The 288358-nt window shown below is 41.4% G+C and overlaps 1 protein-coding gene across 1 annotated transcript; it reads left to right on the top strand.

Annotated features, from left to right (window-relative positions):
• The first annotated feature begins 52207 nt into the window (after positions 1-52207).
• On the top strand, positions 52208-263934 carry LOC132826614 (uncharacterized). Its single transcript, XM_060842569.1, has 64 exons — positions 52208-52376; positions 53602-53722; positions 53828-53966; positions 54100-54192; positions 54280-54352; positions 54432-54569; positions 54822-54977; positions 58624-58718; positions 59580-59706; positions 63077-63323; positions 64493-64631; positions 69031-69135; positions 69233-69421; positions 72293-72532; positions 72615-72771; positions 74995-75120; positions 75525-75666; positions 78761-78856; positions 84183-84245; positions 86035-86097; positions 88087-88149; positions 93648-93710; positions 95384-95446; positions 97219-97281; positions 109697-109759; positions 111548-111610; positions 113374-113436; positions 118930-118992; positions 129880-129942; positions 139140-139202; positions 142830-142892; positions 151286-151348; positions 153122-153184; positions 160909-160971; positions 163816-163878; positions 169391-169453; positions 180494-180556; positions 182324-182386; positions 190268-190330; positions 192104-192166; positions 193937-193999; positions 197642-197704; positions 202900-202962; positions 204751-204813; positions 210326-210388; positions 212162-212224; positions 216176-216238; positions 221097-221211; positions 223113-223175; positions 228332-228395; positions 231667-231729; positions 239051-239418; positions 240879-241050; positions 241166-241404; positions 241846-242029; positions 242957-243170; positions 246202-246380; positions 247633-247702; positions 247878-247984; positions 248597-248628; positions 254698-254808; positions 256497-256548; positions 258043-258148; positions 263702-263934. Exons 1-64 carry the CDS (start codon positions 52208-52210, stop codon positions 263868-263870), a joined length of 6687 nt encoding a protein of 2228 aa, XP_060698552.1. The 3' UTR covers positions 263871-263934.
• The last annotated feature ends 24424 nt before the right edge of the window (positions 263935-288358 follow it).

Below are 288358 nucleotides of genomic sequence, written 5' to 3'. Positions count from 1 at the left end.
GAGATTGCGGTGTCTGCAGTAATTTGTTCTTTCACCCATCTGATATTCCTGTTTTGTACCCAGTGCTGCTACTGCCTCCTGACTCAATAATCTATTGTTCAAATACCCAAAGGCTTTCCTGCACCTTTCACCAGGTAATGTGAGATTCTAACTGTACACTGTATGGATCTGCCTCCCTGTCTTCTTAAACCCCTCTCACCTGACATTTCCATCTTCGCCTCCTATAGTAGAAAGATAGAAAACAGGAGCAAGATTAAATCATTTGACATTTTGCGTTTGCTCTGCCAACAGTAATGATCATGGCGATAAGCCAACTCAGTAGCCTGTTTCCACACTTACCCTGTATCCTTTGATCCCTTTAGTTTAAATGCTATTTCCAACTCCTTGAAATCTCGCGATATTTTGGCCTTGACTGCTTTCTGTAGTAATGAATTTCATAGGCTTAATACTCTCTGGAAAAATAAATTTCTTCTCATCTGTATCCTAAATGGATTACTTTATATCCTCTGACTGCCACCCCTGACTCTAGAGTCCCCCACCATTGGGAACATCTTTTCTACTTTTACTTTGTCGAGTCCTGTTAGAATTTTCTAGATTTCTATGAGATTCCCCCACCCCCACCTCCGCCTCCTCATTCTTCTGAACGTCAACAAATATAGTCTGATTCAACCACTGCTCATACATCAGTCCCACCATCACATGAATCAATCTGATGAACCTTTGTTGCACTAACTATAGCAAGAACTTTCTTCTTCTGATAATGAGATCAAAACTACACACAATATTCCACATGTGATCTCACCAAGGCCCTATATAATTGCAGCAAGGCAGCCCTGCTCCTGTATTTGAAACTTCTTGCTTTGAAGGCCAACTTATCATTTGTCTTCTTTATCGCCTGCTCGTTTGCATGCTTGGTATTTGAGCAAAGCCAGATCTCGCTGCACATTCTCTTCTTTCAATCTACAGCCATTCAGATAATAATAATCTGCATTCCCGCTTTGTTTAATCTACATTATACTTCATTTGCCATGCATTTTCCAATGCACTCAGCTTGTCAAATCACACTGAAGCATCTCTGAATCCTCCTCACGTCTCATTCTCCCACTCAGCTTTGTGTCATCTGCAAGCGTGGAGATATTACATTTAGTTCCCTAATCTGAGTCATTAATATAGATTGTGAATAGCTGGGTTCCAAGTACTGATCTGTGTGGTACCCCACAGGTCACTGCCTGCCTGTTGATTCCTATGATTTGTTTCCTGTCTGCCAACCAGTTTTCTAGTAAAAAATGAGGTCTGCAGATGCTGGAGATCACAGCTGAAAATGTGTTGCTGGTCAAAGCACAGCAGGCCAGGCAGCATCTCAGGAATAGGGAACCTGATGAAGGGCTTATGCTCGAAACGTCGAATTCCCTATTCCTGAGATGCTGCCTGGCCTGCTGTGCTTTGACCAGTAACACATTTTCACCAGTTTTCTATCCATGATAATGCACAAGTCTCAATCGCATATGCTTTAATTTTAATGCTAATCTTATTTGGGACCCTTTTGAAGGTACAAATAAACCACCGCTACTGGCTTTACCTCATCAACTCTACTCATTACATTCATGAAGAATTCCTGTGGATTCGTCAAGCATGATTTCCCTTTCATATATCCATGCTGATTCTATCCAATCCTGTCAAAACAGTCCAATGCTCTGCTATTAAATCTTTTATAATGGGACTTGAGTATTTCCCCATTACTCATGTCAGGCTGACAGGTCAATAATTGTGGTTTCCTCTTGACCTGCCTTTTTAAGTAGAGTGATTACGTGAACAAAGCTCTGATTTGTAGGAACTGTCCCAAACTTGATCGAATTTTGGAAGATAGCTAGCAATGCATCCATTATTTCTATGTCTACTTCCTTATATACTCTGGGGTGTAGATTCTCAACTCATTGGAATTCATTGGCCTTCTTCTAATTTCTCCAACTAATGTTGATTTCTTTCAGATTTCCTTCTGGAATGTTACTAGTGTTCTCCTTTGTGAACATAGACCAGTGTACATATTTCATTCATTAACAATCTCTTTGTTCTCATTATAAATTCCCCTCTTTCTGATAGTAAACATTTGTCTTCATAAATCTTTTCTCTTCACAAACCTATTGAAATCTTTACAGTCAGTTTTCGTGTTCCCTACAAGCTGACTCTCATATCTATTTTCCCTTTGTTAAGTAATTCTTTTGTTTTCCTTTGCTGAAATCTAAACTGCTTCCATTCCTCATACTGTTTTTTTTCTGCTCAATTTGTATGTGTCTCCCTTAGATCTAATACTTTCTAATTTCTCTGTAAACCATGGTTTGGTCACAATTCCTATTTTTCATAGAATTCCTAGAATGTGGAAGCAGGCCATTCAGCCCATCAAGTCCACACCAACCCTCTGAAGAACATCCCACCTCGACCCACTCCTCTATCCTATCTCTGTAATCTTGCATTTTCCATGGCTAACCCATATCCCTGGACACTGGGCAATTTAGCACAGCCAATTCATCTCACCTGCACATCTTTGGACTGTGGTAGGAAACCTAAGCATCCAGAGGAAACCCACACAGACACGGAGAATGTGCAAACTCCACACAGATGGTTGCCTGAGGTTGGAATCAAACATGTGTCCCTGACACTATGAGGCAGGTGTGCTAACCACTGAGCCTTTTGCGCTGTCCCTTTTGCACTGGGCAGGAATGAACAATTATTGCGGTTCACCCACTTACTCTTTGAAAGTTTCCCATTGCCTTTCCAATGTCATCCATTTAGGAAATGTTCCCCAATCTATCATGAGCAGGTTGTGCCTCACACTATGGTAGTTTTCTCTATGTAGATTCAGGGCCTTAGTTTCAGAATCAACCACACAACTTTCCATCTTGCTGAAGAATTCTTTCATATTATGGCCACATATGAGTAATATGAGGAACTCATTATTTCTTTGCAATTAAGATCAATTGTTTCTGATCAGATGATATTACTGTTGCTTCCCTTCTACTCGCAAAATCAACCAAACTTTCTCAAATGTTCCCCCTACTTTACTTTGAATTCATATTATTTTTTAATTTCTCTCCTATCTCCCTTGTGCCCTCTCTGAGCCCATCTTATGCAAAAAATCTACCTCCTGTGCTGTTGCTCTGATTCCCATTAAATTTCTAACCGCTGGGTTTCCCCTTCTGGACTCCATTTTGCTCACGGTATTCTCTCTGTTCAGGTGCCCCACCTCTCTCCTTTAATCAGTCATGATTAGCTATCTCCACAAAAGAAAACTCTTGACTGGGACCCCACCATCTTTGGAAATTACAGTCCCATTCCAACGATTCTGCTCTGTCCAAAGTCCTTGCACATATTTTCTCCTTCAAAAGCCGTTAAATGGACTTCATGATTAAGTCCCATCAATCACGCTTCTGCTCTGAACAGAAACAGTTCTTATGAAAGTCACATGATAATTTTTGTAACCGTGACAAATCCTCCTTGCTTTGTTTGCTATCTTTGAGTCAGTTGTTTGCCAACATCCTCCTCTAATATTTCTTCAATGTAATCTATCTGGAGGGACTGGCTGCATTCCTATCTATCTAATTGTAATCTGGGTATGATTTTTCTTCCTTCAGCATTATTATGTGTTGCTCAAGAACCTACTTTTTCCTCTGTCCTGTTTCTCATCTATATTTTGCTTCTCAAACCATAGAGTCAGTTTTTACATACATCCTGAAAATTGCTCTGTCTCACCCCAATCTCTCTCACTGTTACTAAAATATCCAACTGCTTATCTAACTGGATAACAGAACCTTTCTCCAGTTAAATATTGGGAGTACAGACACCATTGTTTTCAATCCCCACTCCAACTCTGCTTCCTAGCTACTGACTCCATCATGTCCATGGTGACAATTTGAGTTATGTCAGGTTGTTCAGAATTTCACTTTCAGATTTGTCCCCAACATAAGATTCCAGCCACTGTATATGCCATCGCAAAGATTATTTTTCTCTACCTCAGTAACATTACCTGACTTTGCCTGTCACAGTTCACCCGTTTCTGAAATACAGATTCAGGCCTTTGTTACTTCACAGCTTGAATACTCCAATGTGTTTCTGCCTTGCCTTTGAAATTTGTGGCATGGTGGCTCAGTGGTTAGCACTGCTGCCTCACAGCACCTGAGACTTGGGTTCAATTCCAGCCTTGGGTGACTATCTGTGTGCAGTTTGCATTTTCTATCTATGGGCTTTCTTTGGGTGCTCCAGTTACCTCCGACAGTCCAAAGATGTGCAGCTCAGGTGAATTGACCATTTTAAATTACCCATGGTATTCAGGGCTGTGCAGGCTAGGTGTATTATTCAGGGGAAATGCAGTGCAATAGGGTAGGGGAATGGGTCAGTGTGGACTTGTTGGGCCAAATGGCCTATTTCCACATTGTAGGGGTTCTATGATTCTACATGTGAGAAGGACCAAACCTCTGTTGCCCATGCCTCAACTCAAAGCAAATTTCAATCCATGAGCTCAAAGACCTGTATTTGCTCTGTTCAAGCAAAGTCTTGACTTTAAAATTCTCATCTTTCTTTTTGAATCCCTCTACAACTGCTCAGTCTTCCCCATATCTGCAATTTCCTCTTAATGCACCATCTTTCATGATATCTATATCCTCAATCTCTGGTTTCTTGAGCACCCCCAATATTAAATGCTTCACTATTGGTGGTTTTGATTAATATTATGCTGGAACAACTTCTCTATGAATCCATTCTCTACCAGTTTTTTTCCCTTTAAGGCTCTCTGTAAAATGTGTTTCTTTGTCTAAATGTTTATTCATCTGAGATAATATTCTCTTCTGTGGTTCAATGTTATACTTTGTTATAATGTCCCTGGGAAGCAGCTTGGGACCTTTAATTCCATTAAAGGAGCTATATAAATAAAAGTTGCTGCTGTATATCATTCTGAGCAGCTTGGATTTAGATTAATCCTTTAGCCAATGCACTCAATAATTCACACAGATCAGTTACTGATGCATAACATCCTAGCCATTGTATTGCTGTCATTTCTACTTGACCAAATCACAATGTTTCTAAATTGTTTACAGGCAAAGGTTGCACAAAGCAGTTGGTCATAAGTGAATGAAAACATAAAATACTGGAAAAACCACAGTGATTTGGGTAACATCAATTTAGAGAAGGAAACAGACTTTGTGGCTGGAATGTATCATGTTGGAGTCAGAGAATAGTTTTGGTTGCATTGTTGGTCCAGGATGATTTTTTTTTCAGTTTATTATACACTTTTTAGCTGGTTATGCATGCAGGCAAGCTGTTGTACAAGTGGTGGGGGTGGGGACAGCGTGTAGCAGTAGGTTCCCCATACTATAATTAAAGGGGACCCACACCCTTTACTCTTGTTGCAAGTTCCGATCAGCATTGTTTGTCCTCTCCCTCCAGGAATGTAAGAGACCAAGAACAAAAGTGTCCTTGTAGAAGCTATGTTCCAAGCTTCCAGGAAAAGAAGGAGATGCTCTTCAGCCTGGAATGGGTTTGTCATGCAGATCATCACCTATGGCCAGCAGCAAAGAAGCCCACCCCAGTGCTCCAAGAAGATGAGCAATGGCCTGCAGTCAGTCCATAAGGATACAGTGCACCATCTTATTGCATGGCCCATCACCCAGTCGAACTCTCCTACTCAGTCTCATCTCTGTGATTGACTCCTAATCTCTGGGAAAGAATGGCAGATTCTCTAAAGAATTAAAAATCACACAATGCCAAGTTATAGCCCAACAGGTTTAACTGGAAGCACTAGCTTTTGGAGCACTGCTCCACCTGATGAAGGATGGGCATTCTAAAAGCTAGTGCTTCCAACTAAACCTGCTGGACTATAACATGGTGTGTTGTGATTTTTAACTTTGTACACACCAGTCCAACACCAGCATCTCCAAATCATCCCTAAAGAATACTCGTGAACCAAACTGCTCCTTAAGCCAAAAGATTTCCAGTTTTGTGGCCACCATTACTGAAACTAGCCTTATAATACTGATTGATCTATTAATTGAATGAGGCAGCTACATTGGCAGGCATTTAAAAAGTGACCACAGAGTATAATTCTAGGTCTCTGGATTATTATTCCAGTACCATTAGGGGCACTCCACTTCCTACTCACTTACTGGAGAGGGCTCACCACCTGTCAAGGCTGTGTATGCTCATAATGCTCTTGGAGACTCAAACTCAGAATGCCTCTTTCTGCCCTTTCAAAACAACCAGGTTTTCAACAAGAAGGGAAGCACTCAGACTGGTGGGGGTGTGCCAGATAACCAAACCCAATGAGGAGTAGGTAGCAGAGCATTCTTGCACAGGTGGAGAGATTGGAATGGCGGGACAAGCCAGTAATGTATTGAGGAAGAAGATAAGGACATCCTTTGATAGACAATACCTTCAGCGTCTATAACACAGCATCATCGGCCACAACAGTGCAGGTAAGACTGCTTTCTGAACATTGTTCAGTGGAATTGAACTCTGCAAAATCATCTTTCACTGACATAAATGTTCTGCTGTTGCTGACATCAACAATTCCTTTATAATCCCACCCATTAGTGCAGCTTAACATTTTAATCTTTCAGTGTGCTCTCTATTGCTTAATAAAAGTTGTGATTATAAGCAAATCGCAGCCATCACAGTATCTGATGCTTCCTCATTCAATCCTAACAAAGTTTCTTGTTTTTCTGGTTGCTATGGACAGGGCAGCTATCACTCAGACTGGATGAGGATATTGCATGGCATTAATGAAGGTAAATCTCTATATCTTCATTCTTGTAGTTAGTTTAAAAAAAAATCACAACGCCAAGTTATAGTCCAACAGGTTTTTGTGGAAACACTAGCTTTCAAAGTGCTGCTCCTTCATCAGGTGGTTGTGCTTCTTCATCAGCCACCTGTTGAAGGAGCAGCGCTCCGAAAGCTAGTGCTTCCAATTAAACTGTTGGACTATAACTGGTGTTGTGTGATTTTTAACTTGGTCCACCCCAGTCCAACACCAACACCTCCAAATCATTCTTATAGTTACAGCTAAGATGCCGTTCCTGCTGATAGTTGATGGCAAATAGTGAGTATCTATTTTCAAATGTTATAGCACCTTTACAATGAAGTAATACTTGTGCCACCATATGGCCTCAGAATGTCATCTTCTTCTTTACCCTTCCACTACAGCTACATTCAATTCTTGGGGTCCACAACTGGGGTAGAGGGTGTATGTATGTTCCCTATAGTGGAACCTATTGTCCTCAGACTTTGGGCAGGCAACCCCTGTCGCATTTCTATCTAGATTGACCAGACATGCTAACCGTGTCCTGCACACAAGCAGAGACATCCCCCCACCCCACTCAGTTTGGACTACCTTCTGAGGGGAAGGGACACTTGGAGTAAAGTCAAGGAGCCTTGTCCTTCTGCCATCTTGCAGTTGGGTGTCGAGCATCAGTGACTAGAGTGATGGAGTGCAGGTCTGTATGTATATCCAGCTGACACTCAGCTTGCTGGGCCTAGTGCTGTATAATAACAGGGGCTGATATGTCAATAGACGCGGTCATACACTCACTTGTCAGGCATTGTAGAATCCTGCAAGCTCTGGTTCAGCTTGATAGAGCCTCTGACAAACATATCTGCTTCTCTTGTGCACTTGAATAAAGTTCTCAGCGTCTGATTCCAGGGGTTTAATCTTCTATCTTGGGGGCTGATCAGGTACCTGGTTTCCAGCAGTCCTCTGAGTGTTTGTGAACTAAGACATTTCATCTTCAAACAGCGATGGAGATATGGTCATGGAGTGCTCATCAGCATGTGCACTCCACTTGAATCTAGACGATGTGTTAGTATCTGAGCTACTAGAGGGTTCAGGAAGCAGCCTTCTCGTGTTGCCTCCAAGGACTATGTGACTTCCTATCAGAGGTGAGGGACTGATGTTGTTGGTGACATCCATCAGAGATCTCTTGCAGGATTGCTCCCTTCATGGTGGACACTGTGGTGATGTCATCAGTACCTACAGGAGACAAAAAGGAGAAAGAGAAACAAGTGTAGACATTTAGGCATTTTTAACAAAATATTCACAATGGCAGTCATGGGAGGATAGTGCAGCATTGGACAATTATTGTCTGATGAGGCATGGAGCATCACTGCATGAGCTTTCTCTATCCTAATATAAAGAATATTCATATCCATCCAGACAGAAAAGAGCAGAACATTATGGATTCACAATTAACTCATTCATGTTCTTACCAGAAGTGGAACAGGTTTGAGGGGCTGGTTGGTTGTCCATATATTTTTCTGTGATCCTGACAGTGGAATTAAAGTGAGGGACTCTGAAAAGAACCATCTCCCACTTTAAGGGGAAAGTGTCAGGCAGCCCTTCTGCCCTTGGGTCTACTGCAGGATTTAAATGGCCAACTAATGACCATTGAGGTACTCAATCTTGTCCCTGCTGCAATTTTATCTGCAGCAAGAGGAGGCCAATGCCAGGCATGCATCCCAATCCTTTTTACTGGTCGAGTTGGTGTTGGGTAAACTTGAGGAGGAATTCTCTGTACCCATAGGAGGTAACTTGCCTTTAACTGTGTCCCAGTCTCTCAATCCCCCTTCACTCTCACTCCCTGGTTTGGACAAATCTGAAGTCTGGCTCCACAAGCTCCTGTGGGGAGTGATTGTCGTCCCAGCAATAATCATCATTCAAATCTGATTCTGCTGGGATTGGATAGATGTGAGTGTAAGTCTCATGATTAGCCAACAAACCGCACACTCAGCATTAATTACCTGCAAACCAGCAGGTACAGCAAGGATGGGTTCACAGTTGGCTTCTCAGATGTCAGGATAGGAAGCATGAACATCTGAAGAACCTGAAAACTCAGGCTAATTGTCTCCTTGTGGCAAAGATTAAGATGAAACTGAAAATGCAAATATAAAAGCAATAATTTAGACCTCTAAGTTCTGAAGGCTGAGAATATCAGAGGTGTTCACTTGAAGTAAAACAGAGAGTATGAATATGTCAGGATTGTAGAAGTGGAGTAAGCAGAGGACTCAGAACAAGAAACAGAAACCATGAAAGACTGAATACAACATGTTGCAAAGAAAGTAGTACCAACATGAGAAAAAGGCCAAAAGGAATGATAGATGAGATAATATTAATGATGAATAGAAATGGAGAAGAAAATAAATACTTGAGCAAAATGGGGAAAATAAAACCATGAAGAATATATGTAGGTAGTTGATCAAGTAATGGGACCAGAAGAAAAATCTCAAAGTGTGAGTTATGTGGCAGAAGGTGAAATCTTTGACAAACAGAAAGAAAGGGATGTTATGTGGGTCAACGTGACAAACAGATAAGGTAACCTCAAAAGAACAGGCAATAATTGCTTATTTCATATGCACGTACGGAGAGGACGCTTTAAGATCACTCTGGCAGGTTACAGAACACTTTCAAGTTTTAAACGATTACAGCATGCACATTATAATTCCCACACTCCAATGTCCATGCGCCTTACATTATCTTTATTTTCCCACAGTCTTTTGTTCATCACTCAAGGCCTCTGACAAAGTGCCTTCTACACTACTAGCCGTGACAATCTGAACATCTTGTTTGTTATTGATTTCTCTTTACTAGCTTTGCTTATCCTGACTACATGGCTAAAGCTTTATCCCTGAACTACAGGGATAACAGCATCTAGTGGGTGCTTAAAAACAAAATAGTAAAGTATTTCGTTTTAAGAGATGTAATAGTAAAAAGATGGACACGGTATATAAGTAAATTATAAGGTGATGCAAACTGAAGAAGTCCTCAAGATTTTAAGGTAAAAGCAGGTCAAAACATTGCAACATCTCATTGAAGTGATGTTGAAAAGGGTAGAAATAATAGCTCTCTTGAAGCAGTCATGACTGAAAGACAGTTTGGCTTTAGGCCCAGAATAGTGTTATGGCAACTGGAAAGAGTGGACCCTACTGTTCAGCAAACCATCCCAACATGTGCAATTACCAATTAGACCACTTGATTTGCCCAACTCACTGATATTCAGGACAAAAGCAATGCACACATGGTTTTATCAACAACAGAAAAATAAATATTTATTGTAATGCATTGAACTTTAACAAAAGACTGAAAACAGATGTGATTTCTAATCTATAACAAAGTGATTTAAACTGCCCCTTAACAAACCCAAGTACGCACATAGTCATTCATGATTAAGACAGAAAAAAAGACAATAATTAGACATAGATGCGATAGGTGGAAAAAGAATATAAAGAAGTAAATACAAGTCTAAAGATTATTAGTGCAGGTTTCAAGGGTGAGTTAAATAATCTCATGTGGTCTTTTTTCTACTATTAACCTTGATGGCATTTATTGTGTGTCAGCCAATGGTCATTTAGGGATTTGACACCTGATCGTGTTTGTGAACCTAGGTCTGTTCTTGTTGGAATTCTTTCTTTTAGGTTTTCTTGTTTTATTTAATGTTGTTTGCCACATGGGGACAGGGAGGGATTTAGAAACAGAGGGTAGGAGATGGATGCTTTCTGTTTGCAGACTCTCGGTTTTTCCTTTCCTGTTGTCCTGGCACTGTCAGGTTTTCTTCACTGTTTCTAGTTCAGCCAATCAGACAGCTGTTACCAAACAAAATTTCCGGAACAAACACCTCAGTTATACTCATTCTCGAATTCTCTGCCTCACTGCTTCAAAAAAAACATTGAAATGCATAGATAAAAGGTATGCAACATAATTTCAAGTTGCAAAACGCTCCTTCTATTTCAGTTCTGTGGCAGTTCAAAATCCATTTTAGTCTATATTCCCAAGAAGGTAAAACAAGTGATATCCTACAATATCCTACAAAGAGAGCTAAGAACAAGATAAGAACAATCTTCCATGAATAGGTAAAAGAAAACAAATAAGTTTATGCATGCTTCACAGACTATGAGAAAGCATTTGACCATATTTATCACAGGTGAGGCAGTGGAAAGGTAAGAAAGAGAGGGATAGAGAGAGAGACAGTAGCAGGAAGACAGAGACTGCTCAAAGCAGGGGCAGGGACAGGGACAGAAATCATAGGTCCCAGTGCCATTTCCACTTTGCCCCTGGTCCCCACCAGAATGGACAGGCCCCACTCCAACCCAAGCAAAGCAAGTTCCCCAAAAGCCCCAAGCCCTGATGTATAATCCTGTCCTGGGCCCTAGTCGAAGAGGGGGAGAGAGAAGGTGTGTATAAAGGAGGTGAGAGAATGGAGGGAAGGAGATAGAGAGATTGTGAGGGAGGAGAGTAGGAGAGAGGGTGAGAAAGGGAAGGAATGTGAGTGCTGGTCTGAGAGGTAGAAAGCATGAATAGACAATAGACAATAGGTGCAGGAGTAGGCCATTCTGCCCTTCGAGCCTGCACCACCATTCAATATGATCATGGCTGAGTATCCTTAATCAGTATCCTGTTCCTGCCTTATCTCCATAATCCTTGATTCCACTATCATTGAGAGCTCTATCCAACTCTGAATAAGTGGGTGCAGGTGTGACAGCGATATGTACGTGTTCAAGAGGTAGAGTACATACAACCCCTGAGAATGAGACTACGCCTGACACATACTCAACCATGGGAAAAAGTGAGGATTGCAGATGCTGGAGATCAGAGTCGAGAGTGTGGTCCTCAGATGCTGCCTGACCTGCTGTGTTTTTTCAGTGACGCACTCTCGACATATTCTACCGATCCCCACCGCACCCCCCCCCCCCCCATTCCTTTCTCCCCAAAAGACTTCCTATAAAGCAAGCAGGAAGCCGCAGGCTGAGAAGCAACCTGCTTCTGACAATTAATTTTGCATGAATTCTACTGAAGCCAGATTGGAGTGCTCACCACCAGAGGTGAACCAAAGTCCCTGTTACTTATCGTCGGCTCCTTCGTTCAGCCTGAACCCCATCTCCTCCATCGGTTATAAACTGGAGCCTTGTCTGTACCTCTCTCATTCTACCTCTCAATCAGAAATGCATGGACCAGTTTTGTAGTATGAAGTTGCTGCTTGGCACATAAAAATTGAAGTCGGGAGCTCATATGAAAATGTTGGACAAGTCTGATCTAAGAGAAAGCATTAAAATAATTAAATTAGGTTTTAAAAGTAGCTGAGATTGTAAGTGTTAAATATCAAGATTATTTTGAAGTTTTATGTTTTATTTATAGTCGCTTTAGTTGGTCATATGCTGAATAATGGAGTGGCAGGGCACTTAATTTCCTGGAGTCCATTGTTATGGCTCCATCTGATAATAAGACTGGACAAGTTAGATCTCAGAGTGAAAACTAATTTGTTAGGCTGTGTAGTTTATTTTGTAGTTTGACTACATGGTTGAGCAAATATTTAAAATATTCACACGAGGCCGTCAAATATCTTTTTAACAAAAGCACACAAATTAATTTTACAAAAGGAAAATAACAAAGGTAGCTATCTAAGTTAATATAGAAAGATCTTAATATAAAACAGCAAAAGAATGACTTAACTCTTTTTGCGGCAATATTCCGTTTTTTGGGAGGGGAGAGATTAAATCAAAATAGAGTTATCTCCTGTTTATTTTTCTTAACACTGATCCAGCTCCCTCAAAGCCAGCTCTCGGAGTGAGCAGAATATCTAACACTCCTGTTTTTGTTTTGTTTTGTCTTTTTTGTGTGTGTAGGTGTGAGACACAGTGAAAGACAAAAGGTACACAAATCTTCATTAAGTTTCCACCACCAGGAAGAAGTGTTAGGTGAAGGCATATGGGTGGGTTGCGCTTGGTGGATCGGTGTGGACTTGTTGGGCCGAAGGGCCTGTTTCCACACTAAGTAATCTAATCTAATCTAAAAGAAACACCAGAATGGCTAGTGACAAGCAGTGCCTTTCACATCACAATGCTGTGTGATCAAACAGTGAAGGGGAGGTCAAGGGTTAAATTGAAATAGAATTTGAGGGGGGAATAATGCACTTCACTCCCTGCGGCACCCACCTCTCCCTGAACAACTCCAGGGTGTTGGTGGAGACCGTGTGCTCCTTCTGCAGAGGCACCTGGGCTCTAACATAATCACGGAAGAGGGGCAGACAGTCGGCCTAATGACCCTCCCCACAGCCCGCTGCCTGGACCTGCTTATAGCCAGTTGGCCAGGCCAAGGAGCAGATCCACAAGCATGTCCTCAGACCTGCCCTCCCTCTGTACGGGGTGCCTGAAGATCAGGAGCGTGGGACTGAATTGCAACCAAAAGCAGAGAAGAAAGTTTTTTTAAAAAATCAAAAAGCGAGTGCAAACGCCCACATCCAATATATACATGGCCCACAGACTCCACAGCGCCACAGAACAAGCTCTTGGGCTGGGAGTCCGTGAACCGCCGCAATCTGCGGTTGCAGGAGACCGCTGCGTGCAGCACCCTCCACCCCAGATCCCTGAGAGAAAGGGGGAGGACTCCCATGTAGAGAGCCATCCACTGGGGATCCCCATCACCCGGTGGCAAATGGGCATGCCAAGGTGTGGCAATATGCCTTGTAACTGCTTAATCCCAATAAACTATGATTTTTAACTCTTTAATTCCGGATTCAAACGATTCTTTCCAACTTTTTCCCTTGAACTGCTGAAGTCACTTAATATGTCTTTTCAGTTTTGATGGTCTTTTACATATTTTGCATTCTGACAGACTGGAGGTTTCTACAAATTTGAAAATACCCTTCTGCTAGGATGAACCTTTTGCTTCTGAACTCAACTTTGTCGTGGTCCCTGATCATCTGATCATGTATCATAAAATTCAATTTGGTAAATGTTCAGCAATTAACTTCCCAGGATCTGATTGAGACATTTAACCTAAGTCACATACTTACTTGTAAAAGCTATCCTTATTTCACTGCTCAAAAGTAACTTTCAAACTTTTCTTTTAGAAGTTACTTTCACAGAACTGAAAGCAAAAATTTATTTTTCCTCCACTTTTGAATCCAAGTTCCCAAATAATAATATACTTTAAACTCACATATCAATATGTTGTCCAATATAGAATCTCCAGGATGTTTCTATATTATTCACAATCACTTGAACAAGAAGGTTTTGACAACTGGAATAGCTTGAATCAAGGTTGAGTCACTGAGAAATTCACTGCATGTGTGAGGCTGAGAGCTACTTTGATAACATATAGCCTGCAGCTTAATGGTTTGCAGAGAGAGGGGGGGAATGGCTAGCCACCCAGTAATGAAGCAGGATTAGAGAGATACGGAAATTGCTCAAGTCCTGATCACTGGGGAGGGAGATGTGGAATGAGGTTGAGTGAATGAGTTGGGTTTATTTGACCTGACGCTTTGAGATCTCATGGGGTCTAGAATCAATATAGAGGACTCCCACAACAACTTTTATGTCACTTTGACACCACCTCTGTTGAAACTGTCCTGTGGTAGGAGAGGTCATACCCATGGATGGTGAAGTTTGTCAGACACACTGTCTGTAAAGTTCAATCCCATAAATATGATTATGTCAGGCTGCTCAACTCTCTAAATGTTGGCACTAACACCAAGATATTAAAAAGGAAAACATTACGGAGTTGACAGGGCTGAGTTTGCCATTACCATTTCCAATACCAAGGTCAATACCAGGTTTTCAGTTCAATTTCATTTCTTTTTATTGGTTTAATCCAACTGAGTGGACTGCTTGGTCATTTCAGAGGGCATAAAGGTCAGCCACATAGCATAGGTCAGAAGTTGTGTATAGGTCAGACCAAGTAAGGCCACCAGATTTCCTTCCTTAAAGGATATCAATGAACTGACTAGGTTTTATGGCAATCGACGATGGGTTCATGGTCAACCTTAGACTATAATTCCAGATCTATTTACTTCAAATCCCATCATCTTCTGTGACAAGATTGAAACCCGGGACCCCAACCCTGGGCTTTAGAACCTAAGTGTACAAATGCAAAGTTATGATGAACCTTTACAAAATGGTGGTGCAGCCTCAGCTAGAGCATCGTCTGACTAATTGCAGAATCCTTACAGTGTGGAAACAGGTCCTTCGGCCCAAGAAATTTACACCAACCCGTAACCTACCCAGACCCATTCTCCCAACCCTATATTTACCCCTGACTAATGCACCTAATCTATACATGCCTGAACACTATAGACAGTCTAGCACAGTCAAATCACCTAACCTGCACATCTTTGCATTGTGGGAGGAAACCCACACTGACACGAGGGGAATGTGCAAACTCCAAACCGACAGTCACCCCAAACTGGAATTGAACCCAGGTCCCTGGTGCTGTGAGGTAGCAGTGCTAACCACTGAGCCACCTTGCCATACCCAGATATAGGCACTCTTCATCAGATGGAATAGAGATCAGACAAATTTTCTTCCATGATGATCAATAGTGAACCAAATGAGTTTATATGACAATCAACGTTTGTTTCATGGTTGCCAATTAGGCCAGCTTCTAAGTTTTAGAACATGTAAATTTCACCATCTGGGAATCAAACCCATGGTCTCAGAATGTGAATGGGGATTTTTGGATTACTAACACAGTGATATTACCATTACACCACCCCAAAAACAAAAGAATGACAACAAAGCAGCTCTTGCAGAGAGCCACACACACCCCACAGGATGGACAATCTCCTTCTGTGGTGGAACCATTCTGTAATTCATGAGCTTAATGAAGTCGTATTTTATTCCTGATCAAAAATTAAAGGAATTTAAATCCCAAACAAACATTGAGGTATTAAAATTCCCTCATCATGGAGTACAAAGGTAGACCTTTATAAAACACTGGTTAGACCCTTGTGAAGGTTTTATCCTCAGTCCTTGGCACTACACTTTAGGAAAGTTGTCGAGGCATTAGTGGAACACTGCAACAGAGGAAACATGTACACTTGAATAACTTGATTTTGTCTGACTTGGAGAAAAGATGGTTAAAGAAGATTTAATAAAGACTTTTAAAAGCATGAAAACCTTTGATAGATCCTGTATGAAAAAGGGTCAGTGATTGGAAAAGTCAAAATTTTTTTAAAAATTTAATTTAAATTAACAGAGCCAAGGATGATGTAAATAATTTGTTTAAACATTGTATTGCTCTGGAATGCACTGTCTGAAAAAGATAGTTGAAGCAGATTTAATGATCATTTTTAAAGGTGATTTGAATAAACATTTGAAGTGGAAGTATTTGTCAGGTTCTGATAAAATAGCAGAGATTAGAACTAAATAAGTAATTCTCAAAGATTTAAAAAATGGATTAAGTTCTCTCTTGCCTTCTTTCTGTGCTGTGTCATCTTTTGATTTCTCTTGCTTGATTTTATTCTGATCAAATTAAAAGTCAACTAATCTTTCAGGTTGCTTTTTGCACTTGTCTACTAGCTTTATATGATTTGAGTTCTTAGAATCATGGAATGCTTATAGTACAGGCAAGGCTATTCAGGGTATCATAGTATCATAGAATCCCTACAGTGTGGAAACAGGCCATTTGGGGCAACAAGTTCACACTGACCCTTCAAAGAGTAACCCACTGAGACCAATATATAGAACAATAGGGTAGGGGAATGGGTCTAGGTGAGTTACTCTTCGGAGGGTCGGTGTGGACTTGTTGGGCCAAAGAATCTGTTTCCACACTGTAGGGATTCTATGATACTCTATTACTCTATATTTACCCCTGACTAATGTACCTAACCTACATATCCCTGAACACTATGGGCAATTTAGCATGACCAATTCGCCTCACCTGCACATCTTTGGATTGTGGGAGGTAACCAGAGCACCCAGAGGAAACCCACATAGACATAGGGAGAATGTGAAACTCCACACAGACAGTCACCCGAGGGTGGAATCAAACATGAGTCCCTCGTGCCTATAGGCAGCAATGCTAACCACTGAGCCACCGCGCAAATGAATTTCAAGGGAGATGTTTTTTGAGGATGAGATGTCAGGAGCTCTGCGCAGAAATTTAATTAGGCAGAAGTGGCTACTGCACATGCTGGAGATTACAGTCAAGATGAGGGTGGTGCTGGAAAAGCACAGCAGGTCAGGCAGCATCCAAGGAGCAGGAAAAAAAAATCAACATTTCGGGCAAAAGCCCTTCATCAGGAATGGGGCCCCATTCCTAATGATGGGCTTTTGCCAGAAACTTTGATTTTTCCTGCTCCTCAGATGCTGCCTGACCTGCTGTGCTTTTCCAGCACCATTCTAATCTTGGCAGAAACTTGATTGCCTTTCAACACTAATTTGTTGTTAGAAAATTAAGGAATGCTGAATAAAAGAATCAATGTCACATACTTGTCTTGCAGTTGATCTATCTAAAGCTGTAATTTAATGCCAGGTTTACTGGCTCCACACCTTTAATGAAACAATTATATGAATGTGAATAATCCTTTCCTTTTGACTCGCTTCGTTATTTGCTGTAAGGTTCTAGTGAGTGCGCGTGACTGACAATCATCAAGCAGCCAGTGAAAGAGATACGACCGGTGTGGTTTTAAAGAAAGAAAGGCTATTTTCCCAACTTCCCAAAAGAAGACACAGAGAACTTCACAGAGCATGGAGTACTTTTAGAAGCACAGTCAAAATTGCAATGTGAACAAAACAGCAGCCAATTTGTGCTCAGTAAGTTCTCACAAAATAAAAAGAGATGGGAGGTAATAATCTGTTTGTAATATCGATTGAGGGGTAGAGTTTGGAACTCTGAAATGTTGCAAGTGCGTTTATGGAAGATCTGCATCAATACTGTTCAGCCTATGAACTCCTGGGGGAGCCAGGAATTAAATCTGCTTGCCCACTATCATTTGATATGCTGACTGACTTCTTTGCCCTGTAACACATTCTACTCTTCCTCTTGCACAGACACAATTTGTTGTATAACACCCTGCAAGCCCCTATGACTTGAATGCACAGAATAGAGTGACAGTTATGGGTTTTGGGGGTCTGAAAATCATCAGTTTGTCTGATCCAGAGGCAAACAATTTAATCAAGTACAAATCTCTGTAGGAACAAATCTTTTTTAAAAGATGAACAAAATGCTTTAACAGCAATTATCAGTAAAGAAATGTCTGAATTTGCCAAAGGTCACAGACCTTAACCTCCATCCTGGTAAAAGATCTGAAAGTGACACAATGAAGATTCAGAACTGCTATTGTGCCAAAAAGAATGAGGAAAATCACCCCCACCATTTCCAATGCAATGGTAGAGCCTTTAAAATGGATAAGATGTTGAAGGTGATTGTATGTTTGTGAAAGAGTTATGAAGTCAGAGACATCCAGTGGGGAAACAGACCCTTCAGCCACGCATCCATTTGGACCAGGGTTCCTCAACTGAATTCATCCACTTGTCTGTGTTTGACCCATTTCCTTCTTAACCTTTCCTATTCATGTATCTGTCAAAATGTCTTTTAAATGTTGTCATAATGCCAGCTTCCTCTGGCAGCTCATTCCTTATACGCAACACCCTCTGTGTGAAATAGTTGCCTCTCAAGTCCCTTTTAAACCTTTCTCACTTTAAACCTGTGCCTTCTAGTTTTACTGAAGAAACTCTGGTAAGATTTGTGAACATGTTAACTCTCAGGCCTGCTCTGACTTGTGGTTTGGACTTGGTTTTGGTGTTCACAGGGATCATGCCTCCATGATAGCCACCATAGAAAGTGGCTTGATTGTTAAGGATGGGCCTAGGTGGGGGTGCAGTCTGAACTGCAGTTGGCATTATCTACTACATGGACTGTGCCAGGAATTGAGGATTTACTGTCAAGTGAGGACTTGTATGCTCTTATCTCCAGAGACTTGAGCTGCAGGGATGGTATATGGTTTGGAGTTAGACCTCATTGGAAATGCGGAGAGGAGTGATTAGAGGTTGGACTGCAGTTTTGATGTTTTGATGGGGAGTGCTATCAGTTTGAGCTACAGGTACTGGTGTCGTGAGGAGTATTTGGCTGTCAAGTGTCATGGTGAGTGGTTAGGGTTATCCATGGCAATGGGGAAACTAAGGTATGCAGTAACTGTGAATGAGTTTCTGAGGTGTGTATGGCGAGGAGTAGTTGGTGTTTTGAGCCACAGTGGGAGTGGTATGGTGAGTGGTTGAGTTGTGATGGATGAGGCAGTGTGGTTAATGGTCAGAGCCAGGTATTGAGCTGTCATAGAGTCATACAGCAGGGATACAGACCTTTCAGTCCAACTAGCCCATGTCAACCAAATTTCACAAACTAAACTAAACTAATCCCACCTATATGCATTTGGCCCATATTCCTTTAAAATCTTGCTATTTATCTACCTATCCAAACATCTTTTCAATGTTGTGACCCTATCTGCAACTACCATGTTAACTGGCAATATATACCACATTCAAATAACTGTGAAAAAAGTTACCTCTCAAGTCCCTTTTAAACCCTTCTTGTCTCACCTTAAAAATATGCCCCATGGTTTTGAACTACCAATCCTAAGGAAAACAGCTTTGCTAAGCACCTTATCTATGGCCCTCATGATTTTAAAGAACCTCTATAAAGGTCACCTTTCAAACTCCTATGCTCCAGCTTATCAGCCTATCCTTCTAACTCAAAATCTCCAGTCCCAGCAACATGATGATACATCTTTTCTGAACTCCTTTCAGTTGAATTCTTCCTTTAGCAGGGCACCCAGAATTATACACAATACTCCAGTAGAGACCTCAGTAACATCAACTGTACAACCTCAACATAACAACCTAATTCCTATAATCAATGGTCAAAGCAATGAAGGTAAGTGTGCTAAACACCTTCTTTATTACCCTGTTTACCTATGACAGGGTAATAAAGAAGGTATTTAGCACACTTGCCTTGCAAATTTCAAAGAATTATGTACCTGAACTCCTAGATCTCTGTGTTCGATGTCAATCCAGGGTACTACCATTAACATGACTGGAAGAATTACAGAGAAGAAAGGTAAGGAGGGTAGAATTGATGACAAAAGTTATTCCAGAAGGATTTTTTTTGGATTTCTTGGGGTTCATGCAAACTTACTACCAATGATCTGGCAACAAAGCAGGAGCCCTAAGGACATTCCAGAGCCTCAGTGTCCAGTCGTTACATTGATGGATTCCGGCTTTGTATACTAGGCAGTCATGCTTGGAAACACCAAGGGCACGATTTCTTCATTTCTTCTGAAGTGTGGCACAAGGATGTTAGGTGGTGACTAACACATCATCCTCACCACTGAGGAAGTTCAAAATAGTGCATGCCAATCCTGACAGATACAACACAGGGGAATTTCTTGGCCTTGTGTAGACCCCCAAACCATTCTGGGTTTTCAGAAGCTGCTGGAAATAAGATTTGTCAGCTTCTGAGTCCTAAGGATTACCATTTGAGGTCTACACATTGGGGTTCCTCAACGAGTCATAGAGATGTACAGCACAAAAACAGACCCTCCAGTCCAACTTGTCCATGCTGACTAGATATCCCAACTAAATCTAGTCCTATTTGCCATCATCATTTGCTCATATCACTCTAAACCCATCCTTTTCATATACCCATCCAGATGCCTTTTAAATGTTGCAATTGTACCAGCATTCATCACTTTCTCTGGCAGCTCATTCCATATAAGCACGACTGTGTGGAAACGTTGCCCCTTAGGTCCACTTTATATCTTTCCCGTCTCACCCTAAACCTATGCCCTCTAGTTCTGGGCATCCCCACCCCAAGGAAAAGATTTTGTCCATTTGACCTGTCCATGCCCCTCATGATGTTATAAACTTCTATAAGATCACCCTTCAGCCTCCAATGATCCAGGGAAAACAGCCTCAGAGTATTCAACCTCTCCCTATAGCATAAATCCTCCAACCTTGGCAACCTTAGAAATCTTTTCTAAACCTTTTAAAGTTTCACAACATCCTTCGGATAGGAAGGAGACTAGAACTGCATGCAATATTCCAAAAGTTGCCTAACCAACGTCCTGTGCAACCTCAACATGACCTCCCAACTCCTGGACTCAATACTCTGATCAATAAAGGAAAGCATACCAAATGCCTTCTTCACTATCCTATCTACCTGCGACTGTACAAGGTCTTTTTGTTCAGCAACAGTCCCTAGGACCTTACCATTAAGTGTATAAGTCCTGCTTTAATTTGCTTTTCTAAAATGTAGCACCTCACATTTATTGAAGTTAAACTCCATCCCCCACCCCTCAGATCATTGGCCCATCTGATCAAGATCCCAGCATTTTTTATCCTCATCTTATGTAGCAAGAGTTGTCGGGACTGGGATAGGTCAGGCAAATGAGAGGCGATGACAGAAGGGTAGCTTTCAGAAGTTCCACATCCATACCTTCAATTGGCCATTAATTGAGGTCCATTTAATGACTGACAAGATGTTTGGCTATTTCCCAGAAGTAGTCATGGATTATTGATTATGCCTGTCACCCTTTCCATTCTATGGCAGTTTCAAGGAAAGCTTTCTTCAGAGAAATTTCTAACCTCCAATGGACTGCTAAAAACACAACAAAAAGCAAACCAAAAATAGCGGTTGGTCAATAACGGGAAAACATTTCGCAATCTTTCTGTCACAGAAAATTGCAGGCATTAGTGGTGTAATTAGTGATTCTTCCGGAACTTGAAACATTTTGTGAACTTATTATGATACAACGGTTAATTACATTGATAAAACTCTGATGAACTATTTTTAAAAATCTTTTAAAAGCTACCAAATTATGAAACAAAATACAATTAAAAATCAACTTTAAATGCATTATATTAGAATGTGTAAATCTTCCTTGGTTTATTATATTTGCATCACAAACGTTTCACCATACTTGAAATAAATCTCTGGGTTTGTGATTATTTCTATCAGATTTGTTGGCTATTTTGGTGCAATGATATAGTTTTACTCCAATGGGACAATCAGTTGAGAGTATTCTAACTGAGTTAATGTTTGTTTATGCACTACCCTGTATTATCCTTTCTTTCTACATTCCTAATTACTTCATGCTTCTCACTCAGCAAAGCAGGCTAAATCGTCACTCACAATACTTTGTAATAAAATGCCTTTATTTATCTATGGCTCTTAAGATGCGTATGAAACAATTCCAACGTTAGATAAACTGTGAGAAAAGAAACAACTGAAATGCTTAAACCGCAAAGATCGTATCTGATGTCACCTTTATGGGTGTGGAAGTGCCTTAGTCAAAATAAATCTTGCATTCTCAATAAACATTGCATGAAAAGTTGCTTGATGGATGACATACAAAAATTTGTTTCTGAGAAACATTTTCCACATTAAACAAAAAAAATGTCTTTGCGTTCTTTCCAATAACTTGATGGTTCAGAAATCAAACCACAAGAAATTTCTAATTAAATAAAAAGCAGCAAAGAAGTTTGACTCATTTCTTTTGTCCAGTGATGGCAATGTACATGTGTAAAATCTACTGTTGTGTGCAAATAATCCACTTTAACTGAAATTATTCCATACATGTGTTTTATTGTTTAAACAGATAGAAGTGCAACACTTTAATAGAATATTTGAAAGTCAGCACAACTTCTGAAATAAAGAAGGGGTTGAACATTTTAAATAGTGTCATGGTGGTACCCTAGATAGATGAAAAAGATTAAACACTGGCAAGGTGAATACAAGATCTTGAAGACAGAAACAGATTTCATGCACACGTCAGGAAGTTTCATGTTGTGCTCATGTTAAGATCCAAACTGAATGCCTGATCCAGGGAGAGTATCTGTGAAAAAGGTTTTAAGAAAAATAGTAGAAGGACATTGGCTATTCACAAAATAAAATTTATCACTTCCTAAAAAATTATCATTTAATATAGCAGTAAAAAGGCAATTTGGCCCATCATGATTGTGCTAGCTCTCTGGAAGGACTGACCAACAAACTTTCAATCCACTGCTCTTTTGCATTATCTTGTAACATTTTCACTTTCTATCTGAATGTAAGTGTTGAACTCTGTCTCCACTTTCTTTTCAGGCTGTAATTCTAGGTGCTAATAACTTGCTGTCTTAGACTATGTGAGGAACCATTTTTGAAGGTTCATTTTTGATCAGTCACCTCAAATTTGTAACCTCTGGTTACCTATCTTTTCAAGGCTGGAAGCAGCTTGTGAACTGCAAAGCATTTGGCTGCAAAGGCAGCAGAAATGCTTAAAGGGAATTGTTGAATGGAATATAAAACAAGGTCCACCTTTTTCACTTTGTACCATGCTGACAGTACATGTTCAGCTGATACAAGCACCATACAGTGGTGCTTGAGGACAAACATGTGATTTGTAGACTGCTGTCTGAGAAAATGAAATGTGAGTTTGCTGCAGATGCTGCATATTCATATTTGCTTTTATGAAGGATCATGAGAGGAAATGGAACACCTATTACCTTTGTGATAATAACAAATAGAGTCTGATTTGACTGAAAACTCTTGCTGGTTCTTGGAAGGACCAGCTGATGACACTTTAACCTCAAGACTCAATGCAGTCTGAATGCAGTGGCGACTTACTGGTAGCTATCAAAATTGTATCAAGAGGTTTCTGTTAGCGTGCAGCCTCATTGGACATCTTGAAAGAGACCGCTGTTCCTGAATGTCAGGCATGATTGAGATGCTGGTGTTGGACTGGGCTGTACAAAGTTAAAAATCACACAACACCAGGTTATAGTCCAACAGGTTTATTTGGAAGCACTAGCTGATGAAGGAGCAGCGCTCCAAATGTGTTATGTGATTTTTAACCCTGAACTTTAGGAGATTCTCAATTTATTTAGACTGTGAATCATTTGCTTATACACATTTCTTCCCCATTAGAAAAATGGAAGAAGACATCAAGCTCATGTTTTTGTGCAACATGTCTGACAGTTTGCTGATGATAATATCTTCAGGTGGTACAAGATTGTAAAATCTAGTTTGAATTTTTCCAATTAAATGTAGCTTCCAAGATTTATTAGACAATGTTTGTTGTCAGTACATTAAAATACTAGGATCTATTCCCCATAATTTAATATAGCAAATAATATCTTACTACATACTAATACATATTGCACACTTAAAATTTCTAATCTGAAAAATTGCAGATTTATTAAAACTGCATTCTTGGGGTCAAATAGTAACTTGAGTCTTGACCATTCCATCCCTGTTGGCTTTTCGTTCCTAACTAGCTATTTGTAACCTTTAAGATTAGAGTTCAGAAATTGTCATGTTTGTTAATACTTTCTCATCAGTCGATGTATCCAGTCATTACTCCTCAATAGTGAAGATGACTATAAGCAAAAATGTCTGTATTTTGAGGTATACACAAATAAATGGAAGCACATTGAATTTAAGTTCAAGGCAATGGAGTGTTGGACCAATCTTTCACGCAAACCTCAAGCTTTGTACTTGGCCTCACACTTTAGTGCAACATGGTGGTGGGGAAATGTATAATTTGAGGTCCTACCCATTGAGTCTGATACTTAATTGAAATTGCCTTTTTCCAGTGAGTCAGACAAATGTTCACTTGGCCTGTGTGCAGAATTGCACATTGCACCCAATCCCTCACAAATACAGCTTTTGAATAATGGAATTAAGTGCTAGTGTACTTTAAAACCATGATAGCTGTAAATAACATCAAATATAGTTATGTTTAGCATAGTGACTCCAATCCATGATCCAGCAGGGGCCCTAGCTCCACACGGTGCTGGGGAGTTACCCAACATCAGCTTTGCTGAAATATTTTTTTGGCAAGAAAGCAGGGAGTCAGAGGTACCCTCAAGCAGTGAGCTCCCCAATTTATATCAGATCAGTAGTTAAAAAGGTTGCCTCCTAGCAGCTGCTGAATTATTAAACACCCAAGGTGGATGGGCTTAATCAGGCAGCTAGTGTCTTAACTGGCTCTTTGCTGCCTTCCACAAAATAGCATTTAGGGATTGTGCAGATAATTCAGCATGTGGCACCAATACCCAACCCATTCTGACCCCTAGACTCTAGCATAGCAGATTTTACCTTTGAAAACAATGGTGTTTAACAAAGTCAGCATCTCCTTTTAATGGATCCAGCAGCTTCTTTGATTGATTTGCGTCTTTAGCTCCTTTGTCAAATTCAAGGTTTTACCCCCAATTTCCTCATTCTCCATTACCAAAATTAAATACACATAGTTGAAGTTGTTATAAGTTTGACTAATGAAAGGCAATTCTAAAGTTTGATTGACTAATGTGAGTGACGGTGACATGGGAAATTGTTTACTTGCAACTTCCTTGACTTTCTGCCCATAAAGATTTCCTTCATCACTTCACTGGCATTCAATGCTATTGCACAGAGTGGTAACTTTGAGTACATGCTCTGCAGCAGCATGGTCTTGACTCTGATGCAACCAAAACCAATGTTACTCTCCTGCTGCTTTTCCAGCACCGCACTGTTCAACTCTGCAGTCAAACATCTACAGTACTCACTTTCTACTAGTTGGCTTTAAGTAAGGTGAGACAGCTTCACTAGTGATCGTGGTGGATGTAGTTCTCTATTTTGAGTAATAGCTGAAGAAAATAAGTGCAAACATAATCTATAGGTGACAATTGAGCATCTGAAACATCAAATTACAAAGAAAATTTGGACAATACTTGTTCAGAGACTACACCATAAGATTATTGTATCTCTATTTAAATAGAGAGGGTGTAGGTTTGCTTGCTGAGCTGTAGGTTTGATATCCAGACATTTCATTACTTGGCTAGTAACATCAGTGGTGACCTCCATCTGAAGTGAAGCTGTTGTCTGCTTTCTGCATCTTTCTCCTGTTCTGTAATGGGAAATGACATCACCACAAACCCCAGGAACCCCATCCAGGAGAGGGATAGAAAGGAGACTACAGCTTCACTTCCTGTGGAGGCCACCACTGATGTTACTAGCCAGGTAATGAAACATCTGGATATCAAATCTACAGCTCACTGAGCAAACCTGTATCCTAAACCTCAACCTGAGCTACAAACTTTAAAAACCTTTTTAAATGAAATGAAATGTGAAAACAGTTAAGAGTTCAGCAGGATTTTCTTTCTGGAAAGGGAGAATAATTCCCTAAGTATGCATTTACTACCAACCCCCTCACCCCATTCAGCTCTAGCTGAGGTTTCAGAAACAATAGAGCAGAAGATGACCCCTCAAGCACACTCCATTCATCATGGCTGATCTAGCACATAGCCTAAGACAACATGAAGGTATAATCTTCAGTCAAAGTTAAAAGCACAAAAAAATGTGCTCAACCACTTTAAAGCTTAAAATATAGCTTTCCCATTATCTTTAATGGAATGGGCCCAGTTCTGGGCTTCATCAAGAGCATCCTTCCCTCATTTATCTTGAGTCATCCAGTTAGAATTCTAAGTTTGTCATCCCCTTCAAACTCCACTCTGGTAGATAAAATCCTAACCAGCTCAATCTTCTCACTCATCTCTAACTTCGTAAACCTTCATTGTACAGCATAGGAAGAGCATCCTTGCTAATGAAATTCTAGATGTGGCCTCACCAATGCCTATTTGTAGTTGACATTCTTATTTCTATTCAAATTCTCATTATGAAGGCTAACAATTTGTCTTAACTGCATGTTTACAGCATGCTGTTATTTCAGCTGCCTACTGTTAAACAGCTCCCTCAATTTATAAAGTCAATAACTTCATTAATCTACATTATATCTAACATGGCAGAAATAGTGTAGAGTGGAAACGATTGTTCAGAATGGGGTATAATGTCTAAGTGCTTTTGAAAAGAAGCACCTCATCTAATGTGGGGCTCAAACCCACAATCCTAACATTAAGAGGCACATGCTCTACCAACAGAGCCAGGCAATCTTCTGACACCCATTTTTCTCTTCAGCCCCACATTGTCTAAATGTAGTGCTTATTCCAGATCCCCGAGAAAAGGGAGATAACTCAGGTTTAGAGCCCTACACAGATTGCCACTACCTAGTGGCAAATGGGTACACCCTGGCATGTCTGGGCAGTGGATAAGGGAGAAGAGGTGGGTGGTGTGCAGCAGTGGTCTGTACAAGGTCTGCCTTTTTACAGAGGGATGAAACTAAAACTAGAGGTTTTTTTTTAAATCTAAAAAGTAAAAAGCTATATAAAACAGCAATTGAGGGAAAAGGAGCAGCAAAGCCAGGTCCCAAACCCTACTGTTTAACTAGTTTACAGGTGAATGAGGTCAAGCCTCAACATCCAGATTCAAACATTAAGACAATGGATTTCCTGATGTACAAATGCCTATGTAAAAACAGTGCATACAATACAGATCCAACAAGCCCCTGTCCCTCCCACCTTCTAGCCACTAAGGTAGCCTGCCCCAATGCACTTTTCAGTTCAGTCTTCAGAGACATCTTCTGACCACCTCTAGGAGATCCTGCCCCAATTACCCCTTCTTGGAAAGGCAGCACTCAGAACAGCCTACCCACCTTCTGGCTTTGAGTGACTGACAGCAGAGTGGCCTACCCACACTGTCAGGACAGCCTACCCACCTTCTGGCTTTGAGTGACTGACAGCAGAGTGGCCTACCCACACTGTCAGGACAGCCTACCAACCTTTAGGTTCACAGGATGGCCTACCCACTTTCCAGGAGCCTACCAGACCCAGGGACAAGACTGCACATAAGCCCAATGAGAAACTGAGTTAATTGTGAACAGTCTTTTCTGGTACACAGTCCAAATAGAGAGAGTCTTCTCTCATTTTATTATTTATATATATATTTTGGAGTGTGCATGATCAGAAATGGAGAACAAACTGCAGAGCCAGCCACTAAAAACAGGGTCCACACCAAAAGGCAGCACATGTACATCCCATAGCACAGGTGTTCAGTTTCCATAGAGTCTTGGCACATCCTTGGAGAGCCAGAGCCACTCAAACAATTAAGGTGCAGTTAACTCAGGGTTTTGGTCCACTCCCAAAGGAAAAAGGTCTTCACCCAAACTCCAGGATACAACAAGTGCTCACCTCCCAGCACAGGTGCTCAATCTTCAGAGGCCTAGTCCAGGGCTAGGCCTCTCCACAGGAACAGCTTCTCTAGGGAAATGTCTTCCACAAGGGCTCAATCCAAACACTCAAAAGTGAAACAGGCTGCAACTAGCCAGAGAAACAATCCCCTAATGAGAACTGAGTCACACCTGAAACACTGCATCAGGCTGTTTTAATCAGTCCTCACTGAAGTAATACCAGTTAAACTGGCAACATTCAGCCAGTTCAGGAATTGGATTTCCCCCTCCAGAAAAGTGGAAACCAACAGTAACACTGGCTGCAGCACCAGCCAGCATAGTGTCAGTCCCCCAAGACCTGGAATCTATTTCCTTCCTTATTTTACTACAAAATTACAGTTTACGCAAAGTAACAGCTGTATACAAGAACAATTTTACAATGGAGAGGAGCACCAAAGTCAGGCTCCAAATGGTTCAACTAGTTTACAGGGGAGGACAAACCTGAAATCCTGGTTTCAAACATTTTACACAAGACAATCCAAACCCAACAAGCCCCCATCCCTCCCACCTTCTAGCCACTCAGGTAGCTCAGCCCTATGCACCTTCCATCTGTCCACCCCATGTCCTTCCAGTTCAGTCCAGACACCTTACCTCCACCTCTAGGGCAGCCCACCCCAGTACGACAGCACTGAGGACAGCTACTTGCCTTCTGGATCAGTCTGCCCCTATGTCCCATTGGGCTCTCACCCACCAATGCACCAGCCAGTGGGCTATCCTGGCACACCTTCCAGCCACCTCTAGGCCAGCCCATCCCCTTCTATGGGGAAGATGTGTGCAGGTAGCCCACAAGCCTTCCAAAACTCAGCCCACCCCACACACCTGGTGGGGAGCTGCTGACACCTTTTGACCACCTCTAGGACAGCCTGCACTGGTTACCCCTTCTTGGGAAGGTGCTCAGAACTGTCTACCCACCATCTAGTCAGGGCAACAGGGTGGCCTACCCACCCTCTGGCTCAGGGTGAGCACTTTCAGGGTGGCCATGAGCCTCCCAGCTTGCAGTTTAAAAACACTTCCAGCTGTACATGAGACAGCAATTTTACAAGAGAGGAGCAACAAAGCTAGGCCCCAAACCCCACCATTCAACCATTTTATGGTGAGATGAGGACAAAGCTCAAATCCCAGATCCATGGACAGTGACAATGACACTTGAACATTAAACAATACTGTTACCTCCAAAAGTGCAGACAATACAGACCTAGCAAGCCCCCATCCCTCCCACCTTCTGACCACTCCAAGGCAGCCTGCCCCTACCACCTTCTAGCTCAGTCCACCCCATGCCCCTTTAGTTCTTGGTCTGCCCTGACCCCCTTTTGACATCCCTAGAAGGGCCTGCCCTGGTACCAACCCAGGGTGATGCAGTCAGGACAGCCTACCCACCTTCTGGCTTCACTAATCACCCTCAGCACCTTTCAGCCACCTCTGGGGCAGACTGCCCTGGTACCTGCCCAGGGTGACAATATTGAGGACAGCTACTCACCTAGCTCAGTCTGCCCCTAATACCTTTGGGCAGACCCACCCCAAAGCACCATCCAGCCAATGGGCTATCTGGGCAGACCTCTAGGACAGCCCATCCCCTTCTTTGGGAAGGGAATATGCAGGGTAGCCCACAAGCCTTCCAAAACTCACCCACCCCACACCTTCTGGTGCAGAGTTGCTTTGACACCTTTCAACCACTTCTAGGGCAGCTTGTCCTGATTACCCCTTCTGAGTGCTGCCTTCCTGAGAACAGCCTACCCACCATCTGGCTCAGGGCAATTGGCATCAGGATGGCCTACCCACCCTCCAGCTCAGGGTGACAGCTTTCAGGATGACCCATGAGCCTCCCAGCTCAGTAAGCCCTGCCAGACCCAGGGACACAAGACAGTGCAGTGATAGACCCAACATCACAATACAGTTAATTACCAAAAACAGTCTGGTCCACATTCCAGGTGTAGTCTTCAAAATATAGAGTCCATTCCCAGGAATGGAGTCCACTCCAGTTTAAGGTACATTGTCCATAATGGAGTTCACTCCAAACTGCAGAGTCCACTCCTGTAGGCAGCAAATGCACACCCACAGCACAGTTGTTCAGCCTCCATAGTGTGATTCTGAATTAGTGGTGCTGGAGAGCACAACAGTTTATGCAGCATCCAAGGAGCCTGGCCCAGCCTTGGAAAACCAGGCCCACTCACAGGAACAGTACATTGTACAGGTGCTGTTAACTCAGGGGTTTGATCCACTCCTGTGAGTTTTTGCCCAAACTCCAGGATACAGCAAGTGCTCACCTCCCAGCACACAGGTGCTCTATCTTCAGAGGCACAGTCCCAGGCCTCCCCACAGGAACAGCTCCTCCAGTAAAAATGTCTTCTACAAGGGCTCAGTCCAAACACCAAAAACAGTGAAGACATACACAAAGGATACTAGAGTCTAAGAGCTAAGCCATATCACAAAATTAACATTCTCCTTTTCTCAAAGAGGAGAAAAGAGTAACAGGCTGTAACCGGCCAGTGAAACAGTCCCCTAATGAGACCCGAGTTACACCTGAAACATTATGTGCATCAGGAATTTAAGTCAGTCCTCACTAAGGAATGCCAGTTAAACTAGCTAAGTAATTCAACTAGTTCAGGAATTTCCCCCTCTAAAGAGAAGCAAAAACAGTAACATACTGACTAACACCAGTCAGCACAGTCAGTCCTCTAAACTGATAAGGGTACTGAGTCTCTTTTTAAAGAAGTTAAAAAACAGTTTAAACGTTTACAGCTGTACAGGAGACAGCAATTTTACAAGGGAGGGGAGCAGCAAAGCTAGGCCCCAAACCCTACCATTCAGCCATTTTACAGGGAGCAGAGGACAAACCTCAAATCCCAGTTCCACATATGACAAGACAGTGACAATGACATTTGTACATTAAACAATACTGTTACATACAAAAGTACAGACAATACAGACCCAGCAAACCCCCATTCCTCCCACCTTCTGACCACTAAGGTAGCCCACCCCTACCCACCTTCCAGCTGTCCACCCCATGCCCTTTCCAGTTCTCCATCCACCCTGACAATTCAACCACCTCTAGGACAGCCAGCCCCAGTACCTGCTCAGGGTGACAGTAGTCAGATCAGCCTACCCAGCTTCACTAACCACCCTCAGCACCTTAATCACCTCTGGGGCAGCCCACCCCAGTACCTGCCCAGGATGACAGCACTGAGGATGGCTACCCACCTTCTGGCTCAGTCTACCCCTACATACCATTGGGCTCTCACCCACCCCATTGCACCTGACTAGTGGGCTATCCTGGCACACCTTTCAACCACCTGTAGGACAGCCCATCCCTTCCCTGGGGGAACAGGTATGGGGTAGCCCACAAGCCTTCTGGATCTCAGCCCACCACATCTCCTGGCTACTTTGACCTTTTGACCACCTCTAAGTCACCTGTCCCAATTACCCCTTATCAGGACAAGGGTGTTCAGAACAGCCTACCCACCATCTGGCTCTCAGGGTGACTAGCATCAGGGTGGCCTACCCACCCTCTGGCTTTCAGGACAGCCTACCAACCTTCAGGTTCACAGGATGGCCTACCCACCCTCCAGCTCTCAGGAAACACATGAGCCTCCCAGCTCACAGCAAGGCCTGCCAGACCCAGTGACACAAGACAGTGCAGGTGATAGACCCAGGAAACACTACAATACAGTTAGTTACCAAAAAAGTCCTTTCTAGTACACAGTCCAAATCTATACAGTCTTCAAAATATAGAATCCATTTCAAGGAAGAGTTCACTCCAGTATACAATATGCAATGTCAGAATTAGAGTCCACTCCAAACTGCAGAGTCCATTACTAAAAATGGTCCACAACCAAAGGCAGTGTCCACTCCTGGAGGCAGCAAATGCACACCCCACAGCAGTTGTTCAGTCTCAATGGAGTCCTGGCCCCCTCACAGGAACAGTACAGGTACAGTTAACTCAGGGGTTTAGTCCACTTCTGAAGTAAAGTCTCTCCCCCCCCTCCTCCAAACTCCAGGATACAGCAACTGTTCACCTCCCAGCACACATGTTTAATCTTCAGAGGCCCAGTCCCAGGGCTAGGCCTCCCCACAGGAATAGCTCCTCTGGTAAAATGTATGTCTTCCACATGACTCAGTCAAAACACCAAGAAAACACATACAAAAAACAAAGAAAACCAGGGTCCAAGGGCTAAGCCCTACCATAAAGTTAACATTTTTCTTTTACTCTGAGCAAAATAACAGGCTATAACCAGTCAGCAAAACAACAACCCACTAATGAGAACTGAGTTACACTTGAAACACAGTGTGCATCAGGAATTTAACAATCAGTCCTCACTAAAAGGAATGTCAGTTAACAAACTGGCTAAAAAAATTCAGCCAGTTCAGGAATCAGGTTTTTCCCCTCCAAAAAAAGAGAGGGCCAGACAGTAACACACTAACTACAGCACCAGTCAACTCCCTCCCCCCCTAAACTAGGGAGGGTACTGAATCTCTTGTTAATATATGTCAGCCAGTGCTCTCTGATTGGCTCAGGTCAACAACTTTAATCAAGGATCTAATAGTCAATGAGATCCACCTGGTCCTAGTCCCAATCACTACAATTTGTAACAGATATAGTTGGTTTGATAAATTTTGTTCACATTGCAATAGTGTTGGCTTCACCTAACTCATGTGACTGGTCTTGGCTTGTATCTATGGCTCCATACTTAAGCCCATCTTCAAATCTGGAGTCAATAGTATGGCTATTTGCTTATCCAGAAAATAATTTGTTAAGTATTTAATTGGTGTTGAGATGATTGCTGACTGATGAACTTTCCCGAGAGTTCTTTTTAGGAAAAATCACACTCTTGCAAAATAACTCTTGCAATCTTCTTTTGTATTATTAACTAGCTTATTCTCAAGTTCAGCTATTCCCTTTTATTTTAGTTATTCTCTGCTGCTTTTTATTATTCTTTGGCTTCCCATTAATCTACACCATGTTGTATGTTTTTTCTTTTGACTTTATGCCATCCATGATTTCCACTGTTAGCCATGGTTGCTTCAACCTCCCTTAATATGTTTCTTCTTCCTCAGGATGAATTCCTGTTGTGCCTGCCAAATGCACCCCGAAATTCCTGCTATTGTTGCTCCACCATCTCATCTGCTTGGCTCACCTTCCAATCAATTCCACCCAGATCCTTCCTCAGGTTTTTGTAGCTATTTTTACTCAGTTGTAATACTGTTACCTCTGATTCCAGCTTTTTTTCTCTCTCTCTCTCTCTCTCTCTCTCTCTCTCTCTCTCTCTCTCTCTCTCTCAAACAGCAAAGTAAATTCTGTCAGCTTATAATTACTACCCCCCTAGGGTTCCTTCACCTTCAGCTTGCTGATCAAGTCTGCTTCATTACAGATCACTAAATCCAGAATTGTCTGTTCCCTTGTGGGTTCTACCACAAGCTGCTCCAAAAAAAGCCATCGCATAGACATTCCAAAAATTCCTTTTCCCGATATCCCTAGCAACCTGACTTTTTTATGCCATTTGCAAACTGATGTCCCCCACGATTATTGTAATCATGCCTTTCTTACATGCTTTCTGACTCTATATTCCTTGTTGCAACTGATTCAGTTTCATTTGTTACTAACAATGCAACCCTGCTCCCTCAGTCCATTTACCTGTCGTTTTGACAGGCTGTGTATCCTTGGATATTTAGTTTCCAATCTTTATTCCTTTGCTGCCACATTCCCACAACACCATACCCATTAATTTCAATTTATGTTATAAACCCATTTACCTTGTTTTGTATACTGTATGCACTTGGAACAGCACCCTCAGTTCTGTGTTGACACTCCCTCCTCCCCCTTCTCATAGTTGTCCCCTTACCTGCAGTGCATGAAGTTAGATTCCTGACCCTTTCTATACTCTCTGTCCTATTACTTGTTGTGGAAATAATAGCCTCTACTGAGCCTTCCCCTCCCCTTAACTCTCCTGTAAGTTTCCAACCCCCACACCACTCTTTAGGTTAAAGCCCTATGCTCAGCCCTAGTTATGTATTTTGCAAGGACTGAGGACCTAGCATCATTCAGATGGAACCCAGAGCCCACCCCATCAGAACAGCTCCCTTCTTCCTCACTACTGATGCCAATATTCTGAGAGGCTGAAGTGTCAAAGTATAGGCGGCGGAGGCAGGGTGGTGTGTGTGTGTGTGTGTGTGTGTAATGGCGATGAGGTACAGGGACATTCATGAATCAATTGAATTACACAGCAAGTTTGATGGGCTGAATGGTCCAGTCCTGCTCCTTTTTTTCTAATGCAACTAAACTGGACCAGTCATATAGAGTGGCTACAAGAACAAATCAGAGGCTGGGAATTCTGAGGTGAGTAACTCATTTTCTGTCTCCCCAGTGTCAGGAACTTGGATGACTGAAGCTCCAACAACAACACTCAAGAAGTTGAACACCATCCAGGACGAAGCAGCCTGTTTGATTGGTGCCTGTTAACCACCTTCAACATTCATTCCCTTTAGCGCCAATACAGTGTATACCATCTCCAAGATCTCACAAGGCTCCTTTATTTTAAGATTAGATTCCCTACAGTATGGAAACAAACCCTTCGTCCCAACAAGTCCACACTGACCCTCCAAAGAGTAATCCACCCAGACCCATTCCCCTACATTTACCCCTGTCTAATGCACCTAACACTGTGGGCAATTTAGCATGGCCAATTCACCTACACATCTTTGTGTGAAGAAACCCACACAGACACGGGGAGAATGTGCAAACTCCACACAGACAGTTGCCTGAGGTGGGAATCGAACCCGGTCCATGGTGCTTTGAGGTAGCAATGCTAACCATTGAGCTACCGTGCCACCACAAACTCCCAAGTACAAGGGAAACAGATTCATGGGAACACCATGACATACAAGTTCCTCTCCAAGCCACCACCATGACAGAACTAAATTATAATTTGTCGTTATTGTTCAGTCAAAATCCTGGAACCCCCTTTCGAACAGCACTGTGATTGTACCTACATCCCAAAGTTGGCACGATGAAAGAAAGCAGATAACCACCAACATCTTCAAGGCAAGGATAGTATAGTATGTATTAGTGAAAGACATACTTACAGCTAAAGAATGGTTTATGGTGCAAATAAAAAAGTTTGCCAGAAGCTGCCGGAGGCAAACAGCAATCACTCATAAGTGGAACAATTACAGCTCATAAACTACAAGATGAGTCAAGGATAGTCATCTCTCCCATGTGCAAATCAGAGCCTTCAGCTATTAGTCTCATGCCAAACCATCAAAGTCAATAGTTGATGTGGCAGCCTGGGCCAAATAATATGATCTGGAACCTATTGTCCACAAGGGTAGTGAATGCACAATCAATAAATTATTTCAAAAACAATTTGCACTAGAAGGAAATAAACTTACAGGGACAGAATGTTCCATGGAAGATTGGCAGGCACTTGATTGTCCAATAGCCTTCTTCTATGCCATAAATAACTGTGGACAAACTTTTATGCCAGGTGTTAGGAGCAGACAGCTTGTACTCCAGAAGGAAAGTCAGTGGTCAGCCAGTAGACTTGGACATAAACCCAGCAGCCATACTGTGTTGGAGCTATGGCCAGTTTATGGATTATGGGACTTTAGCCCCTCAGTGGGAGAAGGAGTTCCAGCTACACCAAACCCCACAGCAGTGGACACTGCAGGAGTTGTGACCATTCCCAAGAAGAAGGTCCAATGGATCCTAGTCAGTTCCACTGGTGATGATGATTTGGTCACCTCAGGAAGGATGGGCAACATGTTGGTTTTAAAGTACAAGCAGGGAAGAAGGAAGGGGTTTCATATCCTTGGAGGGTACGCGATGCTCATTGGGAGTTTAGACACAGAAGCTGATGCCCTCCTTCCTTCCTTCCTGTCATTTAAAGAACACCTTTAAAAACAGTCCCATTGGTTCATACCATAATATATTTAAGGTTCAAAATAACCATCCTGAATAACATGTTTATATATGTTGGGTGGGCTGCTGATTTCAATGCCTGCATAATCTCTGTATTAAGGGAGAAAGATTAGTGGTTGTTGGAACAGTGGTGAGATAGCCACCCAATTTATTTCACATGCCACCACAATGAAAACATACCTGGCAAGAGCATATAACATCCGGCTCTATATCTATATTGATGTGAAGTTGGAATCAATATTCACAAAGCAAAATACATTTCCTTGATTTACTACTTTGAGGCAAATCAAGTATGGTTTCAATCTTTTACTTGTGTTCAAAATATTGAAGCATTTTTGAAATGTTTTTTAATTAGTCATTTTGAATCATTGAATGTTGGCATGTACAGCAAAGAAGTTAATACACTATTTCATAATTTTAACATCCTAAAAATGGAAAAGCCAAGCTAAGGTAGCAATTAATTCCAGACAATGATGAAGCATCATGCAGTGCCTTTTTTCAGGAAATCAAGTCTATAATTTCTGAATTTAGCAGAATACCAAGAGGCAGAAACTATTCTTCAAAAGCAATGAATGGAAATGCAAGATTTATATAACTAAACTGTTCTCAGGCACTCCCTAGTTGTGATGTTCATATTAACAAATGCAAGTGTTTAATCAAGAGATGCAAAGATGTATATACTTTAAAGAGGGCAATAAATCTTTCACACTTAGTCTTCTTCAGGGGCACAATATTGTGTTTCAGAGGTCTTGTCAATCTGTTGACATGCTCAGATGAGGTCTGGTCTCCCCTAAAACTCTGGGCAATTTAGCCTGGCCAATTCACCTAACCTGCACATCTTTACATCATAGGAGAAAACAGGAGCACCCGGAGGAAACCCACACAGACACAGGGAGAATGGGCAAACTCCACACCGACAGTCACCCGAGGCAAAAAATCGAACCCAGGTCTCTGGTGCTGTGAGGCAGCAGTGCTAACCACTGAGCCATCGTGGCTGGTATAATTACATCATTTGAAAGGCGTCTGGATGGGTACATGAATAGGAAGAATTTTGAGGGATATGGACTAAATGCTGGCAAATGGGACTAGATTAATTTAGGATATCTCATTGGCATGGATGCGTTAGATCAATGGGCCTGTTTCTGGGCTGTACAACTCTATGACTCTATGTACAGACAATTGGGGAATTTTGGAAGATATGACTGTTGATTTTGGAGCACAGGAGATTATTGCGAAATACCCAGTCACATTCACTGGCACAAACATGACTGTGGCTGTTTGACAGAGGAGCTAGCTGTAGAGGGCCTAATCCCAGACCCCAGAAATAGTACAGCTTTCCTAAACAAGCTGATGTGAGATTGTGAAAGTAATTGCTAGCCTACTACAACACAGAACTATGCTCTGTAGCTTCAACAAACAATTCTCCAATCTGGTCTGTTAGAAAGCCAGACGATTCTTGGAGACTAAATCATCTACAAGGAACTAAAAAAAACCCTTAGTGACAGCATAAACAATAGCAACCAGTCCCGAAACGATGATAAAGCAGGCTCCACATATTTTAACCATGTAGGTATTAGCAGTAGATTTTGGTCCACCTTCATAAACCAGCAATGCCAGTACAAACTTGCTTTTCTGTTCCAAGAGCAATATGGACCTGCTTGCCCCAGGACTTCGCAATTGCCCACGTGCATTTCACCAAAGATTTGCCAAAACATTAGAAGACTATTGACGACCAGTATTCCCAATTCAATACGTGGACGATCTCCTCCTACAGACAGATACCTGGGAGGACCATTTAAGATTGCAAGATGAATTACTGACTCTTCCTACAACACTCAGATTAAAAGTCAATCCCAAAAAGGCCCAATTCATGAAGTCTTTAGACACTTACCGAGGAACCTCAGCTACCCATGGCAAATGTGGAATTGAAAGGAAGCAAATCCAAGCAGCACTCTAATTACCCCTGCCCAAAAGATGTGACAATTCTTTCTAGGAATAGTGAGATTTTATAGGTTGATGGTTTTTTCTACTAAAACCTCCCCATAAAAGAAAGAATGACCCATGGAATTGGACAGAGCAGCACTGACTGTCTCCAACTTAAAATGAGCTCTGGCGAAAGCTCCAGTACTACAGGTTCCACACCCAGAACTCCTCTTTGTGCTGGAAATTGCCAGTACAGACATAAGTTACAGACATCACACTGGTAGCTAAGTTCCTCCATGGGAGACTTGGACCAATGGGTTCCTGGCTCCTACCCCTAGTTGGGAGATACCAATTAGCAGTTTTCTGGTGGTACAGCCCTTCACTTGTAACATTGAACTCAATCCCCTCATCATATTAACTGATCCTATTCCCATACAACTGCTACTGGATGAACGAATCAAAGGCAGTACAGTTGGCCAGAACCACATAGCATGGTACACCCTAATGTTTCAGGGTCAAGATGTTCAACTCAAACAGACTTAGCCCAGTTTCTTAGCAGACCACCTGAACTATAGAGGAAAGTGCCAAATAGTGGCAAGAAATGTGACCAATTGTGCCAAAACAAAAGAGGCGGATGCAAGGAAGATATACCCTGAGAAGGTACAATAAAAAAACAAATTGTAGATAGATCATCTATGGTGGAGGATAGAAATAGGTGAACAGGATGTGGGATTAAAGTAGACCCCTACTGGAGCTAGTTTTAAAGCTTTCCAGCAAAACGAGCACTCAGGCTGCTGAATTAACGATAGTAGCTAATGCATTTAGTTATCTCCTCAAATATATTCAGACAATATATATATCTGTGACAATCTGACAGACTTCCTGCCACTGTAGGAAGCTAGAGCATTTGGTTCAGCAGACAGAAAATACATCCCTGCTAAGATACATGTTCCAGGCTGCCTAATACTGTGGGTATGGCATTGTTAGAGTTAGGGCACCGTAGAACTTCACCGGTTGGAAACATAAGGGTGGGTTAGTTGGCTAAGCAGGGCACCCAAGAGGCAAACATAGCAATCCCCACCCCACCCCACCCCCTCACCCCTGCCCCACCAGCATCCTGGAACAGATCGACACCATTACTGTCAGGCCAATATCGAGGATCTTATGCAAGCTCAAAAGAGTGATGGGAAATTAAAACAGATGCTAGAAGGAACACACCATACCTCCACACTGGATGGAAGAACAAAATACAATTAAAGGATGAAGTAGTCCCTCGGAAGAGAAGATGTACAACACAAGACTGCAAACAGATCATTTATCTGTGTCATGTTGTTCAGAGCCATTAGAGAATAGAACCCATGACAGAGAAAATTAAGGGACTGTGTTTGTGGCTAGGAATAGATCAAGATGTAAACCATTATGTTGAAAACTGCATTACCTGTTCACAAAATAATCCAGAGAGGTATGCACACCAGACAGAGTTGAGGCATACCCGACCAGCAGAGGGTCCATGAGTGAATTTGCAGGCTGGTTATATCCAACTTATATCCAGGTCACAGATAAAACATTTAGTAAATGCATTGAAGCATTCCCTACTAGGACAAAGATGGCAAAAATACAGCAGACATTCCAATGCAGAAGTTATTCACTAAAATGGGGGCTCCTGCGAATCATAGAACTCCTTTCATTGCTGGGATAATGCAAACTCCTCTGGAGTAAACCAAAAATTCCACATGGTATACCAACCCTAATCAAATGGAATAATGAAGTGAATGAACTATTGTCTAAAAGATATAATTAGAAAGATAATCTAACCGAACAATTCTGCTTGAAAAATCGTGTTACCCTTTAACCTGATGTTGATATGGAATATGGAAGAACATTCTTTTGGATTCACTTCTCCATCCTCATGAAAGGAATCAAACTGCCATTAGAACTACATATGTCCTATCCAATAGTCACAGCCCTCAACTATGATCAGACAGTACAAAGCCTTCTGTATTTCTCGGTAGTACAGATGGCAACCGCTGTTAAATCAGGATGGAAAAAGAAACAAAGCAAAACCTACTTCAACACAAACGCAAATCTGATAGGTAGGACAAAAGATCATGCTCCATTTCTTCCAACCAGGCACACTCCTCTCCCCTACATACTCTGGACCACTCCACAGTTGGTAAGATAAGTCCATTGGTTTACAAATCTTAGTGAATTCTGGGAGGATCACATAAAGCAGATGTAAGTATCTGACTCCCAAAACTAGTAAAAATTTCACCTAATCCTGCTGGAATGTGAGTCTCCATCCCCATGACCGCCCTCCACCCCCCACCGCCCTCCCCCCAAACCCACCCCCACCTCCCTCACCCCGAGTCAGGGACCCGAGTTCAATGCCAGCTTTGGTAACTGTCTTTGTGGAATTTACATTCTCTCAATGTCTCTCTGTGGGTTTCTGCTGGGTGCTCCAGTTTCCTCCCATAGTCCAAAGATGTGCATGTTCGGTAGGTTATTGGGATAGGGTTAGGGTTTGAGTTTGGTTGGGATGCTGGAGGTCAGTGCGCACTCAATGAGCCAAATGGTGTCCTCTGCATTGTAGAGATTCTATGATCCCTCAGTCCTGATCTAAATCCCACAGAACCAGGAGGCAATGCCCTGGCCACCCCAATTGCTGCCATGAATCTGAATCAGGAAAACCATGCCCCATTCATGGAGTGTTGAGGATTCATCCTGATGTTAAGGCTCTGGATATGTTTGAACAGATGTTCTGATGAGGAGGATATTGGCTGAACAAAGTTCTCTGCAACCTGAGTCTTTCTATTGTAAGTAACATTTCCGTCTGTCATCCTGTCTTAAATAGCACAGCTTCCATGCTGTAAGGTAATAGTTGCTGGCCCCTTTTCACCCCTCTGTTCTCACAGAATAGAAGGACCAGGCAGAGTAGTCCTGGTCCCAGCTGTACATGTTTCTGTCTAAGAGGCATAGTGGCTGAAGTCAGAGAACATTTCTAGAAAGGCTGAGAAAGGAGAGATAAGAAGGGACACCTTCCCTCAGCAAAGACTCGAGGGAAGCCTTTGGTGCTGTTGCCTGTGAAATATTCTATATACACATTTGACCAGCTTTGTACGAAAAAGACCCTAAGTACCTTGCCGATGGAGTTCAGTGAATGAAGTCCAACTGCCTAAACATGTTCACCAGAACAGCCAGTATGAATGCCTATCAGGCAGTCAGCCACGATTTTTAAAAATATTCATTTTATTCATAGTTTGGGCAAAGTTAAATTAATTTGTTGCATAAGCATTATTTCTTTAACTTGCACATGTTTTAATAAAAAAAAATGAACCAGAGTCCTTTTGTTCGCCTCCTACAGCAAAAGCACCTGGATAAATGCATTTTGTGAGTAAAATGCTGGTCAAAATGTCCATATGGAATATTTCACAGGCAGCAGCATCAAAGTTGGACTAATGAAATAAGAAGTTTCACATGACTGTATCTCATTAAGCAAATGTTTCTTAGCTGTAATTTCAATTATTCTGGGTGTCCTGTTAACCAGCTTCCCCTCTTCATAAAATCAATGTGGTGCAAAATTCAGCAACCCATGTCCTGTGCCATGGTAAGACTGATTTGTTCATCAGAACACTCACCTGCATAGCTTCCTATGTCTCACTGTATTTGTTTAAACACCTCATTCTCATATCCCTCTTTTAAATTTTCAAATCCTTCCACAGCCTTTTGCAATTCTATCTGTTTTACCTTCTACTGTTCATCAACCATTGGTGCCAAAGCCTCAAGCCTTCTGATCCTTAACCTTTCAACTCCTCTAAACCTTCACCCCATCCAAATCCCATCATTTAGATCTTGGTCCCAAATTTATCCATCCACATCTTGGCATTTATTGCCCTTTTTGATCTGTCTCACAAAGCTCTTTGGAAGTTTTTGTGTTAAAATGCTGTGCAATGCAAGTTGCATGTATCTTTATTCCCTTGTCAATGATATTGGTGTGTTATCTTTATAAAATTAAAATCCACCTATTCTCAATCACCCTGCGGCTTAAGGAAGAGGTTCCTGCATATTAAAATTCTTTCAGTTCTCAAAAGGTTAAAATACCTGTTTATTTAAGCATTATTACACACTGTCATTAATTTCCTCATATCATTCTAGTGTGACTAAACAAAGACGAGGTATAAAAGAATTGTGAAATTGAACACCCAGTAGTCAGCAGGACTCAGTCAGATGTCAATCTGTTCAATTCCTAAACCATTGCAATGAAATATTCCATATTTCTCATTCTTTGGGCATTGTCCCTTTTGAAAGGTAAGATCTATCAATGTATTATATTTCAGATATTAAAGAAAGATAGCAGGTAAGTAGGTTTATTTCAAATATGTAGTAATTTAATATTGGTACATGTAGTTAAAATAGAAATCACTTTCCAAGAGTTTATTTTAACTTACTATAAGCAAATAATTAAATCATGTGATTTTGATTGGATTTTCATTAATCAAACAAGTTACCAGACAAGGAGCAGAAGCTGACAACCTATATATAAGTTATTTTGTAAAGGAGACAACTTAGGTTCCAAAATTATAATAAAGTTACACTATAGATACAACTTATCAAAGTTAAAACTGCGGTGCACTCTGCACAACATAAAGATAAGAAATATTGTAGCCATCAGAGTTATGTAAAATCTTCAACTGTTTGCCATTATTAAAACAAATTAACAGAATAATTAACATTTGAAGGATATCAATTCTCATTCTTACAATAAAATGAGTTTTACAGTAAGAAAGGTTTTTCAACTAGGAATGAAGGATGTATGTATTCTCTTTGTAATTATTTATTTCTCAAACAATAAATCTTTTTTGTTAATGATAACAAAACAGGTAGAATTCCCTCAGGGTTCTCCCAAATTTCCACTGAAACCACTGCAAACGAGTGCCCAACTGTCTGTGGGGGGGTGTGGGGTGGGGGGGGGTGGTCGGGGTGGGTGGGGGGGGGGTAGGTGTAAATACAACGTTTGGCCACTTAGACCACTGATCCTGGCTTTCCACTTTAATTGACACTGATGGGAAATATGAATAAATCCTATCCTTCTAACCCAGGGATTGAAAATCTAACAGTGGACAAACTGAAAGAGATTCTAATATTGGCATTTGCAATTTTAGGCACAAAAAGCATGTCCACTTTGCGGGATCTGTGAAATAAAATGGAATGTCTTATTTGAAGAGCTTGACATTTATGAAAGGTGTGATCAACGTTTCATCTTGAAGTATTGCGGTATTGTGGCTCTCAGATTTCATTGAATGCTCAAATCTATATATTGGTCACAGAAAAATTCTTCCAAAAAATCTTCCCCTTTTTATATTGCCTTGGCAGAATGATATTGTATCATGTGAGTCACCAATGTCTGTGACCAACATTTTGGATTGGCATTAGGGAGGGTGGCAGTAATGATGGCGAGGAATTTGGCCTTTGGTGATTGCTTTTCCATTGCTTCTTGCCCACTATTTGGGCTTCCTTTCTGATCCATTGCATCCCAGCTGCCCATCACTCAAAATGTACACTGAACCTGCACAATTTTGTGTAGCCATAATATCAGCATGATCTTTTGTGAGAGGCAGGGTAAACTGAATAATGCTTCTGTCAAACTATCACAGAATCATTATCTTGCAGAAGGCGGGCATTATATTTTCTTGCCAGTTCACCATGTCTTAAAATGTTTTCAGCGTTTGGAGAATAAAGACATTTACAGAATTATTGATTCATGTGTGTTCACAGATTGCTTCTCACTCCTTTCTAAATCCCATTAATCTGAGTTAGAACCTATGGGATAAACACTATCCAGGATATGACCAAGCAAACACATTTTTCAAATTGTTGCACAATATTTATCTTCACATTCAATAGGTGGATTTTTCAACTGTTGGAATGAAGCAATGCCTACACAAATGAAAGATGCAAAATGAGTGAAGCACTGCAGCCATTCATTCACTTCCATTTACTATCCCTGACCGTGCCAGCTAATCTGTTTGGAATCTGTATTTGTCAACTTCCTGTTTCCACACATTTGCTTTAAAATTACAAGATTAGAAAACACTGGCTGTAATGGGTTGATTGCTTATTTTTAAATTATGATTTTTGATATTGTCTCAACAATTTAGGCCGAAAAAAAATTGTTGTGCATCATTGGGTCAGAGCATTAGATTAGATTAGAGTCCCTACAGTGCAGAAACAGGCTTTTTGGCCCAATACACCCAGAGCAACCCTTTGGAAAGGAATCCACTCAGACTCATTTACCCCTGACTAATGCACCTAACACAATGGGCAATTTAGCATGGCCAATTCAGCTGACCTGCACATCTTTTGGAATGTGGGAGGAAACCAGAGGAAACCCATTGGCAGAATGTAGAAACTCCACACAGACAGTTGCTCGAAGCAGCAATTGAATCTGGGTCCCTGGTGTTGTGAGGCAGCAGTGCTAAGCACTGAGCCACTGTGCCACCCTAAAGCATTTACTTAATCCTCATATTCTCCATTTGACCTTCAGTGGAGGTGCTGGCAAAGTAAACCTTGCCCTCAGAATGGTCTGTCTAGAGTTTCCATGTTATGATGATGCAAAATCTTTAATGTTTGACATTTTTAAGCCATGTTATAATTTTTTGACACTTTTTTTTACCTCATGGATATCTCTTCACCCAGATTAAACATTAATGGTGATACATTCTGTGACAGTAGCATTCAGCGCTGAGCATACAATTTCATTGCTTTCCTCCTCTTGATACCTTTCAGGATGCATTACTTTTGTGCTGCAAATGTGTGAGCATGTGCTGCTAATAATGCAGCATGTGACACTTTTGTGAATGGTGACTGAGCAATGTATCTCTTGAACCAAAACATTTAAAAGCAGAGAAAGAAACAGAAGAATGGCAGTGAAGGAAATCACTTCACTTTAGGCTTTTAGTCACATCCTAGCCATCAGTAAAATTCCCTTTTTGTTGGGGGGTGGGAGATAATTTTACTGCTTTACATAGTCATAGTGTAGCTGTTAGTAAAATTCCCTGATTGTGGGAAGTTGGAGCTAATTTTTCTGCCTTACCTCCATCCTGCCTCTTGGTGTAGGGTAACACAGTAAACTTCAACCATGATGATTTGCCAGGCGTTTACATTAACTGATACATTTTGCTTTTGTGTGATGCGCACATGTAAAGTGTTCTTGGAATAAAAAATCTTGACTTAAAGTCTTGCTGAGCAATTCTGAAATATCATTCTAACCTTTGGAATAGAGATGAGATGGCCAGTGCCATTGTTTGGAAATCAGCTATAGTCCAGGAAGGACAATGGGCATTTCAGTATAGCTACATTTGGTAGCAAAGCCTGAGAGGTATTACCCCATATGAGGCACAGGGAATGGCAAGGAAGAAGGTCTTGAACCACCACAGTTAGTACAGGGGATTGAATCCATTTTGTTGTCATCATGCTGCAACACAATCCAACCATCCAGCCAAATGTGTAATTTATTTTCAACCTAACCATTGTAATTTATTCATTTGTTGCAGTTAATTTTCCACATACTATCAGATTGGGCATAATGTAGTACACAGAAAAAAATATTTGTAACAATTATTTTTTGTTGGCCTATATTAGTGGGTGATAAATCAATATAATATTGAAACTGATTGTGTAGTACCTCTCTTGTTGGAATGGACTTTTACTGATTAGAATGCATTTCTAGTCAATAATTAAACAGAGATATGTAAATGAAAATAATGAGCTTTCTTCAGCATGTTTTTAACTTATTGGTACTTGAATTTCAAATCCTCTCAGTAAAAATGTCAAAGTCTCTCTCCAATTGTTCTATGTAAAAATTTTTGAATGTGTTAAATCATTTGTGTAAGACTGATCTTTGTTTAATGCAGATGATGTTTTTGCCCACCAACGAATTAAACGAGATTATTCAATAAACAAATATGGTAAGTTAACATTTAAAATTCTGAAATGAAATATTCCATCAATAGAGTTAATAGATTTTATTTTCAAACATATAATTTATTTTAAAAGTATCTTAAAAGTGTTTTGAATTGGATATTGTGGAGACAACAATAAAATATAACATTGCTCAACTGAGTATATTGCACTCATAGCTATCTCGTTCCAATTGCAACACATCTACCATTTACAAAATGCATACAGTGAAAAGCATACAGCCCAAGTGATTCAAATAAATTACAACTCTTTATTACACTATGGCTGAAGACTTAAGATAGTGTCCTTTTCCCACCAAAGCTTTACTGTGTCTTTTAGCACACAATCCTGGATCTTGAGAATGCAGCATTCTGCAACACTTACTTGAGGAAAGTTCTTCACATTGAAAGACTAATAGGCTCATAATGTCCTCTGCCCACTGTACAGAGCAGGAGAGAAAGTGACAAGCTGCACATTTGGTTGTTGGTTCATTTTACAATGGCCATATGTATTTTTTTAGACTTTGAGATGTGGACATGGCTGGCTAGATGCATTTACTGTCGACCCCTGATTGTCCTTAAACTCTATAGCTTCCTAGGCCACTTCAAAGAAAAATTAAGAGTCAGGCATATTGTTATGGGTCTCATGTCATGTCTAGACTAGACAGGATAGGAACAGCAGATTACTTTCCTCAATGGACATGAGTGAACGAGATGGAATTTTACAGCAATCAATGATTGCTTAATGGCAACCATTCCTGAAACTGTCATTCAGTCCCAGATTTATTAATTAAATCAGTGAAACCAACAACTGCTCCAAGGTTTCAGTGATCAAAGACTGAAGTGACCAGGTCCTGTATGGTACTGACAAAGTTGTATCAAACCAGTTCCAGAGCCAAAAGAAATTATTTCCATAGCAGTGTGTTGCACAAATTAGTGCTCCTTGAAGCTAATGGCTTGTTTTCAACTAGTGCTCTAGTTATGTTAAGAATTACCCAAAAACAGCATGCAAACCCTCCAGAGGGGATTGCGAGGTGCCTGAACCCAGAACTCCAGGTCAGCTCAGCAGCTTCAAAGCAAAGCACAATTCCAGGATACTTTGCAATACTCGAATATGGGCTGAGTGAACCAGGACATCGGCCCTCAAATTTGCCTGAACGTCCACATCCCCAATAACTGGATCGATACAAGTGGAGATAAGTTTGTCGAATTGAGGTATGCTGTGATACCATTTCCTGAGAAAGCAATTTTACCTCTGGTTGCTATTTTAAGCTGAGCACAACATTACACATGGAAATTAGAGAAAATTGGAGCTTGAGGTTATGGAATGGTGGACAGAGTTCAGTTTCTAATTTTACTTGTGATAGATTTTATGGATCCTCTTAAGGGAGGAACATGAAGCAAAGAAGATGAAAAGTGTAGGGAGGAAATTTCATAGTTCAGAGCAAAGGCAACCAAAGGAACAGCATCCTATGATTCAAAGCAACAATTAGATGCTCAGATATCTCCAGCTGGCAGAGTTTACAGAGCAGATGGTAAGGAGATGAGGCCTTGGAGGAAGTTGGAAGTAAGAAAGAGTTTTTAAAATCAAGGTTTTGCTCGATCGTGAGCTAATTTCAGTCAGAAAGCACAGGAGTGCTAGGGAAACAGCCTTGTTGCAAGTTAAGGGCAGCAGAAGTTTGAATGACGTTACCATTATGAAAGTGAAACTGTGGCTGATCAGCAAGTTCATATTGGAGTAGGTAAAAACAGGTAAAAACAATGACTGCAGATGCTGGAAACCAGATTCTGGATTAATGGTACTGGAAGAGTAGTCAAGTCTCGAGGTAACGTAGATACAAATGAAACATTAAGCAGCAGATGAGTTGAGGAAGAAGTAAAGTTGGACAATGTTACAGAAGTGGTATTAGATGGTCTTAATGATAACACACATAATCAGAGGCTTGTTTCCGTCCACTGCACTCTCAGAAATTTACCAGCAAGATGGATTCAGTGATAGCTAGGGAATGGACCTAGTGAAGGGACTGAAGATAATGACTTCATACTTCCCAGTCTTTAATTGGAGAAGTATTTGCTCATTCAGTTTTGGATACCAGATAAATAATCTGATAATTTAATAAAATTGCCAGGTTTGAAACAGGTGGCAGTGTGGTAGAACTGACTGATATCTGCAGAACTAGGAATATTGTGTTTCAGATAATCGTGCCTAGAAACCCCGTCAAATGATAAAAGCGCCCAATAAAAAATTATAATTCACAAAAAGGGGAAAAATAAGTGGCTCAAAGGTTTGAATGACCCATGTTTTATGGTGGTATTTTTGGTGAAACTGTATGTGCTTGCTGTTAATATTCCATTGAAACTAGGAACAATGTTAGAAGTTGGCCCAATTTTGGAATAATACAGAAATCCAAAATCTATTGCCAATGATCTACATTACTTCAGAAGGTCTGCTATTGAGGCACCTAGAGATTACAATCACTGCAAATAATTTTAATTGATGAGCATTTCCATTTTTATCCTTGGAAAAGTTAAACCTTTTGTCAATGAGGTTTACCTAGGTTTTTAACGGTGCACTGACTTCATAATGGCTGTAAATTCACTCACTCATTCATCCCAAAATAAACTTAATTTTATATCTCTGGAATGTGGCAACTTCATCATCGTAATCAGAGATACCACACTTTCAAGTATTTTTGCTTTTTAAAATGTTTGCCTTTAATTTAATTTTGATCTTAACCCGGTTAAACACTTCATTCTTTTCTGAGAAATTAAACTAACAATGAATGATATGTACAAGCTTTTAAATTTGGGTTGTGCTACAATGTACCTGATTACTTTCATGCTGGCAGACATAACCATGTTGTTGCTGTAGTCAAGAAAGACACTTGATCTGGCTCCACATTTAATTTCCTTTTTGGAAAAGGGAATCTGTTAGAAATTTGTGGGCAACTTTGTTTCAGATTTTGAAAGGTGCTAGTTCATTAGTTCACTAGCTGTTTCACTAGTCTCTGTATAAGCTTTAGTTACTATTACATAAAATCCTTAATTTTGATGAAGGCTTAGAAAGTCAATTAGCATGTGTTTGGCAGTCACATTAAATTACATCAAATATGACACACCATGCAGAGCATAGAATTTCTCCTTCAAAGATACATTAAATGACACTTTAAAATCAAGATCAGAATTGCTTTGAAACATTGCTACAAAAAACATAAGTATTGTATGAAATGCAATAGACTTTGATATCAGATTTTAAACTTCTATGTTTTCTCTGAACTAACTTAAATATAAACATATTTCCTCTAGAATTGGACGGGTCTGCTGTCACACAGACTTTTAGGTATGCAAGAGATCTTTATAGCAACTCATTTGAAGGACCTCGTAAGTATATCTTTGTATTCATTTTCAACATATATGAATATTCAATTACTTCTTCTGTCTACATTGCAAGACAGCATAGAAACTTTCACAACTGAAATGTTTTGATAGCTGTTTCAATGAATGGGTTGCTTTCTTTACATTTCATCAGGTACCTGCAGTACATGGGGCCAAGGAGCAATCAGGACGTACACAGATACATTTTTCCACATAACGTCAACATGTAAATACATTCTGACTCGCCACTGCATAGACAATGTGGAAGATTTTAATGTGGAAATTCAGCGAAGCTCAAATGGCAATTTCATGTACATCTACATCAAACTCGAAGATGTAGAAATTGTAGTGGTGAATGGGATAATTACGATTAAAGGCACTGTGTAAGTTAAGTGTGTTTCTTGGTTTTGATACTAATTGCAGGACTCGTAGGTATAGAAATTACCAACATCTGCTAGGTATTAAACAAGAATAAATTTGCCAGGACCCAAACCAGCACCCCCACCCCAATTCCATTACCAATGAACTCTGCCCTCAACAACACTAGGAATTTTTGTATCTCTGTTATTTTCTTTTGTTTTTCAATAGTTCTTTTGGCATTAACCTCTTATTTCACTTGCCACAGTCCAATATGGATATCCCTTTGGGGAAGCTGCTCATTTTGATGCACTACTCACCATATTTCTTATCTTTCTAGAGTCATAGAGATGTATAGCATGGGAACAGACCCTTCAGTCCTTCTACTTGTAGAAGGGTTTCTCTTTAAATATAGATCCTAATGTTGTTAAATCCAACATCATTGCAAAAAAAACCATTATGGTGATTAAATGTTAATGCAAGTCAATATTTGCAGTTTTAATATCTTTTCTTTTATTGCTACTTTTTAAATAGAGTTTCATTACCATATATGGACAAGCTGATTAACATTCAACAATATGGAGTCGGCGTGTCATTTTCAAACAAGAAGCGTTCTATAAAGCTGAATTGGAATTACGAAGATAGACTACAGGTAAGAAAGTTTGGAAAGTGCACCGTTAATTCCAAATATGAGCCAATAGAATTAATAAAATGGACTTACTGTCTTCTCTCTGTTTAATGTCACTGACACACAGTGACAGGTAGCATCCTTCCGTTAAGTAATAAAGTAGCACATCTTTTGATAGGAAGAATTTATTTTTCCATCAATTTACCTGGTGGTAATAAATCTGTCAAATCATGTGAAGATTTCCAACATTTGTTTAAAACATCTATCTTTCAATTTCAGGTGACCGTTGATGCTCGTTACCATGGACAATTATGTGGCCTTTGTGGAGCTTTTGATGAAAGTGTCTCAGTACAGTCTGGTAAAAAAAAACTCTTTGTCCTACTCTATGAAATAAATCTTAATCATATTTCATATTCTGTTCAATTCTATCATGTTTTAATTTTCATTAACATTAATCAAATGCATAGAAAATAAACAATGTTCACTTTCTATTTGGATTTTGTAGAAATGGACATTATCGAATACAAAATGGATTCTTCAGATATTTCCTGCATTACCACATTCCCTAAAGAAATTAATTGTACCTCAGCTAAGGTAAATCTCACAGATCCTGAGAATACTTGAAGATGCCATACCTCTTGAATCTATTGTAGCATGAACATTAACAGACTGAGAATTCAGGTGACCCAAATTATAGTTCATCCCCAAACACCCTGAGCAACTAAGGGTGGAGCCACTTCTAGTTACTGATTTTAAGACTAAGTGATCTGCTAATAAATGTCACCACAGTCAGACTAGGCTCCCTTTCCTGAAGATGTTAATGAAGTTGCTCGGGTTTGATAATCTGATAATAGTCATGGCAATTTGCAAAGTAAATTCTTTGAAGGAGTTATATAACAAGCTCTTGTTGGTGGGTAGGGTGAGGTACAGGTAATGTGTAGGAATACTTTTAGTCACCATAGGCTATACTGTATAACTTTTATAAAAATAAAAGTAAATGGTAGAACATAGTAATTTACAATGGCATATGGTGACATGAAATTGTGACAAAAGGAAGCAATGTTTCCAGATAGGAAACGCCTATGTGTGCACAAGGATATATACTTGTGATGTAGAAAATGATTTTTAAAAAATGTAGTTGTGATACAATTTTGTTTTGCACTTTTTATAAACAATGAAAACTCATTCCTGATGGTCATGCATGTATTAGAATAAATACAGGACTAACTTTTCTAAACTAATGCTATTAGATTAGATTCCCTACAGCGTGGAATCAGGCCCTTCGGTCTAACAAGTCCACACCAACCCTCCGAAGAGCAACCCACCCATTCCCCTACATTTACCCATAACTAATCCACCTAATACTATGGACAATTTAGCATAGCCAATTCACCTGACCTGCACATCTTTGGACTGTGGGAGGAAACCAGAGCACCTGGAGGAATCCTGCACAGACACGGGGAGAATGTGCAAACTCCATACAGTCAGTTGCCCGAGCCTGGAATCAACCCCAGTCCCCGGCGCTGTGAGGCAGCAGCGCTAACCACTGAACACCGTGCTGCCCCATTATATTACTTATAATTTGACATTTATCTGTTCTAATATAAACTTTTTGCAGTGCTCAGTTTCTGCAACAGAAATTGATGTAGTTTTGCTGCTATTCCGTGTTTGCCTTTTGAATAAGAAAACATTGCTTGCTTATTTCTCCACTGTATTCTGTCTGTAAAAGATGTGTTTTCACATGGTCAATGACTCTGGTTTCATTCCATTTACTGTAGCACCAAATACTGATTTGGAATTTGATTCACTTAAGTACCTTCCTGATTTCCGTTTTTTTTTTACATTCAGATCTGCTCAGAAATATCAAATATTTTCTCATCTTGTTCTAACCAAGCCATAAAAGATAAATACTTGAAGATATGTCAAGAAGATGTTTGTGCATGTAAAGGAGTGAGGCAATGTGCTTGCGCCAGTTTTGTAGAAATATCACATCAGTGTGTACAATCAGCTTCTTTAGATTGGATGAAATGGAGGGAAAAGACAGGATGTGGTAAGTTATCTTGGCAGTCAAGCAGAACTTCAAACAAATTCTATTAAACGGGATTCAATTATTTCAATCTTTCGAATAAACTGATGAACAAGATATTTGCATTGATCTTTTAGCCGTTTAATAACAATGCTCAAGCCAAATTATAAAATCAAAAATCTTTTCCTTTCAGCACCACCAACTTGTCCTGGGAATCAGATATATATGGAGTGTGGCCCTGCCTGCCAGTTAACTTGTACCAACCCAAACCCACAGCAACAATGTGATCAGTGTGTGAATACCTGTGGTTGCCCAGAAGGTAGTTATGCTTAAGAGTACTGAACTATTCAACTTTCTTTGAAAATAATTTTACCTAACTCTATTCAATGTTAACAATGCTAGCCTGTTTAAACTGCTTGACTTATAAAAGAAACAATAGAATCACAAAACTATGACAGTAGAAGGTTTGAATTCATTTTCCATTTGCTCTTTGACTTCTTGAGCTTGTTTCTCATTTTTTGAATGATTTTGGGAAATAAGCACACAGTTCTTGTTTAAGATGATTGTTCTATGATCATGTATAGCAAAGACATTTTCTTTCAAAAATATTGAAAGGAGGTTACTGCAATTTAATGCAGAAAGGTTTCAGACAATTTGCAGTACTTTTGAGATTAAGGAATGTGATTCTCCTTTAAGGATATGATATTCATTTTAATTGAATGACTGAAAATAATCTGGTGTCTAATTGTGTGCCTATTTGTCAAAGCTTATCATTTGATATTATGATTATAAATAGAACAGGGTATGTTGGAATGATTTAAAAAAGGTGTTGGAAATACTCATTGAAATGCAGAATATTGCATATGCTGCAAATCTGAAGTGAGAACAGAAAATACTGGGGTAAAACATATTTGATGAGTTTGCTCGAAATGTGTAGAGGGAAAAACAGAGTTGATGGATCTGGTTTATAACATTACATCATGTTGGACATGTGATAGATTTTGAACAAGGTGTATGCAGAAAAGCTCAGAAGGAAGGTGTGTGACAGAATGGGACTTATGCAAGATTGACAGAAAGACAAAAGGGAATAGAGATGAAGCAAAAAATAAAGGAAAGAGAATCTGTGACTGGAGCATGTAAGCTGCCGAATGAAAGAGGGAATTAAAACAAGGAAAGAATAGAAAATAACAAAAGGACACAGCTTACAATCGGTAGCTTTGAAGTCAATGTTGAATTCAGGAGGTTGGAACGGGCTTAATTGAAAGATGAAGTGCTAATTCTAAAGCTTACATTGAGCCTCACTGGAACTGGAACAGTTGGCTGAGGACTGAGAAGTGTTAGCAAGAACACAAAATGGGAATTATTATGACAGGATACCAAAGGGTCAGAGTCAATATTGCTGATTCGATTAGGTTACCGATTTTTAGGATGCTTCAACATTAGTCAAAAGAAAGGCAAAACTGTTTGCATATCCTCTGGTAAAAATCATGCTCCTGGTTATTTGCTATAAGCAAAAACACAGTCATTGCTTTATTTTATTTCAGGCACTGTCCTTGATAATTTACAAGGTGGTGACAGATGCATCAACCAAATGGAATGTCCTTGTGAATATGGTAGAACAGTATATGAGTCTGGAAAAATAAGGATGACTTTCTGCCAGTCATGGTAACAATCATTACCTATTTAGTAAATTACAACACACATCAATAAATGAATGTGCAAACTTTCAGCAAAAATACCTTATTATGAATTACTTTGTTATGACTTTAGCACCTGTCGATGGGGAATGTGGGAGTGCACAGATTTTAAATGCCCTGAAATTTGCAAGATTGAAGAAGGAACTCATATTACAACATTTGATGGCACATATTATAATTTGATTGGTGACTGTTCATACGACGTTGTTGTTGTACGTAAGAATTTGCTCATTAACTGTTTCCAATTGTTGGTATTTAATTTTTGAAATAAATCCTTTATTTTGAAATCACATGTTTTGCCAATCAAAACCATTTCTAAGCTCTGCAATTTTTAATTTTTCACAGACAAAAGACTGGTCAGTAAAAATTGAAATGCATCCATGTCAAACAGCAGTTAAGCAGACATGTTTACAGCGAGTGACATACACAAAGTATCAGGTAAAACTTTATGATATTCATGTGTACATTTTATATTCCAATTTGTTATATCCTAAATGTTAAAACACATTTTCATTTTTGTTCTAGGACATTTACATAATCAATAATGATGGCACTGTTGACTATAATGAAAATAGAGTGGAACTTCCTCTAGCAAATGGTAAAGTAGTTTTTATTTGAGCTCAAACAGATTAACAAACAGTAATTATAAAAGAAGTTAATCTCTCCTTTATTTACAGGTGATATAACAATATTTTTCCAGTCTTCAATATATCTTCAAGTATCAACAAAGTCTGGGATGAAAATGCAAATACAGATACATCCCATCATGCAACTTTACACCTCACTGCCCAAAAGTGCCAATGGAACCACCAAAGGTACAACATTCCCCTAAATAGTACACTCCAGTGACTGGGTCTGAAACCAGCATCGTTCTGGTACCTACAAATTCCCAATGAGCAAGTTAGGCTAAGATCTCCTTGTTTAGACAAAACAAAGACATTCTTGTGTAACCTTTCAAAGAACTGTGAATTCTTAATGAAATTGGCTGAATTATATTTATCCATCACAGCAGGTTGCATTTGACCATAACAGTTCCCTTATAATGGCCTATGCTGTTCTATCTCCAGGTTTATGTGGAACCTTCAATCACAATGCAGATGATGACTTTCTAAGTGCCCAGGGCATCGTGGAGTACACATATGCAACTTTTGCTGACTCTTGGAGAGAAAGTGAGAATTGCCCTTCACCACAAGTTTATCCTGCCTGTGTCAGTTCAGAAGATGGTAGGTTTGAATGGAATCTTCATCAAGGTGGTCAAGTAACTTTTTTTTATGAGCGTGTTAATTCTTCACCTGGTCAGGATATACAATACTCAATTGACAGCAACCTCTTTATCCTACACTTTCATGGTCACACAAACCCTCAAGATCCGTTGTTTGATATCAAAGGTTGAACTACTTGTATTTGCATAAATCAAAACTTTGAATGGATTGAATAACCACTTCCTCGATTCATCAAAATAGAACCTGGGTGATTGAGGATAAAACAAGCTTCAGTATTTATATAATCATAGAGCCATAGATTTATACAGCATGGAAACAACTCGTCCATGCCAACCAGATATCTTAAATTAATACAGTCCCATTTGCCACTATTTGGCCCATGTCCCTTTAAATCTTCCAATTCATATACCCATCCAGAAGCCTTTTAAACATTTTAATTGTGTAAGCCTCTATCACATCCTCTGGAAGCTCATTCCATTCACGCAATATCCTCTGCATGAAAATGTCCCTTAGGTCTCTTTTAAATCTTTCCCCTCTCACCATACACCTATGCCCTCTACACCTGGGAAAAGACCATTTACCCTATCCATGCCATCATGATTTTATAAACTTCTATAAGGTCATCTCTCTCTGTCTCTGATGCTGCAGGGAAAACAGCCATAGCCTATTCAGCCTCTCCCTTCAACATTCTTGTAAATCTCTTCTGAAACCTTTCAAATTTCACAACATCCTTTCTATAGCAGGGAGACCAGAATTGCACGCAGTATTCCAAATGTGCCCAAACCAACGTTGTGTACAGTTGCAACATGACCTCCTTAGTTCAATACTCAATGCACTGACTAGTGAAGGCAAGCACATCAAGTGCCTTCTTCACTATCCTATTTTCCTGCAAATCCACTTTCAAGTAACCATGAACCTGCATTCCAATGTCACTTTGTTTAGCAACACTCCCCAAGACTTTCCCATTAAGTGTCTCATTCCTGCTCTCATTTGCCTTTCCATAAAGCAGCACCTCGCATTTACCTAAATTAAACTCCTCAGCCTATTGCCCCATCTGATCAAGATTTCATTGTACTCTGAGTAACCTTCGCTGTCTACTACACCTCCAATTTTGGTGTCATCTGCAAACTTACTAACCATACTTCTTGTGTTCACATCCAAATCATTTATATAAATGACAAAAAAGTAGTGGACCCAGCACAGATCCTTGTGGCACAATACTGGCCACAGACCTCCAGTCTGAAAAGCAAACCTCCACCACCACACTCTGTCTCCTACAATCAAGCCAGTTCTGTGTCCAAATGGCTTGTTCTCCCATTATTCCATGTGATCTAACCTTGCTATACAGTGTACCATGAGGAATCTTGTCGCATGCCTTACTGAAGTCCATATGGATCACTGTCCTCATCATTCTCTTCGTTACCTCTTTAGAAACTCAATCAAGTTTGTGAGACATGATTTCCCACACAGAAAGCCACATTGATTAGTCCTTGCCTTTCCAAATACAGACGGAGTGGGGTGAATTTGTACATGTAGAATTACATTTTAATTTGCTCAAAAACTGCATGAACCCATGCAAAATTCTGTCAATCCATTTTTAGATTAGAATCAGTCTGACCATTGTGGTACAGACAGCCTCACAGAGGGAGCTAATACCTTCAATACATTATCTGGGCTGACATGACACTAGTTGTTAAAGTTCACTTGAGAAAGTAACTTTTAAAAAAGGTTTTACGATTTACATATGAAAGGAATGAAACCAACATGGTCATTCTGAAAGATGAGAGATGATCCAGGTATTTTTCAATATATAATTTCAGTTACATCACACTGCAAACTTTTGCTATAAATTCTGTGTTTTACAGTCTTATTCTCCACAACCACCTGTTGAAGGAGCAGTGCTCCAAAAACTAGTGCTTCCAGATAAATCTGTTGGACTATAAACTGGTGTTGTGTGATTTTTAACTCACACAACTTTCCCATTACCAATGTCAGACTCCCTGCTCTATAGACTCCTGGCTTTTTCTTATCACCTTTCTTAAATAGTGGCACCATGTTAGCCTTAAGAATACATTACCAGTATGACGAAAAGAAATTTTTTATTTAGAGAAAAAAGTTTAAGCAGAAGATATTGAGAGAATAGGGTTGAGATGAGATAATTAGATCAAGGTCAATGAGAGAACATTTAAGGACAATGATCACTCTTTTGTACAGTTTAAGCTGACTGTGGAAAAGAAAATTGAATGATTTAGAGAAAGAATAATTAATAGAGAGATAGTCAACTTTAATGATTAAAGAGAAAGAAATCTATTTCTGAGAAATTGATAAGAAGGAAACATTGGCTGGGTTATCTGTACTTAAAGTTGACAAAGCACAAGGACCAGATTGAATATATTTAAATATGCAACTGAAGTTGAGAGTGAAAATCATACATATAATATTTCACTCTTCCTTAAACTCAGAGGTGGTGTACGTTCGAATTCTACACCATTGGTGAGGAAACTTCTCGAAGCAAGAAATTGAAACAAAGTGAAGAATTGTATGGTCAAATTATGTGAATTAAGGAGAGCCAGCATGAATTTTCTAAGGGAAAATCATGTTTATCTAACTTGCTGGAGATTTTTGAAGAGGTGTGAGAGGAGTTGACGTGGTATACAGTACATGGACTTTCAGATGGTATTTCAAAAGATGCACTTCACTCACCGGACTTGTGAGCAAAGATCGTGGATTAAAAGGTGCAGCAGTAGTAACATCGATACAGAATTGGTTTTGTAAGAGGAAACAGAATAACAGTTAATGTATGCTTTTCAGGTTGATGAAAAGGCTATGGAGGAAAATCTTGGGGTAAATGTTGAGACCTTTGCCTTTTCCAATATATGTTAATCATCCAGGCTTTTATGTGTTGGGCATAATTTCAAAAGTTACAAGTGATACAAAATTTGGAAGCATCGTGAGTTTTGTGCAGAATAGTGTAGAACTTTAAAGAAATATAGACAAATTGGTGGAGTGCGTGGATTGTGGCAGATCAATGTGCAGAAGTCTCAGGCGACATACTTTTGGTGGGAAAGACATGGAGGGACATTATAACTTAAAGGTTACAACTCTGAACGGGTTGCAGAACTAAAGCAGCTAGGTGTGTGAAAGTGATTAAAGAAAGTGGAATATAGCCACATGTAAAGAAGACCAAATGTAACCATTGAGAAGAAGATTATTTTTACATGAATTATGTGAATATGCAGAATGATCATTATGATCCACTGAAATTCAATCTAAACCCTGTTACAAGTTATAATCTCACAGGTATTATATAGTGCCAAGACATAGACCTACCTTAAATCAATACCTGATGATTTAATTGGCTCAAAGTTTAGGAAAAGCAAATTTCCTAAGAAACTTCTAAACTTCAATTTTCTTTTGAATATTTCTATTTAGCTTGACCAAATGTAACTTCTGACCCTACTCAAAACATGATTCTGAACATGGTTGGTTAGAAAAAAAATGGCAATGTCCACAAACAGTTACCTCTTTCTGTGCTTGTGCAAATGAAATAACTCTGAGATTATACAAGTGAAAAATAACAAAGTTATATAATATAGATCCAAACTATTCACATTTCATATAATCATAACTTACATTTGTATTTCAGAAATCTATATTAAACAAAATTGTGACTGCTTAAAGGACCCCAAAGGTGCCTTCGCTAAATGCCATTCTGCAGTGGTGTTTGAAAAGTATTATGAAGTAAGTCAGAATTCTGTATGAATCACTGCAAAGCAACATATATAATGAGCAAAATCAAAGTAAAAACTTTCCTTGAAATCATAGTTATACTCAACTGATATTCACAACATTTCATTGACAAGGGATTTAGAATAGAAATATACAACATATTTCATAAAATCACCACAGTGCAAAAAGAGACATTTGACCTATTAAGTCCATAGTGACTCTTCAAAGAGCATCCCATCCAGACCTGTAATCCCAAATTTACTATGGTTAACCTACCTATCCTGTACATTCTGGGGCATTATAAGACAATTTAGCATGGTCAATCCACCTAACCTGCACATCTGTAGACTGTGGGAGAAAATTGGAGAAATCACACACAGACAAAGGGAGAATTTGCAAACTCCATACACTTACTCTGGTTCAGAATCAAACCTGAATCCCTGGTGTGATGAGGCAACGGTGCTAACCACTCAGCCACCATGCTGCCCATTTGGTTGTGTGCCACTTATAGGGCTGATGTTAAACAAAAGTCAAGTATCATGGATGCTATACTTGAAATCAGTTTTAAATGAAATATCATTTATAATTCAACTTAAGGAGAAAGCAACTTACGAGAAAACAAATAAGTATTTCCAATTGTTTGGATACACAAGTCAGATTGCGTTCTCAATTAATCAGACATATCAAGTTGTCTAACATCTTAGCAATACATTAATTTCAGAAATTTCAAGTCACATTTCCTTGATGATTCCAATTGTATGGTATTTTCAAGTTTAAGTTTATGGAAATGCACTAATAAATGAAATTATATTTTTTTCTGTATAATTTTAAGAGGTCATTTTTGGCAATTTTTGTTTTTGTTGCATGTTGTAGATGTGTAAAGTTGCCTCATGTCACTGTGAGAGGGTCGATGACTGTATATGTGCTGCACTGGAAGCTTATGCTCATGCCTGTGCTGCAAAAGGCTTTGTTGTGCATAACTGGAGAAGATCAATATGCGGTAAGTATTTTTTAACCACATGATAAGTTATAATCAGACATAAATGTGATAGAGGAGCATTAGTAAGAGTGGGATAGTGTCCATCTCCTCAGGTCTTATCAGTCACTCAATTAGATCATGCTAGATCTGTACCTTGTCTCCAATTTTCCAAGAATTCACTATTTTGGTCTCTTGAGCAACTTTGACTTTCTAACCCTCTTTACCCGTCCATCTGCTTCTCCTCAGTTATGACCCTACTTAAAATCTAACTCCTCAAATCAGTTTTTGACCATCTGTTCTAATAGCTTCTTATATAGTCTACTGTCAAATACTATTATATAGCACTCTCCAGAAGAATGTTGGGCTATTTTATTACAATAAATGTGTTTCATTACAGGAAATTGTTATTGTTGTCCTTACCTAAAAAAAGTCTTTCAATGTCTATGCTGAAAGCTGTAAATATCCTACATTCACAGTCTTTATTGGTAGAGAATATTAATATTCACACGACAATTCACCAATAGTTTAATGGTGACCTATACTTCTAATTTTAGCAAAAACAGAAATTGCTGGAAAAGCTCAGCATGTCTGGCACATTTTGTGAGAGAAATCAGAATTAATGTTGCAGGCCAAATGGCCCTTCCTCAGAATTCTTCAGAGCTTCTTACTCTAACAGTTTGCTCCCAGCTATGTAATTATATATTGAACAACCAGTGATAGTTGTTTCCAAATGTTTCCAAGTCTGTAATCTTCTATCATGTCTTATCTTCACCTCTTCTCAAAGATTAAAAACCCCAGAGTATACAATCACTCTTAGCACACCATCTATCTGTTGTTACTTTCACTGAACTCTTCTCAATAATGTGAAAATAAAATCAAAATCGAGGAAATAGAAATGGGACATATACTCTCAAAGTGATCGAACATTCCTACAATTCTAAAGACATATCTTTTGATTCTGTTGTTACATATTGGTGCAACAGTTCATGTTTGGAGCTGCTGTAGAAATATATTAAAACACAGCGCTTCTTTCTTATGATGATTTCCAGTTCTGGGCTGGTCTATACTCCTATTTGTTTACATCCCTTTTCATCTTTCTGTGGAAATTTCTGATGATTTTCCTTTAATTAATTGACACGCAGATATCAATTTGCAGAAATGATTGTTGCTTTGGCCCATTCACGAGTGAAAAGCACCAAAACTCGAAACACCAATCATACTTCATCAGAGTATCTGGCACTGCACTACTGTTAATGTAAAGCAATGCTTTAGCAACTGGAGTTTGATAAACCTCTTAGTAGATGGGTGCATAAGAAATTAGAAACAGGGCTGGGTGATTCAGGCTCTGCCATTCAACCAGATTGTAGCTGATCTATGCGTATCACATACTCTTTAGGAAGTTTTAGTAACTTTCATTTGGCTGGGGTCCCTAGAACATAATGAAACAATGTCAAGATAAGGCATTCAAACATTTAGACTGGAATATGGTTAGTTTCGTTAACTAGACGGCTTGTTCGTCATGCAGAGTGGTACCAAGAGTACAGGTTCAATGTTTATACCACTGTGGTCACAGTGAAGGTGTCATTTTCTTGTCTTCACCTCTGGCCTGAGGCTTGGTGAATCACAGGTTAATCCATTACCCACTGTCTCTTTCCAATGAGACAGCAGCACTTTTTTGCCCTGGGACTTTGGCAATATACCCTTTACTGAATTATGGAGAAAAATCATTTATTCAGGTGTTGTGATGCTTTGAAATTAAATAACCCCAGAGGGCTCAGATTGATAGAGGTTGATATCCAGTTATTATTTGACAATCTAAAACTAGAGGGCATAGGCTTATGATGAGAAGGGGGAAATACAAAAGGGTCATGAGGCAATTTTTTCACAGAAAGTGGTGAGTGTCTGAAACAGGCTGCCAGAGGTAGTGTTAGAAGCAAGTCAAATTTAAGGAGCATTTAGACAGGTACATGGATGTGATAGGTATGGAGGGATACAGATCAAGCACAGGCAGATGGAATGAGTTTAAATTGTGAAAACTGGGCAGGATTGACAGATTTGACTGAAGGGCCTGTTTCCATGCTGTACACCTTGAGGACTCCATTTGGAAAATGAGCAGAAGAGTGGAGTTATGCTGGAAGATTGGTTATGATTATACTACATGATAGAGTAGGGTTATGGAACTGAATGATCTGCCCTCATTGCTTTTTCATACATTGTTATGTCAAAATGAGCTTAGTGTATTTGGACACACTCTGAATAGATTACAGACATTTAAATAGCTCAGATCCTTCTCTCCATCCACCACTACCACCAGACTAGACAGGACCCAATCTGACTCCAATGACCTGTAACTTGTCTTGCAACACCATCCATCTATCATCCTCACCTACTTCCTCTTGGCCTACCCAATCCTCCACGCTGGAGCTGACACAATATACAGAATCCTGCTAACCAGGCACCTTGCCACCTCCTGACTTTGCACCCTACTAACCAGGTACCCTACCCACTTCTCACCTGTCATCTTACCCCAGGCACCCAAAACATGCAACTGGCACCCTATTCTCTCCACTCTTCAACATTACACTTACCTCGTATATGTTGTCTTTGATAACAGTTGTCAAAGTGGCTGCCAGGACAGATACATTTCAGAATGCTGTGAATAGGGGGCAGGGTTTGCCTTCCTCTGATCATTCTACACAATGAAGGAACTGTCAGTGGAAGGAACTGTCAGTGGAAGTGTGGCTCCACATTTACTGGAGGGTGCCAGAGCAGAATCTCCTCTCAGAAAAGCTGACCTTCCTCTCCTTTATTAAAATTGAAGGATCGGAGCAGCATCGGATCATCTGTCCTTTGAGAGTTAATGTCTCAAAGCTGACACTGTAATCTACTGAAGGCTTATTTTGGATTTGAAATTTAAATTCTTTTTCTTGTTCCACAGATGCTATCAGATCTACTGACTTTCTCCCAAGCTTTCTGTTTTTGTTTCAGATTTCCAACATGTGCAATATTTTGCTCTTGTTTGACTCCTTTCCTTCCTGCTACTTTAGTGGATGTAATGATGGTAGATGTAATGATAGTAGATGTAATGATAGTAGATGTAATGATAGTAGATGTAATGACATTATGATGAACATTCTGGCATATTTCATGATAGGCGCTCGTACTCTTGAAAACACATTCATTTATTACTTGTTATGATGTTAATAAATTGAAGAATCTAGAACAAGGCCTTATATAAAAACTAATCCTGCTGCACTTTTTCTTAAAAAAAAACCTATGGTTAAATTTGTAAAATACAATTTATAAGGTGTTTTGATAATTAGCAATTCAATTCTACTTGTGGTTGAGATAAATTGGCTGACGTGGAGCCCTTCCCGTTTTTTTTTTGTAGAGGTAACCTGCCCGAGCACTCAGGTTTTCCAGTATAATATGACAGCCTGTAACCGTACCTGCAGATATCTGTCAAAGCCTGATATCACATGTCAGGTTCAAGATGTTCCAGTTGATGGTTGTGGTTGCCCTGAGGGAAAGTACATGAATGAGAAAGGAGCATGTGTGAACAAATCAGAATGCCCATGTTATTTTGGTGGCTTGATTGTGCAAAAACACAACACTATTACTGTTAACGGAGTTAGCTGGTGAGTACTTTAATTTTGCTTGGCTCGGTATCAAAAGTTAAGAACAAACAACTTTGATCTAACCAAGTTAAACTTTTCTCTCAGTAACTGTGTCGATGGAGTTCCTTCCTGCCGTGGGGATGAGGGAGACCCATCTGAAATAAAAGGTAAATAATTATTTTCAATCTCTTTTCAAACAATTAAGAGACAATATTTAAAATAAAAAAAAACATAATGGGAAGTAACAATTTCCTTAAAATGTGGTGTTGTTCTTTAGATTGTGGAAAAAAAGAATTTTCAGACTGTCAGAATACTACAAGATGTAGAAAGACATGTCAAACATTGTACAGACCATGCGTAAGTGACCCTAAACCTACAATGTCTTGGATTTCCTATGTCTTAACTTATAGGCTAGTGAGTTGAACAAGACCTCAATTTAATACTTTTTAACAGTATCAACTATATATGAAATGATCAATTCTAGATATTATGGCATTGTATGCAATAAATTGTAATTACATTTATAACACAAAGTGTAAAAAATCGTGGTTTTATGCAACTACAGATTGAGGCATTTTATACACAACAAGTAATGGAAATGAGGCATATTTTAACTTGATGATGATCAATCTATGCATCCTGTACATCTGTATCACCAACACTCCCAATTGAGACATTGTGTATTTTCTTTTATAAAGTCACACCCTTGTGTCCCTGGCTGTGTGTGTCCTGAAGGTTTGGTGGAAGATTACAAGGGAAACTGCATTTTACCAAAACACTGTCCTTGTTCATATGGTGGTGAAATCTTCCATTCACGAGAAACAATCAAAAATGACTGCAATGAGTGGTGAGCTTGTATAAATATTACAAACTAATGCCAGTAAAGGAAAAAATGCCATAGTCCTAACACACCATTGATTATCCTTTCAGTATAGGGTGATGAGTGATGGTGGTGATTTAACATAAGGATCACCTTGGTTCAGACAAGGGGGGAGGTTGAGAAGGAGTGTTCTTCATGGTAACATCAGCCAATGTAGGAATTGAACACATGCTTTTGACATCATTCTGCATGCAAATCTGTTATACAGCCAACTGAGCTAACCAAATACCCTATCTAATGCTATTACACAATATAATATTATCTATACAAAATTGAAAAACATGATTAATCTGTACCTTTTATATTGCAGCCTATGCATAGGTGGTTTATGGGCATGTACTGAACGCTCATGTCCAAAGACCTGCCTAGTTTATGGAGATGGTCATTACATGACCTTTGATGGAAGAAGATACAGCTATGATGGCAACTGTGAATACACCATTGTTGAGGTAAATTGTAGTGAGCCCCATTTCTCCTGGTAGATTCAACCAGTACCCTTCCATTGACACACTTATTCGATTGGCTGAACTGGTCCTCACCCTCAACTTTTTCTCCTTCGAATCCTCCCGCTTCCTTCAGACCAAAGGGGTAGGCATGGGCATCTCTATGGGCCTCAGCTCTGCCTGCCTCTTCGTCGGGTGCATAGAACAGTCCATTCTCCGCAGCTACACTGGCACCATTCCCCACCTATTCCTCCACTACATCGAAGACTGTATCGGCGCCACCTCATGCTCCCATGAGGAGGTTGAACGGTTCAGCAACTTCACGTGCACCTTCGTCCCTGACTTCAAGTTCACCTGGACCAACTTGAACAATTCTCTCCCCTGCCTCGACCTTTCCATCTCCATTTCCAGTGACCAACTCAAAACAGACATCTACTGCAAACCCATGGACTCCCACAGCTACCTAGACGGCACCTCCTCCTACTCTGCCTCCTGTAAAAACACTATCCCTTATTCCCAATTCCTCTGCCTCCACCGCATCTGCTCCCAGGAGAACCAATTCTACTATGGGACATCCCGGATGGCCTCTTTCTTCAAAGATCACAATTTCCCCTCCCACTTGGTGGATGATGCCTTCCAACATATCTCCTCCACTTCCCACACTTCCACCCCTGAACCCCACCATTCCAATTGCAACAAGGACCTTCCACCCCACCACTCTGTCTGACACATTGCATCATCCTCTGCCTTTTCTACCACCTACAAACAGATGCCACTACTTAGGATATATTTCCCACCTCATCCTTTTAGCATTCTGCAGAGACCATTCCCTTCACAACTCCCTTGTTCGGTCCACACCCACCACCAATCTACCCTTCACTCTTGGCACCTTCCCCGCCACTGCAAGAAGTGCAAAGCTTGCTCACACATCTTCATCCTCACCTCCGTCCAAGGCCCCAAATGATCCTTCCACATCTGACAGAGATTTCCCTGTCCTTCCACATGTCATCTACTGTGTTCATTGCTCTCGACGTGGTTTCCTCTGCATTGGGGAGACAGGACACCAACTTGTGGATCTTTTCAGAGAACATCTCTAGGACATCCGCACTGAACAAACCCACTGCCTTGTGGGCCAAACACTTTAACTCCCCCCTCTCACTTCACCAAGGACATGCAAGTCCTGGGCCTCCTCTACAGCCAAACTCTAGCCACCAGATGCCTGGAGGAAGAACGCCTCATCTTCCATCTTGGGACCCTCCAATACGGGATCAATGTGGATTTCACTGGTTTCCTCATTACCCCCTCCCCCCACCTTATCCCAGATCCAACCTTCCAATTTGACACCACAATCTTGAACTGTCCTGCCTATTCATCCCTCTTCCCGTCTATCCACTCCACTCTCCTCTCTGATATATCAACCCCTCCACCTTCATCTACTATCGTATTCCCAGTTACCTTCCCTTCAGCCCCACCCCATCCCATTTATCTCTCAGCTCCCTTGTGCCATTCCCTCATTCATGATGAAGGGCTCATGCCCGAAACGCTGACTCTCCTGCTCCTCAGATGCTGCTTTTCCAGCACCACACACTCGACTCTGATCTCCAGCATCTGCAATCCTCATTTTCTCTACATTTTCATTGATAACCTTATCTTATGGTATTTATTTCAATCAATATTTGGTAAATTTCAGTTTAGTCTTTCAACAGCATCAATTGCTCACAAAATGGTGCAGGTAAACTCTGGAAAAGAAATAAATCTCTAACAAGACTCTAGGTGTACTTAGATTGCATTGATTAAAGCAGTTCAAAGGTGGAACACCACAACTTGTCCAATGACAATTAAGGACCCCTAACAAATGTCAGCTTTGCCAGTTACACCCACATCCTTTGATGCATAAAAATGCGCTAGTTGATTGACACACACTAGCTAATACTATAATTATTCAATCATCTTAATGTAAAATGAAATTAAGGTAAAAATATGGAATAGAATCCCTGCAGAATGGAAACAGATCCTTCAGCCCAACAAGTCCACACCGACCCTCCGAAGAGTAATCCAGCCAGATCAAATCCCCTACTTCTATTACTCTACACTTACTCCACTAATGCACCCAACCTACACATCCCTGAACACTGTGGGCAATTTAGCATGATCAATTCACCTAACCTCCACATCTTTGGATTGGGGAGGAAACCACACAGACATGGAGAGAATGTACAAATTCCACACAGACAGTCACCTGAGGATGGAATCAAACCTGGCTCCTTAGCGCTGTGAGGCAGCAATGCTAACCACTGGCTGCCCACATATTGATGACAATAGACTATACTGAGTAATATCCAAAAGGAATGGGTTTGCACGAAGAATGGGTTTGTACAAAGACTAAAAAGCAGATAACTGATGATACAGGATCATGCAAAATCCAAGTTATGTGAATACATTGGGATTGATAGAAATATTTCAATTTGCATTTGCATTGTACTGGAAACTGTTGGGCTTCTGTGTTTTTTTTTCCAAGTCTGGTATGATCATGATTTTGAATACATCAGTACCATATACTGTTTAGTTAGGTCCTTAGCTCAAATTACTCTGGTCCGCACGGACCAAACAACCCCACCGCCCTGTGGCCGACCACTTCAATTCCCCCTCCCACTCCCCCAAGGACATGCAAATCCTGGGTCTCCTCCACTGCCAAACCCAAGCTACCTGCCAACTGGAGGAAGAATGCTTCGTCTTCCACCTTGGGACCCTCCACCTTATGGCATCAACATCAGCTTCACTAGTTTCCAAATCTCTCCTCCCCCTACCTCATCCCAGATCCAACCCTCCAACTCAGAACTGCACTTTTATCCTGTCCTGCCTGCCCATCTTCCTTTCCATCCAACTGCTCCACTCTCACCACAGATCAATCCCAATTACACCCCCACCTTCATCTACATATCACCTTCCCACCTACCTTCCCCCCAGCCTCACCCCACCTCCTGTTTATCTTCCCCTTTTCCACTCCACATTATGGATGAAGGGCTTATGATCAAAATGTTGGTTCTCCTGCTCCTCGGATACTGCCTGACCAGATGTGCTTTTCCAGAACCACATGTTTTGATTCTGATCACCAGCATCTGCAGTCCTCACTTTCTCACGATAGTATTGTATCTGAGTTTGATTCTAGTCTCAGTTAATGATCACACAGGCCCACATGTAGCAGATATCACAGCCTAGAAAACCTGGCTAGAAATGCTCACAGACACACACCAAGTCTTTGCTTGGACATAAGCGAGACAGGCTGAAAATGTCTCAAAACAAAACCATCTATTTGATCTGCTAAAATGAGAGTAACTCTTCAGTCATAACGATGGTGATTTTAGTCATCTACCGTGTACTTAAAGCTGCCAGCCCTGTCTCTTTTCTCCCTGATCTATAAAATTCTGCTTCTCCCCCCATAATCCACAAGGTCCAGCCTCTTCTCCAAAGTTCAATAAAGCCCTGCCTTTCCCACTTTTGGATCTTTGCATCCACTTGGGATCAAAATAACAGCAATTGAAACAGAGCACCTTTAACATAAGCCAACATCTGAGTGAGCTTCAGAGGAATGCTATTAGCCGCCGTAGATATTCAGTCAGGTCACCAAAAGCTTGGTCAATGGGGCAGTTTTTAAAAACTACCTTAAAGGAGAAAGAGAGATATCCGATGATGGTCGTTTCAAGAGGGAATTCAAGAATTTAATTATCTTGCCAGCTGATGGCATGGTTACAGTGGAATAACTAAGGTTGAGAATGCTAAAGAGATTCAAATTAAAGGAGTGCAACTATGTTGGAAAGTTGGATAGCCAGAAAATATTGCGTAGATAGGAAGGGTCAGTCCATGATTAGAGAATGCAGACAAGAACTTTAAAAATAATGCATTGCTTTAACTGAATGCTAGGTCAGGTCAGTCAGTACAGTATTTTACAATGTGCAATTGGATGCAACTTCAGAGTGGACAGCAGAACTTTGAGTCACTTCATGTTTATGAAGGGTAGAATGTGGACAGTTGGTCAGGAAGTTTAGAGATGGCAACAGCAAATCAGCCGAGGTAAGGGCAGAGTCAGGTGATATTATGGAGGTGGGAACAGGTATCTTATTAATGCAGTGAAAATGTTTATGATTTGGATGAAGTCATTATATAATATGTAGTTTATAAATGGACAGGGTTTAGGATGAATCCTTGGGTGAGGTGAGTTGGGAGCAGGAAGGGAAGTTTATTTAAGTGTTCCTCTTATTACAATTTGAAAGATCAAGATAAATTTAGTCATGAATGCTATTCTTTCATTGGAAAGGTACAAATTACCTTTGAATTGATCTGCTGGCATTCATCCCAGATTATGTGCCAAGGTTTCATTTCACAATTTCACTCAATTTAATTTTAGGATCAATGTCAACGAGCAATCGGTACATTCCAAATACTGGCGGAGAGTGTTCCCTGCTGTGAAAATGGAGTGACCTGTTCACGGAATATCAGGATTATATTTGAGGTGTGTGTTTGATTAATAGCTTGGGGTTATATTGGGTATTTTAGTGCATGAGCTAATCTGAAATTATTACATTACAAATTCCTTTATTTTCTTACAGGATCGAGAACTAATTCTCTTGAGTGAGAATGGAGTGACTGAGGTGTCCCTTGGGAAAACTCAGTGCACAGATAATCTCTACACACTTCACACTGTTGGACTGTATTTAGTCCTGAGATTTTCTAATGGGATCACTGTGATATGGGACAAACGTACAAGACTGTCAGTCACACTGGCTGCAAATTGGAAGGTAAGTAAAGCCTAGACATTCATAACCACTCCCTCACATCAGTTTGTCAATACAGAAAACATACTCAGAAACCGGAAATTACTATGGTACCTGATTAATTTAAACAACAATAATATTTTAAGACATGCTAACTGAAACACCAGAACACTGTATAAACACTATGAAGGAAAGATGGAGAAATTTCTGGACCATTCAGTACAAAAGGGAACAATGACTGGGAGGCATAGACCAACCCCACTTCAGAGTGCACTAAGGATCAACAGTAGCAGTGAGATGGAAGTAATAGAGTGAATAATAACTTCTGTAATGTTTAGTAATTTGGCGATCAACCTCCATTCAGTTGTCAGCACTCTTAGAGTCAGAAGGTTGTGGGTTTCAGTCAAATGTGGAAAAAAATGCAGAAAGAGACCATTCAGCCCATTGCATCTGCACTGATCCTTCAAAGAGCATCCCTCCCAGAACCACACCCCAACCCAATCTTTGTAACCCAGCATTGCCCATGGCTAATTCATCAAGCCTGCACCTTTTTGAAAACTATGGGCAACTTAGCATGGCGAATCCACCTAAACTGTACATCTGTGGACTGTGGGAGGAAACTGGTGCATTTGGAGAAAACCCTCTCAGACATGGGGGAAGGGAGGGAAAGGGGGTGCAGAATGTACAAACTCTACACAGACAGTCACCATAGGATAGAATTCAATCTGGGTTTCTGGCATAGTGAGGCAACACTGCTAACCACTGTGCTGCCTTATTGTAATATTCTAGTGCAGTATACAGGGTGCTGCACTGTCAGAATCTCCATCATTTGGATAAAGCTTTATATAAAACAAATTAAGTGACCATACTCGAACTGACATTTGTCAGTCTGTGCTATCTGCAAGTACATTTTTCCTACATTTCATGTCAACAATTCAACAAATAAAGTCCTTGATTCTGCTTTGATGCATCCATACTCATGGAAGATGCTACATGAATTGAAGAATTTCTTTTAGTTTTAGTTATTCAATATTGTAACCGCAATAACTGCACAGAGACTGGTATCCCGTCAACAAGTCACTCTTTATTTACAAGTTTTGATTAGATTAGATTAGATTACTTACAGTGTGGAAACAGGCCCTTCGGCCCAACAAGTCCACACCGACCCGTCGAAGCGCAACCCACCCATACCCCTACATTTGCCCCTTTTACCTAACACTACGGGTAATTTAGCATGGCCAATTCACCTGACCCGCACATCTTTGGACTGTGGGAGGAAACTGGAGCACCCGGAGGAATCCCACGCAGACACGGGGAGAATGTGCAAACTCCACACAGACGGTCGCCCGAGGTGGGAATTGAACCCGGGTCCCTGGCGCTGTGAGGCAGCAGTGCTAACCACTGTGCCACCGTGCATAGTACTTGGGCTCTAAACCACCAGCTCAGAACCAGCCCCTAGACTGACGGGACTCTTTCAATCTCCTATTTACATCTGTCAGCCAGGGCTCCCTGGTTAGCCCATGTTAACAATCCCAATCAAGAATCTCATTGTCAATGAGATCCATCTTATTCCACTCACTACAGTAACATTATAGGAAACAGACAACACCAGGTTATAGTCCAACAGGTTTAATTGGAAGCACACTAGCTTTTGGAGCGATGCTCCTTCATCAGGTAGTAGTGGAGGGCTCGATCGTAACACAGAATTTATAGCAAAAATGTAAACTTGATGTCTGTGTCGATATGTGCAGTCTTCTTGGAGATCCTCTCCGCTTTAAGCCGGCGATGAGTGGTGTCGATAGTAGTCATGATTTGGAGGTGCCGATATTGGACTGGGGTGTACAAAGTTAAAAATCACACAACACCAGGTTACAGTCCAACAGGATTAAGCAGCAAAGGCAGGTCCTTGCGAGGTTGATTTGAGGTCATGCGGTTGGAACACCAGCATAAGAATGCAAAACAGAGCCAAAGCAGTGAAACACTTGTTCAACACCACAGAAAGCATTCTTTCAAAGTATTTTTGGTAGATGTTTAGCATAGAGGATTAAATTACATACCTGGAAGCAGAAAAACAATTAGAACAATGAATTTAATGGGACACTTCAGAAGCCTACTCCTGTGCTGCCACCTATTGTCAAGATCATTCAGACACATATAATGGGTTTTGATTATCAATTTACACATTTCACAATGAAACTGTGACAAACTCACACCATGACAATAGAAATTTGTATGAGAAATTTAAATACATGACTTACTAATTCCCTTAGGCTTTGCAAGCAAGGAACCATTTAGGTCGACTGAAAGGTCGGTTCTGAATGGAAGTTCATAAATGAGAGGTTGTGGGGGTCATGGTATATTGATATTTATCATTATTCTTTCTAAAGTTATGTATTGTTCTTATATTCCCATTTTAAATGCATATATCTACATTTGTAATGGCAACTGCCAGTTTAATGTTGTAATGGTATATTTATGAAGAGTCCACACCAGTTATTCCAAAAACACATGCAAATGTATGTCCAGGTTTTGTTCACCTATGAAGAAAGCAAGAACCTGCAATTCCCTAGCATCTTTCATAGCATCAGGTCACTCCAAGGTACTTTACAGGCAATGATAGCACTATCAATGATAGCTCCAAAGTAGCCTTATCGAAATTCAATTCTAGATTTTTTTTCTATCAAGTGAATTGGCTTCTTGAAGTACAGTAGACCCTTATAGAGTTTAACAGCCTACGGAGACACCTCACCTGAATTGCAATGACATTCCAGAAGCAGAATTGATCTATTCCAGAACTTGTTCTCAATCTTGGGTTATCTTGGAAAGAATTATGGAACATACATTACAGTTTTGTAATATTCTCTACTGGTTTAATTCTTTTTTTGTGCTGTTCAGAATAAAGTTTGTGGCCTTTGTGGAAATTTCAATGAGGACATTGAAGACGATTTGAAAACAAAGTGGAACTATGTGGTGACCAGTCCTGTGGAGCTTGGCAACAGTTGGAAGACAATGTACTCCTGCCCTAATACAGTGAATCAAACATTCCCTTGTGACAGAAATCCATATTGTTTAGCCTGGGCTCGGAAGAGATGCAACATAATCAATAGTGCAGTCTTTCAAGCTTGCCATAAAAAGGTAAAGTGATGAACAATTATAAAGAAATATGAAACTCTTACAAAAAGCTCCAGTGATTTCTGATCCTATGGTACTTTATCAGGTTAACCCAACTCCATACTATGAAGCTTGTGTCGAAGAAGCTTGTGCTTGTGATTTGGAGGGAAAATATCTGAGTTTCTGTACCGCAGTAGCAGTGTATGCGGAAGCTTGTAACAAGGTTGATGTTTGCATTCGCTGGAGAACTCCAGACCTGTGTCGTAAGTTGACATGTCTGAAGCATAATGTGACATCTTGTAGTTTTCAAGAACATCTGCAGGAAATTTAAAACTGTGGTTAAATTAGGTGCTTTTTGCTGTTGTCAATAATTTTTGTAATTCATTTAACTGTGACAATCAATGTTTTCCTTTTCAAATTCTCACTTTTTGATCATAAAATTACATTTATCTTCGACTAGAGCTTAGTGGACAGGGCATTTTGGAACAATTGACTTGGACCCTATGTTAGCAGTTGGCCTTTTTCTCATTCCTTTGTATCATGGGGAGTGATTTTCACCCAATCAACCAAATGCAGTTCAGCCATCCTGCACACTTATTATTAAAGTACAGTCATTTATATTTTTATCAATGGCTGCCTCTCCATTCTACTATTGTATGCCTAATCTGAAATGTTTGGCTTAATTAATGTCCTTGTTTGTGGATAATCAAGAGAAACTGTGACCACTTGCAGCCTTATTAATTGCTCCTATCCACTTCCTATATTTCTAGTGTCCTTAAACACTGGGAGTAGTTCTACACATCATCATGACCATCACTGTAATTGATGTTATATATGAAATAATGAGCGAATGCAGTTTGTTTGATGTTGACATTGATGCTCATGCTAATTCTCCTGTGCCATCCTGATTGTCTAAAGGTGCTTCATCTATCAGCCTTTTAGAAATAGCTGAATAGCATAGTCAAGGCTCTGAGTATTGCTGTCACTGGAACTCTCAGGCTTAGGCAGTTTAACAGTCCAGACCAATGACTAGCATGTTTAACAGTAGCCTAATATAAATGGACTCAATTGTAATTGGAGCACAGATACAAATCCAACTCAGGCATTATGTCCCAGCTGTTTTTATGGGTATTTTGAGAGTTATGCCCAACATCCCTGGAAACAATGCAGAAGCCAGCCACAGGAGCTGATGCATCTGAGCAGGGGGAGCTGTGTGAAAGGACATCTCAGTGATTCAGACTTTGTCCCTGCTATAGCTGAAAATCAAGAATTCAAAACTTAGCACATTCACCTCCACTGTGCTCAGCCCTTCACCCACGACATTCTGCCATGTCCAATGCAAGCCAACTCATACTTGCTCATACCCCTCCACACACCCACAGCCTTAATACCATAAATACTAAGCTGTGTTTCTCTCCCCCCGTCCCCATAAACCTTCATGCCAGTCTATCCCCACCTCCCCATCATCATGGCTCCTCCTAGCTACCTTGAAATGCTACCGTCCTCTACACACTGCCATAAGCCTTCATCGCCCCATTCCCTTGTACTCACTCCCAACAGAGATGTATAGTCTATTTTACAACTTAGTATCAACTTACGCCAAACTGTGCCACATTCACCAACTTTATCCTTACACCTTCCATGCCAACTCACCCAGGAATGGCCAGACCTCAGGATTCATGCAGATACAACATAAAATAAAGTCTATTAATTACTTCATTATTTAAAGAAAAACTTTTATTGCTAAAAACCCGATCAGTACACTTACATCCCTACAACTGCATAATCCTTTATATGTAGAAATTGGATACATAGACCCACATCAAAGACTATGGAGCTGTCAATCAAAGTTTAATCTGGTAGGCACCACACTGTGACCCATTATTACACAATTGATGCAGCAGAAAACCTATGGGCTATGTCAACTTATGGCATTAAATTGCAAACACTGACTTTTATAAAGTGTAGAATCTTTCAAATTTAAAGGGCAGGGTTTATAGACCTGAAAGGGTCCACAACTCCTTTTAGTCTATCCACATTTTACACACATTTGTGTCTACTCTTTATAATTCCAAATGGTATGTGATCTCTCCCAAAGGATGCTTTAACTCTCCCAAGCCTCTCCCAGACCATCTCTAGAAAGGTATGCTACTCTCCCAATAACGTCAGCAAGCTTTAAGATTTTACTGAGAAGTGTGAGGGCCATGTATTGCAGTTTGGAAATCCCATCAGGGAAAAAATAAATGTGGGTATGTTTAAAAGCAGGTGCACTCTTACTTGCACAACTGCCATGGTGAATCCAAGTATGTGCAAACTGTTTCCACTCTAGCTAAAAGTGGGGGCACCGCACTCAAGGGCAGTATTTCTGGAATCATTGTTCTGGGGGCTGTCAGACTGGAAACCCTCTCCCTTCCCATGAAACATCAGACCAATATGTATTTTGCATGAATGGTTAAGTAGTGTTGAACTTTTTGTTTACATTACAGCTGTGTATTGTGATTATTACAATGCTCCTGGTGAATGCAGTTGGCATTATCAGCCATGTGGAACACTGACAACAAAAACCTGCTCAGATCATTCCATCACAAAGAAGTTATCTGCAAATCTTGAAGGTTGCGTTTTCATTTTATTTAATCAGAAATTTTAAAAAAATTGAAGGCACAAAACAGGGTCTGACTAGGGTCCTATTGTAATAATAATTGACTAATTAAGGTTCCTCAATTAAATGTGAAAGATTCACAAAGATTAAATTTATAATGATCAATGAACTATAAAAAGATTTTGTGTATCTTCTGATCCCATCCCATGCAATCATGTATCCAGCACAGAGAATCTTCTGACTTATCTTTCAGTGCATGCTCAAAATCTAACTAAGTACTGATTGATTTTTGTCAGAAAAAAGCACAAATATTTTGGTTTCTGACTTGTGCTGTTAATTTTCTGCTATCACCTAAGATATCCAACATTAAAGGAGTTTATGTATGTTATCATGGTGATTTTATTTCTCACTGTTTAGGGTGTTATGCTAAATGCCCAGAGAATGCTCCTTATTTGGATGAAAATACAATGAAGTGTGTTACACTCCCCCAATGCACTTGTTATTATGATGGAAGAATACTGCAACCCGGTGAAATAACATGGAATGCTTGTGAAAAATGGTACAGTATCCCTGTCAATGCAAAGTTAAAAATCACACAACACCAGGTTACAGTCCAACAGGTTTAATTGGAAGCACACTAGCTTTCGGAGCGGCGCTGCTTCATCAGGTGATAGTGGAGGGCTCGATCGTAACACAGAATTTATAGCAAAACTTTGCAGTGTGATGTAACTGAAATTATACACTTTCTCACACTCACAACCCCCACCCCAGACAGACACACACACACAGATAGACAAAGACCCACATGCACACATATATTTTGTGGGGTGAATTTGTACTTGCAGAGTTACATAGCACTTTGCTCAAAAACTGTATACATTCATGTAGAACTCTGAGCTCAAAAACTGCATGAATTTATATAAAACTCTGTTATCTCACTTTTTGGATTAGAATCAATCTAAACATCAGGTCATAGACAGAGAACACAGGGGGCTAACACCTTCAACATATTGTCCAGCTATCACCATTGTTAACAGCTAACCCGAGAATGCAACTTTAAAAAAAGGTTTTGTGATTTACACATGAAAGAAGTGAAACTATCACTGTATTCTAACAGATGAAAGGTTTAACAATCAATTTTTCAATGTATAATTTTAGTTACATCACTGCAAATTTTTGCTATAAATTCTGTGTTACGATCGAGCCCTCCACAATCACCTGATGAAGGAGCGTCGCTCCGAAAGCTAGTGTGCTTCCAATTAAACCTGTTGGATTATAACCTGGTGTTGTGTGACTTTTAACTTTGTATACCCCAGTCCAACATCAGCATCTCCAAATCTTGTCAATTCAGGTCCTTTGTTTGATCACCATTCTCAATCTGAATGCAAAATAATAATTGGAATTCATCTGGATCCTTCACACCTTTATGTTTAATTCATCCAGCTCGAATTGTTATAGAGAGCCATTCTCAATAAGTTACCTTTTATTCCATTTCCAAGTTAGGGGCATTTTTCTTTCAGCCAGAATCAAACTGGATCAAATTAAATCATACTTGCCATGATTTGGAGATGCTGGTGTTGGAATGGGGTGTACAAAGTTAAAAATCACACAACACCAGGCTATAGTCCAACAGGTTTAATTGGAAGCACACCAGCTTCCTGATGAAGGAGCGTCGCTCCGAAAGCTAGTGTGCTTCCAGTTAAACCTGTTGGACTATAGCCTGGTGTTGTTTGATTTTTAATCATTTTTCCAGTTCACTAAGCACAAATTTTGATTAATTGCAAAAGGAAATTCTTTGTAACTCGAAGTCTTAACAGAATAAAAGCAATTTTATGAATTTCAGATTGAAATAATAACTCACAAAATACACATTTTGATAATTAAATATCAAATAGATTTTGCAGTGCTCTCCAAACTGAACTAATGACTATCCCCCTTGCTGCTCTCAAAAAATCAACATTACTTTCTTTACTCTGTCTTTCAAATTCCACCATCATCTCTTCCTTACCAGTATATGTAGTTTCCTTCTGCAGTTTCTACTTTTCCTTGATTTCTGGTTTTTCAAGACCAGCCTATTTGTCGTTCCTTGTTCCTTCCATCACAGCTTTAGCAGCTGACCTGTCAGTCACTGTGAACATTTCATCAGAAAGTCAATTTTTTACCAATTCTCCTTTGTCACCCTCTCTCTTGCATTTAAAAATTTCCCAAAGACTGAAAGAGAGGCTGCAATTTTTTTTCTCTTTCATCTCATTTCTTGGCACCCATTCATTCTGTAAAGCACTTTATACTTGTACCTTGTTGTAATACCTTATTTGTTTCATTTATACCAGCATTTGTATCAATGGAGCCACGCAATGCCAACGTAAGTAACTTTTCATCTCAGCCTTCAATTGTTATCTCAATGCATGAGAAATATCTGCTTCTTTTTGCTGCAAGACACTTATTAGATTAGATTCTCTACAGTGTGGAAACAGGCCATTTGACCCAACAAGTCCACACTGACCCTTCAAATAATAACCCACCCAGACCCATTCCACTATCCTATATTTCCCTCTGACTGATGCACCTAACACTCGGTGCAATTTAGCATGGCCAATTCAGCTGACCTGCACATCTTTGGATTGTGGGAGGGAATTGGAGCACCTAGAGGAAACCCGTGTAGACACGAGAAGAATGTGCCAACTGGAATTGAACCCCTGTCCCTGGCACTGTGAGGCAGCAGTGCTAACCACTAAGCCACTGTACGGCCCCTGTTACTATTGGAGGGCTTCATTTTAGTTCTGCCAATCATTCAATATTAGATCTGGGGGACCATTTTATATGAAAACTTTAATGGTAATTGTAAACTCTTGGGTTGGAAGTGGCAACCTCCAGGATTGTCTTGAGATTCTCCAGGATTTGAAGACAAATTTACAGAATAACACACAGCATTAAAATAAATCTTTTTCTTTCAAATCAATGGCTTATTACTTATACATTTGTGGAGCTTCAAAAGACAAGGTGATTTGAGTGAGAATACAGAATAATACAAGGCGTAGTGAACAAACTACTTTCTGCCAGATTGATTTGGAAGGCTTGTTACATGAGGATAGGTGTGCTGGCTGTCCAACTGGGGAATGAGCAGGTGGGCCAATTAGAGGCATGCATCAAGTGACGGAATCTTTCGAATTGCAAAAGACACACACAGTCATATCTTTATTGGGCCACTTTTAATTTTAAGACCCACTCCTATCCTGCTCACACCTTTAATCTGGGCATACTGAAATCAACTGTAATGTCACATTGCCAAAGGACCAAGTTCAAATGGCTTAGTGACCTCATGTAGCAATAACTCTAGAACTGAATATGTATATTGTGTACTGCTCAAGACTCCAATATGATCTACCATGCCAACTGTATCATCAGCATCTGCAAGATATCTCAGTATCTTGTCTGCAAGATATATATTTGGCTAATATGGACTGAAGGGTCAGTTTCCATGCTATGCATCTTTGTGACTCTATGACCTCCATGTTTCAATAATGTTTGGTTGTGGGCCTTATACGCAATGGCACATTTGGTTTTATGCTGTCTAGAAACAGAGTAACACAACTAAAAATCGTCATGATTCAAATAGAACTGCAGGGTTATTTTAGGTCTGTTTATCACAACAGGGTTTACAACCACAACGGTGAGCACAACTGTATCATCCATTTCAACTCCATTTACGTCATTGACAACGGCATCCTCTTCAACAATAACAAGCACAGGTAAAGAGGAAACCAGACTTGTAAAGTAATAATGTACAATATTATTTTATATTCTTTAAGAAAGGAGCTGAGCATGAATTTTCACTGCAATTAGGTGCTGAGGAAGTGATGTATTGTTGCATTTCCTGATTTTTAGTCAAGAGATTCATTGGAGGACCTGACTACCTTCTCAAATAGATTTCACCAAATCCTTTTATACTTTTTTTGAAAAAAAGGACATGGAGGGTGTGTGCTGGCTAATATTAATCCCTAAATCAATGTTGTAAGAAAAGATTATAAGTCATTTTCAAATTACTGGGAGCTTGGTGCACACTAAATGACTCTGTTTCCTACATTACAAGAATTGTTTCATTTGGTGGGAGAAGTTTTAAGATCTCTTGTGGCCTTAAAAGACATATACAGGAGCCTTTTAACAATAAAACTGTAAATAATGTTTGCAATATAGTAAACAAAAATAATAGAAGATGGAAGAGGAGAAATTAGGAATTAATGTACAAATTTTCATGTGGAAAAGAATATATTAAGTTTCAAAAACTGCTAGACGGTGAGGTCTGCAGATGCTGGAGATCAGAGTTGAGAATGTGTTGCTGGAAAAGCACAACAGGTCAGGCAGCATCCAAGGAGCAGGAAAATCAATGTTTCAGGACAGAGCCCTTCATCAGGAATGAAGCTGGGAGTCTCGGAGGGTGGAGAGATAATTGTGAGGAGGAGTCGGGTTGGGGAAAAGGTAGCTGAGAGTGCAATACGTGGATGGAAGTGGAGGTGAAGGTGATAGGTCAGAGATGGTGTGGAGCAGATAGGTGGGAAGGAAGATCGACAGGTGGGACAGGTCTTGAGGACAGTGCTGAGCTGAAAGTTTGGAACTGGGGTAAGGTGGAAGGATGGAAAATGAAGAAACTGGTGAAGATCACATTGATGCCCTGGGGTTAAAGGGTGCCATTGCAGAAGATAATGTGTTCTTCCTCCAGGAGTCTGGTGGTGAGGGAGTGGCGATGGAGGAGGCCCAGGACCTGCAAGTTCTCGACAGAGTGGGAGGGGGAGTTGAAATATTCAACCACTGGGCGGTTGTGTTATGGGTGTCCCAGAGATGTTCTCTAAAGTGCTCTGTGAGAAGGTGTCCAGTCTCCCCATTGTAGAGGAGACTGCATCGGGAGCAACGGATATAATAAATGACATGTGTGGATGTGCAGGTGAAACTTTGATCAATGTGGAAGGCTCGTTTGGGGCCTTGGACGGCGGTAAGGAGTGAGGTGTGGGCGCAGGTTTTGCAATTCCTGCGGTGGCAGGGGAAGGTGCCAGGAGGGGAGGGTAGCTTGTTGTGGGGGCGTGGGCCTGACCAGGTGGTCACAGAGGGAACAGTCTTTGCGGAAAGCAGATAGGGGCAGGGGGGAATATATCCCCGGTGGTGGGGTCCATTTGTAGGTGGCTGAAATGTTGGCGGATGATGGGATTTATGCGAAGGTTGGTGGGATGGAACGTGAGGACTGGGGGGGATCTGTCCTTGTTGCAGTTGGATGAGTGGGGTTTGAGATCAGAGGCCCGAACGTGGATGAAATGTGTTTGGAGGGCATCTTCAACCACGTGGGAGAGGAAATTTTGGTCTTTAAAGAAGGAGGCCATCTGGTGTGTTCTGTGGTGGAACTGGCCCTCCTGGGAGCAGATGCAGTGGAGGCAGAGGAATTGGGAATATGGGATGGCATTTTTGCTGGAGATAGGGTGGGAGGATGTGTAATCCAGGTAGCTGTGGGAATCGGTAAGTTTGTAAAAAAATGTCAGTGTTGAGACGGTCCTCATAGATGGAGATGGAGAGGTAAGGAAGAGGAGAGAGGTGTCAGAGATGGTCTAGGTGGATTTAAGGTCAGGGTGGAATATGTTGGTGAAGGTGATGAACTGTTCGACCACCTCGTGGGAGCACAAGGTGATGCCAATACTGTCATCAATGTAGTGGAGGAAGAGGTGTGGAGTGGTGCCGGTGTAACTACGGAAGATGGACTGTTCTACATAGCTGACAAAGAGACAGGCATAGCTGTGGCCCATGCGGTGCCCATGGCTCCCCTTTTCATCTGGAGGAAGTGGGAGGATTGAAAGGAGAAATTGTTGAGGGTGAGGACCAGCTCAGCCATATGACTGAGTCTGTCAGTGGAAGGGTACTGGTCGGGACCTTGGGAGAGGAAGAAACAGAGGTCATGGTGGATGGAGGTGTAGAGGGATTGTATATCCATGGAAAAGATGAAGCTGGAGGCTGGGGAAATGGAAGTCTTGGAGAAAGTGAATGGCATAGGTGGTGTCCTGAATGTATGTGGGGAGTTCCTGGACTGGGGAGATAGGACAGTATCGAAGTAGGTGGAGATGAGTTTGATGGGACAGGAGCAGGCTGAGATGATAGGTTGGCTGAGGTAGTCAGGCTTGTGGATTTGGGTAGGAGATAGAATCGGGCAGTGTGGGGTTCCCAAACTATGAGGTTGGAAGCTGTGGTTGGGAGATCCCCTGACGTGATGGGATTGTGTATAGTCTGGGAGATGATGATTTGGGGATGGGGTGTGAGGTCATGGATGAGGGGGTGGTAAGAGGAGGTGGAGTAGCAATCATATCAAAAACTGGATGCAATCTGCCACACCCAATCGCGACAGAAGTGATTCTCATACACAAAGTTGAATGAAGCATCAAAAATGAAAATATGACAGAAATGCTGACTGTGTTTGTTTCAGATTCCCAGCATCCACAATGTTTTCATTTGGCATAATTTGGTCACCTGGAGTCCTTCCCTAAAAAAAGACCCAGGATGTTTTGATCATTTAAATTTGTGGCCAACATTATTTGTCAGACTCCGATATGAAACAGAGAAATAATCAATAGAATTAATTGTCCCAGGTCTTAAAGTGACCAGTAAGACTGCTTTCAAAAATCTCTTGAAATTTTTGAAGGAAACTGGAAACCTTGGGTTTGCTATCTCCCAGTTTTGCCACTGACCCCCTCAGCTCATCCCCATCGGACCACTCCAAAGGCATCAGCTAATATTCTGGTGGACCAATAAGGTTGTCATTAGGAGGGAGGAGTTGTGGATTCTTGCTTAATTAAGGTTTGGGTCCCATCTTTGGCAGTGTCCCTGAACTATGGTGACAAGGCCCAAGGTAGATCGAAGGCAATCCTTCCTTGCCCAATCTGTCACTGCATGCCGCAAATTTTCTGTCACTAATAAATGTAGACACCAGTGAACTAAAAACATATCTGGCAATGCTGAGTGTCAAATCAAAATATTACATTATTGAACATTTTTGCCAATTAATGCTTTGTATTGTATCCTTGCACAAAAACATCCATCTCTGGCCCTGAATTTACTTTTGCAATACCCAGAGGTAGTTTTTTAATTGCAAGGCTTGAAAAGGTATGTATCTGTTATGTATAGATCTTCTCTGTGTCACCGTCTTACAGAAAAATGAAAGCACTCAAAATTGAAAGAGAAAAATTAGAGAACTGCAAATGACAATATAAAATGATCAGTAAAGAACAGAATTGAAATGCAAATGGCATACAGCATTAAGATAATTCATCAAATACTTTATTTTTACAATATATAAGAGTAAAGTCTTAAATGCAAATACACTGCTAAAACTTCGTCCGTTGTCCACAGAAGTCAATACCTTGTTATTCTGGATGAATTAGTCACTGATTGGCTACCTGAATATTGTAAAATAACTTGCAATGATTTATTTCAAAACAAGTGTTGTGTCATCATCACAGTCACAAGAAATGATAATCCAGTCTGTTTTGACTTGACTTTTACCTTCTTGGAAGTACGTTGTTTTAAATTCCTTTCACATCCACGGATGTGACATCCAGTCTCTCTCTCTCTCTCTCTCTCTCCTCTCTCCACTCTCCACCCAGTTGCTTAAATTGCACCAGCAGCAATTTTAGATGACATAAGCCTCTTTTTAAGGTAGAAAATGACATTTTGGAGCTATAAGTTAAAAATTTCACAGTACTTTAGCGTTCTGACTTGTGGTCATGGTATGCAGATTAAAATTGATGAAATGCATGCTAAGTTTTCTCTTTTCCCAAATATGTCCCTGTTGGAATGGAATGCGTTGGTTGGATGCTTCATGTTTTTGCCTGTCCTTTAGAAATATCAATTACACTGAAGTCAGTTCCTGCTTGAGAATTTAAGTTGCTGGTTTAAATATTGAATAAAACCTCAGTATGATTTACATCGAAAACAAAGATGAAGCGGGTCTTCCTTGATTAAAGATGTTTTAAGTTAGCCTCAGAGTTCAATGTGAAAGGAACAGATCTTTAAAATGAGTGAGTAAATGTTGCAGGTATTGATCAGCTGAATCATTGCAATTATGAGCAGCAGCCAACAGCATGCAGGAATAAAATCACAAACATTTTGCAAGAATGAGATGAAGCATCTGCAGAAATATGTTGAGAAGAGGTTTGGCATTTTCAGTGAGTGAATTATAGGTTACCTGAGAGGTGAAAGCCAAAAGCTCTCAATTCAGTCATTTTACTTTGGAACGCAGTCAGTGTAACTTTGTTTGGTTTTCTGTCAATTGAATTCATTTATACTCAAGAAGAGAAAGCTTTGATTTAACTATTGATTGAAAATAAATCAGCAGGCACTAGTGGGTGCTCGAGCGCATCCAAATCACGGCAGCTACCGGGGTATTTGGGCTATGACTTCCAAAGAGTCTCAAGGACAGGAGCTGGCCCAGTTGATATTGGATATTGAGTTCCCAGAGACCCTGTAGACATGGGAAAAATCAGAAATTGCCATGGAAAGTAGGTCCAAAGTTCTTTCAGAGCTCTTGCCCATTTCACATTCCTGTGGTGCGATGGAAATGTACTTTGATTAGATGATTGCAAAACCTCTGTAACTCAGGTCACTTTGCCTTTCTGATTAAAAATCACAAGAGTGGAGTCTGAACTACGTTGGCATCTGGTGATTTTGGATATCATTCATACATTTCAGAAGAAAAAACCACATCTGTACCACCAACTACAACTGGCTCTACCAGTGCTTCAACTAGAGATGAGTGAGGAATTGCTTCAGTGTGAAATAGCCAGGCCTGAGAGGGAAATGATATTATTACCTTAGTTCTTTATTCGGGCATTTATGACAAATGAATAGCTTCATCCTCACGAAGCAATGTCTTAACTTCAAAACTAAAATACGAAAGGCAGCAGTGCTCGAGCACATCCAAATCACGGCAGCTAATGGGGTATTTGACACTGGATATGTCTGTTTTTCTGTGATGCTGACATTTGCACAATAATGTCTTCTACCAACTTGGGCGTATTGAATGTGATTGCATTTGTTTCACTTCAGGACAAACAACGACAACAACAGGGATAACCACCACACCGAGTTCACCTGCCAGTTCCACAACGGGTGAGTGCTGTCTTTTTTCATTCAATATGATAAATAATTAAACAAGATGAATCGGTGACAATTTAAATCCTCGGTCAGTGGAATTCCAGTGTCACAAGAGTTTGATGTGTCATTCTCCCAGCTCAGGAGTTTGTGGGAGCACAAGCCATTCCTGAGACTTGAACATCACCATCATCCACAGCTTTAATCTCCAGCAAACAATCTCCCTGGTATTAGATCAGAAATGTTTCCCACCCAGCGTGCAGATAAATGTTAATAATCGATTATTACCAGTGTAACTCAATAATCAGGATTGGTTTATCACAACATTCTTGCTTACCCATACCCCAATATGCACATTAAGTGTCTGCTCAAAATCAAATTGAACAAAACAAGTTGAGGGCTCAAAGCAAAATGCTGGCGTGATGGTGATGAAACAGAACATAGAGAGAATTTTCACTAGTAACTCAGCCGATGTGGCATCATCTCTGTGATCAGAAACACAGTCAGGGCTCCAAATCCTCCGACTTTTTTGGAACTTTGCAATAAATCATTGGTCTTCCAGCATTAGAACATGTGTGAAGTATTTCCTCTGAACATGGTGTGATGATTAACATTTCGGTAATATCCGCTTCCATCCAGTAACAAGGAATTGTGCTTTTGTGAAAGTACAATTAAATGTTAAAAATGCTGCCATGATACCTGCTGGTTTAGAATGCTCCTTTTCTCATGTTTCATATGGGTATTAAAATTTGGCCAACATTTCTATTGGTCATCTTATTAGTGAATGGACATCCTGGCCCAATAGACACACACCAAGCGCCTCCAGTTCATATGATGTTGAACTGATAGAGATGGTACGCAAGCAATTGTATTCTCTTCATGATTCCATTGGAGATATTCACTGTCAAATTTTCCAAAACACTTTAAGGCTACTCAGTGAATCAGAAGACAATGTGAAGTCTATTAAAGGAGTGGGATTGCTGTATTATCCCACCAGCAATTCTCCCCAGGAATTTTGTTCAGACTACCAATTTCGAATTTGCTAGGAAAATCAAACATCAACAACACTGCCGACCACAACTGGCCCAAGGACAACCTCCACTGAAAAATGTACACCTGGTCAATCGAAAATTCATGTGTGCTGGCATTTGGGCTATGACTTCCAAAGAGTCTCAAGGACGGAGCTGGCCCAGTTGATATTTAATATTGAGTTCCCAGAGACCCTGTAGTCATGGGAAAAATCAGAAATTGCCAAGGAAAGTAGGCCCAAAGTTCTTTCAGAGCTCTTGTCCATTTCACATTCCTGTGGTGCGATGGAAATGTACTTTGATTAGATTATTGCAAAATCTCTGTAACTCAGGTCACTTTGCCTTTCTGATTAAAAATCACAAGAGTGGAGTCTGAACTACATTGGCATCTGGTGATTTTGAATATCATTCATACATTTCAGAAGAAACAACCACATCTGTACCACCAACTACAACTGGCTCTACCAGTGCTTCGACTAGAGATGAGTGAGGAATTGCTTCAGTGTGGAATAGAAAGGCCTGAGAGGGAAATGATTTTATTACCTTAGTTCTTTATTCGGACATTTCTGACAAATGAATAGCTTCATCCTCACGAAGCAATGTCTTAACTTCAAAACTAAAATACGAAAGGCAGCAGTGCTCGAGCACATCCAAATTACGGCAGCTAACGGGGTCTTTGACACTGGATATGTCTGTTTTTCTGTGATGCTGACATTTGCACAATAATGTCTTCTCCCAACTTGTGGGTATTGAATGTGATTGCATTTGTTTCACTTCAGGACAAACAACGACAACATCAGGGATAACCACCACACCGAGTTCACCTGCCAGTTCCACAACGGGTGAGTGCTGTCTTTTTTCATTCAATATGATAAATAATTAAACAAGATGAATTGGTGACAATTTAAATCCTCGGTCAGTGGAATTCCAGTGTCACAAGAGTTTGACGTGTCATTCTCACAGCTCAGGAGTTTGTGGGAGCACAAGCCATTCCTGAGACTTGAACATCACCATCATCCACAGCTTTAATCTCCAGCAAACAATCTCCCTGGTATTAGATCAGAAATGTTTCCCACCCAGCGTGCAGATAAATGTTAATAATCGATTATTACCAGTGTAACTCAACAATCAGGATTGGTTTATCACAACATTCTTGCTTACCCATACCCCAGTATGCACATTAAGTGTCTGCTCAAACATCAAATTGAACAAAACAAGGTGAGGTCTCAAAGCAAAATGCTGGCTTGATGGTGATGTGACAGAACATAGAGAGAATTTTCACTCGTAACTCAGCCGATGTGTTATCATCTCTGTGACCAGAAACACAGTCAGCGCTACAAATCCTCTGACTTTTTTGGAACTTTGCAATAAATCATTGGGCTTTCAGCATTAGAACATGTGTGAAGTATTTCCTCTGAACATGGTGTGATGATTAACATTCTGGTGATATCCGCTTCCATCCAGCAACAAGGAATTGTGCTTTTGTGAAAGTACAATTAAATGATAAAAATGCTGCCATGATACTTCCTGGGGTAGAATGCTACATTTCTCATGTTTCATATGGGTATTAAAAATTGGCCAACATTTCTTTTGGTCATCTTATTGGTGAAGGGTCATTCTGGTACAATACACACACACCAAACGCCTACAGTTCAAATGATGTTGAACTGATAGAGATTGTACGCAAGCGATTGTGTTCTCTACATGATTCCATTGGAGACATTCAATGTCAAATTGTCCAAAACACTTTAAGGCTACTCAGTGAATCACAAGACAATGTGAAGTCTATTAAAGGAGTGGGATTGCTGTATTATCCCTCCTGCAATTTATCACAGGAATTTTGTTCAGACTACCAATTTTGAGTTTGCTAGGAAAATCAAACATCAACAACACTGCCGACCACAACCGGCCCAAGGACAACCTCCACTGAAACATGTACACCTGGTCAATCTAAAATTCATGTGTGCTGGTATTTGGGCTATGATATACAAAGTGTCTCAAGGACAAGAGCTGGCCCAGTTGACATTAGATATTGAGTTAAAAAGTGAGGTCTGCAGATGCTGGAGATCAGAGCTGAAAATGTGTTGCTGGTTAAAGCACAGCAGGTTAGGCAGCATCCAAGGAACAGTCCTCCTGATGAAGGGCTCTGGCCCGAAACGTCGAATTTCCTGTTCCTTGGATGCTGCCTAACCTGCTGTGCTTTGACCAGCAACACATTTTCAGCATTGGATATTGAGTTCCCAGAGACCCTGTAGTCATGGGAAGAGTCAGAAATTGTCATTGAAAGTAGGTCCAAAGTTCTTTCAGAGCTCTTTCCATTTCACATTCCTGTGGTGCGATGGAAATGTACATTGATTAGATGATTGTAAAATCTCTGTAACTCAGGTCACTTTGCCTTTCTGAATAAAAATTGCAAGAGGGGAGTCTAAACTGAGTTGTCATCTGGTGATTTTGAAGATCATTCATACATTTCAGAAGAAACAACCACATCTGTACCACCAACTACAACTGGCTCTACCAGTGCTTCAACTAGAGATGAGTGAGGAATTGCTTCAGTGTGGAATAGCCAGGCCTGAGAGGAAAATGATATTATTTCCTTAGTTCTTTATTCGGGCATTTCTGACAAATGAATAGCTTCATCCTCACGAAGCAATGTCTTAACTTCAAAACTAAAATAAGAAAGAAGTAGTGCTCGAGCACATCCAAATCACAGCAGCTACCGGGGTATCGGGCACTGGATATGTCTGTGTTTCTGTGATGCTGACATTTGCATAATAATGACTTCTCCCAACTTGGGCGTATTGAATGTGATTGCATTTGTTTCACTTCAGAACAAACAATGACAACAACAGGGATAACCACCACACCGAGTTCAACTGCCAGTTCCACAACGGGTGAGTGCTGTCTTGTTTCATGATAAAGAATGAAATAAGTTAAAGCAGTTAAAACTTAAATTCTGGTCCATGAAATTTTTCTGTCAATCGAGGTCAATATGTCGTAGTCTCAGCTAACGTGTTTGTGGCATCTTGAAGCATTCCTCAGACTTGAACATCATCAATATCAAAAGCTTTGTCTTTGGCAGAGAATCTCCCTGGTATTGGATCATCATAGGTTCCCACCGGGTTCCCACAACCCAGATGGCCTCCTTCTTTTACATCGCAATTTCCCCCCAGACGTGATCGGCAATGCTCTCCACCGCATCTCCTCCACTTCCTGCTTCTCCGCCCTTGCGCCCTGCACATCCAATCACCACCAGGACTGAACCCCACTGGTCCTCACCTACCAGCCCACCAACCTCCGTATACATCATATCATCCTTTGTCATTTCCACCACCTCCAAACGGACCCCACTACCAGGGATATATTTCCCTCCCCTCCCCTATCAGTGTTCCGAAAAGACCACTCCCTCCATGACTCCCTCATCAGGTCCACAACCCCACCAACCAAACCTCAACTCACAGCATCTTCCCCTGCACCCGCACTTCCGCACACACCTCCCCGCTCACTTCCCTCCAAGGCCCCAAGGGATCCTTCCACATCCGCCACACATTCACCTACACCTACACACATTATTTACTGCATCTGCTGCACCCAATGTGGCCTCCTCTACATTGGGGAGGCAGGCCGACTACTTGCAGAACGTTTCAGAGAACACCTCTGGGACACCCGGACCCACCAACTCAACCACCCCGTGCTCAACACTTCAACTCCCCCTCCCACTCCACGAAGGACATGCAAGTCCTTGGACTCCTCCATCTCCAGACCATAGTAACACGACGGCTGGAAGAAGAATGCCTCATCTTCCGCCTAGGAACCCACCAATCACAAGGAATGAATTCAGATTTCTCCAGTTTCCTCATTTCCCCTCCCCCCACCTTGTCACAGTCCCAATCCTCAAACTCAGCACCACCTTTCTAACCTGCAATCTTCTTCCTGACCTCTCCGACCCCACATCCACTCTGGGCTATCATCCTCACCTTAACCTCCTTCCACCTATCACATTTCCAACACCCCTCCCCCAAGTCCCTCCTCCCTACTTTTATCTTAGCCTGCTTGGCAAACTTTCCTCATTCCTGAAGAAGGGCTCATGCCAGAAATGTCAATTCTCCTGTTCCTGGGATGCTGCCTGACCTGCTGTGCTTTTCCAGCAACACATTTTCAGCTCTGAACTCCAACATCTGCAGTCCTCACTTTCTCCCACAGGGCATACTAATAAATGTTAATAGTTGATGAGTGCGAATGTAACCCAACACCCAGGTTTAGATTTTCATACCAATATTGATTACCTATTCCCATTGTACATTTGCCCTTGGTATCAAGTCTCTGCTTTTTCATCAATTTTAACTAAAGAAGATCAAGACTCACAACAGAATGCTGGTTGTTCTGGTGATGTGACAGAACAAGAAGAAAATTTTCTGAAGAAAGACAACAGATGTGTTATCATCTCCATGTCCAGAAACTCAGTCAACAATCCCAGTCCTTCCACTTCTTTGGAAATTTGCTCTGATTTCTCTGGCTTTCTGTAAAAATGCACACCAAGTAGTTTTTTGGAACATTGTGTGACGATTGGCATTCTGGTGATATCTGCTCCCAACCAGCAACAATGAATTTTGCTTTTTTAAAGTACAGTTAAATGTTCAGAATTCTTCTTTGTGACTTATGTAATTTGAATGCTTCTTTTCTATTTGCTTCATGTGTGAGTTAAATATTCTCCAACTTTTCTATTGGTGATCTGTGTTGGTAAATGGTCTTCCTGGTCCTATAAACACATGCCAAACTACTTCAGTCCAAAGGATGTTGAATTTGTGGTACACACATGGAAGGGATTGTCTTCTAACCCTGATTCCAACTGAGACATTCAGTGTCAATTTGTCCAACACACTTCGAGATTCCTAAGTGAATTACAGGACAACACGGATTATATTAAAGGAGTAGGATTACTGTGTGATCACTCCAGCAATTACATCATAGAGTCAGACCCTTCGCTGCAACTCTTTCACGCTGATCAGATATCCTTACCTAATCTGGTGCCAATTACCAGCACCTGGCCCATATCCCTCTAAACCCTTCCAATTCATGAGCCCTTCGAGATGCCTTTTAAATGCTGTAATTGCACCAGCCTCTCCCACTTCCTCTGGCAGCTCATTCCGTTCAAGCATGACCCTTTGTGTGAAAAGCTTACCCTTTAGGTCCCTTTCATATCTTTGTCCCCCCTCACCCTTAACCTATGGCCTTTTAATCTGGACTCGCCCACCACAGGGATCTTGTCTGTTTATCATACCTGTGCCCCTTATCACTGTACAAACTTCTGTAAGGTCACCTCTCAGCCTCTGACACTCCTCTGACAGCCCCAGACTATTCAGCCTTTCCCTATCGTTCAAATCCTCCAACTCTGGCAACATCCTTGTTAATCTTTTCTGAACCCTTTCAAGTTTCACAACATCCTTTCAAGCTTGCTGTGAAACTCAAATATCAACAATACTTCCAATGTCATCCGGTCTAAATTCAACTTCCACTGATACAGGTACACCTAGTGAAGCTAAAATTCACGTGAGCTGGTGTCGGTTCTGAGATTCACAAAGAGTCTCGAGGTCAGGATCTGGTCACATTGACATTGGATATTGAGTTCCCATAGACACTGTAGCCAAGGGAAGAATCTTAAATTTTCATTGATCCACTGGGGTCTGGCCTCTGAGCTATGCCTCAGTCGTCTGATTTCTAATAATTAAGCGACAGATAGAGAATGTTAAGATGCCCAGGTGTAACAGAGTGACAGCATGGAAATCTTTTCCCATGTGGTCTCAAATGATTTGTGTTAGTCAGAACATCGTATTGATTTCAATGATAATTCAGGTAATTGCTTTTGTAGAGGAGTTTACATTTCATCCATGGGACCAGTGAGGACAGCCTTTGTCGTGCATCCACCTCTCAGTTTTCAGTCTGATCACATGTAACCATGTCCCACACTGAGAATCTGAGCATTCAACTTGGGAAAGTGATGACTACTCTCAAAACGGCTGCTGAGGGAGGTTTCACTCAATGATCTAGGGTTCACTGAGTTGTGCTTTCCCCATCTCCAGATGAAGTCTGGTAGCAAATCCAAGGGATCTTCAGGTGATGGGTAACATTGATGTTATGAAGCAGGTGGATCAGCCAATCACATTCAGCATTATCACAGTGGCATTACAAGGTTTCTAGCAGCATGGTGTGCCTTCAGTTTTGAATAACCTTGTCAAACATTAATAATAATTCTCAGTTTAGGATTACTATTGGCACAAAGTTTACAGAAGAAAACATTTCATTTGTTAAATTGAATGCTGTGAATAGTATGATGCAGCAGCTTGAGTCAATAATATGGAATTTTCTTAATGCAGTGACAAAATCAAATTGAATACAATGTTGGTAAATGTGTGTCTTTCTCTTCAAAAGAAGCGACCACAACAACAGGGACAAGCACCACAACTGCAACGACTGTCAGTTCTACAACTGGTGAGCAAATTCAATTTAACAATCAGGAAGCGTTTTGCCCAAATAATTTTCTTCATGTTGGCATTTGACAATGTCTTTGCTTCTTCATCACCCAAACATAACTTGTGTTCTGAAGACCTGCATTAATTTGTGTCTAAATCTCTACTCAGTTTGAATGTATGAATCTCAATTCCCTCATTGAAGGAAAACACATATTTTGTTGTTACTTAGTTTACACAAATCTGTTGCACTCCTTTTTTCTCATGCCTTCACAAAGAAATGAAATGTAAATCTTTCACAACCTGTTGCATTCCAATTGGGTGTGATGATTGTGAATGCATTTCTTGAGGTGTAGTGGACAGCGAAGTGGGTTACCTCAGATTACAATGGGATCTGGACCAGATTGGCCAATGGGCTGAGAAGTGGCAGATGGAGTTTAATTCAGAGAAATGTGAGATGCTGCATTTTGGGAAAGCAAATCTTAGCAGGATTCATACACTTAATGGTAAGGTCCTAGGAAGTGTTGCTGAACAAAGAGACCTTGGAGTGCACGTTCATAGCTCCTTGAAAGTGGAATCGCAGATAGATAGGACAATGAAGAAAACATTTAGCATGCTTTCCTTTATTGGTCAGAGTATTGAGTACAGGCGTTGGGAGGACATATTGCGGCTCTGCAGGGCATTGGTTAGACCACTGTTGGAATATTGGAAGCAATTCTGGTCTCCTTCCTATCAGAAAGATGTTATGAAACATGAAATGATTCAGAAAAGCTTTACAAGGATGTTGCCAGGGTTGGAGGATCTGAGCGAGAGGGAGAAGCTGAACAGGCTGGGGCTGTTTTCCCTGGAACGTCGGAGGCTGAGGGGTGACCTGATAGAGGTTTACAAAATTATGAGGGGCATGGATAAGATAAATAGACAAAGTCTTTTCCCTGGGGTCAGGGAGTCCAGAACTAGAGCGCATAGTTTTAGGGTAAGAGTGGAAAGATATAAAAGAGACCTAAGGGGCAACGTTTTCATGTAGTTTATGGAATGAGCTGCCAGAGGATGTGGTGGAGGCTGGTACAATTGCAACATTTAAAAGGCATTTGGATGGGTATATGAATAGGAAGGATTTGGGGTGATATGGGCCGGGTGCTGGCAGGTGGGACAAGATCGGGTTGGGATATCTGGTCAGCATGGACGGGTTGGACCGTAGGTTCTGTTTCCATGCTGTACATCACTATGACTCTAAGAATCAACAGGTACAATACAAACAACTACCACAACTGGATCTACAGCCAGTTCCACAACTGGTGAGTAACAACCCCTTTCATGTTTCATTACAATGTATTTTCACATCAGATTGGCTTCATAGCTTCAACCACTTGTCTCTGAAAGTATGTCCAAATATTCTTCAGAGCTCTTGTCCATTTCACATTCCTGGGGTGCCATGTAAATATGCATTGATTAGATTGTCGAAACATTTCTGCAACTCAGGTCACTTTGCCTTTTTGATTAAAATTGCAAGAGTGGATTCTAAACTAAGTTAGCATCTGGTGATTTTGAATACCATTCATACCTTTCAGAAGAAACAACCACATCTATACAACCAACTACAACTGGCTCCACCAGTGCTTCGACTAGAGATGAGTGAGGAAGTGCTTCAGTGTGGAATAGCCAGGCCTGAGAGGGAAATGATATTATTACTGTAGTTCTTTATTCGGACATTTCTGACAAATGAATAGCTTCATCCTCACGAAGCAATGTCTTAACTTCAAAACAAAAATACGAAAGGCAGTAGACTTCGAGCACATCCAAATCACGGCAGCTACCGTGGTATCTGGCACTGGATATGTCTGTGTTTCTGTGATGCTGACATTTGCACAATAATGTATTCTCCCAACTTGGGCGGATTGAATGTGATTGCATTTGTTTCACTTCAGAACAACCAATGACAACAACAGGGATAACCACCACACCGAGTTCAACCGCAAGTTCCACAACGGGTGAGTGCTGTCTTTTTTTCATTCAACATGATAAATAATTAAACAAGATGAATTGGTGACAATTTAAATCTCGGTCAGTGGAATTCCAGTGTCAGTTGAGTTTGACGTGTCATTCTCACAGCTCAGGAGTTTGTGGGATCACAAGCCATTCCTGAGACTTGAACATCACCATCATCCACAGCTTTAATCTCCAGCTAACAATCTCCCTGGTATTAGATCAGGAATGGTAACCACGCAGAGTGCAGATAAATGTTAACAATCGATTATTACCATTATAACCCAACAACAATGATTGGTTTACCACAATATTCTTTATTATCCATTCCCAATATGCACATTAAGTGTCTGCTCAATCATCAAATTTAACAAAACAAGGTGAGGACTCAAAGCAAAATGCTGGCGTGATGGTGATGTGACAGAACATAGAGAGAATTTTCACAAGAAACTCAACAGGAGTGGCATCATCTCTGTGACCAGAAACACAGTCAGCGCTCCAATTCCTCCGACTTCTTTGGAACTTTGCAATAAATCATTGGGATTCCAGCATTAGAATATGTGTGAAATATTTCCTCTGCACATGGTGTGATGATTAACATTTCGGTAATATCCGCTTCCACCCAGCAACAAGGAATTGTGCTTTTGTGAAAGTACAATTAAATGTTAAAAATGCTGCCATGATACTTCCTGGTTTAGAATGCTCCTTTTCTAATGTTTCATGTTGGTGTTAAAAATTGGCCAATATTTCTATTGGTCATCTTATTGGTGAATGGTCATCCTGGCCCAATACACACACACCAAACACCTCCAGTTCAAATGATTGTACTCAAGCGATTGTGTTCTCTACATGATTCCATTGGAGACATTCAATGTCAAATTGTCCAAAACACTTTAAGGCTACTCAGTGAATCACAAGACAATGTGAAGTCTATTAAAGAAGTGGGATTGCTGTGTTATCCCTCCAGCAATTCATCACAGGAATTTTGTTCAGACTACCAATTTTGACTTTGCTAGGAAAATCAAACATCAACAACACTGCCGACCACAACCGGCCCAAGGACAACCTCCACTGAAACATGTACACCTGGTAAATTTAAAATTCATGTATGCTGGTATTTCTGCTTTGATTTTCCAAGTGTCTCAAGGACAGGAGCAGGCCCAGTTGACATTGGATATGGTGCAATGAAAATGTACATTGATTAGATTATTGTAAAATCTCTGTATCTCAGGTAACTTTGCCTTTCTGATTAAAAATCACATGAGTGGAGTCTAAACTAAGTTAGCATCTGGTGATTTTGAATATTAATCATACAGTTCAGAAGAAACAACCACATCTATACCACCAACTACAACTGGCTCTACCAGTGCTTCGACTAGAGTTGAGTGAGGAATTGAATCAGTGTGAAATAGCCAGGCCTGAGAGGGAAATGATTTTATTACCTTAGTTCTTTATTCGGACATTTCTGACAAATGAATAGTTTCACCCTCGCGAAGCAATGTCTTAACTTCAAAACTAATATACGAAAGTCAGCAGTGCTCAAGCACATCCAAATCATCGCAGCTACCGGGGTACCTGGCACTGGATATGTCTGTGTTTCTGTGATACTGACATTTGCACAATAATGTCTTCTCCCAACTTGGGCGTATTGAATGTGATTGCATTTGTTTCACTTCAGAACAAACAACGACAACAACAGGGATAACCACCACACCGAGTTCAACTGCCAGTTCCACAATGGGTGAGTGCTGTTTTTTTTCATTCAACATGATAAATAATTAAACAAGATGAATTGGTGACAATTTAAATCCTCGGTCAGTGGAATTCCAGTGTCAGTTGAGTTTGACGTGTCATTCTCACAGCTCAGGAGTTTGTGGAATCACAAGCCGTTCCTGGGACTTGAACATCACCATCATCCACAGCTTTAATCTCCAGCTAACAATCTCCTTGGTATTAGATCAGGAATGATTCCCATCCTGCATGCAGATAAATGTTAACAATCGATTATTACCAGTGTAACCCAACAACCAGGATTGGTTTACCACAACATTATTGTTTACCCATACCCAATATGCACATTAAGTGTCTGCTCAAACATCAAATTGAACAAAACAAGGTGAGGGCTCAAAGCAAAATGCTGGCGTGATGGTGATGTGACAGAACATAGAGAGAATTTTCACTAGTAACTCAGCAGATGTGGCATCATCTCTGCCACCAGAAATACAGTCAGCGCTTCAAATCCTCCAACTTCTTTGGAACTTTACAATAAATCATTGGGCTTCCAGCATTAGAACATGTGTGATATTTTTCGTCTGAACATGGTGTGATGATTAACATTCTGGTGATATCCGCTTCCATCCACCAAATAGGAATTGTGCTTTTGTGAAAGTACAATTAAATGTAAAAAATGCAGCTTTGCTACTTCCTGGTTTAAAAAGCTCCTTTTCTAATGTTTCATGTGGGTGTTAAAAATTGGCCAACATTTCTATTGGTCATCTTATTGGTGAATGGTCATCCTGGTCCAATACAGACATACAAAACGCCTCCAGTTCAAATGATTGTACACAAGAGATTGTGTTCTCTACATGATTCCATTGGAGACATTCAGTGTCAAATTGTCCAAAACATTTAAGGCCACTCAGTGAATCACAAGACAATGTGAAGTCTATTAAAGGAGTGGGATTGCTGTATTATCCCTCCAGCAATTCATCACAGGAATTTTGATCAGACTACCAATTTCGTGTTTGTTATGAAAATCAACATCAGCAACACTTCGGACCACAACCAGCCCAAGGACAACCTCCACTGAAACATGTACACCTGGTAAATCTAAAATCCTTGTATGCTGGTATTTGGGCAATAATTTACAAAGTGTCTCAAGGACAGGAGCTGGCCTATTTGACATTGGATCTGGATTACCCATAGACCCTATAGTCATGGGAAGAATCAGAAATTGTCATTGAAAGTAGGTCCAAAGTTCTTTCAGAGCTCTTGTCCATTTCACATTCCTGTGGTGCGATGGAAATGTACATTGATTAGATTATTGTAAAAATCTCTGTAACACAGGTCACTTTGCCTTTCTGATTAAAAATCACATGAGTGGCGTCTGACCTAAGTTGGCATCTGGTGATTTTGAATATCATTCATACATTTCAGAAGAAACAACCACATCTGTACCACCAACTAAAACAGGCTCTACCAGTGCTTTGACGATAGATGAGTGAGGAATTGCTTCAGTGTGGAATATCCAGTGCTGAGAAGGAAATGATATTATTACCTTAGTTCTTTATCAGGGCATTTCTGACAAATGAATAGCTTCATCCTCGCAAAGCAATGTCTTAACTTCAAAACTAAAATAGGAAAGGCAGCAGTGCCCGGGCACATCCAAATCACGGCAGCTACCGGGGTATCTGGCACTGGATATGTCTGTGTTTCTGTGATGCTGACATTTGCACAATAATGTCTTCTCCCAACTTGGGCGTATTGAATGTGATTGCATTTGTTTCACTTCAGAACAAACAACGACAACAACAGGGATAACCACCACACCAAGTTCAACTGCAAGTTCCACAACGGGTGAGTGCTGTCTGTTTCATTCAACATGATAAAGAATGAAATAAGTTAAATCAGTTAAAACTTATATCCTGGTCTATGAAATTTCTCTGTCAATTGAGATCAATATGTCGTAGTCTCAGCTCACGTGTTTGTGGGAACTTGAACCATTCCTCAGACCTGACCATCAATATCAAAAGCTTTGTCTTTGGCAGAGAATCTCCCTGGTATTGGTTCATAATAGGTTCCCAAAAGGTTCCCACAACCCAGATAGCCTCCTTCTTCAAACACCGCAATTTCCCCCCAGACGAGATCGGCAATGCTCTGCACCGCATCTCATCCACTTCTTGCTTCTCCGCCTTTGAGCCCTGCACCTCCAATCTCCACCAGGACAGAACCCCACTGGTGCTCACCTACCACCCCACCAACCTCCGTATACATCATATCATCCGTTGTCATTTCCGCCACCTCCAAACGGACACCACTACCAGGGATATATTTCCCTCCCTCCCCTATCAATGACCCTATCCAGTCCCTCCATGAGTCCCTCGTAAGGTACACACCCCCCACCAACCCAACCTCAACTCCCAGCACCTTCACCTGCAATTACAAGATATGCAATTCTTGCGCCCAATCCTCCCCCCTTACTTCCCTCCAAGGCCCCAAGGGATCTTTCCATATCCGCCACACATTCACCTACACCTACACACATCATTTACTGCATCTGCTGCACCCAATGTGGCCTCCTCTACACTGGGGACACAGGCCAACTATTTGCGGAATGCGTCAGAGAACATCTCTGGGACACCCGGACCAACCAACTCAACCACCCCGTGGCTCAACACTTCAACTCCCCCTCCCACTCCACCAAGGACCTGCAAGTCCTAGGACTCCTCCATCTCCAGACCATAGCAACATGGCAGCTGGAAGAAGAGTGCCTCAACTTCCGCCTAGCAACCCTCCAATCACAAGGAATGAACTCAGATTTTTCCAGTTTCCTCATTTCCCCTCCCCCCACCTTGTCTCAGTCCCAATCCTCAAACTCAGCACCACCTTCCTAACCTGCAATCTTCTTCCTGACCTCTCCGCCCCCACCTCCACTCTGGGCTATCACCCTCACCTTAACCTCCTTCCACCTATCACATTTCCAACACCCCTCCCCCAAGTCCCTCCTCCCTACCTTTTATCTTAGCCTGCTGGGCACACTTTCCTCATTCCTGAAGAAGGGCTCATGCCAGAAACGTCGATTCTCCTTTTCCTTGGATGCTGCCTGACCTGCTGCGCTTTTCCAGCAACACATTTTCAGCTCGGATCTCCATCATCTGCAGTCCTCACTTTCTCCCACAGGGCATACTAATAAATGTTCATAGTTGATGAGTGCGAATGTAACCCAACACCCAGGTTTAGATTTTCATACCAATATTGATTACCTATTCCCATTGTACATTGGCCCTTGATATTAAGTCTCTGCTTTTTCATCAACTTTAACTAAAGAAGATTAAGACTCACAACAGAATGCTGGTTGTTCTGGTGATGTGACAGAACAAGAAGAGAATTTTCTGAAGAAAGACAACAGATGTGTTATCATCTCCATGTCCAGAAACACAGTCAACAATCCCAGTCCTTCCACTTCTTTGGAATTTTGCTCTGATTCCTCTGGCTTTCTGTAAAAATGTACACCAAGTATTTTTTTGGAACATTGTGTGACGATTGGCATTCTGGTGATATCTGCTCCCAAACAGGAACGATGAATTTTGCTTTTTTAAAGTACAGTTAAATGTTCAGAATTTTTCTTTGTCACTTATGTAATTTGAATGCTCCTTTTCTATTTGCTTCATGTGTGAGTTAAGTATTCTCCAACTTTTCTATTGGTGAACTGTGTTGGTAAATGGTCTTCCTGGTCCTAAACACACATGCCAAACTACTTCAGTCCAAAGGATGTTGAATTTGTGGGACACACATGGAAGTGATTGTCTTCTAACCCTGATTCCAACTGAGACATTCAGTGTCAATTTGACCAACACACTTCGAGATTCCTAAGTGAATTACAGGACAACACGGATTATATTAAAGGAGTAGGATTACTGTGTGATCACTCTAGCAATTACATTATAGAGTCAAACCCTTCGGTGCAACTCTTCCACGTTGATCAGATATCCTTACCTAATCTGGTGCCAATTGCCAGCACCTGGCCCATATCCCTCTAAACCCTTCCAATTCATTAGCCCTTCTAGATGCCTTTTAAATGCTGTAATTGCACCAGCGTCTCCCACTTCCGCTGGCAGCTCATTCCGTTCAAGCATTACCCTTTGTGTGAAAAGGTTTCTCTTTAGGTAACTTTTATATCTTTGTCCTCCCTCACCCTAAACCTATGGCCTTTTAATCTGGACTCGCCCACCACAGGGACCTTGTCTGTTTATCGTATCTGTGCCCCTTATGACTGTGCAAACTTCTTTAAGGTCACCTCTCAGCCTCTGACACTCCTCTGACAGCCCCAAACTATTCAGCCTTTCCCTATTGCTCAAATCCTCCAACTCTGGCAACATCCTTGTTAATCTTTTCTGAACACTTTCAAGTTTCACAACATCCTTTCAAGTTTGCTGTGAAAATCAAATATCAACAATACTTCCAATGTCAACCGGTCTAAATTCAACTTCCACTGATACAGGTACACCTAGTGAATCTAAAATTCACATGAGCTGTTGTCGGATCTGAGATTCACAAAGAGTCTCGAGGTCAGGATCTGGTCACATTGACATTGGATATTGAGTTCCCATAGACACTGTAGTCATGGGAGGAATACTACATTTTCATTGATCCACTGGGGTCTGGCTTCTGAGCTTTGCCTCAGTCGTCTGATTTCTAATAATTAAGCGACAGATGGAGAACATTAAGATGTCCAGGTGTAACAAAGTGACAGCATGGAAATCTTTTCCCATGGGATCCCAAATGATTTGTGCTGGTCAGAACATCGTATTGATCTCAATGATAATTCAGATAATTGCTTTTGTAGAGGAGTTTACATTTCATCCATGGGACCAGTGAGGACAGCCTTTGTCGTTGTACATCCACCTCTCAGTTTTCATTCTGACCATAAGTAACCATGTCCCACACTGAGAATCTGAGCATTCAACTTGGGAAAGTGATGACTGCTCTCAAAATGGCTGCTGAGGGAGGTTTCACACAATGATCTAGGGTTCACTGTGTTGTGCTTTCCTCATCTCCAGATGAAGTCTGGTAGCAAATCCAAGGGATCTTCAGGTGATGGGTAACATTGATGTTATGAAGCAGGTGGATCAGCCAATCACATTCAGCATTATCACAGTGGCATTACAAGGTTTCGAGCAGTATGGTGTGCCTTCAGTTTTGAATAACCTTGTCAAACATTGATAATAATTCTCAGTTTAGGATTACTATTGGCACAAAGTTCACAGAAAAAAACATTTCATTTGTTAAATTGAATGCTGTGAATAGTATGATGCAGCAGCTTGAGTCAATAATATGGAATTTTCTTAATGCAGTGACAAAACCAAATTGAATACAATATTGGTAAATGTGTGTCTTTCTCTTCAAAAGAAGCAAGCACAACAACAGGGACAAGCACCACAACTGCAATGACTGTCAGTTCTACAACTGGTGAGCAAATTCAATTTAACAATCAGGAAGCATTTTGCTCAAATATTTTTCTTCGTGTTGGCATTTGACAATGTCTTTGCTTCTTCATCACCCAAACATAACTTGTGTTCTGAAGACCTGCAATAATTTGTGTCTAAATCTCTACTCAGTTTGAATGTATGAATCTCAATTCCCTCATTGAAGGAAAACACATATTTTGTTGTTACTTAGTTTACACAAATCTGTTGCGCTCCTTTTTTCTCATGCCTTCACAAAGAAATGAAGTGTAAATCTTTCACAACCTGTTGCATTCCAATTGGATGTAATGATTGTGAATGCATTTCTTGAGGTGTAGTGGACAGCGGAGAGTGTTACCTCAGATTACAATGGGATCTGGACCAAATTGGCCAATGGGCTGAGAAGTGGCAGATGGAGTTTAATTTAGATCAATGTGAGGTGCTGCATTTTGGGAAAGCAAATCTTAGCAGGATTCATACACTTCATGGTAAGGTCCTAGGAAGTGTTGCTGAACAAAGAGACCTTGGAGTGCAGGTTCATAGCTCCTTGAAAGTGGAGTCGCAGATAGATAGGATAGTGACGAAAACATTTCTTATGGTTTCCTTTATTGGTCAAACTATAGAGTACAGTTGTTGGGAGGTCATGTTGCGGCTGTACAGGGCATTGGTTAGACCACTGTTGGAATATTGCAAGCAACTCTATTCTCCTTCCTATCAGAAAGATGTTATGAAACTTGAAAGGATTCAGAAAAGCTTTACTCCAACCTCTCACCCTCAGAACGTGCAGCCCTCCACTCCCTCCGCTCCAATCCCAACCTCACCATCAAACCCGCAGACAAGGGAGGCGCGGTGGTAGTTTGGCGCACTGACCTGTACACCGCTGAAGCCAAACGCCAGCTCGCGGACGCCTCCTCTTATCGCCCCCTTGACCACGACCCCACCTCCCACCACCAAACCATCATCTCCCAGACCATCCAGGACCTCATCACCTCAGGGGATCTCCCATCCACCGCCTCCAACCTCATAGTCCCACAACCCCGCACCGCCCGTTTCTACCTCCTGCCCAAAATCCACAAACCTGCCTGCCCCGGCCGACCCATTGTCTCAGCCTGCTCCTGCCCCACCGAACTCATCTCCCAATACCTCGACACGGTCCTGTCCCCTTTAGTCCAAGAACTCCCCACCTACGTTCGGGACACCACCCACGCCCTCCACCTCCTCCAGGATTTTCGCTTCCCCGGTCCCCAACGCCTTATTTTCACTATGGACATCCAGTCCCTGTACACCTCCATCCCCCATCACGAAGGACTCAAAGCCCTCCGCTTCTTCCTTTCCCGCCGCACCAACCAGTACCCTTCCACTGACACCCTCCTTCGACTGACTGAACTGGTCCTCACCCTGAATAACTTCTCTTTTCAATCCTCCCACTTCCTCCAAACTAAAGGAGTTGCCATGGGCACCCGCATGGGCCCCAGCTATGCCTGCCTCTTCGTAGGATATGTGGAACAGTCCATCTTCCGCAACTACACTGGCACCACCCCCCACCTTTTCCTCCGCTACATCGATGACTGTATCGGCGCTGCCTCGTGCTCCCACGAGGAGGTTGAACAGTTCATCAACTTTACTAACACCTTCCATCCCGACCTGAAATTCACCTGGACTGTCTCAGACTCCTCCCTCCCCTTCCTAGACCTTTCCATTTCTATCTCGGGCGACCGACTCAACACAGACATCTATTATAAACCGACTGACTCCCACAGCTACCTGGACTACACCTCCTCCCACCCTGCCCCCTGTAAAAACGCCATCCTATATTCCCAATTCCTTCGTCTCCGCCGCATCTGCTCCCAGGAGGACCAATTCCAACACCGCACAGCCCAGATGGCCTCCTTCTTCAAGGACCGCAGATTCCCCCCAGACGTGATCGACGATGCCCTCCACCGCATCTCCTCCACTTCCCGCTCCTCCGCCCTTGAGCCCCGCTCCTCCAACCGCCACCAAGACAGAACCCCACTGGTTCTCACCTACCACCCCACCAACCTGCGCATACAACGTATTATCCGCCGCCATTTCCGCCACCTCCAAACGGACCCCACCACCAAGGATATATTTCCCTCCCCTCCCCTATCAGCGTTCCGCAAGGACCACTCCCTTCGTGACTCCCTTGTCAGATCCACACCCCCCACCAACCCAACCTCCACCCCCGGCACCTTCCCCTGCAACCGCAAGAAATGTAAAACTTGCGCCCACACCTCCACACTCGCTTCCCTCCAAGGCCCCAAGGGATCCTTCCATATCCGCCACAAGTTCACCTGTACCTCCACACACATCATCTATTGCATCCGCTGCACCCGATGTGGCCTCCTCTATATTGGTGAGACAGGCCGCTTACTTGCGGAACGCTTCAGAGAACACCTCTGGGCCGCCCGAACCAACCAACCCAATCACCCCGTGGCTCAACACTTTAACTCCCCCTCCCACTCCACCGAGGACATGCAGGTCCTTGGACTCCTCCACCGGCAGAACACAACTACACGACGGCTGGAGGAGGAGCGCCTCATCTTCCGCCTGGGAACCCTCCAACCACAAGGTATGAATTCAGATTTCTCCAGCTTCCTCATTTCCCCTCCCCCCACCTTGTCTCAGTCGGTTCCCTCAACTCAGCACCGCCCTCCTAACCTGCAATCCTCTTCCTGACCTCTCCGCCCCCACCCCACTCCGGCCTATCACCCTCACCTTGACCTCCTTCCACCTATCCCACCTCCATCGCCCCTCCCCCTAGTCCCTCCTCCCTACCTTTTATCTCAGCCTGCTTGGCTCTCTCTCTCTTATTCCTGATGAAGGGCTTATGCTCGAAACGTCGAATTCTCTATTCCTGAGATGCTGCCTAACCTGCTGTGCTTTGACCAGCAACACATTTGCAGCTGTGATCTCCAGCATCTGCAGACCTCATTTTTTACTTACAAGGATGTTGCCAGGGTTGGAGGATCTGAGCTATAGGGAGAAGCTGAACAGGCTGGGGCTGTTTTCCCTGGAACGTCGGAGGCTAATAGGTGACCTGATAGAGGTTTACAAAATTATGAGGGGCATGGATAAGATAAATCGACAAAGTCTATTCCCAGGGGTCAGGGAGTGCAGAACTAGGGCGCATAGGTTGAGGGTGAGAGGGCAAAGATATAAAAGAGACCTAAGATGCAAATTTTTCACGCAGTTTATGAAATGAGCTGCCAGAGGATGTGGTGGAGGCTGGTACAATTGCAACATTTAAAAGGCATTTGGATGTGTATATGAATAGGAAGGATTTGGGGTGATATGGGCCGGGTGCTGGCAGGTGGGACAAGAACGGGTTGGAATATCAGGTCAGCATGGACGGGTTGGACCGATGGGTCTGTTTCCATGCTGTACATCCCTATGACTCTAAGAATCAACTGCTACAACACAAACAACTACCACAACTGGATATACAGCCAGTTCCACAACTGGTGAGTAACAACCCCTTTCACATTTCATTACAATGTATTTTCACATCAGATTGCCTTCATAGCTTCAACCACTTGTCTCTGAAAGTATGTCCAAATATTCTTCAGAGCTCTTGTCCATTTCACATTCCTGTGGTGCGATGGAAGTGTACATTGATTAGATTATTGTAAAATCTCTGTAAATCAGTCGCTTTGCGTTTCTGATTAAAAATCACAAGAGTGGCGTCTAAACTAAGTTGGCATCTGGTGATTTTGAATATCATTCATACATTTCAGAAGAAACAACCACATCTGTACCACCAACTACAATTGGCTCTACCAGTGCTTCGACTAGAGATGAGTGAGGAATTGCCTCAGTGTGGAATAGAAAGGCCTGAGAGGGAAATGATATTATTACCTTAGTTCTTTACTCGGGCATTTCTGACAAATGAATAGTTTCATCCTCGCAAAGCAATGTCTTAACTTCAAAACTAAAATACGAAAGTCAACAGTGCTCGAGCACATCCAAATCACGGCAGCTACCGGGGTATCTGGCACTGGATATGTCTGTGTTTTTGTGATGCTGACATTTGCACAATAATGTCTTCTCCCAACATGGGCATATTGAATGTGATTGCATTTGTTTCACTTCAGAACAAACAACGACAACAACAGGGATTACCACCATACCGAGTTCAACTGCCAGTTCCACAACGGGTGTTTGCTGCCTTTTTTCATTCAACATGATAAATAATTAAACAAGATGAATTGGTGACAATTTAAATCCTCGGTCAGTGGAATTCTAGTGTCAGTTGAGATTGACGTGTCATTCTCAAAGCTCAGGATTTTGTGGGATCACAAGCCGTTCCTGAGACTTGAACATCACCATCATCCACAGCTTTAATCTCCAGCAAACAATCTCCCTGGTATTAGATCAGGAATGTTTCCCACTCAGCGTACAGATAAATGTTAACAATCGATTATTACCAGTGTAACCCAACAAACAGGATTGGTTTACCACAACATTCTTGATTACCCAACCCCATTATGAACGTTAAGTGTCTGCTCAAACATCAAATTTAACAAAACAAGGTGAGGGCTCAAAACAAAGTGCTGGCATGACGGTGATGTGACAGAACATAAAGAGGATTTTCACTAGTAACTCAGCCGATGTGGCATCATCTCTGTGACCAGAAACACAGTCAGCGCTCCAAATCCTCTGACTTTTTTGGAACTTTGCAATAAATCATTGGGCTTCCAGCATTAGAACATGTGTGAAGTATTTCCTCTGAACATGGTGTGATGCTGAACATTTCACTGATAACCGCTTCCATCCAGCAACAAGGAATTGTGCTTTTGTGAAAGTACAATTAAATGTAAAAAATGCAGCCATGATAGTTCCTGGGTTAGAATGCTCCAATTCTCATGCTTCATATGGGTATTAAAAATTGGCCAACATTTCTATTGGTCATCTTATTGGTGAATGGTCATTCTGGTCCAATACACACACACCGAACGCCTCCAGTTCAACTGTTGTTTGACTGATAGAGATTGTACGCAAGCGATTGTGTTCTCCACATGATTCCATTGGAGACATCCAGTGTCAATTTGTCCAAAACACTTTAAGGCTACTCAGTGAATCACAAGAGTATGTAAAGTCTATTAAAGGAGTGGGATTGCTGTATTATCCCTCCAGCAATTCATCACAGGAATTTTGTTCAGACTACCAATTTCAATTTAGCTAGGAATATCAAACATCAACAACACTGCCGACCACAACCGGCCCAAGGTCAACCTCCCCAGAAACAAGTACACCTGGTCAATCTAAAATTCATGTGTGCTGGTATTTGGGATATGATTTACAAAGTGCCTCAAGGACAGGAGCTGGTGCAGTTGACATTGGATATTGAGTTCCCAGAAACCCTGAAGTCATGGGTAGAATCAGAAATTGTCATGGAAAATAGGTCCAAAGTTCTTTCAGAGCTCTTTCCATTTCACATTCCTGTGGTGCGATGGAAATGTACATAGATTAGATTATTGCAAAATCTCTTTAACTCAGATCACTTTGCCTTTCTGATTAAAAATCACAAGAGTGGAGTCTAAACTAAGTTGGCATCAGGTGTTTTTGAATATCATTCATACATTTCAGAAGAAACAAACACATCTGTACCACCAACTACAACTGGCTCTACCAGTGCTTCGACTAGAGTTGAGTGAGAAATTGCTTCAGTGTGGAAGAGAAAGGCCTGAGAGGGAAATGATATTATTACCTTAGTTCTTTATTCGGGCATTTCTGACAAATGAATAGCTGCATCCTCGCGAAGCAATGTCTTAACTTCAAAACTAAAATAGAAATGATAGCAGTGCTCAAGCACATCCGAATCACGGCAGCTACCGGGGTAGCTGGCACGGGATATGTCTGTGTTTCTGTGATGCTGACATTTGCACAACAATGTCTTCTCCCAACCTGGGGGTATTGAATGTGATTGCATTTGTTTCACTTCAGAACAAACAATGACAACAACAGGGATAACCACCACACCGAGTTCAACTGCCAGTTCCACAACGGGTGAGTGCTGTCTGTTTCATTCAACATGATAAATAATTAAACAAGATGAATTGGTGACAATTTAAATCCTCGGTCAGTGGAATTCCACTGTCAGTTGAGTTTGACGTGTCATTTTCGCAGCTCAGGAGTTTATAGGATCACAAGCCATTCCTGAGACTTGAACATCACCATCATCCACAGCTTTTATCTCCAGCAAACAATCTCCCTGATATTAGATCAGAAATGGTTCCCACCCAGCGTGCAGATAAATGTTAACAATCAATTATTACCAATGTAACCCAACAACCAGGATTGGTTTACCAGAACATTCTTGATTACCCATCCCCAATATGCACATTAAGTGTCTGCTCAAACATCAAATTTAACAAAACAAGTTGAGGACTCAAAGCAAAATGCTGGCGTGATGGTGATGTGACAGAACATAGAGAGAATTTTCACTAGTAACTCAGCAGATGTGGCATCATCTCTGTGACCAGAAACACAGTCAGCGCTCCAAATCCTCCGACTTCTTTGGAACTTTGCAATAACTCATTGGGCTTCCAGGATAAACACATGTGTGAAGTATTTCCTCTGAACATGGTGTGATGATTAACATTTTGGTGATCTCCGCTTCCACCCAGCAACAAGGAATTGTGCTTTTGTGAAAGTACAATTAAATGTTAAAAATCCTGCTTTGCTACTTTCTGGTTTAGAATGCTCCTTTTCTAATGTTTCATGTGGGTGTTAAAAATTGGGCAAAATTTCTATTAGTTATCGTATTGGTGAATGGTCGTCCTGGTCCAATACAAACACACCAAACGCCTCTAGTTCAAATGATGTTGAACTAATACAGATTGTACGCAAGTGATTGTGTTCTCCACATGATTCCATTGGAGACCTTCAGTGTCAAATTGTCCAAAACACTTTAAGGCCACTCAGTGAATCACAAGTCAATGTAAAGTCTATTAAAGGAACTGGGATGGCTGTATTATCCCTCCAGCAATTCATCCCAGGAATTTTGTTCGGACTACCAATTTCGAGTTTGCTATGAAAATCAAACATCAACAACACTGCCGACCACAACCGGCCCAAGGACAACCTCCACTGAAACATGTACACCTGGTCAATCTAAAATTCATGTGTGCTGGAATTTGTGCTATGATTTACAAAGTCTCTCAAGGACAGATTTGAACATCACCATCATCCACAGCTTTAATCTCCAGCAAACAATCTCCCTGGTATTAGATTAGAAATGGTTCTCACCCAGCGTGCAGATAAATGTTAACAATCGATTATTACCTGTGAAACCCAACAAACAGGATTGGTTTATCACAACATCCCCAATATGCACATTACGTTTCTGCTCAAACATCAAATTTAACAAAACAAGGTGAGGGCTCAAAGCAAAATGCTGGCGTGGTGGTGATGTGACAGAACATAGCGAGAATTTTCACTAGTAACTCAGCCGATGTGGCATCATCTCTGTGACCAGAAACACAGTCAGCACTCCAAATCCTCCGACTTCTTTGCAACTTTGCAATAAATCATTGGGCTTCCAGCATTAGAACATGTGTGAAGTATTTCCTCTGAATATGGTGTGATGATTAACATTTCGGTAATATCCGCTTCCATCCAGCAACAAGGAATTGTGCTTTTGTGAAAGTACAATTAAATGTTAAAAATGCTGCCATGATACTTCCTGGTTTAGAATGCTCCTTTTCTCATTTTCATATGGGTATTAAAAATTGGCCAACATTTCTTTTGGTCATCTTATTGGTGAATGGTCATTCTGTTCCAATACACACACACCAAACACCTCCAGCTCAAATGATGTTGAACTGATAGAGATTGTACGCAAGCAATTGTACACTCTACATGATTCCATTGGAGACATTAAGTGTCAAATTGTCCAAAACACTTTAAGGCTACTCAGTGAATCACAGAACAATGTGAAGTCTATTAATCGAGTGGGATTGCTGGGTTATCCCTACAGGAATTCATCCCAGGAATTTGGTCAGTCTTACAATTTCGAGTTTGCTAGGAAAATCAAATATCAACAACACTGCCGACCACAACTGGCCCTAAGACAACCTCCACTGAAACATTTACACTTGCTCAAACTAAAATTCATGTGTGCTGGTATTTGGGCTATGACTTCCAAAGTGTCTCAAGGACAGGAGCTGACCCAGTTGACATTGGATATTGTGTAGCCAGAGACCCTGTAGTCATGGGTAGAATCAGAAATTGTAATTGAAAGTAGGACCAAAGTTCTTTCAGAGCTCTTGTCCATTTCACATTCCTGTGGTGCGATGGAAGTGTACATTGATTAGATTATTGTAAAATCTCTGTAAATCAGTCGCTTTGCGTTTCTGATTAAAAATCACAAGAGTGGAGTCTAAACTAAGTTGGCATCTGGTGATTTTGAATATCATTCATACATTTCAGAAGAAACAACCACATCTGTACCACCAACTACAATTGGCTCTACCAGTGCTTCGACTAGAGATGAGTGAGGAATTGCCTCAGTGTGGAATAGAAAGGCCTGAGAGGGAAAGATATTATTACCTTAGTTCTTTACTCGGGCATTTCTGACAAATGAATAGTTTCATCCTCGCAAAGCAATGTCTTAACTTCAAAACTAAAATACGAAAGTCAACAGTGCTCGAGCACATCCAAATCACGGCAGCTACCGGGGTATCTGGCACTGGATATGTCTGTGTTTCTGTGATGCTGACATTTGCACAATAATGTCTTCTCCCAACTTGGGCGTATTGAATGTAATTGCATTTGTTTCACTTCAGAACAAACAACGACAACAACAGGGATAACCACCACAGCGAGTTCAACTGCCAGTTCCACAACGGGTGAGTGCTGTCTTTTTTCATTCAACATGATAAATAATTAAACAAGATGAATTGTTGACAATTTAAATCCTCGGTCAGTGGAATTCTAATGTCAGTTGAGATTGACGTGTCATTCTCAAAGCTCAGGATTTTGTGGGATCACAAGCCATTCCTGAGACTTGAACATCACCATCATCCACAGCTCTAATCTCCAGCAAACAATCTCCCTGATATTAGATCAGGAATGTTTCCCACCCAGCGTACAGATAAATGTAACAATCGATTATTACCAGTGTAACCCAACAAACAGGATTGGTTTACCACAACATTCTTGATTACCCAACCCCATTATGAACATTAAGTGTCTGCTCAAACATCAAATTTAACAAAACAAGGTGAGGGCTCAAAACAAAGTGCTGGCATGACGGTGATGTGACAGAACATGAAGAGGATTTTCACTAGTAACTCAGCCGATGTGGCATCATCTCTGTGACCAGAAACACAGTCAGCGCTCCAAATCCTCTGACTTTTTTGGAACTTTGCAATAAATCATTGGGCTTCCAGCATTAGAACATGTGTGAAGTATTTCCTCTGAACATGGTGTGATGCTGAACATTTCACTGATAACCGCTTCCATCCAGCAACAAGGAATTGTGCTTTTGTGAAAGTACAATTAAATGTAAAAAATGCAGCCATGATAGTTCCTGGGTTAGAATGCTCCAATTCTCATGCTTCATATGGGTATTAAAAATTGGCCAACATTTCTATTGGTCATCTTATTGGTGAATGGTCATTCTGGTCCAATACACACACACCGAACGCCTCCAGTTCAACTGTTGTTTGACTGATAGAGATTGTACGCAAGCGATTGTGTTCTCCACATGATTCCATTGGAGACATCCAGTGTCAATTTGTCCAAAACACTTTAAGGCTACTCAGTGAATCACAAGAGTATGTAAAGTCTATTAAAGGAGTGGGATTGCTGTATTATCCCTCCAGCAATTCATCACAGGAATTTTGTTCAGACTACCAATTTCAATTTAGCTCGGAAAATCAAACATCAACAACACTGCCGACCACAACCGGCCCAAGGTCAACCTCCCCAGAAACAAGTACACCTGGTCAATCTAAAATTCATGTGTGCTGGTATTTGGGATATGATTTACAAAGTGCCTCAAGGACAGGAGCTGGTGCAGTTGACATTGGATATTGAGTTCCCAGAAACCCTGAAGTCATGGGTAGAATCAGAAATTGTCATGGAAAATAGGTCCAAAGTTCTTTCAGAGCTCTTTCCATTTCACATTCCTGTGGTGCGATGGAAATGTACATAGATTAGATTATTGCAAAATCTCTTTAACTCAGATCACTTTGCCTTTCTGATTAAAAATCACAAGAGTGGAGTCTAAACTAAGTTGGCATCAGGTGTTTTTGAATATCATTCATACATTTCAGAAGAAACAAACACATCTGTACCACCAACTACAACTGGCTCTACCAGTGCTTCGACTAGAGTTGAGTGAGAAATTGCTTCAGTGTGGAATAGAAAGGCCTGAGAGGGAAATGATATTATTACCTTAGTTCTTTACTCGGGCATTTCTGACAAATGAATAGTTTCATCCTCGCAAAGCAATGTCTTAACTTCAAAACTAAAATACGAAAGTCAACAGTGCTCGAGCACATCCAAATCACGGCAGCTACCGGGGTATCTGGCACTGGATATGTCTGTGTTTTTGTGATGCTGACATTTGCACAATAATGTCTTCGCCCAACCTGTGGGTATTGAATGTGATTGCATTTGTTTCACTTCAGAACAAACAACGACAACAATAGGGATAACCACCACACCGAGTTCAACAGCCAGTTCCACAACGGGTGAGTGCTGTGTTTTTTCATTCAACATGATAAATAATTAAACAAGATGAATTGGTGACAATTTAAATCCTCTGTTAGTGGAATTCAAGTGTCAGTTGAGTTTGACGTGTCATTCTCACAGCTCAGGAGGTTGTGGGATCACAAGCCATTCCTGAGACATGAACATCACCATCATCCACAGCTTTTATCTCCAGCAAACAATCTCCCTGATATTAGATCAGGAATGTTTCCCACCCAGCGTGCAGATAAATGTTAACAATCGATTATTACCAGTGTAACCCAACAAACAGGATTCGTTCATCACAACATTCTTGTTTACCCATCCCCAATATGCACATTAAGTGTCTGCTCAAACATCAAATTTAACAAAACATGGTGAGGGCTCAAAACAAAACGCTGGCGTGATGGTGATGTGACAGAACATAAAGAGAATTTTCACTAGTAACTCAGCCGATGTGGCATCATCTCTGTGACCAGAAACACAGTCAGCGCTCCAAATCCTCCGACTTTTTTGGAACTTTGCAATAAATCATTGGGCTTCCAGCATTAGAACATGTGTGAAGTATTTCCTCTGAACATGGTGTGATGCTGAACATTTCACTGTAATCCGCTACCATCCATCAACAAGGAATTGTGCTTTTGTGAAAGTACAACTAAATGTAAAAAATGTTGCCATGATAGTTCCTGGGTTAGAATGCTCCAATTCTCATGCTTCATATGGGTATTAAAAATTGGGCAACATTTCTATTGGTCATCTTATTGGTGAATGGTCATTCTGGTCCAATACACACACACCGAACGCCGCCAGTTCAACTGTTGTTGGACTGATAGAGATTGTACGCGAACGATTGTGTTCTCCACTTGATTCCATTGGAGACATTCAGTGTCAATTTGTCCAAAACACTTTAAGGCTACTCAGTGAATCACAAGACAATGTGAAGTCTATTAAAGGAGTGGGATTGCTGTATTATCCCTCCAGCAAACATCAAAGGAATTTTGTTCAGACTACCAATTTCGATTTAGCTAGGAAAATCAAACATCAACAACACTGCCGACCACAACCGGCCCAAGGACAACCTCCCCTGAAACAAGTACACCTGGTCAATCTAAAATTCATGTGTGCTGGTATTTGGGATATGATTTACAAAGTGTCTCAAGGACAGGAGCTGGCCCAGTTGACATTGGATATTGAGTTCCCATAGACCCTGTAGTCATGAGAAGAATCAGAAATTGTCATGGAAAGTAGTTCCAAAGTTCTTTCTGAGCTCTTGTCCATTTCACATTCCTGTGGTGCGATGGAAATGTACATTGATTAGATTATTGTAAGATCTCTGTAACTCAGATCACTTTGCCTTTCTGATTAAAAATCACGAGAGTGGAGTCTAAACAAAGTTGGCATCTGGTGATTTTGAATATCAATCATACATTTCAGAAGAAACAACCACATCTGTACCACCCACTACAACTGGCTCTACCACTTCCTGGACTAGAGATGAGTGAGGAATTGCTTCAGTGTGGAATAGCCAGGCCTGAGAGGGAAATTATATTATTACCTTAGTTCTTTACTCGGGCATTTCTGACAAGTGAATAGCTGCATCCTTGCGAAGCAATGTCTTAACTTCAAATCTAAAATACGAAAGTCAGCAGTGCTCGAGCACATCTGGCACTGGATATGTCTGTGTTTCTGTGATGCTGACATTTGCACAAACATGTCTTCTCCCAACTTGGGTGTATTGAATGTGATTCCATTTGTTTCACTTCAGAACAAACAACGACAACAACAGGGATAACCACCACACCGAGTTCAACTGCCAGTTCCACAACGGGTGAGTGCTGTCGTTTTTCATTCAACATGATAAAGAATGAAATAAGTTAAATCAGTTAAAACTTAAATTCTGGTCTATGAAATTTCTCTGTCAATCGAGGTCAATATGTCGTAGTCTCAGCTCACGTGTTTGTGGGAAGTTGAACCATTCCTCAGAATTGACCATCAATATCAAAAGCTTTGTCTTTGGCAGAGAATCTCCCTGGTATTGGATCATAATAGGTTCTCACAGGGTTCCCACAACCCAGATGGCCTCCTTCTTCAAACACAACAATTTCCCCCCAGACGTGATCGGTAATGCTCTCCACCGCATCTCATCCACTTCCTGCTCCTCTGTCCTTGAGCCCTGCCCCTCCAATCGGCACGAGGACAGAACCCCACTGGTCCTCACCTACCACCTCACCCACCTCCGTATACATCATATCATCCGTTGTCATTTCCCCCACCTCCAAACGGACCCCACTACCAGCGATATATTTCCCTCCCTCCCCTATTAATGTCCCACCATAACTCCCTTGTCAGGTCCACACCTCCCACCAACCCAACCTCAACTCCCAGCACATTCCCCTGCAACCGCAAGAAATGCAAATCTTGCGCCCACACCTCCCCCCTTACTTCCCTCCAAGGCCCCAAGGGATCCTTCCATATCCGCCACACATTCACCTACACCTACACACATCATTTACTGCGTCTGCTGCACCCGATGTGGCCTCTTCTACATTGGGGAGGCAGGCCGACTACTTGCGGAACGTTTCGGAGAACACCTCTAGGACACCCGGACCCACTAACTCAACCACCCCGTGGCTCAACACTTCAAATCCCCCTCCCACTCCACCAAGGACATGCAAGTCCTTGGACTCTTCCATCTCCAGACCATAGCAACATGACGGCTGGAAGAAAAGCGCCCCAATTTCCACCTAAGAAACCTCCAATGCCAAGGAATGAACTCAAATTTCTCCAGTTTCCTCATTTCCCCAACCCCCACCTTGTCTCAGTCCCAATCCACAAACTCAGCACCACCTTTCTAACTTGCAATCTTCTTCCTGACCTCTCCGCCCCCACCAGCACTCTGGGCTATCACCCTCACCTTTACCTCCTTCCACCTATCACATTTCCAACACCCCTCCCCCAAGTCCCTCCTCCCTACCTTTTATCTTAGCCTGCTTGGCATACTTTCCTCATTCCTGAAGAAGGGCTCATGCCCGAAACGTCGATTCTCCTGCTCCTTGAATGCTGCCTGATCTGCTGCGCTTTTCCAGCAACACATTTTCAGCTCGGATCTCCATCATCTGCAGTCCTCACTTTCTCCCACAGGGCATACTAATAAATGTTCATAGTTGATGAGTGCAAATGTAACCCAACACCCAGGTTTAGATTTTCATACCAATATTGATTACCTATTCCCATTGTACATTTGCCCTTGATATTAAGTCTCTGCTTTTTCATCAACTTTATCGAAAGAAGATTAAGACTCACAACAGAATGCTGGTTGTTCTGGTGATGTGACAGAACAAGAAGAGAATTTTCTGAAGAAAGACAACAGATGTGTTATCATCTCCATGTCCAGAAACACAATCAACAATCCCAGTCCTTCCACTTCTTTGGAATTTTGCTCTGATTCCTCTGGCTTTCTGTAAAAATGTACACCAAGTATTTTTTTGGAACATTGTGTGACGATTGGCATTCTGGTGATATCTGCTCCCAAACAGGAACGATGAATTTTGCTTTTTTAAAGTACAGTTAAATGTTCAGAATTCTTCTTTGTCACTTATGTAATTTGAATGCTCCTTTTCTATTTGCTTCATGTGTGAGTTAAGTATTCTCCAACTTTTCTATTGGTGATCTGTGTTGGTAAATGGTCTTCCTGGTCCTATAAACACCTGCCAAACTACTTCAGTCCAAATGATGTTGAATTTGTGGGACACACATGGAAGGGATTGTCTTCTAACCCTGATTCCAACTGAGACATTCAGTGTCAATTTGACCAACACACTTCGAGATTCCTAAGTGAATTACAGGACAACACGGATTATATCAAAGGAGTAGGATTACTGTGTGATCACTCTAGCAATTACATTATAGAGTCAGACCCTTCGGTGCAACTCTTCCACGTTGATCAGATATCCTTACCTAATCTGGTTCCAATTGCCAGCACCTGGCCCATATCCCTCTAAACCCTTCCAATTCATTAGCCCATCTAGATGCCTTTTAAATGCTGTAATTGCACCAGCCTCTCCCACTTTCGCTGGCAGCTCATTCCGTTCAAGCATGACCCTTTGTGTGAAAAGCTTACCCTTTAGGTAACTTTTATATATTTTTCCCCCCTCACCCTAAACTTATGGCCTTTTAATCTGGACTCGCCCACCACAGGGACCTTGTCTGTTTATCGTATCTGTGCCCCTTATGACTATACAAACTTCTGTAAGGTCACCTCTCAGCCTCTGACACTCCTCTGACAGCCCCAGACTATTCAGCCTTTCCCTATTGTTCAAATCCTCCAACTCTGGCAACATCCTTGTTAATCTTTTCTGAACACGTTCAAGTTTCACAACATCCTTTCAAATTTGCTGTGAAAATCAAATATCAACAATACTTCCAATGTCAACCGGTCTAAATTCAACTTCCACTGATACAGGTACACCTAGTGAAGCGGAAATTCACGTGAGCTGGTGTCGGATCTGAGATTCACAAAGAGTCTCGAGGTCAGGATCTGGTGACATTGACATTGGATATTGAGTTCCCATAGACACTGTAGTCATGGGAAGAATATTACATTTTCATTGATCCACTGCAGTCTGGCTTCTGAGCTATGCCTCAGTCGTCTGATTTCTAATAATTAAGCGACAGATGGAGAACATTAAGATGTCCAGGTGTAACAGAGTGACAGCATGGAAATCTTTTCCCATGGGGTCCCAAATGATTAGTGTTAGTCAGAACATTGTATTGATCTCAATGATAATTCAGGTAATTGCTTTTGTAGAGGAGTTTACATTTCATCCATGGGACCAGTGAGGACAGCCTTTGTCGTTGTACATCCACCTCTCAGTTTTCAGTCTGACCATTTGTAACCATGTCCCACACTGAGAATCTGAGCATTCAATTTGGGAAAGTGATGACTGCTCTCAAAATGGCTGCTGAGGGAGGTTTCACACAATGTTCTAGTGTTCACTGTGTTGTGCTTTGCCCATCTCCAGATGAAGTCTGGTAGCAAATCAAAGGGATCTTCAGGTGATGGGTAACATTGATGTTATGAAGCAGGTGGATCAGCCAATCACATTCAGCATTATCACAGTGGCATTACAAGGTTTATGGCAGCATGGTGTGCCTTCAGTTTTGAATAACCATGTCAAACATTAATAATAATTCTCAGTTTAGGATTACTATTGGCACAAATTTCACAGAAGAAAACATTTCATTTGTTAAATTAAATGCTGTGAATAGTATGATGCAGCAGCATGAATCAATAATATGGAATTTTCTTAATGCAGTGACAAAATCAAATTGAATACAATATTGATAAATGTGTGTCTTTCTCTTCAAAAGAAGCGACCACAACAACAGGGACAAGCACCACAACTGCAACGACTGTCAGTTCTACAACTGGTGAGCAAATTCAATTTAACAATCAGGAAGCATTTTGCCCAAATATTTTTCTTCATGTTGGCATTTGACAATGTCTTTGCTTCTTCATCACCCAAACATAACTTGTGTTCTGAAGACCTGCATTAATTTGTGTCTAAATTTCTAATCAGTTTGAATGTATGAATCTCAATTCCCCCATTGAAGGAAAACACATATTTTGTTGTTACTCAGTTTACACAAATCGGTTGCACTCCTTTTTTCTCATGCCTTCACAAAGAAATGAAATGTAAATCTTTCACAACCTGTTGCATTCCAATTGGATGTAATGGTTGTGAATGCATTTCTTGAGGTATAGTGGACAGCGAAGAGGGTTACCTCAGATTACAACGGGATCTGGACCAATTGGCCAATGGGCTGTGAAGTGGCAGATGGAGTTTAATTCAGATAAATGTGAGGTACTGCATTTTGGGAAAGCAAATCTTAGCAGGATTCATACACTTCATGGTAAGGTCCTAGAAAGTGTTGCTGAACAAAGAGATCTTGGAGTGCAGGTTCATAGCTCCTTGAAAGTGGAGTCACAGATAGATAGGACAGTGAATAAAGCATTTAGTATGCTTTCCTTTATTGGTCAGAGTATTGAGTACAGGCATTGGGAGGACATGTTGCGGCTGTACAGGGCATTGGTTAAGCCACTGTTGGAATATTGCAAGCAGTTCTGGTCTCCTTCCTATCAGAAAGATGTTATGACACTTGAAAGGATTCAGAAAAGCTTTACAAGGATGTTGCCAGGGTTGGAGGGTCTGAGCTATAGGGAGAAGCTGAACAGGCTGGGGCTGTTTTCCCTGGAACGTGGGAGGCTGAGGGGTGATCTGATAAAGGTTTACAAAATTATGAGGAGCATGGATAAGATAAATAGACAAAGTCTTTTCCCTGGGGTCGGGGAGTCCAGATGTAGAGGGCATAGGTTTATGGTAAGAGTGGAAAGATATAAAAGAGACCTAAGGGGCAACGTTTTCACGTAGTTTATGGAATGAGCTGCCAGAGGATGTGGTGGAGGCTGGTACAATTGCAACATTTAAAAGTCATTTGGATGGGTATATGAATAGGAAGGGTTTGGGGTGACATGGGCTGGGTGCTGGCAGGTGGGACAAGAACGGGTTGGGATATCTGGTCAGCATGAACAGGTTGGACCGTAGGGTCTGTTTCCATGCTGTACATCTCTATGACTCTAAGAATCAACAGCTACAACACAAACAACTACCACAACTGGATCTACAGCCAGTTTCACAACTGGTGAGTAACATCCCCTTTCACATTTCATTACAATGTATTTTCACATCTGATTGCCTTCATAGCTTCAACCACTTGTCTCTGAAAGTATGTCCAAATATTCTTCAGAGCTCTTGTCCATTTCACATTCCTGTGGTGCCATGTATGTATACATTGATTAGATTGGTGAAAGAATTCTGCAACTCAGGTCACTTTGCCTTTGTGATAATAATTGCAAGAGTGGATTCTAAACTAACTTGTCATCTGGTAATTTTGAATACCATTCATACCTTTCAGAAGAAACAACCACATCTGTACCTGCAACTACAACTGGCTCTACCAGTGGTTCGACTAGAGTTGAGTGAGGAATTGCTTCAGTGTGGAATAGAAAGGCTTGAGAGGGAAATGATATTATTACCTTAGGGCATTTCTGACAAATGAATAGCTTCATCCGCGCGAAGCAATGTCTTAACTTCAAAACTAAAATACGAAAGGCAGTAGTCCTTGAGCACATCCAAATCACGGCAGCTATCGGGGTATCGGGCACTGGATATGTCTGTGTTTCTGTGATGCTGACATTTGTACAATAATGAATTCTCGCAACTTGGGCGTATTGAATGTGATTGCATTTGTTTCACTTCAGGACAAACAATGACAACAACAGGGATAACCACCACACCGAGTTCAACTGCCAGTTCCACAACGGGTGAGTGCTGTCTTTTTTCATTCAACATGATAAATAATTAAACAAGATGAATTGGTGACAATTTAAATTCTCGGTCAGTGGAATTCCAGTGTCAGTTGAGTTTGACGTGTCATTCTCACAGCTCAGGAGTTTGTGGGATCACAAGCCATTCCTGAGACTTGAACATCACCATCATCCACAGCTTTAATCTCCAGCAAACAATCTCCCTGGTATTAGATCAGGAATGGTTCACACCCAGCGTGCAGATAAATGTTAACAATCGATTATTACCAGTGTAACCCAACAACCAGGATTGGTTTACCACAACACTCTTGTTTACCCATCCCCAATATGCACATTAAGTGTTTGCTCAAACATCAAATTTAACAAAACATGCTGAGGTCTCAAAGCAAAATGCTGGCGTGATGGTGATGTGACAGAACGTAGAGAGAATTTTCACAAGTAACTCAGCAGATGTGGCATCATCTCTGTGACAAGAAACACAGTCAGTGCTCCAAATCCTCCGACTTTTTGGAACTTTGCAATAAATCATTGGGCTTCTAGCCAAAAAACATGTGTGAAGTATTTCCTCTGAACATGGTGGGATGCTGAACATTTCAGTGATATCCGCTTCCTTCCAGCAACAAGGAATTGTGCTTTTGTGAAAGTACAATTAAATGTTAAGAATGCAGCTTTGCTACTTCCTGGTTTAGAATGTTCTTTTTCTAATGTTTCATGTGGGTGTTAAAAATTGGCCAACATTTCTATTGGTCATCTTATTGGTGAATGGTCATCCTGGTCCAATGCACACATATCAAACGCCTGCAGTTCAAATGTTTGTATTCAAGCGATTGTGTTCTCTACATGATTTCATTGGAGACATTCAATGTCAAATTGTCCAAAACAGTTTAAGGCTACTCAGTGAATCACAAGACAATGTGAAGTCTATTAAAGGAGTGGGATTGCTGTATTATCCCTCCAGCAATTCATCACAGGAATTTTGTTCAGCCTACCAATTTCGAGATTGCTATGAAAATCAAACATCAACAACACCGCCGACCACAACCGGCCTAAGGACAACCTCCACTGAAACATGTACACCTGGTAAATTTAAAATTCATGTATGCTGGTATTTCTGCTTTGATTTTCCAAGTGTCTCAAGGACAGGAGCTGGCCCAGTTGACATTGGATATGGAGTACCCATAGACCCTGTAGTCATGGGAAGAATCAGAAATTGTCATTGAAAGTACGTCCAAAGTTCTTTCAGAGCTCTTGTCCATTTCACATTCCTGTGGTGCAATGAAAATGTACATTGATTAGATTATTGTAAAATCTCTGTAACTCAGCTCACTTTGCCTTTTTGATTAAAAATCACATGAGTGGAGTCTAAACTAAGTTAGCATCTGGTGATTTTGAATATTATTCATACATTTCAGAAGAAACAGCCACATCTATACCACCAACTACAACTGGCTCTACCAGTGGTTCGGCTAGAGATGAGTGAGGAATTGAATCAGTGTGAAATAGTCAGGCCTGAGAGGGAAATGATTTTATTACCTTAGTTCTTTATTCGGGCATTTCTGACAAATGAATAGTTTCATCCTCGCGAAACAATGTCTTAACTTCAAAACTAATATAGGAAAGTCAGCAGTGCTCAAGCACATCCAAATCACGGCAGCTACCGGGGTATCTGGCACTGGATATGTCTGTGTTTCTGTGATGCTGACATTTGCACAATAATGTCTTCTCCCAACTCAGGCGTATTGAATGTGATTGCATTTGTTTCACTTCAGAACAAACAACGACAACAACAGGGATAACCACCACACCACGTTCAACTGCCAGTTCCACAATGGGTGAGTGCTGTCTTTTTTCATTCAACATGATAAATAATTAAACAAGATGAATTGGTGACAATTTAAATTCTCGGTCAGTGGAATTCCAGTGTCAGTTGAGTTTGATGTGTCATTCCCACAGCTCAGGAATTTGTGGGATCACAAGCCATTCCTGAGACTTGAACATCACCATCATCCACAGCTTTAATCTCCAGCAAACAATCTCCCTGGTATTAGATCAGGAATGGTTCACACCCAGCGTGCAGATAAATGTTAACAATCGATTATTACCAGTGTAACCCAACAACCAGGATTGGTTTACCACAACATTCTTGTTTACCCATCCCCAATATGCACATTAAATGTTTGCTCAAACATCAAATTTAACAAAACATGGTGAGATCTCAAAGCAAAATGCTGGCATGATGGTGATGTGACAGAACGTAGAGAGAATTTTCACAAGTAACTCAGCAGATGTGGCATCATCTCTGTGACCAGAAACACAGTCAGCGCTCCAAATCCTCCAACTTTTTGGAACTTTGCAATAAATCATTGGGCTTCCAGCAAAAAAAACATGTGTGAAGTATTTCCTCTGAACATGGTGTGATGCTGAACATTTCAGTGATATCCGCTTCCTTCCAGCAACAAGGAATTGTGCTTTTGTGAAAGTGGGCGGCACGGTGGCACAGTGGTTAGCACTGTTGCCTCACAGCTACTGTAGACCCGGGTTCAATTCCCGACTCAGGCGACTGACTGTGTGGAGTTTGCACGTTCTCCCCGTGTCTGCGTGGATTTCCTCCGGGTGCTCCGGTTTCCTCCCACAGTCACAAAGATGTGCGGGTCAGGTGAATTGGCAAAGCTAAATTGCCCGTAATGTTAGGTAAGGGGTAAATGTAGGGATATAGGTGGGTTGCGCTTCAGGGGGTCGGTGTGGACTTGTTGGGCCGAATGGCCTGTTTCCACACTGTAAGTCTAATCTAAAAAAAATCTAATCTACAATTAAATGTTAATAATGCAGCTTTGCTACTTCCTGGTTTAGAATGTTCTTTTTCTAATTTTTCATGTGGGTGTTAAAAATTGGCCGACATTTCTATTGGTCATCTTATTGGTGAATGGTCATTCTGGTCCAATACACACACAACAAATGCCTCCGGTTCAAATGATGTTGAACTGATAGAGATTGTACGCAAGCGATTGTGTTCTCTACATGATTCCATTGGAGACATTCGGTGTCAAATTGTCCAAAATACTTTAAGACCACGCAGTGAATCACAAGACATTGTGAAGTCTATTAAAGGAGTGGGATTGCTATTTAATCCCTCCAGCAATTCATCACAAGAATTTTGTTCAGACTACCATTTTCGAGTTTGCTATGAAAATCAAACATCAACAACACTGTCGACCACAACCGAACCAAGGACAACCTTCACTGAAACATGTACACCAGGTAAACCCAAAATTCATGTGTGCTGGTACTTGGGCTATGATTTACAAAGTGTCTCAAGGACAGGAGCTGGCCCAGTTGACATTGGATATTGAATTCCCATAGACCCTGTAGTCATGGAAAGAATCAGAAATTGTCATTGAAAGTAGGTCCAAAGTTCTTTCAGAGCTCTTGTCCATTTCACATTCCTGTGTTGCCATGGAAATAAACATTGATTAGATTATTGTAAAATCTCTGTAACTCAGGTCATTTTGCCTTTCTGATTAAAAATCATAAAAGTGGAGACTAAACTGAGAAGGCATCTGTTGTTTTTGAATATCATTCATACATTTCAGAAGAAACAACCACATCTATACCACCATCTACAACTGGCTCAACCAGTGCTTCGACTAGAGATGAGTGAGGAATTGCTTCAGTGTGGAATAGCCAGGCCTGCGAGGGAAATAATATTATTACCTTAGTTCATTATTCGGGCATTTCTGACAAATGAATAGCTTCATCCTCGCGAAGAAATGTCTTAACCTCAAACCTAAAATACGAAAGTCAGCAGTACTCGAGCACATCCAAATCACGGCAGCTACCGGGGTATCTGGCAATGGATATGTCTGTATTTCTGTGATGCTGACATTTGCACAATAATGTCTTCTCCCAACTTGGGCGTATTGAATGTGATTGCATTTGTTTCACTTCAGAACAAACAACGACAACAACAGGGATAACCACCAAACCGGGTTCAACTGCCAGTTCCACAACGGGTGAGTGCTGTCTTTTTTCATTCAACATGATAAATAATTAAACAGGATGAATTGGTGACAATTCAAATCCTCGGTCAGTGGAATTCCAGTTTCAGGAGAGTTTGACGTGTCATTCTCACAGCTCAGTAGTTTGTGGGATCACAAGCCATTCCTGAGACTTGAACATCACCATCATCCACAGCTTTAATCTCGAGCAACCAATCTCCCTGGTATTAGATCAGGAATGGTCCCCACACAGCGTGCAGATAAATGTTAACAATCGATTATTACCAGTGTAACCCAACAACCAGGATTGGTTTACCACAACATTAGTATTTACCCATCCCCAAGATGCACATTAAATGTTTGCTCAAACATCAAATTTAACAAAACATGGTGAGGTCTCAAAGCAAAATGCTGGCATGATGGTGATGTGACAGAACATATAGAGAATTGTCTAAAGTAACTTACCAGATATAGCATCATCTCTGTGTCCCGAAACACAGTCAGCACTCAAAATCCTCCGACTTTTTGTAACTTTGCAATAAATCATTGGGCTTCCAGCATAAGACCATGTGTGAAACATTTCCTCTGAACAGGGTGTGATGATTAACATTTCGGTAATATCTGCTTACATCCAGCAACAAGGAATTGTGCTTTTGTGAAAGTACAATTAAATGTTAAAAATCCTGCTTTGCTACTTCCTGGTTTAGAATGCTCCTTCTCTAATGTTTCATGTGGGTGTTAAAAATTGGCCAACATTTCTATTGTTCATCTTATTGGTGAATGGTCATCCTGGTCCAATACACACACACCAAACGCCTCCAGTTCAAATGGTATTGAACTAATAGTGATTGTATGCAAGCGATTGTATTCTCTGCATTGTAAAATCTCTGCAACTCAGGACATTTTGCCTTTCTGATTAAAAATCATAAGAGTGGAGACTAAACTGAGAAGGCATCTGGTGTTTTTGAATATCATTCATACATTTCAGAAGCAACAACCACATCTGTACCACCAACTACAACAGGCTCTACCAGTTCTTCGACTAGAGATGAGTGAGGAATTGCTTCAGTGTGGAATAGCCAGGCCTGAGAGGGAAATGATATTATTACCTTAGTTCTTTATCAGGGCATTTCTGACAAATGAATAGCTGCATCCTCGTGAAGTAATGTCTTAACTTCAAAACTAAAATACGAAAGTCAGCAGTGCTCGAGCACATCCAAATCACGGCAGCTACCGTGGTATCTGGCACTGGATATGTCTGTGTTTCTGTGATGCTGACATTTGCACAAACATGTATTCTCCCAACTTGGGCGTATCGAATGTGATTGCATTTGTTTCACTTCAGAACAAACAACGACAACAACAGGGATAACCACCACACCGAGTTCAACTGCCAGTTCCACAACGGGTGAGTGCTGTCTTTTTTCATTCAACATGGTAAAGAATGAAAAAAGTTAAATTAGTTAAAACTTATATCCTGGTCTATGAAATTCCTCTGTCAATTGAGGTCAATATGTCGTAGTCTCAGCTCACGTGTTTGTGGGAACTTGAACCATTCCTCGGACTTGACCATCAATATCAAAAGCTTTGTCTTTGGCAGAGAATCTCCCTGCTATTGGATCATAATAGGTTCCCAAAAGGTTCCCACAACCCAGAGAGCCAACTTCTTCAAATACCGCAATTTCCCCCCACCAGACGTGATCGGCAATGCTCTCGACCACATCTCCTCCACTTCCTGCTCCTCCGCCTTTGAGCCCTGCCCCTCCAATCAACACCAGGACAGAACACCACTGGTGCTCACCTACCACCCCAACAACCTCCATATACATCATATCATCCATTGTCTTTTCCCCCACCTCCAAACGGACCCCACTACCAGGGTTATATTTCCCTCCCTCCCCTATCAATGTCCCTATCCAGTCCCTCGTCAGCTCCACACACACCACCAACCCAACCACAACTCCCAGCACCTTCCCCTGCAACCGCAAAAAATGCAAATCTTGCGCCCACTCCTCACCCCTTACTTCCCTCCAAGGCCCCAAGGGATCCTTCCATATCCGCCATACATTCACCTACACCTACACACATCATTTACTGCATCTGCTGCACCCAATGTGGCCTCTTCTACATTGGGGACACAGGCCGACTACTTGCAGAATGTTTCAGAGAACACCTCTGGGACACCCGGACCCACCAACTCAACCACCCTGTGGCTCAACACTTCAACTCCCCCTCCCACTCAACCAAGGACATGCAAGTCCTTGGACTCCTCCATCACCAGACCATAGCAATATGACAGCTGGAAGAAGAGCGCCTCAACTTCCGCCTAGGAACCCTCCAATCACAAGGAATGCACACAGATTTCTCCAGTTTCCTCATTTCCCCTCCCCCCACCTTGTCTCAGTCTCAATCCTCAAACTCAGCACCACGTTCCTAACCTGCAATCTTCTTCCTGACCTCTCCACCCCCACCTCCACTCTGGGCTATCACCCTCACCTTAACCTCCTTCCACCGATCACATTTCCAGCACCCCACCCCAAGTCCCTCCTCCCTACATTTCCTCGTTCCTGAAAAAGGGCTCATGCCTGAAACGTCGATTCTCCTGTTCCTCGGATGCTGCCTGACCTGCTGTGCTTTTCCAGCAACATATTTTCAGCTCTGATCTCCATCATCTGCAGTCCTCACTTTCTCCCACAGGGCATACTAATAAATGTTAATAGTTGATGAGTGCGAATGTAACCCAACACCCAGGTTTAGATTTTCATACCAATATTGATTACCTATTCCCATTGTACATTTGTCCTTGATATCAAGTCTCTGCTTTTTCATCAACTTTAACTAAAGAAGATTAAGACTCACAACAGAATGCTGGTTGTTCTGGTGATGTGACAGAACAAGAAGAGAATTTTCTGAAGAAAGACAACAGATGTGTTATCATCTCCATGTCCAGAAACACAGTCAACAATCCCAGTCCTTCCACTTCTTTGGAATTTTGCTCTGATTCCTCTGGCTTTCTGTAAAAATGTACACCAAGTATTTTTTTGGAACATTGTGTGACGATTGGCATTCTGGTGATATCTGCTCCCAAACAGGAACGATGAATTTTGCTTTTTTAAAGTACAGTTAAATGTTCAGAATTTTTCTTTGTGACTTATGTGATTTGAATGCTCCTTTTCTATTTGCTTCATGTGTGAGTTAAGTATTCTCCAACTTTTCTATTGGTGATCTGTGTTGGTAAATGGTCTTCCTGGTCCTATAAAAACCTGCCAAACTACTTCAGTCCAAATGATGTTGAATTTCTGGGACACACATGGAAGGGATTGTCTTCTAACCCTGATTCCAACTGAGACATTCCGTGCCAATTTGTCCAACACAATTCGGGATTCCAAAGTGAATTACAGGACAACACGGATTATATTAAAGGAGTAGGATTACTGTGTGATCACTCCAGCAATTACATTATAGAGTCAGACCCTTCGGTGCAACTCTGCCACGCTGATCACATGCCCTTACCTAATCTGGTTCCAATTGCCAGCACCTGGCCCATATCCCTCTAAACCCTTCCAATTCATTAGCCCTTCTAGATGCCTTTTAAATGCTGTTCTTGCACCAGCCTCTCCCACTTCCTCTGGCAGCTCATTCCATTCAAGCATGACCCTTTGTGTGAAAAGCTTACCCTTTAAGTCCCTTTTATATCTTTGTCCCCCCTCACCCTAAACCTATGGACTTTTAATCTGGACTCGCCCACCACAGGGACCTTGTCTGTTTATCGTATCTGTGCCCCTTATGACTATACAAACTTCTGTAAAGTCACCTCTCAGCCTCTGACACTCCTCTGACAGCCCCAGACTATTCAGCCTTTCCCTATCGTTCAAATCCTCCAACTCTGGCAACATCCTTGTTAATCTTTTCTGAACCCTTTCAAGTTTCACAACATCCTTTCAAGTTTGCTGTGATAATCAAATATCAACAATACTTCCAAAGTCAACCGGTCTAAATTCAACTTCCACTGATACAGGTACACCTAGTGAAGCGGAAATTCACGTGAGCTGGTGTCGGATCTGAGATTCACAAAGAGTCTCGAGGTCAGGATCTGGTGACATTGACATTGGATATTGAGTTCCCATAGGCACTGTAGCCATGGGAAGAATCCTAAATTTTCATTGATCCACTGCGGTCTGGTTTCTGAGCTGTGCCCCAGTTGTCTGATTTCTAATAATTAAGCGACAGATGAAGAATGTTAAGATGTCCAGGTGTAACAGAGTGACAGCATGGAAATCTTTTCCCATGGGGTCCCAAATGATTTGTGCTGGTCAGAACATCGTATTGATCTCAATGATAATTCAGATAATCGCTTTTGTAGAGGAGTTTACATTTCATCCATGGGACCAGTGAGGACAGCCTTTGTCATTGTACATCCACCTCTCAGTTTTCAGTCTGACCAGATGTAACCATGTCCCACACTGAGAATCTGAGCATTCAACTTGGGAAAGTGATGACTGCTCTCAAAATGGCTGCTGAGGGAGGTTTCACACAATGATCTAGGGTTCACTGTGTTGTGCTTTCCTCATCTCCAGATGAAGTCTGGTAGCAAATCCAAGGGATCTTCAGGTGATGGGTAACATTGATGTTATGAAGCAGGTGGATCAGCCAATCACATTCAGCATTATCACAGTGGCATTACAAGGTTTCTAACAGTATCGTTTGCCTTCAGTTTTGAATAACCTTGTCAAACATTAATAAAAATTCTCAGTTTAGGATTACTATTGGCACAAAGTTCACAGAAAAAAACATTTCATTTGTTAAATTGAATGCTGTGAATAGTATGATGCAGCAGCATGAGTCAATAATATGGAATTTTCTTAATGCAGTGACAAAACCAAATTAAATACAATGTTGGTAAATGTGTGTCTTTCTCTTCAAAAGATGCAAGCACAACAACAGGGACAAGCACCACAACTGCAACGACTGTCAGTTCTACAACTGGTGAGCAAATTCAATTTAACAATCAGGAAGCATTTGGCCAAAATATTTTTCTTCGTGTTGGCATTTGACAATGTCTTTGCTTCTTCATCACCCAAACATAACTTGTGTTCTGAAGACCTGCATTAATTTGTGTCTAAATCTCTACTCAGTTTGAATGTATGAATCTCAATTCCCTCATTGAAGGAAAACACATATTTTGTTGTTACTTAGTTTACACAAATCTGTTGCGCTCCTTTTTTCTCATGCCTTCACAAAGAAATGAATTGTAAATCTTTCACAACTTGTTGCATTCCAATTGGATGTAATGATTGTGAATGCATTTCTTGAGGTGTAGTGGACGTCGAAGAGGGTTAACTCAGATTACAACGGGATCTGGACCAGATGGGCCAATGGGCTGAAAAGTGGCAGATGGAGTTTAATTCAGATAAATGTGAGGTGCTGCATTTTGGGAAAGCAAATCTTAGCAGGATTTATACACTTAATGGTAAGGTCCTAGGAAGTGTTGCAGAACAGAGACCTTGGAATCATAGTTGGTTCATAGACCTTGGTTCATAGTTCCTTGAAAGTGGAGTCGCAGATAGATAGGAGAGTGACGAAAACATTTCGTATGCTTTCCTTTATTGGTCAAAGTATTGAGTACAGGTGTTGGGAGGTCATGTTGCGGCTATACAGGGCATTGGTTAGACCACTGTTGGAATATTGCAAGCAACTCTGGTCTCCTTCCTATCAGAAAGATGTTATGAAACTTGAAAGGATTCAGAAAAGCTTTACAAGGATGTTGCCAGGGTTGGAGGATCTGAGCTATAGGGAGAAGCTGAACAGGCTGGGGCTGTTTTCCCTGGAACGTCGGAGGCTGAGGGGTGACGTGATAGAGGTTTACAAAATTATGAGGGGCATGGATAAGATAAATCGACAAAGTCTATTCCCTGGCGTCAGGGAGTCCAGAACTAGGGCGCATAGGTTTAGGGTGAGAGGGCAAAGATATAAAAGAGACCAAAGAGGCAAATTTTTCACGCAGTTTATGGAATGAGCTGCCTGAGGATGTGATGGAGGCTGGTACAATTGCAACATTTAAAAGGCATTTGGATGGGTACATGAATAGGAAGGATTTGGGGTGATATGGGCCGGGTGCTGGCAGGTGGGACAAGATCGGGCTGGGATATCTGGTCAGCATGGACGGGTTGGACCGCAGGGTCAGTTTCCATGCTGTACATCTCTATGACTCTAAGAATCAACAGCTACAACACAAACAACTACCACAACTGGATCTACAGCCAGTTCCACAACTGGTTAATTACATCCCCTTTCACATTTCACATCTGATTGCCTTCATAGCTTCAACCACTTGTCTCTGAAAGTATGTCCAAATATTCTTCAGAGCTCTTGTCCATTTCACATTCCTGTGGTGCCAGATAAATATGCATTGATTAGATTGTCGAAACATTTCTGCAACTCAGGTCACTTTGCCTTTTGGATTAAAATTGCAAGAGTGGATTCTAAACTAAGTTAGCATCTGGTGATTTTGAATACCATTCATACCTTTCAGAAGAAACAACCACATCTATACAACCAACTACAACTGGCTCCACCAGTGCTACGACTAGAGATGAGTGAGGAATTGCTTCAGTGTGGAATAGCCAGGCCTGAGAGGGAAATGATATTATTACCTTAGTTCTTTATTCGGACATTTCTGACAAATGAATAGCTTCATCCTCGGGAAGCAATGTCTTAACTTCAAAACTAAAATACGAAAGGCAGTAGTCCTCGAGCACATCCAAATCACGGCAGCTACCGGGGTATCTGGCACTGGATATGTCTGTGTTTCTGTGATGCTGACATTTGTACAATAATGAATTCTCGCAACTTTGGTGTATTGAATGTAATTGCATTTGTTTCACTTCAGAACAAACAACGACAACAACAGGGATAACCACCACACCGAGTTCAACTGCAAGTTCCACAACGGGTGAGTGCTGTCTTTTTTCATTCAACATGATAAATAATTAAACAAGATGAATTGGTGACAATTTAAATCCTCGGTGAGTGGAATTCCAGTGTCAGTTGAGTTTGACGTGTCATTCTCACGGCTCAGGAGTTTGTGGGATCACAAGCCGTTCCTGAGACTTGAACATCACCATCATCCACAGCTTTAATCTCCAGCAAACAATCTCCCTGGTATTAGATTAGGAATGGTAGCCACGCAGCGTGCAGATAAATGTTAACAATCGATTATTACCAGTGTAACCCAACAACCATGATTGGTTTATCACAACATTCTTCATTACCCATCCCAAATATGCACATTAAGTGTCTGCTCAAACATCAAATTTAACAAAACAAGGTGAGGACTCATAGCAAAATGCTGGCGTGATGGTGATGTGACAGAACATAGAGAGAATTTTCACTAGTAACTCAGCCGATGTGGCATCATCTCTGTGTCCAGAAAAACAGTCAGCGATCCATATCCTCTGACTTCTTTGGAACTTTGCAATAAATCATTGGGATTCCAGCATAAAAACATGTGTGAAGTATTTCCTCTGCACATGGTGTGATGATTAACATTTCGGTAATATCCGCTTCCATCCAGCAATAAGGAATTGTGCTTTTGTGAAAGTACAATTAAATGTTAAAAATGCTGCTTTGCTACTTCCTGGTTTAGAATGCTCCTTTTCTAATGTTTCACGTGGGTGTTAAAAATTGGCCAATATTGCTATTGGTCATCTTATTGGTGAATGGTCATCCTGGTCCAATACACACACACCAAACGCCTCCAGTTCAAATGGTGTTGAACTAATAGTGATTGTACGCAAGCGATTGTGTTCTCTACATGATTCCATTGGAGACATTCAATGTCAAATTGTCCAAAACACTTTAAGGCTCCTCAGTGAATCACAAGACAATGTGAAGTCTATTAAAAGAGTGGGATTGCTGCATTATCCCTCCAGCAATTCATCACAGGAATTTTGTTCAGACTACCAATTTCGTGTTTGCTATGAAAATCAAACATCAACAACACTTCGGACCACAACCAGCCCAAGGACAACCTCCACTGAAACATGTACACCTGGTAAATCTAAAATTCATGTGTGCTGGTACTTGGGCTATGACTTGCAATGTTTCCCAAGGACAGGAGCTGGCCCAGTTACATTGTATATTGAGTTCCCATAGACCCTGTAGTCATGGGAAAAATCAGAAATTGTCATTGAAAGTAGGTCCAAAGTTCTTTCAGAGCTCTTGTCCATTTCACATTCCTGTGGTGTGATGGAAATGTACATTGATTTGATTATTGTAAAATCTCTGCAACTCAGGACATTTTGCCTTTCTGATTAAAAATCATAAGAGGGGAGACTAAACTGAGAAGGCATCTGGTGTTTTTGAATATCATTCATACATTTCAGAAGCAACAACCACATCTGTACCACCAACAGCAACTGGCTCTACCAGTGCTTCGACTAGAGATGAGTGAGGAATTGCTTCAGTGTGGAATAGCCTGGCCTGAGAGGACATGAAATTATTACCTTAGTTCTTTATCAGGGCATTTCTGACAAATGAATGGCTGCCTTCACGTGAAGTAATGTCTTAACTTCAAACCTAAAATACGAAAGTCAGCAGTGCTCGAGCACATCCAAATCACGGCAGCTACCGGGGTATCGGGCACTGGATGTGTCTGTGCTTCTGTGATGCTGACATTTGCACAATAATGTATTCTCCCAACTTGGGCGTATCGAATGTGATTGCATTTGTTTCACTTCAGAACAAACGACACCAACAGGGATAACCACCACACCGAGTTCAACTGCCAGTTCCACAACGGGTGAGTGCTGTCTTTTTTCATTCAACATGGTAAAGAATGAAATAAGTTAAATCAGTTAAAACTTATATCCTGGTCTATGAAATTTCTCTGTCAATTGAGGTCAATACGTCGTAGTCTCAGCTCACGTGTTTGTTGGAAGTTGAACCATTCCTCACACTTGACCATCAATATCAAAAGCTTTGTCTTTGGCAGAGAGTCTCCCTGCTATTGGATCATAATAGGTTCCCACAGGGTTCCCACAACACAGATGGCCTCCTTCTTCAAACACCACAATTTCCCCCCAGACGTGATCGGCAAAGCTCTCCACCGCATCTCCTCCACTTCCTGCTCCTCCGCCCTTGAGCCCTGCCTCACCAATCACCACCAGGACAGAACCCCACTGGTGCTCACCTACCACCCCACCAACCTCCATATACATCATATCATCCGTTGTCATTTCCCCCACCTCCAAACGGACCCCACTACCAAGGATATATTTCCCTCCCTCCCCTATCAATGTCCCTATCCAGTCCCTGCATGAGTCCCTCGTCAGCTCCACACCCCCCACCAACCCAACCTCAACTCACCGCACCTTCCCCTGCAACCACAAGAAATGCAAATCTTGCGCCCACTCCTCACCCCTTACTTCCCTCCAAGGCCCCAAGGGATCCTTCCATATCCGCCATACATTCACCTACACCTACACACATCATTTACTGCATCTGCTGCACCCAATGTGGCCTCCTCTACATGGGGGACACAGGCCGACTACTTGCGGAATGTTTCAGAGAACACCTCTGGGACACCAGGACCAACCAACAACAACCACCCCGTGGCTCAACACTTCAACTCCCCCTCACACTCTACCAAGGACATGCAAGTCCTTGGACTCCTCCATCTCCAGACCATAGCAACATGACGGCTGGAAGAAGAGCGCCTCAAATTACGCCTAGGAACCCTCCAATCACATGGAATGCACACAGATTTCTCCAGTTTCCTCATTTCCCCTCCCCCCACCTTGTCTCAGTCCCAATCCTCAAACTCAGCACCACCTTCCTAACCTGCAATCTTCTTCCTGACCTCTCCACCCCCACCTCCACTCTGGGCTATCACCCTCACCTTTACCTCCTTCCAACTATCACATTTCCAACACCCTTCCCCCAAGTCCCACCTCCCTACCTTTTATCTTAGCCTGCTTGGCAGTTTCCTCATTTCTGAAAAAGGGCTCATGCCTGAAACGTCGATTCTCCTGTTCCTCGGATGCTGCCTGACCTGCTGTGCTTTTCCAGCAACACATTTTCAGCTCTGATCTCCATCATCTGCAGTCCTCACTTTCTCCCACAGGGCATACTAATAAATGTTAATAGTTGATGAGTGCTATTGTAACACATCAACCAGGTTTAGAGTTTCATACCAATATTGATTACCTATTCCCATTGTACATTTGGTCTTGGTATCAAGTCTCTGCTTTTTCATCAACTTTAACTAAAGAAGGTTAAGACTCACAACAGAATGCTGGTTGTTCTGGTGATGTGACAGAACAAGAAGAGAATTTTCTGAAGAAAGACAACAGATGTGTTATCATCTCTCTGTCCAGAAACACAGTCAACAATCCCAGTCCTTCCACTTCTTTGGAATTTTGCTCTGATTCCTCTGGCTTTCTGTAAAAATGTACACCAAGTATTTTTTTGGAACATTGTGTGACAATTGGCATTCTGGTGATATCTGCTCCCAACCAGCAACAATGAATTTTGCTTTTTTAAAGTACAGTTAAATGTTCAGAATTCTTCTTTGTGACTTATGTGATTTGAATGCTCCTTTTCTATTTACTTCATGTGTGAGTTAAGTATTCTCCAACTTTTCTATTGGTGATCTGTGCTGGTAAATGGTCTTCCTGGTCCTATAAACACATGCCAAACTAATTCAGTCCAATGATGTTGAATTTCTGGTACACACATGGAAGGGATTGTCTTCTAACCCTGATTCCAACTGAGACATTCAGTGTCAATTTGACCAACACACTTCGAGATTCCTAAGTGAATTACAGGACAACACGGATTATATTAAAGGAGTAGGATTACTGTGTGATCACTCTAGCAATTACATTATAGAGTCAGACCCTTCGGTGCAACTCTTCCATGCTGATCAGATATCCTTACCTAATCTGGTGCCAGTTGCCAGCACCTGTCCCATATCCCTCTAAACCCTTCCAATTCATGAGTCCTTCTAGATGCCTTTTAAATGCTGTAATTGCACCAGCCTCTCCCACTTTATCTGGCAGCTCATTCCATTCAAGCATGACCCTTTGTGTGAAAAACTTACTCTTTAGGTCCCTTTTATATTTTTGTCCCCCCTCATCCTAAACCTATGGCCTTTTAATCTGGACTCGCCCACCACAGGGACCTTGTCTGTTTACCGTATCTGTGCCCCTTATGACTATACAAACTTCTGTAAGGTCACCTCTCAGCCTCTGACACTCCTCTGACAGCCCCAGACTATTCAGCCTTTCCCTATCGTTCAAATCCTCCAACTCTGGCAACATCCTTGTTAATTTTTTCTGAACCCTTTCAAGTTTCACAACATCCTTTCAAGTTTGCTGTGAAACTCAAATATCAACAATACTTCCAATGTCAACCGGTCTAAATTCAACTTCCACTGATACAGGTACACCTAGTGAAGCGGAAATTCACGTGAGCTGGTGTCGGATCTGAGATTCACAAAGAGTCTCAAGGTCAGGATCTGGTGACATTGACATTGGATATTGAGTTCCCATAGGTACTTTAGCCTTGGGAAGAATCTTAAATTTTCATTGATCCACTGGGGTCTGGCTTCTGAGTTATGCCTCAGTCATCTGATTTCTAATAATTAAGCGACAGATAGAGAATGTTAAGACGTCCAGGTGTAACAGAGTGACAGCATGGAAATCGTTTCCCATGGGGTCCCAAATGATTAGTGTTAGTCAGAACATCGTATTGATCTCAATGATAATTCAGATAATTGCTTTTGTAGAGGAGTTTACATTTCATCCATGGGACCAGTGAGGACAGCCTTTGTCGTTGTACATCCACCTCTCAGTTTTCAGTCTGACCATATGTAACCATGTCCCACACTGAGAATCTGAGCTTTCGACTTGGGAAAGTGATGACTGCTCTCAAAATGGCTGCTGAGGGAGGATTCACACAATGATCTAGTGTTCACTGTGTTGTGCTTTCCTCATCTCCAGATGAAGTCTGGTAGCAAATCCAAGGGATCTTCAGGTGGTGGGTAACATTGATGTTATGAAGCAGGTGGATCAGCCAATCACATTCAGCATTATCACAGTGGCATTACAAGGTTTCTAGCAGCATGGTGTGCCTTCAGTTTTGAATAACCTTGTCAAACATTGATAATGATTCTCAGTTTAGGATTACTATTGGCACAAAATTCACAGAAAAAAACATTTCATTTGTTAAATTGAATGCTGTGAATAGTATGATGCAGCAGCATGAGTCAATAATATGGAATTTCCTTAATGCAGTGACAAAATCAAATTGAATACAATATTGGTAAATGTGTGTCTTTCTCCTCAAAAGAAGCGACCACAACAACAGGGACAAGCACCACAACTGCAACGACTGTCAGTTCTACAACTGGTGAGCAAATTCAATTTAACAATCAGGAAGCATTTTGCCCAAATATTTTTCTTCATGTTGGCATTTGACAATGTCTTTGCTTCTTCATCACCCAAACATAACTTGTGTTCTGAAGACCTGCATTAATTTGTGTCTAAATCTCTACTCAGTTTGAATGTATGAATCACAATTCCCTCATTGAAGGAAAACACATATTTTGTTGTTACTTAGTTTACACAAATCTGTTGCACCCCTTTTTTCTCATGTCTTCACAAAGAAATGATGTGTAAATCTTTCACAACCTGTTGCATTCCAATTGGATGTAATGATTGTGAATGCATTTCTTGAGGTGTAGTGGACAGCGAAGAGGGTTACCTCAGATTACAACAGGATCTGGACTAGATGGGCCAATGGGCTGAGAAGTGGCAGATGGAGTTTAATTTAGATAAATGTGAGGTGCTGCATTTTGGGAAAGCAAATCTTAGCAGGATTTATACACTTAATAGTAAGGTCCTAGGAAGTGTTGCTGAACAAAGAGACCTTGGAGTGCAGGTTCATAGCTCCTTGAAAGTGGAGTCGCAGATGGATAGGATAGTGACGAAAACATTTCGTATGCTTGCCTTTATTGGTCAAAGTATTGAGTGCAGGTGTTGGGAGGTCATGTTGCGGCTGTACAGGTCATTGGTTAGACCACTGTTGGAATATTGCAAGCAACTCTGGTCTCCTTCCTATCAGAAAGATGTTATGAAACTTGAAAGGATTCAGAAAAGCTTTATAAGGATGTTGCCAGGGTTGGAGGATCTGAGCTATAAGGAGAAGCTGAACAGGCTGGGGCTGTTTTCACTGGAACGTCAGAGGCTGAGGGGTGACCTGATAGAGGTTTACAAAATTATGAGGGGCCTGGATAAGATAAATCGACAAAGTCTATTCCCTGGGGTCAGGGAGTCCAGAACTAGGGCGCATAGGTTTAGGGTGAGAGGGCAAAGATATAAAAGAGACCTAAGAGGCAAATTTTTCACGCAGTTTATGGAATGAGCTGCCAGAGGATGTGATGGAGGCTGGTACAATTGCAACATTTAAAAGGCATTTGGATGGGTATATGAATAGGAAGGATTTGGGGTGATATGGGCCGGGTGCTGGCAGGTGGGACAAGATCGGGTTGGGATACCTGGTCAGCATGGACGGGTTGGACCGAAGGGACTGTTTCCATGCTATACATCTCTATGACTCTAAGAATCAACAGCTACAACACAAACAACTAACACAACTGGATCTACAGCCAGTTCCACAACTGGTGAGTAACATCCCCTTTCACATTTCATTACAATGTATTTTCAAATAAGATTGCCTTCATAGCTTCAACCACTTGTCTTTGAAAGTATGTCCAAATATTCTTCAGAGCTCTTGTCCATTTCACATTCCTGGGGTGCCATGTAAATATACATTGATTAGATTGTCGAAACATTTCTGCAACTCAGGTCACTTTGCCTTTTTGATTAAAATTGCAAGAGTGGATTCTAAACTAAGTTAGCATCTGGTGATTTTGAATACCATTCATACCTTTCAGAAGAAACAACCACATCTATACAACCAACTACAACTGGCTCCACCAGTGCTTCGACTAGAGATGAGTGAGGAATTGCTTCAGTGTGGAATAGCCAGGCCTGAGAGGGAAATGATATTATTACCATAGTTCTTTATTTGGGCATTTCTGACAAATGAATAGCTTCATCCTCGGGAAGCAATGTCATAACTTCAAAACTATAATACGAAAGGCAGTAGTCCTCGAGCACGTCCAAATCACGGCTGCTACCGGGGTATCGGGCACTGGATATGTCTGTGTTTCTGTGATACTGACATTTGCACAATAATGTCTTCTCCCAACTTGGGCGTATTGAATGTAATTGCATTTGTTTCACTTCAGAACAAACAACGACAACAACAGGGATAACCACCACACCGAGTTCAACTGCCAGTTCCACAACGGGTGTGTGCTGCCTTTTTTCATTGAATATGATAAATAATTAAACAAGATGAATTGGTGACAATTTAAATCCTCGGTCAGTGGAATTCCAGTGTCAGTTGAGTTTGACGTGTCATTCTCAAAGCTCAGGAGTTTGTGGGATCACAAGCCGTGCCTGGGACTTGAACATCACCATCATCCACAGCTTTAATCTCCAGCAAACAATCTCCCTGGTATTAGATCAGGAATCGTTCCCACACAGCGTGCAGATAAATGTTAACAATTGATTATTACCAGTGTAACCCAACAACCAGGATTGGTTTACCACAACATTATTGTTTACCCATTCCCAATATGCACATTAAGTGTCTGCTCAAACATCAAATTTAACAAAACAAGGTGAGGATTCATAACAAAATGCTGGCGTGATGGTGATGTGACAGAACATAGAGAGAATTTTCACAAGTTACACAGCAGATGTGGCATCATCTCTGTGAGCAGAAACACAGTCAGCGCTCCAAATCCTCCGACTTCTTTGGAACGTTGCAGTAAATCATTGGGCATCCATCATAAGAACATGTGTGAAATATTTCCTCTGAACATGGTGTGATGATTAACATCCTGGTGATATCCACTTCCATCCAGAAACAAGGAATTGTGCTTTTGTGAAAGTACAATTAAATGTTAAAAATGCTGCTTTGCTACTTCCTGGTTTAAAATGCTCCTTTTCTAATGTTTCATGTGGGTGTTAAAAATTGGCCAACATTTGTATTGGTCATCTTATTGGTGAATGGTCATCCTGGTCCAATACACTCAAACCAAACGCCTCCAGTTTAAATGTTTTTACGCAAGCGATTGTGTTCTCTACATGATTCCATTGGAAACATTCAGTATCAAATTGTCCAAAACACTTTAAGGCCACTCAGGGAATCACAAGACAATGTGAAGTGTATTAAAGGAGTGGGATTGCTATTTAATCCCTCCAGCAATTCATCACAGGAATTTTGTTCAGACTACCAATTTCGAGTTTGCTATGAAAATCAAACATCAACAACACTGCCGACCACAACCGGCTCAAGGACAACCTCCACTGAAACATGTACAACTGGCCAATCTAAAATTCATATGTGCTGGAATTTGGGCTATGACTTACAAAGTTTCTCAAGGACAAGAGCTGGCCCAGTTACAGTGTATATTGAGTTACCATAGACCCTGTAGTCATGGGAAGAATCAGAAATTGTCATTGAAAGTAGGTCCAAAGTTCTTTCAGAGCTCTTGTCCATTTCACATTCCTGTGGTGTGATGGAAATGTACATTGATTCGATTATTGTAAAATCTCTGTAACACAGGTGAATTTGCTTTTCTGATTAAAAATCACATGAGTGGAGTCTAAACAAAGTTGGCATCTGGTGATTTTGAATATCAATCATACATTTCAGAAGAAACAACCACATCTTTGCCACCAACTACAACTGGCTCTACCAGTGCTTCGACTAGAGATGAGTGAGGAATTGTTTCAGTGTGGAATATCCAGGGCTGAGAGGAAAATGATATTATTACATTAGTTCTTTATTCGGACATTTCTGGAAAATGAATAGCTTAATCCTCGTGCAGCAATGTCTTAACTTCAAAACTAAAATACGAAAGGCAGCAGTTCTCGAGCACATCCAAATCACGGCAGCTACCGGGGTATCTGGCACTGGATATGTCTGTGTTTCTGTGATGCTGACATTTGCACAATAATGTCTTCTCGCAACTTTGGTGTATTGAATGTAATTGCATTTGTTTCACTTCAGAACAAACTACGACAACAACAGGGATAACCACCACACCGAGTTCAACTGCAAGTTCCACAACGGGTGAGGCTGTCATTTTTCATTCAACATGATAAATAATTAAACAAGATGAATTGCTGACAATTTAAATCCTCGGTTAGTGGAATTCTAGTGTCAGTTGAGTTTGACGTGTCATTCTCAAAGCTCAGGGGTTTGTGGGATCACAAGCCATTCCTGAGACTTGAACATCACCATCATCCACAGCTTTAATCTCCAGCAAACAATCTCCCTGGTATTAGGTCAGAAATGGTTCCCACACAGCATGCAGATAAACGTTAACAATCGATTATTACCTGTGTAACCTAACAAACAGGATTGGTTTACCACAACATTCTTGCTTACCCATCCCCAATATGCACATTAAGTTTCTGCTCAAACATCAAATTTAACATAACAAGGTGAGGGCTCAAAGCAAAATGCTGGTGTGATGGTGATGTGACAGAACATAGAGAGAATTTTCACTAGTAACTCAGCCGATGTGCCATCATCTCGGTGACCAGAAACACAGTCAGGGCTCCACATCCTCTGACTTCTTTGGAACTTTGCAATAAATCATTGGGCTTCCAGCATTAGAACATGTGTGAAGTAATTGCTCTGAAGATGGTCTGATAATTAACATTTCGGTAATATCCGCTTCCATCCAGCAACAAGGAATTGTGCTGTTGTGAAAGTACAATTAAACGTTAAAAATACTGCCATGATAATTGCTGGTTTAGAATGCTCCTTTTCTCATGTTTCATATGGGTATTAAAAATTGGCCAACATTTCTATTGGTCATCTTATTGGTGAATGGTCATTCTGGTCCAATACACACACACCAAACGCCTCCAGCTCAAATGATGTTGAACTGATAGAGATTGTACGCAAGCAATTGTATTATCTACATGATTCCATTGGACACATTCAGTGTCAAATTTTCCAAAACACTTTAAGGCTACTCAGTGAATCACAAGACAATGTCAAATCTATTAAAGGAGTGGGATTGCTGTATTATCCCACTAGCAATTCATCCCAGGAATTTTGTTCAGACTACCAATTTCGTGTTTGCTATGAAAATCAAACATCAACAACACAGCCGACAACAACTGGCCCAAGGACAACCTCCACTGAAAAATGTACACCTGGTCAATCTAAAATTCATGTGTGCTGGTATTTGGGCTATGACTTCCAAAGAGTCTCAAGGACAGGAGCTGGCCCAGTTGATATTGGATATTGAGTCCCCAGAGACCGTGTAGTCATGGGAAAAATCAGAAATTGCCAGGGAAAGTAGGCACAAGGTTCTTTCAGAGCTCTTGCCCATTTCACATTCCTGTGGTGCGATGGAAATGTACATTGATTTGATTATTGCAAAATCTCTGTAACTCAGGTCACTTTGCCTTTCTGATTAAAAATCACAAGAGTGAAGTCTGAACTAGGTTTGCATCTGGTGATTTTGGATATCATTCATACATTTCAGAAGAAACAAACACATCAGTACCACCAACTACAACGGGCTGTACCAGTGCTTCGACTAGAGATGAGTGAGGAACTGCTTCAGTGTGGAATAGAAAGGCCTTAGAGGGAAATGATATTATTACCTGAGTTCTTTATTCGAACATTTCTGACAAATGAATAGCTTCATCTTCACGAAGCAATGTCTTAACTTCAAAACTAAAATACGAAGGTCAGCAGTGCTCGAGCACATCCAAATCACGGCTGCTACCGGGGTATCTGGCAATGGATATGTCTGTGTTTCTGTGATGCTGACATTTGTACAATAATGGGGTCTTCTCCCAACATGGGCATATTGAATGTGATGGCATTTGTTTCACTTCAGAACAAACAACGACAACAACAGGGATAACCACAACACCGAGTTCAACTGCAGGTTCCACAACGGGTGAGTGCTGTCCTTATTCATTCAATATGATAAATAATTAAACAAGATGAATTGGTGACAATTTAAATCCTCGGTCAGTGGAATTCCAGTGTCAGTTGAGTTTGACGTGTCATTCTCACAGCTCAGGAGTTTGTGGGATCACAAGCCGTTCCTGAGACATGAACATCACCATCATCCACAGCTTTAATCTCAAGCAAAAAATCTCCCTGGTATTAGATCAGGAATCGTTCCCACCCAGCGTGCAGATAAATGTTAACAATCGATTATTACCGGTTTAACCCAACATCCAGGATTGGTTTACCACAACATTCTTCATTACCCATTCCCAATATGCACATTAAGTGTCTGCTCAAACATCAAATTTAACAAAACAAGGTGAGGACTCCTAACAAAATGCTGGCGTGATGGTGATGTGACAGAACATAGAGAGAATTTTCACAAGAAACTCAGCAGATGTGACATCATCTCTGTGAGCAGAAACACAGTCAGCGCTCCAAATCCTCCGACTTCTTTGGAACGTTGCAGTAAATCATTGGGCTTCCAGCATAAGAACATGTATGAAATATTTCCTCTGAACATGGTGTGATGATTAACATCCTGGTGATATCCGCTTCCATCCAGAAACAAGGAAATGTGCTTTTGTGAAAGTACAAGTAAGTGATAAAAATGCTGCTTTGCTACTTCCTGGTTTAAAATGCTCCTTTTCTAATGTTTCATGTGGGTGTTAAAAATTGGCCAACATTTCTATTGGTCATCTTATTGGTGAATGGTCATCCTGGTCCAATACACACACACCAAACACCTCCAGTTCAAATGATTGTACGCAAGCGATTGTGTTCTCACATGATTCCATTGGAAACATTCAGTATCAAATTGTCTAAAACACTTTAAGGCCACTCAGGGAATCACAAGACAATGTGAAGTCTATTAAAGGAGTGGGATTGCTCTATTATCCCTCCAGCAATTCATCACAGGAATTTTGTTCAGACTACCAATTTCGAGTTTGCTAGGAAAATCAAACATCAAAAACACTGCCGACCACAACCGGCTCAAGGACAACCTCCACTGAAACATGTACACCTGGTCAATCTAAAATTCATGTGTGCTGGAATTTGGGCTATGAATTACAAAGTGTCTCAAGGACAGGAGCTGGCCCAGTTGACATTGGATATTGAGTTCCCAGAGACCCTGTAGTCATGGGAAGAGTCAGAAATTGTCATTGAAAGTTGGTCCAAAGTTCTTTCAGAGCTCTTGTCTATTTCACATTCCTGTGGTGCGATGGAATAGTACATTGATTAGATGATTGTAAAATCTCTGTAACTCAAGTTACTTTGCCTTTCTGATTAAAAATCACAAGAGTGGATTCTAAACTAAGTTGGCATCTGGTGATTTTGAATATCATTTATACATTTCAGAAGAAACAACCACATCAGTACCACCAACTACAACTGGCTCTACCAGTGCTTCGACTAGAGTTGAGTGAGGAATTGCTTCAGTGTGGAATAGAAAGGCTTGAGAGGGAAATTATATTATTACCTTAGTTCTTAATTCGGGCATTTCTGACAAATGAATAGCTTCATCCTCGCGAAGCAATGTCTTAACTTCAAAACTAAAATACGAAAGTCAGCAGTGCTCGAGCACATCCAAATCACGGCAGCTACCGGGTTATCTGGCACTTGATATGTCTGTGTTTCTGTGATGCTGACATTCGCACAATAATGTCTTCTCCCAACTTGGGCGTATTGAATGTGATTGCATTTGTTTCACTTCAGAACAAACAACGACGACAACAGGGATAACCACCACACCGAGTTCAACTGCCAGTTCCACAACTGGTGAGTGCTGTCTTTTTTCATTCAACATGATAAATAATTAAACAAGATGAATTGGTGACAATATAAATCCTCAGTCAGTGGAATTCCAGTGTCAGTTGAGTTTGACGTGTCATTCTCAAAGCTCAGGAGTTTGTGGGATCACAAGCCATTCCTGAGACTTGAACATCACCATCATCCACAGCTTTAATCTCCAGCAAACAATCTCCCTGGTATTAGATCAGAAATAATTCCCAACCAGTGTGCAGATAAATGTTAACAATCAATTATTAGCAGTGTAACCCAACAATCAGGATTGGTTTACCACAACATTCTTGATTACCCATCCCCATTATGAACATTAAGTGTCTGCTCAAACATCAAATTGAACAAAGCATGGTGAGGGCTCAAAGCAAAATGCTGGCATGATGGTGATGTGACAGAACATAGATAGAATTTTCACTACTAACTCAGCAGATGTGGCATCATCTCTTTGACCAGAAACACAGTCAGCGCTCCAAATCCTCCGACTTTTTTGCAACTTTGCAATAAATCATTGGACTTCCAGCATTCGAACATGTGTGAAATATTTCCTCTGAACATGGTGTGATGCTAAACATTTCAGTGATATCCGCTTCCATCCAGCAACAAGGAATTGTGCTTTTGTGAAAGTACAATTAAATGTAAAAAATGCTGCCATGATAGTTCCTGGGTTAGAATGCTCCAATTCTCATGTTTCATATGGGTATTAAAAATTGGCCAACATTTCTATTGGTCATCTTATTGGTGAAGGGTCATTCTGGTCCAATACACACACACCAAACGCCTCCAGTTCAACTGTTGTTGGACTGATAGAGATTGTACGCAAGCGATTGTGTTCTCCACATGATTCCATTGGAGACATTCAGTGTCAATTTGTCCAAAACACTTTAAGGCTACTCAGTGAATCACAAGACAATGTGAAGTCTATTAAAGGAGTGGGATTGCTGTATTATCCCTCCAGAAAACATCACAGGAATTTTGTTCAGACTACCAATTTCGATTTAGCTAGGAAAATCAAACATCAACAACAAAGCCGACCACAACCGGCCCAAGGCCAACCTCCCCTGAACAAAGTACACCTGGTCAATCTAAAATTCATGTGTGCTGGTATTTGGGATATGATTTGCAAAGTGTCTCAAGGACAGGAGCTGGCCCAGTTGACATTGGGTATTGAGTTCCCATAGACCCTGTAGTCATGAGAAGAATCAGAAATTGTCATGGAAAGTAGGTCCAAAGTTCTTTCAGAGCTCTTGTCCATTTCACTGTGGTGCGTTGGAAATGTACATTGATTAGATTATTGTAAGATCTCTGTAACTCAGATCACTTTGCCTTTCTGATTAAAAATCACAAGAGTGGAGTCTAAACAAAGTTGGCATCTGGTGATTTTGAATATCAATCATACATTTCAGAAGAAACTACCACATCTGTACCACCAACTACAACTGGCTCTACCACTTCCACGACTAGAGGTGAATGAGGAATTGCTTCAGGGTGGAATAGAAAGGCTTGAGAGGGAAATGATATTATTACCTCAGTTCTTTATTCGGGCATTTCTGACAAATGAATAGCTTCATCCTCGGGAAGCAATGTCTTAACTTCAAAACTATAATACATTTCAGTAATATCCGCTTCCACCCAGCAACAAGGAATTGTGCTTTTGTGAAAGTACAATTAAATGTTAAAAATGCTACTTTGCTACTTCCTGGTTTAAAATGCTCCTTTTGTAATGTTTCATGTGGGTGTTAAAAATTGGCCAACATTTCTATTGGTCATCTTATTGGTGAATGGTCATCCTGGTCCAATACACACATACAAAACGCCTCCAGTTCAAATGATTGTACGCAAGAGATTGTGTTCTCTACATGATTCTATTGGAGACATTCAGTGTCAAATTGTCCAAAACATTTAAGGCCACTCAGTGAATCACAAGTCAATGTGAAGTCTATTAGAGAAGTAGGATTGCTGTATTATCCCTCCAGCAATTCATCACAGGAAGTTTGTTCAGACTACCAATTTCGAGTTTGCTATGAAAATCAAACATCAACAACACTTCAGACCACAACCAGCCCAAGGACAACCTCCACTGAAACATGTACACCTGGTAAATCTAAAATTCTTGTATGCTGGTATTTGGGCAATAATTTACAAAGTGTCTCAAGGACAGGAGCTGGCCTATTTGACATTGGATATGGATTACCCATAGACCCTGCAGTCATGGGAAGAATCAGAAATTGTCATTGAAAGTAGGTCCAAAGTTCTTTCAGAGCTCTTGTCCATTTCACATTCCTGTGGTGCGATGGAAATGTACATTGATTAGATTATTGTAAAATCTCTGTAACTCAGGTCACTTTACCTTTCTGATTAAAAATCACAATAATGGAGTCTAAACTAAGTTGTCATCTGGAGATTTTGAATATCATTCATACATTTCAGAAGAAACTACCACATCTGTACCACCAACTGCAACTGGCTCTACCATTGCTTCGACTAGAGACGAGTGAGGAATTCCTTCAGTGTGGAATATCTGGGCCTGAGATTGAAATGATATTATTACCTTAGTTCTTTAGTCGGCCATTTCTGACAAATGAATAGCAGCATCCTCGCAATGCTTAGCCTTAACTTCAAAACTAAAATACTAAAGGCAGCATTGCTTGAGCTCATCCAAATCACGGCATCTACCGGTGTATCTAGCACTGGACATGTCTGTGTTTCTGTGATGCTGACATTTGCACAATAATTTCTTCTTCCAACTTCGGCGTAATGAATGTGATTGCATTTGTTTTACTTCAGAACAAACAACGACAATAACAGGGATAACCAACACACTGAGTTCAACTGCCAGTTCCACAACTGGTGAGTGCTGTCTTGTTTCATTCAACATGATAAAGAATGAAATAAGTTAAATCCGTTAAAACTTAAATTCTGGTCCATGAAAGTTTTCTGTCAATCGAGGTCAATATGTCGTAGTCTCAGCTCACGTGTTTGTGGCATCTTGAAGCATTCCTCAGACTTGAACATCATCAATGTCAAAAGCTTTGTCTTAGGCAGAGAATCTCCCTGGTATTGGATCATCACAGGTTCACACAGGGTTCCCACAACCCAAATGGCCTCCTTCTTTTACACCGCAATTTCCCCCCAGATGTGATCGGCAATGCTCTCCACCGCATCTCCTCCACTTCCTGCTCCTCGGCCCTTGCGCCCTGCCCCTCCAATCACCACCAGGACAGAACCCCACTGGTCCTCACCTAACACCCCACCAACCTCCGTATACATCATATCATTCGTTGTCATTTCCACCACCTCCAAACGGATCCCACTACCAGGGATATATTTCCCTCCCCTCCCCTATCAATGTTCCGAAAAGACCACTCCCTCCATGACTCCCTTGTCAGGTCCACAACCCCACCAAGCCAACCTCAACTCCCAGCACCTTCCCCTGCACCAGCAAGAAATGCAAACCTAGGGCCCACACCTTCCCCCTTACTTCCCTCCAAGGCCCCAAGGGATCCTTCCACATCCACCACACATTCACCTACACTTACACACATCATTTACTGCATCTGCTGCACCCGATGTGGCCTCCTCTATATTGGGGAGGCAGGCCGCCTACTTGCGGAATGTTTCAGAGAACACGTCTGGGACACCCGGACCCACCAACTCAACCACCCCGTGGCTCAACACTTCAACTCCCCCTCCCACTCCACCAAGGACATGCAAGTCCTTGGACTCCTCCATCTCCAGACCATAGCAACACGACGGCTGGAAGAAGAATGCCTCATCTTCTGCCTAGGAACCCTACAATCACAAGGAATGAATTCAGATTTCTCCCGTTTCCTCATTTCCCCTCCCCCCACCTTGTTTCAGTCCCAATCCTCAAACTCAGCACCACCTTTCTAACTTGCAATCTTCTTCCTGACGTCTCCGCCCCCACCTGCACTCTGGGCTATCACCCTCACCTTAACCTCCTTCCACGTATCACATTTCCAACACCCCTCCCCCACGTCCCTCCTCCTTACCTTTTATCTTAGCCTGCTTGGCACACTTTCCTCATTCCTGAAAAAGGGCTCATACCCGAAACGTCGATTCTCCTGTTCCTTGGATGCTGCCTGACCTGCTGCGCTTTTCCAGCAACACATTTTCAGCTCTGATCTCCATCTTCTGCAGTCCTCACTTCTCCCACAGGGCAGACGAATAAATGTTAATAGTTGATGAGTGTGAATGTAACCCAACACCCAGGTTTAGATTTTCATACCAATATTGATTACCTATTCCCATTGTACATTGGCCCTTGAGATTAAGTCTCTGCTTTTTCATCAACTTTAACTAAAGAAGATTAAGACTCACAACAGAATGCTGGTTGTTCTGGTGATGTGACAGAACAAGAAGAGAATTTTCTGAAGAAAGACAACAGATGTGTTATCATCTCCATGTCCAGAAACACAGTCAACAATCCCAGTCCTTCCACTTCTTTGGAATTTTGCTCTGATTCCTCTGGCTTTCTGTAAAAATGTACACCAAGTATTTTTTTGGAACATTGTGTGACGATTGGCATTCTGGTGATATCTGCTCCCAAACAGGAACGATGAATTTTGCTTTTTTAAAGTACAGTTAAATGTTCAGAATTCTTCTTTGTCACTTATGTAATTTGAATGCTCCTTTTCTATTTGCTTCATGTGTGAGTTAAGTATTCTCCAACTTTTCTACTTGTGATCTGTGTTGGTAAATGGTCTTCCTGGTCCTATAAACACCTGCCAAACTACTTCAGTCCAAAGGATGTTGAATTTGTGGGACACACATGGAAGGGATTGTCTTCTAACCCTGATTCCAACTGAGACATTCAGTGTCAATTTGACCAACACACTTCGAGATTCCTAAGTGAATTACAGGACAACACGGATTATATTAAAGGAGTAGGATTACTGTGTGATCACTCTAGCAATTACATTATAGAGTCAGACCCTTCGGTGCAACTCTTCCACGCTGATCAGATATCCTTACCTAATCTGGTGCCAATTGCCAGCACCTGGCCCATATCCCTCTAAACCCTTCCAATTCATTAGCCCTTCTAGATGCCTTTTAAATGCTGTAATTGCACCAGCCTCTCCCACTTCCTCTGGCAGCTCATTCCGTTCAAGCATGACCCTTTGTGTGAAAAGCTTACCCTTTAGGTAACTTTTATATATTTTTCCCCCCTCACCCTAAACTTATGGCCTTTTAATCTGGACTCGCCCACCACAGGGACCTTGTCTGTTTACCGTATCTGTGCCCCTTATGACTGTACAAACTTCTGTAAGGTCACCTCTCCGCCTCTGACACTCCTCTGACAGCCCCAGACTATTCAGCCTTTCCCTATCGTTCAAATCCTCCAACTCTGGCAACATCCTTGTTAATCTTTTCTGAACACTTTCAAGTTTCACAACATCCTTTCAAATTTGCCGTGAAAATCAAATATCAACAATACTTCCAATGTCAACCGGTCTAAATTCAACTTCCACTGATACAGGTACACCTCGTGAAGCGAAAATTCATGTGAGCTGTTGTCGGATCTGAGATTCACAAAGAGTCTCGAGGTCAGGATCTGGTCACATTGACATTGGATATTGAGTTCCCATAGACACTGTAGTCATGGGAAGAATATTACATTTCCATTGATCCACTGGGGTCTGGCTTCTGAGCTATGCCTCATTCGTCTGATTTGTAATAATTACGCGACAGATGGAGAACGTTAAGATGTCCAGGTGTAACAGAGTGACAGTATGGAAACCTTTTCCCATGGGGTCCCAAATGATTAGTGTTAGTCAGAACATCGTATTGATCTCAATGATAATTCAGGTAATTGCTTTTGTAGAGGAGTTTACATTTCATCCATGGGACCAGTGAGGACAGCCTTTGTCGTTGTACATCCACCTCTCAGTTTTCAGTCTGACCATATGTAACCATGTCCCACACTGAGAATCTGAGCATTCAACTTGGGAAAGTGATGACTGCTCTCAAAATGGCTGCTGAGGGAGGATTCACACAATGATCTAGGGTTCACTGTGTTGTGCTTTCCCCATCTCCAGATGAAGTCTGGTAGCAAATCCAAGGGATCTTCAGGTGATGGGTAACATTGATGTTATGAAGCAGGTGGATCAGCCAATCACATTCAGCATTATCACAGTGGCATTACAAGGTTTCTAGCAGCATGGTGTGCCTTCAGTTTTGAATAACCATGTCAAACATTGATAATAATTCTCAGTTTAGGATTACTATTGTCACAAAGTTTACAGAAGAAAACATTTCATTTGTTAAATTGAATGCTGTGAATAGTATGATGCAGCAGCATGAGTCAATAATATGGAATTTTTGTTAATGCAGTGACAAAATCAAATTAAATACAATATTGGTAAACGTGTGTCTTTCTCTTCAAAAGAAGCGACCACAACAACAGGGACAAGCACCACAACTGCAATGACTGTCAGTTCTACAACTGGTGAGCAAATTCAATTTAACAATCAGGAAGCATTTGGCCAAAATATTTTTCTTCGTGTTGGCATTTGACAATGTCTTTGCTTCTTCATCACCCAAACATAACTTGTGTTCTGAAGACCTGCATTAATTTGTGTCTAAATCTCTACTCAGTTTGAATGTATGAATCTCAATTCCCTCATTGAAGGAAAACACATATTTTGTTGTTACTTAGTTTACACAAATCTGTTGCGCTCCTTTTTTCTCATGCCTTCACAAAGAAATGAAATGTAAATCTTTCAAAACCTGTTGCATTCCAATTGGATGTAATGATTGTGAATGCATTTCTTGAGGTGTAGTGGACAGCGAAGAGGGTTACCTCAGATTACAACGGACTATGGACCAGATGGGCCAATGGGCTGTGAAGTGGCAGATGGAGTTTAATTTAGATAAATGTGAGGTGCTGCATTTTGGGAAAGCAAATCTTAGCAGGATTTATACACTTAATGGTAAGGTCCTAGGAAGTGTTGCTGAAAAAAGAGACCTTGGAGTGCAGGTTCATAGCTCCTTGAAAGTGGAGTCGCAGATAGATAGGATAGTGAATAAAGCATTTAGTATGCTTTCCTTTATTGGACAGAGTATTGAGTACAGGCATTGGGAGGACATGTTGCGGCTGTACAGGGCATTGGTTAGACCACTTTTGGAATATTGCAAGCAATTCTGGTCTCCTTCCTATCAGAAAGATGTTATGAAACTTGAAAGGATTCAGAAAAGCTTTACAAGGATGTTGCCAGGGTTGGAGGATCTGAGCTATAGGGAGAAGCTGAACAGGCTTTGGCTGTTTTCCCTGGAACGTCGGAGGCTGAGGGGTGACCTGATAGAGGTTTACAAAATTATGAGGGGCATGGATAAGATAAATCGACAAAGTCTTTTCCCTGGCGTCGGGGAGTCCAGAAATAGAGGGCATAGGTTTAGGGTAAGAGGGGAAAGATATAAAAGAGACCTAAGGGGCAACATTTTCACGTAGTTTATGGAATGAGCTGCCAGAGGATGTGGTGGAGGCAGGTACAATTGCAACATTTAAAAGGCATTTGAATGGGTATATGAATAGGAAGGGTTTGGGGTGATATGGGCCGGGTGCTGGCAGGTGGGACAAGAATGGGTTGGGATATCTGGTCAGCATGGATGGGTTGGACCGAAGGGTCTGTTTCCATGCTGTACATCTCTATGACTCTAAGAATCAACAGCTACAACACAAACAACTACCACAACTGGATCTACAGCCAGTTCCACAACTGGTGAGTAACATCAGCTTTCACATTTCATTACAATGTATTTTCACATCAGATTGCCTCCATAGCTTCAACCACTTGTCTCTGAAAGTATGACCAAATATTCTTCAGAGCTCTTGTCCATTTCACATTCCTGTGGTGCCATGTAAATATGCATTGATTAGATTGTCGAAACATTTCTGCAACTCAGGTCACTTTGCCTTTTTGATAAAAATTGCAAGAGTGGATTCTAAACTAAGTTGTCATCTGGTAATTTTGAATACCATTCATACCTTTCAGAAGAAACAAACACATCTATACAACCAACTACAACTAGCTCCACCAGTGCTTCGACTAGAGATGAGTGAGGAAGTGCTTCAGTGTGGAATAGCCAGGCCTGAGAGGGAAATGATATTATTACCTTAGTTCTTTATTCGGACATTTCTGACAAATGAATAGCTTCATCCTCGGGAAGCAATGTCTTAACTTCAAAACTAAAACACGAAAGGCAGTAGTCCTTGAGCACATCCAAATCACGGCAGCTACCGGGGTATCGGGCACTGGATATGTCTGTGTTTCTGTGATGCTGACATTTGTACAATAATGTCTTCTCCCAACTTGGGCGTATTGAATGTGATTGCATTTGTTTCACTTCAGGACAAACAACGACAACAACAGGGATAACCACCACACCGAGTTCCCCTGCCAGTTCCACAACGGGTGAGTGCTGTCTTTTTTCATTCAACATGATAAATAATTAAACAAGATGAATTGGTGACAATTTAAATCCTCGGTCAGTGGAATTCCAGTGTCAGTTGAGTTTGACGTGTCATTCTCACAGCTCAGGAGTTTGTGGGATGACAAGCCGTTCCTGAGACTTGAACATCACCATCACCCACAGCTTTAATCTCCAGCAAACAATCTCCCTGGTATTAGATTAGGAATGGTAATCACGCAGCGTGCAGATAAATGTTAACAATCGATTATTACCAGTGTAACCCAACAACCAGGATTGGTTTACCACAACATTCTTTATTACCCATTCCCAATATGCACATTAAATGTCTGCTCAAACATCAAATTTAACAAAACAAGATGAGGACTCAAAGCAAAATGCTGGCGTGATGGTGATGTGACAGAACATAGAGAGAATTTTCACTCGTAACTCAGCCGATGTGGCATCATCTCTGTGACCAGAAACACAGTCAGCGCTCCAAATCCTCCGACTTCTTTGGAACTTTGCAATAAATCATTGGGATTCCAGCATAAAAACATGTGTGAAGTATTTCCTCTGCACATGGTGTGATGATTAACATTTCGGTAATACCCGCTTCCATCCAGCAACAAGGAATTGTTCTTTTGTGAAAGTACAATTAAATGTTAAAAATGCTGCATTGCTACTGCCTGGTTTAGAATGCTCCTTTTCTAATGTTTCATGTGGGTGTTAAAATTTGGACAATATTTCTATTGGTCATCTTATTGGTGAATGGTCATCCTGGTCCAATGCACACACACAAAACACCTGCAGTTCAAATGATTGTACACAAGTGATTCTGTTCTCTACATGATTCCATTGGAGACATTCAATGTCAAATTGTCCAAAACACTTTAAGGCCACTCAGTGAATCACAAGACAATGTGAAGTCTATTAAAGGACTGGGATTGCTGTATTATCCCTCCAGCAATTCATCCCAGAAATTTTGTTCAGACTACCAAATTCGAGTTTGCTATGAAAATCAAACCTCAACAACACTGCCGACCACAACCGGCCCAAACACAACCTCCACTGAAACATGTCCACCTGGAAAATTTAAAATTCATGTATGCTGGTATTTCTGCTTTGATTTTCAAAGTGTCTCAAGGACAGGAGCTGGCCCAGTTAACATTGGATATTGAGTACCCATGGACCCTGTAGTCATGGGAAGAATCAGAAATTGTCATTGAAAGTACGTCCAAAGTTCTTTCAGAGCTCTTGTCCATTTCACATTGCTGTGGTGCAATGAAAATGTACATTGATTAGATTATTGTACAATCTCTGCAACTCAGGTCACTTTGCCTTTCTGAGTAAAAATCACATGAGTGGAGTCTAAACTAAGTTAGCATTTGGTGATTTTGAATATTATTCATACATTTCAGAAGAAACAGCCACATCTATAACACCAACTACAACTGGCTCTACCAGTGCTTCGACTAGAGATGAGTGAGGAATTGAATCAGTGTGAAATAGTCAGGCCTGAGAGGGAAATGATTTTATTACCTTAGTTCCTTATTCGGGCATTTCTGACAAATGAATAGTTTCATCCTCGCGAAGCAATGTCTTAACTTCAAAACTAAAATACGAAAGGCAGTAGTCCTCGAGCACATCCAAATCACGGCAGCTACCGGGGTACCTGGCACTGGATATGTCTGTGTTTCTGTGATGCTGACATTTGCACAATAATGTCTTCTCCCAACTTGGGCGTATTGAATGTGATTGCATTTGTTTCACTTCAGAACAAACAACGACAACAACAGGGATAACCACCACACCGAGTTCAACTGCAAGTTCCACAACGGGTGAGTGCTGTCTTTTTTCATTCAACATGATAAATAATTAAACAAGATGAATTGGTGACAATTTAAATCCTCGGTGAGTGGAATTCCAGTGTCAGTTGAGTTTGACGTGTCATTCTCACAGCTCAAGAGTTCGTGGAATCACAAGCCGGTCCTGAGACTTGAACATCACCATCATCCACAGCTTTAATCTCCAGCAAACAATCTCCCTGGTATGAGATCAGGAATGATTCCCATCCAGCATGCAGATAAATGTTAACAATCAATTATTACCAGTGTAACCCAACAACCAGGATTGGTTTACCACAACATTATTGTTTACCCATCCCCAATATGCACATTAAGTGTCTGCTCAAACATAAACTTGAACAAAACAAGGTGAGGGCTCAATGCAAAATGCTGATGTGATGGTGATGAGACAGAACATAGAGAGAATTTTCATTAGTAACTCAGCAGATGTGGCATCATCTGTGCGACCAGAAATACAGTCAGCGCTCCAAATCCACCAACTTCTTTGGAACTTTGCAATAAATCATTGGGCTTCCAGCATAAGAACATGTGTGATGTTTTTCCTCTGAACATGGTGTGATGATTAACATTCTGGAGATATCCGCTTCCATCCAGCAACAAGGAATTGTGCTTTTGTGAAAGTACAATTAAATGTTAAAAATGCTGCTTTGCTGCTTCCTGGTTTAAAATGCTCCTTTTCCAATGTTTCATGTGGGCCTGATGAAGGGCTTATGCTCGAAACGTTGAATTCTCTATTCCTGAGATGCTGCCTAACCTGCTGTGCTTTGACCAGCAACACATTTGCAGGTGTTAAAAATTGCCCAACATTTCTATTGGTCATCTTATTGGTGAATGGTCATCCTGGTCCAATACACACACACCAAACGCCTCCAGTTCAAATGATTGTACGCAAGAGATTGTGTTCTCTACATGATTCCATTGAAGACATTCACTGTCAAATTGTCCAAAACATTTAAGGCCACTCAGTGAATCACAAGACAATGTGAAGTCTATTAGAGAAGTAGGATTGCTGTATTATCCCTCCAGCAATTCGTCACAGGAATTTTGTTCAGACTACCAATTTCGTGTTTGCTATGAAAATCAACATCAACAACATTTCGGACCACAACCAGCCCAAGGACAACCTCCACTGAAACATGTACACCTGGTAAATCTAAAATTCTTGTATGCTGGTATTTGGGCAATAATTTACAAAGTGTCTCAAGGACAGGAGCTGGCCTATTTGACATTGGATATGGATTACGCATAGACCCTGTAGTCATGGGAAGAATCAGAAATTGTCATTGAAAGTAGGTCCAAAGTTCTTTCAGAGCGCTTGTCCATTTCAAATTCCTGTGGTGCGATGGAAATGTACATTGATTAGATTATTGTACAATCTCTGCAACTCAGGTCACTTTGCCTTTCTGATTAAAAATCACATGAGTGGCGTCTGACCTAAGTTGGCATCTGGTGATTTTGAATATCATTCATACATTTCAGAAGAAACAGCCACATCTGTACCACCAAATAAAACAGGCTCTACCAGTGCTTCGACTAGAGATGAGTGAGGAATTGCTTCAGTGTGGAATATCCAGGGCTGAGAAGGAAATGATATTATAACCTTAGTTCTTTATTCGGGCATTTCTGTCAAATGAATAGCTTCATCCTCGTGAAGCAATGTCTTAACTTCAAAACTAAAATACGAAAGTCGGCAGTGCTCGAACACATTAAAATCACGGCAGCTACCGTGGTATCAGGCACTGGATGTGTCTGTGTTTCTGTGATGCTGACATTTGCACAATAATGTCTTCTCCCAACTTGGGCGTATTGAATGTAATTGCATTTGTTTCACATCAGGACAAACAACGACAACAACAGGGATAACCACCACACCGAGTTCAACTGCCAGTTCCACAACTGGTGAGTGCTGTCTTTTTTCTTTCAATATGATAAATAATTAAACAAGATAAATTGGTGACAATTTAAATCCTCGGTTAGTGGAATTCCAGTGTCAGTTGAGTTTGACATGTCATTCTCCCAGCTCAGGAGTTTGTGGGATCACAAGCCATTCCTGAGACTTGAACATCACCATCATCCACAGCTTTGATCTCCAGCAAACAATCTCCCTGGTATTAGATCAGGAATGGTAACCACGCAGCGTGCAGATAAATGTTAACAATCGATTATTACCAGTGTAACCCAACAACCAGGATTGGTTTATCACAACATTCTTCTTTACCCATCCCCAATATGCACATTAAGTGTCGGCTCAAACATCAAATTTAACAAAACAAGGTGAGGACTCATAGCAAAATGCTGGCGTGATGTTGATGTGACAGAACATGGAGAGAATTTTCACTAGTAACTCAGCAGATGTGGCATCATCTCTGTGACCAGAAACACAGTCAGCGCTCCAAATCCTCCGACTTCTTTGGAACTTTGCAATAAATCATTGGGCTTCCAGCATTCGAACACGTGTGACGTATTTCCTCTGAACATGGTGTGATGATTAACATTTCGGTAATATCTGCTTCCACCCAGCAACAAGGAATTGTGCTTTTGTGAAAGTACAATTAAATGTTAAAAATGCTGCTTTGCTACTTCCTGGTTTAGAATGCTCCTTTTCTAATGTTTCAAGTGGGTCTTAAAAATTAGCCAACATTTCTATTATCCTATCGGTGAATGGACATCCTGGTCCAATAAGCACACATCAAACGCCTCCAGTTCAAATGATTGTACGCAAGTGATTGTGTTCTCTACATGATTCTATTGGAGACATTCAGTGTCAAATTGTCCAAAACACTTTAAGGCCACTCAGTGAATCACAAGACAATGTGAAGTCTATTAAAGGAGTGGGATTGCTGTATTATCCCTCCAGCAATTCATCACAGGAATTTTGTTCAGACTACCCATTTCGAGTTTGCTAGGAAGATCAAACATCAACAACACTGCCGACCACAACCGGCCCAAACACAACCTCCACTGAAACATGTACACCTGGTAAATCTAAAATTCATGTGTGCTGGTATTTGGGCTATGACTTATAAAGTGTCTCAAGGACAGGAGCTGGCCCAGTTGACATTGGATAATGAGTTCCCATAGATCCTGTAGTCCTGGGAAAATCAGAAGTCGTCATTGAAAGTAGGTCTAAAGTTCTTTCAGAGCTCTTGTCCATTTCACATTCCTGTGGTGCAATGAAAATGTACATTGATTAGATTATTGTAAAATCTCTGTAACTCAGCTCACTTTGCCTTTTTGATTAAAAATCACATGAGTGGAGTCTAAACTAAGTTAGCATCTGGTGATTTTGAATATTATTCATACATTTCAGAAGCAACAACCACATCTATACCACCAACTACAACTGGCTCTACCAGTGGTTCGGCTAGAGATGAGTGAGGAATTGAATCAGTGTGAAATAGTCAGGCCTGAGAGGGAAATGATTTTATTACCTTAGTTCTTTATTCGGGCATTTCTGACAAATGAATAGTTTCATCCTCGCGAAGCAATGTCTTAACTTCAAAACTAATATACGAAAGTCAGCAGTGCTCGAGCACATCCAAATCACGGCAGCTACCGGGGTATCTGGCACTGGATATGTCTGTGTTTCTGTGATGCTGACATTTGCACAATAATGTCTTCTCCCAACTCAGGCGTATTGAATGTGATTGCATTTGTTTCACTTCAGAACAAACAACGACAACAACAGGGATAACCACCACACCGAGTTCAACTGCCAGTTCCACAACTGGTGAGTGCTGTCTTTTTTCATTCAACATGATAAATAATTAAACAAGATGAATTGGTGACAATTTAAATCCTCGGTGAGTGGAATTCCAGTGTCAGTTGAGTTTGATGTGTCATTCTCACAGCTCAGGAATTTGTGGGATCACAAGCCATTCCTGAGACTTGAACATCACCATCATCCACAGCTTTAATCTCCAGCAAACAATCTCCCTGGTATTAGATCAGGAATGGTTCACACCCAGCGTGCAGATAAATGTTAACAATCGATTATTACCAGTGTAACCCAACAACCAGGATTGGTTTACCACAACATTCTTGTTTACCCATCCCCAATATGCACATTAAGTGTCTGCTCAAACATCAAATTTAACAAAACATGGTGAGGTCTCAAAGCAAAATGCTGGCATGATGGTGATGTGACAGAACGTAGAGAGAATTTTCACAAGTAACTCAGCAGATGTGGCATCATCTCTGTGACCAGAAACACAGTCAGCGCTCCAAATCCTCCGACTTTTTGAAACTTTGCAATAAATCATTGGGCTTCCAGCAAAAAAAACATGTGTGAAGTATTTCCTCTGAACATGGTGTGATGCTGAACATTTCAGTGATATCCGCTTCCTTCCAGCAACAAGGTATTGTGCTTTTGTGAAAGTGGGCGGCACGGTGGCACAGTGGTTAGCACTGTTGCCTCACAGCTACTGTAGACCCGGGTTCAATTCCCGACTCAGGCGACTGACTGTGTGGAGTTTGCACGTTCTCCCTGTGTCTGCGTGGGTTTCCTCCGGGTGCTCCGGTTTCCTCCCACAGTCACAAAGATGTGCGGGTCAGGTGAATTGGCAAAGCTAAATTGCCCGTAATGTTAGGTAAGGGGTAAATGCAGGGGTATAGGTGGGTTGCGCTTCGGCGGGTCGGTGTGGACTTGTTGGGCCGAAGGGCCTGTTTCCACACTGTAAGTCTAATCTAAAAAAAATCTAATCTACAATTAAATGTTAATAATGCAGCTTTGCTACTTCCTGGTTTAGAATGTTCTTTTTCTAATTTTTCATGTGGGTGTTAAAAATTGGCCGACATTTCTATTGGTCATCTTATTGGTGAATGATCAATCTGGTCCAATACACACACAACAAATGCCTCCGGTTCAAATGATGTTGAACTGATAGAGATTGTACGCAAGCGATTGTGTTCTCTACATGATTCCATTGGAGACATTCGGTGTCAAATTGTCCAAAATACTTTAAGACCACTCAGTGAATCACAAGACATTGTGAAGTCTATTAAAGGAGTGGGATTGCTATTTAATCCCTCCAGCAATTCATCACAAGAATTTTGTTCAGACTACCATTTTCGAGTTTGCTATGAAAATCAAACATCAACAACACTTCGGACCACAACCAGCCCAAGGACAACCTTCACTGAAACATGTACACCAGGTAAACCCAAAATTCATGTGTGCTGGTACTTGGGCTATGATTTACAAAGTGTCTCAAGGACAGGAGCTGGCCCAGTTGACATTGGATATTGAATTCCCATAGACCCTGTAGTCATGGAAAGAATCAGAAATTGTCATTGAAAGTAGGTCCAAAGTTCTTTCAGAGCTCTTGTCCATTTCACATTCCTGTGTTGCCATGGAAATAAACATTGATTAGATTATTGTAAAATCTCTGTAACTCAGGTCATTTTGCCTTTCTGATTAAAAATCATAAAAGTCGAGACTGAACTGAGAAGGCATCTGTTGTTTTTGAATATCATTCATACATTTCAGAAGAAACAACCACATCTATACCACCATCTACAACTGGCTCAACCAGTGCTTCGACTAGAGATGAGTGAGGAATTGCTTCAGTGTGGAATAGCCAGGCCTGCGAGGGAAATAATATTATTACCTTAGTTCATTATTCGGGCATTTCTGACAAATGAATAGCTTCATCCTCGCGAAGAAATGTCTTAACTTCAAACCTAAAATACGAAAGGCAGCAGTACTCGAGCACATCCAAATCACGGCAGCTACCGGGGTATCTGGCAATGGATATGTCTGTATTTCTGTGATGCTGACATTTGCACAATAATGTCTTCTCCCAACTTGGGCGTATTGAATGTGATTGCATTTGTTTCACTTCAGAACAAACAACAACAACAACAGGGATAACCACCACACCGAGTTCAACTGCCAGTTCCACAATGGGTGAGTGCTGTCTTTTTTCATTCAACATGATAAATAATTAAACAGGATGAATTGGTGACAATTTAAATCCTCGGTCAGTGGAATTCCAGTGTCAGGAGAGTTTGAAGTGTCATTCTCACAGCTCAGGAGTTTGTGGGATCACAAGCCATTCCTGAGACTTGAACATCACCATCATCCACAGCTTTAATCTCAAGCAACCAATCTCCCTGGTATTAGATCAGGAATGGTCCCCACACAGCGTGCAGATAAATGTTAACAATCGATTATTACCAGGGTAGCCCAACAACCAGGATTGGTTTATCATAACATTATTGTTTACCCATCCCCAAGATGCACATTAAGTGTCTGCTCAAACATCAAATTTAACAAAACAAGGTGAGGACTCAAAACAAAATGCTGGCATGATGGTGATGTGACAGAACATAGAGAGAATTTTCACTAGTAACTCAGCCGATGTGGCATCATCTCTTTGACCAGAAACACAGTCAGTGCTCCAAATCCTCCGACTTTTTTGGAACTTTGCAATAAATCATTGGGCTTCCAGCATTAGAACATGTGTGAAGTATTTCCTCTGAACATGGTGTGTTGCTGAACTTTTCAGTGATATCCGCTTCCATCCAGCAACAAGGAATTGTGCTTTTGTGAAAGTACAATTAAATGTAAAAAATGCTGCCATGATAGTTCCTGGGTTAGAATGCTCCAATTCTCATGTTTCATATGGGTATTAAAAATTGGCCAACATTTCTATTGGTCATCTTATTGGTGAATGGTCATTCTGGTCCAATACACACACACCAAACGCCTCCAGTTCAACTGTTGTTTGACTGATAGAGATCGTACGCAAGCGATTGTGTTCTCTGCATGATTTCTTTGGAGGCATTCAGTGTCAATTTGTCCAAAACACTTAAAGGCTACTCAGTGAATCACAAGACAATATGAAGTCTATTAAAGGAGTGGGATTGCTGTATTATCCCTCCAGCAATTCATCACAGGAATTTTGTTCAGACTACCAATTTCGATTTAGCTAGGAAAATCAAACATCAACAACACTGCCGACCACAACCGGCCCAAGGGCAACCTCCCCTGAAACAAGTACACCTGGTCAATCTAAAATTCATGTGAGCTGGTATTTGGTATATGATTTACAAAGTGTCTCAAGGACAGGAGCTGGCGCAGTTGACATTGGATATTGAGTTCCCAGAAACCCTGAAGTCATGGGTAGAATCAGAAATTGTTATAGAAAGTAGGTCCAAAGTTCTTTCAGAGCTCTTTCCATTTCACATTCCTGTGGTGCGATGGAAATGTACATTGATTAGATTATTGCAAAATCTCTGTAACTCAAGTCACTTTGCCATTCTGATTAAAAATCACAAGAGTGGAGTCTAAACTAAGTTGGCATCAGGTGTTTTTGAAAATCATTCATACATTTCAGAAGAAACAACCACATCTGTACCACCAACTACAACTGGCTCTACCAGTGCTTCGACTAGAGATGAGTGAGGAATTGCTTCAGTGTGGAATAGAAAGCCCTGAGAGGGAAATGATATTATTATCTTAGTTCTTTATTCGGGCATTTCTGACAAATGAATAGCTTCATCCTCGTGAAGCAATGTCTTAACTTCAAAACTAAAATAGGAAAGGCAGCAGTGCCCGGGCACATCCAAATCACTGCAGCTACCGGGGTATCTGGCACTGGATATGTCTGTGTTTCTGTGATGCTGACATTTGCACAATAATGTCTTCTCCCACCTTGGGCGTATTGAATATGATTGCATTTGTTTCACTTCAGAACAAACAACGACAACAACAGGGATAACCACCACACCGAGTTCAACTGCCAGTTCCACAACGGGTGAGTGCTGTCTTTTTTCATTCAACATGATAAATAATTAAACAAGATGAATTGGTGACAATATAAATCCTCAGTCCGTGTAATTCCAGTGTCAGTTGAGTTTGACGTGTCATTCTCACAGCTCAGTAGTTTGTGGGATCACAAGCCATTCCTGAGACATGAACAACACCATCATCCACAGCTTTAATCTCCAGCAAACAATCTACCTGGTATTAGATCAGAAATGATTCCCACCCAGCGTGCAGATAAATGTTAACAATCGATTATTACCAGTGTAACCCAACAACCAGGATTGGTTTACCACAACATTCTTGATTACCCATCCCCAATATGCACATTAAGTGTCTGCTCAAACATCAAATTTAACTAAACAAGGTGAGGGCTCAAAGCAAAATGCTGGCGTGATGGTGATGTGACAGACCACAGGGAGAATTTTCACAAGTAACTCAGCCGATGTGACATCATCTCTGTGTCCAGAAAAACAGTCAGCGCTCCAAATCCTCCAACTTCTTTGGAAATTCCCAATAAATTATTGGGCTTCCAGCAATTCATCACAGGAATTTTGTTCAGACGACCAATTTCGAGTTTGCTAGGAAAATCAAACATCAACAAACCTGCCGACCACAACGGTCTCTAAGACAACCTCCACTGAAACATGTACACTTGCTCAATCTAAAATTCATGTGTGCTTGTATTTGGGCAATGATATACAAAGTGTCTCAAGGACAGGAGCTGGCCTGGTTGACATTGGATATTGAATTCCCAGAGACCCTGTAGTCATGGGAAGAATCAGAAATTGTCATTGAAAGTTGGTCCAAAGTTATTTCAGATCTCTTGTCTTTTTCAATAATGGGGTCTTCTCCCAACTTGGGCGTATTGAATGTGATTGCATTTGTTTCACTTCAGAACAAACAACGACAACAACAGGGATAACCACCACACCGAGTTCAACTGCCAGTTCCACAACGGGTGATTGCTGTCTTTTTTCATTCAACATGATAAATAATTAAACAAGATGAATTGGTGACAATATAAATCCTCAGTCCGTGTAATTCCAGTGTCAGTTGAGTTTGACGTGTCATTCTCACAGCTCAGTAGTTTGTGGGATCACAAGCCATTCCTGAGACATGAACAACACCATCATCCACAGCTTTAATCTCCAGCAAACAATCTACCTGGTATTAGATCAGAAATGATTCCCACCCAGCGTGCAGATAAATGTTAACAATCGATTATTACCAGTGTAACCCAACAACCAGGATTGGTTTACCACAACATTCTTGATTACCCATCCCCAATATGCACATTAAGTGTCTGCTCAAACATCAAATTTAACTAAACAAGGTGAGGGCTCAAAGCAAAATGCTGGCGTGATGGTGATGTGACAGACCACAGGGAGAATTTTCACAAGTAACTCAGCCGATGTGACATCATCTCTGTGTCCAGAAAAACAGTCAGCGCTCCAAATCCTCCAACTTCTTTGGAAATTCCCAATAAATTATTGGGCTTCCAGCAATTCATCACAGGAATTTTGTTCAGACGACCAATTTCGAGTTTGCTAGGAAAATCAAACATCAACAAACCTGCCGACCACAACGGTCTCTAAGACAACCTCCACTGAAACATGTACACTTGCTCAATCTAAAATTCATGTGTGCTTGTATTTGGGCAATGATATACAAAGTGTCTCAAGGACAGGAGCTGGCCTGGTTGACATTGGATATTGAATTCCCAGAGACCCTGTAGTCATGGGAAGAATCAGAAATTGTCATTGAAAGTTGGTCCAAAGTTATTTCAGATCTCTTGTCTTTTTCAATAATGGGGTCTTCTCCCAACTTGGGCGTATTGAATGTGATTGCATTTGTTTCACTTCAGAACAAACAACGACAACAACAGGGATAACCACCACACCGAGTTCAACTGCCAGTTCCACAACGGGTGATTGCTGTCTTTTTTCATTCAACATGATAAATAATTAAACAAGATGAATTGGTGACAATATAAATCCTCAGTCCGTGTAATTCCAGTGTCAGTTGAGTTTGACGTGTCATTCTCACAGCTCAGTAGTTTGTGGGATCACAAGCCATTCCTGAGACATGAACAACACCATCATCCACAGCTTTAATCTCCAGCAAACAATCTACCTGGTATTAGATCAGAAATGATTCCCACCCAGCGTGCAGATAAATGTTAACAATCGATTATTACCAGTGTAACCCAACAACCAGGATTGGTTTACCACAACATTCTTGATTACCCATCCCCAATATGCACATTAAGTGTCTGCTCAAACATCAAATTTAACTAAACAAGGTGAGGGCTCAAAGCAAAATGCTGGCGTGATGGTGATGTGACAGACCACAGGGAGAATTTTCACAAGTAACTCAGCCGATGTGACATCATCTCTGTGTCCAGAAAAACAGTCAGCGCTCCAAATCCTCCAACTTCTTTGGAAATTCCCAATAAATTATTGGGCTTCCAGCAATTCATCACAGGAATTTTGTTCAGACGACCAATTTCGAGTTTGCTAGGAAAATCAAACATCAACAAACCTGCCGACCACAACGGTCTCTAAGACAACCTCCACTGAAACATGTACACTTGCTCAATCTAAAATTCATGTGTGCTTGTATTTGGGCAATGATATACAAAGTGTCTCAAGGACAGGAGCTGGCCTGGTTGACATTGGATATTGAGTTCCCAGAGACCCTGTAGTCATAGGAAGAATCAGAAATTGTCATTGAAAGTTGGTCCAAAGTTATTTCAGATCTCTTGTCTTTTTCAATAATGGGGTCTTCTCCCAACTTGGGCGTATTGAATGTGATTGCATTTGTTTCACTTCAGAACAAACAACGACAACAACAGGGGTAACCACCACACCGAGTTCAACTGCCAGTTCCACAACGGGTGAGTGCTCTCTTTTTTCATTCAACATGATAAAGAATGAAATAAGTTAAATCAGATAAAACTTAAATTCTGTTCTATGAAATTTCTCTGTCAATCGAGGTCAATATGTCGTAGTCTCAGCTCATGTGTTTGTGGGAAGTTGAACCATTCCTCAGAATTGACCATCAATATCAAACGCTTTGTCTTTGGCAGAGAATCTCCCTGGTATTGGATCATAATAGGTTCCCACAGGGTTCCCACAACACAGATGGCCTCCTTCTTCAAACACCACAATTTCCCCCCAGACGTGATCGGTAATGCTCTCCACCGCATCTCATCCACTTCCTGCTCCTCCGCCCTTGAGCCCTGCCCCTCCAATCGGCACGAGGACAGAACCCCACTGGTCCTCACCTACCACATCACCCACCTCCGTATACATCATATCATCCGTTGTCATTTCTGCCACCTCCAAACGGACCCCACTACCAGCGATATATTTCCCTCCCTCCCCTATCAATGTCCCTATCCAGTCCCACCATAACTCCCTCGTCAGGTCCACACCTCCCACCAACCCAACCTCAACTCCCAGCACATTCCCCGGCAACCGCAAGAAATGCAAATCTTGCGCCCACACCTCCCGCCTTACTTCCCTCCAAGGCCACAAGGGATCCTTCCATATCCGCCACACATTCACCGACACCTACACACATCATTTACTGTGCCTGCTGCACCCGATGTGGCCTCTTCTACATTGGGGAGGCAGGCTGACTACTTGCGGAACGTTTCAGAGAACACCTCTGGGACACCCGGACCCACCAACTCAAACACCCCGTGGCTCAACACTTCAACTCCCCTCCCACTCCACCAAGGACATGCAAGTCCTTGGACTCCTCCATCTCCAGACCATAGCAACATGACGGCTGGAAGAAAAGCGCCTCAAATTCCGTCTAAGAGCCCTCCAATCACAAGGAATGAACTCAAATTTCTCCAGGTTCCTCATTTCCCCTCCCCCCACCTTGTCTCAGTCCCAATCCACCAACTCAGCAGAACCTTTCTAACTTGCAATCTTCTTCCTGAACTCTCCGCACCCACCTGCAGTCTGGGCTACCACCCTCACCTTTAACTCCTTCCACCTATCACATTTCCAACACCCCTCCCCCAAGTCGCTCCTCTCTACCTTTTATCTTAGCCTGCTTGGCACACTTTTCTCATTCCTGAAAAAGGGCTCATGCCCGAAACGTCGATTCTCCTGTTCCTTGGATGCTGCCTGAGCTGCTGTGCCTTTCCAGCAACACATTTTCAGCTCTGATCTCCATCGTCTGCAGTCCTCACTTTCTCCCACAGGGCATACTAATAAATGTTAATAGTTGATGAGTGCAAATGTAACCCAACACCCAGGTTTAGATTTTCATACCAATATTGATTACCTATTCCCATTGTACATTTGCCCTTGATATCAAGTCTCTGCTTTTTCATCAACTTTAACTAATGAAGATTAAGACTCACAACAGAATGCTGGTTGTTCTGGTGATGTGACAGAACAAGAAGAGAATTTTCTGAAGAAAGACAACAGATGTGTTATCATCTCCATGTCCAGAAACACAGTCAACAATCCCAGTCCTTCCACTTCTTTGGAATTTTGCTCTGATTCCTCTGGCTTTCTGTAAAAATGTACACCAAGTATTTTTTTGGAACATTGTGTGACGATTGGCATTCTGGTGATATCTGCTCCCAACCAGCAATGATGAATTTTGCTTTTTTAAAGTACAGTTAAATGTTCAGAATTCTTCTTTGTCACTTATGTAATTTGAATGCTCCTTTTCTATTTGCTTCATGTGTGAGTTAAGTATTCTCCAACTTTTCTATTGGTCATCTGTGTTGGTAACTGGTCTTCCTGGTCCAAAAAACATCTGCCAAACTCCTTCAGTCCAAAGGATGTTGAATTTGTGGGACACACATGGAAGGGATTGTCTTCTAACCCTGATTCCAACTGAGACACCCAGTGTCAATTTGTCCAACACACTTCGAGATTCCTAAGTGAATTACAGGACAACACGGATTATATTAAAGGAGTAGGATTACTGTGTGATCACTCTAGCAATTACATTATAGAGTCAGACCCTTCGGTGCAACTCTTCCACGCTGATCAGATATCCTTACCTAATCTGGTGCCAATTGCCAGCACCTGGCCCATATCCCTCTAAACCCTTCCAATTCATTAGCCCTTCTAGATGCCTTTTAAATGCTGTAATTGCACCAGCCTCTCCCACTTCCTCTGGCAGCTCATTCCGTTCAAGCATGACCCTTTGTGTGAAAAGCTTACCCTTTAGGTCCCTTTTATATCTTTGTCCCCCCTCACCCTAAACCTATGGCCTTTTAATCTGGACTCGCCCACCACAGGGACCTTGTCTGCTTATCGTATCTGTGCCCCTTATGACTGTATAAACTTCTGTAAGGTCACCTCTCAGCCTCTGACACTCCTCTGACAGCCCCAGACTATTCAGCCTTTCCCTATCGTTCAAATCCTCCAACTCTGGTAACACCCTTGTTAATCTTTTCTGAACCCTTTCAAGTTTCACAACATCCTTTCAAGTTTGCTGTGAAAATCAAATATCAACAATACTTCCAATGTCAACCGGTCTAAATTCAACTTCCACTGATACAGGTACACCTCGTGAAGCGAAAATTCACGTGAGCTGGTGTCGGATCTGAGATTCACAAAGAGTCTCGAGGTCAGGATCTGGTCACATTGACATTGGATATTGAGTTCCCATAGACACTGTAGCCATGGGAGGAATCTTACATTTTCATTGATACACTGTGGTCTGGCTTCTGAGCTATGCCTCAGTTGTCTGATTTGTAATAATTAAGCGACAGATAGAGAATGTTAAGATGTCCAGGTGTAACAGAGTGACAGCATGGAAATCTTTTCCCATGGGGTCCTAAATGATTTGTGGTAGTCAGAACATCGTATTGATTTCAATGATAATTCAGATAATTGCTTTTGTAGAGGAGTTTACATTTCATCCATGGGACCAGTGAGGACAGCCTTTGTCGTTGTACATCCACCTCTCAGTTTTCAGTCTGACCATATGTAACCATGTCCCACACTGAGAATCTGAGCATTCAACTTGGGAAAGTGATGACTGCTCTCAAAATGGCTGCTGAGGGAGGATTCACACAATGATCTAGGGTTCACTGTGTTGTGCTTTCCTCATCTCCAGATGAAGTCTGCTAGCAAATCCAAGGGATCTTCAGGTGATTGGTAACATTGATGTTATGAAGCAGGTGGATCAGCCAATCACATTCAGCATTATCACAGTGGCATTACAAGGTTTCTAGATGCATGGTGTGCCTTCAGTTTTGAATAACCATGTCAAACATTGATAATAATTCTCAGTTTAGGATTACTATTGGCACAAAGTTCACAGAAAAAAACATTTCATTTGTTAAATTGAATGCTGTGAATAGTATGATGCAGCAGCATGAGTCAATAATATGGAATTTTCTTAATGCAGTGACAAAATCAAATTAAATACAATGTTGGTAAATGTGTGTCTTTCTCTTCAAAAGAAGCGACCACAACAGGGACAAGCACCACAACTGCAACGACTGTCAGTTCTACAACTGGTGAGCAAATTCAATTTAACAATCAGGAAGCATTTTGCCCAAATATTTTTCTTCATGTTGGCATTTGACAATGTCTTTGCTTCTTCATCACCCAAACATAACTTGTTTTATGAAGACCTGCATTAATTTGTGTCTAAATCTCTACTCAGTTTGAATGTATGAATCTCAATTCCCTCATTGAAGGAAAACACATATTTTGTTGTTACTTAGTTTACACAAATCTGTTGCACCCCTTTTTTCTCATGTCTTCACAAAGAAATGAAATGTAAATCTTTCACAACCTGTTGCATTCTAATTGGATGTAATGATTGTGAATGCATTTCTTGAGGTGCAGTGGACAGCGAAGAGGGTTAACTCAGATTACAACGGAATCTGGACCAGATGGGCCAATGGGCTGAGAAGTGGCAGATGGAGTTTAATTCAGATAAATGTGAGGTGCTGCATTTTGGGAAAGCAAATCTTAGCAGGATTTATACACTTCATGGTAAGGTCCTAGGAAGTGTTGCTGAACAAAGACCTTGGAATTCAGGTTCATAGCTCCTTAAAAGTGGAGTCGCAGATAGATAGGACAGTGAATAAAGCATTTAGCATGCTTTCCTTTATTTTTCAGAGTGTTGAGTACAGGCGTTGGGAGGACATATTGCGGCTGTACAGGGCATTGGTTAGACCACTGTTGGAATATTGGAAGCAACTCTGATCTCCTTCCTATCAGAAAGATGTTATGAAAAACTTGAAAGGATTCAGAATAGCTTTACAAGGATGTTGCCAGGGTTGGAGGATCTAAGCGAAAGGGAGGAGCTGAACAGGCTGGGGCTGTTCTCCCTGGAACGTCGGAGGCTGAGGGGTGATGTGATAGAGGTTTACAAAATTATGAGGGGCATGGTTGGGGTAAATAGACAAAGTCTATTCCCTGGGGTCAGGGAGTCCAGAACTAGAGTGCATAGTTTTAGGGTAAGAGTGGAAAGATATAAAAGAGACCTAAGAGGCAACATTTTCATGCATTTTATGGAATGTGCTGCCAGAGGATGTGGTGGAGGCTGGTACAATTGCAACATTTAAAAGGCATTTGGATAAGTACGTGAATAGGAAGGGTTTGGGGTGATATGGGCCGGGTGCTGGCAGGTGGGACATGAACGGGTTGGGATATCTGGTCAGCATGGACAGGTTGGACCGTAGGGTCTGTTTCCATGCTGTACATCTCTATGACTCTAAGAATCAACAGCTACAACACAAACAACTACCACAACTGGATCTACAGCCAGTTCCATAACTGGTTAATAACATCAACTTTCACATTTCATTACAATGTATTTTCACATCTGATTGCCTTCATAGCTTCAACCACTTGTCTCTGAAAGTATGTCCAAATATTCTTCAGAGCTCTTGTCCATTTCACATTCCTGTGGTGCCAGGTAAATATGCATTGATTAGATTGTCGAAACATTTCTGCAACTCAGGTCACTTTGCCTTTTTGATTAAAATTGCAAGAGTGGATTCTAAACTAAGTTAGCATCTGGTGATTTTGAATACCATTCATACCTTTCAGAAGAAACAATCACATCTATACAACCAACTACAACTGGCTCCACCAGTGCTTCGACTAGAGATGAGTGAGGAATTGCTTCAGTGTGGAATAGCCAGGCCTGAGAGGGAAATTTTATTATTACCATAGTTCTTTATTCGGGCATTTCTGACAGATGAATAGCTTCATCCTCGGGAAGCAATGTCTTAACTTCAAAACTAAAACACGAAAGGCAGTAGTCCTCGAGCACATCCAAATCACGGCAGCTACCGGGGTATCTGGCACTGGATATGTCTGTGTTTCTGTGATGCTGACAGTTGTACAATAATGAATTCTCACAACTTGGGCGTATTGAATGTAATTGCATTTGTTTCACTTCAGAACAAACAACGACAACAACAGGGATAACCACCACACCGAGTTCAACTGCAAGTTCCACAACGGGTGAGTGCTGTCTTTTTTCATTCAACATGATAAATAATTAAACAAGATGAATTGGTGACAATTTAAATCATCAATGAGTGGAATTCCAGTGTCAGTTGAGTTTGACGTGTCATTCTCACAGCTCAGGAGTTTGTGTGATCACAAGCCGTTCCTGAGACTTGAACATCACCATCATCCACAGCTTTAATCTCCAGCAAACAATCTCCCTGGTATTAGATCAGGAATGGTAACCACGCAGAGTGCAGATAAATGTTAACAATCGATTATTACCAGTGTAACCCAACAACCATGATTGGTTTATCACAACATTCTTCATTACCCATCCCCAATATGCACATTAAGTGTCTGCTCAAACATCAAATTTAACAAAACAAGGTGAGGACTCATAGCAAAATGCTGGCGTGATGGTGATGTGACAGAACATAGAGAGAATTTTCACTAGTAACTCAGCAGATGTGGCTTCATCTCTGTGTCCAGAAAAACAGTCAGCGATCCATATCCTCTGACTTCTTTGGAACTTTGCAATAAATCATTGGGATTCCAGCATAAAAACATGTGTGAAGTATTTCATCTGCACATGGTGTGATGATTAACATTTCGGTAATATCCGCTTCCATCCAGCAACAAGGAATTGTGCTTTTGTGAAAGTAAATTAAATGTTAAAAATGCTGCTTTGCTACTTCCTGGTTTAGAATGCTACTTTTCTAATGTTTCATGTGGGTGTTAAAAATTGGCCAATATTGCTATTGGTCATCTTATTGGTGAATGGTCATCCTGGTCCAATGCACACACACCAAACGCCTACAGTTCAAATGGTGTTGAACTAATAGTGATTGTACGCAAGCGATTGTGTTCTCTACATGATTCCATTGGAGACATTCAATGTCAAAGTGTCCAAAACACTTTAAGGCTACTCAGTGAATCACAAGACAATGTGAAGTCTATTAAAGGAGTGGGATTGCTGTATTATCCCTCCAGCAATTCATCACAGGAATTTTGTTCAGACTACCAATTTCGTGTTTGCTATGAAAATCAAACATCAACAACACTTCGGACCACAACCAGCCCAAGGACAACCTCCACTGAAACATGTACACCTGGTAAATCTAAAATTCATGTGTGCTGGTACTTGGGCTATGACTTACAATGTTTCCCAAGGACAGGAGCTGGCCCAGTTACATTGTATATTGAGTTCCCATAGACCCTGTAGTCATGGGAAAAATCAGAATTTGTCATTGAAAGTAGGTCCAAAGTTCTTTCAGAGCTCTTGTCCATTTCACATTCCTGTGGTGTGATGGAAATGTACATTGATTAGATTATTGTAAAATCTCTGCAACTCAGGACATTTTGCCTTTCTGATTAAAAATCATAAGAGGGGAGTCTAAACTGAGAAGGCATCTGGTGTTTTTGAATATCATTCATACATTTCAGAAGCAACAACCACATCTGTGCCACCAACAGCAACTGGCTCTACCAGTGCTTCGACTAGAGATGAGTGAGGAATTGCTTCAGTGTGGAATAGCCTGGCCTGAGAGGACATGATATTATTACCTTAGTTCTTTATCAGGGCATTTCTGACAAATGAATGGCTGCCTTCACGTGAAGTAATGTCTTAACTTCAAAACTAAAATACGAAAGTCAGCAGTGCTCGAGCACATCCAAATCACGGCAGCTACCGGGGTATCTGGCACTGGATGTGTCTGTGCTTCTGTGATGCTGACATTTGCACAATAATATCTTCTCCCAACTTGGGCGTATCGAATGTGATTGCATTTGTTTCACTTCAGAACAAACAACGACACCAACAGGGATAACCACCACACCGAGTTCAACTGCCAGTTCCAGAACGGGTGAGTGCTGTCTTTTTTCATTCAACATGATAAATAATTAAACAAGATGAATTGGTGACAATTTAAATCATCAGTGAGTGGAATTCCAGTGTCAGTTGAGTTTGACGTGTCATTCTCACAGCTCAGGAGTTTGTGTGATCACAAGCCGTTCCTGAGACTTGAACATCACCATCATCCACAGCTTTAATCTCCAGCAAACAATCTCCCTGGTATTAGATCAGGAATGGTAACCACGCAGAGTGCAGATAAATGTTAACAATCGATTATTACCAGTGTAACCCAACAACCATGATTGGTTTATCACAACATTCTTCATTACCCATCCCCAATATGCACATTAAGTGTCTGCTCAAACATCAAATTTAACAAAACAAGGTGAGGACTCATAGCAAAATGCTGGCGTGATGGTGATGTGACAGAACATAGAGAGAATTTTCACTAGTAACTCAGCAGATGTGGCTTCATCTCTGTGTCCAGAAAAACAGTCAGCGATCCATATCCTCTGACTTCTTTGGAACTTTGCAATAAATCATTGGGATTCCAGCATAAAAACATGTGTGAAGTATTTCATCTGCACATGGTGTGATGATTAACATTTCGGTAATATCCGCTTCCATCCAGCAACAAGGAATTGTGCTTTTGTGAAAGTAAATTAAATGTTAAAAATGCTGCTTTGCTACTTCCTGGTTTAGAATGCTACTTTTCTAATGTTTCATGTGGGTGTTAAAAATTGGCCAATATTGCTATTGGTCATCTTATTGGTGAATGGTCATCCTGGTCCAATGCACACACACCAAACGCCTACAGTTCAAATGGTGTTGAACTAATAGTGATTGTACGCAAGCGATTGTGTTCTCTACATGATTCCATTGGAGACATTCAATGTCAAAGTGTCCAAAACACTTTAAGGCTACTCAGTGAATCACAAGACAATGTGAAGTCTATTAAAGGAGTGGGATTGCTGTATTATCCCTCCAGCAATTCATCACAGGAATTTTGTTCAGACTACCAATTTCGTGTTTGCTATGAAAATCAAACATCAACAACACTTCGGACCACAACCAGCCCAAGGACAACCTCCACTGAAACATGTACACCTGGTAAATCTAAAATTCATGTGTGCTGGTACTTGGGCTATGACTTACAATGTTTCCCAAGGACAGGAGCTGGCCCAGTTACATTGTATATTGAGTTCCCATAGACCCTGTAGTCATGGGAAAAATCAGAATTTGTCATTGAAAGTAGGTCCAAAGTTCTTTCAGAGCTCTTGTCCATTTCACATTCCTGTGGTGTGATGGAAATGTACATTGATTAGATTATTGTAAAATCTCTGCAACTCAGGACATTTTGCCTTTCTGATTAAAAATCATAAGAGGGGAGTCTAAACTGAGAAGGCATCTGGTGTTTTTGAATATCATTCATACATTTCAGAAGCAACAACCACATCTGTGCCACCAACAGCAACTGGCTCTACCAGTGCTTCGACTAGAGATGAGTGAGGAATTGCTTCAGTGTGGAATAGCCTGGCCTGAGAGGACATGATATTATTACCTTAGTTCTTTATCAGGGCATTTCTGACAAATGAATGGCTGCCTTCACGTGAAGTAATGTCTTAACTTCAAAACTAAAATACGAAAGTCAGCAGTGCTCGAGCACATCCAAATCACGGCAGCTACCGGGGTATCTGGCACTGGATGTGTCTGTGCTTCTGTGATGCTGACATTTGCACAATAATATCTTCTCCCAACTTGGGCGTATCGAATGTGATTGCATTTGTTTCACTTCAGAACAAACAACGACACCAACAGGGATAACCACCACACCGAGTTCAACTGCCAGTTCCAGAACGGGTGAGTGCTGTCTTTTTTCATTCAACATGATAAAGAATGAAATAAGTTAAATCAGTTAAAACTTATATCCTGGTCTATGAAATTTCTCTGTCAATTGAGGTCAATACGTCGTAGTCTCAGCTCACGTGTTTGTTGGAAGTTGAACCATTCCTCACACTTGACCATCAATATCAAACGCTTTGTCTTTGGCAGAGAGTCTCCCTGCTATTGGATCATAATAGGTTCCCAAAAGGTTCCCACAACCCAGATGGCCTCCTTCTTCAAATACCGCAATTTCCCCCCAGACGTGATCGGCAAAGCTCTCCACCGCATCTCCTCCACTTCCTGCTCCTCCGCCCTTGAGCCCTGCCTCACCAATCACCACCAGGACAGAACCCCACTGGTGCTCACCTACAACCCCACCAACCTCCATATACATCATATCATCCGTTGTCATTTCCCCCACCTCCAAACGGACCCCACTACCAAGGATATATTTCCCTCTCTCCCCTATCAATGTCCCTATCCAGTCCCTGCATGAGTCCCTCGTCAGCTCCACACCCCCCACCAACCCAACCTCAACTCACCGCACCTTCCCCTGCAACCACAAGAAATGCAAATCTTGCGCCCACTCCTCCCCCCTTACTTCCCTCCAAGGCCCCAAGGGATCCTTCCATATCCGCCACACATTCACCTACACCTACACACATCATTTAATGCATCTGCTGCACCCAATGTGGCCTCCTCTACATTGGGGACACAGGCCGACTACTTGCGGAATGTTTCGGAGAACACCTCTGGGACACCCGGACCCACCAACAACAACCACCCCGTGGCTCAACACTTCAACTCCCCCTCACACTCTACCAAGGACATGCAAGTCCTTGGACTCCTCCATCTCCAGACCATAGCAACATGACGGCTGGAGGTATAGCGCCTCAAATTCCGCCTTGGAACCCTCCAATCACATGGAATGCACACAGATTTCTCCAGTTTCCTCATTTCCCCTCCCCCCACCTTGTCTCAGTCCCAATCCTCAAACTCAGCACCACCTTCCTAACCTGCAATCTTCTTCCTGACCTCTCCACCCCCACCTCCACTCTGGGGTATCACCCTCACCTTTACCTCCTTCCACCTATCACATTTCCAGCAACCCTCCCCCAAGTCCCTCCTCCCTACCTTTTATCTTAGCCTGCTTGGCAGTTTCCTCATTTCTGAAAAAGGGCTCATGCCTGAAACGTCGATTCTCCTGTTGCTGCCTGACGTGCCGTGCTTTTCCAGCAACACATTTTCAGCTCTGATCTCCATCATCTGCAGTCCTCACTTTCTCCCACAGGGCATACTAATAAATGTTAATTGTTGATGAGTGCTATTGTAACACATCAACCAGGTTTAGAGTTTCATACCAATATTGATTACCTATTCCCATTGTACATTTGGTCTTGGTATCAAGTCTCTGCTTTTTCGTCAACTTTAACTAAAGAAGATTAAGACTCACAACAGAATGCTGGTTGTTCTGGTGATGTGACAGAACAAGAAGAGAATTTTCTGAAGAAAGACAACAGATGTGTTATCATCTCCATGTCCAGAAACACAGTCAACAATCCCAGTCCTTCCACTTCTTTGGAATTTTGCTCTGATTCCTCTGGCTTTCTGTAAAAATGTACACCAAGTATTTTTTTGGAACATTGTGTGACGATTGGCATTCTGGTGATATCTGCTCCCAAACAGGAACGATGAATTTTGCTTTTTTAAAGTACAGTTAAATGTTCAGAATTCTTCTTTGTCACTTATGTAATTTGAATGCTCCTTTTCTATTTACTTCATGTGTGAGTTAAGTATTCTCCAACTTTTCTATTGGTCATCTGTGTTGGTAAATGGTCTTCCTGGTCATATAAACACATGCCAAACTACTTCAGTCCAATGATGTTGAATTTGTGGTACACACATGGAAGGGATTGTCTTCTAACCCTGATTCCAACTGAGACATTCAGTGTCAATTTGTCCAACACACTTCGAGATTCCTAAGTGAATTACAGGACAACACGGATTATATTAAAGGAGTAGGATTACTGTGTGATCACTCTAGCAATTACATTATAGAGTCAGACCCTTCGGTGCAACTCTTCCATGCTGATCAGATATCCTTACCTAATCTGGTGCCAGTTGCCAGCACCTGTCCCATATCCCTCTAAACCCTTCCAATTCATGAGCCCATCGAGATGCTTTTTAAATGCTGTAATTGCACCAGCCTCTCCCACTTCCTCTGGCAGCTCATTCCGTTCAAGCATGACCCTTTGTGTGAAAAACTTACTCTTTAGGTCCCTTTTATATCTTTGTCCCCCCTCACCCTAAACCTATGGCCTTTTAATCTGGACTCGCCCACCACAGGGACCTTGTCTGTTTACCGTATCTGTGCCCCTTATGACTATACAAACTTCTGTAAGGTCACCTCTCAGCCTCTGACACTCCTCTGACAGCCCCAGACTATTCAGCCTTTCCCTATCGTTCAAATCCTCCAACTCTGGCAACATCCTTGTTAATCTTTTCTGAACCCTTTCAAGTTTCACAACATCCTTTCAAGTTTGCTGTGAAAATCAAATATCAACAATACTCCAATGTCATCCGGTCTAAATTCAACTTCTACTGATACAGGTACATCTAGTGAAGCTAAAATTCACGTGAGCTGGTGTCGGATCTGAGATTCACAAAGAGTCTCGAGGTCAGGATCTGGTCACATTGACATTGGATATTGAGTTCCCATAGGCACTGTAGCCACGGGAAGAATCTTAAATTTTCATTGATCCACTGGGGTCTGGCTTCTGAGCTATGCCTCAGTCATCTGATTTCTAATAATTAAGCGACAGATAGAGAATGTTAAGACGTCCAGGTGTAACAGAGTGACAGCATGGAAACCGTTTCCCATGGGGTCCCAAATGATTAGTGTTAGTCAGAACATCGTATTGATCTCAATGATAATTCAGATAATTGCTTTTGTAGAGGAGTTTACATTTCATCCATGGGACCAGTGAGGACAGCCTTTGTCGTTGTACATCCACCTCTCAGTTTTCAGTCTGACCATATGTAACCATGTCCCACACTGAGAATCTGAGCATTCGACTTGGGAAAGTGATGACTGCTCTCAAAATGGCTGCTGAGGGAGGTTTCACACAATGATCTAGGGTTCACTGTGTTGTGCTTTCCTCATCTCCAGATGAAGTCTGGTAGCAAATCCAAGGGATCTTCAGGTGATTGGTAACATTGATGTTATGAAGCAGGTGGATCAGCCAATCACATTCAGCATTATCACAGTGGCATTACAAGGTTTCTAGCAGCATGGTGTGCCTTCAGTTTTGAATAACCTTGTCAAACATTGATAATAATTCTCAGTTTAGGATTACTATTGGCACAAAATTCACAGAAAAAAACATTTCATTTGTTAAATTGAATGCTGTGAATAGTATGATGCAGCAGCTTGAGTCAATAATATGGAATTTTCTTAATGCAGTGACAAAATCAAATTAAATACAATGTTGGTAAATGTGTGTCTTTCTCTTCAAAAGATGCAAGCACAACAACAGGGACAAGCACCACAACTGCAACGACTGTCAGTTCTACAACTGGTGAGCAAATTCAATTTAACAATCAGGAAGCATTTTGCCCAAATATTTTTCTTCATGTTGGCATTTGACAATGTCTTTGCTTCTTCATCACCCAAACATAACTTGTGTTCTGAAGACCTGCATTAATTTGTGTCTAAATCTCTACTCAGTTTGAATGTATGAATCACAATTCCCTCATTGAAGGAAAACACATATTTTGTTGTTACTTAGTTTACACAAATCTGTTGCACCCCTTTTTTCTCATGTCTTCACAAAGAAATGAAATGTAAATCTTTCACAACCTGTTGCATTCCAATTGGATGTAATGATTGTGAATGCATTTCTTGAGGTATAGTGGACAGCGAAGAGGGTTACCTCAGATTACAACAGGATCTGGACCAGATGGGCCAATGGGCTGAGAAGTGGCAGATGGAGTTTAATTTAGATAAATGTGAGGTGCTGCATTTTGGGAAAGCAAATCTTAGCAGGATTTATACACTTAATAGTAAGGTCCTAGGAAGTGTTGGTGAACAAAGAGACCTTGGAGTGCAGGTTCATAGCTCCTTGAAAGTGGAGTCGCAGATGGATAGGATAGTGACGAAAACATTTCGTATGCTTGCCTTTATTGGTCAAAGTATTGAGTGCAGGTGTTGGGAGGTCATGTTGCGGCTGTACAGGTCATTGGTTAGACCACTGTTGGAATATTGCAAGCAACTCTGGTCTCCTTCCTATCAGAAAGATGTTATGAAACTTGAAAGGATTCAGAAAAGGTTTATAAGGATGTTGCCAGGGTTGGAGGATCTGAGCTATAGGGAGAAGCTGAACAGGCTGGGGCTGTTTTCACTGGAACGTCGGAGGCTGAGGGGTGACCTGATAGAGGTTTACAAAATTATGAGGGGCCTGGATAAGATAAATCGACAAAGTCTATTCCCTGGGGTCAGGGAGTCCAGAACTAGGGCGCATAGGTTTAGGGTGAGAGGGCAAAGATATAAAAGAGACCTAAGAGGCAAATTTTTCACGCAGTTTATGGAATGAGCTGCCAGAGGATGTGGTGGAGGCTGGTACAATTGCAACATTTAAAAGGCATTTGGATGTGTATATGAATAGGAAGGATTTGGGGTGATATGGGCCGGGTGCTGGCAGGTGGGACAAGATCGGGTTGGGATATCTGGTCAGCATGGACGGGTTGGACCGAAGTGACTGTTTCCATGCTATACATCTCTATGACTCTAAGAATCAACAGCTACAACACAAACAACTACCACAACTGGATCGACAGCCAGTTCCACAACTGGTGAGTAACATCCCCTTTCACATTTCATTACAATGTATTTTCAAGTAAGATTGCCTTCATAGCTTCAACCACTTGTCTCTGAAAGTATGGCCAAATATTCTTCAGAGCTCTTGTCCATTTCACATTCCTGGGGTGCCATGTAAATATACATTGATTAGATTGTCGAAACATTTCTGCAACTCAGGTCACTTTGCCTTTTTGATTAAAATTGCAAGAGTGGATTCTAAACTAAGTTAGCATCTGGTGATTTTGAAAACCATTCATACCTTTCAGAAGAAACAACCACATCTATACAACCAACTACAACTGGCTCCACCAGTGCTTCGACTAGAGATGAGTGAGGAATTGCTTCAGTGTGGAATAGCCAGGCCTGAGAGGGAAATGATATTATTACCTTAGTTCTTTATTCGGGCATTTCTGACAAATGAATAGCTTCATCCTCGGGAAGCAATGTCTTAACTTCAAAACTATAATACGAAAGGCAGTAGTCCTCGAGCACATCCAAATCACGGCAGCTACCGGGGTAGCTGGCACGGGATATGTCTGTGATTCTGTGATGCTGACATTTGCACAACAATGTCTTCTCCCAACTTGGGCGTATTGAATGTAATTGCATTTGTTTCACTTCAGAACAAACAACGATAACAACAGGGATAACCACCACACCAAGTTCAACTGCCAGTTCCACAACGGGTGTGTGCTCCCTTTTTTCATTCAATATGATAAATAATTAAACAAGATAAATTGGTGACAATTTAAATCCTCGGTCAGTGGAATTCCAGTGTCAGTTGAGTTTGACGTGTCATTCTCAAAGCTCAGGAGTTTGTGGGATCACAAGCCGTTCCTGGGACTTGAACATCACCATCATCCACAGCTTTAATCTCCAGCAAACAATCTCCCTGGTATTAGATCAGGAATGGTCCCCACACAGCGTGCAGATAAATGTTAACAATCGATTATTACCAGTGTAACCCAACAACCAGGATTGGTTTACCACAACATTATTGTTTACCCATCCCCAATATGCACATTAAGTGTCTGCTCAAACATCAAATTTAACAAAACAAGGTGAGGACTCATAACAAAATGCTGGCGTGATGGTGATGTGACAGAACATAGAGAGAATTTTCACAAGTAACACAGCAGATGTGGCATCATCTCTGTGACCAGAAACACAGTCAGCGCTCCAAATCCTCCGACTTCTTTGGAACGTTGCAGTAAATCATTGGGCATCCAGCATAAGAACATGTGTGAAATATTTCCTCTGAACATGGTGTGATGATTAAAATCCTGGTGATATCCACTTCCATCCAGAAACAAGGAATTGTGCTTTTGTGAAAGTACAATTAAATGTTAAAAATGCTGCTTTGCTACTTCCTGGTTTAAAATGCTCCTTTTCTAATGTTTCATGTGGGTGTTAAAAATTGGCCAACATTTGTATTGGTCATCTTATTGGTGAATGGTCATCCTGGTCCAATACACTCACTCCAAACGCCTCCAGTTTAAATGATTTTACGCAAGCGATTGTGTTCTCTACATGATTCCATTGGAAACATTCAGTATCAAATTGTCCAAAACACTTTAAGGCCACTCAGGGAATCACAAGACAATGTGAAGTGTATTAAAGGAGTGGGATTGCTGTATTATCCCTCCAGCAATTCATCACAGGAATTTTGTTCAGACTACCAATTTCGAGTTTGCTATGAAAATCAAACATCAACAACACTGCCGACCACAACCGGCCCAAGGACAACCTCCACTGAAACATGTACACCTGGTCAATCTAAAATTCATATGTGCTGGAATTTGGGCTATGACTTCCAAAGTTTCTCAAGGACAAGAGCTGGCCCAGTTACAGTGTATATTGAGTTACCATAGACCCTGTAGTCTTGGGAAGAATCAGAAATTGTCATTGAAAGTAGGTCCAAAGTTCTTTCAGAGCTCTTGTCCATTTCACATTCCTGTGGTGCGATGGAAATGTACATTGATTCGATTATTGTAAAATCTCTGTAACACAGGTCAATTTGCCTTTCTGATTAAAAATCACAAGAGTGGAGTCTAAACAAAGTTGGCATCTGGTGATTTTGAATATCATTCATACATTTCAGAAGAAACAACCACATCTTTGCCACCAACTACAACTGGCTCTACCAGTGCTTTGACTAGAGATGATTAAGGAATTGCTTCAGTGTGGAATAGCCAGGCCTGAGAGGGAAATGATATTATTACCTTAGTTCTTTATTCGGACATTTCTGACAAATGAATAGCTTCATCCTTGGCAAGCAATCTCTTAACTTCAAAACTATAATACGAAAGTCAGTAGTCCTCCAGCACATCCGAATCACGGCAGCTACCAGGGTATCTGGCACTGGATATGTCTGTGTTTCTGTGATGCTGACATTTGTACAATAATGAATTCTCGCAATTTGGGAGTATTGAATGTGATTGCATTTGTTTCACTTCAGAACAAACAACGACAACAACAGGGATAACCACCACACCGAGTTCAACTGCCAGTTCCACAACGGGTGAGTGCTGTCTTTTTTCATTCAACATGATAAATAATTAAACAAGATGAATTGGTGACAATTTAAATCCTCGGTGAGTGGAAGTCCAGTGTCAGTTGAGTTTGACGTGTCATTCTCACAGCTCAGGAGTTTGTGGGATCAAAAGCCATTCCTGAGACTTGAACATCACCATCATCCACAGCTTTAATCTCCAGCTAACAATCTCCCTGGTATTAGATCAGGAATGGTAACCACGCAGCGTGCAGATAAATGTTAACAATCGATTATTACCAGTGTAACCCAACAACCAGGATTGGTTTATCACAACATTCTTCATTACCCATCCCCAATATGCACATTAAGTGTCTGCTCAAACATCAAATTTAACAAAACAAGTTGAGGACTCATAGCAAAATGCTGGCGTGATGGTGATGTGACAGAACATAGAAAGAATTTTCACAAGTAACTCAGCAGATGTGGCATCATCTCTGTGTCCAGAAAAACAGTCAGCGATCCAAATCCCCCGACTTCTTTGGAACTTTGCAATAAATCATTGGGCTTCCAGCATTCGAACATGTGTGAAGTATTTCGTCTGAACATGGGTGTGATGATTAACATTTCGGTAATATCCGCTTCCACCCAGCAACAAGGAATTGTGCTTTTGTGAAAGTACAATTAAATGTTAAAAATGGTGCTTTGCTACTTCCTTGTTTAGAATACTCCTTTTCTAATGTTTCAAGTGGGTGTTAAAAATTGGCCAACATTTCTATTATCCTACTGGTGAATGGACGTCCTGGTCCAATAAGCACACATCAAACGCCTCCAGTTCAAATGATTGTACGCAAGCGATTGTGTTCTCTACATGATTCCATTGGAGACATTCAGTGTCAAATTGTCCAAAACACTTTAAGGCCACTCAGTGAATCACAAGACAATGTGAAGTCTATTAGAGGAGTAGGATTGCTGTATTATCCCTCCAGCAATTCATCACAGGAATTTTGTTCAGACTACCAATTTCGTGTTTGCTATGAAAATCAACATCAACAACATTTCGGACCACAACCAGCCCAAGGACAACCTCCACTGAAACATGTATACCTGGTAAATCTAAAATTCATGTGTGCTGGTATTTGGGCTATGATTTACAAATGTCTCAAGGACAGGAGCTGACCCTGTTCACATTGGATATTGAGTTCCCATAGACCCTGTAGTCATGGGAAGAATCAGGAATTCCATTGAAAGTAGGTCCAAAGTTCTTTCAGAGCTCTTGTCCATTTCACAGTCCTGTGGTGCGATGAAAATGTACATTGATTAGATTATTGTAACATCTCTGTAACTCAGCTCACTTTGCCTTTCTGATTAAAAATCACACGAGTGGAGTCTGAACGAAGTTGGCATCTGGTGATTTTGAATATCATTCATACATTCCAGAAGAAACAACCACATCTTTACCACCAACTACAACTGGCTCTACCAGTGCTTCGACTAGAGACGAGTGAGGAATTGCTTCAGTGTGGAATAGAAAGGCCTGAGAAGGAAATGATATTATTACCTTAGTTCTTTATTCGGGCATTTCTGACAAATGAATAGCTTCATCCTCGCGAAGCAATGTCTTAACTTCAAAACTAAAATAGAAATGGTAGCAGTGCTCAAGCACATCCGAATCACGGCAGCTACCGGGGTAGCAGGCACTGGATATGTCTGTGTTTCTGTGATGCTGACATTTGCACAATAATGACTTCTCCCAACTTGGGCGTATTGAATGTAATTGCATTTGTTTCACTTCAGAACAAACAACGACAACAACAGGGATAACCACCACACCGAGTTCAACTGCCAGTTCCACAACTGGTGAGTGCTGTCTTTTTTCATTCAACATGATAAATAATTAAACAAGATGAATTGGTGACAATTTAAATCCTCGGTGAGTGGAATTCCAGTGTCAGTTGAGTTTGACGTGTCATTCCCACAGCTCAGGAGTTTGTGGGTTCACAAGCCATTCCTGAGACTTGAACATCACCATTATCCACAGCTTTAATCTCCAGCAAACAATCTCCCTGGTATTAGATCAGGAATGGTCCCCACCAGTGTGCAGATAAATGTTTACAATCGATTATTACCACTTTAGCTAAACAACCAGGATTGGTTTACCACAAAATTATTGATTACCCATCCACAATATGCACATTAAGTGTCTGCTCAAAAATCAAATTTAACAAAACAAGGTGAGGACTCATAGCAAAATGCTGGCGTGATGGTGATGTGACAGAACATAGAGAGAATTTTAACAAGTAACTCAGCAGATGTGGCATCATCTCTGTGACCAGAAACACAGTCAGCGCTCCAAATCCTCCGACTTCTTTGGAACTTTGCAATAAATCATTGGGCTTCCAGCATAAGAACATGTGTGAAATATTTCATCTGCACATGGTGTGATGATTAACATTTCAGTAATATCCGCTTCCACCCAGCAACAAGGAATTGTGCTTTTGTGAAAGTACAATTAAATGTTAAAAATGCTACTTTGCTACTTCCTGGTTTAAAATGCTCCTTTTCTAATGTTTCATGTGGGTGTTAAAAATTGGCCAACATTTCTATTGGTCATCTTATTGGTGAATGGTCATCCTGGTCCAATACACACATACAAAACGCCTCCAGTTCAAATGATTGTACGCAAGAGATTGTGTTCTCTACATGATTCTATTGGAGACATTCAGTGTCAAATTGTCCAAAACATTTAAGGCCACTCAGTGAATCACAAGACAATGTGAAGTCTATTAAAGGAGTGGGATTGCAGTATTATCCCTCCAGCAATTCATCACAGGAATTTTATTCAGACTACCAATTTCGAGTTTGCTATGAAAATCAAACGAGTAAAAAATGAGGTCTGCAGATGCTGGAGATCACAGCTGCAAATGTGTTGCTGGTCAAAGCACAGCAGGTTAGGCAGCATCTCAGGAATAGAGAATTCGACGTTTCGAGCATAAGCCCTTGATGAAGGGCTTATGCTCGAAACGTCGAATTCTCTATTCCTGAGATGCTGCCTAACCTGCTGTGCTTTGACCAGCAACACATTTGCAGCTATGAAAATCAAACATCAACAACACTTCGGACCACAACCAGCCCAAGGACAACCTCCACTTAAACATGTACACCTGGTAAATCTAAAATTCTTGTATGCTGGTATTTGGGCAATAATTTACAAAGTGTCTCAAGGACAGGAGCTGGCCTATTTGACATTGGATATGGATTACCCATAGACCCTGTAGTCATGGGAAGAATCAGAAATTGTCATTGAAAGTAGGTCCAAAGTTCTTTCAGAGCTCTTGTCCATTTCACATTCCTGTGGTGCGATGGAAATGTACATTGATTAGATTATTGTAAAATCTCTGTAACTCAGGTCACTTTACCTTTCTGATTAAAAATCACAATAATGGAGTCTAAACTAAGTTGTCATCTGGAGATTTTGAATATCATTCATACATTTCAGAAGAAACTACCACATCTGTACCAACTGCAACTGGCTCTACCAGTGCTTCGACTAGAGACGAGTGAGGAATTCCTTCAGTGTGGAATATCCAGGCCTGAGAGTGAAATGATATTATTACCTTAGTTCTTTAGTCGGCCATTTCTGACAAATGAATAGCAGCATCCTCGCAATGCTTAGCCTTAACTTCAAAACTAAAATACGAAAGGCAGCATTGCTCGAGCTCATCCAAATCACGGCATCTACCGGTGTATCTAGCACTGGACATGTCTGTGTTTCTGTGATGCTGACATTTGCACAATAATTTCTTCTTTCAACTTCGGCATAATGAATGTGATTGCATTTGTTTCACTTCAGAACAAACAACGACAATAACAGGGATAACCAACACACTGAGTTCAACTGCCAGTTCCACAACGGGTGAGTGCTGTCTTGTTTCATTCAACATGATAAAGAATGAAATAAGTTAAAGCCGTTAAAACTTAAATTCTGGTCCATGAAAGTTTTCTGTCAATCGAGGTCAATATGTCGTAGTCTCAGCTCACGTGTTTGTGGCATCTTGAAGCATTCCTCAGACTTGAACATCATCAATGTCAAAAGCTTTGTCTTAGGCAGAGAATCCCCCTGGTATTAGATCATCACAGGTTCACACAGGGTTCCCACAACCCAAATGGCCTCCTTCTTTTACACCGCAATTTCCCCCCAGATGTGATCGGCAATGCTCTCCACCGCATCTCCTCCACTTCCTGCTCCTCGGCCCTTGCGCCCTGCCCCTCCAATCACCACCAGGACAGAACCCCACTGGTCCTCACCTAACACCCCACCAACCTCCGTATACATCATATCATTCGTTGTCATTTCCACCACCTCCAAACGGATCCCACTACCAGGGATATATTTCCCTCCCCTCCCCTATCAATGTTCCGAAAAGACCACTCCCTCCATGACTCCCTCGTCAGGTCCACACCCCCCACCAACCCAACCTCAACTCCCAGCACCTTCCCCTGCACCAGCAAGAAATGCAAACCTAGGGCCCACACCTTCCCCCTTACTTCCCTCCAAGGCCCCAAGGGATCCTTCCACATCCACCACACATTCACCTACACTTACACACATCATTTACTGCATCTGCTGCACCCGATGTGGCCTCCTCTACATTGGGGACACAGGCCGACTACTTGCGGAACGTTTCAGAGAACACCTCTGGGACACCCATACCCACCAACTCAACCACCCTGTGGCTCAACACTTCAACTCCCCCTCCCACTCAACCAAGGACATGCAAGTCCTTGGACTCCTCCATCTCCAGACCATAGCAACACGACGGCTGGAAGAAGAATGCCTCATCTTAGATTAGATTAGATTAGATTTACAGTGTGGAAACAGGCCCTTCGGCCCAACAAGTCCACACCGACCCACCGAAGCGCAACCCACCCATACCCCTACATTTACCCCTTACCTAACACTACGGGCAATTTAGCTTGGCCAATTCACCTGACCCGCACATCTTTGTGACTGTGGGAGGAAACCCACGCAGACACGGGGAGAACGTGCAAACTCCACACAGTCAATCGCCTGAGTCGGGAATTGAACCCGGGTCTACAGGCGCTGTGAGGCAGCAGTGCTAACCACTGTGCCACCGTGCCGCCTTCTTCTGCCTAGGAACCCTGCAATCACAAGGAATGAACTCAGATTTCTCCCATTTCCTCATTTCCCCTCCCCCCACCTTGTTTCAGTCCCAATCCTCAAACTCAGCACCACCTTTCTAACTTGCAATCTTCTTCCTGACTTCTCCGCCCCCACCTGCACTCTGGGCTATCACCCTCACCTTAACCTCCTTCCACGTATCACATTTCCATCACCCCTCCCCCAAGTCCCTCCTCCTTACCTTTTATCTTAGCCTGCTTGGCACACTTTCCTCATTCCTGAAGAAGGGCTCATGCCCGAAACGTCGATTCTCCTGTTCCTTGGATGCTGCCTGACCTGCTGCGCTTTTCCAGCAACACATTTTCAGCTCTGATCTCCATCTTCTGCAGTCCTCACTTCTCCCACAGGGCAGACGAATAAATGTTAATAGTTGATGAGTGCGAATGTAACCCAACACCCAGGTTTAGATTTTCATACCAATATTGATTACCTATTCCCATTGTACATTTGTCCTTGATATCAAGTCTCTGCTTTTTCATCAACTTTATCGAAAGAATATTAAGAATCACAACAGAATGCTGGTTGTTCTGGTGATGTGACAGAACAAGAAGAGAATTTTCTGAAGAAAGACAACAGATGTGTTATCATCTCCATGTCCAGAAACACAGTCAACAATCCCAGTCCTTCCACTTCTTTGGAATTTTGCTCTGATTCCTCTGGCTTTCTGTAAAAATGTACACCAAGTATTTTTTTGGAACATTGTGTGACGATTGGCATTCTGGTGATATCTGCTCCCAAACAGGAACGATGAATTTTGCTTTTTTAAAGTACAGTTAAATGTTCAGAATTCTTCTTTGTCACTTATGTGATTTGAATGCTCCTTTTCTATTTGCTTCATGTGTGAGTTAAGTATTCTCCAACTTTTCTATTTGTGATCTGTGTTGGTAAATGGTCTTCCTGGTCCTATAAACACCTGCCAAACTACTTCAGTCCAAAGGATGTTGAATTTGTGGGATAGACGTGGAAGTGATTGTCTTCTAACCCTGATTCCAACTGAGACATTCAGTGTCAATTTGTTCAACACACTTCGAGATTCCTAAGTGAATTACAGGGCAACACGGATTATATTAAAGGAGTAGGATTACTGTGTGATCACTCTAGCAATTACATTATAGAGTCAGACCCTTCGGTGCAACTCTTCCACGCTGATCAGATATCCTTACCTAATCTGGTGCCAATTGCCAGCACCTGGCCCATATCCCTCTAAACCCTTCCAATTCATTAGCCCTTCTAGATGCCTTTTAAATGCTGTTATTGCACCAGCCTCTCCCACTTCCTCTGGCAGCTCATTCCGTTCAAGCATGACCCTTTGTGTGAAAAGCTTACCCTTTAGGTAACTTTTATATCTTTTTCCCCCCTCACCCTAAACTTATGGCCTTTTAATCTGGACTCGCCCACCACAGGGACCTTGTCTGTTTATCGTATCTGTGCCCCTTATGACTGTACCAACTTCTGTAAGGTCACCTCTCAGCCTCTGACACTCCTCTGACAGCCCCAGACTATTTAGCCTTTCCCTATTGTTCAAATCCTCAACTCTGGCAACATCCTTGTTAATCTTTTCTGAACCCTTTCAAGTTTCACAACATCCTTTCAAATTTGCCGTGAAAATCAAATATCAACAATACTTCCAATGTCAACCGGTCTAAATTCAACTTCCACTGATACAGGTACACCTCGTGAAGCGAAAATTCATGTGAGCTGTTGTCGGATCTGAGATTCACAAAGAGTCTCGAGGTCAGGATCTGGTCACATTGACATTGGATATTGAGTTCCCATAGACACTGTAGTCATGGGAAGAATATTACATTTCCATTGATCCACTGGGGTCTGGCTTCTGAGCTATGCCTCATTCGTCTGATTTCTAATCATTAAGCGACAGATGGAGAACGTTAAGATGTCCAGGTGTAACAGAGTGACAGCATGGAAACCTTTTCCCATGGGGTCCCAAATGATTAGTGTTAGTCAGAACATCGTATTGATCTCAATGATAATTCAGGTAATTGCTTTTGTAGAGGAGTTTACATTTCATCCATGGGACCAGTGAGGACAGCCTTTGTCGTTGTACATCCACCTCTCAGTTTTCAGTCTGACCATATGTAACCATGTCCCACACTGAGAATCTGAGCTTTCAACTTGGGAAAGTGATGACTGCTCTCAAAATGGCTGCTGAGGGAGGTTTCACACAATGATCTAGGGTTCACTGTGTTGTGCTTTGCCCATCTCCTGATGAAGTCTGGTAGCAAATCCAAGGGATCTTCAGGTGATGGGTAACATTGATGTTATGAAGCAGGTGGATCAGCCAATCACATTCAGCATTATCACAGTGGCATTACAAGGTTTCTAGCAGCATGGTGTGCCTTCAGTTTTGAATAACCTTGTCAAACATTGATAATAATTCTCAGTTTAGGATTACTATTGGCACAAAATTCACAGAAAAAAACATTTCATTTGTTAAATTGAATGCTGTGAATAGTATGATGCAGCAGCATGAGTCAATAATATGGAATTTTCTTAATGCAGTGACAAAATCAAATTGAATACAATGTTGGTAAATGTGTGTCTTTCTCTTCAAAAGAAGCGACCACAACAACAGGGACAAGCACCACAACTGCAACGACTGTCAGTTCTACAACTGGTGAGCAAATTCAATTTAACAATCAGGAAGCATTTGGCCAAAATATTTTTCTATGTGTTGGCATTTGACAATGTCTTTGCTTCTTCATCACCCAAACATAACTTGTGTTCTGAAGACCTGCATTAATTTGTGTCTAAATCTCTACTCAGTTTGAATGTATGAATCTCAATTCCCTCATTGAAGGAAAACACATATTTTGTTGTTACTTAGTTTACACAAATCTGTTGCGCTCCTTTTTTCTCATGCCTTCACAAAGAAAAGAAATGTAAATCTTTCACAACCTGTTGCATTCCAATTGGATGTAATGATTGTGAATGCATTTCTTGAGGTGTAGTGGACAGCGAAGAGGGTTACCTCAGATTACAACGGGCTCTGGACCAGATGGGCCAATGGGCTGTGAAGTGGCAGATGGAGTTTAATTTAGATAAATGTGAGGTGCTGCATTTTGGGAAAGCAAATCTTAGCAGGATTTATACACTTAATGGTAAGGTCCTAGGAAGTGTTGCTGAACAAAGAGACCTTGGAGTGCAGGTTCATAGCTCCTTGAAAGTGGAGTCGCAGATTGATAGGATAGTGAATAAAGCATTTAGTATGCTTTCCTTTATTGGACAGAGTATTGAGTACAGGCATTGGGAGGACATGTTGCGGCTGTACAGGGCATTGGTTAGACCACTTTTGGAATATTGCAAGCAATTCTGGTCTCCTTCCTATCAGAAAGATGTTATGAAACTTGAAAGGATTCAGAAAAGCTTTACAAGGATGTTGCCAGGGTTGGAGGATCTGAGCTATAGGGAGAAGCTGAACAGGCTGGGTCTGTTTTTCCTGGAACGTCGGAGGCTGAGGGGTGACCTGATAGAGGTTTACAAAATTATGAGGGGCATGGATAAGATAAATCGACAAAGTCTTTTCCCTGGCGTCGGGGAGTCCAGAAATAGAGGGCATAGGTTTAGGGTAAGAGGGGAAAGATATAAAAGAGACCTAAGGGGCAACATTTTCATGTAGTTTATGGAATGAGCTGCCAGAGGATGTGGTGGAGGCTGGTACAATTGCAACATTTAAAAGGCATTTGAATGGGTATATGAATAGGAAGGGTTTGGGGTGATATGGGCCGGGTGCTGGCAGGTGGAACAAGAATGGGTTGGGATATCTGGTCAGCATGGACAGGTTGGACCGTAGGGTCTGTTTCCATGCTGTACATCTCTATGACTCTAAGAATCAACAGCTACAACACAAACAACTACCACAACTGGATCTACAGCCAGTTCCACACCTGGTGAGTAACATCAACTTTCACATTTCATTACAATGTATTTTCACATCAGATTGCCTTCATAGCTTCAACCACTTGTCTCTGAAAGTATGACCAAATATTCTTCAGAGCTCTTGTCCATTTCACATTCCTGTGGTGCCATGTGAATATGCAGTGATTAGATTGTCGAAACATTTCTGCAACTCAGGTCACTTTGCCTTTTTGATAAAAATTGCAAGAGTGGATTCTAAACTAAGTTGTCATCTGGTGATTTTGAATACCATTCATACCTTTCAGAAGAAACAAACACATCTATACAACCAACTACAACTAGCTCCACCAGTGCTTCGACTAGAGATGAGTGAGGCAGTGCTTCAGTGTGGAATAGCCAGGCCTGAGAGGGAAATGATATTATTACCTTAGTTCTTTATTCGGACATTTCTGACAAATGAATAGCTTCATCCTCGGGAAGCAATGTCTTAACTTCAAAACTAAAACACGAAAGGCAGTAGTCCTTGAGCACATCCAAATCACGGCAGCTACCGGGGTATCGGGCACTGGATATGTCTGTGTTTCTGTGATGCTGACATTTGTACAATAATGTCTTCTCCCAACTTGGGCGTATTGAATGTAATTGCATTTGTTTCACTTCAGGACAAACAACGACAACAACAGGGATAACCACCACACCGAGTTCAACTGCCAGTTCCACAACGGGTGAGTGCTGTCTTTTTTCATTCAACATGATAAATAGTTAAACAAGATGAATTGGTGACAATTTAAATCCTTGATGAGTGGAATTCCAGTGTCAGTTGAGTTTGACGTGTCATTCTCACAGCTCAGGAGTTTGTGGGATCACAAGCCGTCCCTGAGACTTGAACATCACCATCACCCACAGCTTTAATCTCCAGCAAACAATCTCCCTGGTATTAGATTAGGAATGGTAATCACGCAGCGTGCAGATAAATGTTAACAATCGATTATTACCAGTGTAACCCAACAACCAGGATTGGTTTACCACAACATTCTTTATTACCCTTTCCCAATATGCACATTAAATGTCTGCTCAAACATCAAATTTAACAAAACAAGATGAGGACTCAAAGCAAAATGCTGGCGTGATGGTGATGTGACAGAACATAGAGAGAATTTTCACTCGTAACTCAGCCGATGTGGCATCATCTCTGTGACCAGAAACACAGTCAGCGCTCCAAATCCTCCGACTTCTTTGGAACTTTGCAATAAATCATTGGGATTCCAGTATAAAAACATGTGTGAAGTATTTCCTCTGCACATGGTGTGATGATTAACATTTCGGTAATACCCACTTCCATCCAGCAACAAGGAATTGTTCTTTTGTGAAAGTACAATTAAATGTTAAAAATGCTGTATTGCTACTGCCTGGTTTGGAATGCTCCTTTTCTAATGTTTCATGTGGGTGTTAAAATTTGGACAATATTTCTATTGGTCATCTTATTGGTGAATGGTCATCCTGGTCCAATGCACACACACAAAACGCCTGCAGTTCAAATGATTGTACCCAAGTGATTCTGTTCTCTACATGATTCTATTGGAGACATTCAATGTCAAATTGTCCAAAACACTTTAAGGCCACTCAGTGAATCACAAGACAATGTGAAGTGTATTAACGGACTGGGATTGCTGTATTATCCCTCCAGCAATTCATCACAGGAATTTTGTTCAGAATACCAAATTCGAGTTTGCTATGAAAATCAAACCTCAACAACACTGCCGACCACAACCGGCCCAAGGACAACCTCCACTGAAACATGTACACCTGGAAAATTTAAAATTCATGTATGCTGGTATTTCTGCTTTGATTTTCAAAGTGTCTCAAGGACAGGAGCTGGCCCAGTTGACATTGGATATTGAGTACCCATGGACCCTGTAGTCATGGGAAGAATCAGAAATTGTCATTGAAAGTACGTCCAAAGTTCTTTCAGAGCTCTTGTCCATTTCACATTGCTGTGGTGCAATGAAAATGTACATTGATTAGATTATTGTACAATCTCTGCAACTCAGGTCACTTTGCCTTTCTGAGTAAAAATCACATGAGTGGAGTCTAAACTAAGTTAGCATTTGGTGATTTTGAATATTATTCATACATTTCAGAAGAAACAGCCACATCTATAACACCAACTACAACTGGCTCTACCAGTGCTTCGACTAGAGATGAGTGAGGAATTGAATCAGTGTGAAATAGTCAGGCCTGAGAGGGAAATGATTTTATTACCTTAGTTCTTTATTCGGGAATTTCTGACAAATGAATAGTTTCATCCTTGCGAAGCAATGTCTTAACTTCAAAACTAAATTACGAAAGGCAGTAGTCCTCGAGCACATCCAAATCACGGCAGCTACCGGGGTACCTGGCACTGGATATGTCTGTGTTTCTGTGATGCTGACATTTGCACAATAATGTCTTCTCCCAACTTGGGCGTATTGAATGTGATTGCATTTGTTTCACTTCAGAACAAACAACGACAACAACAGGGATAACCACCACACCGAGTTCAACTGCAAGTTCCACAACGGGTGAGTGCTGTCTTTTTTCATTCAACATGATAAATAATTAAACAAGATGAATTGGTGACAATTTAAATCCTCGGTGAGTGGAATTCCAGTGTCAGTTGAGTTTGACGTGTCATTCTCACAGCTCAAGAGTTCGTGGAATCACAAGCCGGTCCTGAGACATGAACATCACCATCATCCACAGCTTTAATCACCAGCAAACAATCTCCTTGGTGTGAGATCAGGAATGATTCCCATCCAGCACGCAGATAAATGTTAACAATCAATTATTACCAGTGTAACCCAACAACCAGGATTGGTTTACCACAACATTATTGTTTACCCATCCCCAATATGCACATTAAGTGTCTGCTCAAACATAAACTTGAACAAAACAATGTGAGGGCTCAATGCAAAATGCTGATGTGATGGTGATGAGACAGAACATAGAGAGAATTTTCATTAGTAACTCAGCAGATGTGGCATCATCTCTGCGACCAGAAATACAGTCAGCGCTCCAAATCCACCAACTTCTTTGGAACTTTGCAATAAATCATTGGGCTTCCAGCATAAGAACATGTGTGATGTTTTTCCTCTGAACATGGTGTGATGATTAAGATTCTGGAGATATCCGCTTCCATCCAGCAACAAGGAATTGTGCTTTTGTGAAAGTACAATTAAATGTTAAAAATGCTGCTTTGCTGCTTCCTGGTTTAAAATGCTCCTTTTCCAATGTTTCATGTGGGTGTTAAAAATTGCCCAACATTTCTATTGGTCATCTTATTGGTGAATGGTCATCCTGGTCCAATACACACATACAAAACGCCTCCAGTTCAAATGATTGTACGCAAGAGATTGTGTTCTCTACATGATTCCATTGAAGACATTCAGTGTCAAATTGTCCAAAACATTTAAGGCCACTCAGTGAATCACAAGACAATGTGAAGTCTATTAGAGAAGTAGGATTGCTGTATTAACCCTCCAGCAATTCATCACAGGAATTTTGTTCAGACTACCAATTTCGTGTTTGCTATGAAAATCAACATCAACAACATTTCGGACCACAACCAGCCCAAGGACAACCTCCACTGAAACATGTACACCTGGTAAATCTAAAATTCTTGTATGCTGGTATTTGGGCAATAATTTACAAAGTGTCTCAAGGACAGGAGCTGGCCTATTTGACATTGGATATGGATTACGCATAGACCCTGTAGTCATGGGAAGAATCAGAAATTGTCATTGAAAGTAGGTCCAAAGTTCTTTCGAGCGCTTGTCCATTTCAAATTCCTGTGGTGCGATGGAAATGTACATTGATTAGATTATTGTACAATCTCTGCAACTCAGGTCACTTTGCCTTTCTGATTAAAAATCACATGAGTGGCGTCTGACCTAAGTTGGCATCTGGTGATTTTGAATATCATTCATACATTTCAGAAGAAACAACCACATCTGTACCACCAAATAAAACAGGCTCTACCAGTGCTTCGACTAGAGATGAGTGAGGAATTGCTTCAGTGTGGAATATCCAGGGCAGAGAAGGAAATGATATTATTACCTTAGTTCTTTATTCGGGCATTTCTGTCAAATGAATAGCTTCATCCTCGCGAAGCAATGTCTTAACTTCAAAACTAAAATACGAAAGTCGGCAGTGCTCGAACACATTTAAATCACGGCAGCTACCGGGGTATCAGGCACTGGATGTGTCTGTGTTTCTGTGATGCTGACATTTGCACAATAATGTCTTCTCCCAACTTGGGCGTATTGAATGTAATTGCATTTGTTTCACATCAGGACAAACAACGACAACAACAGGGATAACCACCACACCGAGTTCAACTGCCAGTTCCACAACTGGTGAGTGCTGTCTTTTTTCTTTCAATATGATAAATAATTAAACAAGATAAATTGGTGACAATTTAAATCCTCGGTTAGTGGAATTCCAGTGTCAGTTGAGTTTGACATGTCATTCTCCCAGCTTAGGAGTTTGTGGGATCACAAGCCATTCCTGAGACTTGAACATCCCCATCATCCACAGCTTTAATCTCCAGCAAACAATCTCCCTGGTATGAGATCAGGAATGTTTCCCACCCAGCGTGCAGATAAATGTTAACAATCGATTATTACCAGTGTAACCCAACAACCAGGATTGGTTTACCACATCATTCTTGCATACCCATCCCCAATATGCACATTAAGTGTCTGCTCAAACATCAAATTTAACAAAACATGGTGAGGGCTCAAAGCAAAATGCTGGCATGATGGTGATGTGATAGAACATGGAGAGAATTTTCACCAGTAACTCAGCAGATGTGGCATCATCTCTGTGACCAGAAACACAGTCAGCGCTCCAAATCCTCCAACTCCTTTGGAACTTTGCAATAAATCAGTGGGCTTCCAACATAAGAACATGTGTGAAGTATTTCCTCTGAACATGGTGTTATGATCTACATTCTGGTGATATCCGCTTCATTCCAGCTTACAAAGAGTTGTGCTTTTGTGAAGTACAAATAAATGATATAAATGGTGCTTTGCTACTTCCTGGTTTCAAATGCTCCTTTTCTAAAGTTTCATGTGGGTGTTAAAAATTGGCCAACATTTCTATTGGTCATCTTATTGGTGAATGGTCATCCTGGTCCAATACACACACAAAACGCCTCCAGTTCAAATGATGTTGAACTAATAGTGATTGTACGCAAGCGATTGTGTTCTCTACATGATTCCATTGGAGACATTCAGTTTCAAATTGCACAAAACACTTTAAGGCCACTCATGGAATCTGAAGACAATGTGAAGTGTATTAAAGAAATGGGATTGCTGTATTATCCATCAGGCAATTCATCGCAGGAACTTTGTTCAGACTACCAATTTCGAGTTTGCTATGAAAATCAAACATCAACAACACTGCTGACCACAACCAGCCCAAGGACAACCTCCACTGAAACATGTACACCTGGTAAATCTAAAATTCTTGTATGCTGGTATTTGGGCAATAATTTACAAAGTGTCTCAAGGACAGGAGCTGGCCTATTTGACATTGGATATGGATTACGCATAGACCCTGTAGTCATGGGAAGAATCAGAAATTGTCATTGAAAGTAGGTCCAAAGTTCTTTCAGAGCTCTTGTCCATTTCACATTCCTGTGGTACAATGGCAATGTACATTGATTAGATTATTGTAAAAATCTCTGTAACACAGGTCACTTTGCCTTTCTGATTAAAAATGACATGAGTGGCGTCTGACCTAAGTTGGCATCTGGTGATTTTGAATATCATTCATACATTTCAGAAGCAACAACCACATCTTTACCACCAACTACAACTGGCTCTACCAGTGCTTCGACTAGAGACGAGTGAGGAATTGCTTCAGTGTGGAATAGAAAGGCCTGAGAGGGAAATGATATTATTACCTTAGTTCTTTATTCGGGCATTTCTGACAAATGAATAGCTTCATCCTCGCGAAGCAATGTCTTAACTTCAAAACTAAAATACGAAAGGCAGCAGTGCTCAAGCACATCCGAATCACGGCAGCTAACGGGGTATCTGGCACTGGATATGTCTGTGATTCTGTGATGCTGACATTTGCACAACAATGTCTTCTCCCAACTTGGGCGTATTGAATGTAATTGCATTTGTTTCACTTCAGAACAAACAACTGCAACATCAGGGATAACCACCACACCGAGTTCAACTGCCAGTTCCACAACGGGTGAGTGCTGTCTTTTTTCATTCAACATGATAAATAATTAAACAAGATGAATTGGTGACAATTTAAATCCTCGGTGAGTGGAATTCCAGTGTCAGTTGAGTTTGACGTGTCATTCTCACAGCTCAGGAGTTTGTGGGATCACAAGCCATTCCTGAGACATGAACATCACCATCATCCACAGCTTTAATCTCCAGCAAACAATCTCCCTGGTATTAGATCAGGAATGGTTCCCACCCAGTGTGCAGATAAATGTTAACAATTGTTTATTACCAGTGTAACCCAACAACCAGGATTGATTTACCACAATATTATTGTTTACCCACCCCCAATATGCACGTTAAGTGTCTGCTCAAACATCAAATTTAACTAAACAAGGTGAGGTCTCAAAGCAAAATGCTGGCGTGATGGTGATGTGACAGAACATAGAGAGAATTTACGAAAGTTACTCAGCAGATGTGGCATCATCTCAGTGGCCAGAAACACAGTCAGTGCTCCAAATCCTCTGACTTGATTGGAAATTTGCAGTAAATCATTCGGCATCCACATAAAAACATGTGTGAAGTATTTCCTCTGAACATGGTGTGATGATTAACATTCTGGTGATATCCGCTTCGATTCAGCAACAAGGAATTGTGCTTTTGTGAAAGTACAATTAAACGTTAAAAATGCTGCTTTGTTACTTCCTGGTTTAGAATGCTCCTTTTCAAATGTTTCATGTGGGTGTTAAATATTGGCCAACATTTTTATTTGTTCATCTTATTAGTGAATGGTCATCTTGGTCCAATACACACACACCAAACGCCTCCAGTTCAAATGATGTTGAACTGATAGAGATTGTATGCAAGCGATTGTGTTCTCTACATGAATCCATTGGAGACATTCAGAGTCAAATTGTCCAAAACACTTTAAGGTCACTCAGTGAATCACAAGACAATGTGAAGCCTATTAAAGGAGTGGGATTGCTGTATTATCCCTCCAGCAATTCATCACAGGAATTTTGTTCAGACTACCAATTTCGAGTTTGCTATGAAAATCAAGCATCAACAACACTGCCGACCACAACCGGCCCAAGGACAACCTCCACTGAAACATGTACACCTGGTCAATCTAAAATTCATGTGTGCTGGTATTTGGGCTATGATTTACAAACTGTCTCAAGGCCAGGATCTGGCCCAGTTGACGTTGGATATTGAGTTCCCATAGACCCTGTAGTCATGGGAAGAATCAGAAATTGTCATCGAAAGTAGGTCCAAAGTTCTTTCAGAGCTCTTGTCCATTTCACAGTCCTGTGGTGCGATGGAAATGTACATTGATTAGATGATTGTGAAATCTCTGTAACTCAGGTCACTTTGCCTTTCTGATTAAAAATCACAAGAGTGGAGTCTGAACTCAGTTGGCATCTGGTGATTTTGAATATGATTCATACATTTCAGAAGAAAAAACCACATCTGTACCTCCAAATACAACTGGCTCTACCAGTGCTTCGACTAGAGATGAGTGAGGAATTGCTTCAGTGTGGAATAGAAAGGCCTGAGAGGGAAGTGATTTTATTCCCTTAGTTCTTTATTCGGGCATTTCTGACAAATGAATGGCATCATCCTCGCGAAGCAATGTCTTAACTTCAAATCTAAAATACGAAAGGCAGCAGTGCTCAAGCACATCCAAATCACTGCAGCTACCGTGGTATCTGGCACTGGATATGTCTGTGTTTCTGTGATGCTGACATTTGCACAATAATGTCTTCTCCCAACTTGGGCTTATTGAATGTGATTGCATTTGTTTCACCTCAGGACAAACAACGACAACAACAGGGATAACCACCACACCGAGTTCAACTGCCAGTTCCACAACGGGTGAGTGCTGTCTTTTTTCATTCAACATGGTAAAGAATGAAATAAGTTAAATCAGTTAAAACTTATATCCTGGTCTATGAAATTTCTCTGTCAATCGATGTCAATATGTCGTAGTCTCAGCTCACGTGTTTGTGGGAACTTGAACCATTCCTCAGACTTGACCATCAATGTCAAAAGATTTGTCTTTGGCAGAGAATCTCCCTGGTATTGGATCATAATAGGTTCCCAAAAGATTCCCACAACCCAAATGGCCTCCTTCTTCAAACACCGCAATTTCCCCCAGATGTGATCGGCAAAGCTCTCCACCACATCTCCTCCACTTCCTGCTCCTACGCCTTTGAGCCCTGCCCCTCCACTCACCACCAGGACAGAACCCCACTGGTGCTCACCTACCACCCCACCAACCTCCGTATACATCACATCATCCGTTGTCATTTCCGCAACCTCCAAACGGACCCCACTATCAGCGATATATTTCCCTCCCGCATCTATCAATGTCCCTATCCAGTCCCTCCATGACTCCCTCGTCAGGTCCACACCTCCCACCAACCCAACCTCCACTCCCAGTACCTTCCCCTGCAACCGCAAGAACTGCAAATCTTGCGCCCACACCTCCCCCCTTGCTTCCCTCCAAGGCCCCAACGGATCCTTCCATATCTGCCACACATTCACCTACACCTACACACATCATTTACTGCGTCTGCTGCACCCGATGTGGCCTCCTCTACATTGGGGACACAGGCCGACTACTTGCGGAATGTTTCAGAGAACACCTCTGGGACACCCGGACCCACCAACTCAACCACCCCGTGGCTCAACACTTCAACTCCCCCTCCCCCTCCACCAAGGACATGCTAGTCCTTGGACTCTTCCATCTCCAGACCATAGCAACATGACGGCTGGAAGAAGAAGGCCTCAACTTCCGCCTAGGAACCCTGCAATCACAAGGCATGAACTCAGATTTCTCCAGTTTCCTCATTTCCCCTCCCCCCACCTTGTCTCACTCTCAATCCTCAAACTCAGCACCACCTTCCTAACCTGCAAACTTCTTCCTGACCTCTCCGCCCCCACCTCCACTCTGGGCTATCACCCTCACGTTAACCTCCTTCCACCTATCACATTTCCAGCACCCCTCCCCCAAGTCCCTCCTCCCTACCTTTTATCTTAGCCTGCCTGGCACACTTTCCGCATTCCTGAAAAAGGGCTCATGCCCGAAACTTATTTCTCCTGTTCCTTGGATGCTGCCTGATCTGCTGCGCTTTTCCAGCAACAAATTTTCAGCTCGGATCTCCATCATCTGCAGTCCTCACTTTCTCCCACAGGGCATACTAATAAATGTTAATAGTTGATGAGTGCGAATGTAACCCAACACCCAGGTTTAGATTTTCATACCAATATTGATTACCTATTCCCATTGTACATTTGCCCTTGATATCAAGTCTCTGCTTTTTCATCAACTTTAACTAAAGAAGATTAAGACTCACAACAGAATGCTGGTTGTTCTGGTGATGTGACAGAACAAGAAGAGAATTTTCTGAAGAAAGACAACAGATGTGTTATCATCTCCATGTCCATAAGCTCAGTCAACAATCCCAGTCCTTCCATTTCTTTGGAATTTTGCTCTGATTCCTCAGACTTTCTGTAAAAATGTACAGCAGGTATATTTTTTGAACATTGTGTGATGATTGGCATTCTGGTGATATCTGCTCCCAACCAGCAACAATGAATTTTGCTTTTTTTAAAGTACAGTTAAATGTTCAGAATTTTTCTTTGTCACTTATGTAATTTGAATGCTCATTTTCTATTTGCTTCATGTGTGAGTTAAGTATTCTCCAACTTTTCTATTGGTGATCTGTGTTGGTAAATGGTCTTCCTGGTCCTATAAACACCTGCCAAACTACTTCAGTCCAAATGATGTTGAATTTCTGGTACACACATGGAAGGGATTGTCTTCTAACCCTGATTCCAACTGAGACATTCCGTGCCAATTTGTCCAACACACTTCGGGATTCCTAAGTGAATTACAGGACAACACGGATTATATTAAAGGAGTAGGATTACTGTGTGATCACTCTAGCAATTACATCATAGAGTCAGACCCTTCGGTGCAACTCTTCCACGCTGGACTCGCCCACCACAGGGACATTGTCTGTTTATCGTATCTGTGCCCCTTATGACTGTACAAACTTCTGTAAGGTCACCTCTCAGCCTCTGACACTCCTCTGACAGCCCCAGACTATTCAGCCTTTTCCTATCGTTCAAACTCTCCAACTTTGGCAACATCCTTGTTAATCTTTTCTGAACCCTTTCAAGTTTCACAACATCCTTTCAAATTTGCTGTGAAAATCAAATATCAACAATACCTCCAATGTCAACCAGTCTAAATTCAACTTCCACTGATACAGGTACACCTAGTGAATCTAAAATTCACAAGAGCTGGTGTCGGATCTGAGATTCACAAAGAGTCTCGATGTCAGGATCTGGTCACATTGACATTGGATATTGAGTTCCCATAGACACTGTAGCCATGGGAGGAATCTTACATTTCCATTGATCCACTGGGGTCTGGCTTTTGAGCTGTGCCTCAGTCGTCTGATTTGTAATAATTAAGCGACAGATAGAGAATGTTAAGACGTCCAGGTGTAACAGAGTGACAGCATGGAAATCTTTTCCCATGGGGTCCCAAATGATTTGTGTTAGTCAGAACATCGTATTGATCTCAATGATAATTCAGTTAATTGCTTTTGTAGAGGAGTTTACATTTCATCCATGGGACCAGTGAGGACAGCCTTTGTCGTTGTACATCCACCTCTCAGTTTTCAGTCTGACCATATGTAACTGTGTCCCACACTGAGAATCTGAGCATTCAACTTGGGAAAGTGATGACTGCTCTCAAAATGGCTGCTGAGGGAGGATTCACACAATGATCTAGGGTTCACTGTGTTGTGCTTTCCCCATCTCCAGATGAAGTCTGGTAGCAAATCCAAGGGATCTTCAGGTGATGGGTAGCATTGATGTTATGAAGCAGGTGGATCAGCCAATCACATTCAGCATTATCACAGTGGCATTACAAGGTTTCTAGCAGCATGGTGTGCCTTCAGTTTTGAATAACCATGTCAAACATTAATAATAATTCTCAGTTTAGGATTACTATTGGCACAAAGTTCACAGAAGAAAACATTTCATTTGTTAAATTAAATGCTGTGAATAGTATGATGCAGCAGCATGAATCAATAATATGGAATTTTCTTAATGCAGTGACAAAATCAAATTAAATACAAAGTTGGTAAATGTGTGTCTTTCTCTTCAAAAGAAGCGACCACAACAACAGGGACAAGCACCACAACTGCAACGACTGTCAGTTCTACAACTGGTGAGCAAATTCAATTTAACAATCAAGAAGCATTTTGCCAAAATATTTTTCTTCATGTTGGCATTTGACAATGTCTTTGCTTCTTCATCACCCAAACATGACTTGTTTTATGAAGACCTGCATTAATTTGTGTCTAAATCTCTACTCAGTTTGAATGTATGAATCTCAATTCCCTCATTGAAGGAAAACACATATTTTGTTGTTACTTAGTTTACACAAATCTGTTGCGCTCCTTTTTTCTCATGCCTTCACAAAGAAATGAAATGTAAATCTTTCACAACCTATTGCATTCCAATTGGATGTAATGAATTGTGAATGCATTTCTTGAGGTATAGTGGACAGCGAAGAGGGTTACCTCAGATTACAACGGGATCTGGACCAGATGGGCCATTGGGCTGAGAAATGGCAGATGGAGTTTAAATCAGATAAATGTGAGGTGCTGCATTTTGGGAAAGCAAATCTTAGCAGGATTTATACACTTCATGGTAAGGTCCTAGGAAGTGTTGCTGAACAAAGAGACGTTGGAGTGCAGGTTCATAGCTCCTTGAAAGTGGAGTCGCAGATAGATAGGACAGTGAATAAAGCATTTAGCATGCATTCCTTTATTGGTCAGGGTATTGAGTAGAGGCGTTGGGAGGACATATTGCGGTTGTACAGGACATTGGTTAGACCACTGTTGGATTATTGGAAGCAATTTTGGTCTCCTTCCTGTCATAAATATGTTATGAAACTTGAAAGGATTCAGAAAAGCTTTACAAGGATGTTGCCAGGGTTGGAGGATCTGAGCTATAGGGAGAAGCTGAACAGGCTGGGGCCTGGAGTCTATTCCCTGGTGTCGGGGAGTCCAGAACTAGAGTGCATAGGTTTAGGGTAAGAGTGGAAAGATATAAAAGAGACCTAAGGGGCAACGTTTTAACGTAGTTTATGAAATGAGCTGCCAGAGGATGTGGTGGAGGCTGGTACAATTGCAATATTTAAAAGGCATTTGGATGGGTATATGAATAGGAAGGGTTTGGGGTGATATGGGCCGGGTGCTGGCAGGTGGGACAAGAACGGGTTGGGATATCTGGTCAGCATGGACAGGTTGGACCGTCGGGTCTGTTTCCATTCTGTACATCTCTATGACTCTAAGAATCAACAGCTACAACACAAACAACTACCACAACTGGATCTACAGCCAGTTCCACAACTGGTGAGTAACAACCACTTTCACATTTCATTACAATGTATTTTCACATCAGATTGCCTTCATAGCTTCAACCACTTGTCTCTGAAAGTATGACCAAATATTCTTCAGAGCTCTTGTCCATTTCACATTCCTGTGGTGCCAGGTAAATATGCATTGATTAGATTGTCGAAACATTTCTGCAACTCAGGTCACTTTGCCTTTTTGATTAAAATTGCAAGAGTAGATTCTAAACTAAGTTAGCATCTGGTGATTTTGAATACCATTCATACATTTCAGAAGAAAAAACCACATCTATACAATCAACTACAACTGTCTCCACCAGTGCTTCGACTAGAGATGAGTGAGGAATTGCTTCAGTGTGGAATATCCAGGCCTGAGAGGGAAATTTTATTATTACCATAGTTCTTTATTCGGGCATTTCTGACAGATGAATAGCTTCATCCTCGGGAAGCAATGTCTTAACTTCAAAACTAAAATACGAAAGGCAGTAGTACTCGAACACATACAAATCACGGCAGCTACCGGGGTATCTGGCACTGGATATGTCTGTGTTTCTGTGATGCTGACATTTGCACAATAATGTCTTCTCCCAACTTGGGCGTATTGAATGTAATTGCATTTGTTTCACTTCAGAACAAACAACGACAACAACAGGGATAACCACCACACCGAGTTCAACTGCCAGTTCCACAACGGGTGAGTGCTGTCTTTTTTCATTCAACATGATAAATAATTAAACAAGATGAATTGGTGACAATTTAAATCCTCTGTCAGTGGAATTCTAGTGTCAGTTGAGATTGACGTGTCATTCTCCAAGCTCGGGGGTTTGTGGGATCACAAGCCATTCCTGAGACTTGAACATCACCATCATCCACAGCTTTAATCTCCAGCAAACAATCTCCCTGGTATTAGATCAGAAATGATTCCCACCCAGCGTGCCGATAAATGTTAACAATCGATTATTACCTGTGTAACCCAGCAAACAGAGTTGTTTTACCACAACATTCTTGCTTACCCATCCCCCATATGCACATTACGTTTCTGCTCAAACATCAAATTTAACAAAACAAGTTGAGGGCTCAAAGCAAAATGCTGGCGTGATGGTGATGTGACAGACCACAGGGAGAATTTTCACAAGTAACTCAGCAGATGTGTCATCATCTCTGACCAGAAACACAGTCAGCGCTCCAAATCCTCTGACTTCTTTGGAACTTTCCAATAAATTATTGGGTTTCCAGCATTAGAACATGTGTAAAGTATTTCCTCTGAACATGGTGTGATGATTAACATTCTAGTGATATCCGCTTCCATCCAGAAACAAGGAATTGTGCTTTTGTGAAAGTACAATTAAATGTTAATAATGCTGCTTTGCTACTTTCTGGTTTAGAACGCTCCTTTTCTAATATTTCATGTGGGTGTTAAACATTGTCCAACATTTCTATTGGTCATCTTATTAGTTAATGTTCGTCGTGGTCCAATACACACACAACAAACGCCTCCAGTTCAAATGATGTTGAACTGATAGAGATTGTACGCAAGCGATTGTGTTCTCTACATGATTCCATTGGAGACATTCAGTTTCAAATTGTCCAAAACACTTTAAGGCCACTCAGTGAATCACAAGACAATGTGAAGTCTGTTAAAGGATTGGGATTGCTGTATTATTCCTCCAGCAATTCATCCCAGGAATTTTGTTCAGACTACCCATTTCGAGTTTGCTAGGAAGATCAAACATCAACAACACTGCTGACCACAACCGGCCCAAGGACAACCTCCACTGAAACATGTACACCTGGTAAATCTAAAATTCATGTATGCTGGTATTTGGGCTATGACTTATAAAGTGTCTCAAGGACAGGAGCTGGCCCAGTTGACATTGGATAATGAGTTCCCATAGATCCTGTAGTCCTGGGAAAATCAGAAGTCGTCATTGAAAGTAGGTCTAAAGTTCTTTCAGAGCTCTTGTCCATTTCACATTCCTGTGGTGCGATGGAAATGTACATTGATTAGAATGATTGTAAAATCTCTGTAACTCAGGTCACTTTACCTTTCTGATTAAAAATCACAATAATGGAGTCCAAACTAAGTTGTCATCTTGAGATTTTGAATATCTTTCATACATTTCAGAAGAAACTACCACATCTGTACCACCAACTACAACTGGCTCTACCAGTGCTTCGACTAGAGACGAGTGAGGAATTGCTTCAGTGTGGAATATCCAGGCCTGAGAGGGAAATGATATTATTACCTTAGTTCTTTATTAGGGCATTTCTGACAAATTAATAGCAGCATCCTCGCGCTGCTATGTCTTAACTTCAAAACTAAAATACGAAAGGCAGCATTGCTCGAGCTCATCCAAATCACGGCAGCTACCGGGGTATCTGACACTTGATATGTCTGTGATTCTGTGATGCTGACATTTGCATCATAATTTCTTTTTCCAACTTGGGCCTATTGAATGTGATTGCATGTGTTTCACTTCAGAACAAACAACGACAATAACAGGGATAACCACCACACCGAGTTCAACTGCCAGTTCCACAACGGGTGAGTGCTGTCTTGTTTCATTCAACATGATAAAGAATGAAATAAGTTAAAGCAGTTAAAACTTGAGTTCTGGTCCATGAAATTTTTCTGTCATTCAAGGTCAATATGTCGTAGTCTCAGCTCACGTGTTTGTGCCATCTTGAACCATTCCTCAGACTTGAACATCATCAATATCAAAAGATTTGTCTTAGGCAGAGAATCTCCCTGGTATTGGATCATCATAGGTTCCCACAACCTAGATGGCCTCCTTCTTCAAACACAACAATTTCCCCCCAGACGTGATCGGTAATGCTCTCCACCGCATCTCCTCCACTTCCTGCTCCTCCGCCCTTGAGCCCTGCCCCTCCAATCACCACCAGGACAGAACCCCACTGGTCCTCACCTACCACCCCACCAAACTCCGTATACATCATATCATCCGTTGTCATTTACACCACCTCCAAACAGATCCCACTACCAGGGATATACTTCCCTCTCCTCCGCTATCAGTGTTCTGAAAAGACCACTCCCTCCATGACTCCCTCGTCAGGTCCACACCCCCCACCAACCCAACCTCAACTCCCAGCACCTTCCTCTGCACCCGCAAGAAATGCAAAACTTGTGACCACACCTCCCCCCTTACTTCCCTCCAAGGCCCCAAAGGATCCTTCCACATCCACCACACATTCACCTACACTTACACACATCATTTACTGCATCCGCTGCACCCGATGTGGCCTTGTCTATATTGGGGAGGCAGGCCGACTACTTGCGGAACATTTCAGAGAACACGTCTGGGACACCCGGACCCACCAACTCAACTACCCCGTGGCTCAACACTTCATCACCCCCTCCCACTCCACCAAGGACATGCAAGTCCTTGGACTCCTCCATCTCCAGACCATAGCAAAAAGACGGCTGGAAGAAGAATGCCTCATCTTCTGCCTAGGAACCCTCCAATCACAAGGAATGAATTCAGATTTCTCCAGTTTCCACATTTCCCCTCCCCCCACCTTGTCTCAGTCTCAATCCTCAAACTCAGCACCACCTTTCTAACCTGCAATCTTCTTCCTGACCTCTCCGACCCCACCTCCACTCTGAGCTATCACCCTCACCTTAACCTCCTTCAACCTATCACATTTCCAGCACCCCTCCCCCAAGTCCCTCCTCCTTACCTTTTATCTTAGCCTGCTTGGCACACTTTCCTCATTCCTGAAGAAGGGCTCATGCCCGAAACGTCGATTCTCCTGTTCCTTGGATGCTGCCTGACCTGCTGCGCTTTTCCAGCGACACATTTTCAGCTCTGATCTCCATCATCTGCAGTCCTCACTTTCTCCCACAGGGCATACTAATAAATGTTCATAGTTGATGAGTGCGAATGTAACCCAACACCCAGGTTTAAATTTTCAAACCAATATTGATTACCTATTCCCATTGTACATTGGCCCTTGATATTAAGTCTCTGCTTTTTCATCAACTTTAACTAAAGAAGATTAAGACTCACAACAGAATACTGGTTGTTCTGGTGATGTGACAGAACAAGAAGAGAATTCTCTGAAGAAAGACAACAGATGTGTTATCATCTCCATGTCCAGAAACACAGTCAACAATCCCAGTCCTTCCACTTCTTTGGAATTTTGCTCTGATTCCTCTGGCTTTCTGTAAAAATGTACACCAAGTATTTTTTTGGAACATTGTGTGACGATTGGCATTCTGGTGATATCTGCTCCCAAACAGGAACGATGAATTTTGCTTTTTTAAAGTACAGTTAAATGTTCAGAATTCTTCTTTGTCACTTATGTAATTTGAATGCTCCTTTTCTATTTGCTTCATGTGTGAGTTAAGTATTCTCCAACTTTTCTATTGGTGATCTGTGTTGGTAAATGGTCTTCCTGGTCCTAAAAACACCTGCCAAACTATTTCAGTCCAAAGGATGTTGAATTTGTGGGACACACATGGAAGGGATTGTCTTCTAACCCTGATTCCAACTGAGACATTCAGTGTCAATTTGACCAACACACTTCGAGATTCCTAAGTGAATTACAGGACAACATGGATTATATCAAAGGAGTAGGATTACTGTGTGATCACTCTAGCAATTACATTATAGAGTCAGACCCTTCGGTGCAACTCTTCCACGTTGATCAGATATCCCTACCTAATCTGGTGCCAATTGCCAGCACCTGGCCCATATCCCTCTAAACCCTTCCAATTCATTAGCCCTTCTAGATGCCTTTTAAATGCTGTAATTGCACCAGCCTCTCCCACTTCCGCTGGCAGCTCATTCCGTTCAAGCATTACCCTTTGTGTGAAAAGCTTTCCATTTAGGTCCCTTTTATATCTTTGTCCCCCCTCACCCTAAACCTATGGCCTTTTAATCTGGACTCGCCCACCACAGGGACCTTGTCTGTTTATCGTATCAGTGCCCTTATGACTGTACAAACTTCTGTAAGGTCACCTCTCAGCCTCTGACACTCCTCTGACAGCCCCAGACTATTCAGCCTTTCCCTATTGCTCAAATCCTCCAACTCTGGTAACATCCTTGTTAATCTTTTCTGAACCCTTTCAAGTTTCACAACATCCTTTCAAATTTGCTGTGAAAATCAAATATCAACAATACTTCCAATGTCAACCGGTCTAAATTCAACTTCCACTGATACAGGTACACCTAGTGAAGCTAAAATTCACATGAGCTGGTGTCGGTTCTGAGATTCACAAAGAGTCTCGAGGTCAGGATCTGGTCACATTGACATTGGATATTGAGTTCCCATAGACACTGTAGTCATGGGAAGAATATTACATTTTCATTGATCCACTGTGGTCTGGCTTCTGAGCTGTGCCCCAGTCGTCTGATTTGTAATAATTAAGCGACAGATGGAGAACGTTAAGATGTCGAGGTGTAACAGAGTGACAGCATGGAAATCTTTTCCCATGGGGTCCCAAATGATTTGTGTTAGTCAGAACATTGTATTGATCTCAATGATAATTCAGGTAATTGCTTTTGTAGAGGAGTTTACATTTCATCCATGGGACCAGTGAGGACAGCCTTTATCGTTGTACATCCACCTCTCAGTTTTCAGTCTGACCATTTGTAACCATGTCCCACACTGAGAATCTGAGCATTCAACTTGGGAAAGTGATGACTGCTCTCAAAATGGCTGCTGAGGGAGGTTTCACACAATGTTCTAGTGTTCACTGTGTTGTGCTTTGCCCATCTCCAGATGAAGTCTGGTAGCAAATCCAAGGGATCTTCAGGTGATGGGTAACATTGATGTTATGAAGCAGGTGGATCAGCCAATCACATTCAGCATTATCACAGTGGCATTACAAGGTTTCAAGCAGCATGGTGTGCCTTCAGTTTTGAATAACCATGTCAAACATTAATAATAATTCTCAGTTTAGGATTACTATTGACACAAAGTTCACAGAAGAAAACATTTCATTTGTTAAATTAAATGCTGTGAATAGTATGATGCAGCAGCATGAATCAATAATATGGAATTTTCTTAATGCAGTGACAAAATCAAATTGAATACAATATTGATAAATGTGTGTCTTTCTCTTCAAAAGAAGCGACCACAACAACAGGGACAAGCACCACAACTGCAACGACTGTCAGTTCTACAACTGGTGAGCAAATTCAATTTAACAATCAGGAAGCATTTTGCTCAAATATTTTTCTTCATGTTGGCATTTGACAATGTCTTTGCTTCTTCATCACCCAAACATAACTTGTGTTCTGAAGACCTGCATTAATTTGTGTCTAAATCTCTACTCAGTTTGAATGTATGAATCTCAATTCCCTCATTGAAGGAAAACACATATTTTGTTGTTACTTAGTTTACACAAATCGGTTGCACTCCTTTTTTCTCATGCCTTCACAAAGAAATGAAATGTAAATCTTTCACAACCTGTTGCATTCCAATTGGATGTAATGATTGTGAATGCATTTCTTGAGGTGTAGTGGACAGCGAAGAGGGTTACCTCAGATTACAACGGGATCTGGACCAATTGGCCAATGGGCTGTGAAGTGGCAGATGGAGTTTAATTCAGATAAATGTGAGGTGCTGCATTTTGGGAAAGCAAATCTTAGCAGGATTCATACACTTCATGGTAAGGTCCTAGGAAGTGTTGGTGAACAAAGAGACCTTGGAGTGCAGGTTCATAGCTCCTTGAAAGTGGAATCGCAGATAGATAGGACAGTGAATAAAGCATTTAGTATTCTTTCCTTTATTGGTCAGAGTATTGAGTCCAGGCATTGGGAGGACATGTTGCGGCTGTACAGGGCATTGGTTAGACCACTGTTGGAATATTGCAAGCAATTCTGGTCTCCTTCCTATCAGAAAGATGTTATGAAACTTGAAAGGATTCAGAAAAGCTTTACAAGGATGTTGCCAGGGTTGGAGGATCTGAGCTATAGGGAGAAGCTGAACAGGCTGGGGCTGTTTTCCCTGGAACGTTGGAGGCTGAGGGGTGATCTGATAGAGGTTTACAAAATTATGAGGGGCATGGATAAGATAAATCGACAAAGTCTTTTTCCTGGTGTTGGGGAGTCCAAATGTAGAGGGCATAGGTTTATGGTAAGAGTGGAAAGATATAAAAGAGACCTAAGGGGCAACCTTTTCACGTAGTTTATGGAATGAGCTGCCAGAGGATGTGGTGGAGGCTGGTACAATTGCAACATTTAAAAGTCATTTGGATGGGTATATGTATAGGAAGGGTTTGGGGTGACATGGGCTGGGTGCTGGCAGGTGGGAACAAGAACGGGTTGGGATATCTGGTCAGCATGGACGGGTTGGACCGAAGGGTCTGTTTCCATGCTGTACATCTCTATGACTCTTAGAATCAACAGCTACAACACAAACAACTACCACAACTGGATCTACAGCCAGTTTCACAACTGGTGAGTAACATCCCCTTTCACATTTCATTACAATGTATTTTCACATCAGATTGCCTTCATAGCTTCAACCACTTGTCTCTGAAAGTATGTCCAAATATTCTTCAGAGCTCTTGTCCATTTCACATTCCTGTGGTGCCATATAAGTATGCATTGATTAGATTGGTGAAAGAATTCTGCAACTCAGGTCACTTTGCCTTTGTGATAAAAATTGCAAGAGTCGATTCTAAACTAAGTTAGCATCTGCTGATTTTGAATACCATTCATACCTTTCAGAAGAAACAACCACATCTATACAACCAACTACAACTGGCTCCACCAGTGCTTCGACTGGAGATGAGTGAGGAAGTGCTTCAGTGTGGAATAGCCAGGCCTGAGAGGGAAATTATATTATTACCTTAGTTCTTTATTCGGGCATTTCTGACAAATAAATAGCTTCATTCTCGCGAAGCAATTTCTTAACTTCAAAACTAAAATACGAAAGGCAGTAGTCCTTGAGCTCATCCAAATCACGGCAGCTACCGGGGTATCGGGCACTGGATATATCTGTGTTTCTGTGATGCTGACATTTGTACAATAATGAATTCTCGCAACATGGGCGTATTGAATGTGATTGCATTTGTTTCACTTCAGGACAAACAACGACAACAACAGGGATAACCACCACACCGAGTTCAACTGCCAGTTCCACAACGGGTGAGTGCTGTCTTTTTTCATTCAACATGATAAATAATTAAACAAGATGAATTGGTGACAATTTAAATCCTCAGTGAGTGGAATTCCAGTGTCAGTTGAGTTTGACATGTCATTCTCACAGCTCAGGAGTTTGTGGGATCACAAACCGTTCCTGAGACTTGAACATCACAATCATCCACAGCTTTAATCTCCAGCACACAATCTCCCTGGTATTAGATCAGGAATGGTAACCACGCAGCGTGCAGATAAATGTTAACAATCGATCATTACCAGTGTAACCCAACAACCAGGATTGGTTTACCACAACATTCTTGCTTATCCATTCCTAATATGCACATTAAGTGTGTGCTCAAACAACAAATTTAACAAAACAAGGTGAGGACTCATAGCAAAATGCTGGCATGATGGTGATGTGACCGAACATAGAGAGAATTTTCACAAGAAACTCAGCAGATGTGGCATTATCTCTGTGATCAGAAACACAGTCAGCGCTCAAAATCCTCCGACTTCTTTGGAACTTTGCAATAAATCATTGGGATTCAAGCATTAGAACATGTGTGAAGTATTTCCTCTGAACATGGTGGGATGATTAACATTTCAGTGATATCCGCTTCCATCCAGCAACAAGGAATTGTTCTTTTGTGAAAGTACAATTAAATGTTAAAAATGCTGCTTTGCTACTTCCTGGTTTAGAATGCTCCTTTTCTAATGTTTCATGTGGGTGTTAAAAATTGGCCAACATTTCTATTGGTCATCTTATTAGTGAATGGTCATCCTGGTCCAATGCACACACACCAAACGCCTGCAGTTCAAATGTTTGTATTCAAGCGATTGTGTTCTCCACATGATTCCATTGGAGACATTCAATGTCAAATTGTCCAAAACGGTTTAAGGCTACTCAGTGAATCACAAGACAATGTGAAGTCTATTAAAGGAGTGGGATTGCTGTATTATCCCTCCAGCAATTCATCACAGGAATTTTGTTCAGACTACCAATTTCGAGATTGCTATGAAAATCAAACATCAACAACACTGCCGATCACAACCGGCCCAAGGACAACCTCCACTGAAACATGTACACCTGGTAAATTTAAAATTCATGTATGCTGGTATTTCTGCTTTGATTTTCCAAGTGTCTCAAGGACAGGAGCTGGCCCAGTTGACATTGGATATGGAGTACCCATAGACCCTGTAGTCATGGGAAGAATCAGAAATTGTCATTGAAAGTACGTCCAAAGTTCTTTCAGAGCTCTTGTCCATTTCACATTCCTGTGGTGCAATGAAAATGTACATTGATTAGATTATTGTAAAATCTCTGTAACTCAGCTCACTTTGCCTTTTTGATTAAAAATCACATGAGTGGAGTCTAAACTAAGTTAGCATCTGGTGATTTTGAATATTATTCATACATTTCAGAAGAAACAGCCACATCTATAACACCAACTACAACTGGCTCTACCAGTGGTTCGACTAGAGATGAGTGAGGAATTAAATCAGTGTGAAATAGTCAGGCCTGAGAGGGAAATGATTTTATTACCTTAGTTCTTTATTCGGGCATTTCTGACAAATGAATCGTTTCATCCTCGCGAAGCAATGTCTTAACTTCAAAACTAATATAGGAAAGTCAGCAGTGCTTGAGCACATCCAAATCACGGCAGCTACCGGGGTATCTGGCACTGGATATATCTGTGTTTCTGTGATGCTGACATTTGCACAATAATGTCTTCTCCCAACTCAGGCGTATTGAATGTGATTGCATTTGTTTCACTTCAGAACAAACAACGACAACAACAGGGATAACCACCACACCGAGTTCAACTGCCAGTTCCACAATGGGTGAGTGCTGTCTTTTTTCATTCAACATGATAAATAATTAAACAAGATGAATTGGTGACAATTTAAATTCTCGGTCAGTGGAATTCCAGTGTCAGTTGAGCTTGACGTGTCATTCTCACAGCTCAGCAGTTTGTGGGATCACAAGCCATTCCTGAGAATTGAACATCACCATCATCCACAGCTTTAATCTCCAGCAAACAATCTCCCTGGTATTAGATCAGGAATGGTTCACACCCAGCGTGCAGATAAATGTTAACAATCGATTATTACCAGTGTAACCCAACAACCAGGATTGGTTTACCACAACATTCTTGTTTACCCATCCCCAATATGCACATTAAGTGTTTGCTCAAACATCAAATTTAACAAAACATGGTGAGGTCTCAAAGCAAAATGCTGGCATGATGGTGATGTGACAGAACATAGAGAGAATTTTCACAAGTAACTCAGCAGATGTGGCATCATCTCTGTGACCAGAAACACAGTCAGCGCTCCAAATCCTCCGACTTTTTGGAACTTTGCAATAATTCATTGGGCTTCCAGCAAAAAAACATGTGTGAAGTATTTCCTCTGAACATGGTGGGATGATTAACATTTCAGTGATATCCGCTTCCTTCCAGCAACAAGGAATATTGCTTTTGTGAAAGTACAATTAAATGTTAATAATGCAGCTTTGCTTCTTCCTGGTTTAGAATGTTCTTTTTCTAATGTTTCATGTGGGTGTTAAAAATTGGCCAACATTTCTATTGGTCATCTTATTGGTGAATGGTCATCCTGGTCCAATGCACACACACAAAACGCCTGCAGTTCAAATGTTTGTATTCAAGCGATTGTGTTCTCCACATGATTCCATTGGAGACATTCAATATCAAATTGTCCAAAACAGTTTAAGGCTACTCAGTGAATCACAAGACAATGTGAAGTCTATTAAAGGAGTGGGATTGCTGTCTTATCCCTCCAGCAATTCATCACAGGAATTTTGTTCAGACTACCAATTTCGAGATTGCTATGAAAATCAAACATCAACAACACTGCCGACCACAACCGGCCCAAGGACAACCTCCACTGAAACATGTACACCTGGTAAATTTAAAATTCATGTATGCTGGTATTTCTGCTTTGATTTTCCAAGTGTCTCAAGGACAGGAGCTGGCCCAGTTGACATTGGATATGGAGTACCCATAGACCCTGTAGTCATGGGAAGAATCAGAAATTGTCATTGAAAGTACGTCCAAAGTTCTTTCAGAGCTCTTGTCCATTTCACATTCCTGTGGTGCAATGAAAATGTACATTGATTAGATTATTGTAAAATCTCTGTAACTCAGCTCACTTTGCCTTTTTGATTAAAAATCACATGAGTGGAGTCTAAACTAAGTTAGCATCTGGTGATTTTGAATATTATTCATACATTTCAGAAGAAACAGCCACATCTATAACACCAACTACAACTGGCTCTACCAGTGGTTCGACTAGAGATGAGTGAGGAATTGAATCAGTGTGAAATAGTCAGGCCTGAGAGGGAAATGATTTTATTACCTTAGTTCTTTATTCGGGCATTTCTGACAAATGAATCGTTTCATCCTCGCGAAGCAATGTCTTAACTTCAAAACTAATATAGGAAAGTCAGCAGTGCTTGAGCACATCCAAATCACGGCAGCTACCGGGGTATCTGGCATTGGATATGTCTGTGTTTCTGTGATGCTGACATTTGCACAATAATGTCTTCTCCCAACTTGGGCATATTGAATGTGATTGCATTTGTTTCACTTCAGAACAAACAACGACAACAACAGGGATAACCACCACACTGAGTTCAACTGCCAGTTCCACAACTGGTGAGTGCTGTCTTTTTTCATTCAACATGATAAATAATTAAACAAGATAAATTGGTGACAATTTAAATTCTCGGTCAGTGGAATTCCAGTGTCAGTTGAGTTTGATGTGTCATTCCCACAGCTCAGGCGTTTGTGGGATCACAAGCCATTCCTGAGACTTGAACATCACCATCATCCACAGCTTTAATCTCCAGCAAACAATCTCCCTGGTATTAGATCAGGAATGGTTCATACCCAGCGTACAGATAAATGTTAACAATCGATTATTACCAGTGTAACCCAACAACCAGGATTGGTTTACCACAACGTTCTTGTTTACCCATCCCCAATATGCACATTAAATGTTTGCTCAAACATCAAATTTAACAAAACATGGTGAGGTCTCAAAGCAAAATGCTGGCATGATGGTGATGTGACAGAACATAGAGAGAATTTTCACAAGTAACTCAGCAGATGTGGCATCATCTCTGTGACCAGAAACACAGTCAGCGCTCCAAATCCTTCGACTTTTTGGAACTTTGCAATAAATCATTGGGCTTCCAGCAAAAAAAACATGTGTGAAGTATTTCCTCTGAACATGGTGTGATGCTGAACATTTCAGTGATATCCGCTTCCTTCCAGCAACAAGGAATTGTGCTTTTGTGAAAGTGGGCGGCACGGTGGCACAGTGGTTAGCACTGTTGCCTCACAGCGCCTGTAGACCCGGGTTCAATTCCCAACTCAGGCGACTGACTGTGTGGAGTTTGCACGTTCTCCCCGTGTCTGCGTGGATTTCCTCAGGGTGCTCCGGTTTCCTCCCACAGTCACAAAGATGTGCGGGTCAGGTGAATTGGCCAAGCTAAATTGTCTGTAGTGTTAGGTAAGGGGTAAATGTAGGGGTATGGGTGGGTTGCGCTTCGGCGTGTCGGTGTGGACTTGTTGGGCCGAAGGGCCTGTTTCCACACTGTAAGTCTAATCTAAAAAAAAATCTAATCTACAATTAAATGTTAATAATGCAGCTTTGCTACTTCCTGGTTTAGAATGTTCTTTTTCTAATTTTTCATGTGGGTGTTAAAAATTGGCCGACATTTCTATTGGTCATCTTATTGGTGAATGGTCATCCTGGTCCAATACACACACAACAAATGCCTCCGGTTCAAATGATGTTGAACTGATAGAGATTGTACGCAAGCGATTGTGTTCTCTACATGATTCCATTGGAGACATTCGGTGTCAAATTGTCCAAAATACTTTAAGACCACTCAGTGAAACACAAGACAATGTGAAGTCTATTAAAGGAGTGGGATTGCTATTTAATCCCTCCAGCAATTCATCACAAGAATTTTGTTCAGACTACCAATTTCGAGTTTGCTATGAAAATCAAGCATCAACAACACTGTCGACCACAACCGAACCAAGGACAACCTTCACTGAAACATGTACACCAGGTAAACCCAAAATTCATGTGTGCTGGTACTTGGGCTATGATTTACAAAGTGTCTCAAGGACAGGAGCTGGCCCAGTTGACATTGGATATTGAATTCCCATAGACCCTGTAGTCATGGGAAGAATCAGAAATTGTCATTGAAAGTAGGTCCAAAGTTCTTTCAGAGCTTTTGTCCATTTCACATTCCTGTGTTGCGATGGAAATAAACATTGATTAGATTATTGTAAAATAACTGTAACTCAGGTCATTTTGCCTTTCTGATTAAAAATCATAAAAGTGGAGACTAAACTGAGAAGGCATCTGTTGTTTTTGAATATCATTCATACATTTCAGAAGAAACAACCACATCTATACCACCATTTACAACTGGCTCAACCAGTGCTTCGACTAGAGATGAGTGAGGAATTGTTTCAGTGTGGAATAGCGAGGCCTGCGAGGGAAATGATATTATTACCTTAGTTCATTATTCGGGCATTTCTGACAAATGAATAGCTTCATCCTCGCGAAGAAATGTCTTAACTTCAAACCTAAAATACGAAAGGCAGCAGTACTCGAGCACATCCAAATCACGGCAGCTACCGGGGTATCTGACACTGGATATGTCTGTATTTCTGTGATGCTGACATTTGCACAATAATGTATTCTCCCAACTTGGGCGTATTGAATGTGATTGCATTTGTTTCACTTCAGAACAAACAACGACAACAACAGGGATAACCACCACACCGAGTTCAACTGCCAGTTCCACAACGGGTGAGTGCTGTCTTTTTTCATTCAACATGATAAATAATTAAACAGGATGAATTGGTGACAATTTAAATCCTCGGTCAGTGGAATTCCAGTGTCAGTTGAGCTTGACGTGTCATTCTCACAGCTCAGGAGTTTGTGTGATCACAAGCCATTCCTGAGACATGAACATCACCATCATCCACAGCTTTAATCTCGAGCAATCAATCTCCCTGGTATTAGATCAGGAATGGTCACCACCCAGCGTGCAGATAAATGTTAACAATCGATTATTACCAGTGTAACCCAACAACCAGGATTGGTTTACCACAACATTATTGTTTACCCATCCCCAAGATGCACATTAAGTGTCTGCTCAAACATCAAATTTAACAAAACAAGGTGAGGACTCAAAGCAAAATGCTGGCGTGATGTTGATGTGACAGAACATAGAGAGAATTGTCTAAAGTAACTTACCAGATATAGCATCATCTCTGTGTCCCGAAACACAGTCAGCACTCCAAATCCTCCGACTTTTTGTAACTTTGCAATAAATCATTGGGCTTCCAGCATAAGACCATGTGTGAAACATTTCCTCTGAAGAGGGTGTGATGATTAACATTTCGGTAATATCCGCTTACATCCAGCAACAAGCAATTGTGCTTTTGTGAAAGTACAATTAAATGTTAAAAATGCTGCTTTGCTACTTCCTGGTTTAGAATGCTCCTTCTCTAATGTTTCATGTGGGTGTTAAAAATTGGCCAACATTTCTGTTGTTCATCTTATTGGTGAATGGTCATCCTGGTCCAATACACACACACCAAACGCCTCCAGTTCAAATGGTATTGAACTAATAGCGATTGTATGCAAGCGATTGTATTCTCTGCATTGTAAAATCTCTGCAACTCAGGACATTTTGCCTTTCTGATTAAAAATCATAAGAGTGGAGACTAAACTGAGAAGGCATCTGGTGATTTTGAATATCATTCATACATTTCAGAAGCAACAACCACATCTGTACCACCAACTACAACTGGCTCTACCAGTGCTCCGACTAGAGATGAGTGAGGAATTGCTTCAGTGTGGAATAGCCAGGCCTGAGAGGGAAATGATATTATTACCTTAGTTCTTTATCAGGGCATTTCTGACAAATGAATAGCTTCATCCTCGTGAAGTAATGTCTTTACTTCAAAACTAAAATACGAAAGTCAGCAGTGCTCGTGCACATCCAAATCACGGCAGCTACCGTGGTATCTGGCACTGGATATGTCTGTGTTTCTGTGATGCTGACATTTGCACAATAATATCTTCTCCCAACTTGGGCGTATCGAATGTGATTGCATTTGTTTCACTTCAGAACAAACAACGACAACAACAGGGATAACCACCACACCGAGTTCAACTGCCAGTTCCACAACGGGTGAGTGCTGTCTTTTTTCATTCAACATGGTAAAGAATGAAATAAGTTAAATCAGTTAAAACTTATATCCTGGTCTATGAAATTCCTCTGTCAATTGAGGTCAATATGTCGTAGTCTCAGCTCACGTGTTTGTGGGAACTTGAACCATTCCTCAGACTTGACCATCAATATCAAAAGCTTTGTCTTTGGCAGAGAATCTCCCTGCTATTGGATCATAATAGGTTCCCAAAAGGTTCCCACAACCCAGAGAGCCTACTTCTTCAAATACCGCAATTTCCCCCCCCCCCCCCAAGACGTGATCGGCAATGCTCTCCACCACATCTCCTCCACTTCCTGCTCCTCCGCCTTTGAGCCCTGCCCCTCCAATCAACACCAGGACAGAACACCACTGGTGCTCACCTACCAACCCACCAACCTCCATATACATCATATCATCCATTGTCATTTCCCCCACCTCCAAATGGACCCCACTACCAGGGATATATTTCCCTCCCTCCCCTATCAATGTCCCTATCCAGTCCCTCGTCAGCTCCACACACACCACCAACCCAACCACAACTCCCAGCACCTTCCCCTGCAACCGCAAGAAATGCAAATCTTGCGCCCACTCCTCACCCCTTACTTCCCTCCAAGGCCCCAAGGGATCCTTCCATATCCGCCATACATTCACCTACACCTACACACATCATTTACTGCATCTGCTGCACCCAATGTGGCCTCCTCTACATTGGGGACACAGGCCGACTACTTGCGGAATGTTTCAGAGAACACCTCTGGGACACCCGCACCCACCAACTCAACCACCCTGTGGCTCAACACTTCAACTCCCCCTCCCACTCAAACAAGGACATGCAAGTCCTTGGACTCCTCCATCACCAGACCATAGCAACATGACGGCTGGAAGAAGAGCGCCTCAACTTCCGCCTAGGAACCCTCCAATCACAAGGAATGCACACAGATTTCTCCAGTTTCCTCATTTCCCCTCCCCCCACCTTGTCTCAGTCCCAATCCTCAAACTCAGCACCACGTTCCTAACCTGCAATCTTCTTCCTGACCTCTCCACCCCCACCTCCACTCTGGGCTATCACCCTCACCTTAACCTCCGTCCACCTAACACATTTCCAGCACCCCTCCCCAAGTCCCTCCTCCCTACATTTCCTCGTTCCTGAAAAAGGGCTCATGCCTGAAACGTCGATTCTCCTTTTCCTCGGATGCTGCCTGACCTGCTGTGCTTTTCCAACAACATATTTTCAACTCTGATCTCCATCATCTGCAGTCCTCACTTTTTCCCACAGGGCATACTAATAAATGTTAATAGTTGATGAGTGCGAATGTAACCCAACACCCAGGTTTAGATTTTCATACCAATATTGATTACCTATTCCCATTGTACATATGCCCTTGATACCAAGTCTCTGCTTTTTCATCAACTTTAACTAAAGAAGATTAAGACTCACAACAGAATGCTGGTTGTTCTGGTGATGTGACAGAACAAGAAGAGAATTTTCTGAAGAAAGACAACAGATGTGCTATCATCTCCATGTCCAGAAACACAGTCAACAATCCCAGTCCTTCCACTTCTTAGGAATTTTGCTCTGATTCCTCTGGTTTTCTGTAAAAATGTACACCAAGTATTTTTTTGGAACATTGTGTGACGATTGGCATTCTGGTGATATCTGCTCCCAACCAGCAACGATGAATTTTGCTTTTTTAAAGTACAGTTAAATGTTCAGAATTTTTCTTTGTCACTTATGTAATTTGAATGCTCATTTTCTATTTGCTTCATGTGTGAGTTAAGTGTTCTCCAACTTTTCTATTGGTGATCTGTGTTGGTAAATGGTCTTCCTGTTCCTATAAACACATGCCAAACTACTTCAGTCCAAATGATGTTGAATTTGTGGTACACACATGGAAGGGATTGTCTTCTAACCCCGATTCCAACTGAGACATTCAGTGTCAATTTGTCCAACACACTTCGAGATTCCTACGTGAATTACAGGACAACACGGATTATATTAAAGGAGTAGGATTACTGTGTGCTCACTCTAGCAATTACATTATAGAGTCAGACCCTTCGGTGCAACTCTTCCACGCTGATCAGATATCCTTACCTAATCTGGTGCCAATTGCCAGCACCTGGCACATATCCCTCTAAACCCTTCCAATTCATTAGCCCTTCTAGATGCCTTTTAAATGCTGTAATTGCACCAGCCTCTCCCACTTCCTCTGGCAGCTCATTCCGTTCAAGCATGACCCTTTGTGTGAAAAGCTTACCCTTTAGGTCCCTTTTATATCTTTGTCCCCCCTCACCCTAAACCTATGGCCTTTTAATCTGGACTCGCCCACCATAGGGACCTTGTCTGTTTATCATATCTGTGCCCCTTATGACTGTACAAACTTCTGTAAGGTCACCTCTCAGCCTCTGACACTCCTCTGACAGCCCCAGACTATTCAGCCTTTCCCTATCGTTCAAATCCTCCAACTCTGGTAACATCCTTGTTAATCTTTTCTGGACCCTTTCAAGTTTCACAACATCCTTTCAAATTAGCTGTGAAAATCAAATATCAACAATACTTCCAATGTCAACCGGTCTAAATTCAACTTCCACTGATACAGGTACACCTAGTGAATCTAAAATTCACATGAGCTGGTGTCGGATCTGAGATTCACAAAGAGTCTCGAGGTCAGGATCTGGTCACATTGACATTGGATATTGAGTTCCCATAGACATTGTAGCCATGGGAGGAATCTTAAATTTTCATTGATCCACTGTGGTCTGGTTTCTGAGCTGTGCCTCAGTCGTCTGATTTCTAATAATTAAGCGACAGATGAAGAACGTTAAGATGTCCAGGTGTAACAGAGTGACAGCATGGAAATCTTTTCCCATGGGGTCCCAAATGATTTGTGTTAGAACATTGTATTGATCTCAATGATAATTCAGGTAATTGCTTTTGTAGAGGAGTTTACATTTCATCCATGGGACCAGTGAGGACAGCATTTGTCGTTGTACATCCACCTCTCAGTTTTCAGTCTGACCATATGTAACCATGTCCCACACTGAGAATCTGAGCTTTCAACTTGGGAAAGTGATGACTGCTCTCAAAATGGCTGCTGAGGGAGGTTTCACACAATGATCTAGGGTTCACTGTGTTGTGCTTTCCCCATCTCCAGATGAAGTCTGGTAGCAAATCCAAGGGATCTTCAGGTGATGGGTAACATTGATGTTATGAAGCAGGTGGATCAGCCAATCACATTCAGCATTATCACAGTGGCATTACAAGGTTTCTAGCAGCATGGTGTGCCTTCAGTTTTGAATAACCATGTCAAACATGAATAATAATTCTCAGTTTAGGATTACTATTGACACAAAGTTCACAGAAGAAAACATTTCATTTGTTAAATTGAATGCTGTGAATAGTATGATGCAGCAGCATGAGTCAATAATATGGAATTTTCTTAATGCAGTGACAAAATCAAATTGGGTGCTATGATTGTTAATGTGTGTCTTTCTCTTCAAAAGAAGCGACCACAACAACAGGGACAAGCACCACAACTGCAACGACTGTCAGTTCTACAACTGGTGAGCAAATTCAATTTAACAATCAGGAAGCATTTTGCCCAAATATTTTTCTTCATGTTGGCATTTGACAATGTCTTTGCTTCTTCATCACCTAAACATAACTTGTGTTCTGAAGACCTGCATTAATTTGTGTCTAAATCTCTACTCAGTTTGAATGTATGAATCTCAATTCCTTCATTGAAGGAAAACACATACTTTGTTGTTACTTAGTTTACACAAATCTGTTGCACCCCTTTTTTCTCATGCCTTCACAAAGAAATGAAATGTAAATCTTTCACAACCTGTTGCATTCCAATTGGATGTAATGATTGTGAATGCATTTCTTGAGGTGTAGTGGACAGCGAAGGGTGTAAACTTAGATTACAACGGATCTGGACCAGATTGGCCAATGGGCTGAGAAGTGGCAGATGGAGTTTAACTTAGATAAATGTGAGGTGCTGCATTTTGTGAAAGCAAATCTTAGCAGGATTTATACACTTAATGGTAAGGTCCTAGGAAGTGTTGCTGAATAAAGAGACCTTGGAGTGCAGGTTCATAGCTCCTTGAAAGTGGAGTCGCAGATAGATAGGATAGTGAAGAAAGCATTTAGTATGCCTTCCATTATTGGTCAAAGAATTGAGTACAGGTGTTGGGAGGTCATGTTGCAGCTGTACAGGGCATTGGTTAGACCACTGTTGGAATATTGCAACAAATTCTGGTCTCCTTCCTATCAGAGGGTTGTTATGAAACTTGAAAGAAATCAGAAAAGCTTTACAAGGATGTTTTCAGGGTTGGAGTATCTGAGCTACAGGGAGAGGCTGAATAGGCTGTTTCTGTTTTCCCTAGAGCGTCGGAGGCTGAGGGGTGACGTGATAGAGGTTTACAAAATTATGAGAGGCATGGATAGGGTAAATAGGCAAAGTCTTTTCCCTGGGGTCGGGGAGTCCAGAACAAGTGGTCATAGGTTTAGCGTAAGAACGAAAAGATATAAAAGACACCTAAGGGGCAACGTTTTCACGCAGTTTATGGAATGAGCTGCCAGAGGATGTGGTGGAGGCTGGTACAATTACAACATTTAAAAGGCATTTGGATGGGTATATGAATAGGAAGGGTTTGGGGTGATATCGGCTGCGTGCTGGCAGGTTGGACAAGATCGGGTTGGGATATCTGGTCAGCATGGACGGGTTGGACCGTAGCGTCTGTTTCCATGCTGTACATCTCTATGACTCCAAGAATCAACAGGTACAACACAAACAACTACCACAACTGGATCTACAGCCAGTTCCACAACTGGTCAGTAACATCCCCTTTCACATTTCATTACAATATATTTTCACATCAGATTGCCTTCATAGCTTCAACCACTTGTCTCTGAAAGTATGTCCAAATATTCTTCAGAGCTCTTGTCCATTTCACCTTCATGGGGTGCCATGTAAATATAAATTGATTAGATCGTCGAAACATTTCTGCAATCAGGTCACTTTGCCTTTTGGATTAAAATTGCAAGAGTGGATTCTAAACTAAGTTAGCATCTAGTGATTGTGAATACCATTCATACCTTTCAGAAGAAACAACCACATCTATACAACCAACTACAACTGGCTCCACCAGTGCTTCGACGAGAGATGAGTGAGGAATTGCTTCAGTGTGGAATAGCCAGGCCTGAGAGGGAAATGACATTATTACCTTAGTTCTTTATTCGGGCATTTCTGACAAATGAATAGCTTCATCCTCGGGAATCAATGTCTTAACTTCAAAACTATAATACGAAAGGCAGTAGTACTCGAGCACATCCAAATCACGGCAGCTACCGGGGTATCTGGCACTGGATATGTCTGTGTTTCTGTGATGCTGACATTTGCACAATAATGTCTTCTCCCAACTCAGGCGTATTGAATGTGATTGCATTTGTTTCACTTCAGAACAAACAACGACAACAACAGGGACAACCACCACACCGAGTTCAACTGCCAGTTCCACAACGGGTGAGTGCTGTCTTGTTTCATTCAACATGATAAAGAATGAAATAAGTTAAATCAGTTAAAACTTAAATCCTGGTCTATGAAATTTCTCTGTCAATCGAGGTCAATATGTCGTAGTCTCAGCTCACGTGTTTGTGGGAACTTGAACCATTCCTTAGACCTGACCATCAATATCAAAAGCTTTGTCTTTGGCAGAGAATCTCCCTGGTATTGGATCATAATAGGTTCCCAAAAGGTTCCCACAACCCAGATGGCCTCCTTCTTCAAACACCGCAATGTCCCCCCAGACGTGATCGGCAATGCTCTCCACCGCATCTCATCCACTTCCTGCTCCTCCGCCTTTGAGCCCTGCCCCTCCAATCGCCACCAGGACAGAACCCCACTGGTGCTCACCTACCACCCCACCAACCTCCGTATACATCATATCATCCGTTGTCATTTCCCCCACCTCCAAACGGACCCCACTACCAGGGATATATTTCCCTCCCTCCCCTATCAATGCCCCCATCCAGTCCCTCCATGACTCCCTCGTCAGGTCCACACCCCCCACCAACCCAACTTCAACTCCCAGCACCTTCCCCTGCAACCGCAAGAAATGCAAATCTTGCGCCCACACCTCCCCCCTTCCTTCCCTCCAAGGCCCCAACGGATCCTTCCATATCTTCCACACATTCACCTACACCTACACACATCATTTCGTGCGTCTGCTGCACCCGATGTGGCCTCCTCTACATTGGGGACACAGGCCAACTGTTTGCGGAATGCTTCATAGAACACCTCTGGGACACCCGGACCCACCAACTCAACCACCCCGTGGCTCAACACTTCAACTCCCCCTCCCACTCCACCAAGGACCTGCAAGTCCTTGGACTCCTCCATCTCCAGATCATAGCATAATTACGGCTGGAAGAAGAGCGCCTCAACTTCCGCCTAGCAACCCTCCAATCACAAGGAATGAAATCAGATTTCTCCAGTTTCCTCATTTCCCCTCCCCCCACCTTGTCTCAGTCCAAATCCTCAAACTCAGCACCACCTTCCTAACAGGCAATCTTCTTCCTGACCTCTCCGCCCCCACCTCCACTCTGGGCTCTCACCCTCACCTTAACCTCTTTCCACCTATCATATTTCCAACACCCTCCCCCAAGTCCCTCCTCCCTACCTTTTATCTTAGCCTGCTTGGCACACTTTCCTCATTCCTGAAGAAGGGCTCATGCCAGAAACGTCGATTCTCCTGTTCCTCGGATGCTGCCTGACCTGCTGCGCATTTGCAGCAACACATTGTCAGCTCTGATCTCCATCATCTGCAGTCCTCACTTTCTCCCACAGGGCATACTAATAAATGTTCATAGTTGATGAGTGCAAATGTAACCCAACACCCAGGTTTAGATTTTCATACCAATATTGATTACCTATTCCCATTGTACATTGGCCCTTGAGATTAAGTCTCTGCTTTTTCATCAACTTTAACTAAAGAAGATTAAGACTCACAACAGAATGCTGGTTGTTCTGGTGATGTGACAGAACAAGAAGAGAATTTTCTGAAGAAAGACAACAGATGTGCTATCATCTCCATGTCCAGAAACACAGTCAACAATCCCAGTCCTTCCACTTCTTTGGAATTTTGCTCTGATTCCTCTGGTTTTCTGTAAAAATGTACACCAAGTATTTTTTTGGAACATTGTGTGACGATTGGCATTCTGGTGATATCTGCTCCCAAACAGGAACGATGAATTTTGCTTTTGTAAAGTACAGTTAAATGTTCAGAATTTTTCTTTGTCACTTATGTAATTTGAATGCTCATTTTCTATTTGCTTCATGTGTGAGTTAAGTATTCTCCAACTTTTCTATTGGTGATCTGTGTTGGTAAATGGTCTTCCTGTTCCTATAAACACCTGCCAAACTACTTCAGTCCAAAGGATGTTGAATTTGTGGGACACACATGGAAGGGATTGTCTTCTAACCCTGATTCCAACTGAGACATTCAGTGTCAATTTGTCCAACACACTTCGAGATTCCTACGTGAATTACAGGACAACACGGATTATATTAAAGGAGTAGGATTACTGTGTGATCACTCTAGCAATTACATTATAGAGTCAGACCCTTCGGTGCAACTCTTCCACACTGATCAGATATCCTTACCTAATCTGGTGCCAATTGCCAGCACCTGGCACATATCCCTCTAAACCCTTCCAATTCATTAGCCCTTCTAGATGCCTTTTAAATGCTGTAATTGCACCAGCCTCTTCCACTTCCTCTGGCAGCTCATTCCGTTCAAGCATTACCCTTTGTGTGAAAAGCTTTCCATTTAGGTTCCTTTTATATCTTTGTCCCCCCTCACCCTAAACATATGGCCTTTTAATCTGGACTCGCCCACCACAGGGACCTTGTCTGTTTATCGTATCAGTGCCCCTTATGACTGTACAAACTTCTGTAAGGTCACCTCTCAGCCTCTGACACTCCTCTGACAGCCCCAGACTATTCAGCCTTTCCCGATCGTTCAAATACTCCAACTCTGTCAACATCCTTGTTAATCTTTTCTGAACCCTTTCAAGTTTCACAACATCCTTTCAAGTTTGCTGTGAAAATCAAATATCAACAATACTTCCAATGTCAACCGGTCTAAATTCAACTTCCACTGATACAGGTACACCTAGTGAATCTAAAATTCACAAGAGCTGGTGTGGGATCTGAAATTCACAAAGAGTCTCGAGGTCAGGATCTGGTCACATTGACATTGGATATTGAGTTCCCATAGACACTGTAGCCATGGGAACAATCTTACATTTTCATTGATCCACTGGGGTCTGGCTTCTGAGCTATGCCTCATTCGTCTGATTTCTAATCATTAAGCGACCGATAGAGAATGTTAAGATGTCCAGGTGTAACAGAGTGACAGCATGGAAATCTTTTCCCATGGGTTCCCAAATGATTTGTGTTAGGCAGAACATCGTATTGATCTCAATGATAATTCAGATAATTGCTTTTGTAGAGGAGTTTACATTTCATCCATGGGACCAGTGAGTATGTACATCCACCTCTCAGTTTTCAGTCTGACCATATGTAACCATGTCCCACACTGAGAATCTGAGCTTTCAAGTTGGGAAAGTGATGACTGCTCTCAAAATGGCTGCTGAGGGAGGTTTCACACAATGATCTAGGTTTCACTGTGTTGTGCTTTCCCCATCTCCAGATGAAGTCTGGTAGCAAATCCAAGGGATCTTCAGGTGATGGGTAACATTGATGTTATGAAGCAGGTGGATCAGCCAATCACATTCAGCATTATCACAGTGGCATTACAAGGTTTTGAGCAGCATGGTGTGCCTTCAGTTTTGAATAACCATGTCAAACATGAATAATAATTCTCAGTTTAGGATTACTATTGACACAAAGTTCACAGAAAGATAAAACATTTCATTTGTTAAATTGAATGCTGTGAATAGTATGATGCAGCAGCATGAGTCAATAATATGGAATTTTCTTAATGCAGTGACAAAATCAAATTGGGTGCTATGATTGTTAATGTGTGTCTTTCTCTTCAAAAGAAGCGACCACAACAACAGGGACAAGCACCACAACTGCAATGACTGTCAGTTCTACAACTGGTGAGCAAATTCAATTTTAACAATCAGGAAGCATTTTGCCCAAATATTTTTCTTCATGTTGGCATTTGACAATGTCTTTGCTTCTTCATCACCCAAACATAACTTGTGTTCTGAAGATCTGCATTAATTTGTGTCTAAATCGCTATTCAGTTTGAATGTATGAATCTCAATTCTCTCATTGAAGGAAAACACATATTTTGTTGTTACTTAGTTTACACAAATCTGTTGCACCCCTTTTTTCTCATGCCTTCACAAAGAAATGAAATGTAAATCTTTCACAACCTGTTGCATTCCAATTGGATGTAATGATTGTGAATGCATTTCTTGAGGTATAGTGGACAGCGAAGAGGGTTACCTCAGATTACAACAGGATCTGGACCAGATGGGCCAATGGGCTGAGAAGTGGCAGATGGAGTTTAATTTGGATAAATGTGAGGTGCCGCATTTTGTGAAAGCAAATCTTAGCAGGATTTATACACTTAATGGTAAGATCCTAGGAAGTGTTGCTGAACAAAGAGACCTTGGACTGTAGGTTCATAGCTCCTTGAAAGTGGAGTCGCAGATAGATAGGATATTGAATAAAGCATTTAGTATGTTTTCCTTTACTGGTCAGAGTATTGAGTGCAGGTGTTGGGAGGTCATGTTGTGGCTGTACAGGGCATTGGTTAGACCACTGTTGGAATATTGCAAGCGATTCTGGTCTCCTTCCTATCAAAAGGTTGTTATGAAACTTGAAAGGATTCAGAAAAGCTTTACAAGGATGTTGCCAGGGCTGGAGGATCTGAGCTACAGGGAGAAGCTGAACAGGCTGGTGCTGTTTTCCCTAGAGCGTCGGAGGCTGAGGGGTGACCTGATAGAGGTTTACAAAATTATGAGGGTCATCGATAAGATAAATAGACAAAGTCTTTTCCCTGGGGTTGGGGAGCCCAGAACAAGAGGGCATAGGTTTAGGGTAAGAGTGGAAAGATATAAAAGACACCTAAGGGGCAACTTTTTCACGCAGTTTATGGAATGAGCTGCCAGAGGATGTGGTGGAGGCTGGTACAATTGCAACATTTAAAAGTCATTTGAATAGCTTTATGAATAGGAAGGGTTTGGGGTGACATGGGCTGGGTGCTGGCAGGTGGGACAAGATCGGGTTGGGAATCTGGTCAGCATGGACGGGTTGGACTGAAGGGTCTGTTTCCATGCTGTACATCTCTATGACTCTATGACTCTAAGAATCAACAGCTACAACACAAACAACTACCACAACTGGATCTACAGCCAGTTCCACAACTGGTGAGTAACATCCCCTTTCACATTACATTACAATGTATTTTCACATCAGATTGCCTTCATAGCTTCAACCACTTGTCTCTGAAAGTATGTCCAAATATTCTTCAGAGCTCTTGTCCATTTCACATTCCTGTGGTGCCATGTAAATATACATTGATTAGATTGTCGAAACATTTCTGCAACTCAGGTCACTTCGCCTTTTTGATTAAAATTGCAAGAGTGGATTTTAAACTAAGTTAGCATCTGGTGATTTTGAATACCATTCATACCTTTCAGAAGAAACAACCACATCTATACAACCAACTACAACTGGCTCTACCAGTGCTTCGACTAGAGATGAGTGAGGAATTGCTTCATTGTGGAATAGCCAGGCCTGAGAGGGAAATGATATTGTTACTTTCGTTCTTTATCAGGGCACTTCTGACAAATAAATAGTTGCATCCTCGCGAAGCAATGTCTTAACTTCAAATCTAAAATACAAAAGTCAGCAGTGCTCGAGCACATCCAAATCACGGCAGGTACCGGGGTATCTGGCACTGGATATGTCTGTGTTTCTGTGATGCTGACATTTGCACAATAATGTCTTCTCCCAACTTGGGCGTATTGAATGTGATTGCATTTGTTTCACTTCAGAACAAACAACGACAACAACAGGGATAACCACCACACCACGTTCAACTGCCAGTTCCACAACGGGTGTGTGCTGTCTTTTTTCATTCCACATGATAAATAATGAAACAAGATAAATTAGTTTCAATTCACCTCCCTGGTCAGTGAAATTCCAGTGTCAGCTCAGTTTGATTTGTCAAAGACTCAGCTCAGGAGCTTGTGGGATCAAGTGATATGCCTGAGACTTGAATATCACCAACATCTGTAGCTTCAATCTCCAGCAGACAATCTTCCTGGTTTTGGATCGGGTTGGATTCCCACACAGCATGTAGATAAATGTTAATAAGTGATGTGTGCCAGTGGACCCCAACACCCAGGTTTGAATGTCTGCAGTATTGAGTATTCATTCTTATTATTCATCCACTCTGGACCTTAAATTTTTGCTGATGCACAAAATGTAACTGCATATTATTAGCACTCAAAGCAAAATACTGATTATCATGGAGATGTGATGATAATGACAATGATGAATGTGCACATGTGTATTCATCCACCTTCCATAAATTCAAACACTGAAAAATCAGTGTCATGACCTTCATCTTTCACAATGATACCATTTGATGCAGAGCTTGACATTGAAGTAGAGGAATAACAAAACTGACAGGGTTAAGCCGATTGATCCAAATGCTTATCTGTTCTGTGTATTTGTTGCAGTCTGCTTCTGAACCTCTTTCGGTACTGATTTAGTTCCATAGAGATGCCAGCATGGAAACAGACCCTTCGGTCCCACTCATTCATGCCGACCAGGTATCCCAACCCAATCTAGTACCATTTGCCAGCACCCGGCCCATTTCCTTCAAAATCCTTCCTATTTATATGCCCATCCTGGTGCCTTTCAAATATTGCAATTGTACTAGTCTCCATCACATCCTCTGGCAGCTCATTCCATACACGTTCTACTCTCTGCGTGAAAATGTTGCCCCTTAGGTCTCTTTTTTATCTTTACACTCTCAACCTAAACGTATGCCCTCTAGTTCTGGGCTCCCCAACCCCAGGAAAAAGGCTTTGCCTATTTATCCAATTTATCCTAAATTATGACCCTCATAATTTTGTAAACCTCTATAAAGTCACCCCTCACCCTCCGACGCTCCAGAGAAAACAGCCTTAGTCAGTTCAGCCTCTCCCGATAGCTCAAATCCTCCAACCCTTGTAACATCCTTGTAAATCTTTTCTGAACCCTTTCAAGTTTCACAACATCTTTCTGACAGGAGGGAGACCAGAATTGCACACAATATTCCAACAGTGGCCTAACCAATTTCCTGACCAGCCACAACATGATCTCCCAACTCCCATACTCAGTACTATGACTAATAAAGGAAAGCATACCAAGTGCCTTCTTCACTATTCTAGCCACCTGCGATTCCACTTTCAGGGAGCTATGAACTTGCACTCCAAGATCTCTTTGTTTAGCATGGACCTTACCATTAAGTGTATAAGTCCTGCTAAGATTTGCTTTCCCAAAATGCAGCGCCTCACATTTTTCTAAATTAAACTCCATCTGTCACTTCTCAACCCATTGGCCCATCTGATCAAGATTCAGTTGTAATCTGAGGTAATCTTCTCCACTATCCACTACACCTCCAGTTTTGGTGTCTTTCAACATTCTTTTGGTACGTTTCAGCAAACTTAATAACTATACATCTTATGCTCATATCTAAATCATTTATGTAAATGATAATAAGCAGTGGACCCAGCACCGATTTTTGTGGCACTCTCCTGGTCACAGGCCTTCAGTCTGAAAAACAACCCTCCACTACCACCCTCTGTCTTCTACCTTTGAGCCAGTTCTGTGTCCAAATGGCTAGTTCTCCCTGTAGTCCATGAGATCTAACATTGCTAACAAGTCTCCCATGGGGAACCTTGTTGAATGCCTTACTGAAGTCCATATAAATCACATCTACTGCTCTGCCCTCATCAATCCTCTTTGTTACTTCTTCAAAAAACTCAATCAAGTTTGTGAGAAATGATTTCCCATGCACAAAGCCACGTTGACTATCCCTAATCAGTCCTTGCCCTTCCAAATATTTATACATCTTGTCCCTCAGGATTCCCTCCAACAACTTGCCCACCACTGAGGTCAGGCTCACCGGTCTATAGTTCCCTAGCTTGTCTTTACCACCTTTCTTAAACAGTGGCACCACGGTTGCCAATCTCCAGTCTTCCGGCACCTCACCTGCAACTGTCGATGATACAAATATCTCAGCACGAGGCCCATCAATCACTTCCCCAGCTTCCCATAGATTTCAAGGGTACACTTGATCAGGTCCTGGGGATTTATCCACGCTTATGCATTTCAAGACAAACAGCACTTCCTCCTTTGTAATCTGAACATTTTCCAAGATGTCACCATCTATTTCCCTACAGCCTATATCTTCCATGTCTTTTTCCACAGTCAACACTGATGCAAAATATTTATTTCCAATCTCCCCCCATCTCCTGTGGTTTCCCACAAAGGATTCAAGTTCTATGGATTGATTGTTGTGAATGATTCTTTCTTTCAGAGCAAAAAACTACAACAACTGAGACAACAACCACAGCTAGTTCTACTGCCAGTTCCACATCCCATGAGTGAAGTCTTCTTTCATTAATCCTGAGGATTGTTTTTATTTAGAAAGGAATGTTACAGCTTCAGTTCTTGGCCAGTAAAAACCTTGGTCACCTTTTCTTCTTCTAGCAATTTGTTTCATCTGACTGTAATCAAACTCAGTCATATTATTTCTACACTGTGACCATTAACACCTGTGCACTTCAAAATAATCCCTCGTCTGCAGAGAGTTTTGGATTAATTCAAGTGGCAGACAAAAGAAATCTATAAATTCATACCTATTCATACATTTCCTTTTTATTTTGAATATACATCAAGCCTGACTTTTCTCCCAAAGCCGCTCCAGTTGGAATTGAAGGCATTGGTTAGATGATTTATGCTTTTGTTTGTTGTTTAGAAGAATCAACTACAACAACAGGGATAAGCACCACAACTGAGATGACAGCAAGTTCCACAACTGGTGAGTGATATCATTGGCAAGTGTACAAATGCAGAAACAGTAAGTGAACCTCAGCAGCCTCACCATGAAAGCATATTACTTCTGTTCAACATTTGGTCCAATTCATTTTGACCATGTGCTGTTATTTAAACATATTTTAATTGCCAAGCATGTCAGATTGGGATATGGTGCATGTCCATTAAAGCATATTCAGGAATTGCATTGGACTCTCGTGGCTTTTTTTTTAAACATCATTTTCTTTTCATACGAACGGTAATAAGAGTGCCCCCAACTACAACTTCCTCCACTGTGGCTACCACAGCAGGTGAATGATAGTTTCAATTATGTATACTAGAAGAGCCTTGGACATAAGGATCATGTTGGCGGCACGGTGGCACAGTGGTTAGCACTGCTGCCTCACAGCGCCTGAGACCCAGGTTCAATTCCCGCCTCAGGCGACTGACTGTGTGGAGTTTGCACGTTCTCCCCGTGTCTGCGTGGGTTTCCTCCAGGTGCTCCGGTTTCCTCCCACAGTCCAAAGATGTGCGGGTCAGGTGAATTGGCCATGCTAAATTGCCCGTAGTGTTAGGTAAGGGGTAAATGTAGGGGTAGGGGTATGGCTGTGTTGTGCTTCGGCGGGTCGGTGTGGACTTGTTGGGCCGACGGGCCTGTTTCCACACTGTAAGTCTAATCTAATCTAATCTTCCACTGCTTGTCAGAGAAAGTGCATTCCTTTGCTCTCGAAACAAATTCAAATTATTGTCAAAGCCAGAGATTGTTGGCTGAAATATTGACCAAATCTCATTTTGGTTTATTTCAACTGTAAAACAAATGTCATCATAAATGAGGCATTTTGTCGTCAGCCTCTGTGATTTTAGTGACAGGATTATTTTACAAATGTGTGATGAGATGATGCAAAAGATTCTACATATGCTGAAAGAATTAAATTGCTGGATGTCATTGTGGGTAAACATTCCATTTGGCTTTCAAAATGCATTGATATTTTAAGTGTCAGTGAAGTCTTCAATGGGCCAAATGGCCTGCCTCCACATTGTAAGCATTCTGTGATAAAAATGTACTGAATGGATTCAGTACCACAAGCCTGAAGTTCCAAAATGCTGCCATGTTTTGGAGTGCTTGTCATTTATGTTTGTAGATGACAGGCTTTATACTAGTCTGGAAATTGTTTGCTTAGGCAGCTGTAGTAAGAGTTTTTGATTGCATTTGCTTTTCTTCAATAGAAACCACAACAATATCAGAGACAACCACCACAGTCATCTCCACAACTAATGAATGGACTCTTCTTTATTGGATATGAGCAGTTAATCTGAAAATTGGTGGAGTTGAGTGTACGGATGATAGGTGGGATGATGGTCATACCACTTGGTGAAATTTAAATTCAATTAATAAATCTGAAATTAAACTGCAGATAGTGAAACTATGGTTGACTGTCATAAAAATCCATCTAGATCATTAATGTAGGAAATCTCTTATCCTTGCCTGGTGTGGCCCATGTGTCTCTCTTTCTGAGAGTATGAGGTAGGAGTAGAAATACGCCAGGCAAAAGTGAGGGCTGCAGATGCTGGAAACCAGAGTCTAGATTAGAGTGGTGCTGGAAACTCACAGCAGATCAGGCACATTCTGAGGAGCAGGAAAATCGACGTTTCAGGCAAAAGCTCTTCATCAGGACTGAAGGCAGGGAGTCTTCAGGGTGGAGCCTTCAGGCTTCTTTCTTTCACTCCTGAAAAAGGGCTTTTGACCGAAACATCGACTTTCCTGTGCCTCAGATGCTGCAGAAATAGGCCATTCAGGCCCTTGAGGCTGGTTGTCTATTCATTAAAATCATAGCTGGTCTGATTATGTTTCAAGTTGCATATTCCCATCTTCCCGATAACTTCTGAATCTCTTACCAAGAATCTATCCACTTCTGATGAAGGGCTTATGCCTGAAACGTCGAATTTCCTGTTCCTTGGATGCTGCCTGACCTGCTGCGCTTTTCTAGCAACATATTTTCAGTATCTATCCACTTCTGTCCATCTTTACACAATTCTGCACAAGAAATAAGACTCTCTTCATTTCTCTCCTAAAAAGCTGTTCCCCAATTTTTAATAATACTCCCTAATTCTGATCTAATCCACAACGGAAAAATTCTTTCAATCTTCACCTAGAATTATACAGTTCATTAATCATTCTTCTAAATCTAGTAGAAACAAATTCAATCTATCCAAACTTGCCTTGTAAGATTCGAAAGATGAAAGACCCACCATAATAGCTGAACTCTTTTTTTTCATTTTTTTTATAGGTATTTTATTGAAGAAAAAAATAAGGAAATTTTGAAACTTTTTTTTACAAAACTACAAAGTAATACATACAAGTACACACATTAATATACAATTAAATATATACATATATAAAAAAATAATAACCAGAAAACAAAAAAGAGGAAATGACACCAGAAAAGACAAAAGGGAACCTCAACTCTTAAATGCCCTCTGACATGGCCAAGTAAGCTACCCAGTTGTATCAGACTACTATAAAGTCTAAAGAAGGGAATAAAACTGGACTGACTACCCAGACAGCAGAATCAAAAAGGTAAATCTAATCTTGTCAATCCTGCAAAGTCCCTCTTACGAATATCAAAGGCATCTTGTGTGAAAGTTGGGAGCACTGTCCCATAGACTATAGTCAAGCAATAGTCATACCCATAACTCGACAGACGAAACCTCAAACACCACTGCCACCATCCCATCAAAGGTACTGACACAGTGGTATGCAGTCAGGAAGGAGTTCCGTGGAAGTTCCCTGGATCTCACATGGAGATGGAAGAACTGGACAATGTATAAATTACTAGCAGAATTAGGACACTGAGCTTTTCAGGCCTGCTGAACCATTCAATAAGATCATTAACGATATGCTCACAAGTTGAACTCCTTTTTCCTTGCTATCCCCAATGATCAGCATTAGGCAAAGAAATTAATCTAACCCTGACTTAAAAGTATTAAATTATACCACCTCCATTGGCTTTGAAGCAGGGAATACCAAAGTCAAACAACCACCAAAAATCCATAGCCACCACCTCCCCCCTCCCCCACACCCCATGAAGGGGGCATCTCCTAACTTTTAAATAGTGGGCATTAGTTCTGGATCTACACACATAGGAGGATACATCTTTTCCATATCCCACCTTGCCAAGTATAGTTAGGATCTTACAAAATTCATTAAGTCACCCCTTGCTCTTGTAAACTCCAACAGAAACAAATCCAATCTGTCCAAACTATCCTAAAAGAACAATTTTCTCATTCCAGGCATGATCTAATAAAAAAATCCTGTAGTTAAATAAGGAAGCCAAGACTACACATAGTATTCAAAATAGATAAAATTCCTCTGATAATGAAAGACAGCACTCCACTTCTTAACTACTGATTGTAGTTCCAAATTTGTTTTAACAACTCATGCTCCAGAGCACCTAGATCCCTCTGTATTTCAGTCTTTTCTCAATTTAGAAATACTTCATTAATGATTTTTTAAAACTCTTGCCAAAGTGAACAACTTTGCATTTTTCCACATTATACTCCTCCTGCCAGATTTCTTCCCATCACTTAATCTAATTATATTCATCTGAATCTTCTTATGGCACCTTCTCAATATACTTTCCAATCTCTCTTTAGGTCATATGAAAGTTTAGCTTCATACAATCGCTCCCTTCAACTAAGTTATACACAGTAAAAAGCTGAGGCGCCAGCAGAGAATCCTATGAGACTGCACTCAGCACACATCCTGCCAGTCAGAAAAAAATGACATTTATATAAGCTCTCTGACATCTGCCAGCCAGCCAATCTATTGTTTTACTAAAATGTGACCCTCAACACCATAAGCTCCTACCTGGCAACAACATACGTCCTGTAAAATGTCTTCTGGAAATTCAAGTACAGAATGTCAAGATTCTTCTTTATTAACAGCATGTGTTTCTCCTTTAAAGAACTCCAATAAACTGGTTAACTATGATTTTCCTGTCACAAAATCATGCTGATCCTTCCCAATTTGCTTCAGTTTATCTAAGTTTTCAGGTCTATCTGCTTACTGGTTGAATATAGTGCCTTCCCCGAGACAGTTGTCAAACTATCCAACTTGTAATTTCCTGGTTTCTGCCTCCCTTCTCAAAAGAGGAGTTTTACTTGCTATTTTCCAGTCTGATGGGATCATTCCAGAAGCTATCTAGAATCAAAGAATTAGGCCATTTTGTCCTACAAGTTCACAACACCTCTCCGAAGAGCATCCCACAGAAACTCAGCCTCTACCCTATAACACTGCATTCCCCATGGCCAACCTACCTCACCTGCACATCTTTGGACTGTGGGAGGAAACTGGACCAACTGGAAGAAACCAATGCAGACACAGGGAGACTGCGCAGACTCCACACAGACAGTCGTCCAAGGATAGAATTGAACCCAGATCCCTGATTCTGTGAGGCAGCAGTGCTTACCACTGAGCCACTGTGTCATGCCAATAGCTAATTCTGAAACAACCAGACTCAGACTGAGAAGTGGCAAATAACATTCATGACAAGCAATGACTATCTTCAAAAGATATGAACCTAGCCATCTCCCCGTGGCATTCAATGTCATTACTTTTCCTTAATCCTTCCTGGGTTTGCCATGGACTAGAAACTGAACTGAACCAGTCATCTAAATCATGTGACAACCACAGTGGGTCAGAGGTTAGGAACTCTCCAGTGACTAAGTCACCTCATGACTCCCATACACTGTCCTTCATCTACAAGGCAGAAATCAGGCATGTAATGAAATGCTCTCCACTTGCCTGGATGTGTGCATGTCCACAACATTCAAGAAGCTTCTCACCATCCAGGAGAAAGCAGCCGGCTTGACTGGAAGTCCATTAACTATTTTCAACATTCACGATCTTCATTACAGATGCAAAGTACCAACAATACGTACAAACTGTGCGATATACTGCAATAACTCATACAGGATTTTCCAAAAGCAAATTCCAAACCTGTGACCTCTATGACTGAGAAGGACAAGGACAGCAGATGCACGGGAACACCAAGAACCCTGAAATCCTCTCCTAGCCACACATTTTCCTATCTTGGAACCATATTGCCACTCCACAGCATCTCCTCCACTGTTGCATAGTTAAAATTTTGAAACGCTTCCAAAATGCACTATGGGTGGGCTTACAATTCAAGCTCTGCAGTATTTCAAAAAAACAGCACAATACCATCTTCTCAAAGTCAATTAGGGATGGATAATAAATGGTAGCCTAGCCAGCAGTACCCACATCCCATGAATGAATAAACTAAAAATATATGAGTGTAATTTAACTTTATCTCCTGGCTGCTGAAAACTTGCTCACAGCCTTGGTTCAAGGCTTTTAGAAGATGGTGTAATTGAATCCCACTGCAAGACAATGGCACAATGCTGCAGTATTTTGTCCATAGATGTGGAACAGTTCAATAGAAGTTCTTGGCGTGTCCAGGAAGAAAACAACATGGGAGGAAAGATTGGCAAATTGTTAACACACAGAAAATGCCTCAAAACAGAGCTATTGGAGTGGCATAACCTTCTACTGACACTCTCATCCGACTGGTTGAACTGGTCCTCACCCTCAACAACGTTTCCTTCCAATCCCCCACTTTCTCTAGACCAAAGGGGTTGCCGTGGGCACCCACATGGGCCCCAGCTCTGCCTGCTTGTTTGTCAGGTATATGGAACAGTCCATCTTCTGCATTTACAACATGACCATTCCCCACCTTTTCCACTGGCTACATCGATGACTGTATTGGCGCTACTCTGTGCTCCCATGAGGAGGTTGAATAGTTCATCAACTTCACAAACACCTTCCATCCTGATCTCAAAATCACCTGGATCATCTTGGACAAACTCCTCCTCTTCCTAGACTTTTCTATCTCCTCTTCCAGTGACCAACTGAACACAGACGTCTATTATACACCCACCAACTCCCACAGCTACCTGGACTACACCTCCTTCCACTCTGCCTCCTGTAAAAATGCTGTCCCTTAATCCCAATTCCTCCACCTACGCCGCATCTGCTAGGAGGAGGACCAATTCCACCATAGAATATCCCAGATGGCCTCTTTCTTCAAAGATCACAATTTCTCCTCCCATGTGCTCGGTGATGCCCTCCACAGCATCTCCTCCACTTCTCACACGTCCACCTTTGAACCTAGCTCCTCCAATCACAACAAGGTCAGAACTCCTGCAGTGCTCACCTTCCACCCAACCAACCTCCAGAAACATTGCATCATCCCCATCCGCCACTTCTTCAACTACAAACAGACCCCACCACTAAGAATATATTTCTCTCCTCACCCCTATCTATGTTCTGGGGAGACCATTCCCTCTGCAACTCTCTTGTCAGATCCACACCCCCTACCGTCCCAATCCTGGCACCTTCCTCTGTCACTGCAAGAATTGCAAACCCTATGCAACCTTCCCTCTCACCTCCATCCAAGGCCTCAAACGATCTTTCCACAGCTGACAAAAATTTACCTGTACTTTCACACACATTATCTATTGTATTCATTGCGCCTGATGTGGTCTCCTCTGCACTAGGGAGACTGGACACCAATTTACGGGTTGTATAAGAGAACATTTCTGGGACACCCACAACAACCAACCCCATTGCCATGTGACTGACCACTTCAATTCTCCCTCTCACTCCATCAAGGACATGCAGATCCTAGGGTTCCTCCAACGCCAAACCCTCACCACCTGACGCCTTGAATAAGAATACCTCATCTTCTACCTTGGGACCCTGTAATCACACAAGATAAATGTAGTTTTCACCAGTTTCCTCATTTCCCCACTCCCCACCTTATCCCAGTCCCAAGCCTCCAACTTGGCATCGCCCTCTTGACCTGCCAACCTTCTTTGCCACCTATCTGCTTCACCCTCCTGTCTGACCTATCACCTTTACCACCACATTCATCTGCCTATCACATTGCCAGCTACCTCCACCACACCCCCCAGCCCCACTCCCCTCCCATTTATCTCTCAGACTCCTGGAGCACAAGCCTCATTCCTGATGATTATCCTGCTCTTCAGATGCTGCCTGACCTGCTGTGCTTTTCCAGCATCACGGTCTCGACTCTGACCTCTAGCAGTTGCAGTCCTCACTTTCTCCATTTTGATTTCAGACTATTACACTCTACAAGAATGTAATGTTAAAGTACTCAATAAGGGAAGTATTCCAAAATATTTTAGTTTATAAAATGGCTTCAGTTATTTCATAACTTTGAAGATGATTGAACATTCTGTAGAAATTAGTATTTTATATTAACATGAATTCCTTTATTTTGCAGAGATTCCTTGCAGTGGAATTTTGTCTGAGTGGATTAATAAAAATACGCCAACTATTAATTCTCCACTTGATCATGAACAAATTCAAAATGTGTGTAAAGCTGCTACAAACCGGATAACGAATATTCAATGTGAAGCCGTCAAGTTTCCAGGATCTCCGATCAGTATAACCAATGATACAGTGACATGTGATTTAAACAGTGGATTAAACTGCACTAAACCAGCTGGTGATGACCTTTCATGTTTCGACTATCGCATTAGAGTGTGCTGTGAACCATTTGAAACAACAGCACTTCCAACCACGACTACCCCTGTCTCCAGCACTACTCCACCTGAAGAATGTTACTGTACTTCAGACCCACCAAGAAAGGTAATCAAGTTGCATAGAATTACTAATAAATTTAACACTGTAGTAAGTTAATACTTAAATCACTATATTTCTAATAAATGGATTTCAGCACTTTTCACAGCAGTCAGGAAACTTGCAGTTTCTTGCATTTTCTATGTCTGTCTGTCACCACCAGCTCAGACCGAAACCATCAGTTCACACCCTCCACAACCAAGTTGACCTCCCCTAATCTTCTAAAACCATTTCTTCTCCAGGATTCAGATTATTAATTGCTGCCTTTATAACATTAATAGCAGTGTCTTTGCTTCAATTTGATTGCGTAAACTCTCACTTGTGTTTTTATTACATCCAGGCTTGTCTACTTCAATATCATCCTGTTAGATATCTGACCTTCCAGGAACCAAAAATCATCGAAATCTCTCTTTCCCATACCCACCTCACATCAAGTCCTGTTTCCCAACATTCCTGTCATACTGACTCTCCACTGGCTCCTGCTTGACTTGTGCCTCAGTGATGAGATTCTCATCCTCGTCACACTGTTCCTCCCTGGCTCTCACTCCTTTCTATCTCTGCAAACCCCTCCAGCTCTGTGTCAATTTGCTTCACATGCCACCAGCTCTCGGCTCTTAGCCACATTCCCTTGCCTTGATTATCAGGAACTACACCTTCAGCTCTCTGGATCCTATATCGGGAATTCCATCCTTGTCTCACAAAAGAGACACTAAAGACCACATCTTTATCCAAGTCTGTACTAAACCCATCTCATTACAATGTCAACTTGTGTCCAATTACACATCTCTCAAGCGAAGCACCTTGAGCATCTATTTCTTAGATTAAGTATAATTTAAATGGTCAAGTCGAGGTTGACACTTGTTATCTTTGGAATATGTCATTTACAGTGATGGAAGTAATGCCATTTGGATGTCTTCCTTCTCTAAACAACATCCATAACCATTTCTTCACCCTTTTTCATACATTTTCTTTTGAGGGGATCCTTGTTTCTGAAGCTGAAAACTGCCTGTCTCCCATCGCTAGCCCAAATCTTTCACCTTGCATCTGCACCACCCCTCACAATCAACATTTCCACTTCTGAGAGTATAACAGGGTGAAGCTGATGAACAGATGGAACAAATTGAGATGTTTTGTTGACCTTCTAATGCACATCACCTTCCTGAATTGGAGAAGGCAGAGCAGGGCTATAGCCTCCTGACATGTCTGATTTACATTTTACACTTCACCTCAATATAATCCAAACATTGATACAGAAAACAGTGCATGCATTCCAAGAGCGACATTATATTCAGCAACAATCAGGAATTAGAACAACCTAGTTGATGTGGTGCTGTGGCTTCAGTAAAATTGTTATCATTGAAGAGAGAAAGCTGTTTCTTTTCCTAATCAATAATGTGAAATCAATATCAAACAGTTCAACCAATCGGAATGTTTGCTGATGTATTAATTTACTTGTTACTCTATCCTAGTGCAATGAAACTTGGAAAGAGAACTGTGAGACCATTACCTGTGTTATGCCACAAACATATAAAATTACACAGGTTAACTGTACGATACCCATGAAACCGACATGTTACAGTCAATTAGACCCCATCTCTGTCCCAACTGAAGATGGCTGCTGTTCGACATGGGACTGTAATTGTAAGTAGCTTTATGATTAATTCAAATTCATTGTTTCTGAATTTCTGTTCATAAATAATATTCATATCACATCATTTTTATCTAAAGATAGATAGCATTTTCTTTTTAATTTTAGGTAACTGTGAAATATGGGGGAGAAAACATTATCATACCTTTGATGGAATATACTACAAATTCCTCGAAGATTGTGCATATGTTCTCGTAGAAGAAAAGGTTCCAAGATACAATTTCTCTGTGATACTTGATAACTCTGACTGCAATAAACAAAGATCCAAGCGCTGCCGTAAATCGCTCATTATTAACTACAGTGGGCATATCATTAATTTTTCAGCTAAAAACCGACAAAAGCCCATAGTAAGTATTCATGTGTTTATATATGCTGTGTAATATGACAGCCATTAATCATTATCAGGATCAGTGTCTTGTTTCTTTATTCTGTCATGACATAAACATTGATGTGTGAAGAAAATGCAGTGAATTCTGAAAATTGTGTTCATACCCAGCCCAGGTGAGGTTTTCTCTCAAGTTTATGGTTGCAGATAATATTTGGATAGCTTCACCCAAGCATCATGTATTTTCAATCGACCGTTTTTATTTTGCTGCATTTGCTGATGGTAGAACTGGCATTAAACTGAGTAAAAGCTTGTCCCCAGTTCAAAATGGACCTTGTAATTCCTTCATAAATATTTATCTCTCGTCGTACTGTCATTCTCTTTGCACGATTTGGCAATAAACTTTTCAAGAATAGAGCCATCAAATGATGTGTTAATAGGCTTCTTGTCAATTTTCTTACAGGTAACTGTCGATGAAGTAGAAGTGAGCTTTCCATATCATGCAGAAGGATTTCATATTACAAAAAATTACAAACAAGTAACCATTTCTATTCCTGGTATTCGAACCACAATCACTGGCAAAAAAAACAACTTCCACATTCAAGTACCAGAACAGTACTTCTTAGACAACACCCAAGGACAATGTGGTATGTTTATGTGTGACAGAACAGTAGTATACACTACAGTAATCAGTTATCCTTATATTGTGCCTTTTGAATTTTAAGAGCTTCCAAAGCTTTTCACATCAACTTTACAAAACAAAGTTTGACAGCAAACCACATAAAGAGGTCTTACATCAGCTGATCAAAACCTTTGACCAAAGAAGTAGTTTTTCAGGGTGTTTTAAATGAGGAAAGAGAGGAGGAAGAGGTGTTTGAAGGAAGTTTCAGAACATGCGGCTTTGGCAGCTGAAGCCATGCCCAGTAATGGTGCCAGGATTCTCAAGAGGTCAAATTCCAATAAACACAAATATTTAGAAGTTTACAGTGATTCTGTGGGGGCTCATGAAGGGACTTTAGAACAAAAAATAAAATGTTACTCACAGACTGCTGCTTAATTGGGAATCAATCTTTGTCAGTGAGCACAGGGATGACCAGACACAAGGAGTTGGTTCAAGACATGAGAAGGGACCAGCTCAGAGTGCAGTGAGGAATCAAGTCTAGAGATTCTGATGATATGAATAAGGATTCAGCAGCAGGATCAGATCAGTTATTAGAGATAGGATAAGATCAGTTAGTGTTATCCATGTGGAAATAGTGAGTCTTTGTAATGATCAGCAGTTCACCACTGGGTCATTCTCAACACCAGACTAAAAACTGTTGTCTGGTTTAGTCTCAGACTCCTGGGCATGGAGAGAATTTGATGGAAGCTAGACAACAGAGTTTGGAGTGTGAATTGAAAGCAACAAAAATGTGAATTTTGGAATATAGACCATATTAATTGATGTGAACCATGGTGTACTAATGAAGGAGCAGTGCTCCGAAAGCTAGTACTTCTAAATAAACCTGTTGGACCATAACCTGGTGCTGGGTGATTTTTAATATTATCAATGTGGAATATTTTCCATTTCACAGGTTCGTGTTCTAGAAATATAAAGGATGAATGTGTAAGAAAGAATGGAAAGATAGAACCTGATGACTGCTGTCACAAAACTGCATTGGATTGGAAAGTTGATGATCCTAGTAAGCCACATTGCCAAGCAGCTCCTACAAATGTGTCTTGTGAAGTGCCTCCTACTGTCCCTCCATGTGAATCTGGGAAAACTGTGTGTGATGTCCTATCAGGAGTGTACGTATATTTTTTGTGTTTTATTAATGCGATCAAATTTATCCAGATATTCATTTCATACAACTTTTTTGAATGAATGCTTATTATGTCAAGGAGAAAGTCATATGCTGGAGGCCAAAGGCATTGTAAATCATGGCAGAAGGCCACAGGAAGTGAGCTTGAATGATTCGACCAGAGGCAGGAATCTCTAGTTTGCAGAAACCTAGTGACCAGAAAGTGTGTGGCCATTACTGGCACTTCACTGGCAGCATGTGGTAGAGAAAGCTGCCACATGAAACAACTGCCAGGGTCATCCATGCTGCCAACAGTTTCCCAGTAGGAGATCTTTCAGTCCTGTGGATTCAGTTCTAAGTTACGAAGGCAAATGTAATTTTAGCATTCATTTTGAGGGGTTAGAGTACAAGAACAGAGACGTATTGCTGGGACTGTATAAGGCTCCGGTCAGACCACTTATGGAATATTGCAAGCAGTTTTAGGCCATGTATTCCTGCATCCGGGAAACAACATTTCGGGCAAAAGACCTTCATTTAGAATGAAGGACCCTCATTCCTGATAAAGGTCTTACCCCCGAAATATTGACTTATCTGATCCTCGGATGATGCTTGACCTGTTGTGCTTTTCCAGCACCACACTCTGGGCTCACAATTTTGACTCACCACATTCTCACCACAATTTCCAGCATCTGCAGTCCTCACTTTTGCCTGGTCTTAGAGGGGGTCCAGAGGTGGTTTACAAGAATTATTCCAGGAATGAAGGGCTTATTGTAAGAGGAAATTTTGAAAACTCAGGATCTGTACTCGATGGAGTCCAGAAGAATATGGGTGATCTCATTGAAACTTACAGTACACAGAGGGGCCTGGATAGAGCGGAGGTTGGGAACCTGCACCCACGAGTAGGAGAGACTAGGAACTGAGGGTACAGCCTCAAAGTAAAGGGATGACCCTTTACAACTGAGATGAGGAGGATTTTTTTTCAGTTTGAGGGTGGTGGATCTGTGGAACTCATTGCCACAAAGGGCTGTGGAGGCCATGATAATGAATGTATTTAAGACAGAACTAGATAGGGGATCAAAGTTTACAGGTAGAAGAGGTTGAGAAATATATCAGCCATGACTAAATGGTAGAGCAGACTTAATGGGCTGAATGGCCTAATTTTGCTTCTTTATCTAGTTGTCTATGGTCTAAATGTGGCCATAGCATGACCCATTTAAAGGGGCCTCTGCTGGTAATGACCATCTATTTGTCACCCTTTATTATTGTAGAGACGAATCCTCTTCCCCTATGCTTAAGCATGGAGGCAGCCTGTCCTGTCATCTCGTCAGTGCGACTGGTCAATCTCCTCAGCAAGACAACTTGTTTTTATGCAAATATTATAGTCATACCTTTTTTTCCCACCAAGTGTTTTAGATTGTTTGGTAAATAGAAAATGTAATAGACTTTCATTGTGATGGCTAACTGTCTGCTTTTTAACCAGCTCCTTTTTTGAATGGCCAAGGACATTACTTGCCCATCTCTGAATGTTGCTTTGCTTCCAGGATGGCAGCCATTCCTCTCCCATCGTAACCTACTTGCCTTGTTTGCCATTTCCATTCATTTGAGAGAAGCATCCAGTATGGCTCATAATTCATTAAAAGGTAGAAGAGTGTTTCAGGAGCAACGTTGACATGCACCTTCTTACAATTTATTTGTGAATCATTTTGGGAAATACCATTTTGATGTTAACAACATAAATGGAATGGTGTTGTCCTTTTGTAGATTAATAAAGTTTCATGAATTCAGACAAGGTGACCAATCAGGGGGATTTGAAAGAAATGACTCTCAGCTGATCAAAACAAAAGTTTGATTTTGTACAGCGAAGCTTGTTTTGAACAGCCGTGCTGTTTTGAATAAAAACAACCCCCTGTGATTTGTTCAACTGCTTGTCTGATAGACACATGACCAGTGGATTTTAAACATAATTGAAGAATTAAGGCCATTAACACTTTATTTTAGAAACAGCCTTGATAATTCACTTGGAGTATCTGCGCCTAATACTTTTTTTTAATAAAGACTAAAATAATTATATTAATTATTTTGCATTACACAATATAAATCAGCTTTGCATCAGTAGGTAATTGTGAAATTATGCAATGGCATACATATCACTTTGAGTTCCTCTCTTGCCTATTCAGCCAGAGGGCCGCTGAGCTTGACATGTATGCTCAAACTGTCAGGAAGTATGTAAATGCCAGATTCATCAGCCCCACCCACAAGGTAGACCAAAATATTACCTGATCATAATGGAATGCCATCCATGCTCTCAAAACAAATTGCAACATTGTCATCAAACCAGCAGATAAGGAGGAGCCATTGTCATTTAGAATAGAACAGATTACTGCAAGGAAGTGTACTGACAACTGAATAACCAGGAACACTACAGGCAACTACCAGCCGATCTGACCCGTGAACTAAACACATTGATCAGGACTTTGAATCCCGTCCTTCAGAGTTCCCTATGCATCCTCATCCCACGTACTTCTCTCGTAGGCGACTTCTACTGCCTTCCGAAGATACACAAAGCCAATACCCCTGGACGCCCCATCGTATCAGGCAATGGGACCCTATGTGAGAACCTCTCTAGCTATGTTGAAGGCATCTTGAAACCCTTTATACAGGGAATCCCCAGCTTCTGTCACAACACTACAGACTTCAAATCATGACTATTCAACATAGACGTTAATTCTTTTTCACATAGTCTTATTGCTGCTAAGATAACATGGGAAAGAATTTTATATGCCGGTGCATTGAAACATAGGACATAAGACATAGGACAATACAGCGCAGAACAGGCCCTTCGGTCCTCGATGTTGCACCAACCTGTGAACTATTCTCAGACATCCCCCTACACTATCCCATCATCATCCATGTGCTTATCCATATATTGGGCATTACAGGCCTAATTCATACTTAGAATAAAGTCTCAAAGCTTTCTTAGGAGGGGAATTATTTGGCTGTTCCTGATATTTAATTGGTTTTACACTCCCATTTTACAGGGCTTTCAAAAAATGCAGAGAAAAAAAACAACTGAGTGATTACATCACAGCATGTCTGGATGATCATTGTGCCGTGAATTCTACAGAGACAGACTGTTCTAGCCTGGAAGCTGCTGCCAAGACTTGTATTGCAGCAGGGAAATGTGTTGACTGGAGAAACTCAACAAACGGATTATGTCGTGAGTGCTATGAACCTATAAAATGATTGTTAAAACTTCAAATTAAATATCTATATATTAAATTTGTATCCACATTATTTAGATTAGAGAGATGGAATCAAGGAACTGGTGAAGTTATGTTCCCATTGATTTGTCTCGGTATGATTTGTTAACATGGAAGTGATCAGAATGTTTCAGGAGTCAGAAAACTGAGCCTGAACTGAATTTTTTTAATCATTAATCCCACAGGATTAGTGATTGGATTCAGGCAGAAATCATTTTCATTAGGAAAGTCAATGAACTGATCTGCCCTTTCAGCAGCCTTTGGATTGACAGGTTGAAGACAGCCAATGGATGTGCAATGATCCATCACAGGACAGCCAAGTCCTATGGACTTCTGGCTGGAAATGTTTCAGAGCAGCTTTGAGCAGAGGTTTGACCTGTTAGAGTGTGGTCAAGCTCATTTGCTCATTGTCTGCATTTTACACAGGAGCCAGGTTCTAAGACACTTGCCTACTGTTTCCTACAACGAATCAATGGTTGAGTATGAAATGATTGCTTTCAGTTTTTAGTGTCAACTCATTTCAACATGAAGAAAGATTTGGAAGGGAATTAACAGTTCTTCTGTTGTCAATGGTAAGATGATGAGATTTTTTCCAGAATTGGACAAGAATCACAAATGGATAAGTCACAACTCTGTTCTCATTAATGGAGAGGGAGTGCTAGAAGCACTTTGTACCTAGATGTCATTTATGAGAAGAAAAGCAAGCTTTGTGAACTTTTTAAGGCCTTGAAGACCCATTTTGAGTACTCGACTAATATAATTTATGCATTATTTGGGTAAACAGTAGCACACAGGAAGAGAGGGAGAGTTTGCATCATTACATGACTACAAGCTGAACCTTCTGAGCTTTGACAACTGAAGGATAATTGTAATGATATAGGATTGTGTTAAAGCTAAGAGATCCTGCTATGAGAGTGCATTTGCTGATGCTTACTCTCAGGAGGCTACTGATCTCTGTAGTAGCATAAACCAACAGCTGAGGGCTATTGATGGGCAAACCCATGAGGCCGTGCACTGTAAAAGGAGAGTTCCTGTCTTCCGAGCATGAACAGGAAGGGTCAATTTGAGATGAATGAGCAGAAAGATCAAAGCAGTAATCCTATTCCAAACATAATTATTATCCAAACAGCCACACTGGTTTTGACAATTGTAATTAACATCAGTATTTTGAATGTCCCTATCTAACTTGTTCTTGCATTTTATTTTAAGCACACGCCTGCACAGAGGGATTCACCTATAAAGCCTGCGCCAAATACAATCATGATTATTGTAAGGACGGGTAGGTATTTATCATACATTCTGAATTATCCAAATTAGGATCATTGCTTTTAACAGCAGATGTCGATATTTTGAAGTATCGGTTTGAGAAATGTTTTTTTTAAAAAATCCTGCCATGCCTTTAGTTCCTTCACTTTTGAATAAACATGACATACATTTACAATCTTTCTTTTCAGTGAGAAGAAATATGGGGAGAGACTTCATGAACGCATTGAAGGCTGCTTTTGTGAAAATGGATTAATGCTGTCTGAGGATGGAACCCGATGTGTTTCTTCATGTGGTAGTGAGTAACTCTGAAAATGCACCACAGTCAGTTCTGCTATAATGGAGTCGCACCGTTCTCATGCAATCCTGTGTCATATGAAAATCATGTCATTTAAACTAATGCAGCTGGAATTATGTTATAATCAGTACACACTTTAAAAGTTTGTGATTTATGGTGGCTCAGTGGTTAGCACTGCTGCCTCACAGCGCTAGGGACATGGGTTCATTTCCAGCCTCGGGTGACTGTGTGGGGTTTGCACATTCTCCCTGTGTCTATGTGGGTCTTCTCCAGGTGCTCCGGTTTTCTCCCATAGTCCAGAGATGTGCAGGTTAGGTGTATTGGCCATTCTAAATTGCCTGCTGTATTCAGGAATGTGTAGGTTAGGTGAATTCGCCATGGGTAAATGTAGAGTAATTAGGTAGAGCCGAAAGGCCTGGTTTCACATTGTAGGGATTGTATGACAATCTATTCTACGACTTTTATAGTGAACTTACATTAACAAATGGGTGTTATAGCAGAACGAGCTGTACTGATAAATTAAAACTAAAATATTGATAAACACTGTGCACAAGTGTCATCACTGGCAAAGGTGGCACTCATTTAACAATGTGACACTTCTCATTTCCACAGAATGCAAAGACTATGCAGGAAACGTACGATATGTGAGTGTCTCCTCTTTATTGCTTTTACCAATTTCTACATTTCAAACTAAAATAATACAGCAATAAAATAGTGTCCTGCTAGTATCTGACCAGAATTTCATTGAGCATACACGATAAGATAAGAATTCATTAATTTGAGTCACTTCATTAATTTGAGTCACTTCATTAATTTTTCAAGATGTTATTGATCTGGGACCATGATTTATTTGTAAAATTTCAACAACTAATCCATGATATTATGTAATAATGTTGTAGAATTGCGCTTTACCAATTGTACAAAGTTAGTTTGAAACTCATGGTACTGAAGAAGGCCATCTGCCCACCCAGATTCTTTAGAACTACTATCCAGTTAGTATCCTTATTCCCTTTGTGATTGACATTGGCGTGATTCACTCTATGCTGGCTTTAGCTTTGGTTCAAAGGTATAAATTTCCCCTCTCTGGTAAGCATGTGCAAGTATCTGGTTTCATGGGTGAAAGTGCTGTTTATCCAATTACACAGCCACTCATTGTCCAGTTTGAGGGCCGTAACTGTTGTATCTCCTTCACTGTTTCTCAAACCCTCGGTGGCAACCTGTCAACCTGGCCAGACATGATTTACTCCGCCCTTTGTAGGTGGCAATTGTGTGCCTCAATAGGGACATATCAATATCTGTTGGCCCACATGCCCACCCTCACAACTTCCCCTTCTTCACTAATGATCAGTTGATTTTGATCCCTCTGACTTCACCTCTCCTTGAGATATTTCTGATATTCATGTCACTCTTTGCTACGATCACACAGGCTGCTCCACTGAACTACAAAATGTCTATCAAGGGGGGATGCTACTAAGAATTGTAGCTCGGTAACCTCAGACTGTAACATTTATTGGCCTAACTGAGGAAATGGAAGAGTTCTGCCTTCCTTGCAGACTCTGGTGTCAATCAGGACTCCTGGCCCCTCATGTTATGAGGCCTACAGAGCCAAATCCCTAGGACTTTTAGATGTGGCTCTGCACCAGCAAGCAGATCCTTTCTATACTAAACTTTCCCTCAGGGTTAGTCTGGAGTATTTTCCCCAGCCTTTCTGCGTGACTGGCATGCTGGCCCACCACATCACTGATAAGCCTCTGACCTCAGAGGTTCCTCCAGACCTATGGGCAGTGTCCATACACAAAGGAGGACTCACTAATGTCCCCCCGATCCATATGAAAATGAAACCTGGTTTGCCCTTACCCTCAATTCCGCAATACCCCTTACATTCAGAGGCTGAGGAAGAAGTCTGTACCATGATTCAGTCTTTCCCTTGACAGGAAATTTTAGTTCCATGCCAATCACCTTGCAACACCCCAATCCTCCTGGTTCCAAAAATCGGAAGACCATCCCAGTGGCACTTTGTCCAAGATCTCCATCAGATTGTGGAATCTTTGCATCCCATTGTCCCCAACCCAGCTACAATTCTTAGTAGCATCCCCCCTGAAACATATGCTTTCACCCTTGTTGACTTACAGTATGGCTTTTTTGCGATTCCCCTCATCCCTGACTCGCAGTATTTGTTTGCCTTTGTGTTTAAAGGTAGCCAGTACACTTGGACGCAGATCCCAAAGGGCTTCATTCATTCTCCGGCTCTGTTTTTGTAGGCGTTACACTCCCAGTTGGTGACACTGATGCCCCCTGGGGGATCCACTATCATTCTATACATGGATGATTTACTCCTTGCTAGCCCTGATTTGGTTAATAACCAACAGGACACTGTTTACCTTCTCACGCATCTCTATTTGTGGGGATATGTGGACCTATCCGCTAAGTTTCATAAAGGTCAAAGGCAAGTTAGATTTTTAGGTGTCCTGATCAGCACGACTGATTGTTTCCTTACTCAAGAATACACTCATCCTATTTTGCAAACTCCACCCCCTATCTCACCCAAGTGGACGAGGGCCTTTTTAGGGCTGGTGAACCTTTGCAAATGATGGCTTCCAAACGTACAGCTCATACTCAAGAGCTTATTCCATGTTTATCTCTAATGGGGCCCCTTAAGTTTCAGCTGTCCAACTGGGCGAAATAATCATTTTTTGCCCTCAAGGATGTCTTGGCTACTGTCCCAGTGCTAGGGCACATAAAACCGATAGTTGCATGATGCGAAAACTGGCCAACCTCTAGTTGTAATACAATACAAGTTAAGACTATAGTAAACGTCAAAGTATTACTAACTTCAGCAGGACATGGTGCAGGGTAAGTCCACGTAAATTCTTTAACCTCAGTAAACCTTGTCAGAGTTTGATTAGTTGGCTCCACATAACTTCTGGAATACTAACTAAGGCTAAATAAGGACATTCCACAAAACCAACTGAGCGCCCAACAAGGATTAGATCAGAGGATGGCATAAGGTCACAAGGTTTGGGAAGTCAATATGATGAACATCGGAAGTAATAACACAGATCATAATTCAACGCACCGCTCTAATGGATGACAAACTCTGGCACCTGGTCATCAATTCAGCTTGAGGGTTGCTAACAGACCTAAGTGAATAATTGGCACAGGGTGGCAATGAAGGGAAGGTCTCCTCATCCACAGGCTGAAGAGAAATATTATGGAGAGTCTGATCAAGGGAGGAACAGGGCTTTCCTACCACCAGGATTTCAACACGGGACTTAGTGCGGGAAGCAACAGGGTCAGCGGGAGGTGAATCAGAAGTCGAAGGTAGGACAGGGGCCATGGGGTGAACAGGAAGCATAAAACCCTCTTCTTTTGTCATATCACATGAATTGGGAAACATTGGCATGCCAGAGCAACTGGCAGGATCCTCCTTTCTTGGAGCCTGCTGGGCTAGTCCTGCCTGCTTGTTAGTTGCAGCTGTTTGCTTAATGTCTTGATGTTTCAAATCCCATATGGCAGACTTGAATTTTGAAGTTTCACAATCTTACTCTTCAAAATTGATGTTTCGGGCAAAAACCCTTCATCAGGAATAAGAGGTTCATTCCTGATGAAGGGCTTTTGCCGAAACGTTGATTTTCTTGCTCCTTGGATGCTGCCTGGCCAGCTGTGCTTTCCCAGCACTAATCTAATCTTGACTCAAATCTCCAGCATCTGCAGTACCCACTTTTGCTAAATGTCTTGACCTAATTTATTGTTTAATATTATCAACAGACAGTGTAAGTTATGTGCTTGTTCAGAATATGTAGAACACATATATGACAAAGGTGATTTATCTAAGGCCTGTCCCAAAGTATAGTCATCAGATCCTTGTTATTCATGGTACCAAAAGCAACCAGAGTCCCTGGACCAAATCCGAAAGGTAAGGGGTGCCTCTGAATTTAAAAATAAAACTCAAAAAAACCCTACTGCGCTCACCTCCTGGCTAACCAACAACTGGATCCCTGTCGACAACACTTCAATCACAGTCCACTGTAAAAATTTAGAATTTAGATTCGGAAACTGTCACCTGCTAGTGACCTTTGCAAGGAACAAGGGGTCGCAGCAACTAGCCAAGGGAGGGAGATAGACCAAGGTTAAAAAGCTTACCTTGTGGCGCCCATCCATCTCTAACCTCTGGGTTGTGGCTCGATCACACTGAGGGTGGTAGGTGCTTGGAACGCGTTGCCAGCAGAGGTAGTGGAGGCAGGCACGGGAGATTCATTTAAGGTGCATCTGGACAGATGCATGAGTAGGTGGAGAGTAGAGGGATACAGATGCTTCGGAATTGGGCAATAGGTTTCGACTGTGGATTTGGATTGGCCAGGCTAAGAGGGCCGAAGGGCCTGGGCTGTAAATTTTCTTTGTTCTTTGTTCTTTGATCACTTTTTCAGTTCCTCACAGAATTCACTTTAGGGTATTTGACTTTTGTTCACAGCCCCAAATGTAGAAGTGGTTTCAAAATAGTTACAGGACTGTGAGACTGTGGGAGCTAAACCAAGTCAACAAAGATCCAGCACAGCTTATTCTGACAAACAATCACTCTTTATTGATGATACAATTGCATGCAGATGGTTGAACTTGGAAGAGAGAGAGAGAGAGAGTTACTTGCAGCACTCAGTTTCTCTCGCAATTTTACCCTCACAGAGAAAAGCAGAAATCTTTTACCTAAAACTTATCAATGGCTATCAATAATTATCACTAGAGATTCATCATCCATTAGAGCAGGGCGTTGAATTATGATCTGTGTTATTACTTCCGATGTTCATCATATTGACTTCCCAAACCTTGTGGCCTTATGCCATCCCCTGACCTAGTCCTTGTTGGGCGCTCAGATGGTTTTGTGGAATGTCCTTATTTAGCCTTAGTTAGTATTCCAGATGTTATGTGGAGCCAACTAATCAATCTCTGATGAGGTTTACCAAGGTAAAAGAATTTAAATTTGCTGACCCTGCACCATGTCCTGTTGGGGTTAGTAAAGCTTTGACCTTTGTTGTGTTGTGTTCCAACCAAGGGTTGGCCCATTTTCCCATCATGTAACTATCTGTTTCACACAGTTCCACTTCCCTGCATTTCCCCATGATCATACAAAAGTTTCCTTCTTCAAACATATATCCAAACGCCTTTCATAAATTGAATTTGATTTCAGTCACCTTTGAAGTCATGCATGCCAGATCTAATGAATTTATTGCAAGAAATATTTTCTCATTACTCCCTTGTTCTGTAGTCAATTATTTTATTCCTGTATCTACTGGTTACTGACATTTCGGCCAGTAAAAACAATGTTCTTACACCTCTTCTATCAAATCATTCGTATTGTTGTCATTCTTCCTTTATTGTCACTGCTGTATGGATGCAATGCTGTTTCGCTGGGGGTGGATACAAATTGTGAAATTAATTGGCAATTAACTCCCAATTTAATTCCAGAATATCCTCACGTACATCTGTACTTTTTATAAGGCATCTGTGTTTATCTGTCAGTTTAGTCCGTTATGCAAAGATCTCCTTTAATTCATTCTTTTCATTGCTATTTTCTTCTATCATTCCATATTGCAATAAAACCATGTTTTTTCTCATTTTTGACAATTGGTTTTAAAATTGCCCTTGCTTGCAGTAAAGTTTCTTACTAAGGAACTGATCACAGTGTATTTGTTAAAGGTTTACCCAGCATTACTGAAGGATGGACTTGCTGTTGATGCTTTGAACAATGCTTCAGTATCAATGTTTTAAATTATAGCTGTTGCTGAGCAAATCCCTTCAATTTAAATGACTCACAGATTGAGAAACTGCCCAGTTAAATTCCTGTTTTGTGCTATGTTAACTTATGTTACCCAAGCAAACAGAACAATGAATCAACTGGGATTATTCACACTGAAAACCAAAAATGGACAATTCCTAGTTGTCTCCAGTGATATGGTATAGTTGACATATTCTGTTGCAATTCACTGCTTGGATCACACACAAAGAATTATCACTTTCACAATGCCCTTACAACAGTTAAAGATGAACTTTAGAATAGATGAGCCATACACTATGTATGTTTAACCCTGCCAGCTAGTTCCCCTGATTATATGTCTTTGATATCAGTGACTGAATTTTGGAACAAAAAGGAAATTGTTTTCAAAGATTGGCATCATTTGTCAGTATGTGTTGAATCAAATATCCATACTAATATTTGGATTTCAGAAAACAATTGAGATTAAAAAATGCAAGGTTTGTTTCTTCCCTTCTGTCAAGTTTTTAGATTCCACTCTTTTAGGTTGTGCCATTATTTACTGTCAGGTGCTCTCCTTCAGTGCCTCTCAGCTCTGGTCATCATAGCAGTGTGAACACTGACTCTAAGTTGTTGCAAGGTGTACAAAAAACAGTGTGAGAGATTCTACCTGAGATATCAGATGGCACCTGACATCCACATGATCCAGTCTGGCAAGAGTTGCTCAATCAAAATCAGAAATAGGAATCTTAGCTGATTATGTCAGCCCAATCCTGTGCCATTGAGAGAAATTGCAACAGTCCAAATGTTCTGCCACTTGGAGTTGCTTGTCTTAATGGACTCTCATGATTTTCCTGGATGACATGATTTAACCACTCACTGCCATAACCAGCTGAACCACTTGGGAGAGATTCCTAACTTCTTTGTTTTAACATTACATTAACATTTCTACACGTTCTCATTACAGGAAGGTGACCATTGGTTTCATCCCAATGATACATGCATCCACTATAGATGTGTAGGAAATGCAGTAGCAATGACACAAATAACATGTTTTTCTCGTCCAGATTGTGATGAGGTTAGTACAAACCCTATACTTGGCCTATTGGTTGCCATGATGTGTTTTAATACTGAAATATTCATTTGTTTTCCTATTACTCTAATATGTGTAATGAACTGACCAACAGTTAATATGCTTAAAATTATCGTAATAAGAGAAATGACCTAAATTAGAGGAAAACTCCTTCTGCACTTTATGAAGAGCACTATTCAAAATCACAGTTAATATCAAATGAAATATTATTGAAAGTTGGCTGACATGCCAAATTTTACTCTTACAAAATTTGAATGATGCAAAATATCATCAAGCCTTTCTTCCACCTCAGAAACCCACATTTTAATTCAGGCCAGACAAGTGCAGAAATGCCCCATCTTCTGTTTGTACTCCAAATCTGGTTAGTCAATCTTCAAGATAGTTTTTCATGAGTTTTGGGTCCACAATACACAATGTCCTAAATTCCTCTCAGGTACAGTAAAGACTATTGTGAATTTGGCGTTATGGAAGTTGTTAGGACAGAATAGGGAGAGCTTCACTCTACTTCTGAATATGACTATTTGACCTGGGTGAGTCCCTTGCTATGTGTAGCTCACTCTGAGTGAAGGATAGTCTCCTGTCTCTGACAATTAATGTGAATGAAGTAATTTGAGTTCATTCATTTCAATTCTGGTCATATGGTTCCCAATACCAAATCAAAACCCCACAATACTCCTCCAAGATGTACATTGTTGTCGTCCATCACAAAACTGATGATCAACAAAATAGATAAAATTCAAAAGACAGAGGTTATGCCACAATGGTCATCTGTCAAAGTGAGCAAGGCGTCTTCATGGCTGCCTCTAGCACAAAACCATCCACCTTGATGTAAAATTGATCAAAATACACATTCAGAATCATTTACAAAAGACCTCCAATGAGCTAAAATTATTATAGAGTTATAGAATCCCTATAGCATGGAAACAGGCCCTTCAGCTCAACAAGTCCACACCGACCCACCAAAGAGTAACCCGCCCAAACCCATTCCCCCTACTCTGTTACTCTACATTTACCTCGAACTGATGTACCCAATCAACATATCTCTGAACACTATGGGTAATTTTAGCATCACCAATTTATCTAACCTGCACATCCTTGGATTATGGGAGGAAACCCACACAGATACAGGGAGAATGTGTAAACTCCACATAGACAGCCACCCGAGGCTAGGACCAAATCCGGGTCCCTGGTACAGTGAGGCAGCAGTGCTAACCACTGAGCCACCGTACCACTGTTTGAAAGAAGGAGAAAATAGCAAGGGAATTATAAAGTGCTCTCATAAATTTATGTTGATTGTCAAGAATGACAGGAGTAACTGCTGTAGTCAAAGTTAACTGACAAATATTACACCATACAGAAGTTACTATGTTAAATTCGTAGCCCATGACAACACTTAGGCAAACAATTCTAAGCATTGTTACTCACCCTGTTCCTATATCTGATCAATGTCCTAGTATTGGTTAGCATACTTGAAACAAATATTCCTATATTTACTGTGGAAGTAAATATGTCTAACAAAACAAAATGATTCATTTGAGGAGCACATTGGAAAATGTAACCACATTTTATTTTCATTATCTGCATTATTTGTTCATGCATCACTCTCAATGCAGGCATCATTTCGAGAACAAATGATCTTAAGACAATAACAATTGAATTTTTTCTACATTTAGGCTGACAGAAAATGGGACAAATATCGATGCTGTTATTCCTGTCCTGACAGCTGTAAGTGTGACATTTTGTGTATTGCTATCAATCCGAACAGCTTATTCTTCTCTATAATGTCTCGAACAACTTTAAATTGTGACTGTGGATTTCATCATCTTTGTTCGTTATGGAATCCTGTCTTACAAAAATGACTGTTTCAGAAAAAGAAGTGAATTTGGCTACAAACTGCGTTATGGTGTGTGATATCATGAAGGATATTTACATTCTGTATGCTTTTTGATTCTATATCAACACTTACTGAGACAGGGAATGTGACTGACAGATTTCTGCCCAACTTTGAAACTTGTGAGGTCTGTGCTTCAGCTTTCCTACAGTTCAGACGCTAAAGCTGTGTTGAAGTAATTGCTCCAATGCATGATCAACAAAGTATTTAAGCAAAATAAAAACACTTGGACAATTCAGTGCAGCTCATTTTTTTAAAAAAAAGGTATTTTGACCTCTGAGCATTTGTCTGTGATTTTGCACACCATTTTACACCAGACCCACATTGTGTTAAGCAAATGAGCTGACCGTATGCATTAAAGGGGTGACAGCAGTGCATCAGCAGTGGGCCGCACGGTGGCACAGTGGTTAGTACTGCTGCCTCACAGTGCCAGAGACCCAGGTTCAATTCCCGCCTCAGGCGACTGAGTGGAGTTTGCACATTCTCCCCATTTCTGCGTGGGTTTCCTCCGGGTGCTCCGGTTTCCTCCCACAATCCAAAGATGTGCAGAACAGGTGAATTGGCCATGCTAAATTGCCCATAGTGTTAGGTTAGGGGTATGGGTGGGTTGCGCTTCGGCAGGTCGGTTGTGCTGAAGGGCCTATTTCCACGCTGTAAGTAATCTAATCACTTGGCAGAACGGCACGGTGGCACAGTGGCTAGCACTGCTGTCTCACAGCGCCTGAGACCCGGGTTCAATTCCCGACTCAGGCGACTGACTGTGTGGAGTTTGCACGTTCTCCCCATGTCTGCGTGGGTTTCCTCCGGGTGCTCCGGTTTCCTCCCACGGTCCAAAGGTGTGTGGGTCAGGTGAATTGGCCATGCTAAATTGCCCGTAGTGTTAGGTAAGGGGCAAATGTAGGGGTATGGGTGGGCTGCGCTTCAGCGGGTCGGTGTGGACTTGTTGGGCCGAAGGGCCTGTTTCCACACTGTAAGCAATCTAATCTAATCTAAAAAAAAACTCTTAGCTGACATTTTGGACAGAGCCAGTGGAAAATTGAGATCATGCCACTAACAATTGTGCAAAGATTTTCTACATCAATTAATAGGTTCATGATTTTTCAATTATGACCTTGTACAGATGTTGAGTTCACCTTATTTTGTAAGAAGAAATTCTAATTAAACTTTCATCTGCTAATATCTCTTGCCAATTACTTCAAAATTATATTCAGATGAAGAAAGCCTGTTGTCCCCTTCATTTTTATGTCCATTTGATCTATCTGTACTCACCATATGTGATGCAACTTAAAATAGTTGAGAAAATAACTTGATTCCTCCAATCTCCACAGTGAGACGATGCAAGGTGAAACGTAAAATGATTACCATCAGAAACAATCAATGTTCAGCGACCGTTCGGGTGAAAGCATGTGAAGGGTCTTGTAACTCATCAGCTATGTAAGTTACTTTATTTAATATTTTGGTCTTTAAACCAGAATGGTGAATCAAGTAAGGGAAAAAAGCCTGAAATGTACAGCAGGTCAATGAGCACTCTTGTAGTGAAGAGACACAGAATGGTTTGGATTTGTAGCCTTTCAGGAGGTGGGTAGCACATTAAGAGAAATAAAAAAATGGGGAAAACATAAGACAAATGAACAAAGGGATGGGATGATTGTTAGTATCTGTTGTCAATTCCAATAGTTAACCAATGGAAGGAATCAAGTTGCTAAAACACAAAGCAAGTTTCTGCTTTTTTCTGTAATTCTTCTTTTGATGATAATTTTTGTCTGCGCACCATGTACAGGGACAATGCCAGAGATGATGAACTTTCCATTTCAGTAACTTTTTATAATCCAATCATGAGTCTCTGAAGAGTCTCTGGCTTGTAATGTCTTGACCCATATCTGTGTAGAGAAACCTACTGGCTTTTTCATTTCCTTGCTGATTATAATTGGGAATTTCCTTTCTTTCATCGAGTGGCATAATCACTTACCCAGTGATGGAGGTGGGGGATGGAAGGGCCAGGAAGATGGCTTAGAGTCTTAGAGTCATAGAGTTGTACCTCACAGAAACAGACTCTTTGGTCCAACTCATCTATACCAACCAGATATCCTATCCTAATCTAGTGCAATTTCCCAGCACTTGGCCCATATCTCTCCAAAACTTTCCTATTCATATACCCATCCAAATGCTTTTAAATGCTATAATTGTACCAGAATCCACCACTTTTTCAGGCAGCACATTCCATACACGCACCACCCTCTGTGTGAAAAGTTGCCCGTTAGGTCCCTTTTATATCTTTTTCCTCTCACCCTAAACTTATGCCCTTTAGTTCTGGACTCCCCGACCCCAGGAAAAAGACCCAGTCTATTTACCCTATCCATGCCCCTCATAATTTTGTAAACTTCTATAAGATCACCTCTCAACCTCCAACACTCCACTGAAAACAGCTCCAGCCTGTTCAGCCTCTCCCTGTAGCTCAAATCCTCCAACCCTGGCAACATCCTTGCAAATCTTATCTGAACCCTTTCAAGTTTCACAACATCCTTCCAATAGAAGGGAGACCAGAATTGCACACAATATTCCAAAAGTGACCTAACCAATGTCCTGTACAGTTGCAACATGACCTCCCAATTCTTACGCTCAATGCTCTGACCAATAAAGGTAAGCATACTAAATGACTTCTTCACTATTCTATCAAATGTGACTCTACTTTCAAGGAGGTATGAACCTGCACTCCAGCATCTCTTTGTTCAGCCTTTACCGTTCAGTGTAAAAATCCTGCTCTGATTTGTTTTTCCAAAATAGAACACCTCACATTTATCTAAGTTAAACTCCATCTGCCATTCCTCAGCCTATTGGCCCATCTGATCAAGATCCTATTGTACTCTGAAGTAACTTTCTTGACTGTCCATTCCACCTCCAAAATTGGTGTCATCTGCAAACTTACTAACTATAACTCCTATGTTAATATCCAAATAATTTATATAAATAACAATTAGCAATGGACCCAGCACCGATCCTTAAGGCACACCACTGGTCACAGCTTCCAGGCTGAAAAACAACCCTCCACCACCACCCTCTGTCTTCTACCTTTGAGCCAGTTCTGTATCCAAATGGCTAGTTCTCAGTGTTTTCCATGAGATCTATTCTTGCTAACCAGTATCCCATGGGGAAACTTGTCGAATGCCTTACTGAAGTCTATGTAGAATATGTCCACCACTCTGCTCTCATCAATCTTCTTTGTTACCTCTTCAAAAAACTCAATCAAGTTTGTGAGACATGATTTCCTCAGCACAAAGCCATGTTGACTATCCCTAATCAGTCCTTGCCTTTCCAAAAACATGTACATCCTGTCCCTCAAGATTCCCTCCAACACCTTGCCCATCACCAATGTTGGGTTCACCGGTCTATAGTTCCCTGGCTTCTCCATACCACTCTTCTTAAACAGTGGCACCACATTAGCCAACCTAAAGTCTTCTGGAACCTCATCTGTGACTATTGATGATACAAATATCTCAGTAAGGGGCCCAGCAATCACTTCCCTAGCTTTCCACAGAGTTCTCAGGTATGCCTGATCGGGTCCTGGGGATTTGTCCACTTTTATGCGTTTTTTGACATCCAGCACTCCTCTGTGTAATGGACATTTTTCAAGATGTCACCATCTACTTCTCCATGTTTTATATCTTCCATGTCCTTCTCCACAGTAAACAACATGCAAAATACTTGTTTGGTATTTTCCCCATCTCCTGCGGTCCCCCACATAACCGTGCTAATCTTTGAGGGGCCCTATTCTCTCTCTAGTTACTCTTTTGCCCTTAATATATTCATAAGATCCCTTTGGACTCTCCTTATCCCTATTTGCCAAAGCTAACTCATATCCCTTTTTGCCCTCCTACTGCCTTTACACTCTTCTTAGGATTCACTCAATCTCTGCTGTCCATACCTGATCTATGATTCCTTATTTTCCTTAACCAAACCCTCAGTTTCTCCAGTCATCCAGCATCCCCTCCACCTACCATCCTTTCCTTTCTCCTGAACAGGAATATATTGCCTCTGGACTAACATTATCTCATTTTTGAAGGCTTCCCATTTTCCAGTTGCTCCATTACCTGCAAACATCTACCCCCAATCAGCTTTTGAACATTTTTGCCTAATATCATCAAAATTGGCCTTCCTCTAATTTGGAACTCCAACTTTTAGATCCAGCCTATCCTTTTCCACCATTATTTTAAATCTAATAGAATTATGGTCGCTGGTCCCAAAGTATTCCCCCACTGACACTTCAGTCACCTGCCCTTCCAAGAGTAGGTCAAATTTTGCACCTTCTCTAGTAGGTACATCCACATACTGAATCAGAAAATTTTCTTGTACACACTCAACAAATTCCTCTCCATCTAAACCGTTAACACTGTGACAGTCCCAGTCTATGTTTGGAAGATTAAAATCCCCTACCATAACCACCTTATTATTCTTACAGATAACTGAGATCTCCTTACAAATTTGTTTGTCAGTTTCCTGCTGACTATTGGGGTGTCTACAATACAATCCCAATAAGGTGATCATCCCTTTCTCATGTCTCAGTTCCACCCAAATAACTTCCCTGGATGTATTTCTGGAAATATCCTCCCTCAGCACAGCTGTAACGCTATCCCTTATCAAAACGCCATTCCCCCTTCTCTCTTACCTCCCCTTTTCTATTTTTCCTGTAGCATTTGTATCCTGGAACATTAAGCTGCCAATCCTGCCCATCCCTGAGCCATGTTTCTGTAATTGCTATGATATCCCAGTCCCATGCTCCTAACCATGTCCTGAGTTCATCTGCCTTCCCTTTTAGGACACTTGTATTGAATATATGCAGTTTTATTTATCAGTCCTCCCATGTTCTCTTTGTTCCTTCCTGCCCTGACTGTTTGACTTACTCCTTTTCCCAATTTTACCACTGTCAGACTGATCTTTTTCCTCACTACTTCCCTCAGTCCCACTCTCCAATTTACTAGTTAAAATCCTTCTGAGCAGCTCTAGCAAATTTCCCTGCCAATATACTAGTCCCCTTCCAATTTAGGTGCAATCTGTCCTTCTTGTACAAGTCAATTCTACCCCAGAAGAGATTTCAATGATCCAGAAATGTGAATTCTTCTCCCATGCACCAGCTGGTCAGCCATGCATTGATCTGCTCTATCCTCACTAGCTCGTAACACTGGGAGTAATCCATACTGCTGAGAACTTCCAATCTAAATTCCTGCCTAACATTCTGTATTGTCCCTTCAGAATCTCATCCTTTTCTCTTCCTCTGTCATTAGTTCCAATGTGTACAATGACCTCCTGCTGGCCCCTCTCCCCCTTGAGAACATTTTGCATCCTCTCTGAGATATCCTTGGCCCTGGTACCAGGGAGTAAAAAGTGAGGTCTGCAGATGCTGGAGATCAGAGCTGAAAATGTGTTGCTGGTTAAAGCTCAGCAGGTCAGGCAGCATCCAAGGAACAGGAAATTCGACGTTTCGGGCAAAAGCCCTTCATCAGGAATGATGAAGGGCTTTTGCCCGAAACGTCGAATTTCCTGTTCCTTGGATGCTGCCTGACCTGCTGCACTTTAAACAGCAACACATTTTCAGCCCTGGTACCAGGGAGGCAACACCCCATTCTGATTTTTTGTTGCTGGCCACAGAAATGTGTCTGTGGCTCTGACCAGAGTCCTCTGTCACAATCGATTACTTGGAATCTGACATACATCTCATTACATCAGAGCCAATCTCAATATCAGAAATGTGGCTGTTCATGCTACATTCCCCTGAGTGTCCATCACCTCCTACATTTTTTGAAACAGTGCACTTGTTTGAGATGGGGATAGTCACAGGAGACTCCTGCACTACCTGCCTCCCCTCCCACCTTTCCTGGCTGTAACCCATCTACCTGATTGTATATGCATTTTTCTCTCCCTTCCTAGAACTGTCATCTAGCTCCTGTACATTCCTTATTGCCTCTAACTGCTGCTTTGACTGATCCATGTAATCTGATAGGATTCACAACCTATCCTGCAGACATAATCATCAAAAGCTTGGAAAGTCTCCCTAAACTCCCATATCAAACAAGAAGAATATGTCACTCTACTAAAAGCCATCTTTTCTCCTTCACAATCAACAGAAAATAGCACCTTCTTATTGCTCTAAAACACACTGCTCCAGGCTGACTTAGTACTGATGACTTGTATTTTTAAAATGTAATCAAGAGATGAATCGCAATAAAAGGTATCATCAAGAGAGAGCCCATGCTACTCACTAATGTCGATCTACAGCAAAGACATTTAAAAACCATACACCTATCTGTTCCTGTGCTGTCAGCTCTCCCACACAGGTTCCTCCAAGGTCAGCTGTGAACTTCGCTGTTTGTTCATTTTTCCTCGATGCATTCTGATGACCAGGGACATCTGAATTCAAACTGTAAAGGCAGTAACTGTGCAGATTCACTGTTGTGTCAGACAGCAATGAAGGTTTCTTTTTCTGACCACGTGGTCACTGCCTTTGTCTGTCTTCCTCCTTTTTAAAGTGCCATTGTTTTGATCTTTTTTTCCCCAAAGCTCCAAAACAATGCAACATCATATGAAACATTAATTGCTACTCCTGGAATTCAAGGAAATTACCTCCAACCCCTAAAATACCTCAAAAAAGGAGCAGCTCTTACAGCCACATTCTCTATGCTTCATGCCTGTTATAACCAATGCACTATCTAAAAGTGGGATGGATGGGTGTTAATGGTTTTATGGTGTTGTGAGCCTTGTAATGATCATCCAATGACAGTGCTAGCCATCAAATTTGGTAGGTAGTTATAAGCCCAGTTTATTCAATTGAGCTCTTTGAACTTCTGTTATTTTGAGAAATTTTAATGTGCTCCTTACTGCAATTTATATTATTTTCTTTTGTTTCTCTTGTGTTTCTCACGGGGTAACTACTTTGACACCAATAAAATGGGTAATATAATAAGATTTGACTTGCATGATCTGGTTGTTTTTCAGATTTGATCCCAAAACAAATGGCATGAAACAAACATGTGAGTGCTGCCAGGAGGAAAACATTAAAAAAAAGCTAATAAACCTGAAATGCTCCAATGGGGAATCTCAAAAATACACCTACATTTCTGCCAAATCATGCAAATGCAAAACCTGTAAAGGTGAAAACGCTTAACGTTGTGATCTCAAAGCCTGACAACTGGATATAATTTGTGCAACAAACGTAGATGTTAAAATCTGAAACATTATTCTTCATAATTTCTATTTGCGTGGTTTTACTTGGTAATGAGATAATGTTGTGAAATTTGATTTTCTCCCAATTGCTCCCTTTAAAATGTGGAATTGTATTCTTTTGCATGTTGGAAACCTTTCACTTTCTTGTTTGACAGCAAATTTAAATCAATAAAACATTTTCTGCATGAATGAATATTGTAATTTGTGCATTATTCTCGCATTACTTTAACTGCAAATGTACTTGCAAGAAATATTTAATAAGCTTGCAATTTCAATCCCCACTCTGTTTTCAGGTAACATACCAGCTATGGGGGAATTAATGTATTTATTCTAGAATCCAAGACACTGTCCATTGATTTCTCTCAGTGTCCTGATGAAGTCAATATTCCTTATAGTGAGGGATCAGAGCTGCTGAAAAAACTGAAACCATTAAACCAATCTTTCCTGTCTCAAAGCAAGATATCAAGATAATTGCTAATTTAAAACACCCGCAACTCCACCTCAAAGTCTACTTGATGTTCAGTGAACAGTTGATCCATTTTTACCTGCTGTCTTTTGTCTAACCATCTCCACCCACCCATGTTCTAAACTGCAAGTGATGTTACAATACTAAATTTACCAATAAATTAAATGCAGAAAGTCAGATAAAATGAGACAGAAAATAGTTGCAAGAAGACAGAAGGCTACTTCAAATGAATGCTTACATAGGGTCTTCTCTGCTGTATAGACCGTATCATTTTATTTTCTGTATTATTTATGTACTGAAATAGAAAAAAGACTGTTGTAAAACCAAGGATTGTGGAAGGAGTTGTTCAACTTTTAAAAACAAGTTACTGAAACTCGTTGTGTGTGGTGTTAACTGCAGTGATTGTGATGAAGCCAGTCAGCTGGAAATCATAGAATATGAACACATTCATTGTGGCTATCAGTCTAAGCCAATCAGGGAGCACTGGCTGCCAAGAGTATAAAAAGGAGTGTCAGATGGTCTGCTCGCTCTGAGGAAGTTGGATCAGTGCACGTAAACAAAGGGTGACCTGGTGCCAGTGAACCAGCCTCTGTGTAGTTTTTTTCAGTGGTGACAAGAGAAAAGCACGCTCCTGAAGAAATTCACTTGCAACAATCATCTTCGAGTTGGGCTAACTATTTCTAGCATCATGTCATTATTTGGGAATCTTGACGCATTCGATCCTGCTGTCAAAGACTGGGCTCAGTGTGTGGAAAAAGACCATTATTTTTGCTGGGAAATGACATTGGGGCAAATGGAAAGCTATGAGTAATTCTCCTGAGAGCTTGTGGACCCACAGCATTTTCAATTATCAGGAACCAAACTTTAACTGAGGCACCAGGTACTAAAACCCTTCAAGAGTTGATAGGTTTGATTAAGGATTACTGTGATCCTAAGCCTCCTCTAATTCTGAGATGCTATTAGTTTAACTCTGCAATTCAAGAACCAGGAAAATCCATACTGGGATTTTTAACTAGATTAAGATGATTGGCAGAGGCATGTGACTTTAGTTTAGCCCTTAAGATGCTGAGAGACCATTTGGTACATGAGACCAATGATATAACCATGAAAAAATCACTCACTAGCTGAGGTTCAACTGGCCTTCAAACAGGCGCTATAACTGGCTTTATCATTGGAAAATGCAGTAAATGGAGCTTATGAGTTGCAGAGTATTCTGATTGAAGTGGACAACCTCACCAGACCAACTGTGTTTGGGGAATATCACTTGAGTGAAGGCAATTGTACAGCCTCACTCAGGACAGAGACTGAAAGGACTCTAGGTCGGATTACAGTAAAATAAACCAAAATAAAGCCAAGCCTCGACCAAATGGATAAAAGTTTCTTCAGGATCCAGGCCTGACAGCCATTGCAGTCGCTGCAAGTTGCAGACTTGGGACAGCAAAAGAGTCCCACGGAAGCTAAATTTAATCAGAGAACTCAAAGGCTGGTAACCAGGAGAGTGCACATCTTGGAAAACCCAGATTTGGAAACTAAATTGCTTATCAGCATCCAAATCAGAACCATGCAAAATAAACATCCATTTAATTGGTCATCCACTTCCGATAGAAGTTGATACCAGCACGGTAATTTCAGTGATCGCAGAACCTGTCTTTAACAAATTTGGCTCTGGACTCCAACCCTTAAGTTTGTGCAAGACCTTTGCTAAACTGAGAACTTATAATGGAGACCTTTACAGATTAAGGGTACAACTTCTGTTTTGAACTCTTACGAAAAGCAGCTGGTTCAGTTACCACTGATTGTAGTAAAAGGTTCAGGCCCAAGCTTGATAGGGCGAAATAGGTTGAGAAAGATTCACCGAGATTGGCTCAACATTCTTTGGTAAGAAAATGGTTGCCTGAGTGAAGCTGTCATTAAATCCCCGGAAGTGTTTCAGGATGGCCTAGGGAACATCAAAGGAGTGAAAGCCAATTTGCATCTTGACCAGGTAGCAACTCCGTGATTTTGTCATTCTGCCCAATGTCATTTACCTTTTGGGCAAGTGTGGAGGCAGAAATCAGGAGGCTGGGAAGCAAAGGAATCATCAAAGCAGTCCAGTTTGTGAAGTGGGCAGCATTGGTCATACTGAATGTGAAACCTGATGGATTAGTTCACCTTTGTGGGGATTTTAAACAAGGGATAAACTTCTTCACAGCTGGATAAATATCCAATATCATGATTAGAACCACTGAACGCCTGGAGAAAGAATGCCTCATCTTCCACTTTTGAACCCTGCAATCCCACGGGATTAATGGGGATTTCACCAGTTTCCTCATTTCCCCTCCCCCACCTTATCCCAGTTCAAAGCAACACTGCCCTCTTGACCTGTCCATCGTCTTGCCCATCTATCTGCTCCACCCTCCTCTCCAACCTATCACTTTCTCCCCCACCTTCATCTACCTATTACATTCTCAGCTACTTTCCCCTAGCCCCACCCCCCCCTCCCATTTATCCATTTATCTCTCAGCCCCCCCCCCCGGTCCACAAATCTCATTCCTGATGAAGGGCTTATGCCCAGAACGCCGATTCTCCTGCTCCTCAGATGCTGCCTGACCTAGCAGGGGTTAGTGGTCAATTAGTTATTATTACAAATTTACATCCATTAAGATATTGGTGGACCTGCTGTGGTTTTCCAGCACCATGCTCTCAATTGTGATTTCCGGCATCTGCAGTCCTCACTTTCTCCATAGAGAGTTTCTAAGCAAAGCTGACAAAGGGCTGATCTTCACATGAGCTATGCATACTTGCAACTGCAGTTAGATGAGGATTCTCAGAAGTACGCTACAATTATTACCCACAAAGGTTTGAACCAACACATGAGACACCATTAAGGTATTGTCAGGGATTTCTCATGGACAATGGATGATGAGCTTAATAACAGAGAAGACCAATTAGGAGCACTAAGAGAAATTGGAAATAATTCTTAGAGATTTCTCCCAGGCAGGCACCTGCCTTAGAAGGGAAGAACTTCTATTCCAGGCACCTGAAGTGACCTACTTGGGCTACAGAGTTGACAAGAACAGGTTACACCCTTCGGATGATAAAGTGAGGGCGATCCAAGGTACCCTGACTCCCACATTTGTACCAAAACTTATGTCTTTCCTTGGGCTAGTGAAGTCTTATGGAAAATTCATACATTACCTGGCCTCTATCCTGGCACCTTTACATAAACTCCTGAAAAAAGGTTAACCTTGGAAATGGTCACCTCACCAAGCAATAGCTTTCATAAAAGTGCGGAAATAGTGATCATCCTCTCAGATCATGGCAACTATGATGCCAAGCCAGATCTGGTATTAACATGCAATGCCTCCCCATATACCATTGGGGTAGAGTTAGCTCATAAGTGGCCCAATGGAGAAGAATGCCCAATAGCGTATGCATCCAGGACTTCAGCTAATGCAGAATGTAAATAAGCCAAGATAAAGAAAGAAGGTTTGGTTCTCATATTTGGTGTCAGGAATACCTTTATGGATATGAATCTGTAATAATAACTAATTACCAACAAACTCTTGTTAGGTCTACTTATAGAGGACAAGGCAGTACCATCCATAGCTTCAAGCTAAATTCAGCAGTGGGCTCTAATACTAAGTGTGTATAATTAGAAGTGGAACAACATCCAGGAGACTAAGGATGCATGGAGCCATCTCCCACTGACAGATCCATCTCAGGTTATTTTACACTGGAAGAGCCTAGAATGGTTTTAAATTTTCTGGACACTCTTCTAGTCACAGCTAACATATCAGACTTTGGATGAAGAAAGATCCTGGCAAAACTGAAACAGCTGGTGGTAACTGGGAAAATCAAAGGGCTGTTACAACCAGAACTGAAAGCCTTTTGGACCCAGAGAGATCAGATCACAGTAGAGGATGGTATATTATTATTGGAAGCAAGAGTGATGGTCCCAAGAGAAAGTTACAGCCAGATACTGCCTGTACTTTATCACGATCATCCAGAGGTTTCCAAAATGAAGATGTTGATGAGAAGTTGTGTCTGTGGCCAGGATTGGATACAGACATAGCTCTGTTGGTGGAGCAGTGTCTACAGTGTCACTTAGGAAAAAGATTACCAGCATCAACTCCCCCACAGTTGTGGGAATTGCTGGGTAATCCCTGGACTCAATTACACATCCACTCTCACAGTCCTTTCATGGCCTCAATGTTCTTAGTCATTGTGGTAACCCACTTAAAGTGGTTAAATGTGTGTACAGCTCATTCATCAAACATGGGAACAATGATAGAAAAGTTGCAAGTATCTTTTGCAATACATGAACTACCGGAAATGTCAATTAAAGATAACAGGGCATTGTCAGGGAATTTGAGTATTACCTAAAATTGAATGGTATTCATCATAGAAGGACAGCTCCATACCATCAATCATCTAATAGTTTGGCAGAAAGAGCAGTCCAAACTTTAAAGGCAGGCTTAGAGAAACAACCTTCAGCTTTACTCAACTGTCGCAATTCCTGTTTAATTACAGGAGCACCCCTCATGCAACTACAGGAATAAATCCAACAGAGTTGCTAATGAAGGAGAAGAGTCTGTAGCACGTTAAATTTGATCTTTCCATACCTGGGAAGGGAGGGTGAAATAGCACCAGAAATGCAAATACCAGAAGCAGGACTCTGCTGAGTCACAGAGACGTTTACTTCAGGGGATGAAGTTCGGTGTATGAACCACGGGAATAGCCCAGCATGGGTAAGAGGCACGGTCGATATAAGGTTAGGTTCATTGATGTATAAAGTCTGGGTAGTGCAATAGTTTTGTTCAAGCATGTGGACCATATGAAAGATGCAAGCTCACAAGCACTGCGGGACAAAATGTATCCAGCTGCTTGACCTCTTTTCCAACTAATCCAGGCCTGTGAGGCATTGAAGCTACATTAGAATCTGAGATGGACATGGAGGATGTTGCTGCATGAACAGGAGATTGAATTTCTTACAAGACACTCCTGGTACAAGAGCTGAACTAATATATGCTGCCCATATTAGAGGAAAGTTGGAGGAACCTGACCCAGTGTTAAACTCCCCAGGAGGAAATTTAAAAAGAAGCTCCTCTCCTGGGACTCAGAGAGTGAGGGATGTAGTGATTGTAACAAGAATGTGAGGGGCTGTTAATCTGATCCAATCGGGGGCTACAACTGACAGATTAAAAAGGGAGTGTCACAGACATTGCTGAATGTCCCATCACTGAATTGGGGCTTGGACGGCAGCTGGTGGGATTTGGCATATTCCCAGTCACCTCCAGTACAGGGAGGGAGGTGAGCACTGTCCCATGTCATTGTTTGGCTAAAGGAGTTGGTGGGCTGTTTAAACCAGAACTTCTGTCTCTCCAAGAGTGTTGAGAGATTTCCCAAGGCCACCTGCTAAGAATGAGTGTGTGTTTAACAATGAGAAATAATGACGGGGTTACAGCCAAAGGGAGCAGTGAATCCCAACATTACCTCTCCCATGATAAAGTTTGTGCAGGGGTAATTGTTGTTTTGAAAATTCTGTCTTCTGGATATTCTGGTGCAAGGAATAAACAGCAGTTGCTTGGTCTGAGAAAGGGGAGAGGAATACACAGCAGCCACTACATACTGCAAACCAGGCGGCTGCTAGCGACTGTGCCTCACCGGGTTGAATAGCTTGCCAGTGTTTTCTGTCAATGAAAAGAGGCATTGTTGTCTGCTGAAGTCATGGGAGATGGAACCTGCCAACCTGAAAGACCGGCTGTCAGGGACAAGCAGAAAACGTTTTAAAATACATAAACATGCAAACATGAAAAAAAAAGAGAGTGTCAGAGGTTATGCTCACTCTGAGACCTGGCTCTGAGGAAGTTGGATCAGTGTGAAGGACTCTCCGCATCGAAGTAAAGGGTGATTTGGTGACAGGATACTGCCCTCTGTGGAGTTATTTCATTGACATTGCTGCTTCAGTCAATCAGTAGGGGTGGAGGCAAGCTGTTTGTAGATGACCTGGCACCTGGTGAATGCAGAGTAAGACTTAGCCAGCAACAAGCAGCTGATTAGTTTGTATAATTGTGAACAGTCATGGATATCAAATGTCATCACCCTGACAACAGCGTTCTGATTGGTTCCTGGGTAGTTCAACCTGCTAGTGGGTGTGAAAAATGCTGGAAGGGTAGGGAGGCTATTTCCCTCCCCACCCCCGCCCACAATAAAATACATAAAGCCTTACGAAAAGCAGTCTTTTTACATCATCAGTTATTGCACATAGTAGCCATAAACCAGAAACAGAGATTCTGCAATTTGCAGATCAATCACCATGTGCTTCCTGCAAAGAAATGAGGGAACTTGGAGGAAACAGATTAAAAAACAGAAAATTCTAGCAAGTCACCAAAACCATCCCAGCAATCTCTGTGGACTGATGCCATTAAACTGTCGTTCCCAGATTTTCTTACTCTCCACCCATTAAACCAAAGATTTTTTGATTGTCTGTGCATGTCTATATGTGTGCGTCTAGGGGTTGAAAACATGGTTAGAGTAACTAAAGCCAGGAAAATAGCCAGCCACTCTCCTCCGCAAGCTCCTGTTGGCTTTTGCCTCCAACCAGTAACTGAAAGATGGTACAATTAGTCTGCCAATCCCTGTGTCTTTGAAAAATAACTGCAAGGTGATCAGAGAATTGCATGCCTTGGAAGAAGCCATGGGCCACCTGATCGAATGCTGTGGACTGGTGCTATTGAACTGTGTTTTGCCAGTATTTGTTTATACACTTTTTACATTCAGGTTCGTTAAGCCATCCTGTCTCTGAATGTATGTGTAATGTTTTGAGAATGGGGTTAGTTATATTTTGATAACTCATTTGCTGGTTTGCCTCGAGATCAAACTGATTTATTTGTAACAGCTAATATTAGGTAGCAAAACCTGGTCAGTTTTTTCTGCTAAACTGAGTTGATCAGGCTAATAAATTGGGAACTTGAAGAGATTTGATTAAATATTTAACTTTTGTGATGACCCTGGGAGAGTGGGACTCAAGTTTCAGTGCACTTTCCCAAGTGGATCATAACAGTCCAGCCTGGCATCATCCCAAGACAATGAAAGTTATATACTAATCTTCCTGTGTTTAAGAAGCAAAGCACCCTAGATTCTTGACAGCAGCATCCGATGAGTGGAGACTACAGAGTTTGACAGCTTATGTTGCTGAAAGCTTTGGGATACTTTCTTCAAAATAACTGAAGGTATGTTGAACACATTTCAGGGTCAAATTTGGTTACCACAGGCCATTTCAGGACTTTGCACAATATATTGCTTGTGATTATTTGATACTGGTCCAGGATTCAATGTCTATTACCAAGTATGATTCAGCTCAACCACTACTGACTAAAATGATTGATCCCTAAAGGACACAGCTACCAGACTGGATCTGAATGGGCTTTTTAACCCTTTTGATGGCATAGCCCTGGCGGGTAAAGCAGACGTGTGCTACAAGTGGCTTCCTGTTGAAAGGAAGAGACAGCCAGCCACCTCAGTATCTCTTCATGTTAAATCTCTTTCTGTTTGAAGTCATCCTGACAAATTATATGTGCAACATTTCATTCCTTTCATCCAGGACTTTGACAGATCGTTAATAACTCTAAAACTACAGTGTTTCTAGAGCTAGTTTCCTTTTTACTCTCAACGCATTTTGGAATTAAAATATATTGAAAGGTGCGGTTAGACATCTCCCTGCCCCCTGAATGTACTGCACTATGCAAGGTCATATTGGGTGAACCTCCAATGGCAATGTAGAGGTTGACATCAAGGCATCAATCAAAGTCACTACACTACCACAAATTGTCAGCTTCATTTGGAAAAGTTTTGTATAGAATTAAGAGGTCAGAGAAAAGAGAAAATCCCGTAATGATAAAGGTGACTTTTCCAGTCGTGCCTTCGGAGCAGTGAGCAAACTTATTGTTTTACTGTATTGAAGGGTCAAAAAACAGTCTTGCTTGCAAGGAACTGGTAACACTGAAGTTAAACTGGAATGAGATTTGAAACTCACAACATGACAAGAGTAATGCCAAGAATCCTTGTGTGTTGAATGAAACTGATCACCAGTTGAAGGAAATAAGGCTGACATGTGAGATCAGAGAAATGCTGGATCAATTTACTGCAGACGTTGTTTGGTGCCCTAATGTTCAACGAGAGAAAATACAGCAAAAGCTGACTAGACTAAAGATGGAAAACCTTAATACAGAAGTTAAACAGAGTAATTGGGCTACTCTCATAGCATGGTAGTAAATGATGGTGGAAGATTAAGCAAGGATTATTAAATAATTATAAATTAGGTACTAAATTGTGATCCACGAATAATCTAAGAAGTGAAACTTCAGTTCACTAAGGTATCAGAAAGCCAGATGCTTTTCAGCATTAAATCTGACAAATGCCATCTGTCTTTTTGTAAAACAAACAAGGACAGGACTTTGATAATTAAAAGTAAGCCCTGGGGTAGTATTGTAGAATAGAGAGACTTAAGGGTTCAGGTACATAATTCTTTGAAATTCGTGTCACATGTAGATAGGATGGTTAAGAAGGTGTTTAGCATGGTCGCCTTTATTGTTCAGACCTTTGAGTATAGGAGTTGAGATGTTATGTTGAGCTTGTACAGGACGTTGATGAAGTCGCTTCTGGAGTAGAGTATCCAGTTCAGAATATTATTATTCGGAATATTACTGAGCTGGAGATGGTTCAGAAGATGTTTACCAGGTATTTGTGGGATTGAGGGTTTATGTTCCAAGGAGAGGCTGAGTAAGCTGGGACTTTCTTTCACTGTATCATTGGAATTTAAGGGATAACCTTATAAAGGTTTATATAATCATGAGGGATATCAATAAGGTGAATGGCAGGTGTGTTTTCCCTAGGGTGGGCAGTTTCATGACTGGTGGGAGAAAGATTTAAAGAAGATATGAGAGGCTTTTTTTTTAACACAGAGAGCAGTTTGTGTGTGGAATGAACCTGCAGAGGAAGTATTGGAAGTAGGTACAGCTACAATGTTTAAAAGACATTTAGATAAGTACATGAATAAAAAGTGTTTGGAGGAATTTGGACAAAGTACAGACAGGCAGGACTAGTTTAGTCTGTGATTCTGTGGGGCTGCAGCAGGAGCCACCTGTTGGCAACAACACTTGATTAACAAAAACAAACAATATAACATAAGAATTGCCACTATGAACAACACTATACCCTGCACCAGGGAGGTTCCCAAGGATCCCAACCAGCTCAGCAGCATCTTCTCAAGGGCAGCTCAGGATGAGTAATAAATGCTGACCCAGCCAGAGATGCTCATGGCCCATGAGAAATACATGCACACCAAGACCCCACTGATCTTTGGTTTTTCAACAAATTCCTACCAATGACTCCACAATTACAGCCAAAAACAATCTTTATCCACATCAACAAATAGTGTGAATTTAAGATTAGTTTTGAATTTTCACTTTCCAGAATGTGTTGATCTTTACGGAGTCTAAAAAGAGTGCTTGCTTCATGATATTCAGGCTACAATGATCTTCAAGCTAGAGCACATGTCAAACATCTGGAAATGTAACAAAAACTATTGAATGTCACATCACATAGAATGTATACAAATTTGGCATTCTTATCCTTTCAGACCAATGTACAAGATTGTTGGGCTCGAACAGGTAGTAACACGATTCCAAATGGAACTTTCAGGAAGCAGGCTGCTCAGATATCATTGTAACTTCGCCAGATGACTGCACCTCTGATGAGGTTACAATGGCAGATATAGAGCTGCTCCTAGACATATGACCTGATCAATTCACTTCTGTGAAAACCTTATCTATTGTTGAAGTGCCAGCTCTTTAACAACTCATAGTAAATACTTTCAGGATTCTTTAACGTTACATCGTTTACAGAAGGAGAGACCCAAGCTGTCTTGTCTTTTCCATTCTAATCACCATTCTTAAACTTTTTTTATGACTGCTTCCAATCCTTTTCATGGATGAAACACTTTGCCATTATTTAAGAAAGGTTCAGTGTAGGAAATGGCACTCAAACAAATCCCTTGCTTGAGTATGAAATGTGGCAAACATTTGATTCAGGCTGACACCTCATCTCCTGTTATCTCCGATTAAAAGGGTGGTGGACTTTCAGTGCAGTCTGTTCCCATACCTGCTGTCAAATATGTTCAGTGCTTTAGCACAAATTGTTACAGAGAAGGCCATGTCACCAGACCCTGGCAGCCTCTTGTTATTTTGCAGAGAAACAATGATAACAGATTTTATTTGGAGTTTATCTAACATGCCCGTTAGCATATCTTGAAGACTTGAAGGAATTCATTATATTTCATCTGTGTATCCATATACACCACATATTTCTGGACAGGCACCGGTCGTGTATGTGTATCAACTCAAATTGCTTCCATGCCAGGCTCAGTAGCTCAAGATTAGTTGGTGGTGTACCAATTTGAATGATTAGAATGGTCTAAAGCACTGAACATATTTGACAGCAGATTTGGGAGCAGGTATGCACTGAAAGTCCACCACCCTTTTAATCAGAGATAACAGGATATGAGGTGTCAACCTGAATCAAACATTTACCTCATTTCATACTCAAGCAAGGGATTTGTTTGAGTGCCATTTCCTGCACTGAACCTTTCTCAAATAATGACAAATTGTTACAGATAGAGATGATTAGTGAATTCGTTTTTATAGTTCTTCATTGTTCATGCCTTTTTCTTATGATGCCCGCCCATGATCTAACAAATATATTGAGCTCAATTTGAGAACTGATGGCATTTGAACTCACATTGACTGGATTACTAGAATAACATTATGTCCACCACATTAGTGGGCTAAATTTTGTTCAGACATTTTCTATGACGCTATGCCCAGAAACTAGTATTCAAACTGTATAGACTAATTTCTCTGTGACCAGCAAACAGAAAGGGCTTTAAACTAGCTAATCCAGCTTATCTTCAAACCTAGGTTCAAGTTCGTAACTGACTGCATTGTTTTGTCTCTTGAATATTTTGTACAACAGTTTTACGAAAATTAGTTGAACTGCTGTAAAAGTCAAAGTCAGTCATCAATGACTTTGCTGTCAGTGCCATAAGGGAACTCAGAAATATTTGTTTTGTTTTTATAAATTTGCTAATACAAATGAATAGTAATAATTGTATGATTGCTTGCATCTTGAAAAGTGAGCACAGGGTTGATTATTGTGTTTTGTAGTTATTACATATTTTAAATTGGCATGAGGACATACATTGCAACAGAATTGACACATATAGCTTAAATGAGTTGATTTCCTCAGGGCATTTGAAGTACAATAAAACAGGTGTGATCAGAATGAGAGCAGTGAGGAATAGCAAGCTAACAGAACGTGTGTCATTCTGATTGATTTCATCTGTCAAGGCTACCAGCCTCCCTGGCAACCATGTCACATTTAAAGGGCTACTGTGTTTCCAGATTAGCACTGACACTCCAAAGCCACCTGCTCAGTCAAGGAATGAACCTAAACATTTTGGAGAAGGTGATGCCATGATTCTCCAACAGAGATCTGAAGGTCCAGGTTGAGGGTACAAAGGAGTGCAGTCCTTTTCCTTGAGAACTTGCAGAGAAGGCCATATCACCATGCCCTAGCAGCCTGGTTGGAGATCACCAAACGGATCAGTGCAATCTCAATGGCTCCAAGAAAAGACCAGCAGTGCTGAGAATTACCCTCTCTGTTCCACCAGCATAAGTGCCTTCTCTCTAATTTCTTGTACATCACACTCATTCAATCTTGTTATTACATCCACCTCCCAACATGCCTCATGTTCAACCACTCTCACCATTGCCCGCAATATCTTCCCTCACCAAACCTTCAGCGCCAACAGGCTCCACTGTGTAGCAGGATCCCTCCAGACGAGATATGGAACTACCCTGAGAACTGGTGGGAGGATGAAAATGAAGAAAACTTAATCAGGGCAATTTGTAACAATGTGGCAGAGATGGCAGTGCGCTGTCAATTGTATGTCTACAAATTGAAGTGTTTTACCCTCACATTTGTCTGTGTAGCCCTGAGTGCAACTGTGTCAGTATGAGGCTAACATCATGGGAATATTGTGTGTACTATGGATTGATTCCTGTGGTGAGAGCCTTTGATTGTCTGTAGAAGTAAGAGGAACATGGCATGGGTCCTATTGGCACGATTGACCTTCATCCTCACACCGTCTTTATTCTTTCCCTTGTAGGGTTGAGGAAAGATCTCCATCAGCTAAAATACTGGACAAGGTGCTGGACTTTTCTAATATCTAAAACACTGGATAAAATCCTGAACTCAGGCTGCAACAAACACAGAACAGAGCCAGAAGGATTTCCATCTATTGATCAACCCAAAATTCCAACTTCCACTTCCACTTCCAAGAAGAAAATCAATCAAACCTAACAATGTAGACTGAAACTAACTTTTACACCTTGGTCTACCCAGCACAGGCAGTATGAGGCTGACAGAGATACATTTAACTTCCATCAAAATCCATTCAGGGATATCAGGCATTCAATTTCAATTGAAGTCCATTCACAGAGACTCTAAACATTGAACTTTGATCAAAATCTATTCACACATATTCCAACTATCAGGAAACCAATTGACATCCAAAGAAATACCAGAAACACAATGGAAGGCACAGATTTGGCACAAAGATAAGGTACCTGCAATCAGTATAATTTCAGGCCCTGAACCTCATCTAAAACATCAAAACTGACACAGGCTTGTTTCAAAACGGGGGATTCAACAGCAAACCACCATGACCAGCAGATCCAAGAACCAGCAAACTCCAAAACCCACCGATGTGACCAACACCACAAGGCCTTAGACACATCTTGAGGTGTAAACCAGGCTCACAAAGTGAGCAGAAAGTAAAGACAACCAAATACTTGCCCAACAGATTCACTATACACTTTACTGCATCCACAGACTCAACCCAAACTGAAAAAGTTTGCACAGTCTTCATCCAGGCTCCAGGTACGGCAAGCTGTACTTCAAAATCACACTTTCCTCAGAGATGGGCTGAAACTCCTGAGATAGCAATGTTTCCAACTCAGCTAGCAGGGACAGGAATATGGGAGGTGACAGTTCATTGGGACCCTGAGGATAGGAAGCCTAATTAAAGTTTCTGTAATTAAAATTGTTGTTTTTAGATTTTGTTAGTGTTTAATCTCACTAATAGTGTATTGAATAGTATTACTGAATTTTGTATAGTTCGGTCAATGTCTCTGTCTACTGCATTTATCTGTATTTCTTGTTTTATAATTACCTTTTTGCATTTAAATAAACACAGATTCTTTTGCCCTGAAACACCTATTCACTGCCTTCTTCATTTCACATTCCCTAAATAAATCTAATGTCTAGGACCTGGGATCTCGGAGTGATTTGATTCACCTAAAATCAACAATTTACTGAGTGCCAACCAGATCCCTTCACCCTGACCTCTGAGTCCAACTATCTTGGTGTGAATGAGGCAGTCAACAAAGTCTGGAGGATGAACATGTGTGTCCTGGACAATGTATGGGCCTGTGTGTGTTGCTTCCCTTTAAAGCCTCACATATTAGTGGGTGCTGCAACATTGTCCTTTGCACATTGAGTCACCTACCCCATCTACTTCAGATACGCTCACTGCCATTTTCTTCCCCTTTGCGCTGTTCTGGTTGACAGCACACTGGAAGGTGACATCAAGCATTTCTTAGCCTCTGCTTATACACGGTAATAATGCCATGAACATTCATTCACCCTTCCTGATGGGTCTTCCTATGAATACCATTGATGTTGCACCTTCCCAGGTCCACACCTAACACCCGACATGGGAGTTCATCTGCCCACCGGTCCCTTGCAGCTCCTGCTGCTGATCATGAGATGATTGAACCAGTTAGGTCATATTCCATGCCCACATCCCTTCAAGCTAACTACCCCTGACTGTCTATGTACCCCTGCTGCATGACCATCCATGCTCTAACATATCCCCTTTCCCACCTTCATTGTAGTTATTGTTGACCCACTTCATAATTGCCTTCCTCTTCCTCCAGTTTGTAGGCCACCAACCTGGAGAACAGGGTCCTCATTCCCACTACAGCAGGACCCTTCAACCCATCCCCAATTGCCCCTTTTTGCTGTTGATGTATCCAATGGACTGATTGTGACCCCATCTCCTGAAAAATCAGATCATGTGCTGAGATGTGAGATTGACATTGAACAGGAAGTACTCTTCACTGAGGACAAGGCTCAATAAGGCAGGGATGCTGCCAGCATCCAGATGAGAGAACTCTAAGAAAGCGATATTGCTGAGATGCAGACTGATCCAATCCATGAGTTGAATTCTTGTACCCATGAGCGAAGTGTCTGTGTGGCAGCCTTTCAATACTAGTTTTCAATGCATCCTGAGTAGCCTGCCAGTGTATTGGGGAAATATCATGTTGGCCATAACGATGTAAGTGTCATTATCCATGAATTGTGCCTGGCAATGCTGTCTGGTGCTAAACAAAATGGAGACTCCTCACAGTACTGGAGCTGCACCTACAGGGTAGGGTGGTCCTGGGATAACAATCAGATGGGCTCTGCGAATTCTAAGCCCAGTCAGACAGGGCCGAGTCAGCATTTTTTGGGGGTTTGGGATTGGGGATGGGGAAGTAGATGATGCCATGGGACAGCCTTGCAACTTTTCCATGTGTCAGAATTGCTGGCAAAGTGACATTGAAAACAGGAAGAGGTCTTTAACTAGCCTAGTAAATAATTCAATCGAGCTCTGATTGGCAAGGCATCTGTTATCTTTCCTTCACAATAGCAAGTTGGCATGAACAATAGAAAGCTAATGAGCAGCTGACCCTTCCATATGACAGCTTTTCAGCCTTTATATTTCCTAGCCCATCCCCAAAAGATTGGTTAAATTTAACTATATCATTTATTTTAAGGAAGTGCAGATAAGAAATTCCAGTTAGCGGAGTATTTGCATAACCAGTTGGGACATAGGTAGAACCAATTGCTTCAGTTTATAGGGCGTCACTTCAATGGACAAGTAATCCAGAATTCCAGGCTAATGTTCTGGGGCAATAGTTTCAAATCACAGCATGGCAGATATCCAAATTCAATAAAAAGTTAGTCTCATGTTATAAATACCCATCTGGGGTTCACTATTGTCCCTTAAGGAATGAAGCCTGCCATGCTAACCTGGTCTGGCCTACCTGAGGTTGTATGGTGGGGAAGTGAACCGCAATGTCCAGCTTGGCAGGTGGAGATACTAACTTGTATACTACTGAGGACGGTTACATGTAGTTCTATTTGAAACTCCACTGAAAATTTAACTAGCTCAGTTAAGCGTTAACTAGCTATAAGTTGATGCTTAACTGTCCAGTGGGTAATTAGAAATGGACAATAAATGTTGATTTTGTAAGTGATAACTACATCCCATAAACAAATAATTAATAAAAGCTTTTGACCCAAAGTTACAAAAAAACATGCAAACTGAAATGTATTTTAGGTTTTGACAAGAAGATACTGAAGGATTGTTGATGTTTGCCAGTATTCAATAGAAAGAAAAATTTGGTATGGAGTTCTTATCAAGAACACTGGAAGTATCAAAGTGGCTTACAAACAAAAGTACTTCTGACCTTGCTCACTGTTGCAGTAAGGAAACCTGGCAGCCATTTTAACGCAAGGATGTATTAGGAGATGAATATGTAACTGGTGTAAGGGGGAGGTTTTGAGATTCCCGGAGCATTTGGAAGGTTCTGGTGGAAGTGGGAACAGTGCAAGCTGGATTCGTTGCAACAGGGCAGGACCAGTTGGATGCCCTGGGGGTGTCTTTGCTAAAGTGGTTGGAAAGGATATAAACTAAAATAGCACAGGCTCAGAACAATAAAGGAAGATGGAAAAGAGGGAAACAGGGCGACTACAGCAGAATTGGAATTAAAATGACACAGAGATGTCAAACCACAGTGCTAAAAAATGTGGACAAGATTATAAAGGTTAAGAAGACAATACTTAAGGCCCTGTGTCCTAATGTGTAGAGTATTTGCAATAAAGTGGATGAATTAGTCAGACAATTTTTTTAAATTATTCATTCACAGGATGAGGGTGACACTGGCTAAGTTAACATTCATTGCCCATCTCTAATTGTCCATAGGGCAACCACATTGCCATGTCTGGAGTGACATGAGGATGGGCAAGTGGACAATGCTACTGCAACTTTTGTATCAGAATTGCTGCCAAAATGCCATTGAAGTCAGGTGGAGGTCCTTAACTGAGCACTATAGGCCAGACCAAGTAAAGATGACAGCTTCCTTTCCTAAAGGACATTAGTGAATCATATGGTTTTCTTTTCCAATAAACAGGATTCTGGGTAATCCAAGATGGAGGATGGGAATATTTCTGGCTATAACAGCTGTTCCTCTTTTGAGGTATTTTAGATGTTGGAGGTGATTTCCTCGAATTCCAGGAGCAGCAATTACTGTTTCATATGCAAGGTAGGACTGACAAATTTAACTGCATTTATTTTAATGCAAGAGTCCTAACAGGGAAGGCAGATGAACTCAGGGCATGGTTAGGAACATGGAATTGGGATATCATAGCAATTATGGAAACATGGCTCAGGGATGGGCAGGACTGTCAGCTTAATGTTCCAGGATACAAATGCTACAAGAACGATAGAAAGGGAGGCAAAACAGGAGGGGGAGTGGCATTTTTGATAAAGGATAGCATTACAGCTGGGCTAAGGGAGGATGTTCCTGGAAATACATCCGGTGAAGTTATTTGGATGGAACTGAGAAATAAGAAAGGGATGATCACCTTATTGCAATTGTATTATAGACCCCCGAATAGTCAGAGGGAAATTGAGAAACAAATTTGTAAGGAGATCTCAGTTATCTGTAAGAATAATAGGGTGGTTATGATAGGAGATTTTAACTTTCCATACATAGACTGGGACTACCATAATGTTAAAGGTTTAGATGGAGAGGAATTTGTTGAGTGTGTACAAGACAATTTTCTGATTCAGTATGTGGATGTACCTACTGGAGAAGGTGCAAAACTTGACCTACTCTTGGGGAATAAGACAGAGCAGGTGACTGAGGTGTCAGTGGGGGAGCACTTTGGGGCCAGTGACATAATTCTATTCGTTTTAATATAGTGATGGAAAAGGATAGACCAGATCTAAAAGTTGAAGTTATAAATAGGAGGAAGGCCAATTTTGAAGATATGAGGAAAGAACTTTCAAAAGCTGATTGGAGGCAGATGTTTGCAGGTAAAGGGACAGCTGGAAAATGGGAAGCCTTCAGAAATGAGATAACAAGAATCCAGAGAAAATACATTCCTGTCAGGGGAAAGGGAAGGCTGGTAGGCATAGGGAATGCTAGATGACAATGCTTGAGGATTTGCTTATGAAAAAGAAAGAAGCAAGCATATGTCAGGTATAGACATGATAGATTGAGTGAATCCTTAGTAGAGTATAAAGAAAGTAGGAGTATACTTAAGAAGGAAATCAGGAGGGGAAAACGGGGACATGAGATAGCTTTGGCAAACAGAGTTAAGGAGAATCCAAAAGGGTTTTTATGAACACATTAAGGACAAAAGGGTAACTAGGGAGAGAATAGGGTTTCTCAAAGAAAAGCAAAGTGGCCTTTGTGTGAAGTCGCAGAAAATGGGGGAGATACTAAATGAGTATTTTGCATCAGTATTTACTGTGGAAAAGGGCATGGAAGATATAGAATGTAGGGAAATAGATGGTGACATCTTGAAAAATGGCCATATTGCAGAGGAGGAAGTGCTGGACGTCTTGAAACGTATCAAAGTGGATACATCCCCAGGACCTGATCAGGTGTACCCTAGAACTCTGTGGGAAGCTAGGGAAGTGATTGTTGGGCCTCTTACTGAAATACTTGTATCATCAACAGCCACAGGTGAGATGCCGGAAGACTGGAGGTTGGCTAATGTGGTGCCACTGTTTAAGAAAGATGATAAGGACAAGGCAGGGAACTATAGACCAGTGAGCCTGACGTCGGTGGTGGGCAAGTTGTTGGAGTAATCCTGAGGGGCAGGATGTACATGTATTTGGAAAGGCAAGGACTGACTCAGGATGGTCAACATGGCTTTGTGCGTGGGAAATCCTGTCTCACAAACTTGATTGAGTTTTTTGAAGAAGTAACAAAGAGGATTGATGAGGGCAAAGTGATAGATGTGATCTATATGGACTTCAGTCAGGTGTTCAAAAAGGTAACTTTCCCCCTCCCGGATGTGCCGCAGTATTTGAAGCTCAGATTCCAGATCATCAACTCTGATCTGGAGTTCTTCCAGCAACCAACACTTGCCACAGATGTGGTCACTGCCATTCACAATGGGATCAGCCAGCTCCCACATCATACAGCTACAGCACATCACCTGCCCAGCCATCTCTGATTAGTTAATTACTTTGTTACTTTGTACAGGTTTGAGTTAAAATACTTTCTGATACCTTTCTGCTATAGTCTTTTCCTAAAGAAGAATTAATGGATAAACAAAGAAAGTAAATTTTTAACCAGTCACAGGTAAAGAAATAGAAACCAGAGTACTTAAGGAGGTTAGAGGAGGAGGGTGAGTGGGAGATACTATAGTTGTAGAATCTCGGGTTTATCCACTTTCCTGATTTAGATACTCGCTGCTTTCCTTTCCGGTTGCCCCTCTGGTCATCGTCACTTCCCCTGCTCCTCCCTCTCTTTCTGTGAATAGAGAGAAAAAAAAACACCGCTGGCCACTACCGGTAAGTAATTTTAAAACAATTTGTCTTACTTTAGCCGGAGTCTTTCGGGTTTGTTTAAACTCAGCCACTGCTCGCACTCAAAAAAAAATTAATACAATAATGAGGAAAGATTTTTTTTCCTGTATATATTTTATTTTATTAAACAAATTACAAAACAATTTACAAAAACTGTTAACATTTACAGCTGTACACAAGACAGCAATTTTACAGGGGAGAGTAGCAAAGCTAGGCCCCAAACCCTACTATTCAACCATTTTACAGGGAGATGAGGACAAACCTCAAATCCCAGTTCCACAGACAGTGACAATGACATTTGTACATTAGACAATACTGTTACATACAAAAGTGCAGACAATACAGACCCAGCAAGCCCCCGTCCCTCCCACCTTCCGACCACTATAAGGCATCCCGCCCCTACCCATCTTCCGGTTATGTGGAATATTAACTCTGGTGAAGTGAATGAAGATTGGGAGAGTAGCATGATTGGTTCTAAGACTAGGCACCTGAATTTAAACAGACAAAACTGTAATGGCATGAGGCGAGTTGCCAATGATAAAACATAGAATCCCTGAATTGTGGGGAGAAGCAGACCATTTAACCATTGAGTCCACACTGCCGAAAGCATCCACTGCACACTTTACTCAATCCCTGTGACCCTACATTTCGCATGTCCAATCTACCTGACTTGCACATCTTTGGATCATGGGATGAAAGTGGAACACCTGGAAGAAACCCACACAGACTTGGGAGAATGTGCAAAGTCCCTATTGACAGTCGCCTGACGATAGAATTGAACTCAGTTCCGTGGAACAGCTGTGAAAACCACTGAGTCAGCATGGAGTGCTACTTAAAGATATGATGTTGTTAGACATGGCAAACACTTAAAGCATTTAAAGAGGAACTGCGTCAACTGTTCATTCCTGTCTAGGGCAAAAATAAATGAGAATGGTGGCCTCACCAAAGCACATCATGAAAATTAGGTAAAGTTATGGATCCAAGGATGAGGCATAAAAATTAGCTGAAAAGAACAGTCGACCTAAGGATTTGGAGCGTTTTAGATTTAAGTACAGGAGGACTAAAGGATTTATTAAAAGAGAAAAAAAAAGTATGAGGATATACTTGCAGTGAACATGTAAACTGGTTGTAAAAGTTTCGACAGGTTAGTGAAGAGTAAAAGATTAGAGAAGACAAGTATCAATGCCTTGCATTCAGAGTAAGGGAAAGTTTTGATGGGGAGCAAAGAAATGGCAAGGCAATTAAACATACTTATTGGATACATATATAGTAAATATATTTTGGCTCTGACTTCACAAAAGAGGACACAAATAATGTCTGAAAACTATTGGGAAATACACGGTCTAGTGAGAGACAGGGACTGAAGGAAATCAATATATCTAGGAACAGTGTTGATGAAATTGAGGGGATTAAAAATTGATAAATCCCCAGAGTCCAATAAACTACATCTCAGTATATTTAAGGAAGTGACCCTAGGAATAGTGGGTGCATTGGCAGTCACCTTCCACAATTCTTCAGACTCTGAAACTATTCCTAAGTTGAAAGATTTACTATTATAATCTCTATGTTTAAATGCGGAGGTAGAAAAAAAAAGCAGAGAATTATAAATCAGTTAGTCTGACATTATTAGTGGAGAAATTGCTGTTGTGTACTTTTAAAGATTTGGTAGCACAGCACTTGGAAAACAGTCATGATTTTGAGATGCCGGTGTTGGATTGGGGTGTACAAAGTTAAAAATCACACAACACCAGGTTATAGTCCAACCGGTTTAATTGGAAGCACACTAGTTTTCGCAGCGACACTCCTTCATCAGGTGATAGTGGAGGGCTTGATCGTAACACAGAATTTATAGCAAAAATTTACAGTGTGATGTAACTGAAATTATACATTGAAAAATTGATTGTCTGTTAAGCCTTTCACCTGTTAGAATACAGTGATAGTTTCACTTCTTTCATGTGTAAATCACAACAACTTCTTTTAAAGTTGCATTCTTGGATTAGCTGTTAACAATGGTGATAGCTAGACAATATATTGAAGGTAGAGAACACAGGGGGCCAACACTTCAATATATTGTCTAGCTATCACCATTGTTAACAGCTAACCCGAGAATGCAACTTTAAAAGAAGTCATGATTTGGAGATGCCAGTGTTCAACTGGGGTGTACAAAGTTAAAAATCACACAACACCAGGTTATAGTCCAACAGGTTTAATTGGAAGCACACTAGCTTTCGGAGTGAGGCTCCTTCATCAGGTGATAGACTACGACCTGATGAAGCAGCGTCGCTCCGAAAGCAAGTGTGCTTCCAATTAAACCTGTTGGACTGTAACCTGGTGTTGTGTGATTTTTAACTTTGGAAAACAGTGACAGGGTCAGACAGTCAGCATGGTTTTACAAAAGGAGAATCATGCTTGATAAACCTATAGGAACTTTTCATGAATCTAACTAGTAGAGTTGATCAGGGAAACAAACAGATATGCTTTACTTGGACTTTCAGAAGATGTTGGGAAGAGATGAGTGTGAAAACCTAAGCTCATCAGATTGGGGTAGAATACTGACATATATTGAGAACTAGCTAGCAAAGAGGAAACTGAGAGTAGGAATAAACAGGTCATTTTCTGAATGGAAGACTGAGACCAGTGAGGTGATACAGGGATCAGTGCTTGGACCCCTGATATTCACGGCAGAGATTAATGATTTAGATGAAGGAACTAAATGTAATATCTTCTACTCTGTAGCCAATACAAAACTGAGGTGGAGAGTGAACTGTGAGGAGAATGCAGATAGGCTGAATGAGTGGGCAAATGCACGGCAGATGAAATATGATGTGGATAATGAAATCTTGTCCACTTTGGTAGCAGGAACTGGCAGGCAGATTATTACCTGAAATACAATGGATTGGAAAAGGGGGAGATGCAGCAAGACCTGGGTGTCGTCATACACCATTCAGAGAAAGTAAGGGTGTAGTGCAGCAGGGGGTGAAAAAAGCAAATAATATGTAGTCTTCATGGAGAGGATTTGAGTACAGGAACAAAGATGTCTTGCTGTTAGGCCTGGGTAAGACCACACCCAGACTACTATGTGCAGTTCTTGGTCTCCTCATCTGATGAAGGACCAATAGAGGGAGCCCAACAAAGGTTTACCAGACTGATGTAATGGATCAGGCCACACACCCCCAAAAAATTTAAAAAGGTAGCCTAAACTTCAACATTTTCTTATTTTAAAGGCAGATGTGGAGTGGAAATTCCAGGAAATTCCAGCTTTAAGTGAAACAGAATTTATTTAAACACTAAGCTTGAAATGCTTAACCGATCCAATACCGCAACTTAACTAAGGAACTGTTCAACTCCAGTAACACCCCATAAACATACCGCTTGGCAAAAAGGTAAATTGAAACACAGATTCTTACAGGCATGAGGGAAGTGTCACAGCTCTTCTTCGAGATGTCCCCCATCCACTGGCAGAAGCAGATGGGTCCTTGGTTTAACATCTCATTATCATGATAGCATACCTGAGAGAATACCACTCCCCAGGCACCACACTGAAGTGCCAGCCTTAACATTTGTGCTCAAGCCATGCAGTGAGTTTTGAATCTACAATCTAATGAGTTAGAAGTAGCAGTGTTAGCACCTGACAGGAAGAGATAATGTGAATAACTACAGGCCAGTTATCCTAATAGCAGTAACATGAAAATTATTGCGATCAATTCTAAGGAATAATATAAATCCAAATTTAGAAGGTTGCAGATTAATTAAGGAATGTCAGCAAGGATTTGTTAAGGGAAGATTTAAAGTTACTCACTTTATTAAATTACTTGAGAAAGTAATGAGGAATGTCAATGGAGTTAGCATGTTTGATGTGGTCTACTTGGATTTCAGCAATGTGCTTGATAAGATGCTAAATGGCCAACTGGTCAGAAAAGTAAAATGCCATAAGATTTGAGAGTGAGTGGCCAGTTGGATATCCTTACATTCTTGTCTGCCTTATCAGGAAGGAGGAGAGCACCACAGGACAGCTCTGAGATACCACTGTCGTGAATAGTTTCAGAAAAAAGGAACAAGTCCAACTGTGGTTACTATAGGGGATTTTACCTGCCGTCGATCTTTGGAAATGTCAGCGCTTAGGTCCTCCTCCCTGTGGCTGAGGAACTCCTCCCGGAATCACAGTGTGGCTTTCAGCCACAGAGGGGCACAATAGATATGATTGACTGTACAACAGAAGAAATGTAGAGAGAAGAGCTTACATGGCCTTCTTTGACCCTACAAAGACATTAACCACATCAGTTGGGAAGCATTATGGATCAGCCCTCTAGCTTTGGATGCATCATGAGGTTTCTCACCATCCTTCGCCTGCTCCATGATGACATGGAAGTCATGGTAGTGACAAATGGCTCCACCATCAACCCACTCCCCATTCAGACCAGTGTCATGCAGGTCTCTGTGATCGCCCCAACACTTTTCTAGTTCTACCTCATTGCTGACAAGCTCCCCGTTGGAGTGGAGCTAACTTACAGAACCTGTGTGAAATTATTCAATCTCTGCTGCTTTCAAGCCAAAACCAAAGTCACCCCAACCAGGGTCATTGAGCTGCAATATGAAGATGATGCTTGTGTATGCACAAGCTCTGTGGATGTACTCCAACCATTATCAACACCTTTATAGAGGCTTACAAGAACATGGGTCTCACCCTGAATATCTGCAAGATGAAGGTGCTTCATCAACATGGCCTAGCATTGTGGAGGAAACCCTCTGAGGTTCATCAGGAGGCCTTAGAGAATGTTGACCACTTCCAATACCTCAGAAGTGTCCTGTCGATTAAAGCAGCTATTGATGAAGAGATCCAGAATTGCCTCCTGTGTGATGGTGCAGCCCTTAGCTGCCTGAGGAAAAGGGTGTTCGAGAACAGCAATATCGGATCCAACACCAAAACCATGGGCTACAGAGCTATGGTGGGTCCCACCTTCTTATACAGCTCTGCAACATGGACTGTCCACAGCAGACACTTCAAGGCACTAGAGCAGTATCATCAATGCTGCCTGCACAAGATCCTGTGAATCCACTAGAAGGAAGACGCACCAACACCAGTGTCCTTGACCAGGCCAACCTCCCAGCAACGAGGTACTGACCACCTTTGATCAGCTACAATGGGCTGGGCCCATTGTCCACACAACCAACATAGGCCTCCCCAGGCAGGTGCTATACTCCCAGGTTC

The sequence above is a fragment of the Hemiscyllium ocellatum genome, chromosome 23 (genome assembly GCF_020745735.1).
Source record: "Hemiscyllium ocellatum isolate sHemOce1 chromosome 23, sHemOce1.pat.X.cur, whole genome shotgun sequence".
In the NCBI taxonomy this organism is placed as follows: Eukaryota; Metazoa; Chordata; class Chondrichthyes; order Orectolobiformes; family Hemiscylliidae; genus Hemiscyllium; species Hemiscyllium ocellatum.
Note: the sequence above shows the minus strand (reverse complement) of the source record. Positions and strands in the feature narration are given on the sequence as shown.

Bases quoted from the DNA above. Each gene is read 5' to 3' on its own strand.
- LOC132826614 (XM_060842569.1), top strand. From the start codon at position 52,208: ATGCTCAAGCCAAATTATAAAATCAAAAATCTTTTCCTTTCAGCACCA. The intron at 72,533-72,614 runs GTAAAGTGATGA...GTACTTTATCAG, and splicing joins TTCAAGCTTGCCATAAAAAG to GTTAACCCAACTCCATACTA. The intron at 169,454-180,493 runs GTGAGTGCTGTC...GTTTCACTTCAG, and splicing joins AACTGCAAGTTCCACAACGG to AACAAACAACGACAACAACA.